The sequence below is a fragment of the Astatotilapia calliptera genome, chromosome 15, assembly GCF_964374335.1.
Source record: "Astatotilapia calliptera chromosome 15, fAstCal68.1, whole genome shotgun sequence".
In the NCBI taxonomy this organism is placed as follows: domain Eukaryota; kingdom Metazoa; phylum Chordata; class Actinopteri; order Cichliformes; family Cichlidae; genus Astatotilapia; species Astatotilapia calliptera.
The window spans coordinates 26,555,023-26,817,867 of NC_137436.1; the positions used below are offsets into that span (position 1 = coordinate 26,555,023).

At 43.0% G+C, this 262,845-nt stretch overlaps 10 protein-coding genes and 6 long non-coding RNA genes across 20 annotated transcripts; 8 read left to right on the forward strand and 8 right to left on the reverse strand.

The window, feature by feature from the left end:
* Window positions 1-3,113: 3,113 nt before the first annotated feature.
* LOC145420333 (uncharacterized) lies at window positions 3,114-5,827 on the forward strand. Its single transcript, XR_013901632.1, has 2 exons — window positions 3,114-5,087; window positions 5,502-5,827. It is a non-coding gene; the product is annotated as an uncharacterized LOC145420333 (long non-coding RNA).
* A 1,891-nt stretch (window positions 5,828-7,718) lies between these two features.
* klf11a (Kruppel like factor 11a) lies at window positions 7,719-15,163 on the reverse strand. Its single transcript, XM_026142684.2, has 4 exons — window positions 14,717-15,163; window positions 10,705-10,926; window positions 9,673-10,477; window positions 7,719-9,578 (listed from the first exon to the last, which is right to left on the reverse strand). The coding sequence occupies exons 2-4, from the start codon at window positions 10,891-10,893 to the stop codon at window positions 9,283-9,285; spliced, it is 1,290 nt and encodes a 429-aa protein (XP_025998469.1). The 5' UTR covers window positions 10,894-10,926; window positions 14,717-15,163; the 3' UTR covers window positions 7,719-9,282.
* Window positions 15,108-18,336, forward strand: LOC145420336 (uncharacterized). The gene is made up of 2 exons (XR_013901635.1): window positions 15,108-15,204; window positions 15,959-18,336. It is a non-coding gene; the product is annotated as an uncharacterized LOC145420336 (long non-coding RNA).
* Window positions 18,337-28,294: 9,958 nt separating this feature from the next.
* On the reverse strand, window positions 28,295-35,698 carry taf1b (TATA box binding protein (Tbp)-associated factor, RNA polymerase I, B). Of its 2 annotated transcripts, XM_026142682.2 has the most exons (15): window positions 35,501-35,682; window positions 34,338-34,436; window positions 33,993-34,077; window positions 33,825-33,922; window positions 33,667-33,759; window positions 33,214-33,307; window positions 32,940-33,099; window positions 32,757-32,856; window positions 32,533-32,680; window positions 32,253-32,427; window positions 32,138-32,175; window positions 31,826-31,913; window positions 31,353-31,423; window positions 30,984-31,206; window positions 28,295-28,726 (listed from the first exon to the last, which is right to left on the reverse strand). In XM_026142682.2, the coding sequence occupies exons 1-15, from the start codon at window positions 35,516-35,518 to the stop codon at window positions 28,387-28,389; spliced, it is 1,830 nt and encodes a 609-aa protein (XP_025998467.2). In that variant the 5' UTR covers window positions 35,519-35,682; the 3' UTR covers window positions 28,295-28,386. The 2 variants fall into 2 exon arrangements, 1 of the variants encoding a protein (XP_025998467.2); XR_013901628.1 differs by lacking the exon at window positions 31,353-31,423 and having other exon boundaries at window positions 35,501-35,698.
* Window positions 35,699-36,746: 1,048 nt separating this feature from the next.
* On the forward strand, window positions 36,747-46,633 carry adam17b (ADAM metallopeptidase domain 17b). The gene is made up of 18 exons (XM_026142679.2): window positions 36,747-37,078; window positions 37,772-37,904; window positions 37,994-38,127; window positions 38,644-38,732; window positions 38,804-38,984; window positions 39,500-39,630; window positions 39,713-39,799; window positions 39,884-39,994; window positions 40,224-40,368; window positions 40,451-40,542; window positions 40,645-40,794; window positions 40,945-41,144; window positions 41,221-41,324; window positions 41,718-41,852; window positions 43,990-44,120; window positions 44,197-44,364; window positions 44,456-44,512; window positions 44,596-46,633. Exons 1-18 carry the CDS (start codon window positions 36,994-36,996, stop codon window positions 44,944-44,946), a joined length of 2,484 nt encoding a protein of 827 aa, XP_025998464.2. The 5' UTR covers window positions 36,747-36,993; the 3' UTR covers window positions 44,947-46,633.
* A 296-nt stretch (window positions 46,634-46,929) lies between these two features.
* cpsf3 (cleavage and polyadenylation specific factor 3) lies at window positions 46,930-54,540 on the reverse strand. The gene is made up of 18 exons (XM_026142680.2): window positions 54,351-54,540; window positions 53,866-53,929; window positions 53,685-53,782; window positions 53,459-53,587; window positions 52,976-53,153; window positions 52,399-52,488; window positions 51,487-51,637; window positions 51,228-51,403; window positions 50,991-51,149; window positions 50,506-50,652; window positions 50,055-50,207; window positions 49,864-49,972; window positions 49,668-49,766; window positions 49,203-49,297; window positions 48,761-48,848; window positions 48,609-48,675; window positions 48,358-48,454; window positions 46,930-47,116 (listed from the first exon to the last, which is right to left on the reverse strand). The coding sequence occupies exons 1-18, from the start codon at window positions 54,419-54,421 to the stop codon at window positions 47,027-47,029; spliced, it is 2,061 nt and encodes a 686-aa protein (XP_025998465.1). The 5' UTR covers window positions 54,422-54,540; the 3' UTR covers window positions 46,930-47,026.
* Window positions 54,541-58,936: 4,396 nt separating this feature from the next.
* On the reverse strand, window positions 58,937-83,644 carry asap2b (ArfGAP with SH3 domain, ankyrin repeat and PH domain 2b). Of its 2 annotated transcripts, none has more exons than XM_080289466.1 (28): window positions 83,231-83,644; window positions 76,775-76,847; window positions 75,404-75,558; window positions 75,207-75,281; window positions 74,368-74,417; window positions 73,915-74,044; window positions 73,202-73,287; window positions 72,989-73,064; window positions 72,791-72,877; window positions 72,350-72,453; window positions 72,040-72,109; window positions 70,189-70,279; window positions 70,038-70,086; window positions 69,796-69,962; window positions 68,890-69,023; window positions 68,372-68,466; window positions 68,109-68,298; window positions 67,768-67,853; window positions 67,581-67,696; window positions 66,863-66,930; window positions 66,662-66,769; window positions 66,340-66,574; window positions 66,148-66,243; window positions 63,890-64,157; window positions 63,754-63,815; window positions 60,084-60,148; window positions 59,842-59,961; window positions 58,937-59,749 (listed from the first exon to the last, which is right to left on the reverse strand). In XM_080289466.1, the coding sequence occupies exons 1-28, from the start codon at window positions 83,354-83,356 to the stop codon at window positions 59,702-59,704; spliced, it is 3,030 nt and encodes a 1,009-aa protein (XP_080145592.1). In that variant the 5' UTR covers window positions 83,357-83,644; the 3' UTR covers window positions 58,937-59,701. The 2 variants fall into 2 exon arrangements, with proteins under 2 accessions (XP_080145592.1, XP_025998463.1); XM_026142678.2 differs by having other exon boundaries at window positions 58,937-59,678; window positions 83,231-83,641.
* Window positions 83,645-90,272: 6,628 nt separating this feature from the next.
* LOC145420302 (protein NLRC3-like) lies at window positions 90,273-91,637 on the forward strand. The gene has a single exon (XM_080289388.1). It carries the CDS (start codon window positions 90,273-90,275, stop codon window positions 91,635-91,637), a length of 1,365 nt encoding a protein of 454 aa, XP_080145514.1.
* Window positions 91,638-103,128: 11,491 nt separating this feature from the next.
* LOC113006407 (protein NLRC3-like) lies at window positions 103,129-136,693 on the forward strand. Of its 3 annotated transcripts, XM_080289465.1 has the most exons (14): window positions 103,129-103,200; window positions 104,721-104,897; window positions 108,615-108,717; window positions 111,046-111,159; window positions 111,327-111,384; window positions 111,620-111,848; window positions 113,638-115,417; window positions 115,494-115,667; window positions 118,457-118,630; window positions 133,829-133,996; window positions 134,236-134,409; window positions 134,539-134,712; window positions 135,074-135,120; window positions 135,226-136,693. In XM_080289465.1, the coding sequence occupies exons 3-14, from the start codon at window positions 108,629-108,631 to the stop codon at window positions 135,786-135,788; spliced, it is 3,744 nt and encodes a 1,247-aa protein (XP_080145591.1). In that variant the 5' UTR covers window positions 103,129-103,200; window positions 104,721-104,897; window positions 108,615-108,628; the 3' UTR covers window positions 135,789-136,693. The 3 variants fall into 3 exon arrangements, with proteins under 3 accessions (XP_080145591.1, XP_025998145.1, XP_080145590.1); XM_026142360.2 differs by lacking the exons at window positions 133,829-133,996; window positions 134,236-134,409; window positions 134,539-134,712; window positions 135,074-135,120; window positions 135,226-136,693 and adding exons at window positions 120,752-120,798; window positions 121,018-125,769; XM_080289464.1 differs by lacking the exons at window positions 118,457-118,630; window positions 133,829-133,996; window positions 134,236-134,409; ... (1 more) ...; window positions 135,074-135,120; window positions 135,226-136,693 and adding exons at window positions 120,752-120,798; window positions 121,018-125,769.
* LOC113006405 (uncharacterized) lies at window positions 127,189-131,269 on the forward strand. The gene is made up of 7 exons (XM_026142359.2): window positions 127,189-127,256; window positions 127,475-127,588; window positions 127,856-127,972; window positions 128,268-128,378; window positions 129,686-129,802; window positions 130,263-130,311; window positions 130,409-131,269. Exons 1-7 carry the CDS (start codon window positions 127,189-127,191, stop codon window positions 130,649-130,651), a joined length of 819 nt encoding a protein of 272 aa, XP_025998144.2. The 3' UTR covers window positions 130,652-131,269.
* On the reverse strand, window positions 135,171-141,267 carry LOC145420332 (uncharacterized). The gene is made up of 2 exons (XR_013901631.1): window positions 140,893-141,267; window positions 135,171-135,773 (listed from the first exon to the last, which is right to left on the reverse strand). It is a non-coding gene; the product is annotated as an uncharacterized LOC145420332 (long non-coding RNA).
* Window positions 141,268-141,938: 671 nt separating this feature from the next.
* allc (allantoicase) lies at window positions 141,939-150,960 on the forward strand. The gene is made up of 11 exons (XM_080289469.1): window positions 141,939-142,135; window positions 142,677-142,727; window positions 144,851-144,938; window positions 145,277-145,396; window positions 145,498-145,577; window positions 147,744-147,876; window positions 147,995-148,150; window positions 148,275-148,348; window positions 148,943-149,051; window positions 149,128-149,246; window positions 149,319-150,960. The coding sequence occupies exons 1-11, from the start codon at window positions 142,046-142,048 to the stop codon at window positions 149,496-149,498; spliced, it is 1,200 nt and encodes a 399-aa protein (XP_080145595.1). The 5' UTR covers window positions 141,939-142,045; the 3' UTR covers window positions 149,499-150,960.
* A 171-nt stretch (window positions 150,961-151,131) lies between these two features.
* On the reverse strand, window positions 151,132-162,147 carry LOC113006771 (uncharacterized). Its single transcript, XR_013901630.1, has 3 exons — window positions 162,028-162,147; window positions 155,503-155,599; window positions 151,132-153,356 (listed from the first exon to the last, which is right to left on the reverse strand). It is a non-coding gene; the product is annotated as an uncharacterized LOC113006771 (long non-coding RNA).
* Window positions 162,148-202,557: 40,410 nt separating this feature from the next.
* On the forward strand, window positions 202,558-203,611 carry LOC145420337 (uncharacterized). The gene is made up of 2 exons (XR_013901636.1): window positions 202,558-202,727; window positions 202,854-203,611. It is a non-coding gene; the product is annotated as an uncharacterized LOC145420337 (long non-coding RNA).
* A 10,511-nt stretch (window positions 203,612-214,122) lies between these two features.
* Window positions 214,123-216,039, reverse strand: LOC145420338 (uncharacterized). Its single transcript, XM_080289473.1, has one exon. It carries the CDS (start codon window positions 215,876-215,878, stop codon window positions 214,268-214,270), a length of 1,611 nt encoding a protein of 536 aa, XP_080145599.1. The 5' UTR covers window positions 215,879-216,039; the 3' UTR covers window positions 214,123-214,267.
* Window positions 216,040-216,905: 866 nt separating this feature from the next.
* Window positions 216,906-217,277, reverse strand: LOC113037655 (uncharacterized). Its single transcript, XR_003274646.2, has 2 exons — window positions 217,136-217,277; window positions 216,906-217,054 (listed from the first exon to the last, which is right to left on the reverse strand). It is a non-coding gene; the product is annotated as an uncharacterized LOC113037655 (long non-coding RNA).
* Window positions 217,278-262,845: the final 45,568 nt, after the last annotated feature.

The following is a 262,845-nucleotide window of genomic DNA, read 5'->3' on the forward strand; positions in this document are numbered from 1 at the left end:
TACCCACCCAACCAACACCATCATCAAGTATGCCAATCACACCAATGTGGTTGGGCTTACCTCTGATGGAGATGAGAATGGGGAGGTAGAGAACTTGTGCTCAGAAAATAACCTGAAGCTTAATGTCCTTAAAACAAAAGAACTCGTCATTGATTTCAGGAGGCACAGACAGGTTCACTCCCCTCTCAATGGAGAATGAGTGGAATCTGTCTCCACCTTCAGGTTTCTGGGCATCCACATATTTGCTGATCTCAACTGGACCCACAACACCATTGCCCTAGTAAAGAGGGCCCAGGAGCGGCCGCACTTCCTCCATGTCCTGAGGAAGAATAACCTGGACCAGAATTTGCTGCTGGCCTTCTACAACTCCTCACTGGAGAGCGTGCTCTCCTCCAGCTTGATGTCTGGTACTCAGGGGCTATGAGTAAGAACAGGAAGGCTGCACTGAGGGTCCAACCAACCCTGGAGGCCATCGCCAGATCTTCCTGTCTCAGGTAAACCAGGGCCATCACAGGTGACACCTCACACCTTGCCCACTACCTGTTTGACCTGCTTCCCTCTGGTCAGCAACTCAGGTGAATCAGGTCCCACATCTCCAGACTTACTAACACTCTTGGAGTAGGATCAGTGACAGTTTCAAAGAGTCGAAATACAGGTTGACTAAAGTTGTGAGAGAGGCTAAACACCTGTTGAAATGAAACACTAAATGTATAAAGGCTAATTTACATCAAAAATGGACATAGATGTATCTCTGTCTGTTAACAAATTTCCCACGTGTGGGACTAATAAAGGTTATCTTATCTTATCTTATCCTATCTTAACGAGTTACAGAACCAATAATTCTGGGAAAAATAAGGATGCTAAAACTAAAAATCAGTTTAAGTTGATCACTTTTGTGCTGCCCCTCGTCACGTTTAAGTTAAAACCAAAGAGTGCGCATTACCACTGCTCAGGTACAGATAGCAGAAGAATACAAAGAGTATACCAAGAATATAAAGTCAAATATACTGTCCACTTTCACTGTCTGTCTCTTTAGTAGTAAGTGATTCCTCATTGTTTAGCTAGCTGCACTGGCACTGGAAAATCTGCCTGTTAGTTGGAATGTTCAGGCTTGTAAAATACCCCCTACAGGTTTCCTCCCTCTTGAGTGTTTAATTTTGAGTAATATTGTCTAAAACGTTTGTTACCCTGTGATCTTGTGTGATGTGTCCAGATGCATCTTCTGTTGACGATTTTTCTGATTGTTTATTTTTTTAAATTAGAGAACAGAACAGTTTTCCATTTTATTGCTGTTTAAAAGAAAAAAAGAAAGTATTTAGATTCTGTGTTTTTAATAAGTTTACAAATAATTTCTGTTGGCATGTGGCTGAATCAGAATCAGAATACTTTATTAATCCCTAAGGAAGGGTCTCCAGTTTCTTCACCTCCTGAAGTGCATGTTTCAGTGTCTTAGTTTTTTATATGAAGAGTATGAAATTATTTTACCTCTCCAGACCACCTTTACATTAATGTATATGCAGATAAAGCTGGTGTATTGTTCCTCTCTAAAAAGGAAATCCATTGTTCTTCAGAATAATATAAAAATTCAGGATCTTTGACTTTTTTTTAATAGAATAAATGAATTCCTTGCTCAGTGGCTTCCTTTGAGATGCTGGTTAGAGACTAGAAACAACATCAGATGTTCAAAACTGACAGCTATCAGTGAGTTCCGAACAACAGCTCCTCTTTCTGCAGTACAGGGTTGTTGGCTTACACCGTTTAAGTACACACAGCTGGGTCCAGGTCCAGGTTTACATTACATCAGGAAAGAATCAACTCAGAACAACATCTCTGGGTGGAAGCTACATCTCGGATCAGTTGGCTGCGGTCGTGAGGTCTCAGAATCTGCTATGTGAGCAAAAAAGAGTGACAAGACCACAGAATCGACGGCTAATAACATCACGGAGAAACTCGCAGCTATTAACGGGACATTGAGAGACCAGTGTCGGAGTGTTAAAAACAGCTTGAAATTCTCATGAGTTGTTTGCAACTTCGGCGCCAGCTGTGGGCTCAAGGCTGGAGCCGAACAAAAACTCCCTGATAACGACTGTGTTGAGTCTGTTCCTTCCCATTCCCTACAAGGCCACCTGGGTTGGCTGGAAGACTGTTTACTTAGCCTGGCGGGGCGAAGGACACTGTCTCAGCTGAACTATGGACACGCACACACATACATATACTGATACTGATAAGCACTCACTGACGCATCACCTTCCCTATCCAACGCCACCTCCAACGCTTACCTCCCCCATGATGTGGACATCGGGTCAGCTGGAGGCGCAGTCGAAAGATTGCAGCGGTCCCAGATCAGATGTACACACTGGAACTCTTTCCCATGTTGCTGTCTGTGTTTATTGTGTTATGGTCTGTTGATACCTGTGCATTCCTGCATTATCCTTCTGTGTTACACATTTCAATGTTTTTTTCCTCGCTACCTAGCCTGACCTGTCTCCCCAATGTGATGTTTGTATTGTATGTACGGTCGGCAAGGTCTGTCATCTTGGTTGTGGGCAAAAGACCTGCAACTGACAAATAAAGGCTATCTCATCATCTCATCATCATCATCAGGTAGGTTCCTGTGAATATTGATAGAGCAGTGATGTGAGTGCTGAGCTGTGACCTGGAGAAGAGTCCTGGCAGTCAGAGATTGTCCTCTCACCTCCAAGCTTTGGTCTGGCTCTCATATTCCCCACACAGGGTGGATTCAAGGGTAGGAACTCCCTCCTCTCTGTGCTCACACTGCTCCATGCTGCTGAATTCACATTCACATCCGCTCACGCTCACTTTCTAAGTTCACCTGCAGAGGAAACACAAATCATTCATGTGCACATCAACTGAAGTCCTCCTTTCCATCATGTGTGTTGTCCAAATATCAGCCAGTTCTTTTCTGCTTCCTCTCAATGTCAGCTGAATGCAGTCAGACACCAGTGCGAGGCAGAGGAAGCTGCCATCAGCTGCTCTACTTCTACTATCAGTCCACTAGATGGAACCATGAAGCTGCAGCCCAGCACACGCAATGCATTCACTGACACACAATGAATCACTGTGGCTGGAAGCTTCAGTCCATTAATATTCAGTCAATTCAAAAAACAATCAGCAGTGTTAAAAGCTTCAGATTTACTGTTAATGAGAAGCTTCTTCCATCCCGCCTCTGAGCTCAGTCAAACCTGCTACCAAACATTACTTTTATTATTGATTAGTCTGCCAGTTTTCTTCTATACTGAATGTTTTTCCATCAAATATCAGTTGGAGGTTCCAGCAGCTGAATTCAGAGTCATCAATATGAAAATATCCAGTTTAGTATCATCAAAACAAATAAATCCATTAAACCCTGCCAGCACATAGCAGTACATTTCCTTCATATGTATAGCAGAATGGAAATTTAATGGCGAGATGTTGTGTTTTTTTCCCCAGCAAATAAAAACACAACACAGTGATCCAAAGTGTGTCTTGAAATGAGAGCTGAACATTTTTGCTCAAACATTACAGAGAAGAAACAAACTTTGAAAGTCAAATGTAGAGACTGATCTAGAAGTCTGTGCAGCCATAATCAGAGCTGATTGAATCCTCTAAATACTGAGGAAAGGAGCTTCAGTGTTTCCTTTATTACCTCCTTTAGTAGAGGAGACACTGAAGGATCCTTTATAGAGGCAGAAGAGGCCATTACATCCCATAATTTATAGCAGTACACCATCAGACCATTCATGGAAAGATTAGGAAAACTGACCAACTGAGTCAGTAAAATTTAGAGTTTGCAGATGACACCACACTCATTGGGCACTTCTCAGTTAGAGATGAGTTTGGCTATAGGAGGGAAATACAACAACCTGGAGCTTCTGCCAAACAGTGGAGATAATGCTGGACTTCAGATTGAAAACAGCCCTTCCAGATCCCATTTTCCCGCTTGCCTGCCAAATGAGTAGCCATTATTTCCCAGTACCTAAAGTGGGAGCATCAACAACAGTTCCCTCATCACGAAGGAAAGCCATGTGTGCAGTAGCCAAAGCTCCCAATCCAGGAGCATCTACCACTGACTGGTCAGCATTCTTTAAATCTTTTCTGTACTTGATGCAGAAAAACACCAGTGTTGAGGCATTTTGAGAGTCATTTTTATATTTGTCATTAGACATGAAAACAAGAAGCCACATCAGAAATATTCTGCTCCAAAGGTTTGTTGTCAGATTTCCATCTGGAGAGGGGTGTTTGGCTTCACCCCTCTCCCTCCAGTGTCTCCTCCCTCCATACCCTTGTTTTGTTTTGCAAATTGAAATATTAAATGTGTCATTTATTGAAGATTTGGGGTTGATTTTAATCTGTTTGGGGGTAAAATAAATCCTCTGAACCCACCTTTTGAAATCATTTGTGGATCACAGTATTTTACTGCTGAATAATATTCCCCCCATGTGTTAAGGTTTACATGGTTTTTGTTCAGGTTTTTAATGTTATGTTTACTTTTCTCCAGCGCCCACTGGTCATTTGCCATAACTGAGCCAGATTAGGCTCATACATATCTGCTCTCAGGGGTAATACTTGTGATTATGTCATAATCGTTTGTTTTATTGTTCTGTAGTGCGTTTAATACCTCACATTACCACATGGCGTCACTGTTTCCCCGCCCACGGCCTCCACCAGACTCCACTGTTTTTTCTTCTATTTTTACTTTATATTTTACTTTGGCTCCAGCCGAATGTCGGTCAGTAAGACAAAGGGGCGGAAACCATTCAACACAGATGACACGCCCCCTCTCACGGGCCAAGTCATGACGACGTGTGCTCCCATTGGTCACACCCCCTCAGCCCCACGTGGTGATTGGATGGCGGTTGCTACCTGGTGGTGTGGGCAGAGAGCGCGGAGCTCGGGTTGTGTAACTCTGCTGTCGTGGAGCAGAAACTTCACACACGGAGGAAACGAAACTGTGAAGCTGGAGAATTAACCTCATTTATCTCCACACAGCGCAACGAAGCCGCCATTTTGCCCAGTGAAGGACTTAAAATCAGGAAAATAAAGAGGACTGGCTGTGATTTATTTAGGAATGCCGCTGACTGAACACGGTGGGCGTTTAAAATGATCCAAAAAGACAAAAAATAACAACAGAACATACGAGTTTCACTTGATATGTGTGAGGCTCATTTTTTATGCATTCCTCTGAATGTATAGGAACAACAATCAGAAAAGTGAGCGTGAATGTTTGCATGTGAATGAAATGTTTCATTTGTAATGTGATATTGGATTGTGAGCATTAGCTAACCTTCACACAGAAGAACCTGTGTTAGTTTAAACAGTTTATTATTTATTAGCAGTAACCTTTATAAATGTCCACAGGGACTCTGGTTATGTGCCATCCACAGGCGTCTTATTGACAGCTACGATGTTTGAAGAATAACACTCTTATTAACGATGTCGAGAAAAAGAACTACTCTACCCACAATCCTAAACTCAAAAAGCAATGTCTCTGATTGGTACAGGGTGCTGTTTCCATGGAAACGTTTAACAGCAAAGTCAAAAAGTGGGCACTGCAGTCAGGAACAAAACGCAGCCCCAAATACAGTTACACACAACAGTAAGTACACAAATTACACACTGTATTTTGTTTTTACTGAAATCAAAAAAATTATCAGAGGTCATTCGTTGGGATGCATTTTGGGATGAGCAGTTCCAATGGTCATTTTTTTTCCCGTCCCTTTCCTTTGTTTTTCTCCTGAGCGCCAAACTTTATACCGGAAATATATAAAAGCATTGACTTTGTGGTGTCCGACTTGTTTTCACATAAAAATAAAAACATTCAACCAAATCTTCTTTTTCGGTCCTGCTTTGAGGGTTTTCTTTGTGTGGTGTTTTCAGAATTACCCTACAGTCACTTTTAAACAGTTGGATATTTCTGACCTGTGGATGAAGCCAGTACTAGCTAGCTTTATGCAACGCTAACCTGGTTATGTCCTTAATGCCAATTAATGCTTTAATTTTTTGTGCCCAAACTATTTTTAAAAAGTATTTTAAACATAACATAACATTTAAATTTGCTATAGCAAGCCTAAAATATATATATTTTATAAGCAATCTTTACTGTTCTATTCTGTTAATCTAATATTACAACATTAAATATTCCTTTAATTTGTGAAAACATGATGATGTCGTTTATTTTTTACCATTTTAACAGAAACATTACACAAGTGCGAGTTAGCCTAGAACAGGTGCTAATTTTCATGTATTAATGAGGTTTAAAATGTTTAATAGTTCAGCCGATAACTGAGCTTTACAGGAAGACTATTCCTGGGGGGATATAAGTACACACACTTATCTCTCTCATATATGCCAGCTAACATGGAGACTATCCATCCAGCTGTCAGAGAGTGAAGAGATTCACATTCACATTCACAGCTTTGGCCAAGAGTTACCAGTTAACCTAAACCACATGTGTGAGGAAGCTAGAGAACCCACCAAGGAACAGGGAGAACCCCGGCTGGTGCATTCAAAGCCAGGATCTTCCTGCTCTGAGGCCACATCAACTCCTTTATTGTACAGTTTTGTTTTTAAAGCCCACCAGCCATTTTAAAACTCAAGATGGTGGCCATTTTAAAGATGGCTGTCCACTGGCAAATGAAAAAATAATTTTAAATAAGTAAATTAGGCTTACCTTTTAATTGATCTTAATGTCAGATCATAAAATCACATGTTTGTATGTGTAGAAGTTGAATTTAGAGGTCATTTGTTTGTTTGTAAGGGAGGAACGCTTTTTAAGTGGCAGGAAATTTAAAATCCAACTTTTAAATGAGTTCATCAAATGTAAGCAAACACAGACTCTTAGTGTGCAGTTTAGCTCTCAGACATGCTGTGTGACAAAGGCCCAGCTGCTGTGCAACAGGCAGGAAGACGAATGAGAACCTCACTCCGAGATGGGGAAAAGGAGGACAGTTGAGCAAGATGAGAGATTATTTTTAAAGGTAAGCACTGCAGAGCAAGTGACGTGTTAAACTGGAAATGTAAATGTTTTATGTGAACATAAAATACATTTTTTAAAATCAGATATTGGATCTGTACAGGATGTGCAGCTGCTGAATTATGTTAAACATGGTGAAAAACAGATTGAAGTATGGTGATTACATACAGACAGGTCAGTGCAGCTTGTGGTGGAGTTTACACACCAACAAATCAGACATCAGTTTATACTGAGGTCAACAATGCTGATTATTCACTGAATTCACTCACTCGCCTACATGCAAAGAAACATCCAGTATGGGACTTTACTGAAAAGCTACACCCGACCTGAGGGTTCCCCTCCAAAAAAAATGGTAAATGGTAAATGGCCTGTATTTATATAGCGCCTTTAAAAATCACGGTGCTTAGACTGGCTCAAGATTTAGAGCGAGATGCTAATCACTCTGAGGTTCCTCAGCTACTGCATCCATCTGAAGAGTCCCTGAGCAAGTTACTGAACCCCAAATACCCCCGGGGCATCCACGTGGATTTAAAATGTGCTGCATGTTTACTGTGGAGTTGGATCAGTAACATGAGCCAGGCTGGAGCAATGTGCTTCACTGCAGCGTTTTAGTTTTGCTTAAAACACAGACGCCAAGTACAAAATTCGACTTTTAGTCAAAAATCACAAAAGTATTGATGAGTAAAGTTTTTCCAGCTGTTGAAATTCTCAGTGAAACAATGACTGCAGACAAACGCAAAAAACAGCTGGTGCCAGCCTCGTGGTAACATTTTATTATAAAAGCCATTTTCTTCACCATCACCGTGGTGTACAGGTAAATGTTCGAAAGAAAAAGAAAAGGATTATTTTAATATAAGCTGTTATTATTAAGAATAACATTTAATAACATGAGGTATTTTTACTGGCTACACTATGGGCCAAATCAAACTATCAAAAACAGCACTTTCCTCAACGAATGTTTATTAAATAATAATAATAATAATAATAATAATAATAATATTAACAATGATAATAAGAATAATAATAATAATGTGTAAAGCAAAGATAGTAGGTAGTATCACAGTAATGAATACTGTCCACAGACTCTTAAAATATTAATATCTCGTACTGTGAATAAATGTAGATTGGATTACACATAACACTCATATAGATATCAAGATATTTACAGTATTTACAGTCAGAACAGAAGTGGGCTAAGAAGCATGATACTGAGGCTTTGGCAAACAATAAGAGTGTACACGAGTCGCTAACAGGTCGCTAACGAGTCGCTAAAAAGACGCAGCCGTGATGGTACACGGCGGGGGAGAGAGAGAGAGAGAGAGAGAGAGAGTACAAAAACAAGTGAGATTCAAAAATATTCCAGTGCAACATCGGCTTTGTGTGGATGTCTGTGAGTGAGTAGCAGCCTGGTGCCTTCAGGTCCTCCTCCTCCTGCGGCGGTGTGTTTGTGGATCGTGGGAATAAAATGTCCTGAGAATGGTGGAGAAAGCTTGCCGTCCTCTGCTGATGACGGCTATGTCTACGTTAACAAAAGTAACAGGAAAACGGCGGCACTCAGATCGTTCAACTCTCGGCAGCATGAACATAGAAAAGAACTGGATTCATCTGAGCGCCTCCTCCACTCGAAGGACGGCCTTAAACTCCTGAAGGGACCTGCTCTGCTCTCCTGTCTGCGTCATACATGTGCTGAAACTTCAAACATGGGACCAACAGGGTTTTTGGGTCTTTTTGGGTTTTTTCCTGTCACTTCTGTGACAAGCTGACAGCAGCTAGTGACAGATCTCCTTATATAGAAGAGCAATCACTTCCTGGTAATAAAGGTCCTTCAATTTTTCTCACAGTGAAGCTGATTGGTCGGTTAAGGACAAAACGCCCTCGTTCAATGGCGCCTGTTTCCTGAACTTCCATATACTAATATAGCTTATCTATAATAGTAATATAGTAAATCTACTGTTCTCCCCTCAGCAGGCTTCCAGACCCTGGCCAATGAGAAGCCAGTAAGAACTGAGCCATGGCGTCTTTTTTTTAGAGAGATCATGAATGGATGGCTTATTTTAAACTGCCATTCATGCTAAGCTACCGTTCAGAGCAGGAAGTGAGCAGGACAGGTCCCTGTAAAATGAGTCCAGGTGTGTCTGACCCTGTTCTGAGGTCGTGTAAACGTAGCCGAGTACAAAACATCGTCCTGATGTGGTGGGCGGAGCTGATTGAAACAACCAGTCACAGTCACTCTTTAAGAGTCTGGTCGGTGTTTGGCCCCTCCCCCCGGGGCTCCTGAGATGGCCCTGTGAGTGACACTAGTCTGTTAGTTAGTTGGCAGCAGGAACCAGCACGCCAACGGGAAGTGCCGGTCCTCTGTTCTGACCCTTTGGCAGGGCGCCTTTGCTGAGGTCTCGGGTTTCGCCGGGCCACGATGACGGCCTCTTGGTAGTCATGTGCCGTCGGGCGTGTTTGGTCAGATGGTCGCTGCGCATGAACCGCCGTTCACACACGCTGCAGACAAACTTCTTCTCACCAGTGTGCGTGCGGCGGTGGCGGGAAAGCTCATCGGAGCGGGCGAACCGCTTGTCACAGCCCTCCCAGTGACAGCTAAATGGCTTCTCACCTGTGGAACAAGAGGACACGTAAGTGGTTAGCTCATGTCTATAAGACAGGTGAGTGTCTGTCTGTGGTTCTCCTTCCCCTGAGGTGACTCATACCTGTGTGTGTGCGCAGGTGAGCCTTGAGGTGTGAACTCTTGAAGTAGGTCTTTTTGCACCCAGGGAAGGTGCACACGTAGTCCCGTCTGCGAGAGAAGTCTGCCTGCGAGGTGCCACTGTTCGCTCCTGACGGCATGTAAACAGGAGCTGGGGCGAGTGGGAGGAGCTTGGTGTTGCCCAAGGTCATGACGGTCTGCGGGCCTGGTTGTGGCTGGGGCACGGGTGGCTGTGGCACCACAAACATCACAGTCCCTTGTGGCACGGCGGAGCCCAGCAGCAGCGGCTGGGCGAAGCTGGAAGTGGGAGACTGGGGAAGGATTGGCTTGGGCCCGCCCGGCCCCTGCACCTGAACTGGGGCCTGGACGAAGGCGGAGATCATCCCCGTTCGGCCGTTCACCGGGAAAACCTGGCAGAGCAGCGGTGAGGAAGACAGCGAGTGAGGTGGAGAAGCTGAGGCGGGAGGCGATGGGGGGGTGTCGGGAGTTGGGGGAGGGTCGTCCTTCTCCTCTGGAAGCGTCTGCAGAAGTGGTGGCAGAGGCTGCGTGGAAGTTTCTGACAGCTCGGTGTTGGGCAGAGGAAGGCTGAGGCTGTCAGCGGTGTGGCGGATGACACTGGTGGCCATCGCTCTGCTGGGCGGAGCCACACAGGTTGACTCTGAGTGAGGTGCAAGTGCTGAGGTCTCTGAAGTGACGGCATGGGGGTCACTGTGAAGGGCGGGGGAGGGTAAGTGCGGTTTGGAGGCGATGGTGAGGATGGGGGTTGCAGAGGCCTCGGCGAAGCTTGGACTTTGAGGCGGAGTTATACACTGAGAGAGAAAGCGGGTGTTAGACAGACGGATCCCAAATGCTACGAATTCATTCACAGAAGAAAATTACTTAAAACAAATTAAGTAGTTAACTAAATAATGAAAAACCTAGAAAGAATTTTTTGTGTTACATTTTTATAAATATGGTAACGATGTGTCTGATGAGGTCATTTAGTCATGCGTGTGCATTTAACATTTTCTAACGTTCTGACTGTATTGGTTCTTACCAGCGAGGAGAGGGCGATCAGGTCTTTTGGTGTATCTGTGCCCTCCGAGTGGAGTTGGATAGAGTCACAGGAGTCAGAGGTGGGCGTCAGTGGGCGGGGCTTGTGCGACCTTTGACCCCAGAAGCTCATGCTGACGAGCGCTTCGGCAGCCTCCAGGTCATGGTACTCGACGTACGACTTCTGCTCCATGGCTGCTGCTGTCTGTCTGTCCACACGGCTGACCTGAGAACAGTCGAGAGGTCAAAGGTCAGTTTTAAAAGACTTTAGCATTTCTCGTCACTTTAATCGGATTATTTTCTGTGATTTTAAAGCAAAAATCAGCTCAGAAGCGCAGAATTACGACCAAATGGCGCTGGTGGCCCGGAGAGTGGGGAGCCCGGGTTCGAGTTCGACCCGTGGCTCTTTGCCGCATGTCTGTCTCTGCCCCATTTTTTGTTTTGGGGCGATCGTGGCTCAAGAGTTAGGAGTTCGCCTTGTAATCGGAAGGTTGCCGGTTCGAGCCCCGGCTCGGACAGTCTCGGTCGTTGTGTCCTTGGGCAAGACACTTCACCCGTTGCCTACTGGTGGTGGTCAGAGGGCCCGGTGGCGCCAGTGTCCGGCAGCCTCGCCTCTGTCAGTGCGCCCCAGGGTGGCTGTGGCTACAATGTAGCTTGCCATCACCAGTGTGTGAATGTGTGTGTGAATGGGTGGATGACTGGATATGTAAAGCGCTTTGGGGTCCTTAGGGGATAGTAAAGCGCTATATAAATACAGGCCATTTACCATTTTGAATGCTGCTGGAGCCTCTGCTGGATGTTAGAGGTACTGCAGTTTTTGGCACATTCAGCTACACTCTACCCTAAAAGCTAGAGCCTGAGTGTGTTTAAACCTGATTCAAAATATAAAAGTAAAAATTTAAAACACAGGAAACATGAACAAAGTTCCCAGACGTTTGTTAGGTTGTTATTTATGAGTCTCTGCAGCAATATTATGATGATGGAGTAAAAGTAACCTTATTTTATTATCACAAGTCAAGGATCATTTGATTACACTCCGCCCACCTCCGCATGGATCAATAGCTGGTTGCTATTCGTTTCTTAAGTGATGACGTATGAACCCTGCTTCCGGGTTCAAACTGCTGTGTGTTTATTAAGTTGTTGTCTTTTTAACATATTTTAATGTTTTGTATCTTGTTCTATTTAATATGAACAAGACCCAAAAATGGTCAGTAATCACTGTCGGTCTCTGGGTTTTTATTACCACTGTAGCAACTTTTAAACATGGAAGCTAGCGAGCTAACTCCCTGCTAACTTCAAACTCCGTTAAACTTCATAAATTCAGTTTTCATGGATGCCCGGATGTTAAATGTAATTGTTACACCTGGTAAAGAAACCACACTGACCATTTTATTGAACATGAAAGAATTTAGACAGTTTTTAACTCTCAGTTATGCCACAGTGTTCATTTGACTTTGGGACCTGAAGCAAAGTTTGGACCCGGAAATGGCTAATAACATCAGACTTAAAGACTGAATTTGGTGGGAGTTTCCAAACATATGTTGCCAACAGGGAAGTTGCAGAGTGTCCTCTCGTGGACAAGTAATCGTTTCTCCCGTGTCTTCCTTACTTTGATTTATTTTTCGGCTGTTATACATTCTGATAATGATATATTGGGAAATAGCCAATATCAGCTTCACAGGTATATCAGTCATGCTCCAATCAAAGCCCACTTTCATCTGACTGGACTGCTTCTGGAAACCTAAAGAGGGGCATGGGTAGAGACATGGGCAGAGGGTAGTTCAGCCACAACCAGCTGCTTCTTCTGGTCTCATCGAAGTTTCTGTTGGGCTTTAGCTACACAGGCAACTTCTGGAAGCTAATTGAGGGTGATGGCAAGCAGGCAGTGGACCGTCTTCTTTCTCCCATATGACTTAAACGCACTGTTAGTGCTCACTATCCTATAAACTGTTGAGCGTCTGCCTCACAGCCCAGCTTCTTTTTCTTTCTTTCTTCCTCTTACTCCACGGATAAAGCCAAACACCTCCCATCTAATGACCAATGATGTCACAGTTTTCCCACCTCCGGCTGAGCTGCATCTACCACATCAGGAAATAAATTAATTAATTAAAGGGGCGAGAACTGTAGATGGGAGGTGACTCGGGGACAAAGGGCTCCTGGCTGCTTGGCTGGCATCTGCTTAGCAGCACGTACAGGAAGGGAGGAAGAGGGGGAGGAGGGCAAGCGAGGGGCGAGAGATAACGATGTAAACAGAGAGAACAGGCGGAGGGGGGGGGGGGGGGATATAGTGGGTACACCCAACCTCTCACCCTGCCTGATGGGGAACCTCACTGCACCCAGAATAGATTGCGGGAGGTGCTAACAAAAATAGGAGAAAAAAACAAAACAAAACAAAAAAACCCCATCATGAACAAGCCCCGCCCACTCCTCCTCCCACACTGACATGAACCAACTCTCCCTGTGAGAGAGAGAGATAGAGAGAGGAAGCTCCTGACAGGAAGTATAGTTGGACAAAACAATCCGTTTCAACACAAACACACACAGACCCCGCACTCTGATTCCCCACGACCACAAAAACACACCACACCTATTGACAGAGAAACAACAAGGTTTACTCATAAATGAACGCCGCTCGCTGCCTTTAATGTGCTAATAATCAACTGGGCTCCACGATTAATAACACCTGTTCCCCGACACACTCACACCTGATTGAGAAGCTTGGGATGCATTTATTGCTCCAGACACACTTTCTGTTTTTAATTCTGAGATCTTTTTTTCTGCGTGACTCGGATTGATTCCTGGTGTGTTGTCAGGTTTCTCTTCCTCTGCATTTTCTTTGTGTTCAGTGCAGATTTCTGGGATGAAACTGAGGCTGAGTCTGATTCACACAGTCAAATCGCAGGAAAATCAGAGACGCCACATTAGGATTTATTTTATGGAAAATAACTTTAACTGGTTTTTAGAACAAAAACACACAGAATTTTACACGTCAGCTTCAGGTGCAAATATTTGCTTTACACTGTTTAAACAGGTAAAACATGCACTCATGAAAACGTGATTATTTTAAATCAGCAGTAATGAAGCAGGCGTTTCCTATTAGAGCCAAATGCAAATCAAAATGAATGTAAATGATTTTAACATTTTATTGAGTCAGTGACAGTGAAACCGATCTTTAATTACTACAGTGAGCTCAGACCAAAGAATCTAAATTCATGAGAGTCATCAAATTAATAATAGATTATTTTGCTCAACAGGTTTACAATTAATGGATTAATTGTTTAGTCAAACCAAAGAAAATATCATCTGATCATTGTCAAAATAATTAATTTACAGTCACATTAAGAGGATGAAAATCAATTTAACTGTTTAGCCAAAATATTAAAGGAAATGAAAAATTTGCATGATCAACATCAAAATAATCAAATTAATGTCATGTTTAATAAAGAAAAACAAACTGGCACACGAGAGACTGAAACACACTTGCAAAAACAAACTTAGACAAAAAAAAAATGTACTAAAAAATTTAAAATCGGATTAATCAATTAATCTGTGTTAGAGAACAGTGAGAACATGCCAGGTGAAACTCAAACTACTGGCTTCACTGTCACAAGCCAAAGAAACAAACTGAACACAACGACGCTGAGAGCCGCTCGAAAATATCAAAATCAATCAAATCAGTCAATCCTGTCCGGCTAATTAATCGACGACACGGAACCGAAAGCATCAACTGTACCAAAACAAAGAAAACATCTGTAAAGTTTCTGCAGCGGTGAGCGATGCACTGCAGGGATGCAACTGTTGGTACTGCTCACGCGCGCGCGCACACACAGGAGTGACTGGGTTCACTGTGACCTCAGATAAACCAGCAGACAGCGCCAACACAGCCCAGCCGAGCCGAGCCGAAACAACCCGACCGGGGCTGCAGAACCGCTCCGTCCCCGGACCCCGAACCCGGAGGTTCTGGAGCCCCGGGCGGTACCGCACAGTTCTAACATTCCAAGTTTCTGGAAACTGACCTGACAGCAGCGAGGCTGAGTTGACGAAGAGAAAGAGCGGACGGAGGAGTGGAGAAAGGGTCGGCGGCAACTCCGTGTACAGCTACTGGAGCTTCAGTCGGAGCGCTGAGCCGCTGCCAGCAGACTGGCTTCAGCTGAGAGCACCGGAAAAAAAACAAAAAACACAGAAACGAAATTCAGAGCGGTCTGGCGGGTGGTAACACGCAGCCAATCAAAGTCAAAGGTGTAGCGGGCCGCGGCCAATCACGGGCGAGGCGGTGCGTGATCGCTACGTGAGCGTCACGCGATTGGCCCGCGGCGGGGTGCGTGGCTGTCGGGGGGCGTGGCCGCGGAGTCAGCGGTGTCAGAGTAAACCCGGTGAACCCAGCGGCGCGCTCGAACTGGGGGAAAGGTTGGGAGGCGCGAGGCGGGACCGCGGGGACGCGCGCGACAGGCATGTAAACTGCAGATGGAGTGAAAAAGGAACAAAAAAGGACAGGTGAAAGCAGGTAAAACCGAGGAAAACACACTGCAGACACACGGCCACACCAGAAACACCGCGTCACCGGCATGTTTTTAAACGTTTACGGTTAAAATCATGGTAAAACGTTAGTAAATACACTGAGTGTGGAGCGTGTTGACTGTCTCAGCCTCTCTAAATATGGAGTATCATTAAGAAATACCTGTTTATTCACACTCATTTACCTAAAATACAACAGTTATGGTGCATTTACACTATTCTATATTTAACTGAAAACTCAGAATCTTATTTTTGAGTGTTTTTAATGAGGTCTTTTCTGTCAAACACAGGCACATTTACTTTCACATGTTTTCTATTAGGAATTAATTTGTGTATATACATACATATTCTTTGAATCGTGATCATGTAAAACAGAAATAGATTTTAAAAATGCTTTCTTATGATTTAATGTCAGAAATGAGACACACTGCTAAGACAAAAAAATAATTTTACTGGTGACATGATAGAAACAGCTTGACATTACTGACATGTTGCTGTCAATACAGAAAGGATTAGACACAGGTGTATTTCTGGAGAAAAAAATTTAAATTTTGGGTTTGTGGAAAAGTTGAAGCTTTAGTGGCTGAAATGACAAATGCATGTGAACATAATCTTAAAAAGTGAAAAACACTGACGACGTGAGCAGATTTTCCTTCTTTAGTGAAGCTGGTGTGGCGTGGCTGTGATGTGCTCACTGTTTCATGCTGCAGCAGGGACATGTAAACACTTTCTCTTCACTGCAGAGCTGAAACTACACAATCTCGTCTTCTTCTCCCTCCTCTTCCTCACGTGCGCGCGGAGCCTCAGACATGTGCACGTTAAATTCACAGAAACGAGACAAAGAAACAAAGCGGCGGCTCTGGAGGCCTCACCATCGTCTCTTATTGTCTTCTTCCTGTAACATTTCTCTCCTCGCTCTCGTGAGCCCTCCTCCTCGCCCCCTCCCCGCAGGGCTGATGAACCCGGGGACTCCTATGCGGCGAGGTTGTAAACAGCCTCTCCAATAAAGAATTTCAGGGCGGGGCTAAAAGGCAGCACCCACTGCCTCCTCTTCCTCCCTCCTTTGTTGTCGCTGCAGGTTAACCCTTTAAGCAGCCGCATCATTATCATCACCGCAGTCGTCATCGTTCTGACACGTGTGGTGGAAGTGATGACATCCTGTCTAAGTCAGACAAAGATGCACCTTCAGCTTCACCTGCTGCCTCACAGCACCTTCAGGTCGGCGGTGGCGGCTCAAACACATCCTGGATGTCAGAGAAGCTGCAGAGATGAAAGTGGAACAGAGGCAGCAGGCCGGGGTGATGTGAGTTCATTTTCAACTCCAAGTTCAGTGAGGTTGTGAAGTAAAAAAAGAGAAAAAAGGGGGAAGGAGGGGGGAGAAAAACACAGGCGGGCGATCCGTCCATAAAAAACGGTTTCCAGGCAGAAAACAGTCGCAGGCTTGTGCAGTAGGAGGCTGAGCTCAGCTGTTTGCAGCATGAAGTCAGAGTGCAGAAACCACAGCGCGCGCTCAGTGAGCCATGTCCCAGCTCTGCAGCAGGAAACTCACCTGGACCTCACCTGAACCTCAGCGCTAAGCCTAGAGACACAAGTCTAGAGACACAAAGGAGAATCTGTCTTCAGGGTGACGGCACCCTCAAACCTCCTCAAATTTAAAAACTCTCCAAACTCAAGAGAGGAGGTACAGAGGTAGAGGTGCAGAGATTTTCAAGTATTCAAGGACACGTTTTCACTTTACTGATTATAATTCATAGAAACACTGAGAGTCTGAATCATGACATCACACACATGTAATAAATCTTTGCATTTTTAGTGACCATGGTTCACTAAAGTGAGTCAGTCCTATGTTAAAATTTTACAGCAGAAATAAACATGTTTACAGCCTGATACACCAACTGTTTAGTCTCTGTAAGTAATTTCCTTCTTCATAAAACTGCCGTTAAACTTTAGTTACAGAATAAAGAGAAAGCAAAAGAGAGGAATAAGCAAAAAAAGGGTATCACTATATACAGGTGGCACAGTTTTATATACTGAAGACAAAGGAGACCAACAGTTTATCTTCATATCAGAAGTCAGAGACAAATATCACAATTGGCTTCAGTTTGCATTATTAGGGAAGTGGCTTCTTTGACTGACAGGTGGCACGTAGCTGCTAGCTGTCTGCCATCTTCACCCTGAACTGGACCTCGGGACCGTGTTTGTGCTGTTGGAGTGTTTTAAAGCATTTTTCCTGACATTAAAAATGCTCCATGTCATTGGTCATTTTTAATGACCTGGCTGCTGTGAGGTTGCTGTACTAACAAACCGTCTGAGCAGTAAAATTCTAGGATTTCATCTCTAAAGTGATGTCCTGTAAACACAAGACTTTTCTGCAACAATAAAGAGTAACATGAATACAAGTATAATGTTCTTACAACAGAAATGTAAAGTACTTTGTTTTCACATACCTGTGAAGAGAGTAAAGTTTTTTTTAATATATGAAATCTTTTCTAGAAGCAACTCTGAACATGTGAACCTTCTGGAGTGAAAATTTGCGATAACGATATAACTGATGATATAATTGACACTAGACAAAATACTTTACAGCTCCACAACTTTATTAGTGCAAAAAAAAAGAAAATCAATGTATTTTCACTTAAACAAGCAGCTGTTTTTTTTATGTGCATTAAAGTTATATAAAAATGTAACAGTGCAAATACAAATTCCTTGCTGACAGTTTAACCAAAAGGCATTTCCAGTGGAAATTGGCCAACATATCCTCGGCATAAAAACATAGAAACAGCTTGACATCACTGACATGTTGCTGTCAATACAGAAAGGATTAGACGCACGTGTATTTCTGGAGAAAAAAAATAAAATTTGGGTTTTGTGGAAAAGTTGAAGCTTTAGTTGCTGAAATGACAAATGCATGTGAACATAATCTTAAAAAGTGAAAAACACTGATGACGTGAGCAGATTTTAGCTGCTTTTTATGTGCATTAAAGTCATATAAAAATTTAACAGTGCAAATGCAAATTCCTTGCTGACAGTTTAACCAAAAGGCATTTCCAGTGGAAATTGGCCGACATATCCTCGGCATAACCATGTAAAATATCCACAAATAGAGCCGTAATGCTCTGACAATCCATCAAGCGGTGCGGGTTCGTAGCAAAGTCGTACTAAAGCATTTGACAGATTTTTGAGCGCCGTGTACGACATAAAATTGTTTCGAGGTCAGTAAACACAACCAGAATTCATACATAGGGCACACGGGATTATAAGGGGCGCTGTCGATTTTCAGAAAAATCAAAGGATTGATTTTAAGTGTGCCGTATTTTCCAAAGAACACGGTAATAATGATGGCCCACTAGCATGCTCTACCAAAAATAGTGCTTTGTTGTGTATCTGACGGACGAAAGCTAAACCAGTTCCACACCACTGAAGTTGCACCATTTTTACAAACCAATTCTTCAGTTTCATTCAACGATCCGCTTTCGCCCTTCTCATTCTCCGTCGCCGCCATGCTTTTTCCGCCATGTGCGTATGAAAACAAAGGCACTGCGCATGCGCGTTTTGCCCATATTCTATCGCGATATTTCATTTTCTTATCGTTGCCCAACATTACACCGCTATTACCGTGAACAGTATGATATGGCCCAGCCCTAGACTCAGTTTCCATGTCGGTTACAGTTTGTGAACAGCAGGTAGAAATCCTCGGCTCCACGGGAGCAGGGGTGCACATTACTGCAAGGTCAAAGGTCATTCCTCCTCCCAGACTTCCAAGAATTACAGCCCCCCATGGCAATGTTCCTACAGTCTTTAATGGGCGTCCACTGCCCGGCTCAGGTGTGTCAGACTGTTTGTGTTCGCACATGAGCTGACCTCCAACCAAACCTGACCCAAACAAACCAAGCTCAGCGGGTTTCGTCTGGTTTATTTAACCACTGACAGCTGCTCATAGGTTAGGATAGTTAGTTTAAGGCTGGAGATCCACTCGACTCACACAGTGATGAGTTTAAAGAGCTTTGATGAAAAACTAAAACTACAACTCTGAGACCAACAAAACAGCAGCAGGGTTTGTGTTCAGCCGCTGCGAGCAGGTGAATGCTGACTACAAGAAGGTCAACACAGTCAGTGTTCAGCCCACTGCATCTGTTGCAGACGAGCTTAACAACTTCTATGCTCGTTTTGACGCAGACAACAGAGAGCAGATCCTCTACCCTCAGGAGGACAGTGAGGCTGCAACTTTAACTCTGAAAACAGAAGCTGTGAGATGGACCTTTAAAAAGGTAAATCCTCACAAAGCTCCAGGACCAGACGGCATCCCAGGCCGACTACTCAGAGTGTGTGCAAACGAGCTGGCAGAGGTGTTCACCAACATCTTCAACCTCTCCCTGAGGCAGTCAGTGGTCCCCACGTCCCTCAAAGCATCCACCATCATTCCCGTTCCCAAAAAATCAGTGGTCTCCTGTCTGAATGACTACCGTCCTGTTGCACTGACATCCGTCATCATGAAGTGCCTGGAGCGGCTGGTCAAAGGTCACATCTGCTCCTCCCTCCCTGACACACTGGACCCCCTTCAGTTTGCCTATCGGACAAACAGAGCCACAGAGGATGCCATCGCCCTGGCAACGCACACCACCCTCACTCACCTGGAGAAAGGGAACACATATGCAAGGATGCTCTTCATCGACTACAGCTCGGCATTTAACACCATCATCCCCTTGAAACTTGCCACGAAGCTCGTCGACCTTGGGCTGGGAACACCGATCTGCAGATAGATTCTAAACTTCCTCACAAACAGGCCCCAGGTGGTGAGAGTTGGTAAGCACACGTCCTCATCACTCATCCTAAACACAGGTACGCCACAGGGTTGTGTGCTTAGCCCCCTCCTATATTTCCTGTTCACACACGACTGTGTTGCTAAACACGACTCCAACAACATCATCAAGTTTGCGGATGACACAACCATCATAGGCCTCATCACAGACAACGATGAGACGGCCTATAGAGAGGAGGTGATGGCACTGTACAAGTGGTGTCTGGAAAATAACCTGACTCTCAACATCAGCAAAACTAGAGAGATGATAGTGGACTACCGGAAACGACCAGTCAGAGAACACCAGCCCAGCCACATCAACGGTGTCAAGGTCGAAAGGGTCAGCAGCTTCAAATTCCTTGGAGTCAACATCACTGGGGACTTCTCCTGGACCCTTCACACAGACACTGCTATCAGGAAAGCTCGCCAGCGGTTTTACTTCCTGAGGAGGCTGAGGAAGTTTAGCATGAATGCCAACATCACCTCAAATTTTTACAGGTGTGCAATTGAGAGCTTGCTGACGAGCTGCATCACAGTTTGGTACGGAAGCTGCTCTGCCAGCAGCCGTGAAGGCAGCAGAGCACATCACTGGTACGAGGCTTCCTGCCATTCAGGACATTTATCTCCAGCGATGCCTCCGTAAAGCACACAGCATCATCAAGGACCACAGCCACCCAGCACATCAGCTGTTCTCCTTGTTACCATCTGGCAGACGTTACAGGAGCCTGTCTGCTCGGACTACAAGACTTAAAAACAGTTTTTACCACCAAGCCATACGACACCTCAACCACAACACTTAAACACACACAACACAGCACTCAGAAGCTACCCTGCAGCTTCATGAGTACTCTGTTTAATCTGTACTGGTCACTTCACTTTATTGTTATTGATATTTATATTTCTGCTGCTCATTCCTGTGCAATATCCCATCTGCCCTCCCGTCATATTTCTTTTCAAGATTTTCTTATTTAATCACTAGTGTACATATATTTATATTTATAGATACATATATATTTAGTCATCTTTTCTCTTTTACCATGTCTCTCTAATATTTTGCTCCTTACTATTTTTCTATTTTTTTTATTATTTTATTTTATTATATTTTCTCCTACTGTATCATGCTGCTGAGTGACTGCTGCTTGTCAAACACATTTCATTGCAATGTTGACCCTGTGCTAACTTGCATATGACAAATAAAACTGAAAACTGAAACTGAATGCTGCTGAAGGTGACTGCCTGCAGCAGAAAACGGCTCCAAGTTTATTTCTAAGGTTAGTTCTGAGCCCGTTCCTGAGTTAAGCTCCTGACCAGTGACCAGTGTTGGCGTGCCGTCAGCTGACGTGGTCTCTGTCACACATTAAAGTGAACTGATTAAAGTTGTTTCTTTACTTTTCCAACACACCTGGCCTCCTCTGACTGGCTGTGGCTGCTCTGATTGGTCAGAACCGCCTCAGTATACAGGGAGTGCAGAATTATTAGGCAAATGAGTATTTTGTCCACATCATCCTCTTCATGCATGTTGTCTTACTCCAAGCTGTATAGGCTCGAAAGCCTACTACCAATTAAGCATATTAGGTGATGTGCATCTCTGTAATGAGAAGGGGTGTGGTCTAATGACATCAACACCCTATATCAGGTGTGCATAATTATTAGGCAACGTCCTGTCCTTTGGCAAAATGGGTCAAAAGAAGGACTTGACAGGCTCAGAAAAGTCAAAAATAGTGAGATATCTTGCAGAGGGATGCAGCAGTCTCAAAATTGCAAAGCTTCTGAAGTGTGATCATCGAACAATCAAGCGTTTCATTCAAAATAGTCAACAGGGTCGCAAGAAGCGTGTGGAAAAACCAAGGCGCCAAATAACTGCCCATGAACTGAGAAAAGTCAAGTGTGCAGCTGCCAAGATGCCACTTGCCACCAGTTTGGCCATATTTCAGAGCTGCAACATCACTGGAGTGCCCAAAAGCACAAGGAGTGCAATACTCAGAGACATGGCCAAGGTAAGAAAGGCTGAAAGACGACCACCACTGAACAAGACACACAAGCTGAAACGTCAAGACTGGGCCAAGAAATATCTCAAGACTGGTTTTTCTAAGGTTTTATGGACTGATGAAATGAGAGCGAGTCTTGATGGGCCAGATGGATGTGCCCGTGGCTGGATTGGTAAAGGGCAGAGAGCTCCAGTCCGACTCAGATGCCAGCAAGGTGGAGGTGGAGTACTGGTTTGGGCTGGTATCATCAAAGATGAGCTTGTGGGGCCTTTTCGGGTTGAGGATGGAGTCAAGCTCAACTCCAAGTCCTACTGCCAGTTTCTGGAAGACACCTTCTTCAGGCAGTGGTACAGGAAGAAGTCTGCATCCTTCAAGAAAAACATGATTTTCATGCAGGACAATGCTCCATCACACGCGTCCAAGTACTCCACAGCGTGGCTGGCAAGAAAGGGTATAAAAGAAGAAAAACTAATGACATGGCCTCCTTGTTCACCTGATCTGAACCCCATTGAGAACCTGTGGTCCATCATCAAATGTGAGATTTACAAGGAGGGAAAACAGTACACCTCTCTGAACAGTGTCTGGGAGGCTGTGGTTGCTGCTGCACGCAATGTTGATGGTGAACAGATCAAAACACTGACAGAATCCATGGATGGCAGGCTTTTGAGTGTCCTTGCAAAGAAAGGTGGCTATATTGGTCGCTGATTTGTTTTTGTTTTGTTTTTGAATGTCAGAAATGTATATTTGTGAATGTGCAGATGTTATATTGGTTTCAATGGTAAAAATAAAAAATTGAAATGGGTATATATTTGTTTTTTGTTAAGTTGCCTAATAATTATGCACAGTAATAGTCACCTGCACACACAGATATCCCCCTAAAATAGCTAAAACTAAAAACAAACTAAAAACTACTTCCAGAAACATTCAGCTTTGATATTAATGAGTTTTTTGGGTTCATTGAGAACATGGTTGTTGTTCAATAATAAAATTATTCCTCACAAATACAACTTGCCTAATAATTCTGCACTCCCTGTAGTTTTGCAGTAGTCTGAAACATGTCTGCAGGTTTCAGTTGTGCAGTCAGACCAGCTGACCTCATCGACCAGCGACACACCCAGCCCTATTAAACATGTGTGAGGGAGAGGAAGGAGGGGGTGAGGGGGTGGGTGGGGTCACTCAAATGTAGGTCAAACTCCATCCGTCATCCTGTACAAGGCGGGCGGCGCACCAAACGCCCTCAACACATACACTGTACAAATGTTTTCTTTTTCTGTGGTGCTGCAGAGGGGGAAACAGAGGCTCAGAGCAGGGGCCGGACCGAGGGCTCTCAGAGACCCCTGTTTTCCTTCCCTCCTTCTCTTACTTTGTTTCCTTCTCCTGGCCTTCTTCACTTCGTCCTCCACGGTCAGTTCATCAGTTTTTATTTTTTTGCTTTAGCTGAGTCAGTTGATTCCAGGCCAGTGTAAACAAACATTTCCTGTGTCGCTCATTTCCTGTTTGGCCACTTTAATGACGCCTGGTGGATGGTCCTGGTGTGTGACAGAGGGAACAGCAGAGCAGACATCAAACTGCAGACGCATCATCACAACAACGCTCACAAGAACCGGGTTTAATCCTCAGAACTTTACACTGAACTTAAATGTTTTCATATTTGAAGCTCCAACTGTGATTAAAATAGGAATAAAGACAGAAACGAGGGAATCAGATGGACAAAAACAACCCCTCTGATTCTGTTTTTACAGTTTAAGTTTTGAAATGAAACTGTATTTCCTGTTTTCCTCTCAGACGTGCTTTAGTCTTTAGTCTTCATGCAGCAGCATTAAGTTTTGTTTTTTTTTTGTCGGGATTAAAACTGAGGATAGAGTCTGAGCTTCAGAGCAAATCAAAAATACATCAAACCTTTAAGGCTTTAAGGAAGAAATTTCATTTATCTACGTTTTAATACGGACATTAAACAGGTAAAAACATTCCACAGAATATGAGTGTTTGTATTTGTTCTTGTGTCACTTTCAGTTTTGGGTCTGAATATTTGAGTTTCTGCTACATTAAAAAAAAGTGTTTCAAGCTTCTTTCTCTGACAGTTTGTGATGAAGTTTTGGTTTAATCTCTGCGTCCAGCAGAATAGAATCAAAGTCTGTGACTCTGAAGAAGAACCTGAATTTCTTCTTTGATTTCAGTCTTTTTTTAAACAATGTTTTTAAAATATGCGACACAAACATTAAGTTTTTCTTGGTTTTAATTTAATCTGATTTAAATTCTTTACAGCAAACAGACATTTTCCTTTTTTTCTGAACAAAATTTAAATCTGCACTTTACTGAAATAAACCCTGAAATTATTCATTTCTTTGGAGCACCAGAATGAAAGAAAAAAATCTTTGAATTTCTTTGAAGTCAGTGGTTTTTAAATAAAATCTTCTCATTTAAATCTGACACACTGAGACGTTTAAGGTCAACTGGTTTTTGTTTGGAAATCAGTATCAATAATTCAGAAAAAAAGATGTTTGTAGTTTTGAGAAGAATCTTTTCCTGATTAAAAAATAATAATTCTACTTTTGGGGAAATTAACGAAATATGGACGGTATATTCTGACCTGCAGTCTGATTTATTAGTTTATCGATCACTGATAGATCTATCCTACCTCAAGTTTTATCCTCTGAGAGTCAAACTTTCTGCTTCTGTGCAGTTCACGTTCACCAACCTTAAACACAGCAGAAACAAAGTGCAGACGTAGTCGATAAAGTTTTACTGACATGAGAACAAACAGATTATTATTTCATGAGGTAAAAATGGCTTAAAAGTCTAGGTTGAAACTCAGTCTGAGAATTTCATGTCCTCTGATTTTTAATTTCTAAGTTTGTTTAAATAGGGGTCAGATGACAGAGATCCTTTGCAAAGAGCCAAGTTTCTTTCCAGGAACTGTGGAGTGAAATCTGGACTTCTTCCAGATGTTTAGTTTGTGATGGCAGGGGAGTTGATGTGTTTAAGGTCCACGCGGAGTTGGCTCTTTGAGCGCTGAACTCACAGTTTTCAACAGGAAGTGTGGTTTTTTTGAAAGTTTTTTTTTTTTAAAAGCTGCAAAAACACAAGCTAACAGTCAGCACACAGAACTGAGCCGAGAGAGCTCATCTGTTTCCTGAGGATTATTTGAATATTATTAGAGGTTAAAAAGACAGACCTGAAGCCTCTCCAGTTAAAAGATTAATGCAGTAGTCAGTTATTTAAACTACTCGTTTAGTGTGACTTCTTATTTTCTGAATCTACAGCAATGGTGATGGCACGCTGCAGGTTAGTACTTGAGTAAATGAACGATTTCAAACTCAACCGGGAAAAAACAACCTGAGACTTCTGAGGCTGAAACAACAACAACCTTGCAGTACCCAATACACTCCCATGTTAAAACTTCACAGCAGAAATAAACATGTTTACAGCCTGATACACAAATTGGTTGTTCTCTACAGAGAATTTCCCCCTTCATAACACCCATTTTAAACTTTTGCTACAGAATAAAGAGGAAGTAAAAGAATAACCAGAAGGGTGTCACTATATGCAGATTACATAATTTTACACATTGAAGAACAGAGTCTAACAGTTTGTTTGGGTTCATATCAGAAGTAAGATACAGATATCACAACCTGTTTAAATTGTATTAAGGCTTAAAGTTTGCATTATTAGGGGTGTGGCCTTTTTGACTGACCGGTGAATGACAAAACACAGGTGCCAGTAGCTGCTAGCTGTCTGCTAGCAGATACCTCAGCTAATTAGAGTCCCTGAACTGGACCTGTGGGCTATGTTTGTGCTGTTGGGGCACTTTTTAATGATCTCACTAATAACATGGATGCTGTGCAATCTCATCCAAATATGGTGAGCACTGGAAACAAAATGGCATCAAAATGAAATTAAAAAAAAAAAAAAAAAAAAAGACTGAGGATTGGGAAAAACCAAAAGGTGATGTGACAGAAGCGAGCTCTGTCTTATACACGATGGTTACGATCATGCGTTTAGAAAGAAACAAAGCTTCTATTTTGTCAGATGCTTGGAGCTGGTGACCAGGCTCCTTGTAGACATTTTTGTGCATCGTCTGCTGCGCCAACCAATACAGGAAGTACTACTCACAAAGTACTGAAGCTGAGATGAACCAGCAGGCCTTGAATGCAGTACGATGGCGTTTATGGCACACAGAGAAATTCAATAAAACATTTACAGCTCAGAGTTCATCTGAGGACTCGATGCCAGTGTCAACCAACTGTAAGTGAATGCAACACAAAGCTTCTTTGATGGCTACTCTCTGTAGTATCACCATGGCAACCTGCCCAACACTGTAATGTTACCCTAGCAACAGCTGTGGTAAATGAAGGTGGACAAACAACTGGTGAAAACAAATGAATGAAGTTAAAAATGAAGCATGAGATGCTGATGTTACTTTATTGTATTTGATTCTACTTTCATTTTATTTTTGTTTTCTGATTAACTCAAATGACCTGCAGAGGAGAGGCCATAGCAGCAGCGACTCGATGGAGCGAGCACACCTGAAGTCAAACAGTTGGCTCAGGTTGCCTCAGACGTCTTCTAACTTGGATGTCTTTACATCGTTTTAGAAACCAGCTGCAGCACATCATCAGAGAATTGCTATCCCAGAAAGAGCTGAGGAGAGCCCCAGATGAGGGGTCACTCAGCAGCCGCGGAGCAGAAGCCAGGGGGGGGTTGCAGTGACGCGCCCGTGAGCTCCGTCGGCAGGCAGCTGTGCCTGTGACCGAGCCCCAGGCCGAGAGGCTTACAGCACCCCACCCCCGAAGTGGCCCGAGTGAGCCCCAGGCTCCAGGCCCCGACAAGCAGCCACCAAGGAGTGAGCCGGTGTGTACCTGGACACCCATCCCCGGACACACTGTAATATCCTTTATCTATCCAGGTGAATGTCTCATTGAGATTTAAAACTTTTCCAGTGGCCATCATGGCAGCAAAAGTTACAAGACATAACAAGTAAAAAACAAATACATTTATATGTAAAAACATCATTAAGAGCGACATTAAAAACCGTCACACTGACTAGAAGAGTTATTCTCTCTTTAAAATGGACTTAAACTCCATTTTGTTCCTTCTGTAGATAATTCCAAGAAACAGGCACAGCGTATTTCAAAGTCTCTTTTCCTATGTTCTGTTTTGATTTTAAGAAAAAAAAAAAAAAAAAAATCATTTGTATGATGTTGTGAGAGTGAAGACTATATTGGTTGTGGTTTTTACACATATAAACACAAAGATAAGTTATGAGATAAACCTGCACAATTCAGGGGTTTATAGTAAGAAAACATTACAAAAGGTCACGTGTTGGCCACAGTTTCTTCTTCTGCAGGTGGAAACCAGAGGTGAGCAGTTCCGCTTCCTCAGGACTGACACAAGTAACAGACCAGAGTAAGACCTGAAACACTGCTTCACCTTTAACCTTTGGTTGGTCAACAGTTAGGGTTAGTACAGCTGTTTCTGCCCAGCAGCAGAGACAGCTGTTCACAATCATTTCAATCATTGAGGTCAAGATATATTAACACGGCGCAGACTGTACATGAAGTAAAGGTCACCCTGTGTCAGATGGAGGTCAGCTGAGGTAAATAAGTCCTTAGCTCCTCCTCTAAACTACAGCTGCCTCCACCCTTCATACTACAACCGCAAGCTGTTTTCTAGCTTCTGAAGCCAGAAGATCTCAAACTCGCCCAAAAAACATTCAGCTGCAGAGGGAGGAGGAGGAGCCACAGAATCAAGCAGCCAAAAGAAGCTCTGAGCTCAACTTTTCCACAAACATCTGGCCAGCTGCTCGGCACTGCTGCTGTAATGGACCTCAGCAGTTTCAGTGTGTGCTACCTGTAACAGGCTGCTCTCCATTAGTGTGATTGAACATCACCTCCTGCTGGTCACTCTTAGTCAGTGCAGCACTCCTGTTCATCCATGGCACACAGGGCAGTCCCCTGGAGAGTCACACAGTCTGCTCAAATATTCAGGACAGCAAGTTTAACAACTTTAAATCTACACAATTTAAAAGCTCTTCCAGCTCCATCCACACACATGCAGAACTACACCCTCATCACATGCCACACATCCATTAGTCTTCCAGGTACTGCGTGCTCCCCGCCTGCAGATACCATTCCCAACCCGATGCTGCAACTCTCCATCAGATCCTGTTGTTCAAACTACAAATCTTTTCCTCCTTTAGAGAGATCTCTCTCCTTTTTAGGAAACGCTCTGATCAAATTTTCTTCCTATTGACAGAAAAATCTGTTTTAATGCAATTAATCAAAGACAAGAGCAGCCCTTTTAGGTTTATTAAAAATGTCTTTGGTTTAAACAAAAACACGGAGGTAGCAGAAACAGCCAAATGTCCCACAGATGCTGCAAATTCTCAGCTCTTCCTACTTCGCTGCCGTTTCCTGTGTGAAGCCCGGGTCCCGACTGAAGCCTCAGCCGTCCTGGGTGATGTCCGGGTCCTCCTTGGTGACGTCCGGGTGTTGAGTGAAGCCTGGGCCTCGGGTGAAGCCCCGGCGGTCTCAGCCGAAGCCCCGGCATTGGCCTTGCTCTTCCCTCTGTACAGTCTGGTGTCAAAGATCCTCCTCTCCACACTCAGGACCTCCTCATAGAGGCAAAACGGCTTCACGTCCAACATGAAGGCGAAAAGCTGCAGCAGCCAGATGAAGGAGCGTGGCAGCGTTGCCTCCACCTCCTTGTAATGACTGTTGTAGCACCTGCAGGAGGAGGCAAGATTTAAGTGTCAATGCATCATCATGGGAACGTTTGAACAGATGAGGGGAAATTTGGCATTATGATGTGGGATCAGTTTGTTGTCGGGCCTAGTCACAAGTTTGAGGTCTTCCAGGAGATCTCATTCAGCAAATCAGTTTAAAACCCACTAATGAGCATCGAAGGAATCAAAGGAGCTTGGAAAGAAAAGCATCTGGACTTCTTTAAGTTTCTTGAAGACGTTTCGTTCGCATCTGAGAAGCATCTTCAGTTCTAAGAGCAATTGTTGATTCCCCAAGAGAAAGGATGCCCCAAATGTCTACATTTTGGACAGAGAATGTCTTCTCTGGTTTGAAAGAGGAGTGGAAAAAAAAGCCATCTATGGTCGTGTCCAAATTCATGGGCTGCATCCTCCTGAGGACCCAGCCTTCACGATCTACGTGGGCCGGGTCCTCAGAAGGTTGGGTAGGCCGGAAGTAAACGGCTGGGGAAATTGGATGGTCTAGCCTTCTGATTAGCGTCACCGCTGTCTCGGTGGAGTTTAATAAACTCAGCCGTCTGCTCCTTGCTGTCTAAAATATAACAGGACACTGGCGTAAACTCTCAACCGTCTCACACTTCTGTTTAATCAGTTTTCTGTTTGACGTTTATTCAGCTGTGTGAAGATCCCGGAGGAACCCACCCGGGGGATTAATAGTTTTATTTTATCTAATCTAATAACTTTAATCTCAGCCAAACCGATTTACTCACAAACAAATAAAACACTGAAAAAAACCCAACAATAACATTTTTAGGTTGTCTAAGTGACTTATATATTACGTTTAACCTGAGTAGCGAAACTCTGCGGTGATCTGAAAATGATGTGCCGGGAGTTGTGCTGTTCTCGGCGGCTTCAGTGACCCTCGAGCTCCCGGCTTCCTATCGAGCTGGTGGGTAGCAGATGCTCCGAAAACGTTGAAGCACTTTTGCAAATATGCGATATCTTGATAAACCGAGCAGATATTTGATGTTTACATAAGTACTTTCTCGCCTGAAAATATGTTAAAAGTTCATTTTGTGACCCAGAAAGATTAGTACGAGTAATTTTAAAACTTAGTAGCGGCCGCCATTGTTGGAAACTGGAGTTTGGCTGGGCCGCGCTATGAATTCTGGGATATGGTAGGCCACGAAGGACACACCCGACCCATCCTTCAAATTCGGGAAAAGGAGGACGCATTTGTCGGCTGCTTTCGGAGGAGTCTACGGATTTGGACAGCCTTCGGCGCGTCGCTGTGACGTAATCGGTCTACAAATGCGGCCTCGGGAGGATGCAGCCCATGAATTTGGACACGACCTATGTCTACTGTGAAAACCATCTTTAAACAGAGGGCGGGGCTTATGACACCAACTGTCTGCCATCTATAATCCAGTTTTGAGATCCTTCCCAGACACTGACATCCGGGGCCATTTGACTTCAGTAAGAACTGAAGAAGCTTCCCAAGAAATTTAAAGTCCAGACGCTTTTCTAAGCTCCTTAGACTATGATGACCTGGATGACCGAAACCCTTCACAGACATGAGGTAAGAAGCGTCATTCTGTAAGCGATCGAACCCAGCGTCCAGTCTGTGAGGCAACATCAGTCCAACCTTCATGACATACAGAACACCAGTACATTTCCATATATCACCGCTTTGTCATCACCCTGAGGGGGAAACTTCAACCAGCCAGTGAACGTCATAGAGCTCACAACTCCTAACCATCACATTACTCCACCACGCTTGGCAGGTAACTTCCTCCTCCACCCAATTTTTTTCTTCCTCACACTTCACACTAAGATTCTTTGTTCATGCATCGCTATTTTCAGTCCTCTGTCATCAGCTCAGTTTAAAATGACTAAAGCCTTAAACGACCAAATAGACTCACCAGAACTTCTGTCCTCTGAGAACAACTTGTCAAAAGATCTCAAGCCAAGATGTGTACTACTCCCTTTACTGGCCATTCTCCAAGGTTTAAAACTATAAATCTCAATTTTTTACTGAATTATTTCATAAAGCTGACTGCTGATGACCAGCGATCTACAAGCGCTGATGTTTATGTCGTGCAATCTTCTATTTTTGCTCTATACAAGCAGCAGTACACTCTTAAGTGTGAAATCTTCACTTTCCTCTTTGGAAGTTTCTCTCTTTGAGGCAAGTTTCTGGAGAAAATATTCCTCTTTGGTCATTTTGAGATTTTTGTGCATTTTGATATTTCAACCTGAGACTGAAGCTGTGAGTGACTCACAAGCAGCGTCTGAGCGCCGGGTGCCAGTACATGTCGTTCAGCGGAGTCAGGAAGTCGTATCTACGGGTCATGACCTCGTCCAGCTTCATGTGGTGCAGACTGGGACCGTCTGATTCCTCCTCGTCCCCCCAGCAGAATATGAAGCTCGATGGTCCTACGTCCTGGAGCCCCGATGGACAGGAAGCCAGCTTCTCGAAACACAGCTGGACCTGCTCTGCAATTCCTGCACAAACAACAGAGGGAGCGTGTCGCATCTCAGGATGTTTTTTCATGTGCTTCAGATTAATTTTGCAGAGAGAAATGAATATACAGGAAAGGACAGGACTTCACCTCTCTTTCACAATAAGATCAGCCAATTAAATTTCTTACTTTTTTTTTTAATCATCGAACACTTTTCTTTCTTGTTTGGGTAAATTTGTTTCTTTGACTTCCACTGCTTCCTGCCGGGGAGAGAAAAAAAAAAAAAAAAAAAAAAAGCATATCAGGAACTCTTCATCAAAAACAGAAAGCACGGGTTTAAAAAAAAAAAAAATCTTTTTTTTTTTTTTTTTTTTTTTAAAGGAACAAAAGCAGCTATTAAGCAGCTTCAAATGTCTCCACATCTGCAGGTGTCCGAGTCAGACACCAGAGTCAAACTCACATTATTCACATAAAAACACAAAGAGAAGAAAAAAAAAAAAAAAAAAAAAAAAAAAAAAAGAGCCCATTATTCCTTAACGTAACACACAGATTGCAAACTTCCTGTGTGCAGATACGCCAATGACGTCACGCTTTAAAATCAGGACTAAAATCTGATTTCTGCACACAGATCCACCTCAGGGGAAATACCGCTGATGTCCTACCTGGAGACATTCTGGTCTCTCCTCTCTTGAGCTCGAATCAGAGCGGCCTGCATCACTTTGTACCACCTCCTCAGGTTAAACACCTTACCTGTGGATCCACACAGAGACAGAGTCGCACACAAGCCACGTCTAGAAGGGGTCACGCTCAAAGGTCAAAAGGGCAGAAAAGTTCCAAGATCAGACATAGTTCGTCATCTGTATACAGTCATTCACAAACACGTGCAGTCAGCCATTGATTTTCAAACTGAACATGTTATCGAATAGCTCCTTACATCTGTGCCATGTTATTTTTTTAATAAATATAAACCCAACCTGAGTCCTTCTGTCGTCCAAGATCATTGGACAGATGCCTGAAAGATAGAACCAATCACAGTCAGCACACCTGGAGCCCTGCCGGAGGTCGTCTGACGGCGTGAAAGATACGTACCACTCGGTCATGTCGTCCAGGCAAAAGAACAGCTTCAGAGTGACGATGATGAGGGCAGCGGCTTGCACGTCATACCGTGGCAGGGTGGGGTGATTGTGGGGGTCAAATGTGTGGAGCGTTTGATCCATCATACCGGTGTGCTCCAACAGCCTGCAGACCCAGGGGTGGAGCTCATCTGACAGGAAACAGGCGTGTACAGGTACACTGTCAGTGTTTGTATGTAAAGAAGGTCGCCTCCAGCAGAGACCATTATCGGTCAGAACACTGAAGTAGTCGTTACCGGGCAGGTTGACATCGGACAGGTATCTGAGGCTGAGCAGCGCCGGGTGCAGCAGGGTCTGCTGACTGATTGGAGGAAAAGCAGGCAGCTGCAGGAACTGAATGAGAGTCTCGGCCTCTTTATGAACGGCGTGATGAGACGGGACCGTCTACAGAAACCAGGTGAGAGCCAAGTCACGCATCATTACCAGGGCCAGGTAATAAACAAGATGGCGGCTTTCTCACCTCAACTACAAAGATGAGGGAGTCCTTCCCCGTGACTTTCATCTCCTCGGGAAGCTGCTCATAGGCGTTCAAGTACGGGATGTGACCCTCATTCACAAGCCTGCGAAACATCACGTTCATCCAGGTGAAACACACTGGTTAAAACCCCTCAGCCACGCAAGTGCAGGTGGGTGCAAGTGGTACCTGAGCAGGTCGCTGAGCGTCAGCGCCTCACGGCTCCACACCAGAGCCAGGTAGATCAGAGACAGTGTCTTCTTCATGCTCAGCAGACTCTGGCTCCGCTTCTTCCTGGCCGACAGGTAGGTGAGGGTGTCCGAGGAGCCGGACCAAAAACCAGAATTCTCTGAGGTTAAACGAGCAGTCAACTAACGCAGGAAACCTCATCTGGTCATATGACCTGACACTGAAACTTTTACAGGAGCTTCCTGTCAGACTGAGGACGCTTCCAGCACCGTACCTGTGTTTGAGCCCGCCGTGCTTGCTGGGTTCGACTCGCCATCTGTGCAGCTGATCCCCTCGCTGGCGCTCTCCAAGTCAGAGCCCACAGCTCTCTGAGGATTTAGATTTAATTATTAAATCTCAAAAAATGAAATAAATCAAATGAAATCAATAACCAAAAAAAATAAAATAAAACTTAGTAGATGAAGTAAAACATAGAAAATCAAATAAAATGATTAAATATACAAAAAGAATACAAATTTTTAAAAAAAAGTGAAATAAATAAGAAAATAAAGACAAAACTAATCAAAATTAAGGATTAAAAATACACAAATCAAATAAAAATACAAAAAAGAAATGAAAATGGATTAAAAACAAAGGTGAAACTGCCAGGAGACAGATAGATAGACAGATAGATAGATAGATAGATAAAGCTGACAAGCAGTTTCCAGGCACCACCATAAAAACTCACCACTCTGAACTTGCAGCTCCTCACGGGGTCGTGGGTGTAGGCCTGGCGACTTTTCTGCAGGTAACACCTCCACAGAGGACACAGCACATCATCCTGAAACAGTAACACCAGTTAGGCCTCTGATTGATTGCTTTGTGGTTAACAGAGAGGAGACGGACCTTAAATTGAGGATGGACTCCAAGCGCGAGCAGAGCATCGGCCTGGTTCTTCAGGATAAACTGGAAACCCTCGCAGACCATCCACACGTGACCACGCTCTAAGACAAACAGACACGTTAAACAGGATATGACATCATCGATTTATGCTGCTGCTGATCGGACACTGACCGGCCTGCTTCTTGCGGGGTCCTCTGATGGTCGACACCCTGCTGGACAACTTTAAGAAGGACAGGTCCACCACCTCCCGGGTCCTCTGAGGACACAGTCACATGTTAGGCAACAGAATAAGGAGGTCCTCTACACGTGGGCTTAACCACCAACACCATATTGTTAAAAGAAGCATCTTAAAGCATGTTTATGGAGTTCTGAATTCCCTATATCCCCATAACATATTCATACTCATCCACCTGTGTAGTAAAAAGAGTGTCTCTGAAAGGGCACTGAAGAGACCCTGACACCTCAACCTCCAGTTACAGACCACTGTACAGGTCATAATGACGAAGATGTTTTTACCTCGATCACGTTGTGGCAGGACCTGCAGTAGAAGCGACCCTCGTCCGAAATGCCCCAGTCCACTGCTGAACACTGGGCACAGGGCACCGTGTACTCGGCCTGCACGCGCGCACACATACACAGACACACGGTAATGCTCAGGTGTTTCTGTAAATATTCTAATGAATAAATTAATCTTTCAGTCTTAAAAAAACAAAACAAAAAACAAAAAACGTACTTCATGTTTTTATTAACTTTATATAATACTAAGTGCAATAATCCTTTCTGTCATCGTTGTATTTTTACTCAGTTGTATATAGTATTTGTATTCTATTTTTATCTTATTGTATATTTATTTTATTTTATTCTACTGTATATAGTATTTTATTTTATTCTGTACAGTTGTGTACTGTATTTATTCTTATTGTATTCTAATTTTTGCCTCATAACTTTTGCACTGTCCACTTCCTGCTGTGACAAAACAAATTTCCCACGTGTGGGACTAATAAAAGGTTATCTTATCTTATCTTATATTCGTGCATTCAGCTCTTAATGAACAGCGGAGGAGAAATCAGAGCTAATGTTCACGTTCAAATGCCTTTGAAAACAAATTTATGTACAACAGCTGGTGAAACTGTACAGCAGCGCCCACGGGAAAGAAGGTCAACAATTAAACCTCCAGATCCTAAACACTTCACCCACAAAAGTCTAGACGTCATTAACAACGATTGCTAAAATAATCCGTCTATGTTTATCGGGAATATTTATTTGCGTTTTCATTTGTTAACTTTAAGGCTTCTTTGAGACTTTCTGAGTATTTCGACACACAATGTAGTTAAAATCAAATTTTAAATCAAAACTCATTAAGCGTACACAGTTCACAGGTACTGGTAGAGGAGTTTATTTTGAACATTATGGATAAACTGTCGCTGATATTACGCTAACGGATTTTAATTGAAGAGAACAGTTATTAAATGTGTGCCGATTAATTACTCAACGGCTGCGGAGTCACACAAACCTGTTAAATGTCTGAAGTTAAAGTTGGAGACTGAATGTCGTGCCAATCATCTTAAAACACTAATATTTTTAATTGAGTTTGGTAGGACCAAACTAGCTGACAACTGCGTTCACCGTAGGTTGCGTAAAATGAAACGGCCGGTTTATGAGAGCACCGGGAGACTCACCGTGTGTTCGTCATCCATCCTGAGTAGAAAACTGCAGCTTTAACACGAAACTTTGGATTTTGTCAGCACTTTGTTACAACCGCACGTGCCTCTGGTTGGAGACGCTGGGACTCTTCTTCTTCGCGCATGATTTCTGTGAGACTGAACGCCTCTCTGCTGCAACCACAGGCCAGATTACATACTTCAACTACTTCTACTCAGCTGTAAAATAAAATAAAAATAAATATGCTTTATTTAAATATTGTTGTAAGTAAAAATAATACATGTGCTATACTGTGTTAAATGTGTTTAAAATAACAAATGATAAATGTGTCTTTTATACTTTTTTTTTTTTTTTACATCTCCTCGTATAAATATACTAAGTATTAATTTTCTGGATGTTTCTAAATCACTTTAGTGAGAGTTTTTCTTCCTCCAGATGATGATGATGATGATGAGTTCCTGATGTGCTCTGTGTTTCTAAGCGGATTTGATGAGGTCAGAGGTTATAAATAGATGCCAGATGTCTCTCTGATTCTCTTATATAAGGTGACCCCCCCCCCCCACACACACACACACACACACATACATACACACACATATACGTACAGGCAGAATGATGGTTTGATTGATTTTTTATTATTGATCTAGCTGAGGCGGATCAGCTGTTATCAATCACTGTCACGGGAATGGTTTCGCGAGCTTTTTGTTGGACTCGTGTGCAAAGCTTACAACAAAACAAACACAAACGCCTGATAGATTTTCAAAATAAAACATGTGCGGGTAAACGCTTTTCTTTGTGAAACATTTCTAAAACAACTGAAGGTTTGATTATTGCTTTGCTATTAAAAGAAAAGCAAAGAGGGCTATACAACACAGACATCCCACTAAACAAAAGAAATTGATTATTTATTAATTAGAAACACATTTGTATGTATACATTACTATTTGTATTTTAAATTTAAATAGTATACTTTTATTTGTTATTTATTCATTAAGTTAATTTCATTAAATTAATTAAATGTTGTATTATATTTATTACTTTAAAATGAACTTTTTTTAAAACTTGTTTTAGTTTTAAAGTTAAGATGACAGCACTCCCCCTCCAGTCTAAAAGATTTCCATCATTAAAATTTATTGAAATATTTACTATTAGCTACCGTGCGTTTGTTTTCAACAGTATTGATTATTAATCGAATTAATACTTTTTTAATCGTACCCTTAAAATCCCTTGCTTTTACTGTGAAAGCCCTCGGGCCTACTTCCGCCCTGCTTCCTCGGCTCTCGGTAGCTTCACTCGGACGCTCTCTGACTTCCTGGTGAGTGGGGGCGTTTGTTCTGCCCGTTTCCAAACACAACAAAGACTCGAGTGGGGTGAGATTTAGTGAGGTCGGTCCAGAGATGAGCTTTAAAGCTTAAATTTGTGTCTGAGCTGCGGTTGGAGTTTAATCTGATGCTAGGACGTTGAAGCGGGCGGCGGAAGGTCTTCATTCAGTCCGCCCCGACGGTTCAACATGTGGCTGCTTTTCGCCTTTTTAGCCGCTTTCACCGCTTTAACGAAGGCCGCCGTCCCCCCGGACACGACGGAGCAGGACTTCAGTGAGTGTTTAAAACTGAATTTAATCGTAAATGTGTCCTTTGTGAGAGCCGCCTTTCCGCCCGAAAAGTTCATGTTTGAGGCAGAATGTATGGAGGACCGCTCATGTCAAACAAAAGTTTAATTCGCATAAAAATCACAGATAATTAAATAAATGGCTGAGTGCAGGATTATTCAACTGGATCATGATAGTAGTTTATTAAATGGAAAATCAAGTCAAATGAGATTAAAAGTTAACATTTTGACCAGATATTTAACTATTATAAAAAAATCACAATACATGAACTTAAAAATAAAAAAGTCATAATAAGAGAAGTGTAGGGAGTTAATTGTGCCTTTTAAGAAAGAAAAAGCAAAACCAAGAATAATGCTGTGCCATAACGATGTTAGCATATGTCACTGGTTTCTAATCATGATGTCATCATTTGACAGGAAATGAGATGATAAAAAGTGCAGAGTACTGAAGTTTAATATTTTAACTTCGTTTATCGTTACAAACTTTTTCCTTTTTTTTTCATAAAAGGAAAAAGTGGATGGAAAAACTTACATTTCTATTAAATATAAAGTCTGCAGCATTTCATTTGTGTTAATTATTAACTGATGTGTTGAGTTTGGTCACTTGTTGGCGTGTGGTAGAGCTGAGGTATTTCACAGGATTTTCAATGCTAACAGGCAGGTCTGCGTTTCCTCCGCAGTGTCTCTCAGAGCGATGCTGGATGACTTTGATGTGCTGCCTCTCTCCAGCCTGCAGACGCACTCCGTCCGCCGTCGTGACGTCCAGACTCAGACGCACGTGGAGAAGCTGATCAGCTTCAGCGCCCTGCAAAGGTAAGATGGTGGCGTCCGTCCATGCAGCTCTGTGCCATTTTAAAATCTTTGATTTGTAAAATCTGAACATCTCCTCCTCGTGTCTACAGGCATTTCAGACTCTACTTGAGGACCAACGATGAGCTCTTCACCAGCGACTTCAGAGCCGTGGTCATCAGCGAGAACGGCCAAGAGTCGACCTACCCGGTCAACAGGCACAACTACTTCACTGGACACGTCATCGGTAAACTATTTAAGCAGAGCCTTTGTGGGAGGTCTTTGGGGTCCTTCTGGTGGGTTTTTTGTTTGTTTGTTTTCTTTGTTTTGTTTTTTGTATTCGTCTTGATGGAGGCTTTTAAGGTCCTTGTAGAGGTCTTTTTTGGTTTCTTGTAGGGATATTTGGGCTCCTTGAATGGATTAAAGAGGTCTCATGGAGATTTTAGGTGTTCTTATGGGGTTTTTAGAGTCCATGTGGGGATTTCACGTGTCCTCAGAGGGTTTTAGAGTCTCTCGTGGAGGTTTTTGGGGTCCTCTGAGTTTTGAGAAATCTACTTCATGGTTTCTTGTAAAGCTTGCAGAGTAATTAAAAAAAATCCCCAGATGTTCTTGAGAAGGTTCACAAGGCCTTATCAGGCTTCTTGTAGATGTTGTCGGGCTGGTCCAAAGTACTTCAAACACACGTGTGGAATGTGTGTGGTGACCTTTAGCTGAAAGGATTAACATGGAGTAACTGCTCCTTTAATGAGTTTTTGTGTTGTAGGGGAGGAGAACTCCCGTGTTCAGGCGCACATCGAAGATGACGAGTTCTCCGCTCACATCCTGACTGATGAGGCCGAGTACAATGTCGAGGTAAACATCTGAGACTTGGAGTAAACGCCTGCTGAGTGATCAGTCCCTAAACCTTCATCTGCTCTCTTCAGCCTCTTTGGAGGTTCACATCGGCGCCCTCTGGCGGTCGCCTCCTAATCTATCGCTCGGAAGACATCCGCAACATCAGCCGCCTGCAGCAGCCTTCGGTCTGCGGCTACGTGACCTCTGACCCCAGTGACTTGCTCCCTGACAGCGTAAAAGCAGCTGTGATGGAGGAAAAGGAGGAAGAAGGTGAGAAGCGAGCTCCTCACCTGAACTTAGCACTGCGACTGCTTCCTGTTTGAGGGTAAAGCTCACACTGACCCAAAGTGACCACGCCCAGGTGACACAGGAACCGCGTTAACCACAGAGAATGCGAGAACTTCCTGTCACTGCTCAGCACAAAGGTGCCCAGTGAAACACCTTCATCTGAACTGAGTACAGAGCGAGCGACACAAACAGGAAGTCAATCAGAAAAAAGACTTTTAATGTGAAAAAAAATCACAAAGTAAAAGCTGTTTAAACAAAAGAGAGCTCGCCATTCCAACCGAAGGAAAAGTTCGAGCTTTAAATGAAAAAATACAAAATCTGAAAAAATATTTTTAAGGTAGGGGGAAAAAAAGAGAAGAGAGCTTTTACTGTAAAAACATATATTTTAATATTTGACACATTCAAACACTTATAAATAATAACAAATAAAAAAAGAGCTTTCAGTTTCAAATGCATAAATAATATTGTCTGATGTGTTTCGGTGGTTTCTTGTTTAGAGTCGGCGTTCAGAGTGAAGCGTCACGTGCACGACCACAAGAAGAACTCGTGTCCTCTGCTGCTGGTAGCCGACCATCGCTTTTTCAAACACATGGGCCGCGACGAAGAGAGCACCACCCTCAACTACCTGGTCGGTACCACCTGTACATTCATCACCCCCGCCTCTCCCATCCACTGACACTGAACCCTGCCCCCTCCCAAATGTGTTTCAGATCGAGCTGATTGACCGTGTCGACGACATCTACAGAAACACGTCATGGGGCGAGGGGTTCAGCGGGTACGGCGTCCAGATCGATCAGGTGAGCATGCTCTGTTCCGCTTCCTGTTTGTGTTTAAACTCGGACGCTGTGATTTTTAACGTGACACCGCGTTCCTGCCATCAGATCATCATCAAGAAGTATCCGACTCCTGTGGATCCCGGAAAAACTCATTTCAACATGAAGGGAAGTCCAGTGGAGGGGAGAGACGTTTGGGATGTGAAGAAGCTGCTAGAGGTAACCACAGGAAGCTGACACTGCCACGCCACCGAGTAACTGTGTCCATATTCACATTTAGAGAAACAGGTTCAAGATTTAGGTCTGTGAACACAGGTTTTTTTGTGAAAACGACATTTAATTTGAAAAGAAACAGCTTAGTGTGAGTAGAGCAGGCTGTGATGTGGAGTGTGTCGGATGCATTGGATCGGTCAGCTCTCTGAGGTCTCTGCTCGCCATCCTCTCGCAGCAATTCAGTGTGGACATCGCGGGGAAAGCCTCCAACGTCTGCCTCGCTCATCTCTTCACCTATCAGGACTTTGACGAGGGCACTCTGGGGCTTGCCTACGTCGCCCCGTCTAAAGCCGACATCGCTGGAGGCCTCTGCTCCAAAGGTGAGTCCCGTGGCTCCGCCCCAGAGTCCCTGGTAGATGGAGGTGGAAGTGTGACTCACGTTGTTGTCTCCTTCCACCACAGCTAGTCCTTCGACCTTAAATGAGCAGGGAGTGATCTACCTGAACACTGGCCTCACCAGCACCAAGAACTACGGCAAGACCATCCTGACCAAGGTGGAAATGAACCAGGCGTTCTGATTGGTTAATGCCTGCTCCTTTAGAATTGTTTGAGTGTGTGTGTGTGTGTGACACAGGAATTGTTCGTCATCTCCACAGGAAGCGGACCTGGTGACAACCCATGAACTCGGCCATAACTTCGGCGCAGAGCACGACCCGGACAAACCGGAGTGTGCCCCCCGAGAGGACCAGGGTGGGAAGTATGTCATGTATCCCATCGCCGTGAGCGGAGACCACGTCAACAACAAGGTGCAAAATGCTGAATCCAGGATTTCAGTCTTTAAACTCACTGTTCCACCTGCATGTTTATTAGCGCCTCTTTACACATTGATTATGAGTTGAAGCGACAGTGAACCTCTGCAGAATTACAGTCTGTGTTTGCCTCTCGTGTGCTTCCAGATGTTCTCTGACTGCAGTAAGCGCTCCATCGTGAAGCGTCTCAGGTTGAAAGCACCGTCCTGCTTTAAAGAGAGGAAGATCAATGTATGTGGGAACTCCCGGGTGGAGCAGGGCGAGGAGTGCGACCCAGGACTGCTGCACATCAATTCAGACCTCTGCTGCACGCCCAACTGCAGGCTGAAGGCCGATGCTCAGTGCAGGTCAGAGATACACCTGACAGGTGAGGTGATTCTCTTGCAGCGGTGCTCTCGGCTCACCCCTGCTGTCTGTGTTCAGTGACAGGAACAGCGCCTGCTGCAGGGAGTGCAGGTTCGAGGCCAAAGGAGCGGTCTGTCAGGAGCCCATCGATGCCACCTGTAAAGGACACTCATACTGCACAGGTGAGCTCCAGTTACCACACAACACTTTCAGTTGACAGCGTCAGACGACTGCAGATTTTTTTAAATTATTATTATTGCTATTATTATTATTTCTGCTGTAAAGTTGAACAATGTAACATGGGAGCCTGCTGGAGCCTCTATTGGACGATAGAGGAACTGCAGGGTCTGGGATCGGTTGTTTCAATGAATCTAAATCCTTTCTAATCTTTTGCAATTCTCAGTTTAGTAATACGTAGTTGTCTTATTTTAGTCATCACAATGAAAACTTCTTCTAATTATCTTAATAAAATAAATGTTTTTGAACCAATAGCAGAAGAAGCAGAGAGTGAGGTTGGATAAATGGCTGTAGGTGGAAACGCTGATAGTGTAATATAAAGTGTTGTGTGTTGACAGGAAACAGCAGCGAGTGTCCTCCTCCAGAAAATGCTCCAGATAAGACGGCGTGTTTGGACAGTGGCGAGTGTTTGAATGGAGAGTGTATCCCCTTCTGTCAGGCCGTCCTGAAGCTGCAGCCCTGCGCCTGTAACGGTACGACGCTCTCAATTTGCAAACAGTTTAAACTTAGGTTTATACCCCTGAGTTTTCTCTGTAGTGAGTGTACTCTGATAGCAGGAAGGCTGTTTACCTCAGCGTTATCTAGTAGTATCTAGTATAATGTTTGGTTATAATGAGCTGTTGTTTTTCAGTTAGCTCATTATCACATGTCTAACCTGCTGACATTAAGCCCCAATATCAGGAATAAATGAGCACGTTTACAGGGAGTGCAGAATTATTAGGCAAATGAGTATTTTGTCCACATCATCCTCTTCATGCATGTTGTCTTACTCCAAGCTGTATAGGCTCGAAAGCCTACTACCAATTACTACTACCATATTAGGTGATGTGCATCTCTGTAATGAGAAGGGGTGTGGTCTAATGACATCAACACCCTATATCAGGTGTGCATAATTATTAGGCAACGTCCTTTCCTTTGGCAAAATGGGTCAAAAGAAGGACTTGACAGGCTCAGAAAAGTCAAAAATAGTGAGATATCTTGCAGAGGGATGCAGCAGTCTCAAAATTGCAAAGCTTCTGAAGCGTGATCATCGAACAATCAAGCGTTTCATTCAAAATAGTCAACAGGGTCGCAAGAAGCGTGTGGAAAAACCAAGGCGCAAAATAACTGCCCATGAACTGAGAAAAGTCAAGCGTGCAGCTGCCAAGATGCCACTTGCCACCAGTTTGGCCATATTTCAGAGCTGCAACATCACTGGAGTGCCCAAAAGCACAAGGTGTGCAATACTCAGAGACATGGCCAAGGTAAGAAAGGCTGAAAGACGACCACCACTGAACAAGACACACAAGCTGAAACGTCAAGACTGGGCCAAGAAATATCTCAAGACTGGTTTTTCTAAGGTTTTATGGACTGATGAAATGAGAGTGAGTCTTGATGGGCCAGATGGATGGGCCCGTGGCTGGATTGGTAAAGGGCAGAGAGCTCCAGTCCGACTCAGACGCCAGCAAGGTGGAGGTGGAGTACTGGTTTGGGCTGGTATCATCAAAGATGAGCTTGTGGGGCCTTTTCGGGTTGAGGTTGGAGTCAAGCTCAACTCCCAGTCCTACTGCCAGTTTCTGGAAGACACCTTCTTCAAGCAGTGGTACAGGAAGAAGTCTGCATCCTTCAAGAAAAACATGATTTTCATGCAGGACAATGCTCCATCACACGCGTCCAAGTACTCCACAGCGTGGCTGGCAAGAAAGGGTATAAAAGAAGAAAAACTAATGACATGGCCACCTTGTTCACCTGATCTGAACCCCATTGAGAACCTGTGGTCCATCATCAAATGTGAGATTTACAAGGAGGGAAAACAGTACACCTCTCTGAACAGTGTCTGGGAGGCTGTGGTTGCTGCTGCACGCAATGTTGATGGTGAACAGATCAAAACACTGACAGAATCCATGGATGGCAGGCTTTTGAGTGTCCTTGCAAAGAAAGGTGGCTATATTGGTCGCTGATTTGTTTTTGTTTGGTTTTTGAATGTCAGAAATGTATATTTGTGAATGTGGAGATGTTATATTGGTGTCACTGGTAAAAATAAATAATTGAAATGGGTATATATTTGTTTTTTGTTAAGTTGCCTAATAATTATGCACAGTAATAGTCACCTGCACACACAGATATCCCCCTAAAATAGCTAAAACTAAAAACTACTTCCAAAAACATTCAGCTTTGATATTAATGAGTTTTTTGGGTTCATTGAGAACATGGTTGTTGTTCAATAATAAAATTATTCCTCAAAAATACAACTTGCCTAATAATTCTGCACTGCCTGTATATTGACTTCAGTTTAGAAGATGAGGAGGAAGAGGATTTGGTTTAATTAAGATGGCAATGACGTTGGCATTGATCCCTTTTGCAAAAATAAAAAATAGCGATGATGCTTCATATCATGAGTCTGAAAGTGCAGGTATGAATTTAAATACAATATCCTTTTTCTTTTTTTTTTTTTAAAACAAAATAAACTTTAAAAAAAAAAAAAAACCCAGCTGACTGCAGAGAATCACATCTGCAGTTACTTGTGCGATGCTTCTTCTCTCAAACTCTGTTTTGTTTTTCTCCTGGAGGTAGTTTCAGTCTGTTTCATGCTGCAGCTAAAGCCGTTGTTTCTGCCTTTGTTCCTCTCAGAAACCAACGCTTCCTGTAAAGTCTGCTGTCGGAGCAGCGGCGGCGTCTGCACCCCCTATCAGGACATATCAGGCAGTTTCCTTTTTCTCAGGAAGGGCAAACCCTGTACCGTGGGTTTCTGCGATGGAGCGGTGAGACCATCGCTAAATATTCAGAGCTTTTACACTGAAGGCGACAGGAAGTGATGACCGTTTCCTGTGCCTGCAGGGAAAATGCATGAAGCAGGTGCAGGACGTGGTGGAGCGTCTGTGGGACTTCATCGATAAGCTGGACATCAACACGTTCTGGAAGTTTCTGGCTGATAACATTGTGGGCTCAGTGGTGGCGTTCTCGCTGCTGTTCTGGGTTCCTTTCAGCATCCTGGTGCACTGTGTGGTGAGTGGCATCTGTGATCGCATCTGCGGGGGGGCTGGAGGGTTCGGGTCGCCTTTGAAGACTGAATTTTGTCGCACTTCTTTGGTTTCAGGACCGGAAACTCGATAGGCAGTACGAGCAGACCACCAAGTCACTCCTGTTCCCCAGCGTGAGCACAAATATCTGAGTAAAGAAGGTTTTTAAAATTTAATTCTCGGACATGCTCTCACACACGTCTCTCTGTTTTCCCAGAATGCCGAGCTCTTGAGCAGCCTGGATTCGGCCTCCGTTCGGATCTTCAAATCTCCAACGTTCTCCTCCGGCCCCCTTCGCTTTCATCCCAGTGGCCCCGAGCAGACTGGCGCCGACCCAGCCCAAAGCCCACCTCCTCTGGACAGCCCCCGCATGGCCACCATCCAAGAGGACCCCAGCTCAAACTCCCACCTGGAGGAGGCATCCCTTGAGGAGGCGTTCGGACGTCCAGCAGGGGCAACCCGGCGCTCCTTCGAGGACCTGACAGAGAACATGAGTCGCAGTGAGAAGGCAAAGGTGTTCAGGCTGCAGAGGCAGCATCAGATCGAAAGCAAGGAGACACAGTGCTGAGGCGGCGAGTGCCTCCACCTTCATAGAATAGCTAGAATAGCTCTTTGCCATTGTACATGTACAACGAAATCCCGGCTCCACCTTTAGCTGCATCTTCGTCAGGATCCGTTCCAGACTGCAGAGTGTCATACTCTGTAAGACAAAAGCCTCAACAGCTGGCACTCAGACCACAGACGTATACAAGATGGACTTAGCCCCGAAAATATGTTTTAAATACTGATATAAAAAACATGGTAGCCTGCTGGCGCCTCTATTGGATGATAGAGGAACTGCAGGGTCTGGGATCAGTTGTTTCAATGAATCTAAATTCTACGTACAACAGAAAGTAAACTCAAAAAGTAAAACAAAGAAATCTTCAGATAACGTGCTTTGATTTATATCGTTATTCACTATCAGTGGACAAAATGTCCTTATTACAATATAAAAACACTGTAGTGCCTTAAACCTGCAGCAGTGACCAGCAGGGGGCGCCTCCTCAGTGTCTAAAGGAGACTCCTGCTCCCTTGACCGTTGACCTCAGTAAACGACCTCCTGACGCGTTCATGTCTCGATTTCACTTGTTACTCAATAATGGTGTCGTTGGGGGCAGGGTTTCAGTACAGGCATCGCAGCTTTTGTATCTGTTCATTTTCCTTCCCGATGTTTTGCACTTTAGTCTTTCACGCCAGTTCTTTGTGTTCCTCTAAAACAGGTGGCCAACTCCAGGCCTCGAGGGCTGGTGTCCTGCAGGTTTTAAATGTGTCCTTGAGCCAACACAGCTGATTCAACTGGCTATATTTACCTCCTCAACATTTGCTGAAGTTCTCCAGAGACTTGGTAACGAACTAATCATGTGATTCAGGTGTGTTGACCAAGGGTGATATCTAAATCTTTCAGCACATCGGCCCTCGAGGCCTGGAGATGCCCACCCCTGCTCTAAAACAACCCGTCCTGTTCAGTGAAGCAACTCAGCAGCTCCGGGAATCAAACCTGTCAGTGTTCGTGCCTTGCTCAACGTGCTGAGCCTCTGTAAATATATGAACGTAAAATATTTTATCCTCCTGCAAAGCCCTTTGGACTGTTTGTGTTTGGAGCCTCATTTTAATCGTTTAAATTAAGCTGATGTGTTTTTGTTTGTTTGTTTTGGGCTTTTTGTTTTTTTTGTTTTTTTAAAGCACTTCGTGCATCTCAGATTTAGGGTTGGCGAAATTACAGTTTATGGTTTTCTGAATATTTTTTCAAATTTTTTTTTCTACTGTTTTGTAAGGCAAAGTTTAATGCTCACCTTCAAGAGTTTCAAAGTCTACAAGACTTTTAGGAGAAAAAAAAAACAGGGAAAATGTGGAAATAAAACAAAACATTTAAAATGAATATTGTTCTAATTTTCTAAAGAAAAGCAGGACTTTTTCTTGCATAAAAACAAACCAGGTTCAAGCACCAAAGCTGAACTCCCCATAAATCCATTTTTTTTTTTTTTTTTTTTTTTTTTATTTAAAAAGCGACAATCAGTCAGCAGTGAGCTCTTCTTATCTGGTATCCTGATGCAATAGAGCCAGTGTTTTTAATTTCATGTGCTCTTCTGTGCAGATGATGCTCTGCTGTATCTACACGTTGTTTACTGTCACATCACTGAAGTGGTGTCGGATTTAATATATCATTACATGTTAGAAAATTCTGCTTTTGGATTAAAAAATGAAGACATTTCTAAGACTCTGTACTGTTTGTGTGTTGAAGATAAGAATACTGCACTAATTAGCAGGTATCTGTGCCTGTGGAATAGCTGATCACCTAGCACTCCACCCTCTTGTTCAAATGTGGTCTACAAATGTCCATCTGTTACATACAGTCAGTGTCTGAGGCTGTGAAGCTACAGCTAACAGATCTGCAGAACACCATTGGAGATGATGTTTTATGTATCCAGAATAAGCCAGCATGACTGAAATAAGTGTAAACCTTTTTAAAGCGGCCATCGGAGGCTTTGATGGTCTAAAGGAAACAGACTGAGAAACTCAACTGAAGTTTATTTTACACATTAAAAAAAAGCATTCATTTTTATAGGAAATCGGTACAAAAGCATCCCCTGTGACATCACTGTGGCCTGTCAGAAAGCAGGGCTTAGGGCGTCATGGAGCCGATGGACAGCGACTTCTATCATCTCCCTTAGAGTCTCGTCCTCTGCGCATGACACCAACTGCAGAGTAACACACAGAGGTCAAATAAAGGGTATTACATCATTTTCTACAGAAACAAACAAAATACTTGCATAAATAACATATGTGAAACTATTAATTTCACACATAACCAGGAAGCAACTGTAAGTTAAGCTCAGTAGCACTGACTGTGACTGTATAGTAGTCTGAGAAAATAAGCTTGAGCAAGTCTGAGTTCAGTTTAGCCCTTTACAGGCTTTACCTTACAGGCGCTCTTTAAATGTTACTGTGTGTGTTAGAAAGAAAATTCAAGGGGCTTTTGAAATGAGAGAAGGCGAGCTTTACAGGGATATTTTGTGTATCACGGTATCATGAAGCATTCACTCAATACTGCTGTCTGAACACAGACAGAAAAAAATCACGTGTGTGCTACACATCCCCCCCCAATTCCTCACACATTTTGGACTCCAGAGAAAATAAAAAAAAATCAGTTGCACTGAAGTTTTCTTCCTGTTCAGCAGCTGACTTTCAGTCTCATGGAAACTGCACAGCTGCCTGCTGGGAGGTCAGAGTCACTGCAATCACACAGACTGCTTAAGGTTTACAAATGATAAGCATCAGATTTAGTAGAAAGCCAGTTTGTCAATGAGTTGCAATCGGTCTGAGTGCAACTAACTAGTCTTTACAACTGGGGACTCCAGTGGTTGCTAACTGGGTGTGTTCCTATATGAAAGCAAGGTTGGCGAGGATCTGTGTTTGTTATCTGTGGAAGAATCTGTTTCAGATCTCTGAATGTATGAAGTTAAAGTGAATTTTGGTTTTCAGATGGACACAGACTTTTGATGTTCCCTGATTTATCAGTTAATCTGTGTCATCAACTGTCAACTCAACCCAACAACTTTTATGCCGTCATGATGTAATAATGACTGATCAGAGCTGATCTCAGTCGCATGAAGGTCAGGTAATTTCTCTGTGTGAGTGCAGCCTGACAGAACTTCAGCCAATGACATCTCAGAGGCGCCGTCTCTTATTTACATGCTTTGAGGTTTAAACTTAACATAAAGCCCTGCAGCGGGAACAGGAAGTACCCATACTTTCAGGTTTTTCATGAACAGATCGGGTTCTGTAACAGGAAGTCTGAGGATTTAAAACAAAATGATCCTTAACACCAGATTTATGTCACATGACCTTAATGCAGCTTAAACTGCACAGCCCCCTGTGCTAAAGGTCAGAGTTTTGTGTTCTGTCAGAAGGTCTAACTCTGCCCACTCCTCATACTCACTCTGGTCTCTGGGTCTACTGACGCTGTGACGCCGTCCACGGTCACGCTGAGGTTTTTACCATCTTTGAAATTCACGCAGTCATCCCCAAACATGTCGCTGCAACACAATACAAGTTAGTCTACCACTTGGGGACTTTTACTTTGAAAATTTTGAAAATGCTAAGTTAGAAATGAAATCCTTTCTTGGGTCTGTGTGTGTCGGTGTGTGTGGTGTTTGTGTGCGCACATGTCTGTGTGTAGCAGCGACTCACTGCAGCATGAGCGCAAGCCTCTCCACAAACACGTCCATGTCGAAACTTTCCTTCTTCCCCTCCACAACTGAAACACACAAACACACAGATGTTACAGATTCTGCACTGTCCCCAAACATTGCACTTCAAACTGCCGTACTGTGTTTACTGACACTTCTGGGCGTTGGGGTTGGACTGGACCTCGAGGATGACAGTGGCAACGGCGTCAGCGTACATGTCATTGAGCGGATTGGCGATCCACTGAGGAAACAAATCAAGAAGAAACACTTACTTACTTCAATGATGGCAAAATGAAACAGAAATTAGTGAACTAATTGGTAAAATTCTGGATCTGTAACACTTTAAAAAAAAAACGAAAAAACAAATTTACAACAAAGAAACAAAAGATCTGAAATTAAAAAAACTTCAACAGCTGCTTAAATATGAAGCAAAATTAATTTTCCTCCAATCAGTGAGTTCCTGTTTGAAATAAATCTGAACATTTTGTTTCAGACAGAGCACTGAAGCTGCATCCATGAACAACAAAGGCTGTACGAAATCACAGCACCTCTGCTCACATGGGCTGTAGTGTATGTGTGTGTGTGTGTGTCTGACCTCTAGCAGCACCATGCTGGCTTCATGAACCATCGTGATGCTCTTAAAGATTCTCACGGTGATTTTCTCAGTTCCCTCCACCTGCTCCACATCGCCTGAAACACAAAGAGCAGCTCATGAACGCTCTGTGGACCGTGTTCAATTAAACTTCAGTTCACTTTTATTTATATAGTTCCAAATCACAACAACAGTTGCCTCAAGGTGCTTTGTATTGTAAAGACATTGTCTCCATCATTCTCTGTAAACGTCCTGATGGAGGTGAAACACCTTCAGAAACTAACATGAACATTTTTAAGCCCACGTATCATCAAGTCTGACATGCAGAAAAATTCACGACCAAAGATCCCATTAAATATTTCTAATGCATCGCCTCACAAAACTTCCGGTAATGGGAGGAGCCAGCTTAAGTTTTACTCTGGATGACCCGAGTCAGGTGAGTCCAGGTGAGCTTTGCTGCTTTCTTACCTGCGAGGTTTCTCAGCTGGCTGACCAGCAGTGAGATGGGTCCGGTGTATGGGATGGCCTGCGTCTGAGTCACCATGCCCATCGACAGGTCAGTGTAGTCTGTACAGAGAGCACAAATGTCAGGAAGCAACAGGCGATGCGTTCAGGGACCAGCATCAGGCTGGAATAATTAGTGCAGGTAAACTGAGTTACTGACTGGAGAGGTCGGAGGGCGACAGGATGTGATAGTTGAAGTTTCGTTTGACGAGAATCCCAGAGACCCGCTGACCCTGAATGCACTTCTTGTCGGCAAGGGAGCCCATCACCTGCAGCAGAGGATGCTGGGAGTTAAGGTGGCAGAAGGTGAAACGAGACACGCTTAAAGCTGCGGATGGTTTTCAGGAGGACCTTGGCCAGTTTCTCTCCTCTGAAGTTGAGCGTGACGGCCTCGGTGTTCCTCGGGTTGTGCACCTCGATGTGGACCTCATCGTTGTCCTCGTACTCGCGGATCAACGCCGCCTTCAGACGCGCCATCTCGTTCTGCTCGCCGTGGACGAGAATCTGCAGACCCAGGATCAGCACACGTTAAACTAAACTCACCTGTTCCCGACATCAGACCGAGTGCTGTGCACAGTTTCAGTCAGTAGAGCAACAAAGAAAAACTCCAGGTCCAGGACTGAAGCTGCATGCGAAGGTCCACAGCGCACAGACGTCTTACTCTCATTAGATGATCTCTGCTCTGCTGAGCGATTGGACTGAGTCATGATTAACAATTATACAGCTGCTACAATTTTAGCACTTTTGAAACGCTGTCATCTGTTTACTGATAAGCTGAGAGTGAGTGAATAAATCTGATTACCACATGAGGAGGCTTGAGAGCTCTGATGAACTCGCTGGTCTGTTGGTAGTCTGTGTGAGCTGAGAAGGAGATGTAGTCCACCGACATCTTCAGAGGAAGCTTCTGACCCGACATGGTGGTGATCTCGTCGGGCTCTGTCATGATGTGCTGAGAAACGCAGACAAACCGTTAGACCTCGAAGGAATCAGGAAAGAAACTCGGCTCTCTGAAGGCTTTAAATGATTGTGTCATTTTCACTCTGGCCTGATGGGGGCACTGTTGCCTTATTATTAATGCCTAAACCCTGACACAGACGGTTTAAATCAGAGCAGATCTGCAGGTCTGGGCTTTCCGCCACTCCCCGAAAAGAAAATCAGACTCTCAGGAAACATTTTCCACTCAGAAACGGGAAAATGTTGGAAAAGCCTCAGAAGCAGGCTCACTCAGGTTTGTCCTTCAGGGCAGTTTCCTGACTCCACAGTTAAAATAGTCCAAGCTGACCTCACCTTGGCGAGCGTCCCCTCCACGCAGTATCCGGCGATGATGACGCCATTCCTGCGGTCGGTGCACCAGCTCTCAAACAGCTCTCTGGACAGGCCACTCTGCATCATACCAGGAGATGCCATCACCACGCTGGGACCGATGTCATCGAAGTGGTCCATGCTCTGAAACACACACATGTAAAAATACTGCATGTATAATGATATGAGCCAACTGACAACCCACGGACTGCATTCACTGACCTTGAGGTTGCTGATGTGCTTGAAGACAAAGGGGTTGTTGATGTTGATAGCCTTGCGGATCTTGTCGTTCATGGCGTTGATGTAGGTCTGGTACACAGCCATGCACTTCCTGGCCAGAGAAGAGGCGTAGTAGATAGGGATGTCGTGGAGCTCCGGGTGGTTCTGCCAGTACTCGTCTGGATCAAAAACACGAGCAGATCAGAGGTCAATAGGGTCGGAGCCGGACTCATGGGCAGAGGAGACCGAGAGAAGACCTCACCGAGGATGAGGAGCAGCTCCTGAGCCCGTCCCAGGGCGAAGACAGGGATCAGGCAGCGGCCCTCCCTGTTCACGATGTCGTGGACAGTGTTGCAGAAACGAGCCTCCCTCTCCTCACGCTTCTCGTGGATGTGAGTGCCATAGGTCGACTCCTGAACGCAGAGCAGGAAACATTACTGAGTATGCTTGGCTCGCTGATTCATCACAGTTGCATCAAGATTAGCAGTCACATGATGTAGTAACAGCAGGTGTTTGCAGCTCCAGGTTTCACCTTTAGGGTGTGATCTCCACACACGGGATCATGTGGAGATGTCAGATCTTACAGACATTTGAGGCGGTTACACCTCATTCATGGTTTTACTCCGTTTCCTGGGCAGGGATAGCTCAGTAGGTAGAGTGGTGGCCCCATGATCGGAAGGTCGGGGGTTCGATTCCCCTGAACAGCTACCCTGAGGTACCCCTGAGCAAGGTACCGTCCCTACACACTGCTCCCCGGGCGCCCAATGGCTGCCCACTGCTTCACTGAGTGAATGGGTTAAATGCAGAGAGGGATTTTCCCCACGGGGACCAATAAAGTACACACTTTCTTCTTCTTCTTCTTCTTCTGTCACGTTTCTGTGGTCGATGTTTCTAACGATGACCTCAGAAGTAAATTGATCCCTGTGAAGTTCAGGCTGCTCTAAAATATCAGGTTTTTTTTCTACTCTTGGATCTGGATGATGTCACTGAGATGCTCCACCCATATGTGGATTCTGTGAGGCAGCCAATCAGGAGAAATTAGGCTTAAACTGGGCGTAGCTAAAAGAGGACAAACCAGCCCAGAATCAGATAAAGGAGGATTATTATGAACGACGGATCATGCAAAGCTGCCATAAACTTTGAACAGTTGATTTCTGATTTCAGAATCACTCACTGTGATGAGGATGTCCGGCTTCACGCTTGGGATCTCTGCTGCCATCAGGTGTCTGTCCTCTTGACGGGAGAAATCACCTGTGTACAACAGCTACACACACACACACACACACACACACACACACACACACACACACACCATGCGCGATTAGCAGCTGTGGCCATGCTGTCCTCAGTAAACTCACTCATTCACAAAAACAAAGTGCCTGTCTGAGGTGGTCCCTCCGGAGAGACAATAGTTTTGGAACACACCAGCACATTTTCTCTGCTGTTTAACGCAGAAAAACCCGACTGCGATGCGACAAAGCATCACCCCACTGATCATGTGTCTAAGACAGCCTCGCCCTCATCGTATTCACATGAAGTCACAGGAACTTATTTCACCTTTATTTTCAGTTCTTGCAGCGTCTTTATTTCTTAACAAGCTGCAGTGATTAAAAAAAAGGTCAAAGAATCTGAACTGTAGTTTTTAAACTGCAACTAAATGTCCATAAAAACTCTGAGTGTGTACATGTAGCAACACGCCCACAGAGGCGCAAACACTCAGAGGAGGCTGGATCAATGTCTGAAGAACTCACCTTGACGCCGGCGATCTCGATCATGAACATGGCGGCTCCGAGGACATGGCCGGCGTGGTAACACCAGAACTTAATGCCAGCCACCTCCTTCACCTCGTGGAAGTTGATGGTCTCGATCTTTTCCATGCTGTCCTCCAGGTCGGTCTCCGTGTACAGCATGTCATCAGCTGAGATGTTACTGCAGACACGATTCAGACAATCAAGCGTCAAAGATTCTAAGCAACTCATCAGCAGCGTCTTTGACGGCAAACAGCACTTACCTCTGCTTCACAACTCCTACAGCAGGTTTGCATTACTCCAGTTTAAAATAACCCTCCTTTGGATGTCTTGTTATTTTAATTTAAAGCTGCTTATCACTGACCTGACACTGACCTTTGCTCGTTCGAGGTAACCCAAAAGTGAGGCTCACCAGCATTCGCCCACACTCTTATTAAACCGTTAAAAAACATTCTCAGAGTCAACGTGTCTACCGGCGAGTCTCACCTGACTTTGACGTAGTCGGACAGCAACCACCGGTAGATGGCTTTGGTGGCGTGTGTCATGAACGTCCGACCTTTAAAGCTGGTCTTCTGCAGGAACCAGGGCAGAGCGCCGCAGTGGTCCAGGTGGAAGCTGATGGAAGGAGGAAGAGTCAGCATAAACATCTGCGGTACATCAGTATCATCATGCTGCAGGCAGTCATGTGACCACTCGGAGGCTGTGAACTCACTGGCTGATGAGCAGGAGGTCGATCTCAGCTGGGTCGATCAGGTCAATGTAGGGCAGAGCGTCCATCCCCTCCAGACCAGGATGGATCCCACAGTCCAGCTGACACACACAAAGAGACACAGACCTTTACACACACTGAGGCTTCACGTTCACAGCTGGAAGGTTCATATTCACTATCTCACCATGATCTTTCTTCCTTTGAACTCCAGGATGATGCAGGACCGTCCCACCTCCTGACCGGCCCCCCTGCACATAGACACACACTGAAACCACACTCCACACCTCACCCCAACATCCAGCTCAAACTCACTTTAAACCAAACTCCATTCAAAAATCAGTCAATTTTTATTTGTAAAAGAGCAAAACCCTGAAAGAATTGGAGTCACATGACTACACTCATAAGATTAAATATGCACTGACAGACGACCTTATATTTAATTATCAGCTGTGTCGAAGCTGGCAGGGAGATCTTTTCAGATTATAAGTGTTGTTAAATGAGTTCTGAATCAAAGCGCTTCACTGGAAACTTCCGCGGACCTTTTTAAGTTGTGTGTTTTACGCGTTTTATAGTTTATTTATGAACCCTGAATGAGTGATTTTCTGAATGTAGTTCTGTGAGGAGGGGGAGCCCGCACACAGAAAGAAGCTGAAGTTGCCTTAAACTCACAGCGGGCGGATCAGCAGCTGGTCGCTCTCCTCCGCCGGAACCGTCGCGTCGGGTTTACGTTTAGCCGCCATGTTGTTTACTTCCACACGCCGAAAAACAAACAAACAAACTCCGTCATCACTCCGTTAGTTAGCCACCTGCTATCAACAGCGGCTCCACAAGGTTTACTAATATGTAGCTTCCGGTCCCCAGTGAAATCTTTCCGTGTAGTAACATTAGTCCTAACTTTTTGTTCCGCGATGAATCCCGGAGGAGAAGTGTGCTTTAAAGCAATCTAATATATTTAAAAAAAAATCAGATTAATATGTATCAAATAAATAAATAGTATTCATCAATAAATGCTCAAATTAATTATTAACTAAATATATACTACTAATAATTACAAACAAAAATTATTTTCGTTTTTGTATCTTTGCTCTTTAAGTCTATGCACTTTTAATTTAGGAGATTTTAAAACTCTTTAAACAAATTCATTCTATAAATTGGCTTTAATTAAATTTAAAATCATATACATGACTATGTTTTTGTGTATTATATTTGAGTATTTAAATATTTTGTACTCAAGGTATTAAAAAACAATAATAAATAAATAAAAACAAATGGTTTACATAAAAACATTGACAAAATGCATCCTGCTCTGCTCGCTGATGCTTCCCCCCTCACTGATTTTCTTCTAGAATAATCAGGATGAACATCAGAGCCACAGATATGGCATGAATATTATTGATCGTTTTCTAATAAAAGGTGGAAACAGTTTGAATTTCATACAAGTTCTTAAAAATGTTTCACAATAAAAGCTCTGTCAAGAAAGTTATTTTGACCAGCGAGACTTTATAGGACTATTAATTTGAAAAGATCCAGGATAATTCGAGTTTGTATAAATAGAGTGATGCAGTAACTTTAACAGATTTGAGAAGTTTAGAAAGAGTGATGTAGGAAAACACGGACACCGAACAGCTCACAGCGAAAAGCTGTTTGTGTTAAACTCTTAGTAAAGTCCTCAGCTCCGAAGCTGCTTTCAGGTCTCGAAGTGAGAAACTCTTTTATGCACTAAAGGAAACGTTTAGACTGAACTTGAGTATTTTTGTGTGAACCACTTTGTTTATAGAACCACGTTGTTCTTTCCTCAGCTTGGTTTGGTGTTTTACACCAGCTTTTTATTTTGACATGTTTTCTGTTTTTATTGATTTCAAAACCTATTTGTTCCCCTGGAAATGCCTTTTTGGGGTTTTTTTTAATGCCGTTTAGTTTTCACAGTTTGTTCATCCTGTGTGTCCTTGTCAGTTTTCTCTTGTGTATCGATTCATCATCTCCCAGTTATTAGTCTATTTCACGTGTCAGCGCTGACAAAGAGCTTTACAGGTCCATCTCAGAACAGGAGTGCTTTCTTTGACTAAGTAATTCATCAGGCCTTTTACCACCACTTGATTAAATCCATGGCTGCAACATAAAAATTCTAATTTATTGATTAAGATAGACCTTCTAAGTTGCAAACTTTATTTTTTTGGGTTGTGTTGAAATAATAATGTTGGTAATTACATTAAATTAATTTTATATGTAATTTGAAATTAAATCCCAATGTTAGTGGGTTCAAAATAAAATTCAAGTTGTAATTACTTAAAGAAATTGAATAGATAACTTATTTTTTTTCCACTGTAACTTCTGATTTCAAATTCCCTCCCCTACCGACTTAACTAGCCCGGGCAAATTCACACATGTTGGGTTGCATGGTGCAAGCTTTTGTAAAAGACATTTCAAGGTAAGTAACATTTCATTTACAAATAACAGTTCTACCAAAGCAAAGCATTTGTGCTAGTCACCTGTAGTGGATTTGTGTATGATGTGATGCTCATACAGATAAGGAAATACTTTGCACTACCACATGTAGCTAATGCTAGCCATTCTAAACTTTAGCACAGCAGAGGATAAGACTTATAAAGTTTCATTTGACAAAAGTCTTCAGCTAGAGAGTGCAACTGTGGCTAGGAAAAGCGTGGTTAAAGTTTTGCTACACAGTGCAATCTAATTTCGACCATAGGCTGATTTTGTTTTTCTTTTTACCAAAATTAGAAGCCTTAAACTGTGAATAGTTTTGTCAGAGGGATAACCTAGAGGCTTCTTTTTTCCATCTGGCTCACCTATTTTATGTCTTTATAAAACTTGCATGACCTATACGTAATATTACATTGTAAATGATTTTGGTTAGTATTGTGATACAGCTTAAAGTAAGTATTGTTCTTGATCTTAAGAGCTGTAGCTATCTTTGTTTTTGTTTGTTTTTTAAAAAAAATCAGATTGTGTGAAATATTGTTAATGTCATTCCAATAGCATTATTCTGGCATAGGCTATGTGAATCTACTTAATATTAAGACTTTATGTAAGCAGTTAGTATAGTGTGATAATCTGGGGTCATTAGTGCTTTGTTAAACTGGGACACATTTTTTACAAAATGGGCTGGGAGTGAACAATGTGTAAATTCGAAACCTCTGCAAAAACAGGGTTGCTAAAACACTACAGATTACACCACGGTTATGGTGGGGAAGTCTCCCTTGTCTTCACCAAGATTGTTTTTGTTCCCTCAAAACTTGGGGTAGCCTTAGATCACATCTATCCTCTTTAAATAATGTATTACAGCATTCATTAATGCAGTATAGCTAATAGTCTGCAAGGTTTAATTCTTCTGTTTGTGTGGTCTACAGATACAGGAGGAGTTCAAGAGAATAACCACTGTAAGCCTTGAATGGCTACACTTGACCATTGCACCCCAAAACTGATGGATGTCATTTTATCAAGGGGAGGAGCTAAGGGAGTGAGAATCAGGCAGATCAAGGACATGCTTCTTGAGGTAGGACAACTATTTAGACTTTGGGTAGCTTTGAAATGAACTTTGTTGGCAGTCACCCATGTATTTTATACTCATACTTTATTTTTTCTTAAATAGCACAATACAATTGAAACATGCAGAGAAGTAGCCATCTGCTGCCTTATCACTTTCCTTGGAGAGAAGGACGAGGACCTTTTCATGGAGTTTTGGAGTTTGGTGTAAGTAATTCAGCATTTTGTGTGTGTGTGTGTGTGTGTGTGTGTGGGGGGGGGGGGGGTATCCATTGATCATCTGAATTCATTAAGATTCAGTAAGTATAAAAGTCTAATCTATAATTCACTAACCTATTTTTTAAAATTTGCTTTACAAGGACACTGAAGAACTTAAGGCAGGTGATGAAAACTGCCATCATCAGTAACCGGTACACCCGTGGATCTAACCATAAGACTGCAACCATTGTGTTTTGAATCCTGTATGTGTAAAATTGATCTTAAAGGTGTTTGCTGCATTGTGTAATAGAAAGATGCAAGATCTTGTAAAGTTTGGTAGGCATTGAAAGTTAACATTTACTGAACACTTGCATGGAAGTATTACTGCAACAAAATGTTTTCTAAGTAGATTTTTTACCAATTGAACACATTTGTTTCTGTGGTGTTAAATACATAAAGGCATATTCTATAACTTGGCTGTGATGGTATAAATCTAAATTTCTGGTTTATTTTCACTTTTTAAATACAAAGTGTTGAAATGCCTACTGTTAAAAAATAAAAAAGTTATTTGATAAAAAAAAATGTTGAATGAATTCCTTTCTTAAAAGCTATTACAATAAAAAAAAATAAGAGAAAGCTAAAATGATGATAATAATGATGAAAATCAGCAACTTAATATTTTAAATAATGAACTTTAAAAAATTGTTTTTGTAATTGCTGTAATTAATTACATAACACTTAAAAACATATTTTTAAGTTGTTTACTCATAAAAATTATGTTCCTCCAATTACTTTTTCCACATTATTTGAAATGATTTTTAAGCTACCAAATATTACGTAAATGGTAATTAAAATCACCTTTGATTATGGAGGATAATTTAATTCCCGTAACTCAATATAGTTTGTTGGTTCAATCTAATTTCAACATAAGTTATCATAACTCAAAAAGAGTAATGGAAACTGTTGCGTTAATTTTTTTGTTGAGCTTAAACAATAGTTTTTAGAGTGTATGTTTCTGATGAGTTTCAGCCCTAGATCCTTCACAGATCATCAGTAGTTGTTCTGTTCCGTATGGCTGTAATTCCTGCTCTGACCACAGTGTGGTGTGGTTAAGATGGTCGGTGTAATTAGCGATGTCCTGTTAGTACACAGGTATGTCTGCCTGATTATCTGTAATTCCAGCTGGTCTGAAAGTCCAAACTGATGATTTTCCAAGTATGTAGAAAATGAAAAGGCTCCGCTCACATAAAACTGAACATATGTCATTGTTTTAGGTAACACTCATATGAGAGTAAACTGAAATATTTTAAGTGATCGCAGAGTTTGACCATTTCTTTACATTTGATTTTTTTGCCAATTATTTGTCTTCCAACTTATGAAATGCTTCAGACTGCTCTTCACTGACTCACAGAAACATGTAAAATAATAATGTAAATAAAAACTGAAGCAGTGAAGCGTCTAAACAAATCTGTGCCACTGACAAAACTTGTGGGAAATAAATGAGAGTGAAAAAGTGAGTGCTGGGAAAGAAAAACAGGACAGACTCTCACAGGTACACTTATGATGATTTTAATAAGTCGAAAATACATTAAAATTTAAAGGACACTCAGATTTTCTGCTCAGATTACATGTTTGATCTTAAAATAATAAAAATCATTTCATCCTGAAGCTTTTACAAACAAGCTGAATGTTCCTGATGTAACACAGCTAGATCCCAGCAGCAGAACCACAGAAATGTACATCACATCTGCCAAAAGTATGTGGACGCTGTGCCGGTGCGGTCATCCTGACAGAGTGAAGATGAAGTCCTTTCATAGTAAACTGATTATTTCTATAAATGAAGCTGGTTTTGTAACAGGAAGCAGAAAAAAACAAAGCTGTTGTTTCGTCGCGTTTTTTTAAGGCAGTGAAGGATTTTACTGTAACTGTGTTCAGCTGTAGTTCCTGTTCTCTGTCTGTGGAGGCGCTGTACTAACGTAGCTCTGCTGTGTGTAAACGTATCACTGAAGAACACTGTTCACATACTTTTGGTCTGGTCTGCCCTTTTTGTGTCCGCTGCATAGCTTTTAGAACATTTCAAACTCAGGCCGACAGCTTTTGAGGAAGAGCATGAGTGAAGATCGAGACCCCAATCAGATCTCTTTGGATGTCGGACTCTCCTCTCAGGTCCACAGGAGGATCCAGATGTGCCCTCAGTCTGACCACAGTTGGAGGCACGAATCACTCCGACAGGAAGTGAACAAAGGTGCGAGGAAACACTCCCCGCCTGGTCGGATCGCTTTCGATGTGACCGATCTGAAACGCAGACGGTGGTTAAATCACAACCTGGACAACGGGTCAGGATTGTTCTTCAGGTGGGTTTTCATCTAAACGCACACACATGCTGTAATAAATGTTGTGAAGTGAATGAAGTTGTGCTGATGATGCGTTTCCTGTGCTGGAGGCGTTTCTCACTCACCCACCACTCGCTGTCCTCCTCGCCGTCCACCACGATCAGCTCTCCCTCGCTGAACGTCAGCTCGTCTGGACTGTCCGCTGCACAGTTGTAGATGGCCCTCACCCTCTGAGGCCTCTGCTTCTACACACACACGCACGCACGCACGCACACATTTAGCAGTAAAGCTGTGTTACATGCTGGACTTGTGATGATGACTGTGTCTGTGTGCAGAAATAAATGAGGTGGTGTGTTTGAGGACTTACAGAAAATGTAGTTCTGGGTTTGCGGGGTGGAGGAGACGGATTATGAGGGGACACGATCGGACGACCTGCCAAAGAGAGATAAAGCCCCCACAGACTTCAGAAAAAAGTTTCTCTTCTGTAACTTCACCTTTGTTTGAACCAGAGGCGGAGGCAGACATTTGATACACCCGGGGCTTAGGCCTAAAGGGTAGTATGCATGTGGGATTGGGGGGGGTAGAAATGACTGAAAGATTAATAGGCTCTGTTTTGAGTTTTGTTCAAAAAGGAATGACTTCATATAGGGAAAAATATATATCACATATGCAGGACACCTTAAACTAGTTTTTTAATTAAGCAGCAAGGCAGAACAAAATCAGGGCTGCATCAAGACACGAGGACTAAACCCCAAATCAACCAGACCCAGAACTGATCCGGAATTAAAACAGGACACAACAGTTCAAAATCAGGACTACTGAGGACTTAACCAAGACAGAACCAGAATCAGAACTAGATGATAGTAGCACTAAAAATCATCATAGACCTGCACTACACTTATTTTTTAATTCTACCAAAGTACAATATTTAGATTCAGAAAAGTTTATATAATTATTTAGCCTTGTTGTGCAAACAAGCCTGCATAACTTAATAAATGTAGAATTTGAAAAATAGTAAACCTAAAAAGAAACACTAGGTACGAGATACATGAGGACCTATGATACGGTGATACTTTTGGCAAACAACCATTTGACTAACATGTGTGTCTCACCTGCTCTCTCTCCCTCTCTGTTCCTCTCTCTCCCTCTTTGTGCTGACAATCACGGCAAACATCAACATCATCAAACATACAGTGGAAACCAGATATTTACACACTCTTCAGATAAAAACACTTTTTTAATTGTAACATCAAATCAGACTAAATGTTTATTTTTTTTAGATTGATAAATATAAAAACATATTTGTTAACTTTAAGAGTAAAGAGAGAAACTATCTGTTTTCTTAATTGTAAATGGCACCAAATTGTATTCAAAACTGAGCCACACTTATGGAGCTCCACAGTTCTTTTTCTGGTGTTTTGGTTGACATCTCTTGATTTTCCCATGTCACAGAAACAGGCTCTGTGTTTTGCCTTATATGCATCCACAGGTGTGTCACCAATTTACTCACATGGACTCTACGAACCTATCAGAAGCTTCTTCAGCTCAGAATGGAATCGTCTGCAGTTTTCTTATTAATTAACAATAAACTTAGTGTATATGCACTCCTAAATTTGATGAAAGTGATAATAAAATGACAGCTCTCTCTCTTATTCCGACATTTAACTAATTCAAAAGATCTTTCAATATTTATTTATCCAAAACAAGTTTACTCTAAATTGATGTTTAACAGTAAAAAATGTTCTTGTGTTTTCCATAAAGTGTATGTAAATATCTGGTTTAAACTGTGAATATACTGCTGTGTATTGAAATTCCTCTAGCCGTTAGCATGCGTCCGTACTAGCTCCCCCGGGAAATCTCGCATGTTATCACGATAACAGCGCATGTCCCCCCCCTCGGCCAACGCGGATGCAGCCAGTGACTCTCTCCACTCTGTAGTCAGCAGACTGCAAACGCAATCACTTCTCCTAATATCAGGGGACTTTAATCATGTCTCACTGAACTCCACACTGTCCACCTTCACCCAGTATGTGACACGCCCAACCAGAGACAATAAAACACTGGACTTACTGTACACCAATGCAGAAGAGGCATACAGTTCATCACCTCTCCCTCCCCTGGGCAGATCTCATCACAACCTGTGTATGAGCCCTTATTGTGCAGGAAGCTACCAGCTGCCCGAACAGTGCAGAGATGGTCAGAGGAGAGCGAGGAGGCTCTTAAGGACTGTTTTGAGTCTACTGTGTGGGAGGTGATCTGTGACGACCACAGAGAGGACATTGACAGCCTTGTGACATGCATTACGGACTATATCAACTTCTGTGTGGATAACGTTGCACCCAGCAGGACTGTGCGCTGTTTCTCCAACAACAAACCTTGGATTAACCGTCCTCGAGCAGAAGAGGAGGGCCTTGCAGAGAGAGCTGGAGGACTGATAAGGAAAGGGAAGTTCAGCTACAGGCAGAAGATGGAGAACCAGCTTCAACAAAACAACTTCTCCCACAACTCCACCCAGTGCTTCCTTCAGAAGTTCTCTGACGACTTGGCAATAGTTGGCCACAGTGATGGGGACGACAGGGAGTACAGAGAACTGACCCACGACTTTGTGGACTGGGTCCAGCAGAACTACCTCCAGATGAACACTAGTAAAACCAAGGAGCTGGTGGTAGACTTCAGCAGGCACAAACATCCTCCACTGCAACCACTAAACATTCGATGCATGGACATTGAGACTGTGGACAGCTACAGGTACCTTGGTGTTCATCTGAACAATAAACTGGACTGGACTCATAATTCAGACACCCTCTACAGAAAAGGGCAGAGCAGGCTGTACCTGCGGCGGAGACTCAGGTCTTTTGGAGTGAAGGGCCTATTCCTGAAGACCTTCTATGACTCTGTGGTGGCCTCAGCCAACTTTTACGGTGTGGTCTGCTGGGGTGGCAGCATCTCTGCTGGTTCAGGAAGAGACTGAACAGGCTGATCCGGAGGGCCAGCTCTGTTCTAGGATGCCCGCTGGACCCAGTGGAGGTGGTGAGTGACAGGAGAATGGTGGCTAAGCTGTCATCCCTGGTGGACAACATCTCTCACCCCATGCAGGAGACTCTGACAGCACTGAGCAGCTCCACAGTGTAGGACAGAGCGATTTCGCAGGTCTTTCCTCCACACTGCTGTCAGATGTATATTGCATTTGTATTTTATTTTATTCTATTGTGTACAGTATCTTATTTTTATCCTATTCCAGTGTTTTTCTATGCAACTTTGCACTATCCACTTTCTGCTGTAACAAAACAAATTTCCCATGTGTGGGACTAATAAAGGTTATGTTATCTTATGTTATCACATGGGAAAAGACCCAGGGAAACAGAGTTAACGCTAAAAAAACAATAAAACCCCTGAAAACCACGAATTTCACACTCGAGCCTCAACTCTCATGGCCTGGTACCAAACCACTCACAGACCCAAGGGGTGGGAACCACTGCAGTAAAGCACCAGAATATCTGACATGGCACGAAACTGCAAAGATACCCTTAAGTTTCACACAGAGAAACATCCAGTGTTGAGGTTTAATGAGCACCTGACCTCATTAAACCATGACGGGGGTATTTCACTGATGTATTGTACACCATAATCACAGCTTTCCTTGAATGAGTGACATCAGAGATCATGTGAGTGTGTTCTTGCAGGTCGTGGTGTTCCACAGAGCTCTATTAACAGTCCCTTGTCAAAGCACAAAAGTTTCAGCCTTTTAACAGCAGTTATGTTTTTATAACACACCTGCTTACTTCATATTCAGGCTTAAAGTTTGACACAGGTGCCTGTAGCTGCTAGCTGTCTGCTAGCTTCACCTGAACTGGATGTCTGCACCATGTTTGTGCTGCTGGAGCCTTTTAGAGCATTTTTAATGACATCTTACGACCAATAATATGCTGCTGTGAGTTACTGTACTAACATCCAAGAAGGCGGTGCTGCAGCCTGAGTGAAATTCAAATATTTTCATGTTACTGATTGTGGATATTTTAGTGTGTGTGTGCGTGTACCTTGTTTTTCCAACGGAATCGTGCCTGCAGGTCTCTGAGGAGGAGGAGGAACCCTCGCTGCTCTGTAATCATAAGAACAACATTAAACTGGTGTGCTTCCTCCCAGCAGACCCAGCTCAATCAGACCAGTACGTACGCGGGAGGAGAGACAGGGGCTTTGGATCCTGGTGGTCCTCTGTGTTGGTGGCTGGGTGGGAGGAGAGGAACTTTATGCTGGGGTGGTGATGGAGGTGGGATGCAGGGCGGTGGCGGGACTGGAGGTGCTGTAGGTAGTCCTGTCGGCAGGGGAGGCAGAGGAGGGAGGGGGGCAGTCTTGGCTGTGGCGGCTTTGGTCTCCAACATGCCGGTTCTCCTGCTGGGCCCAGGAGGAGGAGGAGGAGGAGGAGGAGGAACCAGTGAGAGCACTGGGAGAAGAGGGCAGAACAAGAGTCAAGAAAGCCCTGAGCAGTGGCTCCAGGCACACCTCCACAGTCAGAGCCTGAAAGCAATCCAAAATGCTGCAGCAAGAGTACTGACAGGGAACAGAAAGAGAGAGCATATTTCTCCTATATTGGCTTCACTTCACTGACTCCCAGTTAAATCCAGAACAGAATTCAAAATCCAGCTCATATACAAGGTCTTAAATAATCAGATCCCATCTTATCTTAATGACCTTGTAGCACCATATCACCCCATTAGAGCACTTTGCTCGTGCAGTGCAGGCTTACTTCTTGTTCCTAGAGTATTTGAAAGTAGATGGGATGCAGATTCTTCCATTTTCAGGCCCCTCTTCTGTGGAACCAGCTTCCAGTTTGGATTCAGGAGACAGACACTATCTCTACTTTTAAGATTAGGCTTCAAACATTCCTTTTTGCTAAAGCATATAGTTAGGGCTGGATCAGGTGGCCCTGAATCCTCCCTTAAGCTGGGCATACACTGTGCGATTTTTTTAGTCACGTTAATCAGCTTCTGCTCAAACTGTACAATTGACTTGCAGGGGTTAGAAGTTTGTAGGTCACCATGCAGGGTCTCACACTATGCGGCCTGATGCTCTGATGCGACCTCAGTGCTCACACTGTGCATCCCTAACATGAAGGTTATAAAACAAAATCTGTCTCTCGCTCTCCCTCTCTGTCTTTCATTCACACAGACATACAACCACCATCAGAAACAGGAAAAAAATAATTTTTCCACTTAACAAACTCATTCACCCAATTAAACAGTTTGAAAAGTCAATCTCTTCACTTAATCTGACTCATGAGGTTATTTTAAATGAAATAAACAATTTTACACAAAAGAAACATTTGGTTACACCCAATTGACATGATCAATGACATCATAACCTATAAAATCAGGAAGTACTGGGGCAGCCCTTCCCACATACCTGTTTTACACATAGGACCTGCTCAAAGGAACACACAATGGTAAGTATAACCAAACTATATAAACAAATGAAAGATTGTTCTTAGCTTTAAGAACATTTGCACAGATGAAATGAATATAACCAATGCTAATACAAACAGACCCGGGATAGTATGTAGAGCCAAGATTACATGTGCTTATTTTGTGTTCTATAAGATAACAGAACACAAAATAACAATTTATGCATGTGACAAATGGTAAATGAATTCAGTCCTAGCCACTTTGTCACAATACTACACGACGCATGACACACGATGAAGGTGAAACTCGGGCCGATCACCAAAATGGTCACACGACTGAAAAAAAAAATTGCCTCAAAATGGGCCAAAAGTCGCACAGTGTATGCCCAGCATTAGTTATGCTGCAATAGGTGTAGGCTGCTGGGGGATTCCCATGATGCACTGAGTGTTTCTTCTTCTTCCTTCACTATGTGTTAATAGACCTCTCTGCATCATGAATAAATCATGAATGAATCATAATTGTTATCAATCTCTGGCTCTCTTTCACAGCATGTCTTTTATCTTGTCTTCCTTCTCTCACCCTAACCGGTCGCAGCAGATGGCCGCCTGTCCCTGAGCCTGGTTCTGCCAGAGCTTACTTCCTGTTAAAAGAGATTTTTTTTCCTTTCCACTGTCTCGAAGTGCTTGCTCATAGGGGGTCATATGATTGTTGGGTATTCTCCGTATGTATCTAGGTTTCTACCCTACAATATTAAGCGCCTTGGGGCGACTGTTGTTTTGATTTGGCCATGTATAATTAAAATTGAATTGAACTGAATTTAAATTCATTGAATTGAACTGAACTGGATTAAATTGAACTGAACTTGAATTGAATTGAAAGCCTCATACAGCCGGTTCATACCTCAGAAAGAGGACAGAACTGTCTGCTCTTTTCGTGAAAATAAAGCAACAAAGCCAAATAAAGCTGACGGACGCAAAGAAAAACATCACAAACGAGACCCTCCGCTGTGGATCTGACAGGAAGTCCACCCACCGTACTTGGAGTTCCTCTCCGGCGTTTGAGGGTTGGGGGGGTCGGAGGACGACCGCTGTCTGCCTACTGATTCCACGGAGGTGCCTTTATTGGTACCTGATGGTGACAAGACAGAATCAGATCAGTTTTATTTCCTCACAGCTTCACAGGGTCTGAACAGCAGAGCTGATCTCAGCCCAGGCGCCCTCTGACCTCTGCTGGGTCCTCGGGGAGGAAGCGGGGGCGTTGGGCCGGGGGGCGGCAGGTTCACATTCAGCATGGTGCCGTAAGTCTCGTTGCTAATAATGGTGCTGGGGATCGCAGGCCGCTGCTTGTCTAATGCCAGGGAGGCAACATCCCACGCCAGCGCCGCCAGGTTGGGCTGCACGGGTCCACTTCCAGGCACAAAGCAGCTGACCGGGCGCTCCTCCCGCCGCTGTGGGATGGGCTGCAGGACCCACAGAAAACACAGGAAGTACACGGTCACTTAAAGCCAACAGAAAGTTTAATGCAGGACGTCAGAAAAGCAGCCTACCTTGTCCTCCATCTCGTCATCGCTCTCATCCAGGTCTTCGTTTTGCAGACGCCACTCATACTCGACGTGAACATGGACGTTAAACTTTCCGGTCTGAGCCTGAGTTAGCTGGAACACATCAATCAAACTTTATTGGTACAGACACTCGACAGCACAGGAACTGCTTTACTTTGAACAGCCTGGAAGTGTTTGGATTCTCACCAGTTCTTCGCACTCTTTGTGTCGCATACGTTTGGCAATGTCCAGCGGTGTTTCTCCTGCATCGTTAGCTGTGGACACAAATTCAGTCATTCAGACTTTTGGTGAATTATGTCAGCACATTGTTTCCAAAAGGGAAAGATGATTAGATCTGCACTTTTCTTGTGTTACTGCAGGTTTTTCTCCCCCTGAAAAGACAAAGTACTCAGCTCTGTTTGTTCTCAAGACATCATTTAAATTTTATGTGATGGTAGAAACAATAACGGCCCCAGATGAGGGTCACACCAGCTGTGAAACTTGCTTTTATTTCTTCAAACCTCACAACAATAAACTAGAGCCAGGTTGGCTGGTTATTTGAACTTGACCTTCATCATTAGCGCCCATGTCAAAGTTCCTCTTATAAAACATTTCAAGAAACCTTATCGAGTGATATATCATATTAAAGGGCATGAAAAGAGCTGTACCACACACTTTTTCTTTTTTTTTTCTAAAATGACATCCAACGACTTTACAACGATGTCATAAAGTTTAGAACAATCACACACTGCATAAATACATCTTAAAACCTCAAGTTTGGACAGATTTCAGACCAGTCGTACGGTAAAAGATCATAAAAAGCAACATTTGAGTGTGTAATGCTCATATGAATGATATGAGCACTTGTCACTCATCGTCAGCATTCAGCACGCTCTGATATATGTGCAAGTGTGTGTGTTCTTACTGATGGACACTGAAGCTTTCCCCCTCAGCAGCAGTTTCAGGCACTCGCTGTTGTTGGTTAGGCAGCAGTAATGCAGCGCCGTGTTTCCTCTGGTCGTCTGCTTGTCCAGGTTACCGCTGAAACACAGACCCGGTCACTACACACATACACACACCTGGAGAACAGGTATTTAATTGAACAGTCACACCTGTTTTGTCCGAGGAAGTCGACAATGTGGAGCGAGTTTCTGTCGCCCATTCGGACCGCCAGGTGGAGCACCGTCTCCCCGGGTTCCTGACACACACACACACACACACACACACACACACACACACACACACACACACACACACACACACACACACTCAGTCTGCAGAGCAACAACGGACACCTGCACAGAGCTGTGTCTACGTGTTACTGAATGGACACACAAAGCAGAGCTTAAGAGTAAAAGCTTAGTAAAAACAGACACAAAATGAGCACAAAGACACAACAGAGAGACGCATGAGTCAGTCCGTCAAACTCGTGTTAGAGATGAGGAGGTCATACATGTTCGTTGGGCTGTGGGATGGCATCCATCAGGTCCACCCCCTCAGCGTAGACTTGGATAAGCGACAGAATGTCTCGGTTCCTGATGGCCTCGTAGAGAGCCCGCAGCCTGGACGCGGCGTCGGTGCACTTCCGCCGGGCGAAGCGTTTCTCGGTGTACTTCGCTGTGATGTAGTCCTTCCTCATCTGCCTGCAAACCAGACGGACGAGTCACTACGACATCCTACTACAGCTCAGACTCACCTCCTGATGCCGTCACCTACATGTCGCTGGTTGGAGTTGGTTTGGTCACTTCCTGCGCTGACAGATCTGCCTCCATGATCTCATTGAAGCTGGCGTTTCCCACATTATTCGCCAACTAAAAGGCAACAAAAGCCCAACATCAACTCTGGTTCGGTTCTGGCTGTAGCTCCTAAGATTAGACACGTGATCACACTTCCTGATTCTTCACAGCTGAAGACGACTGACATGCTCGGCAAGGGTTCTGGTTCCCTGATTATTCCAGAAAAGGTTTGCAAACATTCAGAATGTCCCTTCCATTCACGTCTTCACACAGGTGAATATAATGAGGTTAAGAGATTTCAAAGAAACAGTTTTAAACGAATCAGGAGACAGTCTTGCAGGATGGTAAAAATCTGAGGGTTTTTTGCTTTGCTTTTTTGGCTTTTTCCTGCAAATATTTTAATTTTATTTAACAGATTAAAGTCATGATGAAATGAGTCACCGCAAACTGACAAACAGAATGCTCTGACCTTCTGTCGGGACAGTGAAGTGGACTCACCAGCAGCTCAGAGGTTCCCAGGACATCCAGGTCCAGACTCTGGATCCTGGAGTAGTGGACCCCCATTTCTCTGTGGATCCCTGAGCACTCAATACAGATCAGCACCCCGAGGTTCGTGGACAGCCAGGAGGGATCTGTAGAGGGTGGGTGGGGGCACAGAAACAACAAGCGGTGCCTTCACATCCTCAAAATGTAATTTCAAGACTAAAGAAACAACAAAGTGAATGAGATGAATTAACAATCTGCTGACAGACAAACCTGGAAAAGAATTCTGGGAAGTTTCTGCAGCTCTGAGCAGAAATGTGTTTGGACTACAGGTCCACGTGAGGAAGCTGAGTGAATACTTTTGGCAATATAGTGAATGTTGAATATATAATTGATAAAAAAAACTGTATGTTATTAATCTAATCTTTGGACGTGCTGAGATGAACAGATGAAAACGTGTTTTGTGGTGTTATTAGAGAGACTGGAGATGCGCCCTCTCTCATGACACTAACGTGTTCTCACTTCTGTAAACCATGACAGGAAATAGAAGTGCTATGAAGTTCCACATCAAGTGTTCACAGTGCAGTTCAGTAAAACCATCATCTACAAGAATATCAGCTAGGTTTAAAGCAACAGACCAACTAAAAAAGTTGCATAAAACAACTTCAATGCCAAAAACAAAAAAACCCCACACAAAACAACCGCAAAGGAAAAAAACTGCCTGAAGGCCCAGAGCTTTCCACAAGCAGTCCTGCAGAGGTCAGTGGGGTTAGAACGCCGGCAGAACTAAGAAAGACTCATTCAAGCGTCACTACTTTTTTGACCTGACCGTGAGTGACTGGACTTCCGTGTTTAATCTTTGAATTTTGTTTCCTTTCATGAGTGGTGTTTGTTTGAGAGAGACTTCTGAACAATTCTGACCTGCAGCTCCACAGTCGCAGCAGCTGTTGTTTCCAGTCCTCTTCTTCACCTCTCCCACAATGGACTTGGTCAGCTCCTGGACGATGTTGTTCTCACCCTCGTCCTGGTCTCCTTTGAACGCCTTGTTCAGCGCCTCCTCCTTGCTGTTCTGCAGCACCGACACCCAGCTAAAAAACACCAAACCATAAGCGCTCGCAGTAGCGCGAAGCCCGGCAGCTCAGGCCATGCCTGCTCGTACTTACATCTGACACTCGGCCTCGTCCTCGGCCTGGAAGTGGTAGGTCCGGTCATCTGTGGGGGGGGGGGGGGGGGGGGGGGGGGGGCACGAGACAGAGTTTAGACTTTACACACATATATACAGAGGAACATGTGAGCAGGAAGTCTGCAGCATACGGGAGAACAGGTCGAAGCTTTTCTTCTCCTCATCGGGGTTCCTCTTCACCTGGCAGGTGAGCAGGTTGACCTTGGCTGGAGGTTTGTTTGGCTGCAAGACAACGAGAGGAGGTGAGAGCTCAGCTCTGACTGAACCTCACTCAGATATCAAACATTCAGCGTTACAGAGAAAAGATCCTGAAACTGTCACAGAGTCTGTACTGCTATATACCATAACATGGACAATAGTTGGATCCCAGTTAGGTTCAGCCCACAGCAAGAACCTGTAAGGACTTTAAGCTGCACAACTCAAAACCTTCCCTCATCTTGCAAAACATCTGCACATATCATTTAAAGTTCTGAGATGATTAACCTCAGTGACTTTCTGTAATCTCATTTTCTACTGTTTTCTGAAGCCTGATGACTTTTGATCCTCTGGCTTTTCATGCCACAAAACGTCTCATTCATAAGGAAACTATTGATGAACCACAGGGTTTTCCTTTCCTCCTCTTGCCTCCACCACTGTCTCCTGCCTCCCTAAATGGCCGTACCATGCGGGCCCCACAGTTCACCCATACATACCCACTATGGGCCCATGGACCCGTTTTAAGTCTGGTAGACTAAAGTTTTATGACGTTTTTCCTTCACATTTTTGATATCAGAGGATCTTCTGCAGCTGACGGTTCTACTCCCCAAAGCAAGGCAAGAGTCAGGTTTCAGAGCTGGAGCTGATCATCATGCGCAACGTTTGTATCTTTGTGTTCAATTCATTTTGATCATGTAAACAAAATGCAATTTAGGAAAAGAAAAGAAAAACTAAACTAGAAATACCCTCCAATATCGCTTCACCTATCCTCAGAAAGGAGTGGGAATGGGAGTGAGAATAAGTGCACATTGGACCATAAGACGGATGAACTCGGTGAGCTGACCTCAGATGGAGCACTGCGAGGACTCTGTCTGCAGTACCTGTCTTCATTTGAGTCTGAGTGGTAAATGTGGAAGGTTTCTACCAGCTGTGAAGGGTTGGCGTAATCCTGGACATGTTACGCTGAAGAAACGTGTCTCTGAAGGAATGCTTTCATGAAGGAACATTACTCTGAAGGAGGGATGTACCCAAGGATGTACCGACAGCTATCAAGAAGGTGTAGGTTACCTTGGAAACCCGGTTCTCAGAAACATGAGTCTAATCTTGAAATTTACCTTAAATAGAACTGAAGATATGTGTTACTGTGAATCTGTAGATATGAGGTTTGTTTTTCTTTGAATTTGCTTTTCAGCAAGCTCAAGGAGAAACAAAAGGCTGAAAGTTAAAGAGAAACAGTTAAGAAGAATTAGAAACTTTCTCTCCAGCAGCCCTCAGATTTCAAATCAAATCCTTTTCCCACCCTTTTCTTTTAATCATTTTCCTTCTGCTCTTTGTGTTCTGCTAGCTCAGTCCTGATTGGCCATTTGACTGCTCAAACTTCAAAATAAAAAACAGAAGGCAGAAAAGAAACTAAAAAAATAAATAAATAGATAATGTACTATTTAACCCCACTTAATGTAGACCAGGAGTAGGCAACTCCAGGCCTCGAGTGCCGGTTCCTGCAGGTTTTAGATATCACCCTGGGTCAACACACCTGAATCAAATGACTAGTTCATTACCAGCCCTCTGGAGAACTTCACGGGATGTTGAGGAGGTCATTTAGCAATTTGAATCAGCTGTGTTGGAACAGGGACACATCTAAAACCTGCAGGACACCGGCAATCGAGGCCTGGAGTTGTCTACCCCTGATGTAGACGATAAACTCATGAGGAGATTTCTGATTGGACATGTAGTGCAGGCTGGAGGGCGGGGGCTTGTCATGGACCAATGGGAGAAGAGGACCTTACCGTCCCGTGACAGATGGTCAGGAAGCCGTTCTTCACCGAGCACTTTCTCTTCTGCCACACCTTCCTCAGTCTGACGAGGAGAGAGACAAAGCTTTTAGTGTGAAAGGTCATAGAGTGGAGTCGTGACTGAGGCAGCTACCACTAACACACGTGTGCAGAAGGAGGAAAACATGTTAAATCTGTAAATATGTTACATTTAACATTGAGTCTGTGTAGACTGACTAAATGCTGCCTCTGCTGGACGTCACAGGAACTGCATGTGCATGTCAGTCACATTCATATGGCATTCTGGGACACTGAGTTCGCTCACCCTTCACTTTTCTTGTAGAGGAAACCAGAGCGCTCGTTGCCGTGGGCTTTGTCACCCTGCAACTGATGGAGGCTGTAACCTGCGTTCTGTTTGGCCTGGGCGTCCTGTCAATAAATCAGACACTTTATGTGAAGCAGCTCTTATGACAGAAAGACGTGAGAACTATGACCCTACACAGAGTTCAGAGCTCAGAGCAGCCTCTGTTTGATGGACAGCTTTGTTAATCAACTTCCTTTCCAGTAACAGGTGAGCCTGTCAGAGCTCACCTGGTTATGCTCACCATCAGACTCATGACATCTGTTCAGACCATGTTTGTTCTAACTGCTGTGCGCATGTTAGCGACTCTTTACCCTCGTGTTTATCCTGCATTTTAACTGTGTTCATGTTTTCGGTCTGTGCCATCAGTCAAATGGATGTTACACCATGTTTGATGTTTTTTACCTCTTTCTGATCGGACTGCAGTGCCGCCTTCAGGGTGTCTCGGAGCTGAGCCAGCTGCTTCCTCTCGCCGTCCTGAGTCTGTTTGATCTGCAGAGGAAGAGAAACTCTAACTTTAAGCCCATTGTTGTGTTCGCACAGAGCGATCGGTAAGTGAGCTGTGAGCTTTAATGCTCCTGCAGGGAACACAAGCGTCCTCACCGCTGTCAGGTCTGTGGACAGTTTCTCTACGGCCGGTTTCAGAGTCTCCACAGCTTTCAGTCCATCCTGGAAAAAACTGAAGAAAAAAACGTCTGAGAACCTCCAAGGAAAAAGTGAATCAATAACAAAATTAATGTTTTAATATTCACACTTTATTATCTTTTCTTTAACACCTTACTCATACATGGACCTGTTGGTCACGTTTGGACATACTTGCACTGAGCATGGTAAAACTTGATGAGGTTCTGGAGGAAGTCTACTCCTTTCTTCACTTTGATCTCGTTCACTTTGAGCAGGTACTGCAGAGAAAAGCCAAAGAATCAAGAAAAACTGAAGAAAATAACCGTTACTGCATGACCAGTCCTTCCTTGTCCTCCTCCAGCTCTTCTAGGAGGACACTGAGGCATTCCCAAACCGCTGAGAGATCATCTCTGCATTTCCTGGGTCTGCCCGGGGTCTTCTCCTGGCCTTTAAACCTCATCTTGTTTAGGCATCCTGGTCAGTACCATCTCGGCTGGCTTTACTCTGAGCTGATCCTCATCGGGTCTCTAACAGCGAGCCTGGACAGCCTTCAGAGGAAGCTCGTTTTCACGGCTTTTTTTCTGTCACCTCTTTACCAGCATATCCACAGAATTCACCCTCCACTCCTTCTCTACTCATGACCAACAAAAAACCACGAGAAACACAGACTGAGCTGAAGATCAGCGCCTGATGAAGCCAAAAAAGCTACAAACCCTGAAAACCATCAAACTGGAAAACTTCTGAAAAGAATCCGTCACAGACCTCTGTCCACCAAATCTTCCACGTCATATAAAATCTGCGCTGACTGGTCGAGGCAGTAAAACAAACGTTGCTCTCGGTCTGACCTCAGAGGATAGAGATGATTGTTTTAGCATTCAGGTCACCTGTGTGACCTCTGACCTCACCTCGCACATCTGCAGCTGGAACATTCGTCTCTCCTTCTCCATCTCCTCTGCGATTTCTCCTCCGCTGAACTCCGTCCGAATCATGCCATGCATCTTGGCGTTCTCTTTCTTCTCTTTCTCAATCTTCGCTCTGCAGAGGTCAAAGGTCATGTTAAAATCTCAACACAAAAAAATGTGATCAAAACAACAAACTGAGGAGAAGAAAAAATAGAAAGATGCTAAAATACAGAAGCCAAGAAACGCCATGATTTCAATCATCATATTTTATCTTTTCTTCTTTTTTTGAGAAAAAAGGAAAAAAAGAGCATGTATCAGTCTGTGGAGACAGAAACAATAAAGATAACTTTATTCAAACATTCTCATTTAAATGCTGAATGAGTCGACTGGTTAACGTGTTCTCGTTTCCGTGATTTAACATTTCAGTGAGAGCAGCTGATAATGAGCCCTTCTTACAGTTTGGTCTCGTAATCCTTCCAGGCCTTATCGAACGGCTTCTTCAGATCCTGCAGGAAAAACAGACGTCACACAGTCACAGTTCATAAACGTGCGCGCGTGCGCGCACACACACACACACACACACACACACACACACACACACACACACACACACAGGACTCTAACCTCTGAGTCACTCTGGAAATATTTCTAGATGATAGCATGTGCGTTAGATTAGAAAAACAAACACAATGGTGACCGTGTCACAACAGAGGTGTTTTAAATTCAGCCATTTAGTCTTTATGCCACGAGCCACAGCCTGCAGGACGACACCACCATTACAAACAGGAAGTTATGCTCATCGCACAACTACAAGAAAAACTGTTCAGTGTTTTGCAGAAATTAAATGTTGTATTTGGCACCTCAGGGCCACCTTACCTAACATGCCTACATTTTATAATTCAAGAAGCAGTTTTTTTTTTAATTATTCAAACTGAGCATAAAGCAGGAAAAATAATATTGAATAAATCAGAAAAAACAAAAAATGATCTTTTATTTCGATTTCCTGCTTTTGTTTTTTCATATGACAGGAAACGGAGGATTTTACAGTGGCTGGTTTGCTGCTGTGGTACAAAGATATTTAGACATTAATGTGGGACCCCAGCGTGATTTTATTTGTTAAATCTGAAGCTGTGTGTTTAAAATGATTACAGTTCTGATGTAATTATTGTAAATACACAGTCAACATGTCATCTAACCAAACATGATTCATTTTTAGCCACAGTAACAGGAAGTGAAGTGTAACTGAGCGAGTGTCTGCGGGTTTGTTTCAGCAGGAAGAAGAAAGTGACACCAACCCCTTTCACTCCTTTCAGGTCTCCTTTCAGCAGACTGTCCAGAGGGAATGTGATGATGTTGTTCATGTTCTGCAGCTGCAAACAGGAAGTTGTGTCACAGCACAAATGCGCAAAACACACCACACTTTCTACATTTAACACTTTTCACAATAAAATGTCTGATGTTTCACTCTCTGAGGCTGACTTTGGTTCCTCACCAGGTTCTTGAAGAGGGCTGTCAGCTCTCTGGTGAAAACGACAAACTTGATGAAGGCAGAGCCGACATCGCCGTCATCCCTGTCACCCCGGGTCAGGTAGTTTTCCCCGAACTTGTGCATGGACTGAACGTACTGCTCCTCATTTTCCACGTGAGCTACGACACAGAAAACACTTTAAATAAATGCGGACTGCAGCTCGGATCATCTTTCATTTAACTCCAAAAACAAAAATGATTAAACTCTGTGTGAAAACAAAAACCATCCACTCCACCATGTGGAAAAAACAAGGACAACAAACACGTGTGAATAAAAAAGTAATAAAATAAAGGGTAATTAAAAACAATAAATATAAGAGGAGACAAAGAGAATAAATAAAAATATGATACTAAATACTGAGAAAAACTGGAGATATATAAATGAACAGAAATAAAATACACACCTCAAATTAAAATAAACAAATCTAAACAATTAAAACATAAATATTTATTTTAAATATTTTAAACAAATAATGAATGTGAATGTATTAAAATAAATGTAAATTTATTGAAATTATATTTAAATTAATTTAAATGAATTTTATATTGCAACAAAAGATTTTTCCAAAAACATTTCTAGTTAATTTAATTTAGTCCCTTTTGATACGAAAAATTAAAAGTAGAAAAATAAAAGGAGAGAAACAAAATCTTAATTTTTTACAGTTTTTCGTATAATTTTTCAGCTTTAAATAATTCTGATGATTTAAAAGTGTTTATTGGGCTTCAGTTGGACATGTCTGTGTGTACCCGCTGCATTTCTTTAGCAGAGAAAATGGCCTGTTCCCCTCGAGCTGAGGCACCGAGCCGCTCTGAATCTTTGGTATATACATGGAGATTTACCTCCAACATAAACCTGCAGGTCACAGAGAGAAGCTAAATATTTCAGAACCTCTCTGCTGTCCACATACTTCTGGTCATGCAGTGCCTTCTGTCTGTGAAACTGCTGAATGATGCGTTTCCTGTCAGTTTTTGCAGAAGTGCTGAATAATGTTCGGATCTTGTGTGTTTGCTGAGTGTGTGAAGGACTCGGCCTTTCCTCTGTTTGCACTGTAGTGTGGATGTGGGCGTATCCCTCAGCATGCCGGGACACGGGGAAGCATGACAGGAATGTTTGGAGGTGAGACTCCACCGGCCCGAGCAGAGACCCACCAGCAGCACGCGGCTGCTGACGAACCCACCCCACCCGCACTGACCTGAATAAAAAAACTGCTTTTATTTTGGTAGTTTGTATCTGAGCGCAGTGTGCTACCACAAACAGGAAGTGACAGTCAAAGTGAGACTGTGGTGACAAGCGTTGTTATTTTGGGTCAGACTGACATGAAACTGCATCTCTCACCCAGACCAGACGAGTTGATGGCCTTCACCGACTTCTTGATCTTGTAGAGAACGGACCGGTCCAAGTCGAGAGCCTGAGGAGAAGAAACAGCACGCAGATTAGGAGCCATGCCTCTAATGCTTACACGTCAAAGTTAAAGAAAAAGTGTGTTTATAGTCAGTATGAACCGTTCACCACTGCTGGTGTTCATCTCAGACTGTCACCCTTCATACCCTGAGCTGACGTGCGTGGACGGACTGCAGAGTCTGCATGTTTTACCCGAAGCAGAGTTATTATCAAGACATCACACATCTAATAAGAGACTGATGAAAACAGTGCTGCTATTAAAGGTGCTTTTTTTTTTAGCAGACACCTCTCACTCACAGAAACTGTTTCATTCAGACCTTTGAAGCAGATCTTTTTATTCTTGCAGTTCAACATAATCCGAAGACGCCTGCTGAGGGACAGCGCCCAGCGGCCACAGCTACTGACCTTCTCAAGGCTTTAGAATGCTGGCAGCATTTCATAAAGTTTAGTCAGTTCTTTTTGTGTTTTACTGTTGCATCAACTTTTGCCTCCCCCAAACATAAGCCTGGTTCTGTTAAAAGAAAGTTCTTCCTCCCCCCTGTCACCAAGTGCTTCCTCACAGGGGGTATTATTGTAGTATTATATTTATTATTTTAGGGTCTTTATCTTACAAAGCACCTTGAGATGTGCATTGTTGTATATTAATAAATCTGTAATGAACTGAATCTTATGTTCTGAAAATGATCAGATTCTCTGTGCTGTTCCTGTTTCCTGTGTCCCTCCTCATCTGAGCGGTACAGTTTGGTGCATTAGTCCCTAAAATAAGAGCGCTGCTTCTGTGATCTGCAGGACATCACATGGAATCATCAGTATTGTATTGATTGGCACGATCAGCTCTGGCGAACACACAGAACCTGACATAGCCACGCCCACTGTATTCACAGGAATCTGGTTAGGGCTTCAGAAGGAATTCTTTCACCTGTTTGACGTACCCAAAGGGAGCTCATATTCTGTAAAGCCGGCGTGCCTGCAGGAGAGCTGATCTGAAAGCTAACGTCTTCTAGTTCCTGAAACTCTCCTCGTTAGCCTGAGGCTAAAACGCAGCCTAAATTAAACCTTTGAGTGGTAACACGAGCTACAGCATTAGCTTCATGTTAGTCAGGAACATGAAGTCTGCTTGTGTCTAACCCGAGGCTGTGGGAGGGAGACTGAAGAGGCCATGTGATCTAAGCCTTTACCATAGTTTGCATGACTGATGAGACCACAGAGGTTCAGTCACATGACCTTCAGGTGTTTTCCTGCCGACCTCATCTGTGGGGTTCACCTAAGCGTCTACAGCTCTGAGTCACAGGTCCATGACTCAGAGAGAAAAACATGCACTTGGTTATTCTTTGACCAAAAACTGGTTCAAGATGAGCCACTCATCAAACACCGGAGCTGATTTCAAATCTCTGCACAGAAACACAGCGAGGCGACAGGTGAGCTCAGGTGTAGAGCAGCGACTTCATTCAGCTCAGCCAAAGACCAAACAACAGATCGAGCACAAATACAAAGAACTCAGAAACAGCTCAACTCAGTACGGTGGATGATTGATGGTCTCACAGCACTGAGGTCCTGGCAGGGCCTTCTAGATAAATATTCATGGTCTTCTTGTGTTTGTGAGAGTTTACCTGCAAATTCACCAAAGCACTCACTGAAAAAGAGCTACAGGACGGGTTAAACGTAGAAAACACCGTTCCTACAGGATGAATGATGCAATAATCTCAATGAAACGCCTGCAAACACACAAACAACACACAGGGCAGGTCTCTGAGGACAGAGTTGAAATCTTGGTACAAACGCCAACAGGCTCATGTCACAGCAGCCCACCCACGAGCTTTCATTATGTCCCTAATAAGGGTGTTGCAAGGGTGTAAAGAGGTCATAAAGGTTAAATATAGTAACTTAGTGCATGATTGTACACCACATAGATCATTGACCTGGTCAGCAAAGATAAAGGGGGATCACTTCCTCTGCTGATACGTCAGTCAAACTGTCTGATCAAAGTTTACCAGCAGCCCCTTCAGACTGTTTCAGGCTGACGTCAGAGGATTCATATTTAATGATAATTAATGGTAATTACCCCTGTTACCTACTGAATTCATTTTCAGCACAAAGCTCTGGTTTTTCCCTGTGTTATAAATCAAGTACATCATTTCCCCCCCCTTATCTACATCACACTCATGGTCAGTTTAGAATCACCAGTGATCCCAACATGCAGCTCTTTGGACTTTGGAACCTACTATGAGGTTGCAGGCAAACATCTAGGAGGATGTTAATGGATGAAGATGCCCAATTGACTAATCATAACTAACTGACTGGTAGTTGGCCTTCATCACTCTCAGCATGCATGCAGGTGTCTGAAGGCAGGTGAGGTTATTGGTGCCCTGACTTCTTTTCGCCCCACCTCCACCTGCAGACATCCTGACTTGGAGGCTGCAGGCGAGCAGGGGCGCTGCTTTGTCTTGTGAGGTCAGAAACGTCCACCAACGTGTGTCTAAAACTGTCTGCAGGACGTCGCATGTCCCCACCACCCTCACGGTTTTTACACTGAAGTTCAAAGAAACAGTCTGTAAAACTGTTAATGTAATGACTGTAAAATCATTGAGATTACAGTTATTGACTAAAAGTAATCATCATCATGAATTTTCCTGTAACCGAGTGGCAACAATGTAGAGCTGCTAAAGCTCACAGTAGTGGTGATATTTATTCAAACAGAGGTCTCAGGTCTACAGGATGAGGCACGAGCCAAAGTGTGGATTTGGAGAGTGGCAATCATCAAAACAGAACATTTCACAGCAGTTTTCTGACAGTAGAAGCAGCCGAGACGCTTCCTGTTTTTAGGGTTTCCTCAGTTTCACAGCCTCTGCACACCAGCTCTGCTCAGCTGCTTTTAACACGTGCAACAACACTAATTTTACATTAGTGAACGCAGGTGAGCAGATCAGTGTGACGAGTGGAAGATGAAGCAGATAAAGAAACCTGAATGGGCACAACACTGATCAGACCAGCAGGGACTGTGTAAAGTACTCATCTGCTGTTTTTACCATTCAGCACACTGATGCTGATTTCATGTGTTTACTGTAATTATTCTACCGTCTGAAGATGAGGGAGGAGCTGATGATTTATTGGAGACTTTAATTCCTTTCACATCACTTCAGACAAGTTGAGACACAACAGAAACAGAGATGAGCTTCAAACGTGAAGAGAAGAGCTTTAAAAGTGACCAAAGGAGAGAGAGAAAGAGGACGAGACAAAGAAAGATGACAAAGGAAAGAGGAGAGAATGGAGGGATTTAACTGAGAGGAAAGCAAAGATCGGAGACAGCAGGAGGACCAAGGTGAGGCGAATCATGTCGAGACTCGATCAGAGGAGTGAGGCTCTACCATCGCCTCGGGTCTACTGAGTGGGAACATCCCAGCATGCAACAGGAGGAGGAGGACATGATCAGCAGACCTGCGATTTCTACAGACCTCACGTCAGGTTTTCAGTTGTGCTTTTAAAGCATTCGCTGCAAGGACATAGATTTCTTCACTTTATGCTGAGAGGAACCAGCGTTCAACTCTGTGCTCTGAGCTGTAATCCAACAGCTCCTCAACAACAACAGATGGCCTCTACAACGATGGGGAAAAATATTTACTGTCCTTAGAACCAATAAAGTCTCAGAAGGAATCTGAAAAACTAGAAACCATTAAAAAAAGAAAAAGAAAAGAGGAACCCAAACAAAAGTCCCCACAAAAACACACAAAGTGAAATAAGAGATTGTTTAAGCCATCCCTGAATCACGTGATCACCTCCCTAAAAAACATCCATGTTGTGTCTTCTTTTCAGAGCATTTGACTCTTTATGCTAAGAATTAATAAATAACCTCTCTGACACACTGTTCTATTTATCCATCAACAAGGAAACCTGTGAAAAAAATATTTAATGCCTTCATTATTGACAGGAAGCCATGAATAACCAATGGACTCCTGTCCTGAAAGACTTGCTGGCAACTATAACGTGATATCAAAGACTCAAAGAGAGAAAAAAAAACTAAAACATGACCACAAAAGAGCATATATGTATTAAAACAACAACAACAACAACAACAACAACAACGTCCTCACTGAACAGCTTTCTGTCCCATTAACAGTCTCAGGCCAGTATGCACAAAGTGTGATCACTAACGCCTAAGCTTTTCCTGCCCTGAGGTCAGCTTTCAAAGACATGGCCAGATTTGTGAAACAATTAAATGAGCACACCTAATACGACCTAAGCGTGTGTTTTCTTATGCTCGGCCAAGATGTTTGATATAGAGGAGTTTCTAACTCCTTTAGTAAGCAAACATAATCAATGTTTGTCAATCACCTCCATTAATCAGCTATGTACCACAGGCCTTCAAGCTGGCAGTAGTTAAACCTTTACTAAAAAGGCCATCTCTAGACCTAGCGGTCTTAGCTAATTATAGGCGAATCGCTAACCTTCCTTTCATATCAAACATTCTTGAAAGAGTAGTTGTCAAACAGCTAACAGATCATCTGCAGAGGAATGGCTTATTTGAAGAGTTTCAGTCAGGTTTCAGAGCTCATCACAGCACAGAAACAGCTTTAGTGAAGGTTACAAATGATCTTCTTATGTCCTCTGACAGTGGACTCATCTCTGTGCTTGTCCTGCTAGACCTTAGTGCAGCGTTCGATACTGTCGACCATAATATCCTATCAGAGCGATTAGAACATGCTGTAGGTATTACAGGTACTGCACTGCAGTGGTTTGTATCATATCCATCTAATAGACTCCAATTTGTTCATGTAAATGGAGAGTCCTCTTCACATGCTGAGGTTAATCATGGAGTTCCACAGGGTTCAGTGCTAGGACCAATTTTATTTACATTATACATGCTTCCCTTAGACAGTATTATCAGAAGGAATAGCATACATTTTCACTGCTATGCAAATGACACCCAACTCTATCTATCCATGAAGCCAGATAACACACACCATGTAACACCGCTTCCATGTAAAATAGAACGTCAGCCTTCAGCTAGCTGTATAATTTAAACATGTATCAGACTAAGTTAACAGTTCATCTGCAAATTTTAATACAACTTCTGGAGGCTTATGCAGATTTTTCTCCATGTAACACAAACAGGAGCGGGCGGAGCAGCTGCAGAATTTGCTTTTCTTCATGTTAAAATGTGTTAGCTGCTTTGACAAAGGACTCCCGCTCGCTGTTTCCCAGTAAAGGTTTTAATGGTGGTCACAGGAAAAAAAATGTTGATCATAGGAACAGCTGCTGTGGATGCTGGAAACACGTTTTCTACCACTCAACCTGAGCTCACCAACTCAGTAATGGCTCTGCCTCTTTGCAGCGTGTAAACAGATTCCCTTCCATGTTAAACTGCGCCAGCATCATCATTACTTGTGTTTTTAATTCTGTTTAAAATTGGGGGCTGTCAGACTTTTCATTCATGTGCTGCTCATAAATATGCTTCTATTGAAGGTCTGTTTTTTATTTTCCAATATGGGTGAAACACTGCACAAAACCCAACGACATGGTCCAACGATGTGCTGCAGACATTTAACCTCAGTTTAGCACCAGGTCCACAATCTCCTCACTGTCCTTCACTGATGACAATCTCACCCACACTGAGGTGGTGCTCCACTGTAATGGAAAACAACCGAAACGATCCAGTCTAGGTGAATCGAGTTGAGCCGAGTTGGTGATAGTGGAAGAGTGGCTTTGCTAATACTACCTTAACCTTTCATGAATATTATCATTGAGTTTACAGTACAATCATCACGTTAATTTACTTTAAGATATTTTCTCTAAATACGACTAAAAACAGCCAGTGACGACTTCCTCCTGAGCTTGAGGGCAGTTTGGGGCCTTTCACATGTCTGTGCCCACGGCCCTGTTTTTTCCCAGGGCGGCCCTGTTTTTTCCCAGGGCATCCCTGTGGGGAAAGCCTTCAGCCCCATCTTATTCTCCCACCTGAAACCTTTGACCTTTAACTTCTGCTTCCTCATCTCTTCAGTTTTAGAAATATGCTTCATCATCGTGTTGCAAAAAGAAAATAAAAAGAAGCTGTTAAATCTTACAAAATGTCTACAGAAGGAAGTGTTTCTCTCAGTTCCTCTTTCGAATAAAACAGATTCGTTTGACGCTCTGTTGCTTGGAAAGTTTGAAAAGCAGTAGAAATCACCGTTTATTCACACTGTAGGTCCTCAAACAGTGAAAACAGGCTGTGACTAAAACCCTCTTCAATCCCACACACGGGAAAACAAACCACGTTCATGAAAAAAGGAACAAACCGGACTTTCCGGGTATTTACAGAGAGGCTCAGTGGAAGCCTTTTTACCACCTTATTAAACTCTTATAATCCCCGACTTCCAACCGTGTGTGTGTGTGTGTGTGTCCTTGTTTCCTCACCTCCTCAAGAGCTCCCACCGCGTTCCTGCAGTGGCCCATCCGGGTAGTGAAGTTGGAGGTGGTTGGAGCTTTGTAGTCTTCATTGGTCTCGTCGATGAACTCCGTGACGCTGATCAGCTCCGGCATGGTGAGCTCCGGCAGACGCAAACTGACCGGGGGCGCAAAAATCCCGTCAAAACTGCAGCAGTGATCGCGCAGCCGCAGGTGGAGCAGCCACACCTGGACGCCTCAAGAGTGCCCGCAGCGTCACAGCCAAGATCCTCTGCTGTTCCCGCACGCGTCGCTGCTCATAGTCATAGGAGGAAGAGGAGAAGTCCGACCTCCATGTTTGTCCCGCAGCACGAATCACCGACAGCACCGACACATTCCAACACCCTCAGCTGCTTCACCTGAGCAGGAAGCGCACGGAGAGGGGCGGGGACACTGAGGGGGCGGGGACAGAGAAGGGCGCTCCCACCCTGCTGCTGTTTCCGCAAACCACAAACACGCACACTTACACACAGGTACATACCCCCCCCCCACACACACACACACACAGACAAAACACCTACACACAGAGAGACACACACTCACACAGTATTTTCACAGTCCTATCAGGGTGGGACTGGAACAATATGATGTTTAAAGTGTGAAGTCCTCTAAATTTTTACAAACGGTGTTAATGAGACACGGTTAAAGGAACACCCGAAAAGTATAATGCACCTTTATTTTTAACCCTTTGGTCAGCAGTGTTCTCACTTAGCTGCAGAGAACTATATTTACCATTAATATTTAGAGCACTCAGACATCCCCCAACACACGCACGCCATAAAAGCAGGGACACTGAAACAACACGAGGAAGCTGTGAGGCTCACCAGCACACAGCCTTACTAAAAACGTCTAAAGGCCCTCTCAGGACACGGCACGCGCTGCGCTGACCGCTAGCTGGAGCGAAGGACCCAAACTTTCGCTGACCGCAGCGCTCTGTTTGTACATCATTTTTTTGTAGCTGCTCTATGCGTCATTTCAAAACATGTATCTGACTTTATATCTTATACGAGAGTTTGTGTAGTATTATGTTCAAATGTTTAATAAAAACATGTATCGCTCATTCACAAAGAAGAAAGCTTTTAACTAGTGAAGAGTGTGTCGTTTCCACTACACTGCTTTCCTCCAGGTCCGCAGCCGTTGGAAAGGCTCTGGAGGTCCCCATACGTAAACTTGTGTCATTTTACACGACGGGCCACATCCAGCCCATTCTGATCTTATGTGGGCCGGACCGGTGAAACATTCTTTCTGCCAGTGCACAGACGTTTAACTACACATTTAATCCCTGAGATTAAATAAAAAAAATGAAAAGCTCAACTCTTTGCTTATTTTAAGAAGTGAAAGTGTAAAATCACAGAAATCTGTAACTTCAGGCTGTTCAGAGTGTACCCCCATCTCTCACCGACCCTGACAAGGAAAAGCAGAAGATAATGGATGGATAGATACAACTTCGTTACTTTGCTGTAGCATGAATGGGCACTGATCTGTATCAGTAGGAATAGCTGTAAAACTTATGAAGATCTCTGTTCACACTTTTAGAATCTGGTCCCTGGGCTGTATGTTTTACAAGCCTGGTCTACACTGTGATGAACTCAAACAGGCATCCCTGACGTGAACAGGTGACGTGTTTAATCAGGTGACTTCACCAAACAGAAAGCATAAAAGCCTTCCTGTCACACTGAGGTAAATCCTGTCTGTGTGCTGATCGTGTTAAACGAAGAGAAAGGCTCTGAGCCGGAATATCCCTCAGTCTGAACTCCAGCAGGCGGTCCTGAACCAGGAGGTGCTGCCATGTCAGACTAATTACATTTTTGCTTTAACATACAGTTGAACAGATGTGCCTAATAAACTGTCTGTGTGCATTTGTGTGAGATCCACACATGCTTTCAGACCTGTGCTGATATCTTTGTCAGTCATCTCCATCTAGTGGACAGATGGTAGAACTCGATCATCTGATGTGGTTTCTGACTCAGGTGAGGTTGTGTTTGAGATGCGTCAAACACATCTGGCTCCATGTTCACGGGGAGAAGGTTCTAGATTCAGCATTGTTGGTCTGCATGTCAGCCTCTTAGGTGTACACATGGGCTGTATCCCAATTCAGGGTCTGCAGCCTTAAAGTACGCAGCCTCAACGGTCCTCAAGGGCCGTGTACTCAAAGACCGCTAAGGCCGGAAGTGCGAGGCTTGTGAAATGGGATGGTCTAGCCTCAGTAGCGCTGCCCAGGTTGCCTAGCAACCATGATAGCTGGAAACGTGTGGTTGACAGAAATGAAGGAGAAAATATTTTGTTCGTTTGTTTGTTTCTACATGAGCTTTGTGTGATTTAATAAGTATCTGAGGCTGAGACCACAGGACTGTAAAACATGATTGTTGGGCTTCATATCTGTACTGAACAGTCGTTTAAGATTAGCTAGTAAATAACAATTAGCTAATGTTGTTCATGAGACTAAAGTCAGTGTAAATATGATATGGCCAATATTATAGTTATTATACTAATCATTATTAGTTATTACAGCAGTGAGTTTGAACTCTCAAATCAAATCACTTCTATTGTCACATCACATGTGCAGGTACACTGGTACAGCACATGTGAGTGACCTCTGTGTCAAATACTGAGCTTCAGTAAAGATTCAAGTTGCAGCTATTTATATGTCCCATCACCTTAAATCTTCACTCAAAGACACTCAAGTATCTTTGACAGTGTATATATAGATGTATCATATATAAGAGACAAATGTTGTTCCTTCAGTATGTTGGCATTATTACATTTGGCTCAATGCTTACATATATGTGTAAAAAGCAAATGTACGAGCTGTGATAACTGTTTCTGATAGAATGAAGAGTAGACTGATATATGAAATATTCCTTTATTGGGTGAGAAAATCAGACCATGTCATAACTGCTTTAAGTCATACAGAATAGATATCAGAGCCTTAAACAGGCTGAATTCTGCTAAATGGGTCAAACTGGGCAGAAAGTATACAAACACATAACATCCTTATAAAATATGATGTAACACTATAGATCAACTTACCTCAGAATATATAAAGCATATAAACAATTACAGCAATATGATGCGACAAACACAGCAGTACTACTAATCCAAAATACTCAAAGCTTCATAGAACTGAAACAAACATTTATTTTTAGGTCTATTCTGCTGCTGATACATACTTTAGGTTTCTGAGTATTAAACTTGTTGCTGCCTTTCATAGTGTGTAACTTGAAGGCCCTGAGTACTTTCTCCCACACTGAAAACACTGGAATGATAAAATTATTTAAACATTACCTAATAAGACTGATTCAGGCCAGACAATTAGTTATGTTAAACTTTTCTAGCAGTCCTTCACAAACAGGGAACAGTCTGTCTATTCTCTCCATCTGTCAGCTGCTGCTGGCTCTTCCTCCTCCTCTTCCTCACACACTGCTGAGTTTGTCCTGGTGGATCATCAGGGGTGCAAAGCCTCACAGATGATGTGCAGCAGTGGGTCCCTCACTCTGTCCTCACTCTGGACACTTGCAGTTGTCACACATGGAAATCAAATGTGCGATGAGCTGCAGGATTCAAACACAAGTGTAACTTATAAATACATGTTCATACTTTTATTACACAATCAGAGAGAAAGAAACAGAGAGAAAGTGCAGGACAGACAGACAGCTGACAGTCTCAGGTGTATACACTGCTACAAAACAGCACAAGAGAAGGAGGATTTAGTGTTTGTGTTATTACAAGTGCTAAACAAGAAGAGTTCCCAGATGGTACAGTGGACACATGTGTGACTCCTGTGATTAAAGCATCTTTCTTTCAGCTTAACGAGTGAACCGTCAGCTCGTTCAAACACACGTTAAAGTCCGTTTGGCTTGACACCACCGAACAGAGGCAGCAATATAACATAGCGAACATTAACAGTGCAGTGAATCCTGCTTGTGCCGTGATATTCAGGACTGCAAACCGAGCAGTTGTTGTGTTTGTGGATGTATGACTGACTTTAATTATCCATAAAATAATCACATCTCTGTAAGAATAAGGTTGACTATTATGGGGCGCCGTTTGTAAACTGAAACATGCCGAAATTAACGGCAACATTTATCCACATTTAGCTCTAAAACTTACAAAAACATGTTTTTTCGAGTCATTTTTTACAACATTTAGTAAAATAGTTGTAACTTCCATCCATCCATCTTCATCCGCTTTATCCGAGGCCAGGTCACGGGGGCAGCAGCCTAAGCAAAGAGGCCCAGACCTCCCTCTCCCCAGCCACCTCCTCCAGCTTATCCAGGGGAACACCAAGGCGTTCCCAGGCCAGCCGAGAGATATAATCTCTCCAGCATGTCCTGGGTCTGCCCCGGGGCCTCCTCCCAGTGGGACATGCCTGGAACACCTCACCCAGGAGGCGCCCAGGGGGCATCCTTGTCAGATGCCCGAACCACCTCAGCTGGCTCCTTTCGATGTGGAGCAGCAGCGGCTCTACTCTGAGCCCCTCCTGGATGGCCGAACTTCTCACCCTATTTCTAAGGGAGAGGCCAGCCACCCTTCGGAGGAAGCTCATTTCTGCCGCTTGTATCTGCGATCTCGTTCTTTCGGTCACTACCCACAGCTCGTGGCTATAGGTGAGGGTAGGGACGTAGATCGACCGGTAAATTGAGAGCTTCGGTTTTACACTCAGCTCCCTCTTCACCACGACGGACCGGTGCAGCGTCCGCATTACTGCAGCTGTAGCCCCAATCCGTCTGTCGATCTCCGGCTCCCTTCTCCCATCACTCGCGAACAAGACCCCAAGATACTTGAACTCCTCCACTTGGGGCAGGAACTCATCCCCGACCCGGAGTGGGCACTCCACCCTTTTCCGGCTGAGAACCATGGCCTCAGATTTGGAGGTGCTGATCCTCATTCCCGCTGCTTCACACTCGGCTGCGAACCGTTCCAGTGCGAGCTGGAGGCCCTCACCCGATGAAGCCAACAGAACCACATCATCTGCAAAAATCAGAGATGAGATTCTGAGGCCACCAAAGCGAAAGCCCTCCGCCACTTGGCTGCGCCTAGAAATTCTGTCCATAAAAATTATGAACAGAACCGGAGACAAAGGGCAGCCCTGGCGGAGCCCATCACCCACCGGGAACGAGTCCGACTTATTGCCGGCAATGCGAACCAAGCTCTTGCAACGGTTGTATAGGGATCGAATGGCCCGTAGCAATGGGCCAGACACCCCATATTCCCGCAACACCTCCCACAGGACACCCCGAGGGACACGGTCGAATGCCTTCTCCAAGTCCACAAAACACATGTAGACTGGTTGGGCAAACTCCCATGCACCCTCAAGTATCCTGGAGAGGATAAAGAGCTGGTCCAGTGTTCCGCGACCAGGACGAAAACCGCATTGTTCCTCCTGTATCCGAGGTTCGACTAACGGACGAACTCTCCTTTCCAGCACCCTGGCATAGACTTTCCCAGGGAGGCTGAGGAGTGTGATCCCCCTGTAGTTGGAACACACCCTCCGGTCCCCCTTCTTAAAGATGGGGACCACCACCCCGGTCTGCCAGTCCACAGGTACTGCCCCTGATCTCCACGCAACATTGCAGAGGCGTGTCAACCAGGACAGCCCTACAACGTCCAGAGCCTTCAGGAACTCGGGGCGGACCTCATCAACACCAGGGGCTCTGCCACCAAGGAGTTGTTTAACTGCCTCAGTGACCTCGCCCCCGGAAATTGGCGGGTCATTCCCCTCATCCCCAGACTCTGCTTCCTCCTCGGAAGACGTGTCAGTGGGATTAAGGAGGTCCTCGAAGTATTCCTTCCACCGCCTGACAATTTTCTCAGTCGACGTCAGCAGCGCTCCGCCAGCACTATACACAGTGCAGGTAGAGCACCGCTTTCCCCTCCTGAGACGTCTGACGGTTTGCCAGAATCTCTTCGAGGCAGTCCGAAAGTCTTTTTCCATGGCCTCTCCGAACTCCTCCCACACCCGAGTTTTTGCTTCAGCCACTGCCCGAGCCGCATTCCGCTTGGCCTGTCGATACCTGTCGGCTGCCTCCGGAGTCCCACAGGCTAACCAAGCACGATAGGACTCCTTCTTCAGCCTGGTGGCTCCCTTCACCTCTGGTGTCCACCATTTGGTTCGGGGATTACCACCACGGCAGGCACCAACCACCTTGCGGCCGCAGCTCAATGCAGCAGCTTCGGCAATGGAGACGCTGAACATGGTCCATTCGAACTCAATGTCCCCAGTCTCCCTCGGAATGCTGTTGAAGCTCTGCCGGAGGTGTGCGTTGAAGATCTCGCGGACTGGGGCCTCTGCTAGACGTTCCCAGCACACATATAATAAAATAAATTATATTATATTGGAATAAAACAAACATTGCCTTTACTATGAACAAACATTTGGACTGCATATACAACAAATCTTACTGCAATAAAAGCTGTCCAAACATTTTCTTATATGTTCTACTTGAAGCTTTTAGTGCCTGATATGCGGTGTGGCTGTTACGGGGTGTCTTGTTGCTGCTCTTGCTGTATCTAACTTTTCATGTATGCACAAGAAAATTTAAAAAAAGCTTTGATGTTGCAGGTTTTAAAATTCTGGTCTTTCACAAACATGCATATACGCTAGAAAAATGATCAAAACTGTGATATGTTTCTTATTTGTTCATTTAGGAAACCCTGATGCTGCAGAGTTTCGCCAAAAACACAAGACTCGCCTAAAGAGGAAGTTCCAGTGTGTGTTTGAGGGGATCGCTAAAGCAGGAAACCCAACCCTTCTGAATCAGATCTACACAGAGCTCTACATCACAGAGGGAGGGACTTCAGATGTGAATGATGAACATGAGGTCAGACAGACTGAAACAGCATCCAGGAAACCAAACAGACCAGAAACGATAATCAGACAAGAAGACATCTTTACAGTCTCACCTGGAAGAGATGAACCAATCAGAACAGTGCTGACAAAGGGAGTGGCTGGCATTGGGAAAACAGTCCTAACACAGAAGATTCCTGCTTCTTTGGTTTCAGTAAAGAAGTGATGAACAAGTTCCACCAATTCTTTACTGAAACCAAAGAAGCAGGAATCTGCAGCTTTGAAGACTTCCAGGTTGTGTTCATCTTTGATGGTCTGGATGAGTGTCGACTTCCTCTGGACTTCCACAAAACTACAATTTTGACTGATGTTACAGAGTCCACCTCAGTGGATGTGCTGCTGATAAACCTCATCAGGGGGAAACTGCTTCCTTCTGCCCGCATCTGGATAACCACACGACCTGCAGCGGCCAATCAGATCCCTCCTTCATGTGTTGACATGGTGACAGAGGTCAGAGGGTTCACTAACCCACAGAAGGAGGAGTATTTCAGGAAGAGATTCAGAGATAAGAAGCAGGTAACCAAGATCTTCTCCCACATCAAGTCATCACGAAGCCTCCACATCATGTGCCACATCCCAGTTTTCTGCTGGATCACTGCTACAGTTCTGGAGGATGTGCTGAAAACCAGTGAGGAAGGTGAGTTGCCCAAGACCCTGACTGAGATGTACATCCACTTCCTGGTGCTTCAAACCAAAGTGAAGATGGTCAAGTATGATGGAGGAGCTGAGACAGATCCACACTGGAGTCTAGAGAGCAGGAAGATTATTGAATCTCTGGGAAAACTGGCTTTTGATCAGCTGCAGAAAGGAAATCTGATCTTCTATGAATCAGACCTGACAGAGTGTGGTATTGACATCAGAGCAGCCTCATTGTACTCAGGAGTGTTCACACAGATCTTTAAAGAAGAGAGAGGACTGTACCAGGACAAGGCATTCTGCTTCATCCATCTGAGTGTTCAGGAGTTTCTGGCTGCTCTTCATGTCCATCTGACCTTCATCAACTCTGGAGTCAACCTGCTGGAAGATCAACAGGCAACATCTTATTCGCCTGAAGTGTTTACAGAAATACATGAACTAAAATATCTCTACCAGAGTGCTGTGGATAAGGCCTTGGAGAGTCCAAATGGACACCTGGACTTGTTCCTCCGCTTCCTCCTGGGTCTTTCACTGCAGACCAATCAGACTCTCCTACGAGGCTTGCTGACACAGACGGGAAGTAACTCACAGGACACAGCCCAGTACATCAAGAAGATGATCAGTGAGAATCTTTCTGCAGAGAAAAGCATTAATCTGTTCCATTGTCTGAATGAACTGAAGGATCGTTCTCTAGTGGAGGAGATCCAACAGTCCATAAGATATGGTAGTCTTTCTACAAATGAACTGTCTCCATCTCAGTGGTCAGCTGTGGTCTTCATCTTACTGTCATCAGAAGAAGATCTGGATGGATTTGACCTGAAAAAATACTCTTCTTCAGAGGAGGCTCTTCTGAGGCTGCTGCCAGTGGTCAAAGCCTCCAACAAAGCTCTGTGAGTACAAGACATCTACAAACCCATGTATAGAAATGTTTGTGCAGTATAAAGTAGAAATAAAAGAAAACCTAAACACAGAATTATTACAATAGTCATTGAAAATGGTACTAATATTAAAATCACTGTTTGAAAGGTTTTCATTTTGTATTTAATATCAGTAACGCATCAAGGCAAAAAACAAAAGAAGAAAAAAAGACTGGGCAATCTAAAACCTAAAACGACTAATGTTCTTTTTATGCAGGGTATTAAAAGAGCATGACAAATAAACTGAAACTTTTTAAAATAAAAACGGGGAGGACAAATACACTGAACAAAAATATAAACGCAACACTTTTGTTTTTGCTCCCATTCCCCATGGGATGGACGTAGAGACCTAAAATTCATTCCAGATACACAATATAACCATCCCTCCCAAACAGTGGTCACAAATCAGTCCAAATGTGTGGTAGTGGACACATCTGCTATATTGAGATAATCCATCCCACCTCACAGGTGTGCCACATCAGGATGCTGATCTGACATCATGAGTAGTGCACAGGTGTACCTCAGACTGCCCACAACAAAAGGCCACCCTGGAATGTGCAGTTTTTTGCGCTATTGGGGGTCTGGGGACCCAGAACCGGTCAGTATCTGGTGTGACCACCATTTGCCTCATGCAGTGCAACACATCGTCGCATGGAGTCTATCAGATTGTCAATTGTGGCCTGTGGAATGTTGGTCCACTCCACTTCAATGGCTGTGCGAGGTTGTTGGATATTCGTGGGAACTGGTACACGCTGTCGTATACGCCGGTCAAGCACATCCCGAACATGCTCAATGAGTGACATGTCCGGTGAGTATGCTGGCCATGCAAGAACTGGGACATTCTCAGCTGCCATCTGCCCTGAACAATGTGAACCATGATTCATCCGTGAAGCGCACACCTCTCCAACGTGCCAGACGCCATCGAATGTGAGCATTTGCCCACACAAGTCTGTTACGGCGACGAGCTGGAGTCAGGTCAAGACCCCGATGAGGACGACGGGCATGCAGTTGAGCGTCCCTGAGACGGTTTCTGACAATTTGTGCAGAAATTGTTTGGTTGTGCAAACCAATTGTTCCAGCAGCTGTCTGGGTGGCTGGTCTCAGACGATCTTGGAGGTGAACCTGCTGGATGTGGAGGTCCTGGGCTGGTGTGGTTACACGAGGTCTGCGGTTGTGAGGCCGGTTGGATGTGCTGCCACATTCTCTGAAACGCCTGTGGAGACGGCTTATGGTTGAGAAATGAACATTCAATGCACGGGCGACAGATCTGGTTGACATTCCTGCTGTCAGCATGCCAATTGCACGCTCCCTCATTGCTTGTGGCATCTGTGGCATTTTGCTGTGAGACAAAGCTGCACATTCCAGGGTGGCCTTTTGTTGTGGGCAGTCTGAGGTACACCTGTGAACTACTCATGATGTCAGATCAGCATCCTGATGTGGCACACCTGTGAGGTGGGATGGATTATCTCAATATAGCAGATGTGCCCACTACCACACATTTGGACTGATTTGTGACCACTGTTTGGGAGGGATGGTTATATTGTGTATCTGGAATGAATTTTAGGTCTCTACGTCCATCCCATGGGGAATGGGAGCAAAAACAAAAGTGTTGCGTTTATATTTTTGTTCAGTGTAGTTCAATAATTTAAAAATCTTTCTCATTGCATAACTGCAGATAATTTGGAAATTTAATTGTTCACAGAATCCAGTGAAATGCAGGAAACAAGGATCATCTAAGCAAAAGAACCTTTTGTTAAAATAAATCATTGGAGGGTCTCACAGACACTTTAAAGAACATTGTCGTCTTCCATAAATGCAAATCAAAGTGTTCTATAAACATGTTCTTATGTTCAAAAATGATTTAAATTAAACTGAGATCCCCATAAATATGGTAAGATAAGATATGATGTAAAACAGATGGATAGATTGTTTACTGCTCAATTTCCCTCAGTTTAAACAGGTGACATATTGCCTTTGTATACATTTCAATAAAAAGTCGGAGTTTAATTATTTGCAAATGACCCTTTTAACTTTACCTATGTTCCATGAAGAGGTTTGAACTGCATGTGTTATTCGTCCATTGAAAAACCCCTGGCAGTCAAGGTGCCATGCAAAGTGGCCTTACAGTTCAATGTCTTGTCCAAGACAGATCGAAGAAATATTGGATCAAACCACTAATCCTGTGATCAGTGGACATTCAATTCTACTATCTGAGCAATAGCCTTTTTTTTTTTTTTTTTGGCTTTCATTCTTAAATCTTTCTCAGGCTCAGCTGTTGTAATCTCTCAGAAAGAAGCTGTAAAGCTTTGTCATCAGTTCTCCGCTCCCAGTCCTGTAGGCTGACTGAGCTAGACCTGAGTAACAACAAACTGCAGGATTTAGGAGCGAAGCAGCTGTGTACTGGGCTGGAAAATCCACATTGCAAACTGAAAATTCTCAGGTCAGATTACAGCTAATTTTGGATCAATTAAAGCCTGTTTTCTGTTTATGTCACTTAATTTTTATTAATATTTACATTTTGTGTTAATATCGTCTAAACCAGGCTCTCAGGTTGTATGATCACAGCGGAAGGTTGTGTTGCTTTGGCCTCAGCTATGAGGGGCAACCCCTACCATCTGACAGAGTTGGACCTGAGCTACAACCATCTAGGAGACTTTGGAGTGAGGCTGCTATCGGCTAGACTGAGAGACCCGCTCTCCACACTTGAAACTCTCAGGTAATGAACACACAAAGTATTTTCCCTTGAGTGACAAATGTCCCCAGTGAATGAGTAGACTCATCAACATATTTTGCATCACACCACACTAGGAAGCACAGGCTGTGGAGGAGGAGAGGCCCCAATCTTCATTTCTAGCTTATTGAATTAACCATACATCTGGACAGTTATTTGGTAATTCCCCTTGGATTCTGTTTATCTCGATAAGCTCTTTTATCTAGCGCTTGTTGAAACCTTTCATTTTATAAAAGGCTTTGTGAAGTTTTCTGATACCCTGTTTTCTCGAGCTATGAAAAGTTTCCCAAATATAAAAGCTGTCCATTTATCTTTTTTTTTTTTTAAATAAATTAAAAACTCAAAGCAATACTATATAAATGACTATATTAAATTAAACATTGTACAGTTCATGTTCAACATTTAATACGCGTTGAAAGTTGGATAGACAATCATTGTTTTTGCATTTTGTTCTCCAGGGTGGACCATAGTGGTGAACAGTGGTTAAAACCTGGTCTGAGGAAGTGTAAGTTTGACTAATGATGTGAAACTTTCTAATTAAATCCAAATCATTATCATTAAACTTTCTACAAATGACAGCATATCAGTAATTACAGAATAAAGCCATTAGATGTGTAAGATAAAAACTGTGCCCTCTTGTAAACTTTTTATTTATTCTTGCCTTCAGATGTCTGTGATCTTGAACTGGACACAAACTCAATAAACATAAACCTTAAACTTTCTGAAGACAACAAGATGGTGACAGTTGTGGAGGAGGAGCAACCATATCCTGATCATCCAGACAGATTTGGTTGGTGGCAGCTGCTGTGTAGAAATGGTCTGACTGGTTGTTGTTACTGGGAGGTTGAATGGAAAGGAAGAGTTCACATATCTATTAGTTACAGAGGAATCAGAAGGAGAGGACACAGAACTGACTGCAGGTTTGGAGAGAATGATCGGTCATGGAGTCTGAGCTGCTCTGATACTGTTGGTTACTCCGTCTGGCACAATAACACAGTTACAACCATCTCCTTCTCCTCGCCCTCCTCATCCTCCATGTCTAACAGAGTAGCAGTGTACGTGGACTGTCCTGCTGGGACTCTGTCGTTCTACAGAGTCTCCTCTGACACTCTGATCCACCTCCACACAGTCAACACAACATTCACTGAACCTGTGTATCCTGGGTTTGGATTCTGGTCTTATGGTTCCACATTGTCTCTGTGTTCTTTGAAGAATGAAGAAGAAGAAAACCCTTTGGACATTTAGACACAATCTCAAAGTCTGTAATAGAAATGTCAAACGTTCAAATCATTGATTGTGATTTAATGCTGTTCTATCTTATAAGCAGAAGTAGCTGAACAAATGTTTTTACAGATTTGGTATCAGGACACCAAATATATAAAGCCGTGAAGGTTAATAGTTAAACTGAGTTTTTTAAATTTATTATTCTGCTTTTTTTTTGTGTCAAACACATTTGGTTTACCAAGAGGAGAGACATAGACTCTCTACAGGATCCTCTTGTTACTTTCTTAAATTTAGATATGTATTTATTTTATTGTATTACTCATAATATTATCTGTGTCGTTATGATAGGGCTGATGGGCTGAATCTTTTTAATGACTTGCTTCTGTAAATAAAAAAAGACAAAATGTTAAAACCCATTTAAAACACGACCGCTGACATGAACACAGTAGGAGTTTAGAGGAAGAAACAGGTTTGATGTATCGCCATCATCAACTACCCTGTTGGCAAGTCTGATGGAACTTTTTTACACCTGCTCTTAAGTTAACCACACACCTTCAGCAGGATGACCAGTGGGATACAGGAGAACCACAGCTGCCCTTCTTTAATGGCTACTTTAGGCTGGTAGTGGATACCACTACTGGGAGGCAAGGTACCTTCAGTGTTTGCTTATTTGCAGAAGGATCACAACAGCACCCTTCTTGCAGGTTTCCTGTTTATCTGGGCTTGACACTGCCTGTAAGTACACTTGAGTGACCCAGTGAGGCAGGGTTTGTGTCTCCTCCCAGAATAAAACTGAGACTCTTTTACGGTACTCTCAGAGCACAACAGAGAATTGATAAGTTGATATCAATAAGTTCTTATCAATTCCCAACTGCAAATTCAGAGAGTTATGATCTGACATAAAGATTTATACAGTTAATGTTTAATGAGTTTAAAGAGTTCAAGGGTCATCATGTGACTGTTAGTGCAGCTCTGTTATCAGATTTCCTTAAGGCAGCCCCTGAATTTGAAGAGTTAAGAGCTAACACACTTAAAAACCTTGAATGGTGTGAGTTACATGTTTATCCTCTTTGGTCAGTCTCATTGTTGGATGAATAATTTGACTTTCTCTTATTTCCACCATCCAAAAGTAAACCTAATCTTAAATCATTTTAGTGTGAGTGGGTGTTGCTGTTAAACAGCTCTTATAATAGTTGAGCTAGTAGAAAATATTGTGTTATCTTGTTGAGTTTTATTGTTATGTTCAGGTAGAATATCTGAAATTATTTTTGAACATTACAAAAACCAATTGAGGAGTTCTCATATCATTAAACCATTACAGATTTTCTATTTTCGCTCTCTTTAAATGTTTAATTTGTGAATTAATTCTTCTTTTGTCTTATTGCTCTTCTAATTATGCAGCACTTCCTCAGATGTGTCTTCGGGGGTTCAGATTTCTTGGATTTAAAAATTCTACTTTGCTTCCACTGCAGTTAGACTCCCGTTTATGTCACATTTTAGTTTTTTCAATATGTAAACCTGTGGAGGTACCTGAGACCTTTTATGATCCATCCAGCTGAGTACTTTGGTTTTGTGGCTATGGGGTTTTGTATGATTGCATTTGTGCTTTCGAGATTAAGGAGTTTAAAACAGCTCATACAATGAATCAGATTCAGTAAAAGGACTAGATATTACAATCCCTGATTGCTCATGTGACACATCGCGGACATCCTCTCAGTTCTGTACATATTATTTGTATTGCACTTCGGTTTTTTGCAAACGGGAGCTTTCTGTATAATATTGGTGACACTGAGCACGTTTCCAAGGCTACCGTCTGTCGGGCAGTCAGGAATGTTACAGTTGCACTGAAATGTATCCTGTACTCGTTTGTGGTGTTCCCCGGTCATAGACCTACAACATTTATCAAAGAGGGATGCCACAAAATTGCAGGTATCAGGATGAACGAAACTTAATTCATGATGTGGTGATATTTGAACTACTACTTAAATTTTACATTTATTCTCACGGTTCCCAGGCGTGATTGGCTGTATAGATGGCACTCACATTCCAATCATTGCTCCTTTAGTAAATGAAGGAGACTATGTGAACAGGAAGTCTTTCCACAGCATTAATGTACAGGTACATAGTTCCCTGTAGCATTTCAAACTAACAAATTATTTCATTATAGTAATGGATGCTAATTTGTGTTCTCTGCACTGTGAAGATCATATGTGATGCTGCCAACATTATCACAAATGTGGAAGCCAACTGCTCAGCCTCTGTGAGTGGTGGTGGTGGAGGACCCCCACCTGTTTTTCGGGCCTCCGCTTTTTTTCTGTTGGCTATAGCGGGTCACATTTGAGCATACAGAGTAAGCAAATATGTACTTGTAATGTGCTCAGATAATTTCAATAAGTGCTTACAGAAAGAAAATTCATGTAGAATCTAACTGCAATTGATTTACATCGGACAAACAGACCAAGCACTATGGCTCATAATACAATTACACCTTACCTGTTTGGACTATATTTTTATGTTTCATTTTTACTTGCTGCCAGGAACGTTTGGGGCCTGTTGGGTTGCACCTGCGCTCAAATCACATCACAAAATAAAATGTATAAAATAAAAAATAAAATAAAATAGAATAAAATAACGTGTTAAATGGGTGGAAATCCCTAGATCAATGTTTAAATTAACACTCACGCATTGACTCTGTCGGCTATGTTTTGCCATGCATGCTCCCTTTCTTTTGCAGCTGAGGCTGTGTTACTTTTTTTCCGCGGAATTTGCATGTTATCGGCATATGCTGCCATCAGAATTTCGGCCTCAAGCGCTGTAAAATACATTGACCGCGCCTTCTTTCCCTCCGTCTCCATGGTGACTCGCTTAATCTGTGCTCCACTAATCAGGGCTTTATGTATCCTCGTGCGCGCGCTTAACTTGGGGTTAAAGCAACTCCGCGTTGACTGAACTAATTGTTATCAGCCTTTCTGAAACCGAATATTCTGAGTTGGACAGTTCGGGGTTACTCAACCCTGAGTATCGTTTTTCACTCTGAGTTTTCTAAACCGGCTTCCTGAAATAGGGCCCTGGGCCCTATTTCAGGAAGCCGGTTATGCTGATGGAAACACCTAAAATCAGTTTGATTTTAGGTGTTTCCATTAGACTGGCAGTATGAAAAGGAAAAAAACAAAACGCTTGGACACTGCTAGCACAGGCGCCCACAGAAACGCAAAGCAGGAGATGAAGCATCGCTGAATAAGTTTCCAAACCAACTTCATTCTAAGCCAAAGACTAGAAAATATGGTGAAGCATATCTTCCCTTTGGTTTCACCTGCACAAGTGCCAAGGTAGGTCTCCCCTGCAGAATTGGTTTTCCCTTTGTCGGGAGCATGCGCTGGGCTGTTCAAATCACGGACAAACAGTATACCACATTCTTGATTTTTAGTTCACAAACACTTGTTGTAATGACTAACTACTCCTGACATTTTGGAGATGTTAGCTCTGTATACAGTAAAGCTACAGCGGGATAAAAATAATATCAGGTTGATCCTGCCAGGATTTGTCCCCTGGTTCAAATCACGGACTAACAGTATCCCACAGCTGTTTATGTTTTTAAACCCATTTTGCACAGAGAGGCATTTTTTGAAAAATGTATTGATAGCAATGTTGAATATTATTACACAGAAGAAAAAAAACAACTACATGTAAAATAATCACACCGTGAAGCTTCTGCCTTTGTAAATGGAGGGACAATTCATCTCATGTAAACAATAACGTGGCGCCCAGCCTGACGTGAAAAGAGGCACATTCCTTTGACGTTGCCAGACAAACTCTGTATTCCTCATCCGCAAAAAAAAGGTGTTTTAAAAATTCTCCGTTTTCAGTGATTCGAAACGCCGTTTACGTGTGGATGCGTTTTCAAAAATACCCATGTAGGTGCGGACGTAGCGTAAAAGAGTTAGTAGTTTATTTTATTACTAACTGTCATTTATTGGAGGTTACTTGTACTTGCTTAATTGTTTACTAAATGTTTGAGGTGTGAAATAAACCGCAATGGAGCAAAATATGGGTGTGTGTGGTTGGAGGATGTGTTAGTGCGTGTGCGTGGCTCCACATCAGCCACGCCGCTTTGCTAGCTAAAACACTGGTGTTGGATAATTTTGCCAGAAAAAAAAACAGAGGACGGCTGAAGCGGGGCAGCCAAAGAGTAAACTCTTAAAAGAAAGTACTGAATATTATGTCACTTATTTATGTGCAAATGCTTAATAACAAAGAACATTAAAACATTACTGTTGGCCACATGTCGGCAAAGTTATGTGACATTAGCAATGTTTGTACTAACTTGGCTTTAAAGCCTTTACTTTAAAATATACTCCGTTCAATAGTTGACTTTAATCTTAGAGAGAATGCCATGATTTTATGGATAATTAAAGTCAGCAATATATCCATAAACACAACAAGCAGAAAGTCAGTGATGCTGCTCTGTTTGCAGTCCTGAATATCACGGCACAAGCAGGATTCACTGCACTGTTAATGTTCGCTATGTTATATTGCTGCCTCTGTTCGGTGGTGTCGAGCCAAAAGGATTTTAACGTGTGTTTGAAAGAGCTGACGGTTCACTCGTTAAGCTGAAAGAAAGATGCTTTAATCACAGGAGTCACACATGTGTCCACTGTACCATCTGGGAACTCTTCTTGTTTAGCACTTGTAATAACACAAACACTAAATCCTCCTTCTCTTGTGCTGTTTTGTAGCAGTGTATACACCTGAGACTGTCACCTCTCTGTCTGTCCTGCACTCTCTCTCTCTGTTTCTTTCTCTCTGATTGTGGAATAAAAGTCTGAACATGTATTTATAAGTTACACTTGTGTTTGAATTCTGCAGCTTATCACACATTTGATTTCCATGTGTGACAACTGCAAGTGTCCAGAGTGAGGACAGACTGAGGGACCCACTGCTGCTCATCATCTGTGAGGCTTTGCACCCCTGATGATCCACCAGGACAAACTCAGCAGTGTGTGAGGAAGAGGAGGGGGAAGAGTCAGCACCAGCTGACAGATGGAGAGACAGACTGTTCCCTGTTTGTGAAGGACTGCTAGAAAAGTTTAATAGAACTAATTGTCTGTCCTGAATCAGTCTTATTAGGTAATGTTCAAATTTCAGAATGTAGCTGTGTAAACTTCAAATATCTGCTCGGTTTGTCAAGACATCACATATTTGCAAAAGTGCTCCAAAGTTTTCGGAGACGTCTGTTACCCACCTGCTCGATAGCTAGCAGAACAGCGAACTCCCGGCACATCATTTTCAAACCCCCTGCGATCTGTCGCTACTCAGATTAAAGGTGATATATAAGTCACTTAGATAACTTAAAAATGTTATTGTTTGACTTTTTCAGTGTTTTATTTGTTCGTGAGTAAACTGGTTTCCCTGAGATTACAGCTGAATAAACGTCAAACTGAAAATTGATTAAACAGAAGTGTGAAATGTTCGAGAATTTACGCCAGTGTCCTGTTACATTTTAGATAATTACTGAGGCCCGCAAGGGACACTGGAGAGAAAAAAATCAAGATAACCTTGCAAAAGTTCATCTGAAGGCTAGACCGTCCAATTTCACAGCCACTCACTTCTGGTCTTCCTGGCCTTTGGAGGACCCAGCCCACAAAGACCGCATCCTCAGGAGGTTGCAAGCCTATGAATTTGGACACCCCCATTGTTTACATGAGATGAATTTCTACAATGGCAGATAGAGACAAAATACTGTTGCTGTTAATCTTATTATTTGCAGTTTTTACACGCTTGCATATACACACACAGTTATGGTCCTTCCATTTAGACAGAGGCGTCAGAGTGAACTTTGGGCATGGCTTCTAAATTCAACACAGATGCTCTCACAACCCAAATCCCGACGTCGGTTTTGAATAAATTTAATTTTTAAAACATTTAATTTCTGTATGCTGTATGCACTTTGCTTATTCCTAAGTTGTGAGTCTACACAACAGCCAAAATACTGTCTTTAGTTATTAACATTTGAAATGATGAGGGCACTTGAAAATGGCACTTGAAAAGCATGCTCAATCATCCAGGTAAATCTCCAAAAGTTGATTCTGTTCATCTGGACGTAGCGTTTTCAGTGGGAGAAACGTTTCGTCACTCATCCAAGTGACTTCTTCAGTCTCAGCTGACTGCAGGTTTCCCCAATCTTATAAACAGTACATTTGCATGACTGAAACCAGCCCACTGGAGGAACAATGGGCTGGGAGGTCAGTTCCTTAATCGTAATTATGCAAATTGTCATGACCACTGATCAACAACCACTGATCAAAGCCCACTGTATGTAGGTAAACTGTCAGCAATAACACAGGTGATCAGGCATAAAAATGTTTTTCATTTTTAGGTTGTTGTGCAGTCATTTGTCATACTAGAGAGAGAGAGAGAGAGAGATGGCTTGTAACTGTCTACCATGATGAAGACTGTCAGTATAAGAGGGTTTTAAATAATTAAAATTTTTTTAATAAAAAATAAAAAATATAAAGTGTAAAAAAATGATTAAGATAATCAAGCACCTCCATAATTCCACCTTTATTCTGTCTGAGGTTGGAGAGCAGCCATATTTGGCACATGTGACGTCTACTTATATATTCATAAATAATATGATCATAAAGGGTGGTGCAGTGTGTCCTTTTCTAAAGAAGGCAATAAAGGAAGCATTGACGCTCTTTTCCTTAGGATTCAGAGAACTGGGACAGCTCAGGTTGCCTGGCAGATTTTTCCAGACCACTGGAATACAAGCATCACATCTCCGCCACAAATTAAACTCAAACCTTACAGTTCAGGTAAAACTGAATCCTGTTGCGATTATGTGATTTTACATATTTTTTCTCTAAGGCTGTTATATGCAGGCATGTCTGATGTACAGTGAATTTTTATCATCGTGATTTTACCTAAATGCGTGTGACTTTCTATGAAGTGTGATATATTTCTCTTTAAACTTGCTGTGAGGAGGGATCTATTCAAACCGTCAGGACTCACAGAAACGTTTGTATGTTTAAATGAGACGAGCGGTCTCTTTCAGCCTTTATTTGGGGCGATTGTGGCTCAAGAGTTGGGAGTTCGCCTTGTAATCGGAAGGTTGCCGGTTCGAGCCCCGGCTTGGACAGTCTCGGTTGTTGTGTCCTTGGGCAAGACACTTCACCCGTTGCCTACTGGTGGTGGTCAGAGGGCCCGGTGGCGCCAGTGTCCGGCAGCCTCGCCTCTGTCAGTGCTCCCCAGGGTGGCTGTGGCTACAATGTAGCTTGCCATCACCAGTGTGTGGATGACTGGATATGTAAAGCGCTTTGGGGTCCTTAGGGACTAGTAAAGCGCTATATAAATACAGGCCATTTACCATTTATTTTGATACATCGGTGAGGAGAATGACTCCATGTTTGATCTGTTAGGTTTCAGATTAAACCGAGTCACAGTGAATACTGTAGCAGACCGTGCTGTCTCCAGCTGTTTAAATGTGACGTTGTAGAAGGGAACCCTCCCTCTTCTCCCTCTACTTCCTGCTCGGTTTACTTTCACTTTGTCCGGCTGCTGTTCCGCGGAGCGTCTTTCTGTGTAGGTGAGTGAGGTCCGCGTGCCGGTGTTTGTCTCCGAGGTTCTGCTCGTGCTGTCAGATTACTGCTGTAACCGTGTTACCATAGAAACGTCAGAAATCGAGACCCTTTGAGTATCTGTTAAGATCAAACAGGTCGGTGTGTGTCCGCCGCGGCGTCAGTGACTGCAGTCATTTATGTGACGTCAGTGTGGACCCGAAGTCCACGCAGTGCCGAATAAATCCAGCATTTTATTTCTTAAACTAACATAACATTATTATGAACGTTTTTATGTTTAATATTTTATCGACAAATGTTTAAGTAGCTGCATCTCAGAGTCTGTTTGGTCACGTGAGATGTGCTGTGAGGCATTTTGTCCTCCAAACGTGGACAATAAAGTTGTTTTGATTGTTGAAGTAGAAGTAGGTCGAGGCCGGAGCATTTCTATGTTTTTCTTCATAATTCACAATGCTTGAAATCCAGCATTTACATTTAGATGTAAGACATATGTGCAGCTACCAGTCTGATATAGCCTATGCACTAACAACACAAAGTGTAACCCTGAAAAAATTTAGTCATATTACTGTTCATCTAATAAATCAGATTACTGCTGTACACGTGACTTTTGTTTAGCTTTTTTTGTATATGTTTAAAAATGTTTTGGATATCAGCTGTCATATCAGAGAGCTGTTCTACCTTTTAAGACACCAGGCTGCTGTAAATCAGCTCTGACAGAACACAGATAACAGATTTTCAGTTTTCAGTTTTCCTTGGTCTTTTCACGTGTGTTATGAATAAATGTTCTTTTTTTCAGTACCGGTACTAGTTTTATTTTGTTGTATTTATCCGCGACACCTTAAAGGCCGGTCCATGAAAATATTGTCGGGCATAAACCAGCCCGTGGCGCAAAAAAGGTTGGGGACCGCTGTTCTATTGAGCAAAGGCAATATATGTGTACACACACACACACCTACCCATCTATAAATAAGGAAAAAGTTTTTTAATTTAGTTTTTAAAAATACTTCTGCTACGCTGAGATGATCCTGCTCTTTTTCCACACAGAGAGAATCCTACTGAGCATGTGCAGATCAAATTTCAGCCCTCTAGCTTGTTTATCTGAAACAGCCATTTAAAAAGTGTTTTTGAGAGTAAAGGAGAGATGTCCTCGTATCTCCTTATGTTCCCTTCTGCTCCCCCTACGGTGTTGGTGTTTAGGACATGGAAATGGTTTTCCAATTTTCTATTGTGTGCTCTTCTGCTGCTGTAGCTCATCTGCTGTAAGGTAGTGTGTGTTCAGGCATGCTCTTCTGCATACCTTGGTTGTAGTGTGTGGTTATTTTACTTACTGTTGCCTACTGTTGCCTTCCTGTCAGCTCACAGCTGTCTGCCCATTCTCTTCTGACCTCTGACAGGCTTTGTGTTAGGGAGAACTGCTGCTTGCTGTATGTACTCAGTGCATCTAGGAATGTAGACATGGTCAAGATCATGTCTAAGTCCATAATCCCCTATGTGTTTTCTCTGACACTGACTGGGTTTCTTTCCACAGGTGAGGCTGGTCGGATGTCTTTGGGGTTGTTTTTTTTATCTGTTGTTGTGAGCTTGTGACGGAGTCCTTAGATCGATTGCTCAGACACCAGGACTGACGAAGAGACTGAGCAGCTTCTTTTCTCAAAATATTTCTTCCACACATGAAGGTGGAAAGGGTGTGAAGTGAGCTCAGCAGGTGAGTCTTTCCAGAGAAGGCTGTTTCATGATGCTGATTGGCTGTTTGCTGTTTGTTGGTATAAAACATGAAGAGAAAAAAGAATTTCTCTCTGAGTTTAGGAACAATAACTTTACAGTGATTCATTTACTTTTAAGTGTTCAAACCATCAGGTAACACTGAAGACCAGTGTTGGGAAGGTTACTTTTAAAATGTATTCCACTACAGATTACAGAGTACATGCCCCAAAATGTATTTTGTAACATATTCCGTTACGTTACTCAAAGCGAGTAACGTATTCTGGATACATTGGATTACTTAATATATTATCATGCCTTTTTACAACTACATGAATGTACTATTGCTGTGTGATTTATTACTATTACTGAAGGCTACTCACCATACCAATACCAACTAGAGTCTTAAATCTTAATATAAAATGAGTAACAGTAGGGTGGACATTAGGTAAGGTTGTATAGAAAACTATTCCGCGTGTATATAAAACAGGTCCGCGGCTCCGAAGCATAGTAAAGGGACCTCTGGCTAATATGTCTGGTTCCATGTAGGGCTCGTAACCGAAAACTTGCTTTACTTTGTTGTCTGTGTCAACTTTGGTAGCGAGAGACAGAGAGAGGGGTTGAAAGGCTGCTCCAACTGAACTCATTTTTTCTGAGGAAAACACGAAAAAAGTGTAGAGCCGAGTCTTAATAGCTTACTTACAACTGGGCTCGTCAGGCACTCTTTTTGGCTGCAGTGGTTATTATTATATTTACATGCTTCCAGCTCCCGTTTCTGCTCGGTGACAACTCGTGCTTTTCGACTCTCCTTTTTCTCCCTCCCTCGCTCACAGACACACAGCGGGTATTGCAGTCCATTCTCCCTGCAGCACGGACTACACTGCCCATGAGGCTAGGACAGGGGTGGGCAATCTCAGGCCACGAGGGCCGGTGTCCCTGCAGGTTTTAGATCTCACCTTGGGTCAACACACCTGAATCACATGATTAGTTCGTCACCAGGCCTCTGGAGAACTTCAGGACATGTTGAGGAGCTAATTTAGCCATTTAAATCAGCTGGGTTGGTTCGAGGACACATCTAAAACCTGCAGGGACACCAGCCCTCGTGGACTGAGATTGCCCACCCCTGGGCTAGGGCAATGCCTGTAACACTCTGTCTATTGCCTTCATATTAAATAAATAAAAATATTTCTTCACGTCATTATGAGACGCTAGATTGAGACACAGCCATTTGAGCCTCTTAATGCGTGTTTTGTTTGGGTTTCCACCGGCGTGGAATTACCATAAATAGAGAGGGCATAGCCTAACGTCTTATAAAACGTAATTGTCGTAAAACTGAGCGGTTATGGAGGAAAACTCACTTAAATGTTCATCTCCTCTATTTAAAGGATCTTTTAGCCTCCTTTAACAATGCTATTAGAGTTGCGAGGGCTGCTTACTTTTCTCAGTTGGTTGCAAGGAGCAGAGGTAATCCTAAAGTTTTATTTGATACTATTACTAATATTATTACTCCTGCTCCACCTGCTGCTATTATTTCTTCTGTTGAAGATTGTGAAACTTTTCTTGCTTTCTTTTTAGAAAAAATTAGCAACATAAGGAAAAACCTGTCTTTTTCAGCGTCTGCGCTGTCTGTTCCCACGCCAGCTCGGCCTGTTGTTTTAGAAGGTTTTTCACCTGTTTCACTACCAGAGCTGGGAAAAATAGTTAGTGCAACAAAATTATCCTCTTGCTCTCTTGATTTTTTACCTGCATCATTATTTAAAAATGTCTTTTACTCTACTGGTCCCTGTATTCTTACTATAATTAATACCTCCTTGGCCTCGGGCATAGTCCCTGCCTATTTTAAAACTGCTGTTATACATCCCTTGTTAAAAAAGCCTATGCTGGACCCATCTCTCACTAGCAATTATAGACCGATCTCAAAAATTCCGTTAATTGCTAAGATTCTAGAGAAGATCGTGGCTAAGCAGCTTACAGCAGTTTTAGATAAATATAGTATTTTCGACAAATTTCAATCTGGCTTTCGTAAAGTTCATTCCACTGAAACAGCCCTTCTTAGAGTTTCTAATGACATTTTGTTACAAAGCGATGCAGGTAAATGTTCTGTTCTCTTAATGCTGGATCTTACGTCGGCCTTTGATACTGTTGACCACTATATTTTACTTAACAGGCTGAAACACTGGGTTGGTGTCTCTGGGACTGCATTGAAATGGTTCTCCTCGTATCTCTCTGAACGATATTCTTCTGTGGCAGTTTCTAAGTATAGATCATCTTCTGCGTCCCTGTCTTTCGGTGTGCCACAAGGCTCTGTGCTAGGGCCATTACTGTTTTTAGTTTATTTACTCCCTCTTCAGCACATTTTGAGCCCTTTTGAGGATATTTGTTACCATTGTTATGCAGACGATATCCAACTCTATATATCTTTTAAACCGGAAGAGGCTTCTAAGCTGCGGCTTTTAAATGTGTGCTTGGAAACCATTAAAGGCTGGATGGCTGAAAACTTCCTCCAACTAAATGAAAGTAAAACCGAAGTCCTCTTATGTGCCCCAGATAGACATATACCCAGTATAATAAATGCTCTTGGTCCTCTTTCAACGTTTGTAAAACCATCTGTCAGGAACTTAGGGATTATCCTTGATCCTGCTCTTACGTTAGATAGTCATGTTAAATCTCTTGTTCGGTCTTGCTTTTATCATTTAAGAAATATTTCTAAATTGAGCTCTATTATATCCTATACCGAACTGGAGATTGTTATTCATGCTTTTATCTCTTCACGACTGGACTATTGCAATTCCCTGTTTACTTGTTTAAATAAAGGTTCTTTGGAGCGTCTGCAGATCGTTCAGAATGCTGCAGCAAGACTTTTGACGAAAGCTTCTAAATTTTCACATATAACACCGTTGCTCATGCAGTTACATTGGCTTCCTGTTGAATTTAGAGTCCAGTTTAAGATTTTGGTTTTAACTTTCAAGGCTCTTCAACAACAAGCACCACCATATATCATTGAACTTTTACAGCCCTATGCCCCTAGTAGGTCTCTGAGGTCGAGTAGTCAGGGCCTACTTGTCATTCAGTATACGAGACTGAAAACTAGGGGTGATAGAGCTTTTGCTACTGTGGCCGCCAGACTGTGGAATTCCCTTCCTCAGGACTTACGATCCGCTGATTCATTGATTACTTTTAAAAAACAGCTAAAAACACATCTTTTTAAAACTGCCTTTTGCTAACTTTGTTTGTATTTTGTCTTTTTAATCTGTTATATCTTGTAAAGCACTTTGTGATCTCTATCTAGAAATGTGCTATATAAATAAAATTTTACTTACTTACTTACTTACTTACATATGAAACAGGAAAAGATCTTTTCCTGTTCCTGACCGCCGTGTAATCCCTTTATTTCAACAAAGTAACTGTATTCTGAATACCACCTTTTTAAACTGTAATGTAACGGAATACAGTTACTCATATTTTGTATTTTAAATACGTAACGGCGGTACATGAATTCCGTTACTCCCCAATACTGCTGAAGACCGACTGAAGGCACACAGGAGAAGATGTTTGGATTCTGTTTTCAGACAAAATATTATAGATGTTTAAATCCTTGTGTGTGTGTGTGTGTGTGTGTGTGTGTGTGTGTGTGTGTGTGTGTGTGTGTGTGTGTGTGTGTGTGTGTGTGTGTGTGAACTAATATATGTTGTGATATTAATGTTGCTGTGTCTGTGTAAAGGTGTGGCTTCTGCTATGGATCAGTGTGAGCACAGAGAGGAGGGAGTCCCTCCCTCTAAATCCACTCTGTGTGGGGAACATGACAGCAAGACCAAAGCTCAGAGGTGAGAGGACTGTCTCTAGCTGTCAGGACCCTTCTCCAGGTCCTGGTCAGAGACACAGAAATCAAACGAACCAACTGTTTAACTCTCTGACATGTGAACTCTCTGCAGTCACTACATTGTGTGGTCATCACCTTTTCTTAATGCAACAACCTCAGTTAAAAAAACAAAAATAAGTCAGAGTTTTAAAACTTGAGAGAGACAAACATCAAATTGCTGCCAGTACACAAACTTATTTCTGCTGCTGTGTTCCTGTGTTTAGTCTCACAAAACAGCACAATCTGTTTTTTACCGTGTCATCTACTTACACACCAGGTAGAAAATACACAATGGATTGGTTGCTATAAATTTTGGTTCTACAGTTTTGTTTTGTTTTTTGTGTTTTTCAGTTGGTTACTGGAAATTGTTGCAGATGCTTTGAATCCAAACTCACTGTGCTACTGTGCTCACTATGTAGTCCCTGTTTTTTTTCTATCAGTTTCTATCAGAAAACACAAGCCCCTCCTTCATCCACCGGTGTGTCCTTCAAGAGTAATCGATCTATGATTCAACCCATTATATTCAAAGATGAAGACAAACACGCACATTCTTCACTTACAAAATTTTAATTGATTTTTGTTCTGTGATGACAATAAATAACACGTTAAAGAAAATCATTACAGTTATTCAGAGGCTCAATGAGGCTCCACGAATTTTAACAAGAGATTTAAACAGAGCGAGTGATTTAGTGAGTCTGCAAATCATTCTAGAGTTTAAACCCTGTGATAATAAGACAAGGTTGTCTTGATGTTACATGTGATTGATGCACAAACCCTTTTAGACCCTCTTCACTCTGTTAATGTTGGAAAGAAGCAGCTGTTCCATAACATATGACAGACGGTACCATCAACCAAACAGGAGACAGAAGCAGACACTTTTGCGGAATTTTGTTGTTGAGTATTGTTGGAAAGTTGTTTTTGTGCATTGCACCAGAAAAACTGCAAAAAACTGGCTGCCAGAGTTTATCCAGACTCCCAGTGCAGCTTCACACCAAAAAGATCAGCTGATATGATTTTCTCATTGTGACAACGTCAAGACAAATGCAGAGTAACAGTTTACTTATAGCATTTATTGACAGACCCTTGTCCAACCCCCTTGCCTTGGTGTCAAAGAAGGATGTGTGCATGTCCCAACATTTTTCAACATTTTTCTTTTCCTTACTTTTAAATCATGTGTTTAAAGACAGCACTGAAGGAATCTGCTTAGTTTGAAGGAAAGACCAAAGTTCTATGTTTGGCATACCATGGAAAGACAAGGTCACCAACACAGAGATACTTGCAACAACAGGACTACCAGCCATCTACACCATCCTCAAACAAAGACGAATGTGCTGAGTTGGCCATGCCATAAGAACGGATTATGGACACATCCCAAAGACCTTTTGTACGGAGAACTGAAAATTGCTCTGTGTGTAAAAGAAACATGAAGAACACTGGCATGGAAGGCCAAAGGTGAACAAGTTATTTAACAAAATGAGGAGACATGTGACAAAGACCTAAAGGGGTGATTGGGAGGAACGGACTTCCTGATATGAAAAATAATTAAATGATCATTCCTGCAGCCACATAAGTTAAATACTCAGGTGAGGAGAGAAACAGCTGTCACCTGAGCTGGATTAGGTGGTGGGGTAGGATCCTGGACAGAGCTGGTATAGCCAAACATACAGAGTGCACAGGGATGTTCAGTTCCCACCTCTGGCAGAAATTCAGTACTATTCCAATTTTCTGACTGAGTGGACCATGTTCTGCACCTCCAATACAAAGGAGCTTTTCCAGTTCAATTCAGTGCCAAACACACACAACAAGATATGAGGTAAAAATTCTACAACACAGAAAAAACACCAGTATTAAGGGAGCCCCAATGAGCAAGCACTTGGTGACAGTGGGATGGAAAAACTCCCTTTGAAAAGGAAGAAACCTCTAGCAGAATCAGGCTCAGGGAGGGATGGCCATCTGAGGAAGACGGGAGTAAAATCTATTTGAGCTTACAGTGGAAATCAGTTGGGGACCTATTCTTAGGTACTGAACCTTAAGGTTCCCCCAAATATCAAACCCCACTCCGAATCATAGTTTGTAGCTATGAACAGCTTAATCGATAAAGTTTTAAAATCATTCTATAAAACAAATAGTCTCGGAGAACCAAAGATTTTGTGCTAACGAGAGTCGAGTGAATTATTTTTAATTCTTAACAGACCTGTACACATGCAATCTTATCTGTTTCATTAGAATACCAACATTTGCTGTGAATACCTTAAATAACACACGTGTGATATTCTTTATTTTCTCATTTCAGAATCAATAAGGAGACACCGTTGTCTACTTCACTGAGCTGTGTGTCAATGAAGAGTGACCGATCTATGATTCAACCAATAACCTTTTCAAACAGAGAGCGGTCTTTTGATACAGGGTGAGAACTGAAACTGTTGATTGTGTTTCTTCTTTAAAAACGTCATGTCCAACAGCAAGACCAGCACTTGCATTAGTGATCACTTTGTGTTCATACCAAGACTCATCATTACAGAGAGCAACACCTTTAACAAACTGCACATATGCTAACGTTGAGCGTTTTTGCAGTGTTTTGCAGAGCTCAGAGACTCTCAGTGGTCAGTCTGATCTGGACTCCATATTTACGGTGAGAAGATTCAAGAGTCAACAGTTTAATATCACATCAATGAGGAAAAAGTAATTTAGTTTCCATCTCTCCTTAAACATGAGACTCAGTGAGAGAATTACTAGATTCATTTAGTTAAAAACATTATGAAGGTTATAATGTGGAATATATGGTCCTAATTCTGTCAAAACCTTAATAGATGAAACTGAAAATGACTGAAAATAAGTTTAAAGTTCTAAATTTATCCCTTTTCCAGACGCTGGAGGACAACATGTTCAGTTTTTTAAAGAATGAGCTGAAGAAGATGAGGAAGGTCGTGCTTTCAGACTATCCAGAATGGTTAGAGTGTCAGAGGGAGGATGAGGAGGTGCTGAAGGCTGAGGATGAAGAACAGAGGAGGAGCAGTAGAGAGTCATTTTTGAAGATCACGCTGCAATTCCTTAGGAAAATGAAGCAGGAGAAGCTGGCTGAGTGTCTGCAGAGCAGTAAGAGGATTTGAACACATGCACAGCATTTCCTCAAGTTTGTCTACAACCCCAGCTGTTCTATGCCCCACAGTCTGAGAAACACTCTGTTGGATCTATAAATTTTTCTTTATCGAAACATAAATGATGTGCACCATGATTAACACAACACCCTGGTGCATGACAGAGACATAAACATTTATGCATCTTTTGTTTTTATGTTTCTATTTGTTTATCTATAACTTTTGTGGTCAGACATACTACATTATAGATGGTTGATTACATCAGGAAAGCCCATAAATCAATGGCTAAAGTACACTGAACAAAAATATAAACGCAACACTTTTGTTTTTGCTCCCATTCCCCATGGGATGGACGTAGAGACCTAAAATTCATTCCAGATACACAATATAACCATCCCTCCCAAACAGTGGTCACAAATCAGTCCAAATGTGTGGTAGTGGGCACATCTGCTATATTGAGATAATCCATCCCACCTCACAGGTGTGCCACATCAGGATGCTGATCTGACATCATGAGTAGTGCACAGGTGTACCTCAGACTGCCCACAACAAAAGGCCACCCTGGAATGTGCAGTTTTTTGCGCTATTGGGGGTCTGGGGACCCAGAACCGGTCAGTATCTGGTGTGACCACCATTTGCCTCATGCAGTGCAACACATCGTCGCATGGAGTCTATCAGATTGTCAATTGTGGCCTGTGGAATGTTGGTCCACTCCACTTCAATGGCTGTGCGAGGTTGTTGGATATTCGTGGGAACTGGTACACGCTGTCGTATACGCCGGTCAAGCACATCCCGAACATGCTCAATGAGTGACATGTCCGGTGAGTATGCTGGCCATGCAAGAACTGGGACATTCTCAGCTGCCATCTGCCCTGAACAATGTGAACCATGATTCATCCGTGAAGCGCACACCTCTCCAACGTGCCAGACGCCATCGAATGTGAGCATTTGCCCACACAAGTCTGTTACGGCGACGAGCTGGAGTCAGGTCAAGACCCCGATGAGGACGACGGGCATGCAGTTGAGCGTCCCTGAGACGGTTTCTGACAGTTTGTGCAGAAATTGTTTGGTTGTGCAAACCAATTGTTCCAGCAGCTGTCTGGGTGGCTGGTCTCAGACGATCTTGGAGGTGAACCTGCTGGATGTGGAGGTCCTGGGCTGGTGTGGTTACACGAGGTCTGCGGTTGTGAGGCCGGTTGGATGTGCTGCCATATTCTCTGAAACGCCTGTGGAGACGGCTTATGGTTGAGAAATGAACATTCAATGCACGGGCGACAGATCTGGTTGACATTCCTGCTGTCAGCATGCCAATTGCACGCTCCCTCATTGCTTGTGGCATCTGTGGCATTTTGCTGTGAGACAAAACTGCACATTCCAGGGTGGCCTTTTGTTGTGGGCAGTCTGAGGTACACCTGTGCACTACTCATGATGTCAGATCAGCATCCTGATGTGGCACACCTGTGAGGTGGGATGGATTATCTCAATATAGCAGATGTGCCCACTACCACACATTTGGACTGATTTGTGACCACTGTTTGGGAGGGATGGTTATATTGTGTATCTGGAATGAATTTTAGGTCTCTACATCCATCCCATGGGGAATGGGAGCAAAAACAAAAGTGTTGCGTTTATATTTTTGTTCAGTGTAGGTGATAGGCAGAGGGTAGGTGAATTACAGAGAGCTGAGGGAATCCAAGGTAATCCTGTCAGTTCTTAAATAAAGGAAACACCACGGCAAATATTCTAATCAATTCTAATGTTTGTTTGTTTTTTAATTATTAATTTAGGAACTCGTGCTGCAAAGTGCCAAAAAAACCTGAAGTCTAATCTGAAAAAGAAGTTCAAGTGTGTGTTTGAGGGGATTGCTAAAGCTGGAAGCTCAACCCTTCTGAATCAGATCTACACAGAGCTCTACATCACAGAGGGAGGGACTGCAGGGGTCAATGATGAACATGAGATCAGACAGATTGAAACCGTATCCAGGAAATTGAACAGACCAGAAACTGCAATCAGACAAGAAGACATCTTTAAAGCCTCACCTGTTAAAGACAAGCCAATCAGAACAGTGCTGACAAAGGGAGTGGCTGGCATTGGGAAAACAGTCTTAACACAGAAGTTCACTCTGGACTGGGCTGAAGACAAAGCCAACCAGGACATCCAGTTCATGTTTCCATTCACTTTCAGAGAGTTGAATGTGCTGAAAGAGAAAAAGTTCAGCTTGGTGGAACTTGTTCATTACTTCTTTACTGAAACCAAAGAAGCAGGAATCTGGAGCTTTGAAGACTTCCAGGTTGTGTTCATCTTTGATGGTCTGGATGAGTGTCGACTTCCTCTGGACTTCCACAAAACTAAAATCATCACTGACCCTAGAAAGTCCACCTCAGTGGATGTGCTACTGACAAATCTCATCAGGGGAAAGCTGCTTCCTTCTGCTCGCCTCTGGATAACCACAAGACCTGCAGCAGCCAATCAGATTCTTTCCCAGTGTGTTCACAGGGTGACAGAGGTAAGAGGGTTCACTGACCCACAGAAGGAGGAGTACTTCAGAAAGAGATTCAAAGAAAAGGAGCAGACCAACAGGATTATCTCCCACATCAAGAAATCACGAAGCCTCCACATCATGTGCCACATCCCAGTCTTCTGCTGGATCACTGCTACAGTTCTGGAAGATGTGCTGAAAACTAGAGAGGGGGGACAGCTGCCCAAGACCCTGACTGAGATGTACATTCACTTCCTGGTGGTTCAGGCCAAAATGAAGAAGGTCAAGTATGATGAGGGAACTGAAACCGATCAGCACTGGAGTCCAGAGAGCAGGAAGATGATCGAGTGTCTGGGAAAACTGGCTTTTGATCAGCTGCAGAAAGGAAACCTGATCTTCTATGAATCAGACCTGACAGATTTTGAAGTAATTATCAAGGATGCCTCAGTGTACTCAGGAGTGTTCACACAGATCTTTAAAGAGGAGAGAGGACTGTACCAGAACAAGGTGTTCTGCTTCATCCATCTGAGTATTCAGGAGTTTATGGCTGCTCTTCATGTCCATCTGACCTTCATCAACTCTGAAGTCAACCTGCTGGAGAAACGGCAAAAAAAAGATCAGTATTCTTTAAAACATCTCCACCAGAGTGCCGTGGACAAGGCCTTAGAGAGTTCAAATGGTCATCTGGACTTGTTCCTCCGCTTCCTCCTTGGGCTTTCACTGCAGTCTAATCAGACTCTCCTAAAAGGTCTACTGACACAGACAGGAAGTAGTTCAAATACTGATGTGGAAACAGTCCAGTACATCAAGAAGAAGATCAGTGATAATCAGTCTGCAGAGAAAAGCATCAATCTGTTTCACTGTCTGAATGAACTGAATGATCGTTCTCTAGTGGAGGAGATCCAACAGTCTCTGACTTCGGGAAGTCTCTCTACAGATAAACTGTCTCCTGCTCAGTGGTCAGCTCTGGTCTTCATCTTATTGTCATCAAAGGAAGATCTTGATTCATTTGAACTGAAGAAATACTCTGCTTCTGAGGATGCTCTTCTGAGGCTTCTGCCAGTGGTCAAAGCCTCCAAGAAAGCTCTGTAAGTCGATTTATGAACCATTATAAATGTTTTTACATTCTTGATTGTTATCTTCATTAATAATTCTTTCTCTCAGGCTGAGCTGTTGTAACTTGTCGTGGAGAAGCTGCAAAGCTCTTTCATCAGTTCTCAGCTCCGAGTCTTCTAGTTTGAGAGAGCTGGACCTGAGTAACAATGACCTGCAAGATTCTGGCGTGAAGCTGCTGTCTGGTGGACTAAAAAGTGTACACTGTAAACTTGAAACTCTAAGGTAATGATTCAGTGTGTGTGTGTGTGTGTGTGTGTGTGTGTGTGTGTGTGTGTGTGTGTGTGTGTGTGTGTGTGTGTGTGTGAGAGAGAGAGAGAGAGAGAGAGAGAGAGAGAGGGAGAGAGAGATATTTACATGTTATTTTAAATTGCAGAATCAGAATCAGAATCAGAAAGGGGTTTATTGCCAAATGTTGAGCAGGTTTACAACATTAGGAAATTGCTGCGGTGCTTCAGTGCAAACATAGTGTCATAAATAGCACTTAAATAGACATGAAAAAATAAAAGTAGAATAAGAATTAAAGTGCTACGTAGAAAGATATGTGCATGAGATATACATGAGATATATACATGAGAATAAGAATTAAGAGTGCTACGTAGAAAGATATGCGTGCAGGTGGTGATCAGTGCCAAACATGGAATGATGCAGTGACACAGCGTAGGGTCATGTGTTAGTGGCGGGGACAGTCATATGGTTATTGTTCATGTGTCCAACAGCAGAGGGGAAGAAACTGTTCTTATGGCGAGAGGTTCTGGTGCGGATGGACCGGAGCCTCCTGCCTGAGGGGAGCAGGTCAAACAGACTGTGTCCAGGGTGAGAAGGGTCAGCTGAGATCCGAGTTGCACGCCGCAATGTCCTGGAGGTGTACAGGTCCTGCAGAGATGGGAGTCTGCAGCCAATCACCTTCTCAGCAGAGCGCACAACACGCTGCAGTCTCTGTTTGTCCCTGATAGTGGCTCCAGCGTACCACACGGTGATGGAGGAGGTGAGGATGGACTCGATGATTGCAGTGTAGAACTGCATCATCGTCCGTGTTGGCAGGTTGAATTTCTTCAGCTGCCTCAGGAAGTACATCCTCTGCTGGGCCTTCTTGATGACGGAGGTGATGGTGGGCTCCCACTTCAGGTCCTGGGTGATGGTGGTACCCAGGAAGCGGAATGAGTCCACAGAGGTGATGGGGGTGTCAGTCAGGATGATGGGGGGAGTGGGGCTGTGTGCTTCCTGAAGTCCACAATAATCTCCACTGTCTTCTGGGCATTCAGCACCAGGTTGTTGTGGCTGCACCAGGACACCAGACGTTCAACCTCCCTCCTGTAGGCAGACTCATCCCCGTCCGAGATGAGCCCAATAACGGTGGTGTCATCTGCAAACTTGATTAGCTTGACAGACTGGTGGGTGGAGGTGCAGCAGTTGGTGTACAGGGAGAAGAGCAGAGGAGAAAGAACACAGCCCTGAGGGGAGCCGGTGCTGATGGTCCGGGAGTCCGAGACATTCTTTCTCAGCCTCACATGCTGCTTCCTGTCCGTCAGGAAGTCAGTGATCCACCGACAGATGGGATCAGGCACATTCATCTGGGAAAGCTTGCCTCGGAGATGGTCTGGAAGGATGGTGTTGAAGGCAGAGCTGAAGTCCACAAACAGGATCCTGGCGTAGGTTCCTGGGGAGTCCAGATGCTGCAGGATGAAGTGTAGGGCCATGTTGATGGCGTCGTCTACAGACCTGTTGGCTCTATATGCAAACTGCAGGGGGTCCAGGAGGGGGGCCGTGAGGGTCCTGAGATGGGAGAGAACTAGGCGCTCAAAAGACTTCATGACCACAGATGTCAGAGCCACGGGTCTGTAGTCATTTAGTCCAGTGATCCTAGGTTTCTTGGGGACAGGGATTATGGTAGAGGACTTGAAGCAGGCAGGCACATGACATGCCTGCAGTGAGGAGTTGAAAATGCCAGAAAACACTGGGACCAGCTTGTTTGCACAGTGTCTGAGGGTGGCAGGAGACACGCCGTCTGGGCCGGGAGCTTTCCGAGCATTCAAATTCTTAAACTGCTTCCTCACATCTGCTTCATGAATATGAAGAGTTGTGGTGGGAGGAGGTGGTGTGAAATCCTCTTTTGTGTGGGGTGAGGAGGGGGGTGTTGTAGGTGAACAGTTTGAAGGTGGTGATGGGGGGAGAGGTGGGGGAATTTGTGTCCAAAGTGCCTCTATTGTTGGGGCCGTTGGAGGTGTGAAGGCTGCCTGATGGCTCGTCAAAACGGCAGTAAAAGTCGTTAAGGGTGTTGGCTAAGAGCAAGTCATCAGTGGAGTGGGGGGTTTTAGGCTTGTAGTTTGTGATATTCCTAAAACCTTTCCACACAGAGGCCGAATCATTCTCTGAGATCTGCTGCTGCATCTTCTCAGAGTGCTGATGTTTAGCAATGTCCACTTCTTTAGTGAACCTGTACTTGGCCTCTCTGTAGCAGTCCCTGTCTCCGCTTCTGAACGCCTTTCTCTTTTCCAGCCACAGCTTTTTGAGTTTAGGAGTAAACCAGGGTTTGTCATTGTTATAACTCACCCTGGTGCGTGATGGCACAATGCTGTCCTCACAGAAGTGGATATAGGAGGTGACAGTGTCCGTAAACTCGTCCAAGCTGTTAGAAGCAGCCTTCAATGTGTCCCAGTCTGTGGTCTCCAAACACGTGCGAAGCTCCTCCACAGCCTCGTTGCTCCACAGTTTTTTAGTCCTCACGACAGGTTTGGAGAGCTTCAGCCTCTGTCTGTACGCGGGGATTAGGTGGATCATGACGTGGTCAGAACGTCCGAGTGAAGCGCGGGGCACCGCACGATAGGCCCCGCTGATCGTGCTGTAGCAGTGGTCTAATGTCCTCTCCTCTCTGGTCGGGCATTTAATATACTGCTTATATTTCGGAAGCTCATGGCTCAGATTGGCTTTGTTAAAGTCCCCAAGAGCAAGTATTGCAGTATTATTATTTATGCATGCTCATCCTGGACTTTTTTCTTCTTTCAAAACTTTAGTCTCTCGGGTTGTCTGATCACAAAAGATGGAGGTGAATCTTTGGTCTTGGCTTTGAGGTCTAACCCCTCCCATCTGAGAAATCTTGATTTGAGCTACAATCATCCAGGAGACTCTCATGTGGAGGAGCTTTCTAAGGGAGTGAAGAATACTCAGTGGAGACTGGACAATCTAAGGTATGAACAAGAGTTCACATGGCGTTGGTTTATCTAACTTGGGTTTTTTTTTTTAGCCTTTTTGCTTTTTCCTTTTTTCTGTTTATGGGAAAGATATAAAGTGATTCTATGTAAAGAAATGTGCAGACCCCAGAGGAGTCATGGAACAAGTCCTGACTGTTGTTTGTGCTTATATACCGAACAACAGTGTGGGTGCTAGAGGATGCCCTATCAGGGAACTATATGGTCCTATTGGTGCACTGGTAATGTCTGAGGCCCTGGTCTGCAAAACCTTAAATTCTCACCTTTGACAGAGCTTTGAAAGCCTTCCGTAAGATAAACAGGGGATACTAAGTCCAAAAGGACGATGTCATAGGACGATGTCCTTGGCTGAGGAGTCTGTATAAAGCTGTGGCCTCATGGTGGTTGGCATGTGTCATAATATTAATTTCAAAATCAGATGGTGGACACTAAAAGTGACCAGAGCCATCAAACTGAAAAAGTCCTTAGTTAGCCTGCTGGACTCCTGAGACAACTTACAGGTACTGCAGCCCAAGAAGACTGTATTCTTACAGTAGCTGTGCAAAAACTCACCTTTAGACTGAGATTCTTCTCAAGCATTTCTGGCAAACCTTCAGTCAACTTCTAGTTACTCGAAGTTACTAGTAACTTTGAGTAAGTAGAAGTTACCTAAAGCGGCAGTGCCCAGATTACTTACGTAGACAGCTACTTCGGTGCAACTGATATAAAGTGCGGTAAGCTGAAGGCAGCTTCAACCATCTGTTTGTTGAAAAATAGTAATGCGACCGCACTGCATTTTCTTGTTAGTAACGGTAACGGTCTTGTAACGATAAAAATAGTAATTAGTTAGATTTCTCATTACTGAAAAAAGTAACGCTGTTACTTATAATGCTGTTATTCTCATCACTGGTTGTTTCTGACTTCAGTTGAGGATATAGTCAGCCAGTGAATCCAATACCTTAGGCACCTCCTCAATTCTTCCAATATCCATCCTTAGAGAAAGCAGTGTCTAGGAATTAAAGGGGACAACTTAGGCATCACTAGGCTGAGTTCACTAATGGTCTTAAATAAGTCCTTGGTGGCAGGGAATTTTTGGTGGATGAGATTTCCCCTTAAGTTTCTTAAGGTTCTGGATGTGGTGGGGCTGTCATGGTTGACACGTCTCTGTAATGTTGTTTGTCTGGGGTAGATCATCGGGGTTGGCAGGGTCAGGTGATGGTTCCTGTCTTTAAGAAGGGGAACTGAAAGCAGTGTTCCAATTATAGAGGTATCCCACTACTCAGCCTCACTAAGAAGGTCTGTCCGAGAGTACTGGAGAGGAGACTCTGTTCTGCTCTGTTTTGAATCTGTGTTTGCATCCACCCCTATGGCTACCAGATCCAGGTCGCGACTGAAAGAATGAGACTGCAGATACTAACGGTGGACATGAGTTTCCTCCAAGGTGTGGCTGGGCTCTTCTTTAGCTTGTTAGCTTCTTTAGCTTTCAGTTCTGAATGGGACTGACAAACACACACAGGTTTTTAAGAATACACTTTTACCCTTTTTTAGCTTCATGAAAGCATGACCCATAGCAGTCTCATGACCCTGCAGCTTCACAAGTACTCTGTTTAATCTGCACTGGTCATTCCACTTTATTGTCATTGATATTTATATTTAAAAGTGCAATACTGTAATTTTCTGCTGCTCATTCCTGTGCAATATCCCATCTGCCCTCCCGTCATATTTCTTTTCAAGATTTTCTTATTTAATCACTAGTGTACATATATTTATATTTATAGATACATATATATTTAGTCATCTTTTCTCTTTTACCATGTGTCTCTAATATTTTGCTCCTTACTATTTTTCTATTTTCTTTATTATTTTATTTTCTTTTATTTTCTCCTACTGTATCATGCTGCTGAGTGACTGCTGCTCGTCATACACATTTCATTGCAATGTTGACCCTGTGCTAACTTGCATATGACAAATAAAACTGAAACTGAAACTGCTGAGAAGAGAATATATTTAAAACTGGCTGTGTTTCAGCATGTTTCTATATCAATCAGGAATTGGTGCTTCATGTTGAATAGCAGTATGTACACATTATAGATAAAACTCATTATGTTTTTCTCCCTCCAGAGTGGACCATTGTGGAGAGCAGTGGCTAAAACCTGGACTACTGAAGTGTAAGTCTCAGAAATGATAACTAAATGTTTATGTCAAACCTTCAAAACTACAGCTTCACAGTGGCTACAGGCATCTTTTATATACAGTCCTGTATATATTCATTCAGAAAGTATCATCATTAAACTTTCTATGACTGAGCAACATATCAGCAAGTAAAGAAAGAATAAAGCATCAAATATGTCAGATTATCAACTGCAGCTCCATCTTTTTCTTACCAGATTCATGTGAACTCACAGTGGACACCAACACAGTGAACAGAAACCTCAGACTATCTGACAGCAACAGGAAGGTGACACGTGTGAAACAGGACCATCCATATCCTGATCATCCAGACAGATTTGACTGCTGGCCTCAGCTGCTGTGTAGAAATGGTCTGACTGGCCGCTGTTACTGGGAGTTGGAGTGGGAAGGAGAAGTTTATATAGCAGTGAGTTACAGAAGAATCCAAAGGAAAAAAAAGAGTGATGAGTGTTGGTTTGGAGGAAATGATCAGTCCTGGAGTCTGAGCTGCTCTGATGGTGGTTACTCTGTGTGGCACAATAACAGAGAAACATTCATCTCCTCCCACTCCTCTTCATCCTCGGTCTCTGACAGAGTAGCAGTGTATGTGGACTGTCCTGCTGGCACTCTGTCCTTCTACAGAGTCTCCTCTGACACTCTGATCCACCTCCACACCTTTAACATCACATTGACTGAATCTCTGTATGTTGGGTTTGGATTTGGGTTCTGGTCATCTGAATCTTTACTTTCTCTGTGTTCTTAGTGTACCTTTAATCTCATCACTGAGACAGGACACACACCACTTGTAGGTTTTTTACTGTCCATGTTTACAAGGGGACATCTTTTCAGAAATGTAACCAAGTGGATTTAGAGCCTAAAGCTGACCAGCGAGTGAAGTAAAAGTGGTGAAAAGTGAAACATGTTAGAAAGAGAAGATGGCCTTAACAGGGTGTGAACTTGTAAAGTAAAAACATGATGCATTTAAGGTTATCCTATTTGGTTTTTATTTAAGAAGAGAATTTGTTCCACTGTGCGATGGCCGAGTCTCCTTGTTTGCTTGGAGATAATTTCCAGAGGTGTGGACTCGAGTCACATGACTTGGACTCGAGTCAGACTCGAGTCATTAATTTTATGACTTTAGACTTGACTTGAAAAAATGTTCTAAGACTTGTGACTTGACTTGGACTTTTACACCAATGACTTGGGACTTGAATTGGACTTGAACCGATTTACTTGAAAAGACTTGATATTTCACCCCAAATATAAAATTTAACATGCATATTACATAGAGATTGAAAATGTGACGTCATTCAGGGGTAAACCGCAAAGGATTCTGGGAACTCGTGGCAAGAGGTACTAGCGCACGCAGGCTTTCAATTGAAATCAGTTACACAGCGATAAAAAGAAACACAAAAATGTCAAGAAGCCGTTGTATTATTAACTGCAATAGCCGGTCGCATGACAGCCACGGGTAAAGAGATCGGTTGTTATCAGATTACGTCGTTGAAGAGAAATTGTTCGAGCCATGTTTCCGAAGTAACAAAGACGCGACGGATGGCCTGGATTGCAGCCATTCAAAGACCAAATATAACGTCCCAGAACCCTCCAGCTCACAGGTTAGTCTGCTCCAAGCATTTACACGAAGGTCAGTCTGCTGTTGTACTTAATACGTCATTTTCTTAACATAATTGGTGATATAGGTTACAAGCAAGTCTGGCGCTGAACAGAAATTGTTGCGCTATGCTCCTTTATTTATTGTGCATAAATAGTGAATTGTCCTGACACAATATTGCGTTTCGCTTCTGTTATTATGGTACATTGACAAAAACATATACTTTTATTCACAGGATAAAACAGTTGTTTTTTGTATCACTAATTGCCCAGTACGATTACAGCATACAATATTATTGTCACTGCTACATTTCTGTGATGCTACCAGAAATTATTTCCACTACTAATTAATTACCGTTGAGCTCAAAGGTCCTATTAATAAACGGTTAAGGAATGTGTATTTATGACGACAATTTGTGAGACTGGTAAACTTATGATACGTACGATGGTCTTTCGTTCTACACGGTGCATTTCAAGGTCCTGCACCCATCCGGCGGTAAACTGTACCTGGGCTTGTTGCAGTGACCGGAAGTTACTAAACTTCATGAGTGTATGCACTCACTCCAAGGACCGTATGATTATAAATATGCATATAAATATGCTACAATGAGATAGCTGACTTCATCTAACTAGCAAATGTTTTCCAGGCTACGTTGGTGATACAGTTATTTTTGTCATGCGATTTTAAAGCCGGTCCTACAAGCGCATCCAAGAATAACATGCAGCTTATCTCAGAACTGTCGGTGAAAATTATTCTTGGAGCTAGGTTTAATTGAGCTGCATTTCTATGAGTCTGTTGTGGCCAGTGCGATCCTCTATGCTGTTGCATGCTGGGGGAGCAGGCTGAGGGTCGCAGATGCCAACAGACTTAATAAACTGATCCGTAAGGCCAGCAGTGTTGTGGGGATGGAGCTGGACTCCCTCAAGGTGGTGTCGGAGAGGCGGATGCTGTCCAAGATAAAGACAATGTTGGATAACACCTCCCACCCACTCCATGACATGTTGGTCAGTCACAGGAGCTCGTTCAGTGAGAGACTGAGATTACCGAAAAGCACCACTGAACGACACAGGAAATCATTCCTGCCTGTGGCCATCTCCCTGTACAACGCATCCACTTAACACACTGTTTGCTGCTACAACTACACATGTTTCTTTTCCAACTATTTATTTATGAGTGACTTATGTATGTATGTATGTATATATATGTATATATTGTACTATTCTTAGTTAGCGTATTGTCTGTCTTGTCTTAATGTTGGTTTAAAATGGAGCACTGTAACAAAAAATAATTTCCCCCAGGGATCAATAAAGTATTCTGATTCTGATTCTGATTCTGATTCTGATTTTAAAGAGGTGCAATTTCACAATTTGTGTATATTTTCTAAGTTCACTATTTTGTCATGTGTTGAGAAAAACACAGATTTTAAAATTACATGGTCTAATATTTACATTTAGCATAACTGCAACATTATTTTTTCGTTTTTTTTTTTTTTTAAAGACTCGAAAGGACTTGAAATTCAAAGTTTCAGACTTGTGACTTGACTCGGACTTTTACACCAGTGACTTGAGACTCGACTCTGACTTGCCTGACATTACTTGAGACTTGACTTGAGACTTGAGGATAAAGACTTGAGACTTACTTGAGACTTGCAAAACAATGACTTGGTCCCACCTCTGATAATTTCTCCTGCTTAGAGAAAATCCTCTCACACGAAACAGAAAAGGTTGCATTGCATAGAAACTGCAATGCAAGTTGGTGGGGATGCAGGTATATGATCTTCCTGGGTCCCACAAACTATCACCGAAAAAGAGTAAACAAAGTAAATTGCTGCACATTTTGTAGAATAACATTTTAAGATTATTTTAACAATGAAATTCTTTAATGATATGTATATTATGAAAAGCAGATGTTTTGTTAAGACATTTTAAGTTTTTCAAATTTCAGATAAAATAAATACACCCAAAACAAAGGCAAGCAACAAGAACAGAAAGCTGGCAAACCCACCTGATTGACCAAAATCAACTCAAATTACTCCCACATGACAGAACCTCCTCTCTTCCTCGCTGGCTCCATATCACTCATTAGAATGATCAGTGGTTTGCTATTTCTCACCATCAAAACACTCCACAAGTCCTGCGAATGACTAATCACTTTCCTATAAACCACTGACTCAGATACTGAAGCAGTTAAATGAAGCTTCAGACGTCATTGATCATGTGACTCTGGCCAAAAGAATCAAGTCTCGACAGAGTGCTTCTGAAGCAGTGTGTTGGTTTCTTTTGACACACCTGCCAGAGTGTTGGCTTCAAGCGGGCCATCACTGCTGTGAACTGTAGCGCCCAGGCTGATAAACCAGAGATTAGGCAACAAAGGGACCTTTGTTTTGTTTTCTGGAGCAATTATGAGTTAATTACACCCACACAGGCTCAACCAATCTTCTGGAATGATGATTGCAGTCTTGAAGCTGATCATCGTGCACACCCACATGGATTCATCTTCTTTGATCCACTGAATCAAAGTGGAGGCTCTGCTCTTTATGATGAGTCACGGTATCTGACCTACTATAACTACTTTGGCTCTTTTCATTACCCACAAGGTCATTTAACTCAGGGTGAACATACTCAGAGCTCACAGAGCTAACTCTGATCAGAGGGGCGTACATCGATTTTGGTGATGTAGAAAATGCACTAATGTTTTTATTAGTGCTGTCAGCGTTAATCAACGCGCTAACGTGTTGACGCCGGTCAGCCCCATGAATGGGACGATCCGCGGTAACTTGTTAACAGAGATTTGCCACATTAATGCAGTTATGGCGTTAACGTCATTAACAAGATTAATGCTGTTTTTATGCTTGCCTCTAACACCACTAAGTCTGTTTTACACAGATGGATTCATTGGGAACTGAATAGATAAGAAAATTGATCATGGTCAATTTCCTGTGGGTATACAGTGACTAACCAATTTTAAATACATCAAGTTTATTATTTCAGAACTCTAATGTTGCTGTAATGTTAGAAATAAACAGCACCACCGATCTTGAGTACCGATTCCTCTGATCATGTATCTGGTCCTTTTTTTTTCATCCTGTCTGTCAGCTTTTGCATGGGAAAGGTGGAGAAAATATAATAAAATACAAATAGAAATGCACAATGTATTGACAACTGCTGCACCTGTAAGAAAAACAAAGAAACATACTCAGATTGTGTAAAACCTGCCTTCTGGACAAGGCCCAGAAGAATTCTAAGTTCCACTGTAAGCTTGTCTTACTGTCTGTTAATGTTCCACAAGAGCAGGTTCAAAGTTCAGTGGCATGTGGTTATTGTATGACCTTAAATAATAAAAACTGTGGAGAACTGAATGTGGAGATTAGATTGAATCTGCAGACCAGCAAGCTCCTGTTTAGCCTTGCTTTTAGTTGCTTTACATTAGAAGTGGTTGATTAAGATTAATTTCACACAGATTATTTCTTCCATCAAACAGTAACGCAAACTGCTTCCTGCCTCTTCACTGTCAGCAGGTATGTCCAAAAAGCTTCCAAGTCTTTGTAGGATTTTGTTGTATGTTGCTGCAGAGGTGTGTTCATGGGCATTTTTGTCTGTTCATGCATTTTCATTCATGTGACCATCTCAGGATGCTCTCTGTTAGAAAATCGTTATGCTAATGGAAGTTCAGGCTGGTCTGCAAGAACTGATATTCAGATGACTAAATTACCTTTTCACTGGTTTATGTTGGGCTATCACAACCCATCAGTCTATTTCATTTGTTTTAAAAAGCTTTCAGTTTAAACTGTCTTCTACAACACGTCCAAATGTCAACCCTTATGATTATTTTTGGAAAACGTTTTTTTCAGAGTGGGGACCTTCACATTACAACCACCTCTGTGATGGAGAGATATTTTGTTTCCAGCCATTAGTTTCATTAATTGGTCTTGAGTACTGGGGGGACTTATCAAAAGGGTTATTGGCAGTATTATGATCAACCTCACTCCAGATTTAAAAAAACATGAGACTTGTTACTTGTTTTTTTTTCTGTTTCTATCATTTACATAATCCTTAATAAGTCAAATTTGACCTTGACACAACAGGAAGCTTCAGTAACCAGATGGCATGTAGAAATTTGAAACAAACAAACAACACAACTTTTTACCTATAAATAAACGTCCTTTGATGTAATGACATTTACAGTTTTTACAACAAACAGAATGCTATCACACCAATCAGCAGCTGTAATTCATATCATACAAAATCAAAGTTCAAGGTTTTATTTTTCTGAGGTATAAAAATCACAAAAAGGTTCCTGATAACCTTATTGCTCAGTGTGATTAAAACCCCACCGCCAAGATAAAACAACATGAAAGGAAATCAAATAAAACAGTTATTAGATGCACTAATTTTGATTTTACAAACACGATCAAACACGTGGTATTTTCTGTAAAGTGTTTCTTATCTTTGTTTGTTTTATGTTACGGTATCAAGATATACTGGTATTATGTTAACAAAGACCAGTTTACATTTTGAATATCAAAACGAATCCAAACTTTTTGTAATTGTTTGACAGCAGTCAGAACAAATGTGTCCTGTGATGTTGTGTGAAGGTTTGGGATCTGCTATGGATCAGTGCGGGGAACATGAGAGTCGAACCAAACTGCAGAGGTGAGATGACCAACCGCCCATGACACATCATCTTATCTCTAGTTAAGCACTCAAGTTAAATTATTATATATAATAGGAAGATCAAACACCACAAACGGGACTCGCCTGTACCCAGTTGTGTCTCCATGGAGAGCGATTGGTCCAAGGGCAAACATGTTAACTTCAAAGATGGACATCACCCTGCTGATCCAAGGTAAGAAGTCAAAGGAACTAAAACAGATTTGTTAGACAAAATGATTTCTTAACAATGTTGAAAGAAATATTGATTATTATTTATTTAATTATCTTAATATTTAGAAAAAAGTTTAGAAGAGCAAAAATTCAAAAGCGTTCAGAGTTTTCTTCATGTGATCACTGTTTCAGGTTATTAATGAGTTCTTATTCAGGATAAACGAGTCCTTGTGTTTGCAGGAGGAGCCTGCAGCAGAGACCACACTCGCCTGTATCCAGCAGCGTGTCCATGCAGAGTGAGTGGTCCAAGGGTCCACATGTCGACTTTAAACATGAACAGAGGTCTGACCTTGGGTAAGGACTGCAAACTGAAGGTGCAGCTTTTTACAGTTTCAGAGGGGCAGAAAATGGATGGATGGATGGCTGTTTTAGCACTGCATTTAGCAATACCATTTTCATCCACTTTATTTAACACGGTTTAAATTCTTTATAGCACGCTCCAACCATTTCATGGCTTTATGTTTTTTTAGCAGGAGGATTTACTTACTCATTCTAACTGTCATGTACTAAGACAAGTCACATAGGATGGTGTCTAACATAAATGCGTTCCTATATTTAAAGGAAGATCCTACAGCAGAGACCACACTCTTCTGTATTCAGCAGTGTGTCCATGAAGAGCGATCGGTCCAAGGGTCCACATGTCGACTTTAAACATGAACAGAGCCCTGATGATGCAAGGTAAGAGCGCAACAGGGTCGATTCAGGACTTATCTGAAACAGACATTACACATATTTTAGAATCAGGTTTTTATCAACATATAGATCAGGATGAATGTATTGATCAGTAAGAAGACTGAATAGGTTATGTTTTATTATTGCATTTGCAAATGCCAACTTGTTCCCACCACTTATAACATGTCCAGTCCCATTCGATTCTTTATACTTGCTGCAACTATCACAGCACTTTGTGTCTTTTGCCACTGGGTTCACCCAGTGTGCTTGCTAACTGAAATCTCTCCCCCTGTGATTGTAGGAAGGTCAGACAACAGCAGCGCTCTCCTGTATCTAGCAGTGTGTCCATGCAGAGCGAGCGGTCCAAGGGTCCACATGTTGACTTTAAACATGAACAGAAGTCTGACCAAGGGTAAGGACTCAAAGGTGCATGAGTTATCTGATACAGAGTACTGCACATATTTTAACTATCAATTTTATATCCTAATAAATCTATCAGACCATAAAGCGCCCCGGATTATAAGACGCACTGTCGATGAACAGGTCTGTTTTCATACATAATGCACACTGGATTATAAGACGCAATAAGGGAAACAAAACAGTCCAGTCAGAGTTGAGTAAGCCAGACTTTACTCAACTCATTCTTCTTGCTTTCTCCACTTCTGTACCCTTGATTCATTAATGTTGAATTCTCTCGCAGCTGCTCTATTCCCATGTTGTTGCAGTATATTAATGACTAACCTTGTATTGTGGATGGATTCTCTTAGTTGTTCTCCTCACTGAAGTTTGGTCCGTTTACACCGTCCTACGATGCGTTTGCATTTGCCCCTAACCATCGGGAATGCTCGCGTTAACTTTTATTGAGTAGAAAAAAGTTAGCATTCTTCCTTCAGCTTCACTGTTTAAGTTATGCTAACATAGCTGTGTCGCTAGCAATCACGTAGCACATCATTATATACTATACCGGCTAGTCCAACTTCAGTAACCCTACAAAAGTCACTGCTGTTTAGTTTTCTGTCTTCATTTCTGTCTGAAGTGATAGGAGAGCTGTGTGTTTAATTTTTTTTCAGAAATCTCTCAGTCAGAACATGCTATATCATGTTTAGGTGGAAACTAGCAAGCTAAGTTCCTGTTAACTTCTAACTCCGTTAAATTTAATAAATTCTGTTTTCATGGATGTCTGGATGTTAAACTTTATTGTTACACCTTTTAAAGCAGCAAATTTTGTTAAAGATGAAAGAATTTAGAGAGTTAGTTTTTAACTCTCAGTGATGGCGCAGTGTGCTTTTGACTTTGGAACCTGAAGCAGAGTTTGGACACAGATTACTGCGCAAGGCTCCTGACTACAGTAGCCGTAATGCTCCGATAATCGGAGCATCGACAAGCGGTGTGGCTTCGTAGCTTACCAAAGTTTCAAGGTCAGAAAGCACAACCAGAATTCATACATAAGGGGCACCAGATTATAAGGCACACTATTGATTTTTGAGAAAATTAAAGGATTTTAAGTGCGCCTTATAGTCCAAAAAATATGGAACAATACGGTATATTAAGTTTTAGCATTGCATTTTAAACATGCTGGTCTAATCAAGGATTTTAACATGGCTTATTATTTTTATTCATTTATGATTATCTCTAGCATGGTGCTTTGTATTATTCATATTTTATCACTGTGGTTCACACCATGTGCTGGGTAACTGAAATATCCTCCTGTGATTGTAGGAAGATCAGACAATGGCAGCAGCACTCTTCTGTATCCAGCAGTGTGTCCATGCAGAGTGAGCGGTCCAAGGGTCCACATGTTGACTTTAAACATGAACAGAGGCCTGATGATCTGGGGTAGGAGCTGAAAGTGTGCAGATGTATCTGAGAAAGTACCTTAATTTTTTTTAAGATTGGTGCAGCCATTACAGCAGGAGGATTAATATACTTGTACTAACTAATACTAATCTAGTTCATAAAGCATGTTATCTAACTGAAATATCTTTCTGTTTGTATCAGCATTATCTTTCTATTAGTCTAAAATCGAACGCATCGCTAATAAAGAGCTATGATGTAGATTTTTATTCTCACAGCTCTTTAGCAAAAGTAAAACTGCTCTCAACAAAATACAGCCGGCTTTATGTGGGATACTTTTCACTATCTATCAGACAAACAGTGAGGGGGTGGAAGGTTGGAGGAGTTATTTACGTTTTTACTGGACTGCACAGTCCTGTAAAAGCTTTATTTTGAACCTGTTATCCTTAAGCAACTCACATGATAACTAAAATAAACATAAATATTTTATGTGTCTCTCTAGAGTTCAGCATGCCCAGCAGAATCAAAAAGACCTCGACTCCATCTTCACTGTGTGTAAATGTTCACCCACTGCACTTATCGTCATCAGTGATAGGTATTCTGGTTGGAACAACCTTCAGGCTACATGCATTAATATTTCTGTTCCAGAAACTCGAGAAGAGCATCATCAGTTTTGTGAAGGATGAGCTGAAAAAATTTCAGAGGATTCTGAGCCCAGATGACTCAGTCGGATTGGAGAGTGAGAGAGAGGATGGTGAAGATGTGGAGGAGAGGAGGAGCAGCAGAGAATCATTTCTGAAAATCACACTTTACTTCTTGAGAAGAATGAAAGAGAAGGAGCTGGCCGACCATCTCCAGAGCAGTACGAGTATTTCAGTAATGTCGATGTGATGTCACTTACCTACTGCCTCGTACAGGGCATAGGCTTTGAACCTGTGGTGGTGACAATTCTGACATTTATCTTGGTGGTAAAGTTATCTCATGATCCTCATCTGCTGGGAAGGTCACTTGTTTCTGCTGTTATGTCAGCATCTGTTATAACATGTCCGTCAATAATGTCGCTAAGGCAAGGAAAGCGCTCATTCTCCTTGAAATGTTTAACCATCCAACCTGGAGAGCAGCACTACCCTTTTCTTCTGTGGATGCCTTAGGAAGCCTTAGTTTCCCAAAATGGTAAATGATCTTTTCTGTTGCCAGTGGAAGAGCAAGGAAGGTGATTCTTGGTGACTCCATGGGTCCTGGGAGTCAACTGGGTGCCTTACAGGTCCAATATTCTACTACTTACCTCACTATATACATATTTTTCAAGTTTCTGCCCCAAAGTGACAGAGTGACAGCGCAAAGTCGCCAATACACGATCGACACTCTGGTTTTTTAGATGCCTCTTTTTGTATTAACTTCACTTTCAAATCCAGCCACATTCTCAGCACAGTATTGGTATTTAAGATGGGTGATGGTATGTTTTGTCAGGCATTTTTGCTGTAATAAACGCCTTCTCTAACACCTCCAGCTCGACTGTGTTAGTGATTTTTAGTTACAGGCCTTAAAGTCATTATGTCAGTCTCACCTCGTTGTTGGGGGAAACAGCCAGAACAGTTCCCTGAATTAAATGATGCTCACCACTCACTCAGAAACACAGCCTCACAGTTTAACTGTGGCCGTCCCTTTGGCTAGTTATGTATCTACGAAGTGAAGGTGGAATGAACTCCCATTTTGAGATCGTGTCTCAAAATGCAGGCTTGAATGGTGTTAAACACACTAGAACAATATGTGTGCTACAAGGACAAGCTGCCTTTCAACCTGGTGCACGTACTTGTTTAAGCACATTGTGTTTACGGGATTTTCAGTAGCTGCATATTTCTTAAGCTACTTGGTGTTGAGCTTTTTGTGTTCGTGAGATTTAACAGGTTTTAATTTCTCTTTGTTTTTTATTCAGGAACTCATAATACTGTGTGTCAATATAAGCTGAAGTCTAGCCTAAAGACAAAATTCGAGTGTGTGTTTGAGGGGATCGCTAAAGCAGGAAACCCAACCCTTCTGAATCAGATCTACACAGAGCTCTACGTCACAGAGGGAGGGACTGCAGAGGCCAGTGATGAACATGAGGTCAGACAGATTGAAACAGCATCCAGGAAACCAGACAGACCAGAAGCAACAATCAGACAAGAAGACATCTTTAAAGCCTCACCTGTTAAAGACAAGCCAATCAGAACAGTGCTGACAAAGGGAGTGGCTGGCATTGGGAAAACAGTCCTAACACAGAAGTTCACTCTGGACTGGGCTGAAGACAAAGCCAACCAGGACATCCAGTTCATGTTTCCATTCACTTTCAGAGAGCTGAATGTGCTGAAAGAGAAAAAGTTCACCTTGGTGGAACTTGTTCATCACTTCTTTACTGAAACCAAAGAAGCAGGAATCTGGAGCTTTGAAGACTTCCAGGTTGTGTTCATCTTTGATGGTCTGGATGAGTGTCGACTTCCTCTGGACTTCCACAAAACTAAAATCATCACTGACCCTAGAAAGTCCACCTCAGTGGATGTGCTACTGACAAATCTCATCAGGGGAAAGCTGCTTCCTTCTGCTCGCCTCTGGATAACCACAAGACCTGCAGCAGCCAATCAGATTCTTTCCCAGTGTGTTCACAGGGTGACAGAGGTAAGAGGGTTCACTGACCCACAGAAGGAGGAGTACTTCAGAAAGAGATTCAAAGAAAAGGAGCAGGCCAACAGGATTATCTCCCACATCAAGAAATCACGAAGCCTCCACATCATGTGCCACATCCCAGTCTTCTGCTGGATCACTGCTACAGTTCTGGAAGATGTGCTGAAAACCAGAGAGGGAGGACAGCTGCCCAAGACCCTGACTGAGATGTACATCCACTTCCTGGTGGTTCAGGCCAAAATGAAGAAGGTCAAGTATGACGAGGGAACTGAAACAGATCAGCACTGGAGTCCAGAGAGCAGGAAGATGATCGAGTGTCTGGGAAAACTGGCTTTTGATCAGCTGCAGAAAGGAAACCTGATCTTCTATGAATCAGACCTGACAGAGTGTGGCATTGACATCAGGGCAGCCTCAGTGTACTCAGGAGTGTTCACACAGATCTTTAAAGAGGAGAGAGGACTGTACCAGAACAAGGTGTTCTGCTTTATCCATCTGAGTGTTCAGGAGTTTCTGGCTGCTCTTCATGTCCATCTTATATTTAGCAACTCTGGGGTCAACATGCTGGAAGATCAAATTGCTTCTAAGAAGCCTAAGGTCTTTAAAAACAAATGTAGTCTAAAACTCCTTCATCAGATTGCTGTGGACAAGGCCTTACAGAGTCCAAATGGACACCTGGACTTGTTCCTCCGCTTCCTCCTTGGGCTATCACTGCTGAACAGTCAGAATCTCTTAAGAGGACTCCAGAAAACAGTAGGTTCAGAGTGCAATCAGAAAACAGCCAAGTATATAAAGAAAAAGATCAGCGAAAATGAGGCTACTGAGCAAAACATCAATCTGTTCCACTGTCTGAATGAACTGAATGATTGTTCTCTAGTGGAGGAGATTCAACAGTTCCTGAGTTCAGGAAGTCTCTCTACAGATAAATTGTCTTCTGCTCAGTGGTCAGCTCTGGTCTTCATCTTACTGTCATCAGATGAAGATCTGGACATATTTGACTTGAAGAAATACTCTGCTTCAGAAGAAGCTCTTCTAAGGCTACTCCCAGTGGTCAAAGCCTCCAACAGAGCTCTGTAAGTGGATGAATCAGAATCAGAATACTTTATTGATCCCTGGGGGAAATTATTTTTTTGTTACAGTGCTCCATTATAAACCAACATAAACCAACATTAAGACAAGACAGACAATACGCTAACTAAGAACTAACTAAGAATAGCATAGTACTATATATATATATATATATATATACTCATTAATAAATTAATACTCATTAATAAATAGCTGGAAAAGAAACGTGTAGTTGTAGCAGTAACCAGTGTGTTAAGTTAAGTGGATGCATTGACATGATATATATAATATAATAATATAACTGAACACATTAAACATTTGTAATTACTATTTCCTGCTTAGGCTAGGTGGTTGTCACCTGTCAGGGGGAACCTGGAAAGATCTTTCCTCAATTCTCCAATTTTCTAGTCTGAAAGAGCTGGACCTGAGTAACAATGACCTACAAGATTCAGGAATGCTGCAGCTATCTGTGGGACTGAAGAGTGCACACTGTAAACTGGAGATTCTCAGGTTAGGAATCCATTGCAAAGTATTACACTTCAAATTTGGCAACAGTAATGTTTAAATTGTCAAATTAATTTCTATTAAATAGAATTGGGACATAATTTCTTAATTAATTTAGGGTGGTGGCATTTTTGTGTTTTTGTATTAACATTTGCAGTGATCTAGATTTGTCCAACCAGAAAGCTAATTCAGTAACACCGAATATGAAGTGTGTTTAAAACACATCTCCAACCTTAACTCTAAAGGATGGCTGTGTGCAAACTGTCGTGGAGAAGCAGTGAAGCCCTGTCCACAGTTCTCTGCTCTGAGTCCTGTAGCCTGAGAGAGCTGGATCTGAGTAACAATGACTTGCAGGATTCTGGCGTAAGAGGGTTGTTAGCTGGACTGGAGAGCCCACACTGTAAACTTGAAACTCTTAGGTAAGAAATCAGATGTTTACTTCTCTTTTTCTAAAGACTGTGTCCTGCAGATTCTTTTGTATATCCCGACCAATGTCTTAAACTTACCTATAACACTGTTTTAAATACAATTTCTTTTAATAATTTCAGCCTCTCAGGTTGTCTAATCAGATATGACGGCTGTGCTTCTCTGGCTGCAGCTCTGAGATCTAACCCCTCCCATCTTAGAAAGCTAGACCTAAGTTACAATCATCCAGGAGATTCAGGAGTGGGACTGCTGTCCACTGGACTGAAAAATCCACTCTGGAGACTGGGCATTCTGAAGTATGATTCATGAAGACACCGATGATTTTTGTAAAAAACTATAATAATTAAAAAAAAATACTTGCCATGGAGGCTCTTTGCCTTAAATACAAGCATGCATTTAAGCCATTGTGAAACTTGACAACATGTATTAAGTCTAATTTACACTATTTAGCCCTTCTCTACAATACTGTTATAGATTTAACACTGTCAGTGAAGCTGGGAAAAAAGTTAGCATTTTCAGTTTCAGTTTTGAGAGCATGTGTGGTTGATTGGTTGGTGGCTGCTAATAGTCCTACATTAGCTTATATTTTAGAGCATGTCTTCCACTTTTCATAATGAAAGACAACATATCAGTTAACTGGGTTGTTTTTTTCCCCAGGGTGGAAAACTGTGGAGAGCAAAGGTTAAAACCCGGTCTGAGAAAATGTAAGCATGTACTTTGTTAATAGGAATTTATGATATTTTGAAACCTTGTATTTGAATATTCTTTATGTCCTTTATTTTAAAGCTGTGTCTTCTTTCTTCTGGCAGACGCCTGTGAACTTACACTGGACAGAAACACAGCACACAGAAAGCTGAAACTTTCTGAAAACGACAGAAAAGTAATGCTGGTAGGAGAGAAGGAGCAGACTTATCCCAATCACCCAGACAGATTTGACCGTAGGGAGCAGCTCTTGTGCAGTAATCGTCTGACTGGTCGCTGTTACTGGGAGGTGGAGTGGAGAGGAGAAGTTGACATAGCCGTAAGTTACAGAGGAATAAAACGGAAAGGAAACAGTGAAGACTGCAAGTTTGGAATGAATGATCAGTCGTGGTGTCTGCGATGCTCTGATGGTGGCTTCTCCGTCTGCCATGATAACAAAATCAGATCAGTCCCTCCCTCTTCGGTCTCTAACAGAGTAGCAGTGTATGTGGATTATCCTGCTGGCAGTCTGTCCTTCTACAGAGTCTCCTCTGACAAAATGATCCAAATCCACACCTTCGAAACCACATTCACTGAACCTCTGTATGCTGGGTTCGGTTTTGTGTTTGGGTTGGGCGTTGAGTCTTTGATGCTGTCAATTGACTCCTCTGTGTCTCTGTGTTCAGTATAGGACAAATAATTGCATACATCAGTCTGCATCTGAGTAACATCCACAATGAAAATATGATATGGGATTTCAGAACAAGTTCTAGCAAGATTTCTGGATAAGCAAACAACACATTACATTTCCTTTCTGCTTTAATATACAGTAAGAGATGTGATCTGAAAGTTTTTATATATTGCTAGTTTGGCTCTGAGGATTACTGCTCTTTTTGGCCAACTGCCTTCTAGAATGCAGTAAAACATACTACATGGATTATCAAACTTTAATGGCAGTTTTTCAACTCCTAACTTAAAGTATAGAATATGGCAACTGATTCTAAAGAACATAATAATCTGCTTCCATACATCCATTGTTTGTCCTACTAGGATTAGAATAAGATTGCATTTTTGCCATGTTTTCAGTACTAGAAAATATTATCTTTCAAATGAAGTCTCTTAAATGCATTTATAGTTCTTCCTTTAGCAGATCTTATTAGGGTGTAGGTCAAGATTACATAAAAAAGGGTAGATGTGAACCAAACCCTTCCCCTACCCTTAAATCCTAAAACCAGTCAATGGCAACTGCATACATGTAAAGACAATGCATTTCCTTACGTTCATCAAGTTCATTTTCTTAGTAGTCCTTACCCTTGAAAATATTTCTTCTTCTGTCAAAGGTTATTATCCATTTAAACTTGGCTAAAAGTTTTAAAATGAACACAGGTTGCATTTGAAAGTGCGTACCACTTCAGGACAAAAAAGAAAAAAGAAAGCTTCCCCATATTTTCACTGTTCTGTTCTTCAGTCACCAACATCATTTTCATTTTCTGCAATATTTTTACTCTGAATTTTTTTAAAAGAAAGTTTTTATTATTTCTGCTTTAATTTGCCAAGATGTGAAACACGGCAACATGTACAATAAATGACCGTATAACCTGACTTGTGAGATGTCATGTATTAATGTTTTTCACTGATCACCGATCAGCAGTGATCAGTGAGATGCTTGACTACAAGATAAACAGCCACAAGGAGCAGTACCTTCCATGGCGAAGGAGACTAGAGGCCAAGGTCAAAGTAGCATGGAAGGAAGTTAGCCAATGATCGGAGCTGCAGGAAGGGGCAATCAAAAAGGTGCCTAAGAAGTAGAGCAAGCTCTTATATATATTATATTCCTTCAGCTTGAAGGATAGACCACCAGCAGCGATGAGAGGTTTTTTTTTAAATTACATACACTATCAGTCAAAAGTTTTAGAATACCCCAATTTTTCCAGTTATTTATTGCAAGTCAAGTTGTTCACGTCCAATGAATAGTTCAAATGGTACAAAGGTAAGTGGTGAACTGCCAGAGGGTAGAAAAAGGTTACCCAAAAGTGAAAAATTATTTACATTTCAGAACTAAACAAAAAGGCCTTTTTCAGAGAACACAACATGGGTTAACAATTTAAAGCTGCTCTGCAGCAATGGAAGTTGATCAAGACTTGAAAGCTGGAGCTACTAAATCCTACAGGTGTTCCAACTTTTCTGGATTACATACCACCCCCTCTGTCTGCATAAAAGCAGTGCTGGAACACACTGTGGTGCCATACCCTTGTGAGCATCAGTTGAACAGTATTGTACTGCAGAAAGTAGTGTGTTGCTACAAAAATGGGGAGGAAAAAGCAATTAACAATGGAAGACAGACAGGCCATCATAGCACTTAAAAATAGCTCTATAAAATAGGTGTAGGTCTCTCCTACAGAGAAATTGCAAAGAAAGTCCAGGTGTCAGTGAGTACAGTTTCCTTCACCATCAAAAGGCACTCAGAAACTGGGGCAAACTCTGACAGGAAGAGGTCTGGCATACCCAAAACCACAACTGAATCACAGGACAAGTTACTGAAAGTTAACAGCTTGCGTGATAGGCGGCTCGCAGGACAACAGCTTCAAGCACAGTTTAATAGTGGTCATAGTAAGCAACTCTCAGTTTCAACTGTTAAGAGAAGACTTCGAGCTGCAGGTTTGACAGGAAAGCCATTGCTAAAACATCAGAATAAGACAAAGAGGCCTGCCTGGGCCGTGAAACACCACCACTGGACTACTGGAGACTGGAAGAAGGTATCATGGACTGATGAATCCAAATTTGAAATCTTTGGTTCATGCAGGATCTTTGCAGGATCAAGATTATGACCCAAAACATAAGTCCAAGCTATGCCAGGATACCCCAGGAAAAAAAGAGCAAGATGGTAACCTTGAAAACATGGAGTGGCCAGCACAGTCTCCAGACTTAAACCCCATCAAGCTGGTTTGGGATGAACTGGACAGAAGAGTGAAAGCAAAGCAACCTACAAGTGCCACTGTCTGTCGACATTACAGGAATCCAGGCCTATACAATAAAGGGTGCCAACTGCGCGGAAAGCAGACACAGTTCAGGAGCCATTGGTGGCAACGAAGCAGTTCTGAAGGCCGACTGCGGAGGCAGCGGCAGTGATGAGACAGTCCAGGGTGCTGGCCGTGAGTAAAGCAGCGGCAGGTGAAGTCCAGATGCCCACCGCTTGGGAAACGGGGGTGGCAACATAGTTAAGGAGGCTGCGAATGACAGCAAAGATGCTCAGCCAATGGCCTGGAAAGTGGCCGTCAACAGTGTAGTGCTGGACGTGGACGAGCAGGCCGTGCAGGCCGTGGATGAGCAGGACCAGAAGGCACAAGACCAGATGGCGGCGTAGCAGCCATAGGCAGTTGGATGGCTGGCATCATGGCTGTTGCAGATGGTGGATCTGATGGTTGAGTAGTTGGTGGAGCTGATGGCTGGACAGACTCTCCAGAGTCCTCAGCAGAGGCAAACGACAGCTGGGCAGACTCCCCAGAGTCAGCTGGGTAGACACTGCAGAGAGTCGCCAGCAGATGGCGTCAAAACATTGGACAGCTGGATGAACTCTTCAGAGCCGCCAGCGGGCACAGATGGCTGGCGCGGCTCTCCAGAGGCCCCAGCTGGAACAGATGCAGGACCAGCAGGTGCAGACTTCTGGCTGACCAGACAGCTGAGCAGGTGTCTGAGCAGATGACTGGGCTAATAACTGACCTAGCGACTGAACTAGTGACAGAAGTAGAGGGTGTAATGGTGGATGAAGTGTAGGGCTGCTCAATTAATCGAATTTTAATCACGATTACGATCTGGGCTTTCAACGATCATTAAAAATGACTGAGCCGATTATTAGCCCCTCCCTAATTTATCCGCGACACCTTAAAGGCCGTCCGTGAAAATATTGTCGGGCATAAACCGGTCCGTGGCGCAAAAAAGGTTGGAGACCGCTGATTAAGAGGACCCGAGGGAAGCTCGGAAAGCTAAGCAGAAGTTATTTGGAGAGGAGAGTGACTGCCGTTGGTTGAAAAGAGTTTAAAAAAAAAAACTTCAGTGGTGTTGCACACTATTTTATATTATTTTTTAAAGTCATTGTTAACCCTTTAAAGCCGGTCAGAGCAGCACGCTCCGTTTTGCGTAACTATTTTTAAATCCCTGTAGAACCTGAACCTTGTAAGCTAGCGCAATAATTTGTTTTGCATATGAAACCGGAGGAGTTGTACTTACATCTGATGCCATCAGCTTGTCCTCGGTCACGGTTTTGTTCCACATATAGCTTTGCAAAAATTGCATAAAAAGCGCTTGCAGGAACAAAAACATAATATTCCAGAAACACGCTTTGCCGATCCATCAGCTGTTCGTAACACTTCCCACAGTGAAATGATGCACATGCTGTTTTCTTTGCAAATTTGCATCATAGGATTGTTTTTTGTTTTTCCTGCAGTATATAAAAATTGCTGTATCTCCAAAATAAAACTATGAAGACACTCAAAATAAATTTCCTGTTGTTGTAAACTATTTTTTGCAACTTAAAGTTTTGAGGGATAAACCTCTTAAATTTCTCCAAGTAGAAATATATGTAAACAAAACAAAAGCGATTTTCAATTTTTTTTGTAGTTTATTGCACTTTTTTGCAATTTATGTAATTACTATGGACTTAATGCATACATATTATTAAAATATGGGCTATAACAGTTGTATTGATGTATAGCAACTTGAAATGCTCCCACAAATGGCACTACAACATGTAAAAAAAATAATATAAGCTCTGGCGGACTTGGTTCTATAGTAGGTCTTAAAGGGTTAAATAAATATCGTCAAATAATCGTGATCTCAATTTCAGTGAAAATAATCGTGATTATCATTTTTGCCATAATCGAGCAGCCCTAATGAAGTGGTGGATTAGCAGGCGGCTTTACTTGTTCTCCTAAGAAAACAAAGGAAACGGCCGGAATGGGTGCAGGCACCTGCTGGACACCAGCTGCTCCCACCCGAGGAGCAGGTACTGGTGCAGAGGTGGGCTGTTTCCTGGTTGGCCTCACCCTGGGGACCTGTATGGGTGCCGGGGCAAACTGGGCACCAGTCACTGCCACCCGAGGGGTGGTTATGGGTGCAGGAGGTAACTGGTTAATGGCCACCCTCACCCTGGGAGCCGGAACAGGCACTGGCAATGGCTGCGCAGCTGCTGTCCCCAGCTGGTACAGGTGTAGAGACTAGCAGAGCCTCAGCTGGCCTGGAAACCGGAGCAGGAACCAACCGGGCCCTGGGCCCCCTCACTCGAGAAACTGATACAGGTGCAGGGGATGTCTGGACCGCAGTCACCCTGAGAACAGGGGGCACAGAGAGGCAGAGGAACAGTCTCTGAAAAAACAGTGTCAGCAAAAATAGATTTAAGCCCTTTGCCACCTTGACGAACAGTTTTTACAGTCTTTGTGGTTGGGTGGACAAAATATGACTTGAACGAACCTGACTTGACAGAACCTGAAGTTCTGAAGAGGAACAGTGCTGAAGAGGAACAACCCTAGGTTTCTGTTTAGCCCTGTTATATGTCTGTTATATGAAGCACTATGGTCTTGGAGGAATGTTGTCTTCACTGTGTATTGTACCACTACAGTACACAATCTATTTTTTCAACAGATTACAGATATAGGTTATCAAGTACTTCTGATTTGAGGGTCTCTTTTTCAGAGGAGCTATAGTATCTGGAGTCGTGCTGTGTGCAGATCAACAATGAATCACATATCGATTGTGGGAGAGAGTGCAGCGTGCAGCGTTTAAAGCGTGGAAGTACTGACCTTACTTTGAGTTTGATTCCATAAAAAGTGACAAAAACATTAGCGTCCATCGTGAGTGGGAAGAAAACTTCTTTTTACAGCGAAAAAAACCCCTAAACTTCCAAGCAAGCACCGAGTGCGCAACGACGTAATGGGAAACTCACAGAGAAAGTCGCGGATTCTTCAACTGACCGCGGCACACCTGCACCAGGGTAAACCTCCGCCTACCCCACTCCTGCTTTACAGGTGAAAATAGAGCAACAGGACCGCTGAGTCTTTGACTTTATTTATTTTCTGCTGTGTTTTACTTGCATCTATTTGAAAGAGTGAGTGTAAACACAAAAAATATTTTATTTTATGTGCTGGAATGTGTAGAAAATAGGTTTAAATGTTAAACTAGTTTCTTCAAGTCAGAGAATGTTGCATATAATTAAATTTTTGCTTGATGCATAAAGTTAAAAGATTAAAACTAATAAAACAAGTTAAAAAAATAGACTTTTCCATTTGATTACATTTTGTATGATAGATTATGTAGAAAAAGTAGAATTGGGCTGAAAGATCTATCGCTTTATCACCTCTTCAGGTTGTAAATCGTGTTTTTAAAAAGTAACTAAGTGACTAAGTAATTAATTACTCTTGAAAATAAGTAATCAGTAAAGTAACGGGATTACTTTTTTGGGGAAGTAATCAGTAATTAGTTACTGATTACTTTTTTCAAGTAACTTGACCAACACTGTTTGAGATTGATCACCGTTGTGGAAGTTCACCACCAGTCCTTTGGTTTCCCCAGCACCGATCTGGAGGCACTTCCACAAACTCCTGGGTCAGCTCTCTTTACTTTATCAGCTCCAGTGTGATTGGAGAACTGCTGCAGTGTGTTTTGCTCATGATTTTGTAGGTAGGAATTTGTCTTTATAGGTTTCTGTTCACCTGTAGTTGTGTGTTTGTGTCGGCCAAACTGACTGCACTGGTCAAACTGTGTCTGTTTCAGGTGAGTTAACAAAGCTGTAGATATGCAGGTAAATGAGTGACAGTGTGAGCAAACAGCTGCTGTCTGGCCGAGCAAACGCTGAACTTTGTGCTGCAGGGCAGCGGCTGCGCAAGTAGGTTGGCAGACAGCGGCTGCATCAAGTTTTGTGTTCTTGTCTTAGTGGAAAGTCAAGGAAAGGTCAGTATGGCGGAGAGGAGGATGGCAAGAAAGGCGTGTGCAGAGCCCGACTTCCTGCAGTTCAACGATCTGGGCTGTGAGACGGTCGGAGGGAAGGTGAGTCACCACGAGTATGTTCACGCTGCTGCTGTGGGCAGGTTCACTCACTCCACTCATTACAACTGTTTGAAACCACAGCCTGATATGAAAACAATGTAAAGTCAGTAATATAATATACGAAAGACACAATGAAAACACATGAATTATATTGCAGTTTGTAATCTTTCATTATAGTATGTAATTTATAGTAAATTAATAAATTGTGAATAAAATCAGGGCTCCTAACATTTGTTCAGTATAATATGACAACAGACATAGAAGAAGACACAAAAAGAGTTTTAATGGGCTTAAAACACAAAAATACATAAAATGATCACAAACAGGTCTAATGCATTTTTTAAAATAATTTTTACGTACATTGACTTTAACTCAGTTAACCGTCTAAATATTTTCTCTCCTGCTGCTCAGGAAAGAGGCCAGCTAGCTGTTCACTCAGTTTCTGTTAGCGTAATGTTTAATCACCGCTTTAACTCTGTTCAGTTCTCTGTGTTATCACATTGAAGCTGTTTGTGTTAGCAAAACAATTTTTTTCTTTCAGGTAATTTTTGCCACAGACGAATGGTTTGCCCCAGCAAGAAACCTGCTGAAGGTAAAATAACTCCACTCATCAGCATCAGTGACATTCACGTTAAAGGAGCAGTCCACTGTTTCTTCCCCTGCCTGAAGCTCTGAGCCCAGTGATTCATATTTCACATCATTAAAAACACCTCACACCCAGCTTTATTTAAAAGAGTTGAATATTTGTTTAACAGCTTATGCCTGTTCTTTCCAGTCTAAAATGTTTAGAAAACAGTTTCTAAGGCACTATTTTTAGCAGTGGAAGAATCCACATTAGGATGGAGGACAGCATATTCACACAGTGATGAACTGGACATAGCAGCAGGTGTATGGCACGATTCTTTCTAATGATAAAGTTCTTTATGCAGGTGACTCAAAATGAGCTGGATAATTATAAGACATTAACAGAGTTATCTTTAAATATTTTTTAAAGCTTTTAAAGGCATTCAGAGGTGGCAAAAGTACACACATTCTGTACTAAAGTAGAAGTACAGATACTATTGTTAAAAATACTGCAGTAAAAGTACTGATTCAGCCTCTTTACCCAAGTAAAATTAAAAAGTACTGGCTCTGAAATACACTCAAAGTAAGAAAGTAAAAGCAGCTCTTTGAAGGACGTTTCTATTTTTGTGCAAAGCTAACTGAACTGTGCTATATTAATATAATAATAAAATAATAAATAAAATAAATAAATAAATAAATAAATAAATAATACATAAAAAAAATTGTTGGGGCAGGGATAGCTCAGTAGGTAAAGTGGTCGCCCCATGATCGGAAGGTCGGCGGTTCGAATCCACTTAACGGCTACCCTGAGGTACCCCTGAGCAAGGTACCGTCCCTACACACTGCTCCCCGGGTGCCTGCTTAGTGGGCTGCCCACTGCTTCACTGAGTGAATGGGTCAAATGCAGAGAAAAACAAGTAATTTCCCCATGGGGATCAATAAAGTATCTAAAAAAATAATAATAAATAAATAAAAAAAAAAAAATAATATCAGTAGATGGGAAAACAGACTTTACTCTAACCTTTAATCCTAATTGAATTAAATCATGAATCAGAAGGAAAAGAAAAATATATTTCTATTTTCTGTTTCCTTCATTGTAGAGGGTGACTTTACCTCTACCTCTAAACAGGAAAATTTGTACAGTCAGGGGTTAAAGTGGAGGTGGCGTGGAAGTGGCCAGGGGAGGAGCGGTGGGGGGATCTCAGTGTGGGGAAAATCATCATATCTCTCAATAATTTCTATTGAAAGCTTCACCAGATTTTCTTAGTGTACGGGCTGTGATCAGCTGGCCTGCTGCTCTTTGTGGATGTACACATGTGGATTCAACCTGATGTGAGCAAATGTTTCCTGAGTTGTCCTGCCTGATTTAATCTCTACACTGACAGTACACTGTTTATGCTGTCTTTATATTATACACTATACAACCATCATCAGCTAAAATACACACAAAATAACATGTTAACATGTAAGCAGTTAATATAGTTGTTTGCAATAGCCTGAGATAAACAGGCACACTAAATTTCATCCCTTGTAATATTATATTTCATCTTAAGCCCAGGTTTGCTCTGTGAGGGGGATACTTCATCTGTTACCATGTAAACCTATATACACCACCTGCCCAGTGGTCTCACGGTTCCGTGTTACAATAACAAGGCTTGGCAGGATGAAAGCAGACATATCTAACTTATCCAGGACCCAGTAAAACTGGGGCACGCAAACTATATAACATCTCTTGTAAGACAAACGCAAAATATAACCACGCTCAACATGTAGATACTACACAACATAGTCAAAGAAAAACGTGGTCTTACATCTCAAAAAAGAAACAGCAGCTTGCCGCCAAAAACAATGTTTTTAAGTTAAATTTGAAGTCTTGCCGTGAAACCTTGTTGTTCTTCGCGGTTTTATTACAACTGTTTTTGCATTACTGCCACCTTGTGAATATACGAAGTATATTGATCCTAATTAACTTAAATGTTATGCCATCAAGTAACACGTTAGTATTCTGTACAGACAATAATAGACAAAATTACGTAGACTTGATTAAAAAAACATATTTTAACTTAACAAAAACATATATTTTAAGTAAAATGAAAATAAATAATTAATATACACTGAACAATCCACCTCATTCATTTTTTGAGTGTACAGAGAGAGCCGCCACAGTTCATCACATCTGCCTTCACCGAGTTTGGAAAGTGGATGGACGGATGGGAGACGAGGAGGAAGAGAACACCTGGTTAGTACCCTGAATTTTCACAAGCGGACCCGTTTTCTGACGCGGTGCTTTCTTTTACTCTCTTCTGGGTTTTCTGAGCCTAAGCTCCAACATTTCTTACACTTGGGTTTTGTTTTTGTTTTTTTTACTTTTAACATTTTGTTTATTTTAGTTTTCTTAGTTTGATCTGTGATTGTGTTAGAGTTTAACTGTTCCCTCTGTATTTCCCGTCTCATCTTCCTCAATCATTTCCCCCTGTTATTTGTGTCTGTGTTTCATCCATCCATTCTTTTCCTTTTTTCCTTTTTTACTGAGAAGTGAACCAATCATCATTGTGTTTGCTTGTTGCTTGGTTGAAGGGCACGACTGGTGCATTATCCAGCTGGGAGTCCCAGGTTTGATCCATGGCTTTGATGTCGACACGTCCTTCTTCACAGGAAACCACTCACCCTACATCTCCATCCAGGCCGGCTGTCTGGGTATGTCATCATCGTTATCATCATCGCATTGCCCAATAACGTACTTTAAACTTTTCCATATCTAAATAGCTTCAATGAAACACTTCCTGTTGTTCTCCCAGACCAGGAGTCTCCTTTCACCCTGGAAGGAGACCGAACTGGCATGGCTGCCTCCGATAGTCAGATGGCAGCTGTTGCCAAGGTAACAGTGACCTTCATGTGATTCAATTCAATTCAATTCAATTTTATTTATATAGCGCCAAATCACAATAAAAGTCGCCTCAAGGCGCTTCATGTGATCACCGACACTGTAGTCAGCCCCAGCTAAACAAATATTTAAAACAAGAGTGATGTGCTGAATTGACAGCTATGGTCGGTTTATCTGCAGCCATGTGAAAAGCGGAGAGCTCCTAATCGTCAATCAGTCATTAATTCATCGTCAGAATACCATAAAGACCTGAGTAGAATGTCTTTTTCACATGACTATATGTATGGCTCAGGGGCGATTCTAGGATCAGAGCTTTGGGGGTGCTGAGCACCTAGAGAGCTGCCCAGCCAGGCAAGATAGACTTTACTCGTCACGATGAGACGTCTTCCCCGTGTCTGTCAGTCCCTGCATCCTTAAATGTCTCCAGTTGTCCCAAGTTCTCTATGACTGTCTCCTTGGTGCATTTAAACCCCTGTTCCTCCCTGTCCTCATCGTCTGTTGTCTTCGTCTCCGTTATCAGTCATCATAATTTTACCATCTCTGAGTAAGTCTGCAAATTTCTTTATTAAATCATAAGATTCTTAAATTCATCAAGTCTCCCTGTGCCTGGGTCCTCGTCACAAAACATGACATCACTGTTTTGTACATTTTAACACAATTGAATCCCCATTTTTGAGAAAGAAAAGCAAAACACTATTTTAAAAGTCAGTAACAAAATCATCAAATCAGATAAAGGTTATTTAAATGCTGCAAACGAAGAATGGATTGGAATAAAAAAAAAAAACATATCCTAACCTTAATTACTGGGGGAAAATGATGAATGATGATCATAGTGAGTAAGATGTAAACAGAGTGCATTTTTTGGACAGAGATTCACTTTTAATGTGTATGTATAATATAATACAGATACATAAAAATACACTCCAAAAATAGAGTCCTTGAAATGTACAAATGTACAAAATATTGATAAATAAAATTATAAAAATGGAGGCAACTTTGCCTATGGTACAATGTATTCAATGTATGAAAAGATCTTTACTGCAGGCTCTGCAGATTTTTTGTTTTATTTTAACCTATGTCGCCTCACCTTGAGGTTGGCAAATCTGTCTATCACTTTTTGTCATTAACTCTCTCAAGCAGTTTAACAGTTTCTGTTTTGCCTGTCACTGTTCCCTGTTTGTTTTCTTATCTGGTTCTTCCTGACCTTGTACTTTCTTCTCACGTTCCCCTCTTTCTTCTCTCCCTCTTTGGACTGACAATCATACACAAATAGATTGTATTAATTAGATGTAAAAAATTACATTAATATTAAAAAACAAATACTATTAAGACCACTAATAAAAAAAAAGTCCTCTCTCAGTGTACTTTCAACCAAAAGGCAAATAACCAAACCACATGAACATCTAATAAAAGATATAAATATTGACACACTGATCCAACATTATTCTTGATTGACGGATCTTTTGATCTTACACTTTTACCTGAATGTTGCTCCTGGGTTTAATCTTGGCACATGCACATATGACAAAATAACCAACTTCTCCATTTCAAACAGGACAGTGGCAACAACAGTAGACTACAGATAATTTTAAGTTTTAGATTTTAAATAGGCTATATAAATTTCAATGGGAGCAACAGGACAGTCAAATGCCGCTGATTTTACTACAGAGCAGGACGGATTGTAGGGTAGCAAACATCGTTGGAAAACACATTTCCAACACTGCAGGCTACCTGGTGTAATGTTTTTCAGCTAAAAAGAAACATGGTCTGACTCCTACCTAACTATATAAAGAGTAACTGAAGGTTAAATGCAGCTAATATGTCCTGTTTTAAGCCAGGCACTTACACCTCCGCTCCGCTGTGTCTCAGCCACCATCAGGGCGCTAGAGGGGAGAGCTGGAACAAACCATTTGGGGGGTGTTATCTATACTTTTGTTGTTAAAATGTTATGTCTCAAACAAGTACTGAATGCTTTTTATATTTTTAGTAGTGTGCCACACAAACAGTAAATAATCTTTGGGGGTGCTTTGATTCATTGATTCAAAAATGGGCTAAAATCGCCCCTGGTGTGGCTGCTGATTAGGTGAACACCTGTGCCATGTGGGCGTGTCTGACCTGGATGTTCACTGAATGATGTCATTTACTGTGTTTGATTGACAGCTGGGATCAGAGGTGTGGCCAGAGCTGGTTAGTGTGTCGCAGCTGCAGCCTGGATACTCGGACTGCTGCCATAACTACTTCAAAGTCAGCTTCAGCAGGAGAGTGACACACCTGCGCCTCAACATGTACCCAGGTACACACACACACACACACACACACACACACACACACACACACACACACACACACACACACACACACACACATGCTCTGTGCAACTTTATATGCATCTACAATATACTGTGTTTCAGATGGAGGCATAGCCAGACTGCGGGTGTACGGTGTTGGGCTGAGGGACTGGTCATCTGTCTCCACTGATCAGGATGTTGACCTAGTGGCTCTGACCAATGGAGGAGTCTGCCTCGGCTACAGTGACGCCCACTTTGGGCATCCACGCAATATGATTGGTTAACATCAGATAGTACAATAATCTGTATTTCAATATAATATATATATTGATAATATTGGGTTGAATGTCTCTGTTGTGAGTGAGCTGGGAGCTCTGGTCAAACTGGTGTGCTGTGTTTGCAGGACTTGGTCGAGCTGCCAACATGGCCGATGGATGGGAAACGGCCCGCAGACTGGACCGACCCAAAAAACTGCAGGTGTGCACGCTGACAACACTAATGTCACATCTCCGGCTCTATACGTTAAAGCAGCTGTACATGATTCACAGCCAGCTTTATTCTGATTGGCTGGCCCAAAGGATTTTTGACAGCACGTTTCTCCGACATCATAAAGATCCAAGAGCAGAAAAAACTGTGTGAAACCACTGAACTGGAGGAACATGAGAGGAAATAAGGAAAAGTCTTTAAAGTTTCTAACCTTTACACATTTATAAAGGTTAAATCCCACAGAAGTAAAAGTGGTGCACTCTCCTGACACCTTTATAAAAACTCTTCACATAGCAAAAAAGACAAAATGTCCTCCAGCAGTGTCTACACAGTGAAAAACATCAATTTCTGATTGACTTCATTTACTACCAACAGTTTCCTTGCTTGTCAGAGAGTCCTCTCTCTCTCTAAAATGTTTCATTTCATTAGAAAGGTTTCCACTTTCTTTTCAAGCTGTCCTCAGTGTCACAATTCATTGTACTATAATGATATAATATTATTAACTTCTTGTTTCTCCAACCGTGAACATAAATATTATTACATAATAGATGTGGGTTAAATGCTTCCCTGCTGCAAATCTTGCAGGCAGACCAGCGTGGGATCCTGCAGGTTCCCGGCTGGGAGTGGGCGGTGTTTCGTCTCGGTCATCCCGGACTGATCAGCAGCGTTGAGGTCGACACCAACCACTTCAAAGGTGGAGACACGTCAGTGCTGCTTTTCTTTCCTTTAAAAACAAACTTAGCTCTTCAGCCTGACACTTTCCTCTCCAGGAAACTTCCCAGACTCATGCAGGATCGAGGCATGCACTTTGACCCCTGAGGAGAAGGCTCAGTGTATCGGCAGTAGGTGGAATTCTGGGAAATGGAGGGTCCTTCTCCCTCCTCAGAAGGTAACCTTTGTCACCTGTTAAATCATTTTCACCCTCTCATCCTCTTCCTCACCGCCTCCTACCTCTCTGCAGCTCCGCCCTCATCACATTCATCACTACGGCAAGATGGAGCTGAAACTGAGCCATCCTGTCACCCACGTCCGACTTATCATCGCTCCGGACGGAGGAATCAGCCGCCTCCGTCTGTGGGGTCGACCCATACCATTCACTGCAACTCTGGCCAGTAAGAAGTGGACAGTGTACAAACTGTGACACCCAGATGACCTCAGACCTTCAGGGCTTTTAAAAAATTAAGCTGCTATTGATCTGCTGGTTATTGATTTCCTTTTGTCTGGTCCTCTGTCATTAGTTCTCATCCATCCATCTTAGTTTTCTCTCCCTCAGGCTCAAGGTCAACTTTAATCATCTTCCACCTTCCAGCCAACACCCTGACCCCCACCTCCAATGATTCTCCAGGACATTTGTCCTTTGAATGAGTCTGAAATGTCCAATTATGATTGCGCCTCCTTCTTTCCCCGTCTGTTTGAGATTTAAAGACATTAACTGGAAACATCTGGGCCTGACACACAGCTCCAGCTGTGGTATGCTCCTACACACAGTGCTCACGAGCGGCAGCAGAACGGCACCGTCAGGAAGGGTCAGGGGTTGGGAGTTAGCTGCCTCATCAATAGCTGTGCTCAGTTGTTCTTACTCCCGCAGTTAATTATAGTAGCCCCTCCTCCACCTTCGTGTTGGCTCACGAAGCTGCTGTGAATGGTGGAGGTGGTGTAGCTCAGACACATGTGTTCACACTGGATTCACGTCACACGTAGAACCCTCACTCTGATATTTCTGGATTTTCAGTCTCTGGTTTCGGTTTCTTTTCCATGTTTTAGTTAGATCATCTCCGCTGGCTTCAGTGATTCCACGATCATTTAAAGCACATACATTTAAAAACACCTGACACGCTTCGGATGTGAAAGAATGAATGGGTTTGTTTACTTCTGTAAAATAAAGCTGTGACAGCCAAAGTTTGATTTCACTCTAAACATGAAAACAACATAAAGTCACTAATAAATGAACAGGTTTAAATTTATTTACAACCTGCCCTCTAATCAAAAACACCGCCTCCTCCACCGCTCTGTAAAACCTCTGACTGTTTTTCATTATTAGGGGCGTGGCCTCTGTGACTGACACGTGGATGGTGACACAGGCAGCTGTAGCTACTATCTGTCTGCTAGCTTCAGCTGAACTGGACCTCTGGACCCTGTCTGTGCTATTGGCCTTTGGAGCATTTTAATGACATCATGTGACCAATAACGGGGCTGCTGTGATGTTACTGTAGTAACAGAAGGCTGATCTCCAGTTTTCACTTCTCTACTGAGTACTTCCATGTTATACCCAGGGACCATGAACCTGACTAATGGATATACAGTACTATGCAAAAGTGTTGAGCGGGAAATAGGTGCAGTGGTTTATTGAAACATGCTAACATCATGTAAATACAGCACATGAGGCAAAAACAAAGTTTGTACAAATCTTCATTCTTCATTCTTCAACACAGTCTGGTGTTCAGATTTTCAGTGAGCAGGATGCTCTGAGCACTTGCAGAAGAGCATCCTGCTCTGGAGTGAACGGCTGGGAGAAGAAGAATTTAATTTTATTGATATAATGCCTAGACGGTTTAAATTGTAAGGTGAAGACCCACAACAATAAAAAGAAGAAGTTTTGAGGAGTTGTTTTTTTTTTATTTTTTATGAGCACATATATTTTTTTTTACAAAAACAAGGAACATGATTCAACAGAGGCAGTGACCCCTGACCCTAACAGACTACTGCAGTAAAAATCACATCCATCCCAAAATGTTCATTTTCCTATTTTATTTCATTCTCTGTGCACACACACACACACACACACACACACACACACACACACACACACACACACACACACACACACACACACACTCTGCTGGTCACTGCTTCTTCGAAGCGCACAAATAAAGAAAGTGATAAAATTATGTAACCACAGAAAAGCACATTAAGTGATAAAATGACCATTAAAATATGAAGAGAGTAGTTAAAACACACTGGCTTCGAAAGTCAACAACCTTTCAATATTTTCTCATTCTTAATAATCTAATAAATCACCTCTATAATGAAATATCTCACCAGACAGACTTCCAGGGTGCAGACTGGTAGAGTACAAAATTCTCCACTTCTGAAGAGACTCAAATGAGAGAATAAATATTTACATTGAAAAGGGGGAGGAGCAAACTGTACAGCACTTCCTTTTCAAACCAAAGCTTTTCTTTCAGAAAGATTTCATTAAGATGTCCAAACCAGATGAGGAGCATCGTGCAGTAAAACTCCTAATATTCCGATCCAGTTAAACTCTTGCACATTTACACTGAGTGTGGCTCTGAGGAGTGTTTGTATTTTCTTCACCTGCGTCGTGGTTCTGATTACTGTTGATGTGAACGTCTTTAAAACCATGCTGTTTTCTCTGAGCCAGCCACGCACAATTTCTGATTCATCTCTCAACAATTCCTGTAAATCCTGGTGCTTTTTTTCTGAGTGATACATCATCAGCTTACTGTTACTCACAACAACATGAGCACTTTTTAAAGCAACTTTCAGATCGTTTGTATAAACAGAGAACAGGAAGTGAGTCATGCAGCTTCCTCGTGGCATCTCACAGTGAGTGTCTGTCCAGCGACATGAGCAGCTGTTTCCATCAGAGAGAAAACTTCTCATTATAGAAATGGCCGAATCTGAGAAATGGTAAGACTTCAGTTTGGGAAGCAGCAGATTAGGACTGATGACATCAGAGGACGAACTGAAATCTATGAATACAACTCCAACTTTTCTTTTTTTTTTCAGTTCTGTGAGCCAATGATCAGTTATGTCACCAAGAGTTTGATGATGAGTGAAAAGTTCATTGTTATAAAAGTATCCCTGCATCTGCTGGAGGAGTACTTTCTCCAGGATCGGATCAGGACGGAATACGCAGCTCTCAAGATTCTCTGATGGGAACTTGCCGCGGTGGATGCACGAGTTCAGGATGTGACATATGGGAGCAGAGATGGATGGAGCTGCAGCTTGTAGAACATAAGCATCAACGTCGGACATCAACCTCTCAACTTCCTTATCCTCAACTTTCCTAAACTCAAGAGAACAGTGTTTGTTTTCCATGATCTTCTTTTTAATAAGAAACTCTGATGGAGACACTTCAGAAAGAACAGGAGGAGACTTTAAGGGTTCACTGAGGGGATCTGTTTCTGAGTTTCTGCTTCTGGGGACTCTTCTTCGTACAGTGGCAGTGATGAGCTTATGATTACTGATTGATTTAACTTGGTGACCGTCTGGTTCTGAGCAGAGTGCTGGAATATTTGTGTAGATGTGATCAATATATTTTGATGTGGATCGTGAATTTGTCACGTGCGCCCTGGCAGGCTTTTTTACGATCTGGGTCAGTCCACACACAGAGGAGACAAAATCAATCCTTGTCTTTTTTGTAGACTCTTTCGACCAGTCAAAGTTAAAGTCTCCCAGAAGGAAAATGTCTTTGTCTTCATTTGACACCATTTCTATTTTTCTGCAGATTTTAATTAAATAATCTATTTTGCTGCCTGATGGTCTGTAACAACATCCCACTAACACTGGTCTGGTATCTGGAAGGTAAATCTCAACCCAGATCATCTCGAGATCTTTGTGATCCAAGTCATACCGCTGAATAACTGTCATGTGATCGTGAATATAGAAACAGACACCACCTCCATTACTGTTTCTATCCTTCCTGTAAAACCTGAATTTCTCTATATGTAGTTCAGAGTTTTTAACACTGTTGTCTAAATGAGTTTCAGTTAACGCCAGCACATGAATGTTAGAATCTGTTAATATTTTCTCAACGTCAGGATGCTTATTCCTAAGACCACATATGTTCAGATGAGCTAAACATAAATACTCGAGTTCAGAGTCAGCTGAGGGATCTGCAGCGGCCATAGTTTCAAAGAGAGATGAGTGTCACGGGTTCTCTGATCCTGGTTTGTCCTGATGGAAAGTGTCCTCTCTGCATCCTTCAGCTGAGAAGCTGTTGGCCTGATTCTTAGTCTCTTGGTCCAGGTTCAGTCTGCGGCACAAACACCTCACAGTTACCATGCAAAGAGTATAAATGGAACTCACATACACTAGATGGTCTCAATAAATCTGTAACAGTAAACTTTCCTGTGAAGTAAAACATTTCAGTAATATTTTATTATACTTTGTTGGAATATTTCATAAATCAGTCAAAAGAAGATTTGCAAAATCGATTCAGTTTTATTCATATAGCTCTGAATCACAACAACAGCCACCTCAAGGTGCTTTACACTGGAAGGTAAAAATGACATTTATTACATTTAAAATTACACATTACATACAGCACCACTCCGCAAATCACTACCTTATCATTTTGGAGGGGTTTGTGTGTCCCAGGGATCAGGGACAGTGGGGAGGCTGCCCGAGGGTGAGCTTTTGGTGGCCAGGGCTTAGTCCATGGGGCCCGGCCAGGCACAGCCCAGAAAAGGGACATAGGCCCATCCTCCTGCTGGCCCACCACCTGCAGGAGGCGCCGTAGGGGTTGGGTGCATTGTGTGCCGCGCAGCGGGCAGGCACTGAGGCCCTGATAGAAGGAATACGTCGAGGACCTCCTTAATCCCCTGTGGACGGCTAGAGGACAGCTCACCTATCTCTGGGTTCAATTCAATTCAATTCAATTTTATTTATATAGCACCAAATCACAACAACAGTCGCCTCAAGGTGCTTTATACTGTACAGTAGATCGTACAATAATAGATACAGAGAAAAACCCAACAATCATATGACCCCCCTATGAGCAAGCACTTTGGCGACAGTGGGAAGGAAAAACTCCCTTTTAACAGGAAGAAACCTCCGGCAGAGCCAGGCTCAGGGAGGGGCGGCCATCTGCTGTGACCGGTTGGGGTGAGAGAAGGAAAACAAGATAAAGACATGCTGTGGGTTGAGGTGACTGAGGCAGTTAAATAACTCCTTGGTGGCAGAGGCTCTGGGGTGGATGAGGTCCGCCCTGAGGGCTTTCTTGGTTAACACTTCTCTGCAGTGTTGCGGAGAGATCACGGGCAGTACCTCTGGATTGGCAGACAGGGGTGGTGATTCCCATCTTTAAGAAGGGGGACCAGAGGGTGTGTTTCAACTATACGGGGATCACACCCCTCCCTGGAAAAGTCTATGCCAGGACGCTGGAAAGGAGAGTCCATCCGTTAGTCGAACCTCGGGTAAAAGAGGAACAATGCTGTTTTTGTCCTGGTCGTGAAACACTGAACACTGGATACTTGAGGGTGCATGGGAGTTTGCCGAACTAGTCTACATGTGTTTTGTGGACTTGGAGAAGGCATTTAATACTGTCCTTCGGAGTGTGGGAGGTGCTTCGGGAATATGGGGTTTTTGGCCCATTGCTAGAGGCCATTCAATCCTATTTAACACTCACACGCATTCGTATTCTGATGAATGCATCGGAGAGCAACATGGGGTTAGTATCTTGCCCAAGGATATTTGGCATGCAGACAGGAGCAGAATGGGATTAAACTACCAACCTTCCGTTTAGTAAGTGACCTGCTCTGACACCTGAGCTGCAGCCACCCTACTAATACAATCGTTGTACGGGTAAGGTGTTCTGGGAAAGTCCCACTGGGGGGAGGCCTGGGGCAGACCCAGGACACACTGGAGAGATTATATCTCTCAGCTGGCCTGGAAACACCTTGGTGTTCCCTTCAGACAAGCTGGAGGAGGTGGTCGGGGAGAGGGAGGTCTGGGCTTCTCTGCTTAGGCTGCTGCCACAGTGACCTGGCACAGGATAAGCGGAAGAAAATGGATAGAATAACACAGAATAAGAAAACTGTCTCGGTTGCTGGCGTTTAGTGCAGGATATTCACTTTTTGTGTTTTGATTGGTCTGTTTTTGTTTCATTGTGAAGGCTCAACCTGAGTAATGTTGGGCTAAGTTTGGACATCAGAGATAGGGATAGAGCTCTCCTGGGTCCTCACATGCAGAGCCATTAAATTATGAGTTAACTGTGCTTAACCGCAACTTTTTGAAAGCTGACTTTCACTGTCACACCCAGGCCTGACTACTTCCAGACATGTAACTTTCAGGCTGTGTAACAAAGTGGAGCAGATCTCAAACAGCAGCACATCACACAACCAACTAAAGAAAGAGCTGAGGAACAAAGTCACTGACATCTATCGGTCTGAAAGACTTACAGAGAGATTTGTAGTCTGGGTTGCAGATGAACACAGAACAACACTGTGACGGAGGTGTAGTCCGTGGCGCCGCTGCCGAGGAGGGGGGTGGAATGGACTGTAAAAACACACAATTATCAAAGAAACAAATTTCATTACCAACACTGAGAGTCTTGAGTCCTTACTGGGGTTAAAAGCATCCAAAGAACCAGCTGAGAGACAAACTCTGTAACTCTGTCAGTCTACAGGACTCACTGGAACACAATAACTGTAGTTACGGTAGCTATTGTCAAGGTCAATGTCAAGTTTATTTGTATTGCACATTTCAAACATCTCATGCTGCAAAAAGTGCATCGACGTGTGCTAAAAGCCAGTCAAAAGTATTTGTCTTCAGTAAAGACTGAAAATGTTCCAGCATTTGTGCAGACCTAATATTTAGAGGCCGACTACTCCAGAGTCTGGGACTTGCCACAGAAAGGCTCTGTCCCTACCAAATTTAGACCGTGGAACAGATAAGATTAGTTCTGAATAGTGATGTGTCATGTGCAAAAGCATCGACTCTAAGAGCCAACTTCCATCAAGTGAGAGCCGGCTCCCCAATTTTTTTAAACAAGGTTTATTGTGTTGCCACTGTCCTCCCACATACATCACACACAGCATGATTGGTTGGAATTGGTTGCACCTCTTTATTCAGCCATGGACCAAACATTTCTGCATATGGAGTTCAACACTACCCTCTCAGAAACTGCATTACTGGATCGCAGGTTTAAAAAGCCTTAATTAAGTGACAACAGAGCTGTTGATGAAGCACTTCAGAGAATAACTGCCTCAGCAGCAAAATGCACCCCCAGCAGCCACCCAGCTCCATCATTAGAGGGCCAATTGGAGGAGGAGCCACAAACTTCTGCTGTGTGGAGACTCTTTAACGAAAGAGCTACAGGAGATGCTGCAAAGAGCTGATGCTCTACTGGAGATGCAATGCTATCTTGAGAGATGAGATGTTATCTTTCCAACATGGAGAAGACCCCCTGAGCTGGTGGCAGGCCAAGGTCACAGTTTTCCACACCTGGTGAAGGTGATGGAGGGGAGACTATGCATTACAGCTGCACCTTCGGAAAGAGTCTTCTCAAAAACAGAAAAGATAATAACTCAGAGGAGAAACTGCTCTCCAGACATACTGTTTGGTTACTGAGTTTGGTTCTGTTCCTGCTCTGCGGATTTGTTTACAGAGTTTTGTTCATTTGTTTTTGTGTCAAATTAAAATTAAACATTTGATTAAAATATTAAAATTAAGTAAGAATGCCTGCTTTTGAAACAGAAGAAATACACAAAATTAGGCAGTTATAAGGCTGCTCATAAAAACACTAAATACAAAATGGTTTATCAACACACGAAGCATTCATATTTGCCAAGTAAGGCTAAAATATTATGCTGTTGAAGATAATAAATTAGAAGCCATTTGGGAGCCAAAAGAGCCAGCTCTGCCTTGGGAGTCGTGCCACAAGAGTTGTCTCTCTGAAAAGAGCCGAACTTCCCATCACTAGTTCTGATCTTGATCTCTTGGTTCACAACTACAATTGTAGTTATTGTGTGTGCACCTTGAAAGATAACTGTTCAAGGTGTACAGGTGACACATGTCTTGCATGTTTGAACATTACCTTGTGAGCGCATTACTGCTCAAAAAGGTTTTTATCGTTCAACTGACTTACATTTTTAATCTGCAAGATTTAAATTCTCAAAAAAAACATTGAGTATAATTTAACTTTCATAACATGAATATTATTAGTTACAGAACATGATTTATTAGAAGAGAGCTGGAGGGCAAAATGCGATTAGTACTTCAAGTCAAGGCAGTATAGCAGAGACACAGCTAGGATGTGTTTCCTTTTTTTTTTTTTTTTTTTTTTTTGCCTGTCCCGTTTGGCTCTTTTGCCATCAGAATTGTTGTCTAAAGGCAAAGAAAGATGCCCAACGGTTTTGGTTTACCAAATTGACCATCCCAGCCTTGCCGTAATGGTCCATTTGATTCACCTTTTATTGTTTATTTTATTTTCATTTACTGAATACGGGACAGACTTGACTGGGGGAAAGAAGGGGAGAAAGAAAGAGGGAAAGAGAAACAGCTGAGAAGAGGGACGGGGGAGAAGGGCAAAAAACAAAAACCAACAGAATGAGCAGAAAAAAAAAAAGAAATAAAAAATGCATATATCAATCACCTGGATCACCTGCTGAGAAAGAAAAAAGAAAACAAGCAGAAGAGAACAAGAGTAATAGAATAAACAACATCACAATGATATATGGGAATATGACAGTAAATACTAAATATCAAACATTATTGTGCAGCACATAAGATCAACAGAACACAGTGTGCTTTGAGGTAGAAGCCAAAAAGGGTGTAGTTTGTGGGTGTGATCACCTGTATGTGTTTCCTGAACTTTACTGTTACGTACTCAGTATGTCAATCATGAATTGTTAATGCCTTGCATATTTAAAGTACAGTGTAGTACCACAAATCCTAACGGATCTGTTAAGAAATATAGCTGGTATTGTGTTGTGTCATAATGTAAAATGTAGTCCAATGGATGCATGCTCTAACAGGAAGTACAACGAAGGAGTTTTCAGCACTTTGGCAGATGTGTCTGTATGTACCTGTGGACACCTTTTGTCAGCATCTTAATGCCACAAACACTTAACAGGGAATGTAGTTTAGATCAAGACAGAGTTGGTAGAAAAACATGATCTGACACATTAGTACAGTATATTAGTAGAGTGCCCTTGTAATAGCATAGAAATGCCTGCTCATGGATCATATGGTCAAAATAATATCTAGTTTAACTCTTGATATACACACCACATAGTTTTAATGTAACAATAATAACAACTTGTAACTGAAGTCAGTGTTTCAAACAACTCCCCCTGTTTCCCTAACAAAGTCAAAATTCTTGATCATGTACTCGCTCAGTATAATTTCCCATCACATAATTTATAATGCAAATATACAGTGGAACCCCGACTTACAAATACCCCGTTAAACGGAAAATTCAAGTTATGAAGGTACTGAACGGCAATATTTCTGCCCATGTTACGGCAAAATGCCTGTGTTCCGAAATCAGCAGGCTCTGATTGGCCGAGCCCAGAATGCCCAGAATGCCTAGAATGCCTTCCGAATTATGTGCCAACCACCTTGGCTTTCGTATTGTGTTGATGTTGCAGTTAGCAATTAGCCAATAGCCTATTGTTCATTCACAATGAGGCCTGCAAGCGATTCGAGTGAAAAGAAGAAGCGTAAAGTGCTCTCGATGACAACAAAGAGAGAAATTATTCATAAATATGAGTGAGGTGTGAAACTTAGTGCTATTGCACGTGAGAATGGCCGAAATCCTTTGACCATAGGAATAATTCTAAAACAAAAAGAAGTCATCAAAGCAGGTAAACCTTCAACGGGCACCACCATCATGTCCAAAAGGAGGAGCCACATACACGATGAGATGGAAAGGTTTCTCCTTGTTTGGATTAAAGACAAGGGAAAGGCTGGCGATACACTCACCGAGACGATCATTTGCGAGAAGGCGTCCTCAATTTATAATGATTTAGTAAGCAAGGCACCTTCCAATGAGCAGCCAACGGCATCGACGTCCTTGCAGGAGGCACCCCCATCCTCCCCAGAGTTTAGGGCGTCGCATGGGTGGTTTGATCGGTTCAAGAAGAGGACTGGCATCCACTCTGTTGTGCGTCACGGCGAGGCAGCAAGTTCCGATCACAAGGCTGCCGAAGAATTTGTTAGAAAATTTGAGGAACTCATAAACCAAGAAGGCTACACCCCCCCAGCAGGTACTAACTGTGATGAGACCGGCCTCTTCTGGAATAAAATGCCGCAGCGTATGCACATCACCGCGGAGGAACAAAAGATGCCAGGCCACAAGCCCATGACAGACCGTCTTACCCTCGCCCTGTGTGCTAATGCCAGTGGGGACTGTAAGGTCAAGCCACTCCTAGTGTACCACTCAGAAAACCCGCGTGCCTTCAAGAAACACAAAATTTTAAAGGAGAGGCTTGAGGTTATGTGGAGGTCCAACCCCAAGGCCTGGGTGACCCGACAGTTCTTTGTCGAATGGGTCAACTTGGTCTTTGGCCCTGCTGTCAAGAAGTTCCTTGAGGAGAACGATCTCCCCATGAAGTGCCTGCTGAGCATCGATAACGCCCCCGCCCACCCCTCTGGCCTCGAGGACGACATCCTGGAGGAGTTCTCGTTCATTAAGGTTCTCTTCCTCCCTCCCTACACAACCCCTCTCCCCCAGCCCATGGATCAGCAAGTCATCTCTAATTTTAAGAAACTGTACACGAAACACATGTTCGAACGATGTTCCGACATAACAGAGAGTACGCAGCTCACCCTCAGGGAGTTTTGGAGAAATAATTTCGACATCGTTGCATGACTCAAGTTGATTTCATTGGCATGGCGGGAGGTGAGTCGTTGAACGCTAAATTCTGCTAGGAGGAAGCTGTGGCCTGATGCTGTTGCCCCTTGAGATTTTGAAGGCTTTGAGGGGAAGGAGGGGGAACCTCAACCTGAAGTCAAAGTTGAGGAGATCATAAATCTTGGCACCGCCCTGGGACTTGAGGTCAAGGAGGAGAATATAAACGACCTTGTGCTTGAACATCAAGAGGAGTTGTCAACGACAGAGCTGCAAGAGTTGGAAGCGATGCAGCACTCATCAGTACAGCAACAATTCGGCGAGGAGGAGGAGGCCGTCATACCATCGGGCGATATCAAGGACATTCTCCGCGATTTTCAGAAGGTGGCCGATTTTGTCGAAAAAAATCACCCTGAAAAGAACTTTACCACTCGTGCTATAGAGCATTTTAGTGACATCTGCCTCTCCCACTTGATATCCATTTTGAAAAGTAGACAGAGACAGACGTTGTTAGATAAACTTTTCACAAAGAGGCTAGCAGCAAGTCAACCAGGTGAAAGTGTGCCTTAGAAGGTGAAAAAAGCGATGAAAGTAGCAGTAGTGATTAGTTAAAAAACATAAAAATGCACAAAAATATAAAATAAAAAAAATTATAAAATAGAAAATTAAAAAAATTATACAATACAAGTTTTAAAAATATGAAAGTTTTAGTTTTAATGTTTTAGAATGTTTAGAATGTTTAGAATGTTATATACATGCAGCATATGTATGCATGCATGCATACAACTGACACATATGTACACTTATTCCTCTAATTTTGAGTTAGTGGTAATATTTTTACCCAGATGTGATACTTCTTAAAATACAAGCAGACATTACAAAGAAAGTTGAAGTGTTAATAATTGTGTAAAAATGTCTGAATGAATAGTACATTGTTTTTTGTTGCCATTCTTTGTCACTTGTAGTGTTTTTAGATGCCAGGGCTGTTGGTGGATTAAAAATGTTTGTTAATAAAAATAATGTTTTCTTTCGTCTTTAACATGCACTTCAGTGTCTGTTGCACTACCTCCTTATGTTTAAAGCCTGATTAATCTTTGAATGAAAAAAATCAAGAACTTTACACCGTAATGTTATGCCAGTTTTCCCCGTGGTGGTGCTGTATGCATGCATACGTATGCTTTCTTCAGCCTCCGCCACTGAGAACTTCGTCTCCAGCCAGCATCGCCTCACTCAAAAGGCGTGATGGGTGCTTCGACTTACCTCGGGAACGGATTACTTTCGTAAGTCGGGGTTCCACTGTAGTTCATTTAGTAAATGTGTTTATTAGTGTTGTTATCAATATGACTGTTCTTTTGACCAGTTGCTGTTACGCCAGCTTAATGTCACAACTCTTACTCTGGAAGAATTTCAGCTGTCACAACAGGAAATGTACAGGTAGAATTAATACCATGACAATGACTCATCTCTATGTTCCAGTAAATTATTAACATGCACGAACAATAATAGAAAATTGCTTAAATGGAATGCAGTCTTTGTCTAAGCTGTTGTTGGTCCCTCTGCTAAGCCTGAAACCACAGCTCACTGCATTCACTCAGTGATGGTGAGGCTACAGACTTCGAATCCCAGAGCTCTGTTTCATTGCTCCTGCCATAGTCTGTTCCACTGAAAAGATTAATAAAGCTTTCTGAGGCTGATCGACTCATCCACACACAAAGGAAATTAATGAAACATGAAAAAGGCTTAATGATGTAGCTTCAGCCACTGGTTGACAGATCGCATGACTGAAAGTGTTTCTTCATTTACTTTCCATAATGATGATAGCTGGATAAAAACTTGTCTGACCTCTGAACCACTCATATGTCCAGTTAAAAAGGACAAACATGTTAAGGGAGGAAAGTGAATTGTATTTGTTGAAAATCAACAGCACGTACCTGAAGTAAAAAGACACAGTTGCAGTATTCCTACTTTTAACGTGCTCTTCAGAATGAGAACACCTTACTCTGACACTAACAAGATTCTGAATTTAGCACTTTTAATTACATAAACATTTGTACCCTGCAATTTTAATTTTGTCAGAAATGAGAAAAACAAATACCCAGGAATAAAACCTGCTGAGTTTGTTCTCACTCACCTGTCACTGTTGTTTCACCTTAAAATGATGGAAAGAAAGTGTGAAAAAGAGATTGGACATCCTCGCTCAGGTGTGTCTGTGTTGTATCTGACTCAAAAACAAGGAACCTGTACATCTCACCTGACTGCAAGCTGATGATGCCAATGCTGTTACCTTGGCAGAATGCAGTTTATCAGGTTTACAGACAGATGAACAAACACCTCCCAAAACCATAAGAGTCAAGTTACAGGAGGCATTTACTGTATATAATTGTGTTTCAACAGTACTTTATATGGTATTAATGTCATACCTGAAACTAACTTTGTGGTTGTAAATGTTACAGTAGAAAAGGTGTCATCACCGGTCTAGTCCAATCACCTTCTCCCGCCCTTCTCCAGGCCAATCAACATTCATGCCTCGTACTTTAAATTTCATCTGCATTTGTCTTTCTCCTTCGCAGACTCCTTTGTGCAATCCACCTGCTCCCCATCTCCGAATCTCAGCACTCAAGCTTCATTCAAGCCACCCTCAACTCCACCAGCAGTGTCTAGTCTCCCTTTCTCAGCTGGGGTCTGCTCTGCCCAGAGTCAATTGGCGTCTAACCACTAAACACCTACAGTGGGTTTTCCATTCATCAATAAGTCAAGTTCCTTCTTTCTAATCAGAGTCAGAGTCAGAGAGACTTTATTTATCCCCAAAGTGCAATTAAGCAATTAAGATTGTTAAGGGTTCAAATATTGAGGAGGGATACAGGAGGTAATCCAAATAACAACACTGATCCAGCCGGGTGGAGTCAAACGAGGATTTTAATGAACACACGTGTGGGAGATGAACACTGTATGCAGACAGCATCGATCTCACTCGAACAATACACAATCAGTTGTTTTATATCATCAGGGAAATTTAGAACGCCCCTCATGCGTCATCACATGCATAAGTTTCAAAACCACAAATGTTCTGTTGACAACTTGTGACACAGTTAAAAAAGAACATTGTCTCCGTCTCCATGGCAGGTGCTTCCTGTCGCTGCCGGACGCCCGCTTATTGTCTGGAACATCAGGCACACATTTTGCAACAAACTGTTCTTTTGCAGGCACAATTTTGCAGTAACAAGAAAAATATAATTAAACTTTCACCTATAAATGAGCCTATCTACTGTGTGTGGGTGTGTGTGTGTATGTGTCAACCTGAAATGCACTCAGTTTCACCTCTCACCTCACCAACTAAACCTTGTAACCTTTCCACCAGACCGAAGGCCAGCACGTACACAACTGAAACTATATGTGTAATATATTGAATAAATGTTTTAATCAAATGATACTACTTAAAACTTAATAAAAGAATATAAAAGAATAAAAGATAACAATGAATAACCTGGTTATTCAAATAGCCTCATCCAGACAGCTCCTCAAAATAACCACCAAAAAATGCACACTTTACAGAGGAAACAAAGACATTTCAGAAGTACACTTCCTGACTTATTCTGAGTCATCTGTTACCAAGCAAACTCAAACGCAGCAGGTTGCTGAATACACTCAGGTCTTTATTCAGGCCTGTTTCTAGATTATATGTGATACATGTATTATAAGCGTATATGCAATCTTTCCATAGCTCTTAGCCACTTTGCTCAATAGATAGGCCGGACATCGCACCGGACGAAGCTTCTGACCATCAATTAACTGACCCCCATCACACTGAACACTGGTGCTCCACAGGGGTGTGTACTGAGCCCTCTCCTGTACTCACTCTACACCTACGACTGCATGGCCACTAGCAACTCCAACATCATTGTGAAGTTTGCGGACGACACTACAGCGGTGGGTCTTATCACCAACGGTGATGAGACGGCTTACAGGGAGGAGGTCAGCGCCCTGACCCACTGGTGTCAAGACAACCATCTCACCCTCAACGTCGCAAAGACAAAGGAGTTGATAGTGGACTTCCGGAGGTGCAGAGAAGTACACACCCCCATCACCATCAACGGCGCTGCTGTGGAGAGAGTGAGCAGCTTCCGGTTCCTTGGTGTACATCTGGCTGAGGAGCTTACGTGGTCAGTACACACAAACAAAACAGTGAAGAAGGCGCAGCAGCGCCTCTTCTTTCTCAGGAGACTGAAAAGATTTGGCATGAGCCCCCGCATCCTCAGGACCTTCTATCACTGTGCCATTGAGAGCATCCTCACTGGATGCATCACCACCTGGTACGGCAACAGCACCGCCTGCAACTGCAAAGCTCTCCAGCGAGTAGTGCGGTGCTCTGAACGGATAATTGGAGGTGAGCTTCCCTCCCTCCAAGACATCTACAGGAAGCGCTGCCTGAGGAAAGTGGGGAGGATCATCAAGGACTCCAGTCACCCCAGCCATAAACTGTTCAGACTACTTCCATTAGGAAGGAGGTTCTGCAGCATCCGGTCCCATACCAGCAGACTGAGAGACAGCTTTTTCCATCAGGCCATCAGACTGCTGAACACGTCATAGACACCTCAGCTTCACAACTGGAACTTCAACATTATGCACTCCATACTGTACAGTAATGCCACCGTTTTGCACATGTCTCAACTCTGTATATTTTTATATATTTTATTTATTGACTCTATTTAATTTGTAAAATATGTGTATACACACACACACACGTAGAAAAACATTTAGTATACACATCCAGAAAAATTTTTTTTTTGCATATACTATTATATATTGTACATATATTTATTAGTTTCAGATTTAGCCATTCGTATATTTTGCCTGTTTATGTTATTGTATTTTGCACAACTCTGTTGCTTGTGAAGCTCGCACACAAGAATTTCACTCGCATGTGCTGTACAAATGTACCTGCACATGTGATGTGACAATAAAAGTGATTTGATTTGATTTGATTTGACACTGACAACGAAGACAGTTAAAAATGATAAGACAGAAGCACCCGATGGTGAACAGAGTATTAGTGAGGAAGAAAACATCACTTTTGACAGAGAAACTAACACTACAGAAAACATGTCTGTCACACAAACTGCAAATGAGCCCTCTACATACACTGATCCTGTCTCTTCTACAGATGTAAAGTTAAGGGCAGGACAGCTGATCACTTTTACTTGTAGAGACAACAGTGTTCAACACACAGCCAGAGTATTAGGCAGAGCGGGGAAAGCAAAAGAGCAGTACAAAAACTGGTACAATGTGCAATATCTTCAGCCTGATGGTAGTGAAGGTGAAAAGAAAGCTGTAGACATGTCACTTGTTGATGGTCTTTGCACTGAAGCTGAAAACAGAGATGCAGATGTACTCATAATGTAACGGAGCGAAGGTGATTTTATTTCCACAGTGTTTTTTAAAGGAGGGAAACCTTCCTCCAAACGGACAGAGCAGTGGAGCCGCCAAGGGAAAGCACACGAATAAAAACTGTATAGTTAAAATATAATTTATTATATTTAAATAGTTAAAAATATAAAATGAATTAAAACAACCCTGGCCAGGGGACAACACAGTAAAAATCAATAAAACACAACATTAAAAGTCCAGTGGCGTCCGCCACGGTATAAGAGTCACTAAGAATTAAAAATCCAGTGAAGCGGTGCAGGAGGGAAACCTGGCGGCGTCCTCGCCTTCCTCTCCGCGTTCTGGGCCCCGGTGCGCTAAAGAAAGGGAGGCAGCGGCAGTCAGTACTCTTTTAGGCAGCTTTCATTCATTAAAAGGGGACAAGTCAAAAGACTTACCCCAGGTGGGCAGAGCTCTTAACTCCTCCGTTGTCACGGTTTGCCGGGGCAAGCCGTGTGAATAATAATGGATCCAAACTGCAGGCTGCGGAATACGAACGTGACATGCAGGGAGAATGACCAGAGAATCAACACAGAAGGGTGGACGGGAAATAACACAGACGAACCAGCAACTACCATGACAGAAGACACAACTTAAATACACCCAGAGAACACAGGGAGATTACACGCAGGTGGGGAACACAGCTGGGAGTGATTATCGTGACGAGACTAGGGAGGCAAACTGAAAACACTCACATAAGACGCAGACCTTCACAATAAAACAGGAAACACATACACGCAATGACATAACACACCAACTAAACACAGACTGGGGGACACAGAACATAGGAACATGAACAGAAGAATACAAACACCCAAGGTAACCAAAACCACAGAATACTAATAGACTAAACATAAACACGGAGTCGCAGACTCTGGACCATAACAGGACCCCCCCCTCAAAGGCTGGCTCCAGACAGCCCAACAAAAAACAGCCAGAAAAAACAGAAAACAACCCGACCAGGGCGGGCGGCGGGGTCCAGGACGGAGGACTCGGGGCAAAACAAAACAGGAGCACCAGAAGGTCAAAAGACAAAAACAAAAACAAAAACACGAGTCCAAAACCAAAAGAAAAGCACACCAGAGCACAGGAAAACAGAGTCCAAAACAGAAGAGGTCAGGGGGCCGGCCAGCACAGGAGTCCAAAACAGAAGAGTTCAGGGGGCCGGCCAGGAGGCCGACAGCACAGGAGTCCAAGACAAAAAGAGTTCAGGGGGCCGACAGCGCTGGTCCGGGGGCCGGCCGCGCGGAAGGCAACGGCGGCCACTCAGGCGAAGAGGGTCCGGGGGCCGGCCGTGCGGAAGGCAACGGCGGCCACTCAGGCGATGGTGATCCTGACCAGGCGAGGCTGCAGAGGCTGGACCAGGCGAGGATGAAGACTCGGATGAAGCTGGACCAGGTGAGGATGAAGACTCGGATGAAGCTGGACCAGGCGAGGACGAAGACTCGGATGAAGCTGGACCAGGCGAGGACGAAGACTCGGATGAAGCTGGACCAGACGAGGCTGAAGGCTCTGAGGCTGGACCAGATGAGGCTGAAGGCTCCAAGGCTGGACCAGACGAGACTGATGATAATGCTGCAGCCGGTGAGGATGATGATGATGCTGCAGCAGGCGAGGATGATGATGATGATGCTGCAGCCGGTGAGGATAATGATGATGATGCTGCAGCCGGTGAGGATGATGATGATGCTTCAGCAGGCGAGGATGATGATGAAGCTGCAGCAGGTGGCTGAACGGGCCCCTCGGGCCCTCCAGCCGACGAGGAAGGCTGCTGGACGGGCTCCTCGGGCCCTCCAGCGGACGAGGCATGAGGCTGGAAGGGCTCCTCGGGCCCTCCAGCTGACGTGGCATGAGGCTGGACGGGCTCCTCGGGCCCTCCAGCGGAAACAGGAAACAAAGGCCGGAGCGGTCCCTCGGACCCTCCAGCGGAGACAGGAAACAAAGGCCGGAGCGGTCCCTCGGACCCTCCAGCGGAGACAGGAAACAAAGGCCGGAGCGGTCCCTCGGACCCTCCAGCGGAGACACGAGACGAAGGCCGGAGCGGTCCCTCGGACCCTCCAGCGGAGACACGAGACGAAGGCTGGACGGGCCCCTTGGACCCTCCAGCAGAAGCCATCACAAAGCCAGCAGGCATGGAGTCCTCTGGCAGACACGAAGGCAATGGGTGCTGTGCTGAGCACTGGCCCTGCTCAGACAGCACTGACACGGAGTTGTTCTCTGAGGGCTGCTTAATCTTCAGGGGTCCAGAATCAGCTGGGGACTGAGACCTAGCCTCTGGGGAAGCCCTGGAGTGCAGAACGGTGCCTGAAGCAGCTAAAGCGCGAGAAACTCCCTGACTGGACCTTAAATTTTCTCCCTGCATGGAGTGAATGAGTGGAACCGGTAATGCTGGAGCCAGAGCTACGGGTAGCGGGGGCACTGGAGCTACTGGGGCCTGCGCTACAGGCGGCACCGGAGACTGAACTGAAGGTGGCACCGGAGACTGAACTGAAGGAGGCACCGGAGACTGAACTGAAGGAGGCACCGGAGACTGAACTGAAGGAGGCACTGGAGACTGAACTGAAGGAGGCACCGGAGACTGAACTGAAAGTGACACTGGAGACTGAGCTGAAAGTGACACTGGAGACTGAGCTGAAAGTGGCTGCCGGGGAGCTAACTGAGCTGAGAATGGCTGCGGGGGAGCTAACTGAGCTGAGAATGGCTGCGGGGGAGCTAACTGAGCTGAGAGAGGCTGGACAGGCGATAAGCAGCTCATGTTGACATCCGCCACACAAAACACAGCCCCTGAATGAACAGTCACAAAGTCTGGAACAGACACAGAGTCCTCACTCACCACAGCCGGCGAATTAGAAGTCCGAACGTCCGGCTGTGGGGTGGCGCGCCCGCGGCGCGATCGGCGTTTCCTCCCCGCAGAGGGCTCCGACGGGCCTGGAAAAACCGCATCCAATAGGTGAGGCAGACGCGGCTGCTCCGGGGTGGCTGTAGTTTGTTGCTGCAGGACCCAGTTCGACAGTTCCCGAGCTTGCGCCGCCTCCCGGGCTTCATACAAGTTGGCCAATAAGTCCAAACATCCTCTGACCTGGCGGAGATAGGGATTTCTGTTGAGGATCGCCTCGATACCATTTATCCCAACGATCCTTGCTCTCGTATTCGAGGTGTGGGTTATCCAGTCGACCAGGCGTTGGACTTGCATCAGATCCCTCTCCCCGGGCAAGTCTGCTGGATCCATGTTGTGGCTGGTTCGTACTGTCACGGTTTGCCGGGGCAAGCCATAGCCACAGAACATAGGAACATAAACAGAAGAATACAAACACCCAATGTAACCAAAACCACAGAATACTAATAGACTAAACATAAACACGGAGTCGCAGACTCCGGACCATGACATCCGTAGAAGGGGTAAAGTCTGTTTGAGGAGCAATGCACACTTTTAAGGCATTCCTATGTAAAGTTTGTATGTTACCCCCCTTTTCTGGTTTGACCTTATACACTAAGCCCGTATCTCCCACCTGTTCCAACACCACATACGGCTCAGGAGACCACCAGGAACACAGTTTTCCTTTGCCCTGTCTGTTTCGGTCACGTACCCAGACTCTCTCCCTGGGCAACAATGGGAGGGTACAACCTCTTTTCTCATACTGGCTTTTGTGTTGGGAGGCCGCACTATACATCCTCTGCCCAGCCAAACGGTAAGCTAGGGAGAGTTTCTGTTGATGAGAATATACCCACTCACTTACATCCTGCCTCGCCTGCTGGGGGGGCACGCCTAATGCCACATCCACAGGAAGTCTCAAGTGTCGACCAAACATCAAATAGGCAGGCGCATAACCTGTGGAACTATGGATAGTATTGTTATAAGCATGGATGAGTTCTGGCAGATTTCCTACCCACTGACTCTGTCTAACTGATTCTAGTGAGCGAAGCATGTTCAATAGGGTCTGATTGAAACGTTCTACACTACCATTCCCTGCAGGGTGGTAAGGTGTCGTGCGGCTTTTAGTTATACCATAGGTATCACAGAGTTGTTTCATTAATGCAGATTTGAAATTAGACCCACAGTCGGAGTGGAGTTGGCCTGGGCAACTGCACGGCTGTATCACATACTTCCACAAAGCCTTTACTGTAGTCTCTGCTGTTTGGTTTATATTTATTTTGGTTTACATTATTGTATTTTGCACAACTCTGTTGCTTGTGAAGCTCGCACACAAGAATTTCACTCACATGTGCTGTACCAATGTACCTGCACATGTGATGTGACAATAAAAGTGATTTGATTTGATTTGATTTGATATTGTAGGGATAGCCCAAGTGAACCGTGTAAACAGATCAGTAACCACAAGTATGTTTTGATAAGTGTCAGTTGGCCGGCCTAAGGACAGAAAATCCATGCCTACAACCTCCAAATGGTATGAGACTGAAATAGGGTGCAGTGGAGCCCTAGGTTCTACCCTCTCTTTTTGTAGACTACAGGGGACACAACCCAGATGAAACTGACGTACCTGCGCTTCCATGTTAACCCAGTAGAACCGCTGCCGTATCCGAGAGAGGGTTCGATCTACCCCCGCATGAGCAGCAGCCTTCCGCCACACCTCATGGCACCTGGAACTAGGACACACAACTTGATAACGAGTCTCCTGGGTATATTCATCCAACACTTTACGGCACAGTATTCCGTCTTTAATAAAAAGTCTTTTTTGTTGCTGCAGGAGTCGTCGCACACCATGTGACAATGTCTGATGTTCTAACTTTGTGGGTGCGACCTGGGCTTCCAGAAGTTGCTTTACTACTTGAATATCCGGATCACGAGCTTGTGCTTCTGCCCAGTCACTCCCCTCTACCTCACAGGTCAATTCAATGGCTGCTGAAGTGACTCCACGCTCTGATCCAGCCCCCTCCAGGTGCTCTGCTGGGACAGTGGGGAATCGAGAAAGGGCATCAGCATTAATATTACTCTTACCCGAACGATACTTCATCTCGCAGTCGAAAGAGGCCAGCTGGGCAACCCAACGTTATTCTACTGCGCCCAAGCGAGCAGTCTGTAAATGGGCCACAGGGTTATTATCAGTATACACAACGAATCGTGCACCAGTCAGATAGTCTTTAAATTTTTCGGTAACTGCCCACTTAAGGGCTAACAGCTCCAACTTGAAGGAACTATAGTTGGCGTCATTCCGTTCCGTGTGGTGTAAGCTTCTGCTGGTGTACGCTATTACCCTTTCTTGGCCCTCTTGAACCTGGGCCAAAATGGCTCCCAGCCCGCAACCACTGCCGTCAGTATACACAATAAAGGGAAGAGAGTAATCTGCGTATGCTAAAACAGGTGCTTGCGTTAAAGCTGCTTTGAGTGCCTCAAATGCTGTTTGACATTCTGGGGACCACTGCACTTTGCGACGGTCTGTTTTCTTGTTCACAGGGACCCCTGTCAATATTGCATTTAAAGGGCGTGCGATTTTAGCAAAGCCGGACACAAAACGTCTGTAGTAGCCAGCCAGGCCCAAAAAGGATCTGACTTGTCTGATGGTATCAGGGACCGGCCAATCCATCACTGCAGAAATCTTATCAGGGTCCGGTCTTACACCACACTTATCCACTACATGCCCCAGAAATTTCACCTCCTGTTGCAGGAACTTGCACTTTTTCGGCTGTAACTTCAACCCATGACGCCACAGCCTCTGAAACACTTCATCTAAATGCTGTAAATGAGACGAAAAGTCAGGTGAATAAATGATAATGTCATCCAAGTACACCAATAAAGACTCTGCAATCTGTCCACTCAAACAGTGCTGCATCAGCCGTTGAAATGTAGCGGGTGCATTGCACAGACCAAACGGCATCCGCTCGAACTCAAACAACCCGACTGGGGTAGTAAAAGCAGTCTTGTATAAAACCCCTGCGATTTGTGCATATAGACTGTTCCACGGACCCCCTCTAACCACTGCTAAGGTGGTACATTCCTCCCATCCTTTGTTTGTGTTTGCGCTGGTTCACCGTGATAGCGCTGGTGGAGCTGGGCTGTTGTACTGAATATGTGTCGTGCGTGTGCGTGAATGATAAGTAAGTGCCTTGTATTTGTTTGTTCTATGGTTGTAACTTATCATATACTTGCCTATGTACATTGTGTCATGCTTTTATAGAGTTTTCCAGCGGTTTGTGTAGCCACGAGACACTGTATATTCACGCTGATTTGACCAAAATGGTGCTACCCTTGTGAACTGAGCTGCCCAAAGTAAAGATGGAGTCTATCCCTGTGCAGCAGCCCATTTGTGTCCACCAGGGGGTGGTGTTTAGTCATTTTCGAATTAGTCTTTCTGTTCAACCCTTTCTGTATTATTTAGACCAGTTTGGTTGACTTTAATTGTTTGCTAATTGTAATTTCTGTTATTTTACAGAACCACACACACATACATATACTCACACGAATTCACTTCTGGAGATGTTTTGGATTAAAGGAACCCTAATTATCATTGCTGTGGACCCTCTCTTTCATCATATAAGTCACCTGTGCCTTCTGACCGAGGATAGGAAAATCCTGCTGTAATTTGCCAGTTTATTAAGCACACACATGTCCAGTTCAAGTGGTCCTTCGAGCCGGAGTAATTACAGCTTTTCCTAACATGCCGACATCCCGATATGATGAAGAACAACCAGGTGCCCAGCACAGGAGACCACATAGGGCTCCAAGATATCTGGATGACTTCATCTGGACCTATCCCCCACAGCCGACTAACCCAGTTCCACCGAATACTAACGCAGCTACTCCAATACACCAAACCGCTGGCATCGACGGCTCACCAGAGATGGAGAGAATAAGGAGGATGGAGCAGTGTGTTACTCAGGTACAGGAGCAGATGAGGGAGATACAGAGCGCTATACAAGTGTCTTTGAACTTTGGCCAAAGAACCCCCCAAGTACAGTTACAAACCCAGGTCCGGAGCCATAGTATGCCTTTACTAACTGTGGATAATAATCCTACACAAGCTCCTCCTATGGGCGGACTAGAAAACATCCCTCCCATATCTCCAGTAATACCTGGCCCTCAGTTTCATACTGTACAGCAGACCTCCCCTTCCACAGCTCATCATGTTGATAACCCTCAAATATTACAGTCAACAGCTCCTACTCTCCCTGTTAACCGACCTATTCCTCAGCCCCCTCTATACGTCCACTCTTCTACGCCATCAGCTGCTCAGCCAACACCAGTGGTACCCCGGTCTGCATTTACAGCAACAGATCAGCCACGTCCTCCCTGGTATCAACAAAGAGACCTGAATTGGCAGTCATCAACCCCACAGTGGTCTGTGCCACACAGTGCTGCTCAGTTTAGTATCCCTGGCACTATGCAGTACCCTGTCACGCTGCCGCCTGGCATGCCCTCTCCAGGTTATCCACCTTGGACTTTAGGCCCACCTCTCAGTCAGCCATACGTTACACCAGTGCTGCCACCTGCTGTTAGCTCACAGTATACCTATCAGCATCCTGCTCCAGCTGCACCGCCACCTGTCAGTTCACAGCATGATGTAATTCAGAGCAGCCCACAACACTCCTCATCTCTGCTTTCCTCTCAGAGACCGAACTTGATGGAGATGGCTATTTCCTCTTCTTATGGCATCCCTAAACCCAACCTAATCCGCTTCACCACAGGAAAAGAGAGTGATTTCCTGCTACTGAAGAAAGGTCTGGATGGAGTTTTGGGACCACATCCACATCTGTCTGAGGATTACAAATTCCAAGTACTGCTGGATCATCTAAAGTTTCCTCCTGCGTTTCAGCTTGCAAAGAGGTATGTGCATGACCCTATGCCCTTCACTAAAGCAATGCAGGCTCTACAGCAGCGCTATGGACAACCACGCCAATTAGTCCAAAGTGAAATTAACAACATTTTGAGAGCTCCTACAGTGAAAGCTGGAGATGCACAGGGGTTTGAAGACTTTGCTCTATCAGTTAGTAGTTTGGTGGGACTACTAAACTCCATGGAAGGAGCTGCTAAGAGCGAACTAGAGTGTGGCTCCCATGTGGACCGGCTTTTGAGTAAACTCCCCTTCTCCTATCAAGACAGTTTTGCTGAATATTGTCTTGCAAAGGGCATCTTGCGGAGTGACTCAGCTAACACCTATACTCTCCCTGACTTTGCACAGTGGTTGGAGAGGAAGTCACAGGCCATACAGATATCACGAAGGGCTACAGAAAGCTACATATCTGATAAACCCCGCTCAGATCGTAGAGACAAGTCATCACGACCATTAAAGACATCCTCATCAGTCTACTATGGCACTGACAAGCCTACAACACCGATGGCTAATACCACTTCAGCCCCTACTGACAGTAAAGAACCTATGAAAGGGAAGAAAAGAGAGAAATTTAAGCCCTACTGCCCCTTCTGTAGCAGTACAGAACATTACTTGAGTTCCTGTTCTGACTTCAGTAAGCTGAGTACTACACAGATTATTACGTGGATTAATGACAATAAGAGATGCTGGAGATGTGGTCGGAGTCACCAGCCTGACAGTTGCAATCTGAAGAAACCTTGTGCCACCTGTGGAGAACAACACCTGCAGATCCTTCATGAAGCTGCCTCTCGCTCAAACAAGAGTATCCTGACATTGAGTACAGCCTCCAGCATGGTGTATTTGGACCAAGTCACTCATTCAGGCAGAGTCATGCTTAAAGTGGTCCCAGTTACCCTCCACAATAATGGGCGATCTCTGTCCACCTACGCCATTCTTGACGATGGATCAGAGCGGACTATTGTTCTATCTGCAGCGGTTCATTACCTGCAATTAAATATCACAGAGGAGTCCCTCAAACTACGAACCATCAGGCAGGAGGTGTCACAGTTACAAGGCGCATCTGTTTCTTTTGAACTAAGCGCACCCAGCTCTCCCCAAATCAAACATCACATCAGACGTGTTTTTACTGCTAAAGAACTTAATCTGACAAAACAATCCTGTCCAGTGGACATACTCCATCAGAGATATCCACATCTGGCCGACGTTCCCATCAAAGCATTTAAGGATGTGCAGCCTATGCTTCTTATAGGCTCAGATAATGTCCAGCTCATCACCCCTCTGTCACCTGTCAAAGTTGGTCCACTAGGCAGCCCTGTTGCTGTCAACACTAACCTCGGTTGGGCCATCCAGGGACCGGCTACCTTTCTACATCTACCTACTGAAGCTTCATGTCTGCACACATCCCTGTTACCAACTCCTTCTCAAGCGCTAAGACAGAACGTTGAGAAGCTGTGGCAGTTAGATGTGCTCCCCTTTCGATCAGAGAAAGAGGTAACTCGCTCTAAACAAGACAAAGAGGCACTGGAGTTACTGCAGAAAACCACAGAACGTGTACAGGTGGATGGAATAGCTCGCTATGCTACTCCTCTGCTTCGCCGCAGAGACTCCACTAAACTACGAACTGACCATGGCGCAGTGATGGCTCTCCTTCGGTCCGCAGAGAAGCGCCTGATTAAAGTTCCTGATCTAGCGGCTGTGTACAATGCAGAAATACACAAACTGGAACAAGCAGGTTATGTAAGAAAACTCACTCCTGAAGAGGCAAACCGCACAGATGAATCCTGGTTCATTCCCCATCATAATAATAATAATGATAATAATAATAATGGATACTTTATTGATCCCCATGGGGAAATTACTTGTTTTTTCTCTGCATTTGACCCATTCACTCAGTGAAGCAGTGGGCAGCCCACTAAGCAGGCGCCCGGGGAGCAGTGTGTAGGGACGGTACCTTGCTCAGGGGTACCTCAGGTATCATATTGGGCATCATAACAATAAGCCTAGGATAGTTTTCAACTGTTCCTTCCAATACAGGCAAGACTGCCTTAACGATCAGCTGCTACCAGGTCCAACTCTCGGTCCATCCTTAATAGGTGTCCTGTTGAGATTTAGGGAGCACCCTGTTGCTGTGAGTGGGGACATACGAGGTATGTTCCATCAGGTGCGGCTTCTTCCGCATGACCGGCCCCTGCTGAGATTCGTGTGGAGAAATATGGAAAGAGATCGGAGCCCGGACATTTATGAGTGGTGTGTCCTGCCCTTTGGAACCACATGCAGCCCCTGTTGTGCCACGTATGCCCTTCAGCGTCATGTGCAGGATCATAAAGATGGCAATGAACAAGTACTAAACTCAGTGCTGCGCTCATTTTATGTTGATAACTGTTTGCAATCTCTGCCCTTTGCTTTGCAGGCACGACCACTTGTCGATAACATCAGAGAGTTGCTATCTACTGGTGGTTTCGAAATCCGACGGTGGGCAAGTAACTACCCAGAGGCCATTGCTCATCTCCCCTCTGAAGCAAAGTCCCCTACCTGCGAGCTGTGGTTGACTGAACACCAACCAGATCCCCAAGAACCAACCTTAGGCTTGGCATGGCACTGCTCCACAGACCAGATCGCCTACAGATGTCGGCCAGTGGTTCCTCAGGAGTGAACCATGAGAAACATCTACAGCATCCTCGCCTCTCAATACGACCGACTGGGTTTCATCATCCCCTTCACGACCCGGGCAAAGGTTATTGTTCAACGTCTGTGGCAGAACGACAGGAACTGGGATGATCCCATCGAGGGCGAGTTACTCCAGCGATGGCAAGAGTGGGTGAGTGAGCTACAGTATCTACCAGAAATCTGTCTGCCTAGATGCTACACAGCCCCAGCAACCCAAGAGGGAACTTTCCAGCTGCATGTATTTTGTGATGCGTCAGAGAGTGCTTACGGAGCAGTGGCATATTTGAGATTTAAATCGGCAGAACATGAGGTCCACACTGCCTTTATCATGGCCAGATCACGTGTAGCTCCCCGCAAGAAACTGTCAATTCCCCGTTTAGAGTTGTGTGCCGTACTGGCTGGGGCACAACTGTCTAGACTCCTCCTCAGTGAGCTTACTCTGCCCATTAGTGAGACTACTTTATGGACCGATTCTACCACTGTGTTGAACTGGATCCAGTCCGAGTCCTGCCACTATAAAGTGTTTGTAAGTACTCGTATTGCCGAAATACAGGAGCTGACTGAGGCCGCCAGCTGGAGGTATGTCCCCTCGGCTTTGAACCCAGCAGATGACATCACCCTTACCATGACAAGGGTTCTCGCCACCCCCACATCAGGGGTTTCAGGCAGTGCCTCCACTAGGGCACAATAATCTGTTCCTTGTGGACCCATCTGAGCCCGGCCCCACACCATTATTTCACTCCTCGGGGGAACTTTAATTTTGCGTCGGCCAGCTAGCCGTACATACCCCACCATTCCGTCCTCCACTGTACTTGCTTCTATCCGTCTGCATGTTGCGAAGGCAGTCCTCCAGGCCTGTTGATTCGTTAATTGCTGTGGGACAGGAACAGTCTTTTCCGGCCACTTAAATACATTCCAACAATCAGTGGGTGCGTACAATGGTCATCTTTTACCACTACAACCCCGCGTCCAGGAACCTTAACACCTTCCTTTTCCATGTCCAGGACAGCATAGGTGGTATAGGGAATTTCCAGACCATTGGCGGCTCTCAGCTTAAAGGCAGTTGGAGTTTTCTCAAGCTTAGCCTGGGAAAAATGCTCATTAAACAAACTCTCCTGTATCAAAGTCATTTGTGATCCTGTATCTAACAAGCCTTGAAGCTCCACCCCCTCGATCACTATCTTCACTGTTGGACACCGCCCAATAAATGTTTCTGTGGCCCTTAATTGCTTAGGTGAACCAAAAGCCCCCGCCCCTCGGACCTCAGCAGCAGGGTCATCTAGTTTAAACTTGGCTGGGAAGAAATGGAGGTCCGGCAAAACCTAGCTATATGTCCTGCTTGTTTACACCTCCGACAGATAGGCCGACCTTGTGCATCCCAGCTAGCATTTAATTGTCGCAGTCTTCTCCTAAACTGAGGTGCAGGCGGAAGAGTAGCTACAGCTGGCTGAGTGGAGCCTCTAATTTCTCTTACTAGCTCTTGTGCCAATCCCTTCATTTGTGCCTTGACGTCCTCCAGTATCTTCTGCTTTAACACCTGTCTCCAATCTTCTTTCTGTTCAACCTTAAAAGGAGCATGAGACTTATTTACAGACAGGCAGGTTACCTCAGACTGGGGCTGTACATGTTCTGAGTCAAGCAGCAGTGCCTCCTGGCGTATGGCAGCAAAATCTTGATCTGGGTTACGCCGCACATAGACTTTCAGTGCCTGACTTACAGGGCCCTCCCGCAATCCTAGCAACAATTGATCTCGCAGGGCTGCATCAGAGGGGACATTATCTGGATCATGCTTTCGCAACCTACAGTATAATTCTCTCAACCACAAAATAAATGAAGATACGGTTTCACTTGGGTTCTGAGTGCAACTAAAAAACTGTGACCTAAGAACTGGGGTGGGGACACGATCACCATATAAAGAGTCTAAAAAAGAAAAGATTTTTTGTACTTGGTCTCTTTCACTGGTTTCAAGAACACTGACCTGACGTTTAGCCTCACCTGCTAGCGCTCCCAACACAATAGCAACTTTTCTCACTTCAGGCAAATCCTGCGATCCCAGCAGCCCCTGCATCTGCTCCTTCCAATCCTGATATTGCACATCCTGATCAGGCCCTTTAAATTTCGGCAGCCACGGGGCTCCGGGATATACAGGCATCATCATCTTTGCTATTCCCCTGACTAGCCCAACTGCTCTTAACTCCGTATTCTGTCGACAACGCCAATTATGTAACGGAGCGAAGGTGATTTTATTTCCACAGTGTTTTTTAAAGGAGGGAAACCTTCCTCCAAACGGACAGAGCAGTGGAGCCGCCAAGGGAAAGCACACGAATAAAAACTGTATAGTTAAAATATAATTTATTATATTTAAATAGTTAAAAATATAAAATGAATTAAAACAACCCTGGCCAGGGGACAACACAGTAAAAATCAATAAAACACAACATTAAAAGTCCAGTGGCGTCTGCCACGGTATAAGAGTCACTAAGAATTAAAAATCCAGACGTCAACAGTGTGTAGAATCTCTTAGGACGGTAAGTGACAGAAGTGACGAGTAAGGTAAGCGACCCATGTTGTAGGTGACGTCAGACGCCGGAGATTTGGCGGGAAAAAAAGCAAATGGTAGCATAGAGTTTAACAAAGGTTTTTCAAGCTTCAGTATTACCAAATATACTAATCAATTGTCATATAACTAACAACATCTGTCCTATCATCTCTAACACCCTGGAGGACAATGGGGAGAGTTTAGACGCTCTCCAAGATTACATCGACCGCTGTTTTCAAGATTTAGTAATGAAGAAGGCCCAGAGTGCATCTTCCCCGGCCAAAATTGAGACGCCGTCATCGAAGAGATGTCGCCCGGCAGACTCCCCCGGTACAACATCGCCTGCCGGCAAAGACATCGCAGACATCCTGGAGTCAATCGACAAGCGATTGTCCAGTTTCGATGCGAGGCTGTCCCTGGTGGAGATTTTACACCGGGAATTTAAATCTCTGAGAGAATCCCTGGAATTCAGCCAGCAGCAGGTGGAAACGCTTGCCGCTGAAAATGCCACGCTACGGGAGTCGGTCAAATCTCTCACCGATAACGTGACCCAGCTAAACATTGAAAATAAAAAAATAAAAGAGTCCGTTATCGATCTACAAGCCCGTAGCATGAGAGATAATCTTGTGTTTTCTGGTATTCCAGAATCTGCCGGAGAGGACGCGGAGGCAACGGTGAAAAGCTTCATTAAAATCCACCTGAAGCTGCCGGAGGACACCGTAAAGAACATCGACTTCGATAGAGTGCATCGCTTGGGGGGCGTGAGGTCGCGGACCGGGAGACCACGGCCTATTGTGGCCAAATTCGGTCAATTCAAACAGAAGGAACAGGTGAAGAGTCGCGGCAGAGAGCTGAAAGGAACGGACTTCAGCGTGAACGACCAGTTCCCCAAAGAGATCCTGGAACGACGCAAGGTCCTGTTCCCAGTTCGACGTAGCTTCATCCAGAAAGGCTCCCGTGCTGTCATCGCCGTGGACCGGCTCTACGTGGACGGACAGCTCTACCGCGACCCCGGCACCACACTGTGGTTATATTGACTGCACTCCAGATAAGAACCCACTACACTCTTTTCTTATTCATTCACACTTTCTCCTTTAACATGGGTTTAACCTAGTAATATCAATATGATGTCATAGCAGATATAACACCGTCACCCTCCGTCATTACTTTAATTGGAATGTTTCCATTTCGTTTCTTTTTTTTTTGTTGTTGCTCACAGTTCATGTGGTTTCTTTCTTTCTCTTGTCTTTCACTGCTGTGATCACCTACTTCCCCACTCACCTACAAACAACACCCTCTATTTCTCCATATTTTCACACCATGATCACGCAAACACATCCGCTCAACGGCAACACATTCAAAACAGCCGCACAGCACGCACAGACTTGCAGGACACATAACACAAGCCACGCTTGTTCATATTAGTGAATATTCACACACATAGTCAGACTTATGGAGCCTCTCACCACACTTTTTTTTCTCTCTCTCTTTCTATTTACAAACAAGGGATGTTTCCACATTCTCTCCACCTGTCTAAACAAAACACCCAGCATACATCATTAGACATACACACACAATTATGGGCATGCTGAGGTTTGTCACATGGAATGTAAATGGAGCTGGCACCAGAGGAAAGAGGTTAAAGATATTTAACCAGCTTAAAAAACTACAGGCAGATGTTGTTTTATTACAAGAAACTCACAGACCTGTCACAGGTTTAAACGAACTTAAAACACCTGAGTTTCCTAACGTGTTTGCAGCCTGTTATAATTCTAGACAACGGGGAGTAGCAATTTTAATACATAAAAATGTTATTTTACAGTACTCGATACAGTTATAGATCCAGAGGGTAGATTTCTAATTATTAAACTATCAATATTGAACAAAAAACTATGTATTGTAAGTATATATGGTCCAAATGTTGATGAACCCTCATTCTTCCACGGATTTTTTAGTACACTCTCTGAACACCTCGATTGCATACTCAACCTTGGATTAAATGAAGAAATGGATAGGCTCAACACAACAGGAACTCAGCGCAATTGGCAATCCACAAATATAATCAAACAGTATATGAGCGACTTTGGCCTTCGCGATGCATGGCGCTCCCTTCACCCCAACAGTAAGGAATATACTTTTTTCTCGCATGTTCATCACTCTTACTCTCGTCTGGATTATTTTTTGGTCAGCAGCTCACTGCTGAGTGACATTTCAGACACTGAGATTCATCCTATAGCTGTCAGCGATCATGCTCCTGTATCTTTAACACTAATGCACAAGAATAATACTACGCCAAGTAAAAGCTGGAGATTTAATACATCATTGCTTAAAGATGAAGACTTTATTAAATATTTTAAAAAGGAATGGACTTCATATTTAGACTTTAATGACACTCCCGGAATATCTGCTTCTGTTCTATGGGAAGCAGGGAAAGCTGTGATGAGAGGTAAAATAATTTCTTTCTCATCACACAAAAAGAAAGAAGAAAACAAAAATATTCAGGAATTAGAAAAAACCATCAAATCACTAGAAGAAGCCTACGCGTGCGACCAAGATCAGGAAACATTGAACAAAATACGCAAGACAAAACTAGAATTAAATGAAACTATTAATAAAAAAACACAATTCCTTATACAAAGACTTCGCTTGCAGAATTTTGAACACAGTAACAAATCAGGTCGATTTCTAGCTAACCAGCTAAAAACAAAGAAAGAAAAAACAACTATATGTGCTGCTAAAGATTTATCGGGGAACACAATATATGACCCTGGAAGAATAAACAACATTTTTAGGGATTTCTATGAAACTTTATACTCACCACAAATAAACCCATCTAAAAATGAAATTGATCTGTTTCTTGACAACGTAACTCTTCCAAAATTACTAGACAGTCAAGCAATGGAACTGGATTCGCCACTGACGCCAAGTGAACTCCAGGAAGCCCTGATAAGTATGCCCAATAATAAGGCTCCAGGTCCAGACGGCTTCCCTGCAGAATTCTACAAAGAATTCTGGACAATTCTGGCACCAGTATTCCACAGCATGTTGCAGGAAATCGAGGAAAATGGCAGACTACCACCAAATATGAATTCTGCCAACATTAGTCTCCTGCTAAAACCAGGCAAAGACCCTTTATTTCCCTCAAGCTATCGTCCAATTTCTCTTTTAAATGTAGACCTTAAAATAATCTGCAAAGCTCTCTCAAAGAGATTAGAGAAAATAACCCCCCTCTTAATTCATCCTGACCAAACTGGTTTCATAAAAGGTCGGCACTCCTCAACAAACACTCGTAGATTACTTAATTTAATAGACTACTCATACAGTAAAAACATCGAAACCATAATATTATCTCTAGATGCAGAAAAAGCATTTGACAGAGTTAACTGGAAATTTTTATTCGCAACTTTACACAAATTTGGTTTTGGAAACTCTTTCATAAACTGGATAAGAATATTATACAATTCCCCAACAGCTCGTATCAGAACAAATGACCAGACATCCTCCAGCTTCTGTCTCCTGAGGGGCACCAGACAGGGATGCCCACTCTCCCCTTCACTTTTTGCAATTTTTATCGAACCTCTAGCAGCAGCATTTAGACAGGCTACAACAATTAAGGGCATAAAATGTAAGAACATAGAACATAAAATCAGTCTCTATGGGGATGATGTGTTGCTTTTTCTGCAAAACACACAAACCAACCTCTCTGAGGTAATTACTCTAATAAACTGGTTTTCAAGAGTTTCAGATTATTCAATTAACTGGCCAAAATCTCCAGTTCTCCCCATTAACTGCTCCTTCCATAATTCTTCCTCTGCCCCACTGCAATCTGGAAATATTAAATATTTAGGTATTAATGTTTCTCCTAAGCTTTCAGACTTAACTAAATTAAACCACATCCCACTTCTAAAGAAAGTAGAAGGCGATCTGACTAGATGGAAATCTTTACCCATATCACTCATGGGAAGGGTCGCCACTATAAAAATGATGATCTTGCTAAAAATAAATTACTTATTTTTGATGATCCCTAACAAACCATCACAAGATTGGTTCAGATCTCTGGATTCATATATTTCCAAATTCCTTTGGAAAGATAAACCCCCGCGTATAAGCTTAAAAACGCTGCAAAGAACCAAGGATAGAGGAGGATTAGATCTGCCTAATTTTCACCAATACTTCTTAGCCAACAGGCTTCAGTTCATCTCAGAATGGTTAAAACATACCTTCTTAGATAAGCCCTGGCTAGATGTCGAACAGGCACTATGCAAGGATCTAGAGATTTCAGACCTACCATTTATTTATCCACCAGTGTGTGAATGTGAGAGTGAATGAATAGTGGTATTGTAAAGCGCTTTGGGTGCCTTGAAAAGCGCTATATAAATCCAATCCATTATTATTATTATTATTATTATTATTATTATTATTATTAGCTCAAACATCAAAAGACACGAATGCTTTAAAAGTATCAACATCAGCTTTTCTCTGACAGCATGGTGGGAGTTTCTAAAAATAACAGAGTCTTCATTAATCCCATGCAAACGTACACCTATCTGGAATAACCCTGACATATTACAAAACAATAATATGATTAATTTCCCAGAATGGAGTTGTAAAGGAATTAAATACTTAGAACATATATTAGAGGGAACAGAATTTATTCCATTTGACAGACTAGTTGAACAATATGGGATCAACAAGAAAAGATTTTTAGAATATCAACAAATTAAATCAATAGTAAAAAAGAAATTTAACCTCAGTCAAGGTGAACTACAAACACCACCAAGTGTGGCACATTTCCTTACTCTTAAATCCCCCAAATTATTATCTAAAATATACAGAACACTTTCTAAATTAGATGAATCAATATCCCTTCCTATTGCAAAGTGGGAAGCAGATTTATCAGTCAGCTTTGACCAAAACTTCTGGTCTCAGATTTGCTTAAAAACCTTTAAATTGATTAAAAATCCCAGTCTGCAATTAATACAATACAAAATACTACATAGAGTGCACTATACAGGTCATCGGATGTTCAAGATGGGCTTTACATCTTCCAACAACTGCTCACACTGTCAAGGCAATACACCAGACAATTACATTCACGCTCTTTGGTTCTGTCCACCAGTGCAGAAGTTTTGGCGCAAGATATGTGAAGACTTATCGAAGTGTCTGAAATGTAACATTCCAACTTCCCCCTTAGTGTGTTTGTTGGGCAGCTTAGATAATGTCACTTCAGAAAAGAATATAGCCCATATGGTTTTCACTGCCCTATGCATAGCCAAGAAAACGGTCCTCATGAACTGGAAAAATAAAAATAATCTTAATTCTAACCAATATAGAAATTATCTATTAGATTACATTAGTCTTGATACAGCCTCTGCCACCACATCAGATCAATTGCTCTGGGCTCCTTTGATCAGCTCCATCACCTAGTGGGGGTGGGGGGTCATAGTTTGGTCCCGCCTTCACTGTTGTGATTGGTGTGGGGGTAGGGACAGGCTTAGGGCGTCGGGGGGTTCCCCGGAGCCATCTTCCTTGGGGGGCTCAACCCGGGGTAGCGGTCATGTCCGGTTGGGGGCTCTTTTGGCTCTCGGGTGACTGTTTCCTTGTGGCTGCGTGCAGCGGGGCTAGGGGAGGGTCTGTGCTGACGGACGTGGATTACTAACCTGGTAGCCTGGCTGCCCCTGGGTGGGTCCGGGATGGGCGTGAGATTCTGGGGGCGCTCCGTCTCTGGGCTGGGGCCCTGGCCGGGCCTCGGGGCCTTGGGTCCTGGTTTGTGTGTTGCCGGGGTTGTGGGCGAGTGGGTGCATGGGGGCCCATCCCTGGCGCAGGGTGCCGCCGGTGCGTCGAGCCACCTGGGGGGCTCTTCAACTGGTGGGGGAGATTGTCACACCTTGCAGGAGCTTTCCTCTCCTCAGGAACTCTCTGCAGGAGGGGGAGATACAGGAGAGGTGGAGGAAGATCTCAGCCTGGGCGTCTATTGTCTCATGTAGTCTGGAAGATGAGTGGATGGTTCGGTGGGTGCAGTTTTCTCTGTGGTGGGGTTGGGTGGACAGTCCCAGGCTCTGTGGGGCCCGGGGGTGCTGCTGCACTGGGCCCCGGTCTGGATGGGCCTGGGCCCCCTTTCCCTGGCGGGTCGCGGAGTATGGGAGTGCCTACTGGGGTCAGCGGGGGAGCTGGCCCCAGGGAGGGGTCACCTGCCCCTCCCTTCCTTCCCTCCCCATCTCCAGCTGCCTCCCTCTTCCTGCTCCACCACAACCACCCACACATGCAGGGTCTTGGAGTAGGGGTATGTCACCAGGGTGCAGAGGAGGCTACCCCCCCCCCCCCCCCCCCCCCCGTCCCCTTCTGGCTGCCTCTGCCTCAATTTTATCCCACAACTTAGACATTCACATTACTCACACTCTCATTACACATACATATAGGATCTTGGGGGTGGGCACGATACACGGAGTCCAAATTACCATCAGGGTGTACACCTCACCCCTGGCGTCGTTGCCCACCTCTCAATTTTAAATACACGTAGACATTGAAGGCTAGCAGGAGGGACTATGCGCTTACCTGCTGCTCTCTGGCAGGTAGCTCCATGCCCTCCTGGGTTTTAATTGCACCTTAGAACACACATGCATCAACACTACAATGAGCGGGTGGAGGGAGGTTTGGAGTCTTCTCCTGGTGTAAATTGGAGTTATCATCATGTAAGGGCTCTTCTTTACCGGCTTTGCTCTATTCCTCTTTACCCGTAAGACCCTCTCTGTACACTGATAATCAGGTGGTTCTTAACACACTCAAAATCTGGTTTCAGTTTAGACGTCACTTTAATTTTGTAATGCCGTCTTCCTCGGGTCCTCTAAGCAACAACCATTTGTTTCCCCCTTCACTTTTGGACTCGACATTGGACATCGACATTTTGGACTCTCAGTGTGGAGTGACAAGGGTATAAAACAGTTCAAACATTTATATGTGGATGGTGTTTTCGATAGTTTTCCCAACTTGTCTTCTCGTTATAATCTCCCTATTACCCATTTGTTTCGCTATTTTCAAATTCGAAATTTTGTTGCCAAGCGTTTCCCAAATTTCCCCTCTTTAGCTCCAGAACTGCAGTGGGAAACTACGTTATCATTTGTTCCTCATCACAGAGGAACCATTTCGAAACTCTATGATGCTATTCTGTCTTTTAGTAACCACTCTAATGTTAAGCTTAAGTGTACATGGGAAGGAGAACTGGGAATTCAAATACATGAGGAGTCTTGGGAACAGGCTATAACAAGGGTACGATCTTCCACCTCCTGTGCTCGTCTTGGACTTATTCAATTTAAGGTCATACACAGGGTGCATTTCTCTAAGTCTAGACTTTCTGAATTGTATCCAGAAGTGGAAAATAAATGTGATAAATGCCACGGTTCTCCTTGTCACCTTAGCCACATGTTTTTTCTGTGTCCTGAGCTACAAGGTTTCTGGACAGGGTATTTTGCTATTATGTCAACTGTTCTTGGGGTAACTCTTCATCCTTGTCCTCTGATTGCTGTATTTGGGATTCCTGTTCGCTCACTTACACTTGATTCCACACAAAAGGATATTATAGCCTTCACATCCCTATTAGCGAGACGTCTAACATTGTTGCATTGGAAGCCTGTTAAGTATCCTACTGTTTCCCGGTGGCTTAAAGATGTCATGTTTTTTTTAAAACTTGAAAAAATTAAATATACGTTGAGAGGTTGCACAGCCAAATTTTTTCACAAGTGGCAACCCTTTATCTCTTATTTTGCTAGTCTAGAGGTATTGCCTGTTTAAATCTACTTTTGTTACTGTTATATTCCTCTATGTTTGATGGTTGTGTTGATCTGTGTGGGACTGGGGGGGGGGGGGGGGCGTTGTGTTTTTTTTTTCCATATATATATATATATATATATATATTTTTTTTTTTTTTTGTTTACTTAGGAAAATGAAGAAAGGTTGATTGTATTTCGGTAACTGCACTCTAAGAAATGACACACTGATGTTGGTAGCATTATGTAAATGTTTTATGTTAAAACTAATGCCACCAATTGGTTTTTAACTTTAAACACAAGTATGTTGTTTTGAATTTAATTAACAACACAATATTTCAATACAACAAATTGCAGTAAATTAAATCCAATGTAAAAAGTTCATTTAAAATGAAGAGCACTTTAATTTAAAGAGGATTGTCCTAAGAGGCTCTCCGTACTTCTGAGTTTGCACATGTGCAGTGTAGAAGTTTGATCATCCGCCATTTTCAACTGAGACTTGCATGTGCTTAGTATCCTGGATAGGATCTATTGCCATCTGAGGATTATTTGGTAAGTACAACAATTTAAGTATGACAAATTTGATTAATGTATGCTAACTGATAAACTTCTGACACTTTCGGGAATACTTTTGCATTTTTTTTAAACAAATGATGCCTGGTAAATTTTTTAACACTTTAGCTTAAGAAGTGTTAGAAGTATGAAGACATTTAACAAATATTGTTGAACCTGCTTCGGTGTAATTTTCCAAAATCTTTTGCGATTCCTGTTAAGGTTAGACTTTCCTACTGAGACCGACAGTTTTAAAATTACTCCCAACATCTACTGCACCTGCTCCCTGACATCAGTAATGACCACTGGGAGCGCCAGCGATCCTGTAGTTTGAAGAATGAAATGCATGTGTAGTGTATTTTAGAAACATGCATCAATTAAGTTGCTACGTTGTTTGAAAAAATTCGACTCCATGTTGATTTCTGGTTTAGTGTCAAACTCAGGGATTTAAGCGATTAACACTTTGATTCGTAAAGGATAAGACATGCGTTCATCTGTTGTCATTGAAGTGCAGAATAATGTGTAACACTGTTATATATATATATGTGTGTATATATATATATGTATATATATATATATATATATATATATATATATATATATATATATATATATATATATATATATATATATATAATGCATTTAACTCCTTGTATCAGTTTCCATCCTGATGCTTTTCTCATCCTGGCTGGGGATTTCAATCATGCAGACTTAAAGTGCGTGTTTCCAAAAATACAACAACACATTGACTTTCCAACAAGGGGAAATAACACACTGGACTTTGTTTACACCACCCAGAGAGGAGCTTACAAAGCTTTTCCCCTCCCCCACCTCGGCGCCTCAGACCATATCACTGTCATGCTAATGCCTGCCTACAGACCGCTCGTTAAAGTCACCAAACCGGTTCGTAAGCAGATAAAAGTGTGGCCAGAAGGGTCTTCAGAGGCTTTACAGGACTGCTTCAACACCACAGACTGGAACATGTTTAAGCAGGCTGCCACCTATAACAACACCACTGACCTCCAGGAGTACGCAGAGACTGTTACTGCCTACATCAACAAGTGTATTGAGGATGTAACAGTCACGAAAACCATAACTGTCCGGGCCAATCAAAAACCATGGATGACAGGAGAGGTCTACAGGCTGCTGAAAGCTCGGAATGTTGCCTTCAGAGATGGAGACGAGGCAAGCCTGAGGACAGCTAGGGCCAACCTTTCCCGTGGCATCAGAGAGGCTAAGAGACAGTGCTCCAGGAAAATATCTCATCACTTCAAAGACAGCAGAGACTCACGGAGCCTATGGCGGGGCATTCAGACCATCACAGATTACAAGCCCCCACCACAGACCTGTGATAGCACTATCCCCCTGCTGAACAAGCTGAACACTTTCTTTGCTCGCTTTGAAGTCCAAAACAGCACCACTGCACAGAAGACCCCACCCCCTCCTGGTGACCAGGTGATGACTCTGTCCCCGGACAGCGTGAGGAGATCCCTCAGCAGGATCAATGCACGTAAAGCTCCGGGTCCTGACAACATTCCTGGTCGTGTACTGAGAGACTGTGCAGTGGAACTCACTGATGTCTTCACAGACATCTTCAACATATCACTCATCCAGGCTGTCGTCCCCACATGTTTTAAAGCCACCACAATCATTCCGGTTCCAAAAAAGTCATCTCCCTCCTGCTTTAATGACTACCGTCCTGTTGCACTTACTCCCATCCTGATGAAGTGCTTCGAACGACTAGTCATGCAACACATCAAGACTGTCCTGCCCCCCTCCCTGGATCCCTTCCAGTTTGCGTATCGGCCCAACCGCTCAACCGATGATGCCATCTCCACTGCACTCCACTCAGCACTCACACACCTGGACAAAAAAGACTCATATGTTCGAATGCTGTTCATAGATTTCAGTTCAGCATTCAACACTATAATCCCCCAACAGCTCACTCAAAAACTGGTCCAGCTGGGGCTCAACACCTCACTGTGCTACTGGCTGTTGGATTTCCTCACCGGAAGACCTCAAACAGTACGGGTCGGCAGTAACACATCCAGCACCATCATTTTAAACACGGGGGCCCCGCAGGGATGTGTGCTGAGCCCCCTCCTCTTCACTCTGCTGACCCATGACTGCACTCCATCATACAGCTCCAACCTCTTCATCAAGTTTGCGGACGACACAACGGTGGTGGGTCTCATTAGCAACAGGGATGAGACCGACTACAGAAGCGAGGTGAGACGCCTGGCCACGTGGTGTGCTGACAACAATCTCTCTCTGAATGTGGAGAAGACAAAGGAGATTGTTGTGAACTTCAGGAGAATGCACACCCAACATGCTCCTCTGACCATTGACGGAGCGTCTGTGGAGAGAGTGAGCAGCACCAAGTTCTTGGGTGTGCACATCACAGAGGATCTCTCCTGGACGTACAACACCACAGCACTGGCCAAGAAATCACAGCAGCGTCTCTTCTTTCTCCGCAAACTAAGAAGAGCAGGAGCACCAGCCCCCATCATGCACACTTTCTACAGAGGCACCATCGAGAGCATCCTGTCGAGCTGCATCACTGTGTGGTTTGGAGCCTGCAATGCGTCCTGTCATAGAACCCTCCAACGCATAGTGAGAGCTGCAGAGAGGATCATTGGTGTCTCTCTCCTCTCCCTCCAGGACATTTACAGCACCCGTCTCACTAAAAAAGCCCTTTGCATAGCGGCTGATCCCACGCACCCAATGCAAAGCTTCTTCAAGCTGCTGCCGTCGGGGAGGAGACTGCGGAGTCTCCAGGCCAGGACCAGCAGGCTGAAGGACAGCTTCATCCATCAGGCTGTCAGGAAGCTTAACTCCCTCCCGATTCTGCCCCCTCTCCCCTCTCTCCTCCACGGTCTCACTGAACTCTGTCACACACACTCACACACACACACTCTGTGACTCACTCACTGGCCTGCACCAGTTACCAGTCACTTTGTGGAGCATCGGACTGCCATTACCTCATAAGACTTTGTGTTACACTATCTCATACCGTACATTACCAAATCTCCATTTGCACTATTTGCCTATTTGCACTACTCTGCCTGGTTTGCACTCAATGTCATTTACCCTTATATTGTATATTGTATAGCTTTCTTGTTATATGTAAAATTGTATTATATTATTTAATTGTTTTTTACTTTAAAATATTTCACTTGCATTTTTAATCACTCTTATATTTAAATGTTCATTTTCTATTTTATCTAGGGATTGAGAGTAACGAAGTTTCTATTCTCTGTATGTCCTGTACATGTGGCAGAATTGACCATAAAGTTGACTTTGACTTGACTTTGACTTTGACTAATGTTTTGTGGAAGTCTACTTCAGTAACAATGAAAAACCAAAATGCTCTTGTACTTCTCTCTATCTTAGCTGACAAGGATAGTCGGCAAATACAAGCAAGACATTACAAAACATTACAAGAAATATGTAAGAAGGCAAAACCAAACCAAGAATATGTGTCCCAGCTATTAGACCTTGAGTTTGAAGCCAGAAGATCCTTCATTGACTCAGACACCATGAAAGAGGAGAACAGAGCTTGCCTCATCTTGGATGCATATCCATGCTTTAAAGAATTGCATCATGTAAGTTTTTGGAAGAGTTAATAAATAATCACTTTAATTTCAAATATATTTGGTGTGGTAGTAAAGTTATTTTGATTTTATTTGTCTACTTATTTTTTTAAACCTATTGTAGGCGTTGGGTGAGCTTCGCAGAATTTTGGATCCCCACAACAACAAGTTCATCAGTCAAGTAAAACTGAGATGGGAAGAATTCTGCTCCAGGGTAGAGTTCTACGGTGTGTCAAAGAAGGCAATGAATCCACCAATGACCATGGACAAAAGTAAGTTTTACCATTTGAATACAAAGTTCTCATCCTTTAAAATTTATGTTTATGAAGGTTTGTTTCTGCTTTGTCCAGCTGAAGCCCACCTTGCACTGATGAAGGCTCTTCCAACCCTCTTTCCCACACCTGCCCATCCACCAAAAAAGATGGGGAATGCTTCTGAAGCATTTCTACATGTCCTGAAGGTAAGTTTTATAAAATTTGCTTATAAAGATCTACAGAAAATTTGGCAAACAAAATATTTCGGTCAAACATGACTCAAAAATGCTTTTTCAGTTTCAGCCGAAAGACTTAAATCTATAATTTATTGTTTTCATTAATTTATAACGTATTTAATGTACACGAGTGTGGTCACATAAGAAGTCGCTTGATAAACCATAAGTCAAAACTACTATAAAATGTGTGTAACCAACAAAGAACAAGATAATGACATCTCCAACGTTATGACCAATTCCCAGCAAAAAAACATACAATTAACATAAGATGTTGACTGTCATGTCTTTTGTGTCTTGCAGCCTACAGAAGATCCAGATGCTGTCCTCCAGAAACGAAGCTTGTCATGTCCAGTAATGATGTTCGATGGCTGCAAGTGTGTCATTGCTGTTGGTAATTTACCAGTTACAACATTTGACAAAGAAAAAATTGGTGAGGCTATGATATATGTGATGGCATACTTTTATGCACTCCATCTGACTTACCCCAAATGCGTGGCAACCCTGCTGTCTGTCATTCAGACAGAAGTTCTCCAGGATGCCATTCATGAGCATGACACTACATCATCTTACAGAAAAGCCCTGGCAGAATGGCATGCATTTATTGGAAAGTAGTGTGTAAATTTCAGATAAGATTAGGAGAGGGCACTTCTGTTTTGTTTTTGTTTGTTTTTTCAATCTGGGTCTTATTTCTAAAATGGAAAATGTTCATTTACTCACCCAGACAAGTTTTGTGGTATTTGGTGTCATTCGGAAGAAATTTGAATCTTTGTGGTCTTCCTATGTCACTCGTCAATTTTAATGGGGCAATGGCGAAACCTCTAAGGCTGTTGAAATGTTGAAACCACTTAAACAAACTCATAATGTTGGACCTGTACTGTTCAATTGTATCTTTATTATCTGCAGGTTATTGTTAAAGTGGACAAATAAAGATGGACACTTTTACTCTGTTTCAGTTTTGTTTTGTCCTTAATCAGCAATATAATCTTAAAGTAGTGTTTAGCTAAATTTAAAAATGATTTAATGTACTAGTTTTTAGATTATTTGCCTTGATTTGTTTGTTAGAATAAGTGTTTTATGCCTATTTTCAGATTTAATTTCTTCAACATTTTACTTAGAACAAGTGGTTAAAGCTTATTTTAGGTTTCAAGCCATGATTGGTTGCCTGGAATAAGTGTAAAAGACTTATTTTTAGCTTTATTATCTTTATTTGTGGCCTACAATCAGTGGTTAAAGCTTATTTTAAGTTTCAATTGTTCTAATTTGTTGCCTGTAATAAGTGTAAAAGACTTATTTTTAGCTTTATTATCTTTATTTGTGGCCTACAATCAGTGGTTAAAGCTTATTTTAAGTTTCAATTGTTCTAATTTGTTGCCTGTAATAAGTGTAAAAGACTTATTTTTAGCTTTATTATCTTATTTGTGGCCTACAATAAGTGGTTAAAGCTTATTTTAAGTTTCAATGTTCTGATTTGTTCCCTGGAATGAGTGTAAAATACTTATTTTTTAGCTTTATTTAAATCTAGATATTGTTCTTATTTCAAGAAATCTTATTAAGAAAAAAACACTTACCCCATGGGCAGATAATTTCACTTGTTTTATTTATTTATTTTTTCATCATTGTTTTTATTGCAGATTTTCCTTTAACACGACAGTGTCTCGACAGTAGACACAGAACAACAAAACAGTACAAACACAAAACGTACACAACAGCTCTTAAATAAGGCATAATACAAGATACAAAATACAAAATATAACATACAAGAGGTGGTGAGTCAGTCTTACAGCGCCCGGGTGGTGATCACGTGTGTAGTAGTCCTTTGAATAAGATAGCGGAAAGGTCCGGTCCAATATAGTCCAAAAAGGGGTGCCACATCCCATAGAACTGACCCACACTGTGGTGTATAACGTGTGTGAGGTATTCCAGAGGAATCAGTTCAAAAACTATTTTGCGCCAGCCACAGACAGTGGGAGTCCTATCGTTGATCCATTGTAAGAGGATATTTTTCCTGGCTGCAAATGTTAGAGTGTTATACAATCTTTTGTTGGCCGCCGCTTTTAGGCGGTCACTTGGAAGACCTAGAATCAGGGACAAAGGGTCCATCTCTATATCAACGTGGAAGATTTTCCCCAGTTCACCTGTAATGTCAGCCCAGTATTCTTGAAGCTTATAACAGGACCAAAAACAGTGAGTTAAAGTCCCTACATCAGTTTTGCACTTAAGACACACAGGGGAAAGAGAGCGGCTGAAGAGGTGTCTGCGGTGAGGGGATACGTGTAATCTGTGTAAAATCTTAAATTGGATTGCTCTTGTCCGAGTACAAATTGAAATCCTTTTTGCGAGAGACCAAACGGTATCCCACTTATCTTCATCTATGGTTACCGACAGTTCCCTCTCCCACACACCTCTAATCCCCTGCGCATCAGTGGTAGTCAAAGCATTAAGCACATGGTAAAATGAACTCAGAGACACCGTCAGCTGTTGCCCAAACAAAACCCTCTCAACATCAGATACTTCAGGGTGCTCAGCAAGGGTTGTATTGTGAGTGATATAGTGTCGTATTTGCAAAAAACGAAAGAAATCCTGTCTAGGCAAGCCGTAACTGTTGGTAAGCTGTTCAAACGACATGAGTTCACCACCCGAGAAAAGGTCACCAAGAGACTTAATATTCTTATCAGACCATCGTTGAAAGCCGGGGTCCAAAGAACCCGGAGGGAAAGCAGGGTTATTCATTATAGGGGTAAAGGTTGATGTTATTCTCGATCTTCCCTCAAGACGGCGGACAATTCGCCACGCTTTTAGGGTGTTGATTGTTACAGGATTTGTACAAAGGGCCTTAATTCCGTTAAAATCATTACAAAATAATAGATCGCTCAGTTTGCATTGTGACAGAGCTGTCTCAATATCCGACCAGATTGAGGTTTTACCCCTAACCCAGTCGCTCACAAATCTTAAATGGGCAGAAAGCTGATACAATCTAATATTAGGTAGATCCAAGCCGCCCCTGGAGCTTGGCAGATGCAACACTGCCATCTTGAGTCTGGGTCTGCGCTTGTTCCAGATGAAAGAGGTGAGCCAACCATTTATGTCCTTCAGTACTCTCTTAGAGAACAAGACGGGGATCATTTGGATAGGATACAATAGCCTGGGCAGCACATTCATTTTGATCAGGGCAATGCGTCCTAGCCAGGAGACAGGAAGTGACGCCCACCGCTCTAGGTCCTGTTTGAGTTTGCCAAATAAGGGTGTGAAGTTGGCTTTGTACAATTGGTCGAGAGACGGGGTAATAAAGATCCCCAAATACACAAATCCATTAGGAGACCATTTAAAAGGAAAGGAAGGAACAGTAGCCGGCAGTGTGAAAAGAGTACCGAGAGGCATGGCCTCTGACTTAGCCAAATTGATTCTATAGCCAGAGAAATGGCTAAACCTGTCAATCACCTCAATGAGACTGGGTACGGATGTTACAGGGTTAGTCAAAAGAATCAAGATGTCGTCCGCGTATAAGGTTATTTTATGACACAGCTGTCCAATCTCTAAACTACGTATTGTGGGCGTCGCCCTTATGGCCTCAGCAAGAGGCTCTATGGCCAGAGCGAATAGAAGGGGCGATAAGGGGCAGCCCTGCATAACTCCCCTATGAGTGTTGAAGTAATCAGACCTAAGTCCATTAGTCAGGACTGCTGCCTGTGGATTATTGTAGATAACTTTGACCCATTTTATAAAATTCTCCCCTAAGCCGAATTTGCCCAGAGTATACAACAAATAAGACCACTCAATTCTGTCAAATGCTTTCTCCGCATCGAGAGAAAGCACCAGGCCGTCAATAGATTTTTGCTTGAAAGCTACAATAGCGTTCAGTAAGCGTCTAACATTGGTGGCTGAGTTTCGACCCTTTATAAAGCCTGTCTGGTCCTCCCTTATCAGCACAGGTAAAAAATTTTCTAAGCGGGTGGCCAGAATTTTAGAAAGCAGTTTCCTATCTACATTCAAGAGGGCTATAGGTCTATAGGATCCGCACAAATCAGGACACTTCCCTTTCTTTAGAATTAGGGAAATGTTGGCTTCCTTCAGTGTCTGCGGGAATTCACCCGTAATGAAGGAGTGGTTGACCATATCAAGAAGCGGTTCCACAATAATATCCCGAAACTGTTTATAAAATTCACAACAGAAGCCATCAGGCCCTGGCGACTTTCCACTTCGCAGTGATTTAATAGCCTTAAAGACTTCGGTCTTAGTTATAGGGCTGTTAAGGGCAGTCTTCTGTTCCTCTGACAAATTTGGTAAGTCGAATTGGGTGAAGAAATTATGCATCAGCTGCACCCCCTCCGGGACTTGTTGAGAAGAGTACAAGGCTTCGTAGAACTTCTTAACACAGTCATTTATCAGTTTGTTTTCATATATCTTGTGGCCACCTTCATCAGATATCGCTGCAATGGTATTCGATTCTGCGCGCTTCTTAACATAGTACGCCAGACATTTACCGGCCTTATCTCCATGCTCGTAGAACCTCTGTCTGGTGTATTTAAGTTTCTTCTCTGCATCTCTGGTAAGAAGGCAATTCAGCGCTGACCTGAGTGCGGTTATTTCTTGCCATAATGGTGGTGATGGGGAGGCAATATATGTTTTCTCCTTATCCATCAATTCGCTCTCTAAAGATTTTTGTTCCTCCATCCGTTGTCGCTTCTTTGTCGCAGAATACGAAATAATTAGGCCCCTCGCATAAGCTTTGCATGTTTCCCACAAAACAGAGGCAGTAGTAGCTGAGGGGGTGTTGATATCCAAAAACGCTTTAAATTCTGCAGAGAAGTGAGAGGTAAATTCCTCATCCTTAAGAATAATGGTATTAAGCCTCCAGTGGCGGGACCTATGAAGCGCAGCTTTAAGATCGAGATCCATGATTACCCTAGCGTGATCTGAGATGATTATACTTGTTATGTCGCACGATACTACTGAACCTAAGTCAGTTTTCGGGAGAAAAAAGTAATCAATTCTAGTTTGGGACCTATGCGGAGCCGAAAAAAATGTGTATTGCTTATCGGAGGGGTGAGTATATCTCCAAGCATCCACAAGTCCAAACTCGTCGCATAGAGCATGAAGCGCTTTGGCCTGAGGAGAAGAAGTTGCAATGCTGTGTGGAAATCTGTCCATAAGCGGATTTAACATTAAGTTGAAATCACCACCAATAATAACGGTAGAGTTAGGAAGAAATGGGGCTAATTCCAGAAACATTTTGGTAAGAAAGGTAGTTGGGTGGGCAGGTGGAAAATAAACATTCAGTAATAAGATATTTTGGCCTTGCAAAATCCCTTTGACTATCACGTAGCGGCCCTTCAGATCCTTAACGCAATCAGTTACTACAAAAGGTACATTTTTCCTAATCAACACTGCCACTCCTCTACTTCTTGTAGTGAAGGATGAAAAAAACACTTGTCCATATAATCCTTGTTGCAACTTCAAGTGTTCATTATTATCAAGATGTGTCTCTTGTAACATAGCAACATCTACACCGTCCTTTCTTAGACAAGTAAATATCTTCCTCCTCTTAATAGGGCTGTGAACCCCTCGTACATTCCAGGTGCATATTCGCAGCCTACTCATTATTAGACTTATTCATGTATCACACAAAGCATATTGAGCCAAAGGGTTCACCACACCCTGGTTGAAAAAATAAATAAATAAAATAAAAATAAAAAAGGCATGAAAGAGCTGTGTGACGGAACATTCAAAGAACAGTGATTTGGCAACAGCCCTACTAAACATGTAGGGAAAAACCAATCTCCTCCTGCCCGTCGGGAAAGCCGAAGGGCATTGCACACGCGTAACTCACGCCTACCCATAGACGAAAACACAGTCCGTCCGGTGCCCGATGGGGTGGAAGATTTCACCTGGTCGCTTATAAGCAGCGAGGACGAAAAAAAAGAGTCATATACGCCTAGATTCGGCAAGTACTCACACCGGTTAATTAAGGCATAGTGTGAAGAAAAGGAGTACTCCGGTGGTTACGGGGATTCAGGGCAGCGAGTCCGCGTAGGACGCAGCTGCCTCCGGTGTGTTAAATCTCTTCTCCTTGCCGTTGGCAAACAGCCTCAGTGTGGCGGGGTAGAGAAGCACATAATCCACATTCTTCTTCCTCAGGCAGCTTTTCACCTCGTCGAAAGCCTTGCGTTTCTTGGCTACCGCCGCTGAATAATCATTAAAGAAGGAGACTTTGATCCGACTTGTTGGTTGGTTCGGCTGCGTAGCCAGGCGCCGAGCTGCGGCCATCACACGTTGTTTATCAGCAAAGTTGTGAAGCTTCATAATGATGGGTCTGGCGCGCTGGCTGGGGCCCGGCCTCGGTGCTAGAGAGCGGTGAGCGCGGTCTAGTTTGATCTTCCCATTTTTAGTTGTGAGCTCGAGATAGGAGGGGAGCCATGACTCCATGAAGGCGACAACATCATTTCCCTCCGTGCCCTCGGGAAGCCCGACCAGGCGAAGGTTACATCTGCGGCTGCGGTTCTCTAAATCGTCCATGTGGTCTGCCATGTCAGTTACTTGTTTTTCGAGTCGAGCCACTTTCGCCTGCAATACACCTGCCGTGTCTTCCACGCCTGAAATCCGTATCTCGGCGTCTCCCACCCGTGTCGCCAGAGCCTGGATCCGAGATGTCTGTTCACGGATTGCGGCCAGCACAGTATCAACTTTAACATCCAATAAAGTTGTAATGCTGTCAGTTATCTTACTCAGAGCCGCAAGGATATTCGGGTCGATATCACTCCCAGTTTCCTCAGCGTCAGCGGAGATTTCTGTGTCGCTGGCGTTAGCTTCTTCAGGCTCAGCCGCCATAGGACCCACAATGTCGCTAGCTTGCACAACCGGAGCTGTCTTTTTCTTAGACCTGACGTTAGGCATTTTAGAAAAATAGTCGTCCAGACTCATTATAGAGTTACTCCCACGCACATTTGTAACGTTTCACCAGGTGAACACGTATTTTAGACGGATAATCGGGGGACCTCACCGGAGCACAGCGAGACGGGTGTTTGCGCTACGACGCCATCTTGCCAACCAACATTTCACTTGTTTTAAGCAAATCTTCACCAAAAATAAGTGTATTTTTCTAGTATTAAGGAGGTGGGTTTTTGCAGTGATTATAGAGAACATTATCGAGCCTTTGAGTTGCATCCAACAAGAGAGTTCGCAGCAGTTGATCAGAAGGAACTTGCTGACCACTATCCATTGGCTGAATACAAAGTTGGATCCCTACGAATGGTAACCTTAAAAAGATTTGTACATGTTGCTGGTAAGTTTTATTTTATATTTTTTCTTAGTGGTGACTTCAGATCTTTGACACATTTACTGTAACACAAAGCCTAGTTTATACTTCTCCACCAGGAGACCAGTACATACACTCAGGCACACTGACGGAGCTTTGATCCTTTCAAACTTCTCTGCTGCTTTGTGACTGTTTCAAAGCAATTTGCCAGGGCAGCAAGGTGGTGCATTGCTTCTTGAGACTGGCACAACTCATGTGACTCGCTATCTTTTAATCTTTCCGGGACCGATTGTTTAAAGCTTGTATTGTCAGACTTCATCAGCTAGATGTTCTTCAATCGGCTCCATGGTAGAACTCTGCTTTCTACTCTCTCTTTACCTCTTAAATCGCTGTTTTTGTGAGATGAGAAAACCGGAAGAGTGACTTTCCTGAAATGAAGTAGTTAGCTGACCAATCACAGGCTTGCGCTGTCCATGGAGTTTGATATTTATCTAAAAACTTGGGCATGTCTCTGTCCGTCCTTGCTACAGGGTGCTTGCCTTGCGCAAAATGACACGGCACGTCTCTGTGCCCACACTGACGAAGAAGTATAAACTAGGCTTAAAAATTAAATTTTAGATTGGTTTTCATTAAGAAACATTAACGGGTAATTTAGCTGCAAATAAATTCCACCAAAATGAAAAGAAAAGTTGTTTGGTTTTTTTTGTTTTCCAGAATGAAAACAAGATGGCTGCAACTTTAAGAATCATTCTTGGAGAGGACAACGCATCAAAATTATCTCTTCCCAATGGGATACCCAGTTCACTAGAGTACCTTAAGGAAGAAATTAGAAGGCAATTTGGTTTGACTGGAAACTTCAGGCTTCAGTACAGAGACATTGAATCTGACAACGAGTTTGTGAACTTGACACTGCCTTCAGAAATCAAAGACAAGTCCACAGTTAAAGTTGTTTACTTGCCAGTTGAGTCGGATGTAGTCTCCCTCAATGCCACACCCCAGGAAAGAGATGACTGTTCCACCCCATGTTCTCTAGCTGATACAGACATTCTTTCTTCTGCTGAATCTACCTCATTAGATTCTTCACTGAGATCACAACCATGGCCCTTGAAATTCCAAATACCTGAGTTTAGTTATGAGGTGCAGTTTCAGTTAGAACAAGGAAACCAAGCCTTCCTTAACAATGGTACTCTTCTGCATCCAAGTACCAAACTCAAATCTGATATATTGCAAAGTCTGGCATCAGAAATGGTCAAATACAAAATCTATCCTTCCAGCGCAGAATTTGATAATGTAGCGGAGGCCTTGATAACAAAATATCCATGCTTAAAGGAGCAAGGTTCAGTCACTGGCTATTATGGATGGAAAATCAGCCTGAAATACAAAATGGCAAACTATCGAACTAGACTAAGGAACATCGGCTGCCAAGAGCTGACCATTAATTCAGTGAAAGAAAAGCGAAGTGGCATGGGTCCAGGTCCCAACCAGGTGAAGAAGCCACGGAAGGCAGAAGTCAACTTCTGTCCGGATTATCCACCAGGTGAAACTAAAGAGAGCCTTGAGGAAGAAAGGAAAGCTCTTCTACTAGAGGTCAAAAAGAAGAATAATGATCAACTAATAAAAAGAAAAATGGAAAAAACCTTTGCCTACCGAAGACAGGAAATCATCAAAGACATGCTATTCATTGCAGAGGTCAAAAACAGATGGCCTGCCCTGTTTTCAGAGACTGAGGTAATTCTTACTAACTTTGTTATTGCAAGTCATTCTTATAAGAACTTGTATTTGAATTCTATTCAATTTTATTTATATAGCACCAAATCACAACAAAAGTTGCCTCAAGGCGAAGAAGAACAAAGTACTGTAAACTGTTAATTTTAAAAGATACAAAATGTTTGACTGAAAGTTGTAACATTCTTGCATGTGGCCTCTAATAAAATTACCGTATTTCCCGGACCACAAAGCGCACCTGAATATTAGCCGCACAAGCTAAAATCAGGGGAAAATCCTGTTTTGTACATACATTAGCCGCACCTGACTAAAAGCCGCAGGTGTTTCAATGTTGACTTATCATATGTAAGAGAATATGCACAAAGGGAATTGTCAGGAAAGAGATGGCTGTTTGGAGACACGCCCCTTTTATTAATATTTTGAAAAACAAGTTATGGGTACATATTTGCATAACTTTTTAGGTATATGTACAAGTAGCGGTAATTACAAGTACGAAACATGTACTGTGCTTCATAAATGAGTAACAAATGTAGTACATAACAATAACCTACAGTACACCAGAAAAATAGATTCTCACTACCTTTTAGGCTCAGGTGCAGTGACACGGCTTTAACAAAAAGAAAAGTTAGTCATTCACCACCATCTTTCTCTTCTTCCTGCGCACTAAAACCACCAAAGTCCTCTTCTCCAGTGTCGGAAACGAACAGGCTCAGGATGGCTACTCATCCACTCTCCGCTTCTTTCCTTCGTTGTCACTTTCAAACCCAAACAAATCCTCGTTGTCAGTGTCAGAGTCGAACACCCTCTGAAGGGCCTTGGCGGTGTCCTCCTCTCCATCATGCAGCAGTCCAGCCCTTCGAAATCTGTTGGTGATCATGGATGTTTTCACACTTTTCCACGCTGTCAGATTCCACTGGTGGAGTTGAGCATAACTTGCTTTTCGCAAGTTTATCACCGCTCGTCATCCACGCCTCCTGCTGAACGCGTAGCGCTACTTTGAAGTTTGTTTTTCGCGCTACTTGTACGGCACTATGTTTCCTGGCGGATGGACATGTGACCAACATACCACTCTTGAACCCCGATACTGTGTGTCTGATCACATGCCCTTCCGCCAGGCAACGTAGTGCCGTACAACAGCGGAACAAATAAAACAAATCGTCTTACGATATCACAAAAATCATGGACAATCCATAGAAAAGCCGCACCTGACTAAAAGCCGCAAGGTTCAAAGCTTGTGCAAAAAGTAGCGGCTTATAGCCCGACAATTACGGTAATAGAGAATACTCTCTAGTTGTAATTTTTAATATGTTTCAGGTTGTTGCGGAGTTCACCCGCATCACCATGGTCCCTTTGTTGTCGACTTTCATGGCCAAGCTGGACCACTACGCTGACCACCTTCTTAGAGTGTTCAAAAAGAAAGGGGGGACAGCTAAACGCAATATCAACTTAATCATGGCAGCCATGGATGGGGTATGTATTTTAGTTTACCTTGATTGAGCTCTGAAATTATTTGAATGCTTCAACTTCTGTGTCTGTCATTACTCAGAAATTTTTTTCAACTGAAATTTTGTGTATTTGAATATTTTGTGGATACATGTGAATCAGTGACATGCAGTCAAGTGAGGCACCTTAATTAGAAGTAAAATACTAACAAAAGAGAAATTCAATTTGTACACTAGATTTTAAATTTGCTTTCTGTGTGATTTCAATATTTTTATGGTCAAAATTGCCGTCATTACAGATTTTCTGTTCAAATACAAGGTAAAACGCTGAGAGGGGGCAATGATGATGCTGTGTCTCACCACGGACACACACATGCGCAATCCCTCTGCTGTTTCTCTAAATCGCCAACATACATGTTTGGTTACACATGTAATACAGATGATGACTTGATGCAGACCTAATTTATTTGTTGAATGTGTGTTACATGTTTAATGTTGTTGGTCATAAATGTGCTGCAAAAATGCATGGAGTGAGGCTGATGGAGGGCAGTGCTGAACCCTAAAGGCAACATGTATAAGAGGTACACGTATATGGATTCACAGTGTAATCACATTACACTGAGAGCGCCATTGACACAGTGGATAAAGCAGCGCACTTAGGGAACATAAGTAAATTTCACAAAGGACAAATTGACACCAAATCAGTCCTGAGCAATGAGACGCACCAATTTTATTTGAATGCATCTCTTATTTATAAATTAATAAATTGATGTAAAATTAATGATTTTCCTATAATTGCTTCCAAGTCATTTGACCAATTTATTTACTACACACAAAAAATGAGACACACCAAACCTAAATAAATTTTAATGCATCTTCTGTAGGGCTGGGCACTTATTGCATCGCTTATCAATATTGTGATAACACACGTTCTATGTGATTAAAATGATAGACTGCTTTCAAACCTCTAAAAAAAAAAAATGATAATTTAGTTGAGACTATTACTTCCATTAATGTCAAACTTATCATCAATTCAACAAGATAAATAACTGCTGGTTTGTCTAAATAGCACATTTGCAAAGTTTAATTTGCAGTATTTGTGAGGCTGCATTGATAGATTTATAGGCAAAAATACTATTATGATGTTTTATTGTAACTCTTATTGTTATCTAAGGAGCTTGGAAAGAAAAGCGTCTGGACTTCTTCAAGTTGCTTGAAGACGTTTCACCTCTCATCCGAGAAGCTTCGGATGCAAAAATGAAAGCTTTCACGTAATATCAAAATTGAAAAGCTTCGATTTTTGGGTTCATATATTTGTTAATCTGACACAGAGGAGTCAGTGCCTTACCAATCATGAACCTCACTGCACGTCACTGATGTGCGTTATGAAACATTGCTTAATCACTTACCTGGATTATGTGTTAATATTTTTGACTTTGTTTTGTAAAGAGGTTGAAAGGAACCAAAATAGGAAACTTCTCTCATATTGAGTTCTTATCTCCACCAGAATCCCAGCGTTGATGTTCGACGGGAATGCATTCTGAAAGCTGTCTGTGTCTACTTAAATGAAAAGCCAGATGACCTGTTCAAAGAATTCTTGGTAAGTTAAAAAAGGAAAACGATCAGTTATTTTCCTTTTTTTAATTTAGGATTGGAAATGGAAGGTGGACTTACTTGTTCATATGTATATGTATGCAATTAACTTATCTTTTTCTTTTATTTAAAGGATGTGGATCTTGGAGCAAGCAGAGAAACGGAGCAGCTGACTTTGGGAGTCTATGTTGTCAGACATGAAGAAGCAGACTCTGCAGATACACCTGAGGACATTGGTGTCATCATAGAAGGATGCACTGTGCTGCAAGCTCTTAGTGATGTGCCAAAGGGTTGTGCCCTCCTGCTTGGACTAATCTACAGTCTAAATCTGAGCTACCCAAAGCACCTGAAATACACATTTGAATTTCTTCAGAAGGTGCTGATGGAGTTGGATGGGAACAACCTATCCATGAAGGTGCAGGTTCTGAAAAACAAACTGCTTGAGTGAAACAGCCTGCACTGAACTATAGAGGACACTGAACTTTAAGGTTCTCGAACCCTTCTCTTTGCACTTTATAAACTGTTGTGTTTGAATTGCCACAAGAACTTCTGCAAGGCCTTTCACTTTTCTGCGTTCTTTGTTCTTGAACTTTTACCAACATCCAACTATACTGAAAAAGACTGCTCCTAACTTTGGACTTCAGTTGAAGTTTTGAAGCAAAGGTTATTTTTCTAAATATGGACAAAAATGACACTAAAGTAATTTCTACCTGCTGTTTGCAGGGCTGTATTGTGGGCTTTTCATTGTAGCCAAATCAAGTTTAAATTAAGTCATGTTGATGTTAAAAATGTTGGAATCACAACAATTTCCAGTTTTAATCATTTCAGTTTAACGTGACATTCTGTATCTTGTCTTCCTGCACTTAAAATGCAGTTGAATATATGTAAAGATTGTTTATGAAAAAAGATCTAGAAGCATTTGAATTGCTCAAAGTGTGCTTCAAGAAGTTTTACACAAAGTCTTATTAAAGTTAGGTTAACTGAATAAACTTGTGTTCGATTTATTTAATTTACAACCTAAATAGAGTAAGTTGCAATTCTGTTAAAGTGATTTAATCCTATAGTTTCAGTAGAGCGTGTTTTGGGTGAGTAGATTTATCAGATTTACTTAAAATTTCTTGTTCAAATTAAATGTATCATACATTTTATATTTCACTAACCCAGTTGTGTGGAACCGGTTGACATAACTGGGTGGAGTAAATACAACATGTTATTTCTTAAAGTAAGTAGAGCTTGTTTTGGTTGAGTAGGTTTTATTTAGTCTTCTCAATTTAAGTCAACAAGGTTAGTTAGATCAACATTATGATATTCAGCTAATACAACATGATTCTTTTGATTTGCATTTAATTATCCAAATGTTATCAGATATAAGTACAGTACTAACAACAGTACTTGCATGCAAGTACTGTTTTCTTTTTTCAATAAAAATATTTTTTTAAAAACCCAAAAAAGTGACATATAATTCCTACAGAGGCTATATAAAGTGCTAGTGGTTGTGAGTGGTGGTTCAGTCCATGTTATGTTACCCCCATATGAAAGATGGGGGTAGCAACCATAATGTCAGCTTTTGTCCACATTCTGAAAGTTTAATGTTTTGGCCACTGGCAGAGGGTGGAGAGATGTTCAGCATGTTTCACTTCATACCTTAGTTACAAGGAGTGGTTCACTCTAAAAACTAAAACTGACATTTACTTAAAATTTTCGAGGCAACACTTTTACACTTAAAAATATTGAGTAGATTTGAAACCAGTCAAATCTGTTCAATATACTTGATCAATTGAATAACTAAAGCTTAAACATATTAATTTGAAATGAATAATTGTAGTCATTACACAAACATGAAAAAATTGAGTAAATAACACTGACATGCTTGGTCAATGTAACTGAAATATAGATGGTCAGTTAATCCAAAATTTTGTTCCATTTACTTAATATTGTAAACTGAACGTAATCAAAATTTTACTTAGTATTAAATATGGTAAATGGCCTGTATTTGTATAGCACTTTACTTAGTACCTAAGGACCCCAAAGTGCTTTACACATCCAGTCATTCACCCATTCACACACTGGTGATGGCAGCTACATTGTAGCCACAGCCACCCTGGGGCGCACTGACAGAGGCGAGGCTGCCGGACACTGGCGCCACCGGGCCCTCTGACCACCACCAGTAGGCAACGGGTGAAGTGTCTTGCCCAAGGACACAATGATCAAGGCTGTCAGAGCCGGGGCTCGAACCAGCAACCTTCTGATTACAAAACGAACTGCCAACTCTTGAGCCACGATCACCCCCTGCAACAGGGCAGCCCTTAGCGGCTGGAAACACAGTGAGACAGACCAAGGAAAGTGTAGTGGAACAAAGTATTTACTTGCTATATGGCTCTCCTTAAAACAATTAACTTGTCGAGCTTCTTCACAACACAAAAATCCATCCTCTAATGACAACTGGCAGCCTTAAATATGTTCAGCTGTCACAGACTTAACCATTATTCCACTCTCAGGTAAATTCTTAAATCCCAACCTTCCACCACAGTATACAATATATCAATAAGAATAAATAAATACATAAATACATTTTTACATTTACATATTAATAAATACTTCACACTTTAATGTTACACCAAACCCAATATTATAAAAACCCAGAAACCCAAGCACAAAAAGATTCACCACACTCTCTTTACCAATGGTCTCTCCCGGAACCTTTAAATGGTGTCTGGACCCCCGGGGAAACATTTGCCCAAACACCTTGAAGAGGACACAGGCAAGAAAGGTGAGTAATCATTAACTTACAAACACTTATTTGCACCACTTTTATCCCTAGATTTCACACACACACATTTGCATTAGTTTTCCTTATTGGTAAACCTTAATCACAATCTCAATCACCATTCTTCTCTCCTGACAGACAACCACCACATTCCTTGACGAGGAGCAGCTGTGCAGGATCTGAAATAAGGCCACCAACTGATTTTAAAATTCCCAATAAATAGTCAATAAATATTTAAACTTCTTGTGTGCAAATCCATGCTTAAAGTGCAATGCTCATAAATTGCTTGATAAGGTGCTTTTTTTTTTTTTTTTTTTTTTTTTAATATTTTTGGATGGACAGAAACATTAATAAATAAATATACAACTGCAATAATCATACTGTCAGTTCTCTGTCCATTTCTAAACAAACAAACAAACTAAGACAAGCAAACAAACAACACACAAAAAAAAAAAAAAAAAAAAAAAAAAAAAATTACATAAATAAATAAATAAATAAAATAAATAAAACCCAGGAGAAACAAAATAATACACCGCCTCCTGGAGAACATCAGCAAAAACAAAAACGAATAAGGGTAAAACCCCCTGGTGCAAAAAAAAAAAAAAAAAAAAAGACAACAACCAAAATACCAATGACACATGAAATATCCCTCTAAGAGACCATTTATCATAATGTCTAAGAGACATTGTCAATGTACCGCAAAAAGGGACCCCAGACCTGCTCAAAAATATCTTCTCTTCCCTTCATTCTATACATAACCCGTTCATATGATGCCATCCTAGACATTTGTTCGGTCCATTCCTTGAAAGAACAGGGGCTGGATGACTTCCAATGCCTAAGAATTACCCTGCAACCAGTTATAAAAGCCAGACGCATCCACAATCTCTGTTTTTTTGAGAGAATGTTATCGTCAGGTAGTAGGCCCAGGACGCATATAGCTGGAGATTTAGAAAGATTAAGTTTAAAAATATCATTCACCAAGTTGATGATCCCATCCCACAAATAATCATTTTTCCGACATGTATACAACATATGAACTAGAGTCCCGACTTCCTGCTGACATTTCCAACAAATGTCCTTATCTGCGAGCTTCAACCTGACTAATTTACTGGGTGTCCAATAGTTTCTGTGAAGCAACTTGTACTGGATAAGTTGAGACTGTGTTTCAGGTGAGCAGACATACCATGATGAGATCAGCATCTTCCAACTGTCCTCTGAGATCTGGATACCCAGATCTTTCTCCCAACACCGCCTCAATCCCCCCAAACTGGGAGCGTGTGCCTCTCTGAAGCTCCCATAAAATTTAGATGCCCTGATTCTGTTATTGTCAGGGGTTGCAAACATCTTCTGAACACTAGATGGAGGGTCTAGATTATTTTTCAAAATGGCTTTAATACAATGTCTTATTTGAAAAAACCTCCAAATTTCCCTTGGATCCAAATTGAATTCTCGTCTGATTTCTGCAAACGATTTCATGCCAGTCTGCCCAAATAGGTCCCCCATCTGATTAATACCTGTCCTAGCCCAGGCCTCCCACCAGACCGGTTTCTTACCTATTAATACTTTCTTATTATACCAAATAGAGGCTCTAGCGGTGAGATAAGGGCTGCTGTTGGTATATTGGTGAGCTCTAAGCCAGGTCTCTTGCATGAAAGACAGTACTGGATCTTTAAACGGTACTGGCCTTCCCTTCTGAGTAAGGAAGGCCTCTAAAGACGAAGGGGCCACAAGACTTTCCTCAATCCCAACCCATGATGGCTTATCAGTAGAGGAATTATGTATCTTAACTAACTGAGAGAGGGAGAAAGCATAATGATACCAGACCATCTTAGACAATGCCAACCCACCACTCTCTTTAGCAGCATATAATTTAGACCGATTGAACAATGGCTTTTTACCTGCCCACACAAAACCCTCTACACATGTATTATAAAGCTTTAGCAAATTATGTGGGACTGCTATCGGTAACATGTGAAGAAAGTACTGAAGTTTAGGGGCAATAATCATCTTCACCAAATTAATTCTGCCCAAAAGGGACAGATTTATTTTAACCCAATTCTGCAACAGCGAACGGATGTTTTGAATCACTGGGGAAATATTTACTTTCATTATGTTGTCTAAACCAGGGGTCAATTTAATCCCCAAATAAGTCAGACCCTCGGGCATCCACTTGAAATGCCATGAACTCCTCATAACAGGCGGACACAATTTAGAAATAGGCATAGCTTCAGACTTAGACCAATTTATAGTGTATCCAGAGATTACAGAGAAAGAATCAATAATTGAGGAAATTGCAGGAACGGCCTGTTCTGGGTTAGTTGAAATCAGTAAAATATCATCTGCATACAAAAAAGTTTTATGTTCTTCTTGACCCAAATCCACCCCTCTAATTTTCTTACATTCACGTAAAGCTATGGCTAAAGGCTCCAAAAACAGAGCAAAAATGAGAGGTGATAAGGGTGAACCTTGTCTAGTACCCCGACTTAACGAAAATGAGGGTGACATTATCCCATTGGTAATAACTGTAGCCATTGGATCTGTGTATACCACCTGAATCCACTGCCTAAAAAAGGGACCGAAACCAAATCTCTTCAAGGTATGAAACAGAAAAGGATACTCAACTTTATCAAAAGCTTTCTCTGCGTCCAAAGAGAAGGCAACGACAGGGTCTAGCTTAGTCCTGCTCTTCCAGAGTATATGCAATATCCTACGTAGATTATCCGCAGAGCTTCTATTTTTCACAAAACCAACCTGATCCCTATGCACCAAATACGGAAGAACTTTTTCAAGCCTAAAAGCTAATATCTTAGAAATAATTTTTTCATCCACATTAATTAATGAAATTGGGCGATAATTCCCACAATGCTGTGGGTCTTTCCCTTTTTTATGTAATAACGTGATCACTGCCGATCGCATACTAAACGGTAGTCTCCCTCTTTGAAACGCATCTTGATATACCGACAGTAGTCTTGGAGCTAGTTCGTCCACAAACACCTTATAAAAATCTGATGGAAATCCATCATTACCTGGAGATTTACCCACTCTAAGGCTGCCGATTGCCTGCTTAACTTCAATTAATGTAATCTTACCTTCTAATATACTTCTTTGATCTTCCGACAGGCTGGGAATTTTAATAGAAGAGAAGAAATCTGACAGCCTCTGTTCCTCCACCAGTCCATTAGAAGTGTACAGCTCCTGATAATATTTAGTAAAAATATCATTTATTTCTTTTTTACTAGTAGTCAACTTATTATTATTACTAGGATCAAAAATAGATGGTATAAGGTTACTAGATTTTATCTGCTTAACCCTGTGTGCCAACATTTTACCTGTTCTCTCCCCTTGTTCAAAGTACTTCTGATTTAGACAAAACATTGCATATTCCACTTTTTTCTCCAATATGCTATTCATCTCAAATTTAAATTTAATTAATTTGTTCCATAAGTCCCTCTCTGGGAGCAACATATGTTGTTTTTCAAGCTCCTTGATATCCTGTTCCAACTTCATCAGCTTATCCCTCTCAGCTTTTTTAATCAAGGAGCAATATTGAATAAGGCGCCCCCTCAAATAGGCCTTAAAAGCATCCCAGGTCATTCCAACGTCGTCAATAGAGCCCTCATTGTACAACCAAAACTCCTTTATCATTTCCCTTATACATTCGCAATGACCCTTATTCTTCAGTATTGAGTTATTCAAGCGCCACCTAGGTGACGGTTTAATATTATCAGTGTCAGTAAGAACAAGGTCAATGGGAGCATGATCCGATATAGCAATGTTACCAATAGAGGACCCAATAGTTTGACTTGCCAAAGAACGGGACACCAAAAAGTAATCTATCCTGGAGTAGGTTGAGTGAGGATGCGAAAAAAAGGTATAATCTCTTTCTTGAGGATGAAGAAGTCTCCATATATCTACTAGACTCAGTTCCTCTGACATCACGTCCACCGCAGCGTTTGTTGGGTCCTTGCTTAGTCCAGTACAAGAAGATTTATCCAATAAGACATCCCTGACCCGGTTAAAATCTCCCCCAATTACAATGTGTGTGTTACCTATAGTCCGCACCATGTTACAGACTTCATGAAAAAATTGTGGCTGAGGAGAATTAGGAGCATATATATTGACCAATGTCATTTTCCGCCCCTGTAAACATGCATCCAAAACCACCCATCTACCCTCCTGATCTGTATAATGCTTAAAGACCTGAAAATCCAAGTTTCTTCTAATCAATATGACCACCCCTCTTTTTCTAGCCGAAAATGCACTAAAATAAACTTGCGCCACCCAGTCTCTTTTAAGCTTTAATGATTCGGCCTCATCAAGATGGGTCTCCTGAATCAGGGCTATATCAGTCTTTTTCTGTTTCAGATATGTGAGGATTTTCTTCCTTTTAATAACATTATGACAACCCGCTATATTCCACGACACAATTTTACATAACTCCATAACACCATGTGAGCCGAATTATTATACAAATTTATCCAGAGGAATATCCCATTTACCCATATAACAACTCTTAGAGCCAGTAACATGAGACAACCCAATGATCCAAAAATTAGGTCTATACAGGACAGTTGGTACCATACCATCAAAACCAACAACAAAACCAAACACGAGAAAAAAAAAAAAAAAAAAAAAAGAACATGAAAACATAAAAAAAAAAAAAAAAAAAAAACGCAGGTCCGTGGCACTCAAAAAAAATTCCCAGATGGTGTCCCTCCTTACGTCTCCCCCCCCCTCAGAAGTAAACCAACCCATAGCTTATCAAATCCTCTTAATCTACATCACCCGGAATGTTAACCAAATCCAGGCCGCTTAGAAATTGCTTAGCCTCAGCTGGGTTGGAAAACTGATGATACTGGTTATCCACTGAAAAAGTCATAACAGCCGGAAAACGAAGAGAATAGCCAATCTTGTACTGTTGCAACAAGCGGCGCACCTCATCAAACTTCCTGCGTTTTTCTTGTACCTCCTGAGCGTAATCCTGGAAAAAAAGAACTCTCATGCCTTTCCAAACGATCTGCCCCTTTTTTCTGGCAGCCGCCAGCACGGACATCTTGGCTTTATCCCGTAGGAAGCGAACAATAATGTGTCTCGGTCTGGAGTCCGCATTGGGCTTCGGAAAAGCTGGCCCCACTCGATGGATTCTATCTATTTCGTAGTAATCTCCCATCTCAATGTCCAGAGCTTCAGACAGCAGATTCTTCACGTAATCCTCAATATTACTGCCTTCGGATCCTTCTCTAATACCCGATATTCTAATATTCTGGCGCCGTGAGGAACCCTCAAGCGCCGTTACTTTTTCCTGCAGCCGCTGGTTCTGTATCTTCAAGATCTTACATATTGAGCTGGCTTTAGCCTCTTCGTCCTCCAATCGAGAAATTCTTGTCTCTGTTTCATCCACTCTCACACCCAAACTGTTCACAGCTTCCTTGAGAGACTCGATACCACCTTTCACCGCCGTCATGTCTTGTGCTACCTGCTCAAGCAGAGATCTTATAGAAGTCAGCTCGGCCGCCACACCATCTTGGGAAGGACACCTGGCATCGACTCCATCAGGTGTCTCCGCCATAGTAGTTAGTGAAGTAGCCTGAGTGTTGTGTGTTTTTCCTCGCGGCATAATCGAATCGTTGCGTAAAACGTAATGATTCTTCTGACTCCTTCCACTGAATTTACCAGGGCAGATCCCAAATAAGACAAATAACCAGCTCTAACCTATTTTTAACGAGGTTTCGGGGGAAGAGGAGTGCGCGTCTCCCACTTAAGCTGCCATCTTGGGCGGGCGTACCACGTGACCCGATAAGGTGCTTTTAATAAAGTGAAAGGTGTGCTCTAAAGTGCTATACAGACAATACAATATAAATAAATGCAGTAAGGGAGTCCTCTTCCTTACATTTCCTCCTCCCTCTCTTAAGCGCGAAGTGCTTCAGTCCTCTGTCATCCTAGATAAACAATCAGCAACCACATTTGACTTCCCCGGCCTATACTGGACCGTAAAGTCATAAGGCTGCAGAGACAGGTACCATCCTGCAATGCGGGCATTCGCATCCCTCATGCGGTTCAACCACTGGAGGGCACGATGATCAGTCTCCAGAGTGAAGTGACGTCCCAGAAGATAATACCTCAAGGCCTCAATAGCCCATTTCATGGCCAAGCACTCTTTCTCCACCGTCGAGTACCTCGTCTCCCTGTCGAGTAGTTTCCGACTCAGAAACACCACAGGCCTTCTTTCACCATCCACCTCTTGCTGAAGGACAGCACCAAGGCCAACTCCCGAAGCATCAGTTTGCAAGATGAATGGCTTGTTGAAGTCTGGACTGTGTAGAACTGGATGTGTGGAAACTGCTTCCTTGAGGTCTCTGAATGCTCGCTCACAGTCTTCCGTCCAACGCACTTTGTTAGGGGCTGAGCCTTTTGTGAGGTTATTAAGTACAGTGGATCGCTCTGCAAAAGAAGGTATGAATTTCCGGTACCAGCCTACTAGACCCAGAAAACCTCTCACCTTCCTTTTAGTTGTCGGAACTGGGAAGGACTGAATTGCTTCAATCTTTCCAACCTGCGGCTTTATCTTCCCAGAGCCAACTACACAGCCCAAGTACTCCACTTCTCTCTTGGCTATGGAGCACTTCTTGGGATTGATAGTCAGTCCAGCCATTCTGATGGAGTGTAGCACCTTCTGTAGGTGAATGACATGTGCTTCCCAGGACTGGCTGTACACCACCACGTCATCCAGATATGCTGCAGAGAATGCTGACACATCTCTCAGTACATGGTCCATTAATCGTTGGAATGTCGCTGGTGCACCTTGAAGACCAAATGGCATGACTTTAAATTGGTACATACCAAACGGAGTTTTGAAGGCTGTCAGCTCTCTTGCTTCTGGTGCCAAAGCCACTTGCCAGTATCCTTTACACAAATCAAGTGTTGTAATGTACATTGCTGATCCAACTCTCTCCAGCAGGTCATCCACCCTGGGCATTGGGTAGGGATCAAACTTGGATACTGCATTCAAATATCTGAAATCAATACAGAATCTCAGGGTGTCATCTTTCTTTGGTACCAAAACAATCGGGCTGCACCACTCACTACTTGACACCTCAATGATTCCCAGGTCCAACATCAGTTTTATTTCTTTCTGCAGCACTGGCACCAACCGTTCTGGAATTCTGTAGCTCTTTTGTCGAACGGGTGCATCCTCCTTCACCCGTATCTTATGCTGAACCAGTGATGTGAAACCTGGTGTTTCTCGAAAGAGCTGTGGGTCCACGAGTGGTTTTATATCAGCCTGCTCAGTAGGAGACAAATGAGAAAGGTCAACTGAAGCACAAACTTGAATGTTAGTTGGAAAGAACTTCTCAGTCACCTCCTCATCCTTAACTGAACGCACCAGTAACTGATAGACCGGCTCTTGTCGGCTGTGGAATTCCTTCAACAAGTTCACGTGAAATGTCTGATATTTTTTAACTCTTTCTGGCATATTCAGCTCATAAGTGACTTTACTCACTTGTCTGACGATCTCGTATGGTCCATGCCATTTTGTCAGCAACTTGTTATCGCTGGTGGGAAGCAATAACAGTACTTTCTGACCTGGAAGGAAGACCCTATCCCTGGCCTTCTGATCATACCAAGTCTTTTGATGTTTTTGTGCAGCTTTCATGTTGTCTTGCATCAATGATGCCATTTTCTCCAACCTCTCTCTCATGGTGATGACGTAGGCTGCGATGTTTTCGCCTTCTGCTTTGGATTCCTCCCAGCAGTCCTTAAGCAGATCCAGGGGGCCTCTCACTTGGCGACCGTATAAAAGTTCAAAAGGCGAGAAGCCAGTGGAAACCTGCGGGACCTCCCGGTAGGCGAACAGAAGGTATGGCAGCCATTGATCCCAGTCAGCACCTGTGTCAGAGACAAACTTGCGCAGCATACTTTTGAGAGTCTGGTTGTATCTCTCCACTAGCCCGTCCGTTTGGGGGTGATACGGGGTGGTCTTAAGTCCCTTTATCCCTAACAGCTTATAAACCTGCTGCAAAAACTTTGATAGAAAGTTCGTTCCACAATCCGTCAGAATTTCTCTTGGTATGCCTACCCTAGAGAAAAGCTGCAGAAGACAATTAGCAATGTGACGAGCTTTAATTGATCTGAGTGGGAAGGCCTCAGGAAACCGTGTTGCATAGTCACATATGACTAATATGTAGCGATGACCTGTGGAGCTCCTCTCTAAAGGGCCCACGATATCCATGCCTAGCCTCTCAAACGGTGTTTCAATAATTGGCAGCGGTTGCAACTGGGCTCATGCTACTCCTTTACCTGAGGTCAACTGACATTTTTCACAGGAACGGCAAAACTCAGAAACCTGGACATACATCCCTGGCCAAACAAAACGGCTGCTGATCCTATTCAGTGTTTTGTGAAAAGCCATATGACCTGCCCATGGAATTGAATGACCCAAATCCATAACTTTGTCTCTGAACTGTTGTGGGAGTGCCACAGCTTCGCACTTCCCCTTTCTCTGGTACAAGATGCCTCCTTTAATCAAGTAAACAGTGTCTGCAAGACAGCTTACCTGACCTTGACTAGCCCCCTCTACCTCGGTTACCTTCTCAAACCAGGGTTTTAGAGTAGGGTCGCTTCTTTGGAGTGCACCTAAATCTGAGGGAACATCAAACTCAAGTTGGTTATTTGGCTTAGGGAACAATGCTGTACCTTTTCCCCCTGAGCCTTTGAACTTTTCTCGTCTTTTCTGAGCCCTAGACTTCCTAATCTTCCCTGGCTCCGTTTCGAGAGACTCCTCAAAAAAAGGGTAGTTCTTGCATCATTTCCTTTGCACTTTGTGCTCTTGTGACTACATGACAGGATTTAAATGGCTCAACTGTCATATCTAGAGGAAGTGAGCTTCCAGATTCATCACCTAAGCCTTGAATGTCTTTCTCAGCACTCACTTGAGGGTCATAATCCGACTGATCTATTAGATCAAAAAGAGTGGGGATGTCATTACCAAGTATCACTGAATATGGCAAACTGGGAACAACAGCTACCACTAACAAGTAGGTTTGACCTCCTACTGTCAGGTAAACCTCAGCAGTGGGGTACCTGTGTTCGTCTCCATGCACACAACTTATTGTAGCCCCAACCCCACTTAGCTTTTCTCCTGAAATTATGCTAGAGTGTACAAGAGTTTGGAAGCACCCAGAGTCAAGCAAAGCTTCCTCTTTACGCCCATTAATTAAAACAGGGACAGTACAAGCTTTCTTTCCTACTGGCTCTGTGGCTGGTCTTGGAACTGCACATAAAAGAGATGGTTTTGACTTAAGTGCAGGGAAAAATTGTTGTGTATGGCCAAAGTTATGACAGTGATAACATTTAATATCCTGAACTGAAGACTTAAAGGATTTCTTCACATTGTGAGGTCTATGGGAAGGGAGCTGCCTAGAACTAGAAAGATTTCTAGCCTGAACTTGACCAGAACCCTGTTCACCCCCAATGGACTTACTTGGTTGGGCGTAGTGGGTCTCCCGGCTGAAGTAGGTGCTCTTGCTTCCTTTTCTGGCTGAAGTGAAAACCTCTGCGAGGCTAGCTGCTTCCTTTGCAGTCTTCGGGTCATGCTCACGTATCCAAATCTCCAGCTCTGGATTAACCATTCTCAAAAACTGCTCCAGAATTATCTGCTCAGATATTTCTTCTACAGTTGATTTTTCAGGTTTAATCCATCTTGAAAACAGGTCTTTCAATCTTACATAAAGTTCACGTGGCGTCTCACCTGGCTCCACTTTCAGAGATCTGAAGCGGCGTCTGTAGGTGTCAGCAGTGATCTCATATTTTGCCAGAATTGCCTCTTTCACCTTATCATAATTCTCAGAGTCTGTTAAATCCATAAGAATGTAGGCTGTGCGGGCTCTACCTGTCAATAGGGGAACCAGACGAATAGCCCACTCATCTCTGGGCCATCGACACACGTTTGCCATTCTTTCAAACGTAGTCAGAAAATGTTCAATGTCATCTTCTGGTGACAGAGGAAAAAGTTTTGGTTCAATTAAAGACCTGGACCCACTGGCCACTGGAATGTCTTCACCATTGAATCCAAGTTCTTGTTCTTCAGATGTTGTAGGGGGCGCTGGCGCCTCTGGTGGGTCAGGCTTATCAGTTACAGCGTTAACTTGTAGCTGGATTTGCTGAAATTGATGCTGCATGCCTTTCCACCTTTGCTCCTGACGTGACAAATCCTTCTCCCACTTTTGGTCTCTGGCTGCTTGAGACCGCATAAGAGATTTCACCAACCCTGTCAACTCCTCCAATTTGTTCTCAGGGCTTGTTGCTGCCATGGCCTCTAGCTCAGATGAAGCTCCAACTCCTTCATCAGGCTGCTCCTCTTGGCCTGGCTTTCTTCCACCTCTTGTCATCATCTTCTCACTGTGGCATGAGTGACACACTCCTGACACCACTTGTAACAGTGCAGCCCTTAGCGGCTGGAAACACAGTGAGACAGACCAAGGAAAGTGTAGTGGAACAAAGTATTTATTTGCTATATGGCTCTCCTTAAAACAATTAACTTGTCGAGCTTCTTCGCAGCACAAAAATCCATCCTCTAATGACAACTGGCAGCCTTAAATATGTTCAGCTGTCACAGACTTAACCATTATTCCACTCTCAGGTAAATTCTTAAATCCCAACCTTCCACCACAGTATACAATATATCAATAAGAATAAATAAATACATAAATACATTTTCACATTTACATATTAATAAATACTTCACACTTTAATGTTACACCAAACCCAATATTATAAAAACCCAGAAACCCAAGCACAACAAGATTCACCACACTCTCTTTACCAATGGTCTCTCCCGGAACCTTTAAATGGTGTCTGGACCCCTGGGGAAACATTTGCCCAAACACCTTGAAGAGGACACAGGCAAGAAAGGTGAGTAATCATTAACTTACAAACACTTATTTGCACCACTTTTATCCCTAGATTTCACACACACACATTTGCATTAGTTTTCCTTATTGGTAAACCTTAATCACAATCTCAATCACCATTCTTCTCTCCTGACAGACAACCACCACATTCCTTGACGAGGAGCAGCTGTGCAGGATCTGAAATAAGGCCACCAACTGATTTTAAAATTCCCAATAAATAGTCAATAAATATTTAAACTTCTTGTGTGCAAATCCATGCTTAAAGTGCAATGCTCATAAATTGCTTGATAAGGTGCTTTTAATAAAGTGAAAGGTGTGCTCTAAAGTGCTATACAGACAATACAATATAAATAAATGCAGTAAGGGAGTCCTCTTCCTTACACCCCCTAACATTCAAACATGAATGTTATTGTATTTCACTGGTAGTCTAAGTCTAAAAAAACCAAACAAACTAATATGTAGTTGTGTGTTTCATAATACATGTATGAAAAATGACCACATGTTAACATTTTTCCAAATGAAAAATTTATTTTCATAAACATGACAATAACTCGAAATAAACAGGCACTACAAAGAATTAAAAATCCAGTGAAGCGGTGCAGGAGGGAAACCTGGCGGCGTCCTCGCCTTCCTCTCCGCGTTCTGCGCCCCGGTGCGCTAAAGAAAGGGAGGCAGTGGCAGTCAGTACTCTTTTAGGCAGCTTTCATTCATTAAAAGGGGACAAGTCAAAAGACTTACCCCAGGTGGGCAGAGCTCTTAACTCTGCCCGCCGCTTCTTTGTAATCGGCACCAGCCCGCCTCGCCGCCTCTAATTTCCCACAGACGCGTAATCTGGCCTCCTGTTGCTGCAGCAGTCGGACTGCTCGCTCCGCGTTGCTGGTGCTGTATCCTCCTCTCTCCCTGAACGCCAAGCTTCACCAGTCCCATGTGTCACTGAGCACTCTCTGTAAATTACCACTCGCTCCTTTCCTCTCAGGTGTGTTCAATTAGTAAAACAGGAAAAGGGCGGAGTCTCTCCAGGACAAATTGACAGATGCAACCAAAACATGCAGGATAAATAAAACACTCCACAAGATATAACCAAAACATGCAATATAAAAAATAAATAAGCACACTTCACATTAAAACACAGCAAAGTAAAACAACATCCATCCTTCCCTGGATGACAATAACAAAAGATATTTCCTTTGATTCTGCTAAGTAGCAGGAGATTGAGAGCTGGCAAAGTAATGGTGTGTTTGATGAAGTGAATGTCAGATGGAATAGACAGTGCTGTCTTCCTGGCAACACTTTTTTCTGAGCTTACAACTGGTAACACTGGTCTGAATGCTCTTCCGTTGATCTGTGTGACTAACAATCATTCCTTGTTTGATGCACTCAAGTCCACTAAGCAGGTTACAGAGAAGAGACTGAGGCTAGAAATAAGCAGCATTAAAGAGCTTATACAAGCCAAGAAAATCAGACAGGTTTGTTGGTCAGATTCCAAAATCCCAACTTGCTGATTGTCTAACAAAAAAGGGAGTTTCACCTTTAACCCTTCTAAAAGCACTACATGAAGGACTCTGGATACTGTGATCCCTTGTTTACTAAGTTTTCTTTGCATTAAAATGCACTATTGTTTACTGTGTGCAATGATAGTATGCTTTAAGTAAAGCAAGCACATTGAAATGTTGTTTTTGTTTTGTTTATATATCTATATGTATACAAATGTTTGCAGGGGGTGTTTATACTTTTATTTTTTATTTTTCTAAAAGAAAGAGGGAGATTGTTAACTTGTTATTTTCTGTTATATCGCGAGATACTGTTACCTGCGGAGAGTTTTAGTTGTGAGTGAGCGGTAAAACATGGCATAAGGAATAAAGCGCTTGGATGAGACTACGACATTGTGTCTTTTGATTTAACAACATGATGACTCCAGTTGTGATGGCGGCCTCATGAATGCCAGCAGTCTCTCCCCTGGCATTGCTCAGCGTCCCGGGGATACAGGCGTCCCCTTGCTGGCTCTGTGGAGATTATTGCTTCGTCTAACAGGGTAAGGATATTACACCACCCTGTGAGCTTATTTCCCCCAAGACTTCTGAATCACATTTCCAACTACCTCACTGGAATATTTTGTAAACCGCGTCGTTGGGAATTCTCCCCAAGAGAGCAGCGGCGTCGTTAGCATAACACGGTGGAAATCCAAACCACAGCGGTGAGGAAGAGGATGAGCACGTCTAACCTCACCCCCTAAACCTCCAACCACAACACTGATGTAGCTCCACCCGCTACTAACAGCTTACTGTATTTTTCCACACTATAAGGCGCACTTAAAGTCCTTCAATTTTCTCAAAAATCAACAGTGTGCCTTATGATCTGGTGAGCCTGAAGTATGAATTCTGGTTGTTCTTACTAACCTCGAACCAATTGTACTGTAGTTTTCTCTGGTCCCCTCCCCAATCAGACCAGGAGTGACATGTTTAGCCGCTTGTTCTCCTTAAATTGCTGGCTGTCTGAGTGGTGTCCCAGAAAGGATGTGGGCTTCATAGATAATTGGCAAACCTTCTGGAGGAAACCTGGTCTTGTTAGGAGAGACATCATCCATCCCACTTTGGATGGAGCAGCTCTCATTTCTAGAAATATGGACAAATTTATTAAACCCCCCAAAATATGACTATCCAGAGTTGGGACCAGGAAGCAGAGTTGCAGTCTGACACGCCTCTCTGCAGCTTCTCTCCTCCTGCTACCCCCCCAAAAACCAACTCAGACGCCAGCAAGGTGGAGGGGGAGTACTGGTTTGGGCTGGTATCATCAAAGATGAGCTTGTGGGGCCTTTTCGGGTTGAGGATGGAGTCAAGCTCAACTCCCAGTCCTACTGCCAGTTTTTGGAAGACACCTTCTTCAAGCAGTGGTACAGGAAGAAGTCTGCGTCCTTCAAGAAAAACATGATTTTCATGCAGGACAATGCTCCATCACACGCGTCCAAGTACTCCACAGCGTGGCTGGCAAGAAAGGGTATAAAAGAAGAAAAACTAATGACATGGCCACCTTGTTCACCTGATCTGAACCCCATTGAGAACCTGTGGTCCATCATCAAATGTGAGATTTACAAGGAGGGAAAACAGTACACCTCTCTGAACAGTGTCTGGGAGGCTGTGGTTGCTGCTGCACGCAATGTTGATGGTGAACAGATCAAAACACTGACAGAATCCATGGATGGCAGGCTTTTGAGTGTCCTTGCAAGGAAAGGTGGCTATATTGGTCGCTGATTTGTTTTTGTTTTGTTTTTGAATGTCAGAAATGTATATTTGTGAATGTGGAGATGTTATATTGGTGTCACTGGTAAAAATAAATAATTGAAATGGGTATATATTTGTTTTTTGTTAAGTTGCCTAATAATTATGCACAGTAATAGTCACCTGCACACACAGATATCCCCCTAAAATAGCTAAAACTAAAAACAAACTAAAAACTACTTCCAAAAACATTCAGCTTTGATATTAATGAGTTTTTTGGGTTCATTGAGAACATGGTTGTTGTTCAATAACAAAATTATTCCTCAAAAATACAACTTGCCTAATAATTCTGCACTGCCTGTATAGAGGTGATCAGGACGGATGCTGGGACTCCATCGACTCTCATTCAGGACTGACAGCTCGCTGAAGAGAAAAGGAGCAGCCGATTGACTTATCCTGTTCAATAAAGCTGATCATAGATATTAAAATCCAGCAGGACTGAATCCTGCACAAATCCAATCTTTAATCTAATTCATGAAATGAGATCGTCTTAAAGGAAGGGTCTAATGTTTGCTCTGGTACTCTCTATTTTCTACTTTTACTGGATCAAAGTTATTAATAGAGACAGTAAGGTCATGCATTCAGTCAGTAGTTGTAGCTTTATCTGTCAGTATTTGAATCTTATAAAGTTGTGAACATATTAAAACCATGTGCTGCGATAGCAGCTCTGGAAACTCAATGAGTGGGGTCCTGGTGGTTACTGGGCCGTGAATCTTATCGTTTTCAGTACGTACTGCAGACACACGATCAGCTTGGAGGTTTGATGAATGCTTCTGTCCTGTCCTTTTGTGACACAGTTGAAAATGAGACTTTTGATGATTCTTTAAACACAAGATGTTTAATCATCTGACTGATATCAAAATGTGTAACAGTCTTTAAGATCTTAGATTCATGTTTGTGCTTTTCTACCTGAGCACTCAGAGTGCTTCATACAGCGTGCATCATTCACACATTTATATTCCGGTCATTTGGCACACAGTTCGGAGCAGCCAGGGATCAAACCAACAACTTTACACAGTTTTTACAGCAGGTTTTTATTCTGGGGTGTTTCTCATAAACTCAGAGTTATTCTTTTAATGTATGACTTTAACCTTGGAAGTCCAAAGTTTTCCCAGCTTTGTTTCTTCCTTTAAATCTGAGCCCGGGCTGAGGTCATCTGTGACTTTGGTATTTCACGTCATGTTTATGGGAAAATCACTGATATAGAAAAAGGTTAAAAGAAAAAATATTAAAAGGTGAACGTGGAAACTTTTCCTGTAAAACTGCTCTGGGATTTCATCGGTTACACCATTGAGTAGCCCACACTCTGCATTAGTGCATGGAGGAGGCGCCGCTGTGACATCTGTCAAACAAAAGAAAAGAACAACAGAGTAGAACCAGCTGATAAACCTGAGCAGGCGCGGTCCTGGTGGTTAGAGTCGCTCCACCTTTGTCACGCTGGTGGGGGTCTTTGGGTTTTCATTGCTTTGTGTTTCTCTGATGTGGGGGGTCCTCTGGTCACAGTGCAGTCAGCGCTTGTTTAAAAACGTCTGCACTGTGACGTCTTTAAAAGTCTTTGTATTTCCTGTGAATAATAACGCGTCAGACTGTGGACAGCAGAGAACCAATCATAACCTCATCTGCTTCAATCGACTTCTTCCTCATGAGTGCTTTCTGATGGACGGCGGCCCGTGTTCTGCTGATTCACTGTTTGTCAGGTTCAACTGCTCAGAGGGGAGCTGACGACTCCATGGCAAAGAGGATGATCAATGGCGGCATGCAGAGCGCATATGATAACTTGTTCACTGACCGTTGGCTCATAATGAGATGCTCCTTCAGGAGGAAACGGATTAGCGCCTGTCTAGTAAGCCCAGGAGTCCGGAGACCCGCCCTCCTCTTCTGCAGCTGAACTCAGAGACCCTTCAGCAACTGTTGGACTGATGCTGGATGTTATGTGATATTTATGTTTGATCTCCGTTGGCGCTCCTCTTATTTTCTCTGCTTTTACCACCAACAGTATTCACATCATTGCTGCAGTCATTTTAAATTTACCCTTAACACACATTATTATTATTATTATTATTATTATTATGCAGCACAGTGCTGACAGGGTCTAGACAGAGAACAGACAGAGAACTATATTTGCTTCTCTTCACTGGCTTCCTGTTAAATCCACGTTAAAAATCCTGCTCCTCACATACTTGGTAGTAATGGTGGCTTTGGGGCTCCTGCAGTGTTCAACCTAATTATTACTGAAGTCATCACTGATCTTGGCTCTGGCTCGTCCCTCCTCACAGAAACATGCAGAAGAACAACAGATGTGTAGCCTTCATTGCTAATATTACAAACCTGAATGTTTGGTCTCGGCTGGTTTATCGCAGACTTTGGTTCATGAACGTGTTTCTGTCAGAGAACATCTGCGACTGCACTGAGCAGCACATCAACAGCAGCTCAAACAGCCCAGTCATTGCCTGCTGCTGCTCCTTCAGCAAGACACTTTATTAGGTACAATTGTTCAGCAGCTCGTTAAATATGTAATCAGCCAATCACATCAGCAGCTCATTTAGGCATACAGACATGATGAAAACAAATCGCTGAAGTCCAAACATTCATGAAGAAAGGTGATTTAGGTGAGTTTGAATCTGTCACGGCTGTTGGTGTGTGTGTTTCAGAAAACACCGATCTGCTGGGATTGAGGGTGAGAGAGGGCGGGTCATCTACTAATCGCAAGGTGGGTGGTTCAATTCCTGGCTGCTCTGTCTGCATGCCAAAAATCCTTGGGCACGACACTAACTCCACGCTGCTTTGAAATTTATCCATCAGAGCATGAACATGTGTGGATGTTAGATAGAAACAGTGCTGATATGAATGGGGCCAATGACTCATGCTGTACAAGTTTGGAAAGAAGGTCTGAAAATGGGGAAATTATCCAGCAGTTCTCTGGGAGAAAATACCTTGTTGAGGTCAGAGGTCAGAAGAGAACCCTAACCCTAAGTGCTTCCAGCTGCTAAGAACCAGGACCTCAAATAATCATTTATAAGGGCAATGCTGGACGATACCTCCCACCCGGGGTGGGTGGGAGGTATCGTCCAGCATTGCCCTTATCTTGGACAACAGCCACCTCTCAGACACAATCCTAAGGGAGTCCATCTCAATCCCCACAACATTACTGTCCTTGTAATCTGTTTATTTAGTCTGTTGGCATCTGTGACCCTCAACCTGCGGCCAGCATGCAACAACACAGAGGATGGCACTGGCCACAACAGACTCATAGAAAATCCTGAGCATTGTCTGGCAGATGTTAACAGACCTCAGAGACTCTGACCCCTCCTGCAGAGGGTAGCGATGTTTTTGACCCAGTCCAGGTTATCGTCTATATTAATAACTAACAGTAACATGTGTCCTCACAGTGTAGTCGGAATCATATCAGAGACGTGAAGCATCCTTAGAGGTCAGCTGTTTTCTATCAGCTGGCAGTGCTCAGTGAAACAGAGAGCACCCAAACATTTAGATCTCAGAGGCAGAAGGTAAACGGTGAGAAACCCACAGATGCCACCGAGGAGCCAGCCAATCAGCAGCCAGAATCTCCTCCCTCTTTTTCATTACAGCTAATCTTTATGCAGAACACACACTCAGCCCACAGACACACACACACTCACCCCACCTTGACGCTGCGACAGACTTCATTTTCCCGCCACGCTAGGCTGCTCTGTCTGCTCTCCCGGCTCAGAGGGGGAGAGAGAGAAGGAGGAGCGAATTCACAGGAAACACACACACACACACACACACACACACACACACACACTGACAGTTGTAGTTATACAGGGAGTGCAGAATTATTAGGCAAGTTGTATTTTTGAGGAATAATTTTATTATTGAACAACAACCATGTTCTCAATGAACCCAAAAAACTCATTAATATCAAAGCTGAATGTTTTTGGAAGTAGTTTTTAGTTTTAGCTATTTTAGGGGGATATCTGTGTGTGCAGGTGACTATTACTGTGCATAATTATTAGGCAACTTAACAAAAAACAAATATATACCCATTTCAATTATTTATTTTTACCAGTGACACCAATATAACATCTCCACATTCACAAATATACATTTCTGACATTCAAAAACAAAACAAAAACAAATCAGCGACCAATATAGCCACCTTTCTTTGCAAGGACACTCAAAAGCCTGCCATCCATGGATTCTGTCAGTGTTTTGATCTGTTCACCATCAACATTGCGTGCAGCAGCAACCACAGCCTCCCAGACACTGTTCAGAGAGGTGTACTGTTTTCCCTCCTTGTAAATCTCACATTTGATGATGGACCACAGGTTCTCAATGGGGTTCAGATCAGGTGAACAAGGTGGCCATGTCATTAGTTTTTCTTCTTTTATACCCTTTCTTGCCAGCCACGCTGTGGAGTACTTGGACGTGTGTGATGGAGCATTGTCCTGCATGAAAATCATGTTTTTCTTGAAGGATGCAGACTTCTTCCTGTACCACTGCTTGAAGAAGGTGTCTTCCAGAAACTGGCAGTAGGACTGGGAGTTGAGCTTGACTCCATCCTCAACCCGAAAAGGCCCCACAAGCTCATCTTTGATGATACCAGCCCAAACCAGTACTCCACCTCCACCTTGCTGGCGTCTGAGTCGGACTGGAGCTCTCTGCCCTTTACCAATCCAGCCACGGGCCCATCCATCTGGCCCATCAAGACTCACTCTCATTTCATCAGTCCATAAAACCTTAGAAAAACCAGTCTTGAGATATTTCTTGGCCCAGTCTTGACGTTTCAGCTTGTGTGTCTTGTTCAGTGGTGGTCGTCTTTCAGCCTTTCTTACCTTGGCCATGTCTCTGAGTATTGCACACCTTGTGCTTTTGGGCACTCCAGTGATGTTGCAGCTCTGAAATATGGCCAAACTGGTGGCAAGTGGCATCTTGGCAGCTGCACGCTTGACTTTTCTCAGTTCATGGGCAGTTATTTTGCACCTTGGTTTTTCCACACGCTTCTTGCGACCCTGTTGACTATTTTGAATGAAACTCTTGATTGTTCGATGATCACGCTTCAGAAGCTTTGCAATTTTTATCGTTTTTAACTTTTAATATTTTTTTAACTTGTTATTGTGTTTTTAACTTGTATTGCTTTTATTTATTTATCTCTTTATTTTCAAATAGCTGTACAGCACTTTGTCTAAAAGCGCTTTATAAATAAAGTTATTATTATTATTATTATCATTTAAGAGAAGAAGTCTGCTCACTGACACTCATTAATGCAGGTATATTTTCCAGGTGACTCTAAAAGTTCCCTGTTCACTGTGTAGAGTGGCACAGAAGAGTCAGACAGGTGGACCCATGCGTCCTCGCCTGCTCTGAATCTTGATGATTGGTGATTGGTGGAGCCAAGCAAGCCGAGGGGAGACGGATGTCTTACATTTGCCAAAGCCAAACATCTGCCTCCATCCCAGCATCCTCCTGTGTCACTCCAGCCCTCTGTGTGTCCTCCTTCATCCATGAACCTCCTCTGAGCTCTTCCTCTTCTCCTGCCCGCGGCTCCATATTCATCCTCCACCCTCCCTCCTCTGCACATGCTCAGACCACCTAAGCCTCGAACATCTCCAGTTCTACCATCTCCATCACAGCAAGGCTCACCTCCATCTTTGAACTTTCCTTTTCACTGTTGCTCTCCGTCTGTCACACTTGCCTCCACCCACTCCATCCTGTGTGTCTTCTTCATCTCTCTGTGGATGGCTTTCCTTCATACTCATGTATTCTGTTTTGCTTCTGTTGAATTTCATTCCACTTCTCTCCATAGCATACCTCCACCTCTGCAGGCTCCACCTACTGTCACCACAGATCACAGCTGCTGTCCGGCCTTCCAGCAGCACTTGGTGCAGTTAAATTACAGCTCCCTCTGGTGGCTGCAGAAATTATGACAGCGGGAAAAAATGAAATAATGTTCTGTGACATTTTGATGCATCCTCAATCATCCAGGTAAGTAAATCTCCAAAAGTTGATTCTGTTCATCTGGACGTAGCATTTTCAGTGGGAGAAACGTTTCGTCACTCATCCAAGTGACTTCTTCCAGTGACGATGCGTGACGATGCGTGACGATGCGTGACGAAACGTTTCTCCCACGCTATGTCCAGATGAACAGAATCAGAGATTGTGTGACTTTCTTTTCCTGTAACATAAGCCAATCTTTGGCCCTGAAGCTGAAGTCAGGTGTGAGGCTGATACATGTGTCGGTCATGACATGAGCAGGAAAATGTGAAGCCGCAGCTCTGCTGAGGTTTCCATCAGCATGCAGAGCAGGCGTCGCCGTGCTGATAATTATTGATTGTGTCTCTTCATGCATGAGGTAATTTGGGATGCTCCTCATTTGCATGCAGACCGGGAGGATTCAGCTGCTGCGCTCAGCTCAGAAAATCTCAAACCGTCTGTGACACACTAACGCCGGCACGGCGCCTTCGTCTCCTGAATCACGAGCTGTGTTTTTGTGATGAAGTGAATGTGTTCATGTCAGATATCAGTTGGTTTTTCGTGTGGTTCTCAGCAACAAAAGGAGCTTCAGGTGTGCTAGGTGAGCCACACACACCAAGACACGGAGGGGCTTTCTCCAACTTCCTTTTGTGTCTTTGAACACATCACCTTCTTTTTAATGAGGCCAGTAACACTTTATTATACAGCCTGATAATAAGTAATTTATTAGAAACTACAGTGTAGTTATGTTTACCTACAAATACTTAAGTCATACTGTAAGTACATTTATGTACCGCTTTATTTCTCCATAATTTTATGGAGAAACTGTATTTCAGCATTATAGTCTCTAGTTTTCAGGGAGCAGGGTGTGTTATGGAGGTGATTCATCTCACTTTTTATGTGCATGAAGGATGCTCTATTATTCAACTGTCCTCTCATTTTACCAAGATTAATGTGATGAGGAATGAGTTTATAATGATGGAGCGACGTCTACCTTCACTTTTCTTCCAGAAGATGTAGATTTCAGATCGATATGTCGGGGAGATCGAAGATTCTAGGTGTTCACGTTGTGTACTTGTTTTCTTTGTTTTTGTCTTTGGAAGAAGAAATGAAAGCAGAAATGCTCTCATGGGGGCGTCCTGCTGTCACAGGTTTATTCATGGAAACTCTCACAGCTTTGACCACAACACAGTGATAGAAGGTATTTCAGAGCTTTCTCTGTGCTTAATCTTAAAACAAACACAGGACGTGGTTTTATGGAAATAATGAGCAGGAGCAGTAAACTGAGCGGTTGTTGTAGAGCCGAGCTCTCAGGACACGTTCAGCAGCAGATCGACGCCTCGTCTCCAAACACAGAGACAAAATCTTCCACTGAGTACACACAACACAACACAAACAGGATGTGACGACCAGTAGCTCAATCCACTGATGTGAATCAGCTCCAGCAAAAATCTCCTCCACCCCCCGTCTGAGCTCCACACTGAGAACTATTGGTCCACTGAGCATTTATGTTTTAACTGACAGTGAATACCTGAGTGTAGAAGATCAGTAACCGTCCAAGAACTGTCACAACCGTGGATCATCCACAGATCGTCCTAGAAAACACCTGCTCCAGAGTGGACTCACCTGAGGCTGCTGTCTTACCTTTTACCTCCACAGGTGAACAACACCCTGCATGTTACTTAAGTGTGAAATCTGCAGGACAGCCTGGAGGGGTCTGGATATGTCCTGAAGTATCCAAAGTACAGGTTCATGGATCCCGCCGCGGGCACTTTAATTTCCAACAGCCATCACATGACAGCGCTGCTCTGAAACAGAACAAAACATACATTATTCATGGCCCCGCCCCCAGGCACTCATTAAACACAGCTGAGCCTCATTTTTATTTTATTAAAATAATTCAAATTATTTTATTTGTATTTTATTATTAATTTAATATAATTTTATTTTTGTATTAATTTTGTGTATTTTTAGTTCAATAATTTGTTCAAAAATATGATTTTGGTGATTATAGGTAAGTATTATGATGAATTTAGCTTTCATTGGTAGCACAGTGCAAAATAATTTTTTAAATTATTTCTGTTTTGGATTTTCATATTTTATTGATGCATTTTTATATCGTTGCATTAATCATTTTTTTTGTCACGTTTTTTCCTTCGTACCTCCCTGTAACTGCACTGATTTCCCGCCATGTTGTCTCCCTGACAGTCGACTCAGGAAGTTGAAAACATCAAACGGAGACCTGCCGGTGAACTTCGGTGAACTCCGGCGCCCCAGCAGGGGTGTCGCTCCTGTCTAATTAAAAATAGATGTAGGAGCAGGGAGCCCAGGGCTGCTGGGTGTTTGAAGTGCTGCTGCTGATGGTGAGTGTCACAGGATGATGGAAACGGTGCTTTCAGAGGTGTTCAGTAAAACGCAATGAGAGGAAACGTCTCTTGGCTCTGTGTTCTGTCAGTGCTGCAGGAACAGCTCAGTAACCTGAAGTCCTCCAAATATCCTCGTGTTTCCTTCACACGTTCTCATCCAAGGGACCAAATCCTGGCCTTCTGTCCCCTGGCTTTGGTCCCGGATTCACTGATTGTGGTAAAATTGGACATCAGGAGACAAAGAGTGACTAACACCACATAAAGAGTTTAGACAGATGGAGGTGGAGAAACCCTGATATTCCCCTATGTTTAAGTGTCACAGAGGTGTTTGTCCACTAAGCTGAAGCTCTGTATTTGTTTGTATGGTAGTCATTTGGTGCTGAACAGCTGAGGAGGACAGGAAATCAGACAGGAGCAGCAGGTTTTAGAAATCTCATTCAGTCTGAACTGCTCAAGGTGTGATCTATTCAATTCAATTCAATTTTATTTATACAGCGCCAAATCACAACAACAGTTGCCTCAAGGCGCTTTATATTGTAAGGTAGACTCTACAATAATACATATAGAGAAAACCCCAAATATCATATGATACCCTTCACCTGCAGAGGAGCTCACACACCTGCACCTGCTCACCTGTGATCAGCTGATCCTGGATCCAAACATGCAAAGGCCATCCCACCTGTCTGCTGTCAGTGGTGATGTTCATAATGAAACCAGGTGCAGGAACATAAACATGAATACAACTGAGTGCAGATGCTATGATGCTGGTGTTTGTGGCCTGATTACAACATCCTGGAAACTCCTCCAGCTGGCGTAGTCACACATGTGGAAAAGATATATATAAATCTTATAAAGTTTGTATCTGTCTTGTGTGAAACTTGTATGAAAAGCATACAAGAGTGAAAGAGGGGTGCCCTCTGGAAGCAGACCATCAATACACACACACACACAAAACAGACTGGAGTCAGTCCCGCACTGGAAACACCTGTAACACCTGAAAACAGAAAACAGAAACTCTGGGAGATGTCACACCCTCAGTGATGTCACTGAAGAAGAACAGGAGGAACTGACATCCTGGTGACATCACATTTTGTTGCGTTCGATTGGTTGAAATCCAGCTCAGGCTCGCTCACCCGCCACAGCCTCAGCGATCAATAAATGAGGCATACGTCAGGTCAGCTCCATGTTTCAAACAAGTGTTATCAGCAGGTTGTTGATCAGGTTTATCTGTGATTAATAATCCAACGTTTGGACTTCAGAGCAGCTAAAAGATCCAGAGATTTGCTATGACCTTCTGTGACTGTGTGCCAACACTAGTTTAGTGTTTATGGAACAATAAACCTTTTCATTGATTTAAAAAAGAAAAAAAATGCTGCTACCAAGGAAAACACACCCACACCGCCAAGGTTTGCTCACCTGTGGCCAACGCTGGGTTCAAACCACCAAATCAAGCATGTCTGCTGCGCAAACGAGTTGACAGGTCAGCGGCACAAATCCCAGAGGTCAGAGCACACCGTCCTCAGCTGTCTGTAACCACCAATAAGAAGCCTCATTACAGTCTCTGACCTCACTCAGAGAGGTCACTGACACCTTTAGTCAGAGCAGCTTGGGTCAGAGGTCAAAGCCCGAGGGTCACAAGATAGTCTGGACTCTAACAAGGCTGAGCTCCACCTCACAAACCAAGGACAGGAAGTGATGTGTGTATTCCTGAGAGTGTGTATATCAGTGTGTGTGTGTCTGTGTTGTGATATTACCTGTCTATGCGGTGGTTTTAAGGTAGCCTCTGGGGGGGGGGCACTAACATCACCTTGTCCTGCCTCATCTACTTCCTGAGATTCCTGAGATTTTCAGTGATTCATCAGGTGACATCACGCCTAACCTGATGACTCAGACAGATCTGTGGGGACTGAGGCAGGTGAGTCAGTCAGCTGTCTGTCACGCTTCGATGGAGAGACGCTGACTCACTGCACGCCCTCGGAGCGTCACCTGCTCACCCGGAGCCTCGACACTCAGATGCTCACCTGTGCAAAGACTCGCTCAGTATTTCAGACTTTACCTGAAATACTGAGCGAGTGTTTACATTTCTGTGTCAGTGCTGCTGCTGAGCTGCAGAGACATGAACATACATGTAAAGGATTCTGAATGGCTGGCAGGTCAGCGTGTGAAATTATTCATGTGCAGACCAACAGAGTCATGAAAGTTTTATTTTAATGATAATAAGAAAAAAATGTAAAATCAGATTAGAATCGCCCAGCTGTAAATTTATCCACCGCCCTGCAGTTTCATTCCCAACAGAGGTTTCTGCACATGGAGACAAGTAAGAGAACTGTGAGCGACTGAAGGCCCTTTAGACTAAAAGCCTCAGCCTCTGATCTGCTGCTCTCCATGTTTGTGTGGCTCTTCAGCTCAGACGAGTTTTGATTTTATCAAATGAGCTGAGCTGGACAAGACTCCAGAGCTTCGAAACATTAATGTAATCAGATAACTTTCAGAGATAGACAAGCCTGAGATCAGACATATAACCAGAGTGATGTTCCAGAAAAAGTAATCACCCGGCTAATCATTAATAATGATCTGAAAATGTTCATTCGGCTGTTTTCTGCTGCTAATGGAGCCGTTCGTGAGATTTGAAAAAGGTGTGTGTTTTCCTGTCAGCCTCAAACATCTCACCTGTCTCTGCACCAAACAGCAGCTTTCTCTTTGTTCCTGATGTTTGGATGGAGATGTTTAGGTGAAAATATGAGAAGGACACCAGAGAGAAAAATGTGGCCATGAAGCCGTGGCAGCACTCGGAGGATGGGTAGATCGTCACGTCCGTGTTTAATGATGTAGGTTTTCTCTGCGACTCCGCTGAGGAGGCAATGCATCAAAGCGACAGGCCAATCAGCATCCGGCCGCTCTTCATCAGCACAATTAACTGTAATTAATCTGTTTACTGTGTGAGGTGTGAGGCATGCTGGGCGGCCTCGCTTATCTTCCTTATGTAACTGCAGGAAAACGAGGATCCGCTGTTCTGCTGCTCACTCAGCCCTGAACTCTGATTGGTCTTTGTTTTCACAAAAAAAGGAAGCTGCTGAGAGCAGACAGATCCTCAATAAACAGAAAGACAAGCCTGCAAATAACTGCAGCAAGATCAGTAACTCACAGCTGCATCACAGGTCTGAAGATGAAACTCATTTAGATAAATAAATAAACTCCCTCAAATAAACTCTCATCAAACCTTCAAATCCATCAAACTATGACCTGCTGGCCTTTCTGAGCTCCTGTCTAAGGCCTACAAACTCTATAGCAGGTGAGCAGCATCTGAAAGACCCAACACAGGAGCTGAGAGACAATCTGGATCTTCAGCTAATCATCTGCTGTTCGCAAAAGCCTCACAGACATGTCTGAAGGACAGCTAACAGGAAGACGTTCATAATGAAGGGAAACAAGGCAAAGGCAAAGGCAAAGGCGAATTTATTTGTATAGCACAATTCAACAACAAGGTGATTCAAAGTGCTTTACAGAGACATTAGAAACAAAAACAAATAAAAAGCATGATTTAAAATTGATTAAAACAAGCAAACAAACTAACTAACTAAACACACACATTTCACACCTGTTCGCGCGATCTGAACCCTTATCGTAAGGGGAGCTACCAGTCCTTCTGTGGAAGAGCTACTTTCTATTTTAAATTCCCTGAATTTAAAATACTCTCTACACCCAGTCTAGACCCAGCTGGGGAGCTACCCAGAGCTCTAAACCCACTTAACAAACAAACAAACAAACAAACAAACAAACAAAACAGTATATAAAATCAGACCAGATAAAATCAGTAGTTAATGTAAGTTTTGAAATTTAAGCAAAACAGTATATAAAATCAAAACAGATAAAATCAGAAATAGATAAGATCAGTAGTTAGTGTAAGTTTTGAAATTTAAGCTTAAAAGTGTGGATTTGGTGCTTTATTCGAATGCAGCTGAGAATAGGTGAGTCTTCAACCTGGATTTAAATAAACTGAGTGTTTCAGCTGATCTGAGGCTTTCTGGGAGTTTGTTCCAGATATAAGGAGCATAAAAGCTGAATGCAGCTTCTCCGTGTCTGGTTCTGACTCTGGGAACTGATAAAAGACCGGATCCAGATGACCTGAGGGATCTGGAAGGTTCATACTGGGTCAGGAGGTCACTGATGTATTTTGGTCCTAAACCATTCAGAGCTTTATAGGCCAGCATCAGAACTTTAAAGTCTATCCTCTGACGGACAGGTAGCCAGTGTAAAGACCTCAGAGCTGGACTGATGTGGTCCACTTTTTTCGTCTTAGTGAGGACTCGAGCAGCAGAGTTCTGAATGAGCTGTAGTTGTCTGACTGATTTTTTAGGTAGACCTGTAAAGATGCTGTTACAGTAGTCAAGTAGTCAAAATGAATGCATGGACTAGTTTTTCCAGGTCCTGTTGAGACATCAGATCTTTTATCCTTGAAATATTCTTGAGGTGATAGTAAGCTGACTTTGTTATTGTCTTAATGTGTTTTTCTAAGTTTAGGTCTGCATCCATCACTACACCCAAATTTCTCGCCTGGTTTGTGGTTTTTAGATGTATAGATTGAAGTTCTCTGGTGACCTGTAATCGTTTTTCTTTGGCGCCAAAGACTATTACTTCAGTTTTGTTTTTGTTTAGTTGGAGAAAATTGTGGCACAACCAGTCATTAATTTCCTCAATGCATTTACCAAGAGCCTGTACAGGGCCTCGGTCTCCTGGTGACATTGTGATATATATTTGTGTGTCATCTGCATAGCTGTGGTAGTTTATTTTGTTGTTCTTTATAATCTGTGCCAGTGGGAGCATGTAGATGTTAAACAGAGGGGGTCCTGTCGAGGAGGGAAATTATTTTACTGCTATTGTTAAATAATTGTCATTGCATTAATAATATAATCTGCAGCATGGATATTGCATTCCAAGGTTTAAACAGTGTCTCTTTCAGAAAGACTGAGTTGCAGGCTGACAGGAAGTTGTATGTAGAAAGAAGCAGGAAGTTATTTTGAGCCGCAGGCTAAGACGAGGCTTTAACAATGTAACAGATAGCTTTAAGAAGGCCTTAAGCAGCTATGACTATTTTATACACAATGCATATCTGTGCTTATTAAAGAGTTGGAGCTCGGTCAATTAATTGGGGGTCGGAAGCTTTGTTCGGCGCGATGTTCGGACAATCTATTGTGCAAGTGACTTGGAGCCACAGAAGGAATTGCAATACATGCTTACAAAACACTTATATATCAGATCATTTTATATTAAGGTTTTAGTAGAGGTTCTTGGCTAAAACATTTATTTAGTAGAAGACATACACATAGTCTCAGTGAGCTTCTGGTCTGGTAAAAGGTCAGAAGTGCAACAGGTGAATTGAGAAAGAGCATTTGAGGACGAGACACAGACAGTAGGTGAAGAGGTGACACAAAGAGCATGTGAGGTCAACACACACACACACACACACGTTAAATTAGATTTATTTAGAGGAGAGGTTAGTTATGTTTGGCTGTAACTACAAAATTGTCTCGGTAAAAGAGGAACCGTTTCTTGTTGTCTCGACAAGAAAGAGGAACAATTCATTTTAAGATAAGAACGGAAAGTACCAAGCCATGAAAATAGGAGATGATTTTCTGGGTGAAAAGTCATGATGATGTTGATCTGATCTATGTATAAAATGTGTCTGTGACGTATGAAGGGGCGTCAGTAAACAAACCCTGATGCTATAAAATATCTGTTCATGCTTTGATTAAGTTGAAGACTACTGGCTGTCTGCGTACAGAGTGTCTTCCCACGCGTGTATTCATTAAAATCATCGTTTGACTTCACCCGGCCGGATCGGTGTGGTTATTCTTCGATCACCTCTTGTACCCTTCCTCAATAATGAATCTTAACATTTGGGGGCTTCGTCCGGTTATTGAGGAGGGAGAGTTGGAGGTTTAGACGGAGAAATCCGGGGTCTTAGGTGGTCTGACGGGCAGACATGAATTCCAGTGGTCTAAGTGAGTGGGCATAAGCCGGCTTATCCAAAAGGTAAGGCACTACCTGTTGAATTATTTCCAAAGTGTGCCAAATTGGACATGATAAAATTTAAGTCTACTCACTGAAGTTACTGGTGGATGTCTGTTTTGATTTTGATGAAAATTTCATGAGTTGAAGCAGTTAGAGTTCTGCTAAGAAGAATGAAGAAATGAAAGCAGTAAAGTCTGCTAAAGCAGTAAAGTCTGCTAAAGCAGTTAGAGTCTGCCAGGAAAAGTTTAAATACTGGGTTGAAGTCCCAAAGAAATTGAGTTAGAGTCTCAAGTAGTTTGGTAGGGAATTGGTTATTGTGTTGGTTAGAGTCCAAATTTGGTCATAAGAGTGGACCTGAGTGGTCATTTTGTGAGTTGGAGTCTCCATTGACCACTAGGTTGCACCTGCCTCAGTTATACACTTGTTTCGGGTGTTGATTGTTGTTTCAAAATATTATACACTCTGCTTTGGAGTGTACCACAGGGATCTATTCTTGGGCCATTATTGCTTTTACTGTACGTTTTGCCTCTTGGTGCGATATTCCGAAAACATAAAGTTTCATTCCATCTATATACAGATGACTGCCAGCTTTATTTACCTTTTAGTCATTCTGATAGTCTCCCAAGTCAATCTCTGCTTGACTGCCTTAGTGATATTAAAGCATGGCTTGCAAAAAACTTTTTAAATTTTAATTATCGTAAGACGGAAGCGATCTTATTTGGCCCAAATGGTTTTTCTGAGGCTCCAGATGCTGATCTTGCCGCTTTGACTCCCCATTTAAAGAGTTTGATCACAAATCTCAGAGTAAAAATTGATTCTGCACTTACCTTTGATGGTCACGTAAACAGGGTGGTGAAATCAGCATTCTATCACCTCAGACGTTTATCGAAGGTTAAGCCCTTTCTTTCCAAGCGTGACTTGGAAAGTGTTATTAACGTCTTTATTACTTCACGTTTCGATTATTGCAATTCTCTTTTAATAGGAGTTGGGCAAGGCACTTTGTCACGCTTGCAACTAGTACAAATTGCCGCGGCACGATTTTTAACTGACAGAAGGAAATTCGACCACATCACTCCGGTTTTGGCCTCTCTACATTGGCTTCCAATTGAATTTAGGATCCGTTTTAAAGTTCTTTTATTGTTTTTTAAATCTCTAAACGGTCTGGTACCTGTTTATTTGTCTGATTTGTTGAAGCCCCATGTCCCCATTTGTTCGCTTCGGTCAGCTGACCAACTGTTGCTTTCAGGACCAAAGTCACGGCTAAAACTTAGAGGAGACCGAGCGTTCTCTGTTGTGGCTCCAATGCTTTGGAATAACCTTCCTCTCCATATTAGACAAGCTACATCAGTGCCAGTTTTTAAGTCCGGATTAAAAACCTATGTTTATTCCCTGGCTTTTAACTCTGTGGGTGACTGACTTTTTTTTTTTAATTAATTTTATTGCTATGTGTGGTTTTTGCTATTTTATTACTATATTTATATTTGTATTGTACAGCACTTTGGTCTACCAAGTGTGTTTTTAAAGTGCTATATAAATAAATGATTATCCAAGCTCATCTTCAAAAAAGTACTTCCAGTGGGGGGGTTGGGTCTCCCTGTGTTTAGACACTATTACTGGTCTGCAAACTCAAGAGCTCTATTACACTGGCAGTGGGGTCGGCCTATCGACCACCATTATGATAATCTCCCGCTCTGGCTTCAGGTAGAGTCAGCAATAGTATTTGAAACCTCATTACCGGCTGTATTGTTTTCTAACACCAGTTCCTCTAATAAATGGATCAGTTGTAATTTTGTTGTTAAACACTCTCTAAAGATATTAAGTCAAATCAGGAAATCTCTTAAATCACCTGACCTCTCAGTAAGAATGCCAATAACACAACCATTTGTTTAAACCAGGAAAAATGGACAGGGTGTTTTTAGAGTGGGAGGAAAAGGGGTTGAAACATATTGAGGACTTATATATAGATGACAAATTTGCTTCTTTCTTTCAACTCCAACAAAAGTTTCAGTTACCTCAATCACAATTTTTCCGCTATCTTCAAATAAGGAATTTTGTTCAACGAAACTTTGCAGAGTTTCCACTGAAACCACTAAATCATACTTACCTTGAAACAATTCTGAAAGCAAACTCTAAACATATATAAATGGTAAATGGCCTGCATTTGTATAGCGCTTTTTCTAGTCCCTAAGGACCCCAAAGCGCTTCACACTACATTCAGTCATTCACCCATTCACACACACATTCACACACTGGTGATGGCAAGCTACATTGTAGCCACAGCTGCCCTGGGGCGCACTGACAGAGGCGAGGCTGCCGGAGACTGGCGCCACCGGGCCCTCTGACCACCACCAGTGGTCAGAGGGCCACTGGTGGTGGGACATCTGATATCCCAGTTTGTTAAGTGCTTTACAATTCCAGCAGATTCTGATCGAATCAGGAATACAGGAGCTGAAGACCTCGGTGTCCCTCTGTCTGAGGACCAATGGTTAAACTGCTTGTCCAGCATTCAGAAAGGCTCAATAACACCAGATACAAACTAATCCAGTTTAAAGTCATTCACATTTTTTAAACTCAAACTTAACTGGATTTATAACTCTGTATCCCCCCTATGTGATAGATGTAACGCTGATGAAGGTTTCCTTGCACAACTATTTTGGCACTGCCCAGTCTTGAATGCTTTTTGATACCGGATTTTTACATGGTTTTCAAACCAATTTAGGAAAAAAGTACCACTTGATGGTACACTGGCTATACTTGGATCTTCTGCCTCAATTGAATCCTTGTCCTGTTCACAAAAACAGATAATCACAATGGGTATTGTCATTGTCCCCGTGTCTCTCTGGTTGGCTCACGCTGGCTACAGGTTTTGTTGTTGTTCTTTTTTGTTTTTGCTTTCTTTGTCTGTCCCTCGTCCTCTCTGCCTGGGTGGAGCTCATTACAAGCTCTCACTCTTGGCCCACGCACCTGTGTGATTGTGTCCACCTGCTGTTGATCTGGCTGATTTCCCCAGCTGCTATTTAAGGCAGTGGCACAGAGCAGCTCACCGCTGGAACGTTGAACCTCCTGAGTTCGTGCTCTCGGCATTATCAAAAGATTCCACTGTATGTATTTTGCTGTGGAACTAACGTTAACTTTTGTGTGTAGATATCCCTCTTCTGGACCAAATCACGGGACCTGCCCGGGTGTGGCAGCATGTGTGGAGTTTTGGAACAAGTGCGGCTGAAGAGGAGTGCGTGTGTGCGGAGGAGCTGTGGCGGTGACTGTGTGGAAGAGGAAGCGTGTGCGTGGATTCCCCCCCCCCTTCTCTCCCTGGAGCCCTGGACCCCCCTCCCAACTCACTGTACATATATATAGCACTTAGGTGATCCCTGTTGTAAATAAATTTCCTTTTGTTCTCTAAGAAAGGAACTGTCTGCACGTGAGTCCGTCCAGTAGCCATGACAGGTATGCTTGCTGCAAAGAAACTCATTCTTTTGCAGTGGCGGTCCCCTTCGGCCCCGTGTTTTAAGAGGTGGCTTAATGAGATGGTGACTGTTGCCAGGGTGAAACAGATAAGATTTGACAGGAAAGGAAAAATGGCACGTTTTTGCATGATTTGGCAGCCATTTCTAAAATTCCTAGAAATTAATCATTCTTAATCTTATACCTCCCCCTCCGTGTGCACCTTCCCATTTTATTTATTTATTTATTTATTCATTATTGTTATTTTTTTTTCTATTTTTTTTTTTACCTCCTCAGGTATTTTACTTTCCATTTATTCATTTTTTTTGTCTTCATGCTTACAAGTCCACATATGCTAACTGTAGTAATTGTTTACAGTTGAATCTGTATAAGGATGTTGTGTTCAGTTGTAAAAGCAAAAATAAAATACTAAAAATAAATAATTAAATAAATGATGATGATGATCATCATCATCAGTAATTCAGCAGCTTCAGAGGTGGGGCAGGTGGAGCTGGTGTTAGACCAGACCACCACAAGTTTGTTCATAACCAGGAAAGAGTCTTTACGAGCTGAAGTCTGAACGCAGGACAGAAGCTGTGGGTGTTCATCACATGAAGACTCAACAGTTCAGCCACATGAAAACAAAGCGCTAACGGGGGTTTCACACCACATCCAGAAACACAATCCGAGTGCTACCTCCCACCCTGAGATCACACCCACCTCAGACTTCATCAGCTTCTGGTTCACCGAGTTTAACCCTAACCCTAACTCAGTGACTAGTTTATCTCTGCAGGGTTAGGGCTGAAGCACATGGAGTTGAGGAGAGAGCTGGTGTTTTTTAGATATTTGCAGGCTTGTACGCCCTGAGGAGAAACTCTGTGAACTGCCAGCTTGTTCAGAGCTCATTAAAAACAGGATTTGATTTATTTTCTGAAAGTCAATCTTTGGATCGGTGACATGGATCGCTGCTTCAACACGCTGGAGGAGATCCATAACAGGAATGAGGGAACATAACAGATCTAACATTAGCTGCCATGCTGAAAACCTCCAGACCGTTTTAGGCTTTTATTTCCCTTTTACGTTTTTGGTCTCACTTCACACTGTTATTTTTAAATGCTACGCTCTTAAAAGCTCTGTCACACAAACAGGTGTTTGTCTGACATTCGGTGCTCTTTTGGCCCTTAGCTGTGGTTTTAAATCAGTCAGCAGCATTTGGAGTCTTTGTTGGCTTTGACTCAAACTGAGTCATTGATGGTTTACATCACCCTGAGATTCCACCCTGAAATTCTCCGGAGTGAACATTAAAGAGGAGAAGGCGGTGCTTCAGATGAGGCGCGAAGGCTGATTTATGGAAATGGAAATCCCTCAGCCTGTGTTGGAGCGTGTCAGAAAATGGACGCTGATGCAATTACAGTGATGCGGAGCAGCACTGCGGCACACGCTCAGCACTATCTGCTTGATTACATCAGACAGCTCAGGTTTCCACACACTGCTTTAGATTGATTTCCTTTCTTCCACTAAAAAAAAAAAAAAAAAACATTAGTTTCACTTCATTTCTATGAAAAACAACCACAGAAGCCCGATCCATCACGTCACACCAGCAGAGCCTGATCCCAGCAAGATAGCAACGTGGAGCCCAAAATACGATAAAGAGCACTCGTCCCTCAGTCCACTCAGAATCTCAAATTACAAAATGAAATATTTGTTATTTCTTACTCTTTATCGTGAAAAATACCAACTTACTCAATTATTCCCGCTCCTGCTGCTGACATTAAATAAGATCTGTGCTTTCCTGTTAATGCAGCCTGCTGGGAATCTCTGCAGGTTCGTGTCTAGTTTCAGTTACACGCTCTCACACAGTCCCTGCATGCTTCAGCCTCACTTTACGTTGAGCTTGTGCTGGAAACGCGTTGCACCTGGGATGGATTTCAAGAAACAAGTCAATCAACTATGTTTGCATTATTAGGGGCATGGCCTCTTTGACTGATAGGTATCTGCATTCATATTATCTGATGATAAACAAGCTGTCATGGTCGCTGTGTGGCAGGCAGGATGAGGACCCAATCGCAAAACTCACAGACTCAGGGGATGAACTCAAAAAACAGCTTTATTGCTGAAGAGGCAGAACGTAGGAAAATACAAAACTAAACTGGGAAAAGTAAACTAACACTCGGAGAGAGAGACACAGGGAAATCCACGCAGCATGAGGGAGAACGCGACACAGAACTGAGGGAGACGCAGACATAAATACACAGAGGGTTAACGAGGGAAGTGGGAGCACACGGGGAACACAGGTGACACTGATAATCATAACAAGACACGGCAGGAGTGAACACAACACTAACGGGAGACGGGCAAAGTAAAACAGGAAGTACAGAGGTTCAGACAGGAGGAGAGAGAGCACGGGGAGAACACAGACATAACGGGCTGGGGAAAACATAGAATAAAACACAAAGAGAGACGAGGGCTCATAAATACACAGAGGGGCACACAGGGGGTAAGAGTCACGAAGGGAAAACACTTAGGGAACAACACAACAGGGCAACTCAGGAAACATGGCCTAAGGAACGAAATGCAAAAATACAAGGAACTAAGAATAAGATAAGATAAGATAAGATAACCTTTATTAGTCCCACACGTGAGAAATTTGTTTTGTCACAGCAGGAAGTGGACAGTGCAAAAGTTATGAGGCAAAAATTAGAATACAATAAGAATAAATACAGTACACAACTGTACAGAATAGAATAAAATAAAATACTATATACAGTAGAATAAAATAAAATAAATATACAATAAGATAAAAATAGAATACAAATACAAATACTATATACAACTGAGTAAAAATACAACGATGACAGAAAGGATTATTGCACTTAGTATTATTGCATATGTGTGTGCTTGATCAGTTAAAGTCTTTATTATGGAGTCTGACAGCAGTGGGGAGGAAAGACCTGGGAAATCTCTCCGTCCCACACCGTGGGTGCCGCAGTCTCCCACTGAAGGAGCTGCTCAGTGCTGTCACAGTCTGCTGCATGGGGTGGGAGATGTTGTCCATCAGGGATGACAGCTTAGCCGCCGTTCTCCTGTCACTCACCACCTCCACTGGGTCCAGAGGGCATCCTAGAACAGAGCTGGCCCTTCGGATCACCCTGTTCAGTCTCTTCCTGTCCCCAGCAGAGATGCTGCCGCCCCAGCAGACCACGCCATAAAAGATAGCAGAAGCCACAACAGAGTCATAGAATTTCTTCAGGAGTGGGCCCTCCACTCCAAACGACCTGAGTCTCCGCAGCAGGTACAGCCTGCTCTGCCCTTTCCTGTAGAGGGCGTCTGAGTTATGAGTCCAGTCCAGTCTATTGTTCAGATGAACACCAAGGTACCTGTAGCTGTCCACAGCCTCAATGTCCATACCTTGGATGTTCAGTGGTTGCAGTGGAGAATGCTTGTGCCTGCGGAAGTCTACCACCAGTTCCTTGGTTTTACTGGCGTTGATCTGGAGGTAGTTCAGCTGGCACCAGTCCACAAAGTCTTGGGTCAGACCTCTGTACTCCTTGTCGTCCCCATCAGTGATGAGGCCGACTATTGCAGAGTCATCAGAGAACTTCTGCAGGAAGCACTGGGTGGAATTGTGGGAGAAGTCTGCAGTGTAGATGGTGAAGAGGAAAGGAGCCAGAACCGTTCCCTGTGGGGCCCCCGTACTGCAGACGACCCTGTCCGACACACAGCCCTGAGTCCTCACATACTGTGGTCGGTCGGTGAGGTAGTCCAGGATCCAGGTAGTGAGGTGATGGTCCACTCCAGAGTTCACCAGCTTGTCCTTTAGAACCGAGGGAAGAATGGTGTTGAAGGCACTGGAGAAATCAAAGAACATGATTCTCACAGTGCTTCCAGCGGTCTCCAGGTGAGCGAGGGAACGATGTAGGAGGTGAATGACGGCATCATCCGCTCCAATGCCAGGCTGGTAGGCAAACTGAAGTGGGTCCAGTGATGAGCTTATTAGGCGCCGAAGCTGAGCCAGGACCCACATGGCCCAGGACCGCTGATAACGTAGCGCTCCACAATCCTGGAAACGTAAAGCGGACCCACCACAGAGGGATAATCCTGGTGACACCACAAAGCCATTATTGTTCAGTATATGGATCAGAGTTATTAAATATGACGCGGCGCTGTGCTGATGTAGTTTCAGCATCTTGGGGCTGTTTCACAGATCTAACAGTGATCCAGCACCCACTCAGTCTTTATCCTACAGAGTTCCTCAGTAAGTCACCATGGTGGTTATTTCAGAGCTCAGAATTAACAATACAAACCTTTCACATGTGCCTTACTTCACTGACTGCAGGGTGGAGGTGATCAGAATCAGAATACTTTATTGATCCCTGGGGGAAATTATTTTTTGTTACAGTGCTCCATTATAAACCAACATAAACCAACATTAAGACAAGACAGACAATACGCTAACTAAGAATAGTACAATATATACATATATATATACATAAGTCATCATAAGTGATGGAGATGAGTGCAGCAGGTAGTAAAGTGTTGCCTTTATTCTCCCTGCATTAATCAGCCGCAGTGAAGACGACTCCTGCAGTAAATCTATGTGATGCATCGCCTGCTGGAAATTCAAATAGCCACATTATCATCAGCTGATAACGCTGCCGCCTTCAGCTGCCCTCCGCCCGCCTCCATCCGTTTCCTGCACGCTTCATAAATAATCATTACCACCATGATAAAACCAATAATTTTTATGTTTATGGGGGAGGCGTGTCATGCTTTATACCTGCTGGGAGGAATGGATGGAGGCGAGACAGGCATGCTTCTTTAATAAGTAGCTTTATGGTGTGTAAATATTGCATTATTAATATTATAAATAAGTAAGGCGGTTGTTTTACTTCTGGTAAGTACTCAAGTACATTTCCTCATTATACTCACACATTCCTCATTTTCTTTTGCCTCCACTGTAGAGGGGGACTTTACCTCTAAATAGGAAAATGTGTACAGTGAGGTGTTAAAGTGGATTCAGCAGGTAGGAGGAAGGGGTGACTTGTAATGTCTCAGTGTGGGGAAAATAATCATAACTCATAACAATTTCTATTTAGAACTTTAGTAGATTTTCTTAGTGTACAGGCTGTGATCAGCTGACCTGCTGCTCTTTGTGGATGTACACACCTGAATTCAACCAAATGTGAGCAGATGTTCCCTGAGTTGTCCTGGCTGATTTCATTCTCTACACTGACAGTACACTGTTTATGCTGTCTTTATATTAGACACTATGCAACCAAGGCATATGAATCTCTGCTACACTTGATGTAAGCTAACCGTGACCATGAAATCACAGCCACTGTGCACCAGTCACACACTGTTCTTTACTGTAAATCCACCACAGTGCAGCAAACTAACCTGTTTATCCTGCAATAACCTGCAGAGGATTTTCGTGCAGCCCTTAAATAACACAGCTAATCTGCCTCAGTTTGTTTAGCAGCAGGTTTTGCAATATGAAAAAACAATGTCACATGTACAGATGTAAAAACATGAGGACTTACATGTGTGCTGTAAATGAGCAGTCCTTCCCTTTAAATCTAAGCGCTCTTCTTCCTCTCCTGTTCTGTCTTTCTTATCTTTCTCTGAGTGAAATTAGCTCTCCTTCTTTTCTCTCCCTGTGAAATACAGCAGCTAGACCTTTAGCTGCAAAACACTGTGAGACAAACTGCAAACAAACAGTTTGTGTATTTGTTAATGTCTGTTGAGCTGAATGAAATGGTGCATTTCAAATTCCCTAACACTTAAAAAACGTTGCTCCCTTTATGCCCACTCCTCTTCTGTAGGGCTAGCTAGATGCTACGTTCCATGAATACAACATGTGGACACCTGCAGTTGTTCCAGCCAGTTGAACTCCAGACTATCACTAATGATGCAGCTGAACCCAAAGTAACGAGCCTGTTTTGAAATGTAGGGAGTGAAACTAAAAAGTACTCAAAAAATAAATGCTCAAGTAAAGTACAAAGAGCTGAAAATTGTACTGAAATACAGTAACAAACTTTTTGTACTTTCTATCTGTACTGTCAACAGTTCAGTAACAGTTCAGTATCAGTGTTATAGTTTTCAGTACAAGGGTCTAAATGCTATTTTTCCATCATAAACTGTAGATCTTCATCACTGAGAGCACACTGGTGCTGATCTGTGGACCCCAGAGCGAGATGAGCACATTTAACCTTTTAAATTTGGAGCTGGTATCCATGGTTACATCTCACTGGACTGAGTTCATATTTATTATAATATTAAGTGTAAATATATAATATAATATAATATAATATAATATAATATAATATAATATAATATAATATAATATAATATAATATAATAATATTTATCATTCTCCTTTTCTGTTTCTGACTCATTTTTTAACCCTTTAAATCTTGTGTGAGGAGCAGAGTGTGTGTGACCTGCACCTCCTGCACAGGAGGAGAAGAGCTCGGAGTTTCTGGGGGTTTGTCTTCTGGACATGTTCAAACAAGTTTCATTCATCACTGACTAAAACCCACAGAGGAAGGAAACTTCGCATCAGACCTGGCAGTCTGTTGGCTCAGATCCTGGTTCAGCTGCAGGATCTGCAGAGTCAGAGCAGATTACATCATCTTCAGATATCAACTAGCTGCTAACACCCAGATCTGTGGAACAAATGCAGGTAAACACACCTTTCACCTTCTCTCACTTGTTCTGAGAGACACCGGTTCAGTCCTCAGGCTTCAGGCTTTAGAGTTTAGACTTGTGAAGCTAAACTCTAAAGTATGAAATCTGGAGCCCCATCAGTTTACCGTGAGGGCCACGAACACCTCTGCAAGCTAGATGTGCAAAATTTGTAAAAATGTCTTATTCCACATCAACGATTTTTTTTTCATATCATGCTTGATTGTTCTGATTTTTTGAGTGTGAATAAACATTCAGTGATACTGAAACAGAAAATGAATCCTATTGGAACTCAGACAGTGACCCTGTGCTTCTTGCCGTCGTCTTCAGGAGACACTGTGTGTATTTCAGCCGGCATCACGCCTCTAACAAGACCATGGGAGCCACACCAGAGCTTTACTGTTGGTGGTGGGGTTTCTTCAGAGTTTCAGGTTTGTCACTGAGTTTGGATCAAGGAGTCTAAACTCCTCAGACGTTACTCAGCCAACAGCAGCAGGTTGGCAGAATGAAAGCTGATGTTGCTGACGAGAAGATCTCAGTGAAGACCAGGATACATTTAAACAACAAGCCATCCAAGTCATCCAGCGGTAGATGAATCATCTCAGACTTTCTCTGGGCTGAAGCTTGGATCATTTTCATGATCTTCTTCCTGTCACATGACAGTGTTTGTCTCTTCCCATCGATGACCCTCAACAAGACTCTGACTCTGACCTGTTTTGTTTAGCTCAAGCAGAGTTGGTGTGAAACCAGCTCACAAACCTGTTCCTCCTCTGCTAAACCTCCTAAAGCCTCTTTTTTCCACACCCAGACATCAAGCTTCGAGAGAACAGCCACACTCATTGCTTTACTGGACCTGAAGAGTCTGGATCTCAATTTGATTTCAAGATCTGAGGGTGAAATGGTTCCCAGCCCTCAAACTAAAGAGCTGAATGTCAGAGGTTTTTCAGCTCACTGCTGACTTTCCGAGTTCAGATTTAAGCAGCTGACATAATGAAAGTCTGTAGAAATGTGTGAATTAAACCAGAATGAAAACAGCGTGACGCGCCCTTCGCTCCCTTCGCTTAATAAGCTGCTAAGCTTGGCCTGTTTCTTACACACTGATTGTATTCACATTTTCCCAAATCTGCAGGGATCTAACATCCTCAGACTTATTTCCATTTCCAAACACACACACGAAAATACACATCATTACTACCAGCGCTGGATGCTGCACAGCCATCACCGTGCACGCACAACAAAGACAAGAGAATAGAGAACAAGTGAGCAGACAGAACTGCAGAGTGATTGTGTGGGAGAAAATACTCAGGAGTCTCCATCCTCGGAGAAAACAGTGAGGAGGAGAATCTAAATATTCATCGCTTTCTTGTTAGATTTAATGTGTCATTTGAATCCCAGCAGGAGGACGAGGTAAAGACGCCACTGCTGTTTACTCGCCTTCATTACAGTGCAGAAGAAGAGATTAAAAATCTGCAGCCTGCGGGCCAACTGTCGCCCCCAGGGTGACTCATCAACCTATCAGCTGAGAGAATTAGACTATGACATCATCCTGCTCCAGTCCTGCTGGTTTGAACTGGGAGATCAGGGATCTGCTGAAGGTTTTTAACTCAAGCAGAAGAGCCGTTTATCCACCAGGAACAGAAACAGCTTGTAATGTACTGATGCTTTATTAGTGGATCCACAGCTTAGTGCTGTACACATTCACATGTGATCAAGTGAATGATCCTAGTTTTATCCCAAGAGGAAGAGGAGGAAGCTCATGATGTCTTAAAAAACTGGAGCTGCCTGCTGTGGCCATTCTAAACTTTGATTAGAAAACAGGCAAAAGCTTGTTTATAATTAAAGTGCAGGTAAAACTGTTTCCATATCTAGCAGCAGGACCTGCAGTCCCACTAATGTCCAGCAGAGGCAGCAGTCAATCAGTCAACAATAAACACTAACAGCCTGATACAACAACTATTTTGGTTGTTGTTTTGGTTCTAGATAATTTTTCCCTTTATAACAACTATACTCAGCTTTTGTTACAGAGTAAAGAGGAAGTAACAGAGAGGAATGAGCAGAAGAAGAGTGTCACTATATGCAGATGACACAGTTTTATATACTGAAGATGAGTGAGACCAATGGTTTATCTTGGTTTCATATCAGAAGTCAGAGACACCTATAACACCTGTACAGGGGAGGAGGTTTTTATAACTCAACTGGTTAAACTGTATTAAGGCTTAATGTTTGTAATATTAAGGGCGTGGCTTGTTTGACTGACAGGTGGATGGTGAAACAGATGGCTGTAGCTGCTAGCTGTCTGCTAGCTTCACCTTAGTTAACCGGAGTCCCTGAACTGGATATCTGGACTGTGTTTGTGCCGTTGGTGCCTTTTGGAGCATTTTAATGACATCATGTGACCAATAAGATGGCTGCTGTGAGGTTAGTGTACAAACAGTCCCAGATACCTGTAACTGGAAACTGTTCCTACCATGTGTACAAATTCCTTTGTGTCACTCTTAGACTTGACTGACAGCCATAGTTCTACTTTTAGGGGCCAAATATCAGGGTTTTTTTTTTTTAATAAAATGAGACTAGAAATACTCATGGAAACGATGGATAATAAGATGAGGTAGATATTTGTCAGTCAGACAGATGAACTGTAGTTCAGTGGGTGAGAACATGTGATGTGACAGATCTCCTGTATGTGTCCCCTGTAGAGAAGGAGCTGATCCACTAAGTGGCGCGGTGGGTAGTCACGATGATCCATGATCTGTAACAGTTTGTTTATTGACCTCCTCTCGACCACAGCCAATCACAGAGCCAGCGTTCCTGTCCTGTGTCTGATGTCATCACCAGCTTCCAGCAGACCACAGCAGTACTTTGGACTCACCACAGTTGACCGATAGGAAATCATTTTTATGCACACGTCAGCTTTGGTAGGAAACAGAGCCTCTGGGTTGGTCTTCCTGCTCATTCTGGATATGGACATCCTTGTGTCCCAGGATGCGCCATCCTCTACCTGCTGATGTCAGTCACCATCTCCTAGGAGCAGGTGATTCCTCCAAGACCACAAACTCATTTGCTGGCTGTTCCAGCCCGGCACTAAGACATCCACCCACTGTAGAACAATCAATGTGCTTCTATTTTATTTTATTTGTGTGTGAAAATATTATTTTTCAGAGGGTTTTAAAGTTGTGTGTGTGTGTGTGTGTGTGTGTGTGTGTGTGTGTGTGTGTGTGTGTGTGTGTGTGTGTGTGTGTGTGTGTGTGTGTGTGTGTGTGTGTGTGTGACCTCTTTCTCATGTTAATGTCTCTGGAGTGTGCAGCTGCCTCCTCTGTGAGTCTGTTTGCCTACAGCTGTAATCAGGTTGAAGAGTCTGGGGGCCTCTGGGGGCACCTCAGTCTGAGCCTGCTGCAAAAAACAGGAGACGGAGGCCCAGAATAACATTTAACGTGTTGAAACGTCTTTCTTCTTGCTTTGAAGCATGTTTGAATTGGGAGTTTTAAAGACTTTAAAGTCTTGCTCAAATTCTCTTCCTTGTGTGTTTCCATCTCAGTTAAATGTAGTTACATGTGAAACTTTCAAAATCCTCCAGGGCTACAAACACATTTAAGCTCTGCTAGAAACTCCGACCTGATTGGTTTTACTCTCAGATCACGTGACCAGCATCAGTGTGATGATTGCTGCAGGAAAAGTCACAAAGTGTGTTCTGGGTAAACTTCTGTACTTATATCAGCCTGTGGGACAGGTGAGAGCAGGTGAAAGGGCTTCTGAACGTGACTCCCTCTGAGTCACATCTAGAAGCCAATTTTATATCATATTCAACTGTAAACTTTCAGATTCGATTACTCTGAGAATTAAAACCATGATGAAGATGAGTGAGTGAGCATTAGAGCCATCTATCTTCTTTATTACCAGTGAACACCATCTCAGCTAAAGCTGTCCACTATCTGTCAGCCAATCAGGCTCTAAGATAACCACCAGGGTAGGGCTTCCATCTTCAGTATGAGAATAAAGTATGTACATGTTAAATGGGACCAAAGATTTGAATAATGATGTAAACATATGTAAAAGTAACAACAGTCAGCTGTACTCTTCACCCACAGATCAAAGCTGCCAACATGTTGGTTTTGGCGCCTGGCGTGACCCAGAGGAGTGCTAAATCATTCGTGAGGAATCTTTTGACCAGGATATGTCCTTCAATTAGGGCTGCCACAAACGATTATTTTGATAGTCAACTACTCACCGATTATTTTTGCGATTAGTTGACTAATCAGATCATCATCCATTGGATGTAAAAGGATAGCGTATTGGCCCAGCATGCATCTGCTTTTATATCATTAGCTTACAGCTTGAAGTGTTTAAGGCATGTGCTAACCAAAAATAAAGACAAGATGATAGTTTATTAAACTTTTAATGAAATTTGCAGATTGTCTCGGTGGAGTTTAATAAACTCAGCCGTCTGCTCTTTGGTGTTTAAAATATAACAAGACAATGATCAGTTTTCTGCTTGCCGTTTATTCAGCTGTAGGAAACCTTAACTTTAATCTCAGCCAAACCGATTTACTCAGGAACAAATAAAACACTGAAAAAAGCCAAACAATAACATTTTTAAGTCATCTAAGTGACTTAAATATCATGTTTAACCTGAGTAGCGAAAGACCGCTCAGGATCTGAAAACAATGTGCCGGGGAGTTCCCTGTTCTTGCCGGCTCTGGTGAGCCTTGAACCCCAGGAATCTTATGAAGCTTCAAACGATGCATCGACTATTAAATTAGTCATCGACAATTTTGATAGTTAGCGTAATCGTGACTAGTCAACTGATTGTGGCAGCCCTACCTTCAATGTACATATTAAACAAATATGTAGGACTGCTTTCTTCCATTTGAGCAACATCTCTAAAATTAGAAATATCCTGTCTCGGAGTGACGCCCCTTCATTTTTTTTAAAAGCAGGAAATTTGCAGCATCATTCAGCCCAACACAGCCATGCAGAGAACACAACAACATCTAACACAGGACAGGATAAAGTGGATTAAAACAATGGAAGGGTGAAAATAATATCACATGCACTAACATGAGATCAATATCTGCTGGTCTCAGGCCCACTCTGCATGATGCAGTACATAACTGTGAGTTTAATCCACAGGGAAAAACTTGAGACACCTGTAGTCTTTCCAATCTGTCAGGTGATCAAACAGGCTGTTGTTAAGGTGACAGGGTCAGCGGTCATGGTACACATCACTGGCCAGTAGGCTTAGTCTTTACTACCTGTTGTAGGGCCCTTTGCCATGGTTAATGCACCTGTTACCAAGATGTATTTGTGCTAGCTCGCCATCCACCTGTGACCAGGTGTCCTTCCTTAATAATACTTGTTAACAATATCTTTACCTTTATCTGGTGACAGGTGATAAACTCATAAGCAACTAAAACGTAACTAACTAAATAACTAACTAGTTTTTAATTACTAATAACCAGCAGTTGATACCTCAGATTCCTTATCAGTGGTCAGAGCTGAAGAGCTTCTCTGATCAGCTCCAGCAGCTCCATGAGGTCCTGCACAGGTATCACCTGACACTGTTCATAGGGCTGCTCGATTATGGCAAAAATGATAATCACGATTATTTTCACTGAAATTGAGATCACGATTATTTGACGATATTTATTTAACCCTTTAAGACCTACTATAGAACCAAGTCCGCCAGAGCTTATATTATTTTTTTTACATGTTGTAGTGCCATTTGTGGGAGCATTTCAAGTTGCTATACATCAATACAACTGTTATAGCCCATATTTTAATAATATGTATGCATTAAGTCCATAGTAATTACATAAATTGCAAAAAAGTGCAATAAACTACAAAAAAAATTGAAAATCGCTTTTGTTTTGTTTACATATATTTCTACTTGGAGAAATTTAAGAGGTTTATCCCTCAAAACTTTAAGTTGCAAAAAATAGTTTACAACAACAGGAAATTTATTTTGAGTGTCTTCATAGTTTTATTTTGGAGATACAGCAATTTTTATATACTGCAGGAAAAACAAAAAACAATCCTATGATGCAAATTTGCAAAGAAAACAGCATGTGCATCATTTCACTGTGGGAAGTGTTACGAACAGCTGATGGATCGGCAAAGCGTGTTTCTGGAATATTATGTTTTTGTTCCTGCAAGCGCTTTTTATGCAATTTTTGCAAAGCTATATGTGGAACGAAACCGTGACCGAGGACAAGCTGATGGCATAAGATGTAAGTACAACTCCTCTGGTTTCATATGCAAAACAAATTATTGCGCTAGCTTACAAGGTTCAGGTTCTACAGGGATTTAAAAATAGTTACGCAAAACGGAGCGTGCTGCTCTGACCGGCTTTAAAGGGTTAACAATGACTTTAAAAAATAATATAAAATAGTGTGCAACACCACTGAAGTTTTTTTTTTTAAACTCTTTTCAACCAACGGCAGTCACTCTCCTCTCCAAATAACTTCTGCTTAGCTTTCCGAGCTTCCCTCGGGTCCTCTTAATCAGCGGTCTCCAACCTTTTTTGCGCCACGGACCGGTTTATGCCCGACAATATTTTCACGGACGGCCTTTAAGGTGTCGCGGATAAATTAGGGAGGGGCTAATAATCGGCTCAGTCATTTTTAATGATCGTTGAAAGCCCAGATCGTAATCGTGATTAAAATTCGATTAATTGAGCAGCCCTAACTGTTCATGTTAGCGGTTAGCTTGACTTAACCCCATTAGCTGTTCTGGAGGTTGAAGTGCTTGTACTCACTGTAAAACCATCGTCTGTGGTCCCAGTGTCTTGTCCAGACATTATCTCCAGGATTCAATTCAATTCAATTCAATTTTATTTATATAGCGCCAAATCACAACATAAGTCGCCTCAAGGCACTTCAGGATACAAACAAAAAAGCTCATGAACTTTATCAAACAGTTGTTGTGTTGAAGGATGAGCCGCAGTATTCCTCATCGTCACCCTACGAAATCCCCTCATACTTATAAATAACTGTATGAACGAGTAATCAGAGCAGCCCAGGAGGCTATTATTCCACAATTACTCGGTTCACTTTTACTGGTCTGAGGTGTAATAATGATGTTGCTGAGGAGGCGGAGTAAAACAAAGATCAGGAGCACAGTGACTGAACTGAATGGACTCAATGAGAATCATTAACATGTTTAGGGTGCACATGTGTGTCTGAGATAAACTTCAGATCGACTCATGGCAATCACCAAGCAGTGCAGGTTCAGGTGGAGGCAGAGCGGAGCACTGACGGAGTCAAACACACAACAGTTCAGCATGTCTGCAGAGCAGAAAAAAATTACATCTTCACAAGTTCAACACCAAAACCAGACGGACACACGGGTGACCATGATCTAAACTTTAACATGCTCTCAAGCGTCTGAACACGTGTGATGGCAAAACCAAACCACCAAATTGCCACTTCCACAGAGAGCACGGGTCCAACCACACCTGCTCCTACAGAAATATGTAAATACATGGCCCAGCCTCCACCCAACACCCATCCATTTACCCATCCAAAGATTCAAAGATTTAGTACCAGTGCTCTCATCTTAGTATAACAGAGGGTGGTGCGGTCGTTGACATGGATAAGCGGAGAATGGATGGATAGAGCAGCTTGTAAGATATATCCTTCCATGCATCCATTCTAGGCCCTGCACCTCTCCAGCCTCCTCTTGCAGTTCTTCTGAGTCGGACCAAACCAGCCGAGGGACATCATGTCCCCAGCGTGTTCTCGGTCTGCTCCGGGATCCCCTCCCCGGTAGTTTTTAATTATAATTGTCATTTATTCTGATCCGAAATGGGAAATCTTCTTTTACCTGATTACATTTCTTCTTTTTAAACATAAAGTGTGTTCGAGTTTTGTTTCATGAAATGAAATCACACTGGAGGCACTGAAGCTGGATTAAAACACCCAAACTGAAAACTGTTCAAATATACCTGAGGTGCATATCAGGGGGCGCTGTGACGTGTCTGTTACTTGCTTTGCGCCAGCACCCCACTCTCACCCAAAAACTGCCACATCCCCCCCCAAAAAAAGACTAAAGGGATAAATGTAAAATATGTAAATGAGGAAATCTGTGGAAACGTGAGCGATGTCACCAAAACACCAACCAATGAAAAATTTATATAACTGTAAAATGAAATTAAACGTGGTCATAATGTTGTTTCCTGTGAGCCGCTGCTGAATCGCAGCCTGATGGTCTGAGCTTTGCACTGGAGTGGAACCCCCCTCTCTCTCTCTCCCTGGAACTTTACCATCTGCCACAGCTGTCACTCGCCCCAACCGCCTCTCTAATTGACAATGAACCCACAGGCGTGGCGATAATTACAGCCGGCCGCTTGGCAACTTCTCCGGGTTTCAATTCCTTCTTTTCAGGATTCATCAGGCTCCATCTGCTGGGTCCCAAGTCTGGCATCTGCCACCTCCTCCTCCACCCTCCTCCACTCTCATCCACCCTCCCCCTCAGCCTGCTGGGGGTTTTGTGTTGGAGCTTATTAGCGAGCTGGCCTGTAACCCTGAGAGGTGCAGTGGCCCGGAGCAGCAAGCCTCACTGTGCCTCGGAAAAAGAAAAGAATCCTTGTGATTTCCTTGTTGGCTCTCTCCCCCCTCCTTTCATGTTTCTGTCACTTTAAAATTAAATGAGAAGAGCTTTATCAGCACACAAAGAGCTCTCAGAAATGAGAGCCATTTAAAGCTGTTAAAAAAAACATCTGTCACATCATTTTCACCTCTGTACAGAAACATCTGGGCACTTTAAAGTCTTCAAGAGGTCATCTGATCACCTGATTACATTTCAGGAGCCACCTCAGTCCTGATTCACTTGGCGAGGCCTGCTGACCTGGAATGATCGCAGACAGGTTGTGAAGGTGTCGTCCAATCACAGAGCTTCTCCTGCTCCATGTGTTAGCAGGGAGAGGGTCCCGAGGTTGTTGTTGAAAACAACAGGAAACAGTTATCAGAGTACAAATAGCCTCCCCTTCTTCATACCACACTTGGTACATTCCCACAGGAAGTGTCCAGAAAGTTCTGGCCCAGTTTGACAGTTTCTCTGTCCAAATCAGAGGAAGGTCAGGTGTAGCCTGAAGGTCACACGTCCCGTCTCTCTTGTTTGTTTATCGCCCACTTTGCGCCAGAAAGAGGAAACCAGCGGATAAACAACAGCTGCACGTTTAAGCTTGATAAGCTGTTGTTAGAATTTATTTAATATTACTTTCTACACCAGGATCCTTTTCTACGCAGCTGACGGCTGGTAACTGTGCAGAGGCGGATCTAGCAAAGTTTTGCCAGGGAGGCAAAAGGCATTAGTGTGCATCACTGCAACTTCTGCTCAGCATGTGTGTGTGTATATAGGCATGTACATGTTTAGACATCTTTGTGGGGACAGAAAATTGGCATGTCACTATACTTCTCCTCCATTCTGCTGATTTCAGTAGGCCATGTTGTGCACCCCTTTCACTCATGTTGTACCCCCTTAAACTTCATCCGCTTTGTGTTTCAGAACATCTGAAGCTTAGTAGTAATCTGCAGATGTTCCCTCGTGGCCCTCATTTTTTTTTACCGTTTCACTTTTCAATGCAAGAGTCCATCAGAAGGCAGACTGACATAAAGATGGCCTGTCTTCCACCTGAGCGCAGCTCGGACTGCAGAGCGTCCTTTATCCTCGGTTTGTGTGCTGATTGCTGTCACAGAGGCGTCCTTCCTCGGCACTCGCCACTTAATCACAGCAGAATAATGGCACCCTGTACTGCTGCAGGAATGTGTTCAGACAGTTAAATCCATCACCGGCTCATCTGGAGGTATAGACGCCGCCATGACAATGACAGCTTCTGTTTGGAGCCTGTCAGAGCTCATCGTCCCACCTCAATCAGAACAACCGCCACCATCCTCGCTCTGATCACTCACACAGACAAGAAGTGAAGGAAAGCCTGGAGTCCTCCACTCTCCTCCAGATGTTCCTGATGGGTGGCTGATCTAACATTTGACACGCAAGTGAGCCGACACGAGCAGGAGGAAAATGTCACATCCACAGATCCTGAGCTCTGAGAACCATGAACACCTTAAAACGTAAACGATCCCCATCAGTGAGACACATCCAGGCTGTAAAGAACCTGCTCTCACCTGTCCCACAGGCTGCTGGAGCCTGAAAGGTTACCCAGAATGCACTTTGTGCAGTTTCACAGCACTGGTTTCACAGACATGAAGCTGCTAATGAAGGCCTGAGGGTCGTTTTCGTGGTCCTTCGGCTGAGATTGTGTGCATATCATCTTTGATGCTTCTGTGCTCTGGATTGGTGATCTTTAGCGTTCTGGTATCTCCTGGTGTTCATGGCTCTTTATTTCTTTGTAGCTCATCCTTTGTCTTTAGTTCTGTGCTTGTTATGTTGACCCCCATGGCTGTGGGTTTTTGTATTGTATGACGGTTAGCGCTGCAACACATACAGCTTGATCTGTAAGCCTCTGACTTTTAAAGAATTAAACCCGCTTCTTTAGCCTGAACATAAATCATATCTGATCCCCGAGGAACATCTTCTTGTCCAGCAAGATGTTAGAGAACAAACTGTTTGAATTCTGCTCTTTATCAATTTTACAGCACTAGTGATGAGTTCGTTTTCTATAGGGGGGGCACTCACTGCTGCCTCTGATGAACATCAGAGGAACTGCAGGTGTTGGTGGTAGAACCAGTTTGTGCATGTTTCAGTTACAGCCAGAATAAACTCATAGAGATGCTGTCGCTTTATGTTTCGTGTGTTTGGATGTGTTGGAGGAGCTCACAAAAAAATCAGGAAGAGAACACAGGGAAAAAAACAGCTTCCAAAGTAAACAAAGAAGAAAAAACAGCATGCCCCGATTCAGCTGGAACACCTGAACAGGTGTGCTGTTTACTTGACAGCTGCATAATTACTCCTAATGAGGCCTGTGGTAATGTGAGATCTGAAGGCATGTCTGGACATGACACTCACCACAGACAGCTGAGGGGTGGACAGAGTTACAGGAACACTGAGCTGTGGGCAGTGGAAGGTACAAGTTTGATTTCCACCTGATTTTTGGCACATTTATGAAGGTGACACATGTCCTCGTGAGCTTTATGAGCAAATGCCAAAACTGAACCGCAGACGGGATAAAACAGGCGATACATGCAGTTGCAGAGGCACTTCCTGCTGTGTTTTGGGAGAAACGATTCATCCAGGTGACGTTTACAGCCATCCGCAGCCCTCTGGGAATGCTGCTGATGACCACTCATCAACAGTCATTATAATTTGCATTTTAATGACCATGAGACTGAGCATGTGGCCCATTCTTCATCAACAGTGCTGGTTACTGTCATTATGGAAATGTTTCTAAGGGTCAGCTGACACTCAAAGCTGCGTTTCACACTGAGAACACAACATCCAGACAAAGGATCAACTTCCTGGGATTTCCACAGAGAATTTTGCTGATGAGTTTCCATCTCGATCGCTGGTTTCAGTGAACAGTGAACAACTGGGATCCTGTATGAGTCAGAGAGGTTAATCCAGGATGTCCTCAGCATCATGTCAAAAATATATTTCATGATAAAATGTATCTATTTTAAGTAACAAAGGTTGGTTAAAAGAATGTATGTGGATTTTCACAAACTTGAGGTTGTTGTACCAATCTTAGAAATATGGTATCTAACCAAGAGCCTTGGCCTCCAGTAACACTGTGAGGAACCTTGAGGTCAGTTTTGATCAGGATATGTCCTTCAATGCACATATAAAATAAATATGTAGGACTGCTTTCTTAATGAAAACCAGCTTCCAATTTTGATTTAGGAGACAGACACTATCTCTACTTTTAAGATTAGGCTTCAAACTTTCCTTTTTGACAAATCTTATAGTTAGGGCTGGATCAGGTGACCCTGAATCCTCCCTTAGTTATGCTGCAACAGATATAGGCTGCTGGGGGATTCCCATGATGCACTGGGTGTTTCTTCTTCACTCACTATGTGTTTATACGCCTCTCTGCATTTAATCATTACTTATTATTAATCTCTGGCTCTCTTCCACAGCATGTCTATGCCCCTCACCCCCTCACCTCTGCCGGAGGTTTCTTCCTGTTAAAAGTGAGCTTTTCTTTCCCACTGTCGCCAAAGCACTTGTTCACAGGGGGCTGTCTGACTACAGCAGGGGTCTCAAACTTAAATGAGATGTGGGCCACTGCTGGCACTGTCCTCTCATTGTAGGGCCACTTTAGTGTTCAAGTAGTACAAAACAAACAAACAAGAAAACAACCACAAATATTTCTGAAAATGTAGTGTTTTGTTTGTTTGTTTTTAAATTTCAAATACTTTATAACAAGACATTTTTTTCTCACTCTTAACTAATTGGAGCATTTCATTGAACACTCTTGAAGTCCAGATCAATAAATCTGGAGTCAAAACTCAAAACTAAAACATGAAACACTAAATGATTAACAAAATGATCTGTAAGTCTCCACCTCCTCCATCTCCTCCACCACCTCCCAGCATCTCACTGGGAGTTCTGGGTTGGAGGTGGGTGGTCTGATGGATGTCATTCCTCCATCAGGAGAGTTTAGAGCAGCCCGGTTTCCATGACTACCAATTACATGTTGAGATTGGAGGGTGGGGGTGTAACCTTGGATTTATGTTGCCATGGAAACAGGGCCCATGGTGCATGATGGCTGGAGTGTCAATGTACATATATTTGTACATTTGTACATGTACAGGTTGTTGTGTGTGTGCATATGTGTGAATATTGATCAGTCAGTGTTGCATCCAAGCTGATCAATTCGTGTGATCAGTACAGACATGAAACATGCTCACACCTGAAGTGTGCCGCTAAAGCTGCTGTGGACCAGGTGGAATCAAATGTGTATTTCTGGTCATTCTCCAAAGCATCTGCTGTACAGGCTCATGTATTTAAACCTATTTCTTGCATGGGTGGATTATCAGTGCTACCAGAACATTTGAAGGTTGCTCTATTCCATGTTGCTACCCTCTTTGAGGTCCAGACCGCCAAACAGGAAATGGGAAATTCCAAACTTCTATATATTAGGGGGGAAGTGGGATCTTACCAAGTAGTTAGAAACAGAGGGGAGTTTTTCAGTCTTTAGTCTAAATCAGGGGTGTCGAACTCCAGGCCTCAGGGGCCTGCAGGTTTTAGATATCACCCTGAGGGTGGAGCTGCTAATCCGAAGGTTAATAGGTTAAGGTTAATAGTGCAGTGCATGATGATGGGATAATAATAATAATTATTATTATTATAACCACCAGTTTAACCACTACAACCAGTTTATCTCATTATATCATTCATTATTGTTTGATTCATGGTGACTAGAAAGATTTTAAAAGCAGAACCTGCAACATTAGAAAAAACAGAAATTCATCATTGTAAGTATGTGTTTTTAAAACACGATTAAACTTGCAGATATTCTTGTTAAACCCTGAGGGCAGTAAACGTCAGGAACAGCAGCAGGAATAAGGAGCATCATATTGAATCTATAAAACAGGACCAGGTTAGTGATGAAGTGTCACTGAAAGTCTGTGTCTGTCTTTGGGACTTTGTATAAGTGCGTTTGATCTTTAATATGTCACGTGGCTTTTATTTGGCATATTTTCTGTCTTGTCTTTATGCTCACAGTCCTCTGTACGTTTGGATTTCTTGATTAATTTAATATGCCATTAACATTCAGGACTGCAGAGGAAAACAAGCCTGTGCGGTTAAACCTGGCTCATGTTCAAGGAACACAAACGTGAATGACAATTGTGGATGTTTTCTCAGCAACTCATCGTCTTTGTTTTTTATCCACATGAATAAAAGAAACACGTAGAATCCTTTCTTGCTCCCATCCTGTGTACATATACATCTTTACTGCAGCTAAAAGCCCTCTCATATAACTCAATTCAACTTTATTTATATAGCACTAAATCACAACAACAGTCACCTCAAGGTGTTATACACTGTAAGGTAAAGGCCCTGCAGTAATACAGAGAACCCCAACAATCAGACAACCCCAGATGAGCAAGCACTTTGGAGACAGTGGGAAGGAAAACTTCTTTTTACCAGGAAGAAACCTGCAGCGGAACCAGGCTCAAGGAGGGGTGGCCATCTGAGAGACCAGGGGTTAGGGAGATTACTTGGTGTTATGCCCATCACAGCATGTGACCAGCAGAGCACCAGCTCCTCATTTTAAGACACCAGCAGTGGAGAATATTAGAGCTGCGACTGAAAGCATTATCACCCACCATTAACACTGATCAGATCACTGATCATCTTTCTTTTCAAAATGATTAAGATTAAAAATGATTTCATCTGTCTGTTAGATTAGCAGCGCATAATCTCACTGATTACTTTATTTTGTGGTGAGGGGTCATGTGACAGCAGGTCATCAATCATAACAGGCCTGATAGCTCTGAAGCAAAAAGCAGCATCGTCCCTGAAAAAACACAATTAGATCAGATAAAGTTTAAATCGCAGCCTCAGACTCAAAAAGCGTCAACAGCTCGTAGGGTTTCATCCAACAACTCGAAACTTCCTGTTAGACTGACCGATCACACCAGAACCAGAACCGCCTTCAGCAGCTGCACACAGCCTTCAGATGAGGAAACATGGAGCTGCAAGACAAGACCTCCCAGCATACACTGGGCCTGCTGGACAACAGGACCAGCAGACTGAGAGTCGGTCCATCAAAGCACGTTTGTTTCCTCCTGCAGCTGCTCCAGGCTCAGGCAGGTGTTCATTCATTGTGAACACCTGCTCGGATCCATCATTCAAATAAAGATACTGAGCTCAGAGTCACCTGACAGGTCCTCACCTGTCAGGTGACTCTGTCTGTACTGATCACATGAATTGATCAGCTTGGATGCAACACTGACTGATCAATATTCACACATGTGCACACACGCAAACACCTGTACATGTACAAATGTACAAATACATGTACATTGACACTCCAGCCATCATGCACCATGGACCCTGTTTCCATGGCAACATAAATCCAAGGTTACACCCCCACCTGCTGACAGGTTAGAACAGGGCTGCTCAACCTGTAACTCCGGCTGCGATTCCATCCATCCATGTTTAGGGTTATGTTGACATCCACAGGTTTCCAGTTTTAAACCTCAGTTTTATTTTCACAGATCCCACCAATCCACATGATGATGATGATGATGATGATGATGATGATGATGATGATCACCACCATTATCATCATCACCACAGAGAGCTCAGTCCTGATGCATGACCTCACTGCGGGTTGTTGCCTTTGTTTCTCTGTGGTTTAAGAAATCATTGTTGCTGTTGGGTTTCGTGCTGCAGACGATACTGACCATTTAAAATTGGAGTTATTAAAGTCATTGCTAATTCAGTTTTATCAAATAAAAGCAGAATTTACTCCACACCAGAGAAATATATGTAAATTTAACAAAGTCTTTGAGTCTGTTTGGTTCAACATTTTCTGTTTCTGCAGCCTCGGTGTGAGGCGTGAACACTCAGGTAGCAAGACCAGACGCAGGAGGATGGTTTATTAAATGTTTCAGATCAAACTGGACAAACTGAACCTAGCTGATTTCAGGCCCCCAAAGATATGGACATAGCTGGGCTGGCCAGCGGCCCACCGGGCATTTGCCCGGTGGGCCGCTGGCGATTTTTTGTTTTTATGGGCCGATGGATTTTTTTTTTTTTTTTAGGAAGGGTATATATAATGAAAGGTGTTGGATTGGCCAATTGGTCATGATCGACTCTGGGCTGGACCAATTACAGCCGAGGAGGCCGGATGCACCCTCCCCCTTGTTTAGCAATCACGTGATTTTTGCGCATTGCATGCCGGGAACTCGTGGCAAAACAATCCAAACACCGCAGCAAATGCAAGCATTTGCAGCACCGCAAAACGTTCATTCTCCGGTTCCAATACCTTCTTGTTTTTTTCTTTGCCGCACAAAAAAGGAATGTACAAAACAAAAGGAGAACAATGCCGGTCCGTACAAAGACAGACTCGACAAAAAGACAAAGAAAAGATACGAGGAAAAAATAAAAGGAGTGAAAGGGTCAGACCCTTAGGAGCACACAGAGTGGACAAAAGACGTTAGCGTGCTGCCCAACTTTCATCACGCTCAGATTTATAATTATACGGTTCTTGGAGTGAGTGCATACACTCATGAAGTTTAGTAACTTCAGGTCACTGCAACAAGCCCAGGTACAGTTTACCGACGGATGGGACAGGACCTTGAAATGCACCGTGTAGAACGAAAGACCATCGTACGAACAAAGGTAAGTTTACCAGTCTCACAAATCATCGTCATAAATACACATTCGTTAATCAAAGGAGCTTGTAAATAAAGGCGTCTGGACTTCTTTAAGTTACTTGAAGACGTTTCACCTCTCATCCGAGAAGCTTCTTCAGTTCTAAGGTCAAATGGCGGAGAGTCCCAGATATAAACCTAGGTGGAGTAACCCCCCACAGAGGGACAAAAGGACCCCCTGATGATCCTCTAATCGCCTGAGCCAAGGTGTGAAACTGGGTGTGGGTCCCAATCAGCCAGAGTTTCGGGTGTGTTCATTGTGAAACCTGGCCCCACCTTATCATGCGAATTCCTGAGGTCAGATGGCCCAGGATGTGAGTGGGCGTTAAGGCGTCTGGGAAGGGATCTCAAAACTGGATTATAGATGGCAGAGAGTTGGTGTCGTAAACCACCGCCTCTGTTCAAAGATGGTCGCTCACAGTGGACATAGATGGCTTCTTTCACTCCTCTTTCAAACCATCTGTCCTCTCTGTCCAAAATGTGAACATTGGCATCCTCGAAAGAGTGTCCTTTATCCTTAAGAAAGATGCAGATGGACAGCTGAGTCTTGTCCTGTGGAGGTGGCTCTTCTGTGTTGTGCCATGCGCTTGTGAAGTGGCTGTTTGGTCTCTCCAATGTAGAGGTCTGAGCATTCCTCGCTGCACTGTACAGCATACACCACATTGTTAAGTCTGTGTTTTGGCGTTTTGTCTTTCGGGTGAACCAGTTTTTGTCTGAGCGTGTTGCTGGGTCATGCTTGGAGAAAACTCTCCTGAGTTTTTCTGATACACCGGCTACATAGGGGATGACAATGTTGTTGCGTCTGTCTTTCTTATCCTCCCTCGCTGGTGTCTGGACTTCTTTTCTGTGCCTCTTTGCTGACTTTAAGAACGCCCATTTAGGATAGCCGCACGTTTTGAGTGCTTCCTTTACATGTGTGTGTTCCTTCTTTTTTCCTTCAGGCTTAGAGGGAACATGTTCTGCCCGGTGGTGTAGGGTCCTAATTACTCCAAGTTTGTGTTCCAGAGGGTGATGGGAGTCAAAGAGGAGGTACTGGTCCGTGTGTGTGGGCTTCCGGTAAACTTCGATGTTGAGGTTGCCGTTCTCTTCAATGTGCACAGCGCAGTCCAGGAAAGGCAAACAGTTGTCCTTTGTGTCTTCCCTGGTGAACTTGATGTTTTTATCCACCACGTTAATGTGCGCAGTGAAGGATTCCACTTCTTATGTCTTGATTTTGACCCAGGTGTCGTCCACATATCTGTACCAGTGGCTGGGTACTCTTCCTTTGAACTTTCCACTTTCCTTTCCACTTCCTCCATGTAAAGGTTGGCTACAATAGGTGACACGGGGGAGCCCATGGCACAGCCATGTTTTTGTCTGTAAAAGCCTTCGTTGTACTTGAAATATGTAGTGGTGAGGCAGAGGTCTAACAGTGTGCAGATCTGATCGGGTGTGAAGTTGGTCCTGTCCTCCAAGGAGCTGTCTTCTTGTAGTTGTTTTCTGACAGTCTCCACGGCCTCCGTGGTGGGTATGCAAGTTAAGAGAGAGACTACATCAAAGGACACCATGGTTTCATCTGGATCCAGGGTAAGTTTCTGGACCTTGTCGGTGAAGTCGGTGGAGTTCTTGATGTGGTGTGGGGTGTTCCCCACAAGAGGAGCAAGGATGGTAGCAATTTTTGCCATTTCTCCACAACAGTTGCCCATAGTGGACCTCATCACAGCCACAGAATCTGTCATACGGATTAATAAATTATCACAGACAGAAGCAGAGCAAATCAGGATGAAAGTCTCAGCCACGCTCCCTCCATCCAACCTCACAATACAGGAAAAGAAGGCCGTCGCTTCCCTGAGCAAAGACCACAACATCACTGTTTTACCAGCTGATAAGGGAAGATGCACCGTGGTCCTAAACACTACAGATTACCATACAAAGATCACTACTCTCCTCAGTGACAACAATACCTACGAAGCCTTAAAGCGAGACCCCACAAGCAGCTACAAAAAGAAAGTTATAGCTTGCCTTCAAGACTTTGAAAAGGACAAAATTATTGACCGCCTTACATATCACCGCCTTTACCCAGGGGATGCGATACCCTGCATTTACGGACTTCCTAAAATCCACAAGGAAGCTGTCCCACTCAGACCCATAGTCAGTAGCATAAACTCAGCCACTTATAACATTGCTTAACACCTAAAACACTGTCCAGACGCCTTTCTTTGCAAGCTCCTTTGACTACGATGACCTGGATGACTGAAAACCTTCACAGACATACACATTTGTTAACCGTTTATTAATATAACCTTTGAGCTCAACGGTAATTAGGGGGGCGATCGTGGCTCAAGAGTTGGGAGGTCGCCTTGTAATCGGAAGGTTGCCGGTTCGAGCCCCGGCTTGGACAGTCTCGGTCGTTGTGTCCTTGGGCAAGACACTTCACCCGTTGCCTACTGGTGGTGGTC

Excerpts from the sequence above, each read along its gene's own strand:
- taf1b (XM_026142682.2), bottom strand. Across the intron at positions 33,308-33,666 it reads GGAGCTGCAAGTTCAGAGTG|AGAGCTGTGGGCTCTGACTT; the intron begins GTGAGTTTTTAT and ends CTAAATCCTCAG. Across the intron at positions 33,100-33,213 it reads CACGGCGGGCTCAAACACAG|AGAATTCTGGTTTTTGGTCC; the intron begins GTACGGTGCTGG and ends GTTTAACCTCAG.
- LOC113006405 (XM_026142359.2), top strand. The coding sequence starts at position 127,189 with ATGGAGAGCGATTGGTCCAAGGGCAAACATGTTAACTTCAAAGATGGA. Across the intron at positions 127,589-127,855 it reads GAACAGAGGTCTGACCTTGG|GAAGATCCTACAGCAGAGAC; the intron begins GTAAGGACTGCA and ends CTATATTTAAAG. Across the intron at positions 127,973-128,267 it reads CAGAGCCCTGATGATGCAAG|GAAGGTCAGACAACAGCAGC; the intron begins GTAAGAGCGCAA and ends CTGTGATTGTAG.
- asap2b (XM_026142678.2), bottom strand. The coding sequence starts at position 83,356 with ATGCCGGAGCTGATCAGCGTCACGGAGTTCATCGACGAGACCAATGAA. Across the intron at positions 72,454-72,790 it reads TGCAGTCCGATCAGAAAGAG|GACGCCCAGGCCAAACAGAA; the intron begins GTAAAAAACATC and ends ATTTATTGACAG. Across the intron at positions 59,679-59,841 it reads AGGAGGACAGCGAGTGGTGG|ATCGGTCACATCGAAAGCGA; the intron begins GTGAGTGAGAAA and ends TCTGCGTTTCAG.
- LOC113006407 (XM_080289465.1), top strand. The coding sequence starts at position 108,629 with ATGGATCAGTGTGAGCACAGAGAGGAGGGAGTCCCTCCCTCTAAATCC. Across the intron at positions 111,160-111,326 it reads GAGCGGTCTTTTGATACAGG|TGTTTTGCAGAGCTCAGAGA; the intron begins GTGAGAACTGAA and ends GCGTTTTTGCAG. Across the intron at positions 135,121-135,225 it reads AAAACCCGGTCTGAGAAAAT|ACGCCTGTGAACTTACACTG; the intron begins GTAAGCATGTAC and ends TTCTTCTGGCAG.
- LOC145420302 (XM_080289388.1), top strand. The coding sequence starts at position 90,273 with ATGAACAAGTTCCACCAATTCTTTACTGAAACCAAAGAAGCAGGAATC.
- adam17b (XM_026142679.2), top strand. The coding sequence starts at position 36,994 with ATGTGGCTGCTTTTCGCCTTTTTAGCCGCTTTCACCGCTTTAACGAAG. Across the intron at positions 39,631-39,712 it reads GCACCACCCTCAACTACCTG|ATCGAGCTGATTGACCGTGT; the intron begins GTCGGTACCACC and ends AATGTGTTTCAG. Across the intron at positions 40,795-40,944 it reads GAGACCACGTCAACAACAAG|ATGTTCTCTGACTGCAGTAA; the intron begins GTGCAAAATGCT and ends GTGTGCTTCCAG.
- LOC145420338 (XM_080289473.1), bottom strand. The coding sequence starts at position 215,878 with ATGATGACAAGAGGTGGAAGAAAGCCAGGCCAAGAGGAGCAGCCTGAT.
- allc (XM_080289469.1), top strand. The coding sequence starts at position 142,046 with ATGGCGGAGAGGAGGATGGCAAGAAAGGCGTGTGCAGAGCCCGACTTC. Across the intron at positions 145,397-145,497 it reads CATCCAGGCCGGCTGTCTGG|ACCAGGAGTCTCCTTTCACC; the intron begins GTATGTCATCAT and ends TTGTTCTCCCAG. Across the intron at positions 149,247-149,318 it reads TCCTTCTCCCTCCTCAGAAG|CTCCGCCCTCATCACATTCA; the intron begins GTAACCTTTGTC and ends ACCTCTCTGCAG.
- cpsf3 (XM_026142680.2), bottom strand. The coding sequence starts at position 54,421 with ATGGCGGCTAAACGTAAACCCGACGCGACGGTTCCGGCGGAGGAGAGC. Across the intron at positions 50,653-50,990 it reads TGGAGGGGACGCTCGCCAAG|CACATCATGACAGAGCCCGA; the intron begins GTGAGGTCAGCT and ends TGCGTTTCTCAG. Across the intron at positions 48,676-48,760 it reads CAACCCCAACGCCCAGAAGT|TTGTGGAGGGGAAGAAGGAA; the intron begins GTCAGTAAACAC and ends TGTGTGTTTCAG.
- klf11a (XM_026142684.2), bottom strand. The coding sequence starts at position 10,893 with ATGGAGCAGAAGTCGTACGTCGAGTACCATGACCTGGAGGCTGCCGAA. Across the intron at positions 10,478-10,704 it reads TGATCGCCCTCTCCTCGCTG|TGTATAACTCCGCCTCAAAG; the intron begins GTAAGAACCAAT and ends TTTCTCTCTCAG. Across the intron at positions 9,579-9,672 it reads TCACCTGCGCACACACACAG|GTGAGAAGCCATTTAGCTGT; the intron begins GTATGAGTCACC and ends CTTGTTCCACAG.